Source organism: Equus przewalskii, chromosome 17 (genome assembly GCF_037783145.1).
Source record: "Equus przewalskii isolate Varuska chromosome 17, EquPr2, whole genome shotgun sequence".
Lineage (NCBI taxonomy): Eukaryota > Metazoa > Chordata > Mammalia > Perissodactyla > Equidae > Equus > Equus przewalskii.
In genome coordinates, this window is record NC_091847.1 from 63,329,341 (window position 1) to 63,575,667 (window position 246,327).

Sequence of the window (246,327 nt, forward strand, 5' to 3'; positions counted from 1 at the left end):
ATTATTTCTATATTTCCATTATGTGCTTTTCAAAAATGAAGTTAAAATAAATTGTAGCACTCAGATCTACTCTAATATTCTTGTGATTCTATTGTTTAAATTTAAACTTTTACAAGGGCCGAACCTGTGGCACTGTGGTTAAGTTCAGTGTGCTCTGCTTTGGCGACCTGGATTCTTGGGTTCAGATCCCGGGTGTGGACCTAACCCACTCATCAGCCATGCTGTGGTGGAAACCCACATACAAAATAGAGGAAGATTGGCTCAGATGTTAGCTCAGGGCTAATCTTCCTCTAAAGCAAAAAAAAAAGAAAAGATTGGCAACAGATGTTAGCTCAGGGCAAGTCTTCCTCATGGAAAAAAAACCCCTTTTAAACTAAATATATGTGATTAGAATAATTAATATTAAAAGTATTTCCATGTTCATGAATTAATAACCTGATTACCAGGTCAATATTTTTAGGCCTTTAATTTGGAATGTGATTTAATACTATTTTTACTAGAGACACTGATTTATTTAATATTTAAATTAAACCCCCAAATTAGTTGAAGTTCTGGAAAGTCAGGTAGCTTAAGCTATGTAAATAACTAGCTCTTAAAAGTTTAATATAATTTAGAAGTTATGCTTTAAATTCTATTATAAAATTACATATTACAGTTATAATTTAAAAATTTACATTTTAGATCTATCTATATTTAATGACATTTTAGTACTTGTTTTGCTTATTAAGGCAATGAGGGCACATAAGTCTCACGATCATAAAAGTTTTAATATTTATAAAGTTCAAAGAAGTAATGAAAATATGAAAGAAATGCAAGTAAATAAACTACTCTATAAGAAAAAGAAAAGTCGTGTACAATTCTTCTAATGCAATTGAATAAAGTAGAAAATTCCCAGGGTTATATAGTTTAACTGATTTTAGAAGTGAGAATTATTTACTGTCTATGCAAATTAAATTCACAGGGAACAGCAAAATCTTGACTCGATTCTAGGCTATTGCCTTAAGTAGGTTAACATTATGAAAGAAAACTGCTGGAGCTCTAAATAATTTACCCTGGCTCTCTGGATGAATACATCCCGCTGCTTTCTCCCCTATTCACTTATCAATACAGAGTGAAGTGTGGCAGGAAATCAGAGCGACAGCAAAGGTTGACGGAGAAAGCTTTGCAGATGAGAGCTATGAGAGGGACGCTTTTTTTGTGGTCTTTGTACAACAATCCCTGTGTCTGGTTCATTGTAATCATTCAATAAATATTTTTAGCTCATTAATGAATGGGTGGGGAATGAATTCCAAGAGCCCTTGACAGTTAGATTACGTGCTGCCTCTAGTCCTGTCACCGAGAATCAGGCTTGGAAGTGCATATTTGGCACGATCCATGGCAAGAAGTTTATTTTTAAAAATGTTTTTTTTTAAATAAAAGAAAGGCTCAAATGAAATTTTCTATAGCTTGTCCCACACATGATTTATTCTTTCAATGACTAAGTAGTAATATCAATTCAAGTAAGGTTCATAACTTTTCAAATCTGACAAAAATCTCTTAAAAAGAAGCATATCTACTTGTTATTAAAATTTAGAATGCTGCTATAACAGAGATAAATGCTCTGTATTTAAGACTTTTAGCTAACTTTCTCCTTACACAAATAGTGCAACTGTTCTTTCTCACACTTTTACTAAGTTGGGTAATGAATATACTTTTGTGTTTCTTTCCACTTCCGAAGGCCCTGTCCTTTCTTTTGCAGTTCCTTATCAAAGCCGGCAGACATCCTACATCTGTCTTCAAACCCTTCACAGAGTTTTGAAGTTGAGGAGGAGCTTCATATGGGGTTATCTCTCTTTGCTTCTTGCAGCCTGGAGTCAAATAATTTGAGCATAAGAAACACTAAAAACAAATAATATATTGTCTCATGCCTTCGCTTTCACTTCCTTTTCTAAATAAGAGCCACATTGTATGGTGTGTCTGTGGAATTTTACAGTTTCCTAAGGAGAAAGAAATGCTGAGCAGACCTTTGCTATTCTTCAGATATCCTGGATCCTTGAGATAAACGTGGTGTTTGCATTTGGAGGAGCTCCGCTTTGGAGTGAGGGAGGTGATTGGTTGGAATACTTGGTAAAATTTCAGAAGTATTTTGTCATTGTTTGACATAAGTTGTTCTGTCTGCTCCTAAATGAAGGGCGAGGAAACTGGGAGAACAGCACGAAGTAAAGCACTCCCTGGGCCCCTGTTCCGTGCAGGGTACTCAGTGCTGGGCAACACCCTGCAAGTTTGACATCAGTCTACCTAGTGGACGAATTTAATCCCAGAAATTACTCAGAAAAAACGTCAAAGAAACACCATTGATTTTCCAAAGAAATGAGTTCCTTTTCCTTCAGTTTTGTGTGGTATTATCTTAGTATGAGCAGCATCTATTTCTCGGTCTTAGCACAGCCATGTATGACTGGCCTCGGGAGAGGTAAGAGCACGGAATCAGGAGAGGCTGTCTGTGCCAGTCCTGGTTCCTCCCTTGGTTAGACATCATACGCCCTGGACACGGTAGAATCTCTCAGTCTGCTCCTCAGTCAGGTGGGAATACAAATCCCTCCCCTGCTTCCATCATATTGTGGTTGCCGTATATCTCTACATATTTTGAGATGTAAATATCTCTGCCAATGTTCATAAATAAAAGTAACAGTAAGGGCCGGCCCAGTGGTGTAGTAGTTAAATTCACGTGCTCTGCTTTGGTGGCCCAGGGTTCGGCGGGCTTGGATCTGGATGCGGACTTGCCCACTGCTCGTCAAGCCATGCTGTGGCAGCATCCCACATATAAAATAGAGGAAAATGGGCACAGATGTTAGCTTAGGGCCAATCTTCCTCATGTAAAAAAAACAAGAGTAACAGTAGTCCTGAACAACATGAGCATTGTTTCTGTCCTCAAGGATCTGTTGGGAAGGCACGAACACTTGGCAGGTCCTTTGCGGAAGAGTGTGATAAACTCAGTTCTAGGAAGAGTGAAGTCACACATCATCCTGCAAACAAAGGCTCGTCCCAGCAATGCAGGGCTGTAGTTCATCCTGACATCAGGCACCTCAGAAGGAAAAGAGCGTGTTGAACTAATGGGAATAAAAGAAGAATTCACAAGAAAGGCTACCTGGAGTGGGTTGATCTAGATTTTTTTTCCCGCCTTTTCCTTTTTCCTACGTGCAAGAGGCTGCATGTAGACCTAAGCTTGTACAGCTTGTTCGAGCAGGAATTGTCCCAGTTATCTCTCTTTATTTGTAGCAAATTTTGATTCTGCATCTATATGAATACATCTAATTGGACCAAAAAATTTCATCTCAAGTAATTCTACTCCCCTTTTTTTTCGGTGAGGAAGATTGGCCCTGAGCTAGACTCAGAGGGAGCCAGACAAACGGCGTGTGTGCCTGGCTTTCTCTTACAGCATAAGGAACAATAACGGGCGCCTGACTGAGGTGTACCATTGGTTCTATCATTATTTTTTAAGAAAATTTCCTCAATCTATTTGCTTTATGTACTTAATTTGTTTTAAGTGAAAATGTTTTTTGATAACTAAGATCTTAAAACAACCTCTTAGTGAAAAACAAATTTTGGCGCAGGATCTAAGAGATTCAGAGTCTAGTTTAACCACATCACTTTAATTTCCCCTAAGTTCTTCCTGTGTAAAACAAGGGGACTGCATTAATTGATTGCTCCTCAAGATTTTGCTCCTATTAGTTTTGCCTTGAGTCTTTTAATTAGATCTGCCATCCCTGCTTTCAGACCTGTAATCTTACACTTGTAGTGGAAGTTTTTGTCCAATTGGGTAGTGAAATCTCTTGCTGGGTGGGGAGTTGGGGAGATGAGGAGAACTGAGAGAAGGCAAAGGGATATGGCAATGAATTTCTGCCAGTTCTATGGTTATTAAAAGGTCAATCTTGTGGTTCTAGTAGAAAAGGTGATTAAGAGATATAGAAATTTATAAATCCAAAAACAAGGTCAGAGGAAGCTTGGTGCTAATTGTGTTGCTGTTTTGTTCCCTCTCTAGGTTTGTCACCTGTGTTAGTGGCTCCTGAATGTTGCCCTCTTCTGCTTCCTCACTGTTAGGAAAGGAATAGCGGGGTTTTTCAATGAGACTCACATGGAATGCTCTCTGGCAGTCTAATGGAAGAAGTGAAGCAACACTGATGCAACGGTCACTAAATGGTAGACCAAGGTGACCCCTTTTTACTGCGTTAGCTCTTTTCTTTCAGGGTCCGTCTCAGAGCTCCGTCCCTGGATGACTCTCCACCGTTAACCTTCTGACTTCCTTGGATGCCCAGGCTAGTTTCTTTTCACAGACGTAGGAAGTCTCTTTTACTGTCCATCCCTTTAGGGTTAATGACTCTTTTGGATAGTCTGCTTGGCCTTTGCTCAGCTTCTTTCCAAGGCCTCTGCTCTTAGTCACAGTGGTTGGGCCCATGGGTCTCAGGGGAGAGTGCTCCTCCCTTACTGTTATCTGGATCCTGGTTTTCCCACCTCATATTCCCATGACCGAGCTCTCACATGTGTATGAGGCAACAATTCAAGAATAGCAAATGGTGGTATACCGATGATGAAAATGAATAGTAAATATTAAGTATTTAGAGGAGGAAGAGATATAGACTGATATAAACTATTTAGAGGAGGAAGAGATACAACTGGAAAAAATTCTTAGAGAATAAACAACTAGGGCAGAGAGTTGGAGGTGTTTTGAGATTAGGGGTAAAATGAGAGAGCAAGATTGCATGTTGGAAAAACTTGACTTTGGTACAATCCCACTTATCTTCTGGATCTTATCTTCTATTCCTAGACGTCCACTTCCTCCAATTACCAAGTCTGTTAGTTCTTTAAATTTACTACTTTAATTGCTAATAATTTCCTTCTCCTATCACCTGTTCTCAAGTATAACCACTGTCTCCCCTCTCAGCATACTCCTATTCCCCAGGTATTGATTATCTCAGCCATGCATTAAGCCATTGAAATCAAGATGGAATTAACTGGTAGAATTATTCTGCCAGGAGAATATTTCATTATAGAAGAGGAACCTACCAATCCAAATACGACTCTAAATTATAGACTGTGTCCATGGGAGATTTTGGATGCGTGAACATCTCTCTGTGCTTCTTTCCTAATCTTGGGTGGTTGGCCTGTTCTTCTAGGTTGTACTCTACTCAGGTAGTTTTCAAGAGAAATTAAAATACATGAAATTGACATTGTTATGAAAAGTAGCAGTTCCTACGCGTGCCTGACTCCTCTTTACACTTCCAGGCAGCTCCACACCCTTTTCTTACCATCCTTGCCAGCCTTGGCAGCCCTGTTGGTAAGACAAAAGGAAACCATTCTAGGCTTTTTGTTCCTATTCTAAGATACAGGTTAAGTTGACATACAATTACCAATACTTATTTTGTGACTGAAGATTACTGTCAAGGTTTTATTTAAAAATAGAGAGCAGAAGCTATTTAGAATGGTCTGATCATTGTACATTACTTTGTTTAAAGGTTTAAAATTTGAGCATTTAACATTTCCTTTTATTCCCAAGTAGAGTCCTGAAAGGAATTCTGACAATTTTTAATATAGAGATGAGTTATAACATTTCTTCCAAAAATAATCTCATGTTATGTTACGAACCTCACATATGACCTTTGTATTGTTCAACTATTCAATTTCAGCAAATCATAAAACTCTTCTGAACCTCATTTAACTATCTTTGAGATGAGATAGGGAAGATTAAATGTCAAGGTGAATGCAAACTATTTGATATATAGCAAATGTCTAATTATTATAATTAAGAACTGGTTAATAGTAACATTATAATTTTTCATTAAAAAGCTTGCATTAAATAAGAACTATGCCCTGCTGTGTGAGCATATTTAATTACTGGATGGAAAGACTTTTGGAAAAGCACTCTGTGGAAATGCATTATAATTATCAAAAAAGTATATAATAATTTGAATATTTCAAAAGAAAATTAAAATGTTACTAAATGTTATTAAATTTCCATATTCCATAGGGATGCATGATAATTCTTCTCAATTTGTTAGCATAAAAATCCCACAATTTCAGAGATCTCTGTATATCATACATTTAGAGATTCACTGAGTGCTTAATGAAATCATGAGACAACTGTGGGAGAGAGAGTTATAGAATGGTCAAGAAGAAAGACACAAAAGGAGGGGAAAGAGCAGGAAGAAGACAAAAAAGAGGGAGAAAAATTAGGTATGTTTTGTATGATATGATTTGAAGAACTTGCCTCATTATGGAGAAATTCAAATATCAAAAGGGCCCAAAAATATCTGCATAAGCTTACCTTTTAATAAAGTATGGATTTTAGATATTGCAATCCTATGAATGAAGGTATGTTATAATCAACTCTTGATTAATGAATGGTAAAATATTTTATCTTAGAATGATAAAATGTTAGAAAGGAAAAGAACTTAGATGTATAATCCAATATAAAAACATTTGTGTTCCAAAGCATTGACTCTGCTTGCATTTGTCTAATTTTTTTCCCCAATGTGAACTTTAAGTGTTTTTTTAATAAGAAATCGGGTTTTCAGAAAAGCATAAATAAGAACGAAAATAATCATCTGACCTTCATATCAGACATAACTATCATTTGCATCTTGATATTCATTGTTTCAAAGTATTTTTTCATTATGTGTGTGTACTCACGTTTACAAACGCAAGTTCTTTTTAAAGATGAAAACTGGAATAATACAATTTACATGTATTAGTTTGGAACTTTTTAAAACGAAACAGCATAGATGCATAAAAACACAATTACATCAACATTTTTAATAGTTGCATCATTGTTCAGTGCAGGTATGAATGCCCAATGTTTATTTAACTTTTCCTCCCTTGTTGGATATTTAGGTTAATTTTCCTGATGTAAGTTTTTTCCATGAAAAATCCATAAATTTTCTCTCACTAGTCTTATTATATGCTTAATATATATTCTTGAAGGTGGAACTTTTGGGCACAGGGTAAACCTAGTTTAATATCTATGTCTATATCATTATCATCAATATCTATTTCTGAATCTTTACCTGAATCTATATCAATATAACCAAATAGTACTTCAGAAAAATTAACAATTATACATCCATCATTGCCAGATGACAGAGCAGTAGATATTTTTTTTTTGCTAATTAATCTTTTTTTGCTCTGAAATTTTAAATGTTTGTGAAATCGCATCTATCTTTGTCTACCTTCATGGTTTCCGCCTTGATATCAGGCCTAGGAAAACCTCCCCTTGCCTGGCTGAACTCTAATTCTTCTAGTTTCTTTGCATGGAGAAAGATACTTTATACGGCTTCTTTAACTTCTTACAATTTAACAAATGCACAGAAACAGCTAGGCATAGATGGAAATTGTCTCTCTTTTTTTGGTAGACTAGCTGAGGGATCTCCATCTAGAAAATTTGATTTAAATTGATGTAATTGTGTCTATATATTTAGAACATATGGAGCTGATAAGAATACTTCAGCATAATAAGATATTTAAGTGGGTGTAAATTATCTTAAATGGCTTCCTGTACCCTAATCTATATCGTAATTGCCATTTTGGATTTTGGAAGGATGGAGGACAGGGAAGTTAATGTTAATTAGGGACAAAGAGTAAGAAGGACAGAAGAGTAGAGTTCAGTACTGGGAGTAAAAAGTACATAAGAGAAAAGATGCGTTCAGGAAAAATTTATTTTCATTAAAAAGATATCAAATCTTACATTATCATCTCAGTCATTGAATTTTACCAGTTAATTTTTTATACTCTATGGTTGTTTAGATAAGTTGTAATCATTCAATTACTTAACTTGAGTCCAGATTCTCCCTCTTTCTCTCCCTCTCTTCTCTGATGTTGAATATGTGAATTTTAAAAAATTATGGCTTAATACTTAATTTTAATACTAAAATTTCCTAGCGGTTTGGAAAATTAAAACTAGTTTAGGCTTCAAAGTCCTCTTTGCAGAACAACAAATTTAAAACCTAAAGAAAAAGTCAATGTTCATGTTCTTTATCTGACCAAGTAGAAGAAAAACCTATAAGAAGCATGACCCATTCTAGCAAGATATAAAAATTATCAAAAATGTCTTATTTACAAAGTCCCAAGTTAAAAGGTTCGTATTAGTCACAATTAATGACATTTCTTCAGGAGATAATAATGTTAATATCATAGCCATTAAGCAAAATTTAGATTCTAATAATTTTAAACAAAGATAGTTTAATGGCTACAAGACTGATTCTAAGAGTTTTTTTTGGCAATGGTGTTTAGAGATAGTAACAAACAGCTTCCTCAGAAGATGGAAGCAAAGCTCAAATTACCCAAACAAAACTTTAATTAGTGGATGATTAATATGGAAATGTAGTGTTTTAATGACTTATTTGTTCATTCAACAAATATTTACTGAGTGTACATGCCAAGTCCTGTTCTAGGAACTTTGCCTGTGGCAGAGAAAAACACACTGAGTGGATAAAACATCAAAACTTTCTCAGCATGTGTTTTCATGGTCTAAAAAATAATCTCATTCAGATATTATTTCCTTCTTTAACTCCAAGCTTAATACAAATATTTAGACTTATTATAACCTCCTCCCCCATTTTCCTTGTTATGTGGTCAGTATTATATTTTCTGCAGATGAACTGAAATGTTATCAGAAGTTATATTTTAAAGCGTATTTTCTTGGGGCCAGCCCAGCGGCACAGCGGTTAAGTTTGTACGTTCCACTTCAGCAGCCTGAGGTTCACTGGATCGGATCCCGGGTGCAGACCTATGTACTGCTTATCAAGCCGTGCTGTGGCAGGCGTCCCACATATAAAGTAGAGGAACACGGGCAGAGATGTTAGCTCAGGGCCCATTTTCCTCAGCAAAAAGAGGAGGATTGGCAGTGGATGTTAGCTCAGGGTCAATCTTCCTCAAAATGAATAAATAAATAAATAAATAATAAATAAATAAAATAAGGTGCATTTTCTTTTATGACTGCCACCTATCTTCAGTAATGTCTTGGCAGCTATCTGGGGATGGAATTCTGTTTATTGGTGTTGTGTGAATTCACGGATGATAAGTCACGATAATATTGCCTGCATAATACTTAGAGATATGCCATTCATAGATTGGCAGTTAAGAGAAGACAAAGAGAGAAGCGAGTCAGGCAATATACATCTTTAGGCAGAAGATGGAGTCTAAAGTATCACAAATAAGAAAATATATTCTTAAAGTGGAATCTAATATTTAAGGTGAAATGGCTCCAGAAATGAATAACAAGTCAGAGTTCATACTTAAATGGTTGGTTAGGAGACAAAAGCAAGAGATTAAGTAGCAAAGAGGGCTGGGTAGTCATTCTCAAGTAGGTTAAAGGCAGCATTAAAAGACAGGACAAAGGTAGCCTGAGGTTTTCTGTGGCCAGAAGAAACTTGACGACTTATGGGGTTTTATTAATGTATCAGACCTTTAAGACCTTTTATCTTATCAGAGCAGAAATTTCAATGTATGACACCCTTAAGTGGAAGGACCAAGTCTATCCATGCTTATGTCATTAGAGTAATGTCTGAATGTGAGGATTGCTTTCCAGTTGGGTGAGTGACTCAGCACTGGGTCAGTATCCTCAAGACAGATGAGTTAGGTCAGATGGTGATGGGAAGATTTTTCTGTGTTTAGTGGTTTGACTTTCTCTCTTCCATTTATTACCCTCTCCCCATCTGACATAAAGTCATGGGTGCTATCAATGGAGTTTCTCATCTAAGACCAAGTACATGCTTTTATAATCCAAGAGAAGTATTTAAATGTGCGTGCATCTCACACTCATATGCTGTGGTTATTATGTCTTTGATATTTTTAATATGTATGACTTCAGATATCACTATGTCTACTAAGGGTTCAGATACCCTCCACACATGGACTAAACTTTCTAATGAGTATTTGAGAAGAGAAAAAGCTGAAGGCATAAAATGGAAGGCATAAGGAAGTTTCTTCCTTATTGCTATTATGTTGGAATATTAACAGAAAAAGTGCAGAGATGATAAAGTCTTTGGAAAATAAGAAACAAAAAAAGTATATAGACTTTTAATATCCTAAGGCCATTTTTGGCACATAGTGTAAAAATATTCCAAATTATTATATATCAATGAATTATATTTGATAATCATATATCAAATAAAAGAAATAATTGATGGGAAATTTCACAGCCATTGCAAGATCATAGAGAAAAGAAAAACTTGTTTCAAAGCACTATGATCTTGAAGGTATAGGAGTTCTAAGAAATTTGAAAAATTGGGCTACAAATCTCAAATACCTGAGAAAAAAGATTAAGGATCGGTTGAAAATTAATATTTATTTTAATGCTATCAAACTATGTATTGCAATTCGTTGTTTTCTTTTCTGCTTGCTCACTAAATTAAAGTCTCTCGAGGGAGGGGCTGCCTTCTTGTTGACCATTGTACCTTCTGAGTCAGCCCAATGCCTGGTTCATCATAGGTGCACAAGAAATATTTGTAAATTGAAACTGTAGAGGAATAAATGGAAGTTTTAGAAAACATCAGAATTGGTAATAGCTTTCCATTCTAAATTGTAAGATGTAGATGAAAACACCTTTCGTGGTGAAGCCATTTTCTCACTGAATAGTATATTAAGTCCTTGATTTATTTAATAAATTTATTGTTAATTAATACAATCAATTATTTGAAAAAGGAAACCCATATTTGTCAGGTTCTTTCTTTTGTGTGGGGGTATGGATTTCTCTAACTTTTTTAGCATGTATTTCCTTAATTTATTTTCAATTAGATATTAATAAAAATTGCCCCTGTTATTAAAAAACACAGTAAAAAGTTATATTTGGACAGGCTAGTTGTATAATTAGTTGTATTATTAGCTGCATTGAAAGTAGATTTCAAGAGGTAAAGTATCAAAAGCAGTTTTAGATCAATGCCTCTGAGGTTTAACCCCGCAATTCCCTAGACTCTATCCATTGTGATTCAATAGTTCTTAAATCTTTGAGAAAATGACATAAAATAACAGTGGCTTATTTTTACATTGAAATATGTAAATATATGTGTATATACATATTTACGTATAATATAAATTCATAATCTTCAGTTTGGTTGTTAATTCATTATAGCAATCAACATAGTGAATATCTTTTAATTCACCTAGAATCTAGAGGATGTGTCTAGAAAAGAAAAATCTGAGAAACCCTTTCTGTAAATAAGTATAAAATAATAAAACACCTTGTCATTTAAATGTTTGATCAAATCTATGAAAATACATTTCTTAAAATGTATTTTAAAAAATAATAATCCTTTAACTTTTTTCTTAGGCTTGTAGGAGGCAGTGAGTATTTTATTACTAACATGTGCCTTCATAAAATCAGCTTGGATATTTATAGAAGAGCTGAATATAGATTGACTCAATCTCCTTATGACACATCTGCAGAAAGAAAGAAAACGTAAGGGAAACTGTCAAGTATTAAGCATAACATGCAAGGCCACCTAAGATCCTGTTCTCTCATGCTATGCAAGGCAGACACTGATCTTGGGTCATAAGTAGCTCGCGCACTGTGCTTTCCACAAAAGCCTGAGGCACAGCCCTCTTTCTGGAGGTGGAATTGTGTGTGAAGATGTTGTCATCTAATTGCTTTCCTTTGCATAATATGGATGATAACCTCAAATAATGTGACTAATTTTCTACTATTAACTTCAGCCCACTTGCTTTAATTTCTTTATTCATAGAATGAAAACTTGACATTCAAAATCTTTAGTTATTTGCTCAGGCTTATACAATCAGGGAGAAAAGAAATTATGTCAAATTCAGAAGAACCTGGTTTATAAGACATGAAAACTTAAAATAAGAAAATAAGCAGTCCAGTCATTCTGACACTGTCTGTCGTCTAGCTATTAGTGACTCTTTTCATTGACTGCACTAGCAAAAACATCTTCTATATATGGGATAAAACTGCCTATAACTACACACACACACACACACACACGCACACATGCACGGACGGAAATAGATGCATGTAAAAAATGGTGAAACTGAATAACATCCGTAGTCTAGTTAACGATATTGTACCAATGTCAGTTTCCTGATTTTGATATTGTTAACAGTTATACATGATGCACCATTGGGAGGAGCTGGGTGAAGGCTACACAGGACTCTGTGTACTATTTTTTCAAGTTCCTGTAAGTGTATAATTATTTCAAAATGAAAAACTTAAAAACAAAGGCGTCTAAAGAGGGAGGGAGACTATTTGATGAAAATTGCCCTAGATCAAGAATCAGAAATACATAAAACCCTGGGCAAAGTCACTTAACCTCGTGCCTATGTTTCATTCTTCTTAAAAGTGTGGTGAATGGACTAAAGGACTGGGGGATCCTTTTAGCTTATAATTGAGATTATGATTTGAAAGGCAGAACTGGTGAAAATTTTGTGGTTCAGGAAACATATATCAGCAGATCAAAGTTTTCATAAAACAGTTTTCTAAAAGTACAACATATTTGAAACATAATTATTATAACTATATAGCCATTCAAGCGAATAATATTTCAGGAGCTTTTACCATAATGGCTGTCTATATAGATGGGAATATGTCCAAATACGTTCATTAAGCTCTATTCGCCTTTGTAGTTTGCTAACATAGGTACCTGTTAAGGTTGTGGCCATATATTATCAAATTACACGTGATAAGAGAAAATTCACTAACCCAATTTTAGTCCACATACTATACATGTAAGAGTTAAAAAATATCTATGGCCTGTAAGAAATGATGAAATCCGGCCATTTGTGACAACATGGATGGACCTTGAGGGTATTATGCTGAGTGAAATAAGTCAGAGGGAGAAAGTCAAATACCATATGATGTCACTCATAAGTAGAAGATAAAAACAATGACAAACAAACACATCGCATTGGAGATTGGATTGGTGGTTACCAGAGGGGAAGCGGGGAGGAGGGAGGGGAAAAGAGGTGATTAGGCTCACATGTGAGGGGATGGACTATAATTAGTTTTTGGGTGATGAACATGATGTAATCTACACAGAATTCGAAATATATTATGATGTACATCCGAAAATAAACGAATAAATGGAAAAAGAAAAGAAAAGAAAAAAAAAATCTATGGCCTAAAAAAACCTTGTATGTTTTACAAAATTCAATGTTTTCAATGTTTAATTTCTACAGCAAAATTTTTCCCATCATTTATTTTTGAAAGTCTTTTTAGAAATAGTAACACTCGTAGCACTTTCTGAGTGTCAGCAACTTTATGTGCGTTGTGTCACTTAATCCCCACTACAGAATAGGAAGTAGGTTTTATTATTCCCTGAAGAAATGGAGGCAAAGAGAGTTAAATTCCATGACTAAGATCTCACAGCTGCTCAGTGGTGGAGTTGCGAAGGCTTGTCTGACTCTAAATGTGGCGCTCTTTCCACTGTGCCACTTTGTCCCTGAGAGTAGGAGGATATAAATTTGCTTCTTGCTGCATAACTTTATTCAATATTGCAGGCATTTATTGTCTACTGTAAATATGGGTCCCCTGAACACCAGGAGCTCTTAACCTAGTGACAAACCTTTCCAGTTTGCATTGTAACTTGTTTTCCAACTTTTGGAACCCTTGTAGACATAAGATCAGGGCCAAGTTTCATGTATTAGTTTTTACTCTCTTTTTTTTTTTTTTAAGGAAGATTAGCCCTGAGCTAACTACTGCCAATCCTCCTCTTTTTGCTGAGGAAGACTGGCCCTAAGCTAACATCCATGCCCATCTTCCTCTGCTTTATACGTGGGACGCCTGCCACAGCATGGCTTTTGCCAAGCGGTGCCACGTCTGCACCCGGGATCCGAACCGGTGAACCCTGGGCCGCGGAGAGGCAGAACGTGCACATTTAACCACTGCGCCACTGGGCCGGCCCCCATGTATTAGTTTTTAGATATTGAGATTTAAATACTCAGGCTGATTTCAGTTTCAGATACCAGTAAAGCGTAGTGTTTAGTGGTGTCGGCTTTAGAGACAGTAGACTTAAAATAAATTCCAGCCAACATTATTTAGTTGGGAGAGTTGCTTAAATTCTCTGTTTTAATTTCCTCATCAGGAGGTAACAACAGAAGGGATTGTATCTGCCTCAAAGGGTTGTTGTGAGGATTAAATGAGATTAGTTCCCTCAAAGGGCTTTACATCCTGACTGGTTCATGCTACTCACTGTCAGCTGTGATTACTGTTTTTATAATTATACACGAGTAGTTAGATGGAAATGTGCTCCAGTGTATCTGTTATGTAACTTTATCACAGACTTGAAACAAGAATGTCATATCAATAAAACATTTTCAGTTTTTCAATCTTCCAATTTGGCCAAATCTGTAAGCATCTAACTATGAACTGAATTATGGATATACAGCTATTGTTAATGGTCTTTTTATGCGAAAATTATCTGGTCTTGGGCTGAAATTTCAACTATAGCTGATTCACAGCTTACTGATTGTTTATAGACTCTTCTCAAGGGCATAAAGTTGAGTTATACTGCAAAATGAGGGGTAGATTTGCATTAACAGCTTCCATGATTGTGGGTGGATGCCTTCTATCTTTTAGTTTGCCTTAAGAAAGTCTCTATACCATTCACAGGATTCCAATAGCATAGAACCAGTCAGAAAAAATTCAAATGAGGATTTGGGTAGACTCTGTTATGAAGACAGGGATGTCTCCAAAGCACACTTCTGGTAACCTGCTGGATTCAGTCCTTTGATATGACATCTTAGGACTGATACCTTTTTAAAATCCCACATTGCCATGTTATGGATGGATATTATGTGGATAACACATGGGAAATGGGTTACTTTCTATAACGTCTCAGACTCTTACATAGCAAAGTGAGTAAAAGCACAACAAGGAGTCTCATAGTAGCAAGATGCATAGAAAGGTCAATGTTTCAGTGATATTCACCTTTGAAACAAAGTATGGATTTCTGTAAGTGACAGGAACTAAAGATAAATTGACATTCAAGGTCAACATCTCCTTTCAGTTTAGGTAAGAAAATAATCTGAATTAAAGTCTTTCATATAACCTTTCTATTCCAACAATTTCTGTTCTGTCTATGTGTTTCTGCTAAAGGGTTTGAAACTATAAGTAAGTTTCTCTGTTGAGTGAAAAGAATTAGAATGTTTGATGGTAACTATCACTAATGACAGAATGAAAAGTGAACAAGGAGTTCAGTTCTTCTCTCAGCATACAATTAGGCACTTCTCACCATGATGTTGAACATTAAATGTTATCATTACACGGCCAGAGGCCAGAGGGAAACAAGCAATAAAAGACTGTAAGAAATGTATATAGTCGTGGATTTTTGAATCAAGAAATATGATTCCTATAGATAATGGAAAATAAGGAAATGGTGCTAGATGAACCTCTGTGTGTACCAAAGTTGTTTTGGTTATGTAGGGAATATGCATATAGACATTTTGGGGAGAAAACACCCTAATAGTTACTAAACTTATATTAGCAAATTTTATCATAATAAATGAAAAGTAACATTTTTGGCAGATTTTAATTACAAAAAATGTTTGGTACAGAAATTTTACATATTGGATTTTAAATATCCTGGGACTTGTAGAATTGCGATAGCACAAGTTTACTGAAAAATAAACAATTCATGCCATTTCACACCAAATTATGTAGCAAAATATAATATGTACTGTTAGGTTTCGAGAGATAAGAGAACTCTTAAAAAGTAACGTATGACATACATTTACAAACAGGTGATGTAGAATAAATACCAATATGAAGAAGAAAAGTCCCTTTTATGATGGGGACAAACTAAACAAAAAAGAGAGATTATATTACTATTTAGAAAAGTTTCAGGGAGAAATTACTAGCATAAAAACTCCTGAAAAATATTCGCCTATTTTGTTAAGTATAATAATGATGTATATATGTTCCTTAAATAGATCACGTCTTACCCGTTCGGTAGTTGGATGCTAAAGAATAACAACCTATGTTTTCAACAAATGTTTCTAAGAGTTTTCTAGACACCAGAATCAATTTGTATTGCATTTTTACTACGTATTTCCTTAAAAAAATGTTCTCAATCTTGGCAACAAGAGTACTTTATTGCTTCTGTTTGACATTGCTAGAGTTTAGTGAGTCTTAGAATTTAGGGAAGAAAAAGCTGATTAATATTGTATTTTGTTTATATGTTTAGAGACATCTATCATAGACATTCTCTAAACATGTAAATTAAAAGAAGAGGTTCTGGGTTGTTACTATTATTACTGCAGACCATTTATGAAATCTTTGTGATGGTAGGGAACTTTGATAAGCTTACAAATTGAAACAAAAGCAATTAGAGAAATGTTAGATGAGACTTTCGAGATATGGAAAACTATAAGGAATTACATATAAATATGGTTTCTTCAACTACTTAACTTATGCCCACCAAAAACTTGAATAGCTAACATGGAACTGGCTGTCAAATTTTATTGACGGTGGGAAGGCAAAGAATTAACTTTTGTTTTAAAGATGGCCCTAATTGCATTCTCATTTTTAATTTCTTGGTGAGGAAGATTAGATATATTGTCACTTTAGCAAAAATTGTATTCCCTCTTCCCAGACGCTCCCTATCTTTTCTATTCTATTCTGCTTCTTATTTTTCCATATTATTTTTTATTATATTACTTTTTCCAATTACTTCATTTTAATATGCTCTACATTTTATTTATTCTGTTTGTTACTTATTTCTTTCTTCTCATCTAGAATGTAAGCTCCAAGTTCAAGGGTCTTTATCTATTTTGTTAATTGATGCGTTCCAAATATCTAGAAGATTCCTGACTCATTGTAATCATTTAATATCTGTTAACTATTGACCAGCACCAATGCTTTTATTGATGTCCAGTTATTAAAATCTGTAAGCTGAATTACTCTTGATGAATCTCTACATGTGTGGAGCTAATTAAATGAAAGTCAACAAAGTATTTTTAGTAGGGTGCATTACTACTAGTAATGTAGAAACTTCTTGTCTGGGCTCCCACAGCTTCTTCTCACCTCTCCACAGAGGCAGCCCCTTATTATTTGTCCTTCACTGATTTCTACCTGACAAAATTTCTCCCTGCTGTTCATTTATCCTCTCTCCAGACCTATCTGCTCTCCCCTTTGCACCAGTCACTACCCTGTTAGGTGGTAAATGTCTTAAAAAGGGAGTTCCAGGAGCCATCTTCCTTGACTCCTGGCTCTCTTTAAAAATGTCTGTTTATGAATTGAAAAGTCAAGTAAAAAATTTTCACATTTCTGGAAGATTTCAAATGGTGTAGGAACATTGTTATAACGCTGATTTCATTTTTGTATGGCTTTATTTGGACACAGAAGACTTCATTCTTTCTTTAAAAAAATATTTCAATCTCCAAATCCACTCTTCTGTTATGTCCAACACTAGATGTCTCTCTAGTGCCAGCCTCACTTTGTTACACACACGGGCTAGTTCAGCCTAGAGTTACACAGGACTCCAAACAAGGAGGCATTGATTCACCCAGTGTCGGCCCTGAGGAGAAAGGGGCATTTTCAGTAATGTGTATCCTCTTTGATTCCGTGTGTCAATGTGGCTAAATTTTAGCTATGGCCCTTTCGACTTACAGGTGTGACCGATCATATTATTTTACAAATGCATAGAGGTACAAAGTTTATAGAGCCCTCTCACGTGTATTAGTTCGTTCTGTCCTCACAGCAATCTTGTAAGCCAGGCATTATCTCAAATTTTATAGGTGAATAAACTGAGGCCCAGAAATGTTGCAGAACATTTTTAAATTGATAAAGCAACTAATGACTGACCCCATTTTCACTCACTGATTGTCTGATTCTCAATGCACTGCTCTTTCCTCTGCATAAAACCACGTTTGCCTAAATGAGCACTTTCAGATGACTCCTTATTATGTATATTTTGAGGTACTGTGGATCAAATACATACTCCAAACATGACAACTTTGAACCCACAAAATGTCATCTGGGCCATCTCTAAGGCATTGCTGGTTCTTTCCCTCCCTTTAGCAAGATAAAGGTGTTACAGTTCACTGCATTTAATTCTTTCATAAAATCCTACTAGAAGAACAAACATATTTTAGCTGCTACTTCTAAATTGGCTTATATGCTCAAATAACATCTAGGAGTGAGAGTCTCCCGCCTTTAGTCTGAACCTTGGGTAACCCCGGTTTGTGATTAGTTTTGAAGAGGTATACGTGTGAGCCTACATTCCTCTGTGTACTTTACTTGCTGCCAGGAGAAACATTTAATTTCCTGGTGGGAGAAAATTTTCTTTAAAGGAAGAGTCCCATTCTTTCTATTGTTACTCTGAGGTTCCCTGCATGGTTTCAATCGCATCGAGGTACAAATAAAGACTCCCTTAGATTCTGGTTAAATAAATATATATAGGAAATGTTCCTTCTCACTAGTTTGTGTATTTTACATGATAATAAATCAGTCCTCTTTTGATATATTAGTAACACCCATGGACATTTTTGCAATTATGTCTTAGTAAAGTTATTGCTATATTACTTTTCTTAAAAAGCACATTAAAATATAGGGAAATGTAAAATTGGCTATAACATTTGATCACCAGTTCTGTATACTTTAGAGATTTAAAACTTACGTATACAACTCCTAACAAATTGTGAAATCTTGTTCAAGGAATGAACTTAGTGAAGCCTGTACTTAGTGGAGATTAAAGTCTTGAATGCTTAGTAAACTTCCAATTTTTCAGCTTTAATATAAGAGTAAATGTTGCTTTGGAGTTAGAAAAGGAGAAATGTGATCATTCGATTACATGGGAAAGACATTTTAAATAAAAGCTGTACATTTTCATGAAGAATTCTAATTTTTATTTGTGTTTTACTTTATTTGTGTTTTAATTGTTTTTGTCATTGGCTAAGATTTAATGGTACCTTATTTCTACAGCATTCTTGGGGCTGTGAAGTAAATAAATTTAGTTTATTTTTCAGGCTTTCTGTTTTCAGGGTGATCTCGATTCACATAGCTTCTTTTTCTTTCTCCTTTTATCCAATGGGTTTGGTTCTCCATTTTCCAGCTGATCGGCGGTTTGCCTGGCAGTCAAGAGCTCTGTCTTTGGAAACAGACAGACCTGTGTCTGAAGCTCCATTTATTGCTAATGTGATCATGGAGAGATTACTTAACCTATCTGTGGCTCTGTTTCCTCATCTATTAAATCTCAATAAAAATATCCAGAGTTGCAAGATTATTTGGAAGGATGAGGTGCAGTAATGTGTGTAATGTGTTTAGCTAAGAGCCTGGAATATGGTGAGTAGTCAATGACTGACTCCATTGCCATTAATGGCACATCTCTAGAAAAACATGTCCATTTCTGTACTTGTTGTTTATTAGTCCCTCCATGAAGAGCATTTAGAATGCCTCTTCAGAGAACATCATAGTGAAACCAAGGTAAATGCATTATTAATATCCACCTGTAATCTCTTTAGGAGAATACATAACAAAATTTTTATAAAAAATACTTTGATCATCCTTGGAAGACTTTATTTTTTGGGACTTATAAAACTTAGTGGGTTTTTTTGGATGATACACAAACATCATAAGGGAAGCATAAATTAATCAGCTTTACTCCAAGCCAGTTGCACATCCATTATCAGTCACTCAGTGGAAGTGCTATTCTTTGAAAGAAGAAGAGGATGGGGCCAGTCCTGTGGCCGAATGGCTTCGATCGGTGGCCTAGGGTTCGGATCCTGGGCGCGGACATGGCACTGCTTATCAGGCCACGTTGAGCCGGCATCCCATATGCCACAACTGGAAGGACCTGCAACTAAGATATACAACCATGTACCAGGGGGGATTTGGGGAGATAAAGCAGGGGAAAAAAAAAAAAAAAGATTGGCCACAGTTGTTAGCTCAGGCGCCAATCTTTAAAAAAAAAAAAAAAAAAAGAAGAGACATCTGTTGGAAAAGAGGCTGTTAGTACAACCCCACGAGTGTCCGTCTTTAAGCCAGCCTTCAAAAGGATTGAATAGGAAAAGATACAGAGGACAAAAGGAAGGAAGAGAAATACTCATCACAGAATCAGAAGACAATAGCCTTAAAGATGAGAAAAGGAAACATGAGGAAAAGAGTTTAAGTAAAGACTAGAATGAACAAATAGAATTGATGGTCCTAATGATTTTAGTGGCAGTAAATTCAATAACAAAAGCTCATCCCTTCTCCTGTCACCAGTAGTTTTGTAGTGAAGCAAACCTAGAGAAACACCTTCTCTGTTCTTCTCTGGATTGTCTTTTATGTCCCCAAATAAGTCACATGAAGCAAAGAACTGACAGTCCACAATCTCCTGGGTGTGAGGTAGAAAAGTTTGATTGTACCTGTTAACCACATTTTTGGAAATACGTAATGTTCATAGATTAATTATATCAGAGAGTAATTGAATATTTTACTCTTCACTACAATATTTTGGTGTAATATAGATATAATTAAAACCATAGTTCTCTAACAACACAATTGTCTAAAACTTAAGAACATGAGGTTTCATCTAAAGAAGGAAAGATAAATAAGTTCGAGTGTTTAATACTTTAGTTTTAGAGCCTTTGAAGGTATGAAGTATTCTGAACTCAGAAATGGAATATCAAAAAAGGAATTTTAATAAATAAAAATACTTTTTATTTTAGAAATATGATTTAAATATTTTATTAAGAGATGATTTAGTAAAGCTATGGATCATATAACCCTTTCCTTTGAAGTTATTTCCAAATTTATAATATAAAAACAATTACTTTGGCAATTTGGAAGTGTTCTACTTAAAAGTACTCCTTCTCCTGTCTCTTCTTTCTTCATCTTGTCTCCTCTCCGACTCAAAGTTTGAAAGAAACTGAAACAAGTGACATTAGTTGATTTGCAATACTTTATAACTAACTTTCCCCTTTGGAAATGTGGGTTCAAATGCACTTTAAGTCACAAGGGGAATGAGTCAGATGACCCCAATTTGTTCTTCTGTGACTTTCTGTGTTGATTTCAGAGTGACTCTTGCCAAGCTCTATTTGGGAGGAGTCCAGTGATGAAATAAGAGGAGTTGAAGCCTACTTGTTCAGAGCATGACTTTAGCTACTATTGATATTTTCTCATTTTCTCTAGTTAAGAAATTCAGTGAACATTAGCAGGAGAGCAAGGACCCAATCTTGGAGACAACTAAGGTGTACTTGAAACTAGTTATAATTTAGCTTGTGTGTGTGTGTGTCTGTGTGTCTGCACATGTGTATTTACAAGGTTACAACTGATATTTTAATTTTTTTTACTGATAAAGTTCATTTAACACCAAAATTGGATTTTCCATCATAGATATTTAAGAAGATTGTCTATGGAGCCTGTCTTAGTCAGTTTGGACTGCTGTAACAAAGTATGATAGTCTAGGTGGCTTATAAATAATAGAAATCTATTTCTCACAGTTCTGGAGGCTGGAAGTCCAAGATTAGGGTGCTAGCACAGTTGAGTGGGGCCCTCTTCCGGGTCACAGGCTTCTCATTGTATCCTCACATGGTGGAAGGGGTGAAGATCTCTGTGGAGTTTCTTTCATAAGAGCACTATGCCATTCATGACGGTTCCACCCTCATGACCTAAGCATCCCCCAAAGGCCGCACTTCTTCATACCATGACACTGGGCATTAGGATTTCAACATATACATTTGGGGGGACACAAACATTCAGATCATAGCAGAGCCTAAACTTTGAAAGCATTTCAACAATGCCATTGCTTTTAAATCATTAATAAAAAGTTAACTATGTGTAACCAAATATATTGGTTTTACCCGATATAAGGAGTATATGGGGCATTAACTGACAAAAGTCATGTTTTGACATTTGGCATTTTGATGTGACATTACATAGAAATGATGGAGAAGTAAAAACTTTTTTTTTCAATATATAATTAACTCAAAGAAAGAAATTCCTCAAGTGGCAAAAATGAGAAGAAATTTTCAAGCCGGGGCCATAAGAAAGAGCTGAAGTCATGGGATTCTATGTGGTAGGAGGTTGAAATAGCATATAGGCCTTAAAGATTGAAGGCTGAGATTTTAGCATCCAAATGGGGACGAGAGGTAGGGCTTTAACAAAGACAGAACCTGGTAAGGTCTACTCTAACTGTTAAATAGGGACTACCTAAACTTTGCCACCAGTTTAGGGAAGGAATAAGGAATGTTGTTATTTATTAGGAATTATGGTTAAGAAGAAAAAGTTATCTTAGAGAAACTGAAAACCCAATCCAATGCCAGACTTTGCCATTGACTTCCTTCATGGGACACAATCCTAAATTAAGAAATTAACTGGGGGGGGTGGGGCGGCCCCAAGGCCGAGTGGTTAAGTTCGCACATTCCACGTGGGTGGCCCAGGGTTTCGTAGCTTTGGATCCTGGGAGCGGACCTAGCACCACTCGTCAGGTCATGCTGAGGCAGCATCTCACATAGCAGAGCCAGAAGGACCTACAACTAGAATATACAACTATGTAATGGGGGGCTTCGGGGAGAAGAAGAAGAAGAAAAAAAGAAGATTGGTAACAGATGTTAGCTCAGGTACCAATCAGTAAAAAAAAAAAAGAAATTAACTGGGGCCCCAGCAGAAACAAAAATAGAAAGTTGTAATTCTCTTCCTTTCCAAAATATTATTTAGGTTTTATTGATTTATTCAGAAAAGACAAGTCATTGGGATATTGAAATTTTATTTTATTTTATTTATTTATTTATTTATTTTTTTAAAGATTTTATTTTTTTCCTTTTTCTCCCCAAAGCCCCCCAATACACAGTTGTATATTCTTCGTTGTGGGTCCTTCTAGTTGTGGCATGTGGGATGCTGCCTCAGCGTGGTTTGATGAGCAGTGCCATGTCCGCGCCCAGGACTCGAACCAACAAAACACTGGGCCACCTGCAGCGGGGTGCGTGAACTTAACCACTCAGCCACGGGTCCAGCCCCTGAAATTTTATTTTTAATAATTGCCCCGATCGGATTCTGGAGATCCCCCTCTATACATCTCTGGCGGAGACTGACAGCCTCCTAGTTTCTACAGCTGCAGTCGTACAAATGGATGCTGTTTTTGTGGAGGACATTAACTGGTTCTTCACCGAGTCCTGTGAGCGTCTTTCCCTTGTGTTGTCTCTGATGCAGAAATCTGGTTTGGGTTCTAACCCCTGCCTTTCCTCTTTCGCTCTTGCCATAGTTCGTGTACTGATAATGCAACTGAGGGCTTTCGAAAATTCTGAGAAACTCATTCACTCCCTGTAAAGACAGATGGTGAAAGTGTTGGCTGCTTCACCGACATTTCTTCTCTTAGCATGAGTTTTCCTGTTGCTGTTTCTGTATCCCAGCAATATCAGGCTCTCTCCTGGCCAAATAAATGGCTTGGATAAGTTTAGAAGAGAGACACTCATGATTACCTCACAAGGAGGAAAATAAGTGGTTTGGATAACCCCAATTTGTTTTAGTGACTCTCTTTGTTTCTGCCTTTCCTGGCTTCAGGGAGAGAAAACCACATTTCTTCCACATGGAGGGGGGCATGAGGAGAAATAAAACCTTTCTTCATGAATTGTGCATTCCCCCCAAAATTCACCTTCTGTTTTCCTAACCCTCCTCTTATCTTGAATAAGGAGTGGGAATAGTGGCCTTGGTTCTGCAGTATAATCATCTTTCAGCAATCCTTCCACGGGTGGTTGACATCAACAGCTGAAAAATCAGTGCTTTTAGTCTCGAAGCGCTTAGCACTTTTGCCTTAACTATGAGGCTTGGAATGCATTTTTGGTACCCAGGACCAAATAGCACTTTGCTATAGAAGAGTCAGAACAAAATAAAAACATATTCAGGAAAATTGGGACTGAGAGAATTATTACTCAGAACCCTAGTAAAGGAAACATAAATTGATGCCCTTTGAAAAGAAGGATAAGGAATACAGAGGAATAGGATGCAAGAATCAAAAATTGATTAACATATGGATTCACATGTCTGCAAAGAAATCGATTAGCCTATAGATGAATCTAACTAAGAGATAAATGCTAATGGTGACTAATTCTGAGTTCCTCAAAGAAAGGAGGCTCAAACTGCATCAGAAAAATCAGAGATAAAGGATTGGAGTGCAAGCTTTCTCAGATTCTTTGATTTTCTGGAGGGAGATAGCAATACTGACCAAACTTTCAGTCTGCTAGTTCAAGAACGCATGTTAAATATTCAAGGCCAAATACTATAAGGAGAGCAATAGAGTGTAAAACAAAAACAAACCAACAAAAGACTCTGTTGCTCAATAAAGGAACGAGGAAGGATATAAGCACATAAACCACAGGAGAGATAAAAAGAAAAATGAGATATTAAAAACAAGTAAAAATAGAACAGTAATGATAATAAATGCTAAACTACTAAATTTAACTAAATTTAGGTTTAAATCTAAATTTGCTTTTTTTTTTGGCAGCTGAGATAACATCTGTTGCCAATTTTCTTTTTTGTCTTTTTTTTTTTCCTTCTTCTCCCCAAAGCCCCCCAGTACATAGTTGTATATTCTAGTTGTAGGTCCTTCTAGTTCTGCTGTGTGGGCCGACACCTCAGCATGGCTTGATGAGCAGTCCTATGTCTGTGCCCAGGATCCGAACCAATGAAACCCTGGGCCACCAAAGCGGAGTGCATGAATTTAACTGCTTGGCCACAGGGCCAGCCCCCTAAATTTACTTTTTAAAAGATAGGTAGGTTCAAATTGGATTTTAAAAATCCAGTTATATGCTGCATGAGAAATGTATATAAACATGATGATACAGAAAATACTGAAATGGAAGAACATATGTAAGCAAAGATGAACCCAACTAAATCTGCTTTTGCAATATTAATAAAAGGCAAGATAAACTTTCAACCAAAAAGGATTTATGGTGAAAGGGTGCCATAATTCACTAGAAAGATACAACAATCCTCAGGGTATATATATTGAAAAACATATACTGCCTCAAAAATGCATAAAGCAAAAATTGATAGTATTAAAATTGAAATGGACAAATTATCGATCGCAGTGGGAGATTTTGATATAACTTTTTCAGAAAATGACAGATTGCATATATAAAAAATCAGGATGCATACAAAACACTACATTCAAAAACTAGGGAAGCAAATTATTTTCAAACACCCATGGAATATTTTAAAAACCCATTTAAAAAATTTATGTACAATAAAATTTGCTCTTTTTCGTGCAGAGTTCTATGAATTTTGACACGTCCATACAGTAGTGTAAACACCAGCACAATCAAGATGCAGAACAGTTTTATCACTCCAGAAAAAATTACCTCATGCTACACTTTGTAATCAAATATTTCTGCCATATTAATGTCTGGAAACCACTGATTGGTTCTCTATCCCTGTAGTTTTGCCTGTTCTAGAGAGTAATGCATATGAAATTATACAGTATATAGCCTTTGGAGAAAGGCTTTTTTCTCTTAGCATAATGTACTTGAGATTCTTCAGTTTCTTACAGGTATCAATAGTTCATTCCTTTTTATTGCTGAGCACTATTTCATTGTATAGATGTGCTACAATTTATTTACAATTTATCTACTCCCCAGTTCAGGGACATCTGTGTTTCTTTCAGCTTTTGGTGATACTATTAAAGTTGTTTTAAAATTACCATGGTATTTTGTGTGACTATAGGTTTTCATTTTACTTAGATAAATGCCACAGTGTGGCACTGCTGGGTTGTATGGTAAGCGTATGCTTAACTTTATAAGACATCATTCTCTGGAGTGGCTGTGTCATTGTGCATTCCTGCCAGCCTTGTATGAGAGTTCCTGTTGCTTTTCATCCTTGCTAATACTTGCCATTGTCAGTTTTTTCAAAAAAAGGCATTTTAATAGATGTGTATTGGTATCTTGCCATGATTTTTATTTTTATATTATCTTTTTCACATACTACAGGATTCAATTTGTTGAGTGTCTTAGTCCATTTAGATTGTTGTAACAAAATATCACAAACAAAATACCAGATAGCTTATAAATAACAGAAATTTTTTTCTCACAGTTCTGGAGACTGGGAAGATCAAGATCACGGTGTCAGCTGATTGCATGTGGTTGCTGGTGAAAGCCCACTTCCTGGTTCATGGAGCATGCCTCCTTGCTGTGTCCGCACATGGTGGAGGGGTCTAGGGAGCACTGTGGGATGGTTTTATAATTCCATTCTTGAGCGGTCCACCCTCATGACCTGATCACCTCGCAAAGGTCTCCACCTACCAATACCATCACCTTTGTGGGTTAAGATTTCAACATATGGACCTTTCACATTTATATTCGTGAAGGATAATGCTCTCTAGTTTTCTTTTCTTGTAATACCTTTGACTGGTTTTAGTATCAAGGTAACGCTGGCTTCGTAAAATGAGTTGGGAAGTGTCCCCCACCCCACTTCTACTTTCTGTAAGAGATTGTGTGGAATTGGTATTATTTCTTTGTTAAATATTTGGTAGACTGCACCAGTGAAGCCACCTAGGGCTAAAGTTTTCTTATTTAGAAGGTTTTAAACTACAAAGTCAATTTTCTAATAGATGGAGACTATTTACTATTGAATGAGTTTTGGTAATTTGTGTCTTTCAAGGAAGAGATCCATTTCATTTAAGCTGTCGAAATCATGGGCATAGATGTTCCTTTATCAGCCTTTAATGTCTGTGGAGTTGGTAGGAGAATCCCCTCTTTCATTCCTTATGTTGTTAATTTGTGTTTTCATTCAGTTCAAAATATTCTCCAAGTTCTCTTGAGACTTCTTTGACCCATGAGTCATTTAATTTTTAAATATTTAGATAGTTTATAGATATCTTTCTGTTACTGATGTTTAGAGAACATAATTTATATGAATTAAACTCTTCTAAATTTGTTAAGGGTTGTTTTCTGATCTGTCTTGGGGGCTGTTCCATGTGTACTGAAAGAGAATGTAAGTTCTCTTATTGGGTGGAGCGTTCTACAAATGTCAGTTAAGTCAAGTTGGTGGATAATGTCGTTCAGGTCTCTTACGTCCTTGCTCATTTGCTGTCTACTTGCTCTGTCATGTGTATTACATATACATACGTTGAAACCTTCCCAGAAATTGTTACACATTTTACTTTCAAAAGTAACATATATTTTAGTGAACTGAGAGGAGATAAATATCAAATTATATTTATTCAGATATTTACCATTTCTTTTGCTTTTCCTTCATTCCGAAAGTTTCAAGTTTCCCTCTGGTATAATTTCTCTTAGGTATTTTATTTGAGTTTAAATTGCTTGTGCTTTGCCGAGCTTCTTGAATTTTTTCTGTAAATTTATGTTTTTCACCAAACTTGAAGTTTTTTCCGCCATCACGTCTTCAAATATTTTTTCGCACCAACCTCTTTCTCCTTTTCTTCATACACTCCAATGACACAAATAATAGATCTTTCGATATTATTATCATATTATCCTTAGGCCTCTGGTCATTTTGTTTTCAAGCTTCTTCTCTGTTATTTAGACTGGATGATTTTTATTGATCTATCTTCAAGTTCACTGATCTTTTCCTCTGTCGCCTCCATTCATCTATTGAGCCTATCTAGGGAATTTTAACATTTCAGGTATTATATTTTTCAGTTTTAAAATTTCTATTTTATTCCTTTTCTTTTTCTAATAGTTTCTATTTCCCTATTAAGAATGTCTATACTGGGGCCAGAGTTCACACTCTCTGCTGTGGCGGCCCAGGGTTTCACTGGTTCAGATCCTGGGTGCGGACATGGCACCACTCTTCAGGCCACGCTGAGGCAGGGTCCCACATGCCACAACTAGAAGGACCCACAACTAAAATATACAACTATGTACTGGGGGGGATTTTGGGAGAAAAAGGAAAAAGAGAAAATTGGCAACAGTTGTTAACTCAGGTGCCAATCTTTAAGGAAAAAAACCCAGAATGTCTATACTGCTATTCATTTCAAGAGTGTTCCACTTTACCTTATGGAGGATGGTTATAATAGCTACTTCAAAATCTTTATTCCAACATCTTTGATTTGATATCTGTTGATTTTTTATTTCCCTGGAAAGTTGGTCTGATTTTCCTGGTTATTTGTATGTTGAGCAATTTTGGATTGTATCTTCAACATTTTAAAGAATGTGTTGTCAGACACTGCATCTTGTTAAAATCCTCTGAAGAAGGTTTTTTTTACCAGTCAATCAACTCAGTTAGGTTGAGACCTCAAGTTCTATCTTGCCTTCTGCGGGTGGTGGTTCCAATGTCAGTTCAGGTTTTAAAGGCTTTTCTGTGCTATCTGAGTCAGTCAAGGATTAGCGTGGGGCTTTGGATCTGGTTCATAGATGAATTCTCAAAGCCTTTGCTATGATTCTTGGGATGTGTTCCATGCATGCGGAGCTTGGGGGGGAGCCTAGGAATTCCCTTTTTCAGTTCTCTCTTTTTAGGATTTCCCTCACACTGTCTGGCTCCCAGGGGCCCCCTTCCCAGTCCCTCTGGCTGGAAGATTAGGCTTCTCTCAAAATTGTCGACTCCTACACTGCTGTATCATTCTGTGTAACTGGATACACTCTGGGGGGAAGTAGTGAAAAAAAAAGACAAAATAAAAACAGGGATTCCTCTCACACTCTTTACACAACAGAGGCCTATTTTCCTGGTTCCTCTATCCAGTGAGGGATTTTCTCAAGGTTTTAGGGGCTGGCACCCCTGCTGCTGCCTCCACAGGCACTGAAGCTGGCCTTGGGGCAGAGTAAGAAAACAAAGAGAGAGGAAAAAATATATTGGGAGTCCCCCTAACGCTCCACATTCTGTAGCTTGCAGGGGTCCCTTTTCCCAGTCTTAGGGCAAAACAGGTTTTTATCAAAGTTTTTGCTGTCTGTGCATGTTGTATAGTTTCCCAATGTGGCCCATCCTTAATTCAAAGCTGGAAGATCTCAGAGGAAAATAATCCTAGGAAACTCCTGTTGCCATACTGGTGGTTTTTAGAGTTTGACTTCTCCCCTCAACTTTCTTGCTATTATTTACTTTTCAGAGTCCTCAGATAGTTGTTTTAGTATTTTGTCCAGATTTTTTAACCATAATCAGTGAGAAAAAAAGGCTCTAGGAGGCTCACTCCACCTTGGCTGGCAACAGAAGTCCATGCAGAGAATATATTTAAAAATTGTTCATGTCCTTGCCCATAAAGAAAGTCTTTAAGAGTTGATAATACAGAAACCATGCTCTCTAAGAACAATATAATTAAATTAGAAAATAATATAAAAACACATAAATAACTCAAAGAAGAAATCATATTGAAAATTATAAACTAGTTAGATCTGAAAAACAACAGAAGCACAACTAATAGGCTACAGCAAAAATTACACTTAGAGGAAAAATTTTAACCTTAAAAGCCTGTAGGAAAAAGGTTGGAAATTTATTAGGTAAATGTTTAACTCAAGAAGTTAGGAAAATCATAGCTATTAAAAAAGTAGAAAGGAGGGGCTGGCCCCGTGGCCAAGTGGTTAAGTTCGCTCGCTCTGCTTCAGTGGCCTGGGGTTTTGCTGGTTTGGATTTTGGGCGCGGACGTGGCACCACTTGTCAGGCCATGCTGAGGTGGCGTCCCACATAGCACAACCAGAGGAACCTACAACTAGAGTATACAATTATGTACTGGGGGCCTTCGGGGAGAAGAAGAAGAAGGAGGAAATAAAAAAGAAGAAGACTGGCAACAGATGTTAGCTCAGGTACCAATCTTTAAAAGAGACAAAAAGTAGAAAGGAGTAAGAATGATAACAGGAATAAATGAATCTAGAAAATCAAGCCACCATAGAGAGAATAAGCATAATATAAAGTTTATTGTCTGAAAAGATTAAAAACTTAAGCCTCTAGTAACATTAATCAAGAAAAATCAGAGATAATCTACATTTCATATTAAATTATTTAATAGTAAATTATTCATATGTAATAATTTAATATAAAAATGTAGATTTAATAAGTAATTTTTTAGAGAATATATCTTACCAAAATGGCTTCAAGAAGATATAGAAAGCTGAATACACTTATATCCACTAAGGAAATGAAATCAGTTAGTGGTTAAAAATCTGCTAAAAAAATTTAAAACGCAGGAGTCCTGGTTACTGACATACTTTTATCAAACCATCACGGAATAGATGGCTACTAACTTTAAAATTTCTATACAGAACAGAAAAGGAAGAAAAAGCCTCCTATTCCAGGCTCAGCAACTTCCTCTCTCTGTTTTCCTAGAGAAGTGCCTAGAGTTCCCATTGGATAAATGGGGATAATGACCAAGGTGCCCACCTCTTTAAACTGTGATGATTCAATGACAAAAAATTGAAGTGCTGAGAGCGGCATCTGACACATAATAAATGCAAAATAAATGTTAGCTCTTCTTTTCTTAATTTTATGGTAGCAAACCCAGAAAAGATCAAGGCTTAAAAGGAAAACTACTTCAATATTCTTATACATCTTATTAGAATAGACGTAAAAATACTAAGGAAATTTTAGCTAACTATATTCAGCAATGTATAAAAATACATTCATATCAAATACTGTGTTTTCTAGGATTTCAAGGATGATTTAACATTAAAAATTTTTAAAAATCTTAATATATCACTATATTAATAGTTTAAAGGAGAAAAAAATATGTGGTCAATTCAATAGATGCAGAAAACCCATGTAATAAATGCAACCCTCACTCATAATGGAACTTCTAATAAACAGAATAGAAAGGAAATTGTCCACCTACCAAAGTGTAGCTACCAAAAACCTGTAGCAATGTGGAATCTTACAAAATTTCTATTAAAGTTGGGAACTAGACAAGAGTTTTATAGGAGTTCATAACCAGCACAATAAGACATGAAAATAAGTAAGAGAAATGAGAATTGGAAAGAGAGAAACTAAATGGTCATTATTTGCAGATGATGTAATTACATATACATAAAATATGAGACGCCATATAAACAAATTATTTGAACTAATAAGAGTTCAGCAGTTGCTGGATACAGAATCAAACACAAAAATCATTGGTATTCCTATTCATTCCCAACATCTTTCAGCTATTGTAGAAATGAAGACCAAATTCATGAAGAACAAAAACTGGAAGATACCTATATTTTTCCTGGAGGGCATGAGAATGCTGGAAAACTAGATGTTAATAGATGAGAAGACAATATTGTAAGGATATAAATTCTCCCCAAATTAATTTATAAATCCTGTACAATGTGAGGTCAGTTGATTCTAAAATTCCTATGCAACAAGAAAGGGCCAGGAGTATCTAAGCCTCTTTTGAAGAAGAAATAAGAGGAAATTCTTTGCAGATATAAAGACAAATGATAAAATTCTAAGTATTATTCTCTCTTACTATTTCTACAGGTCTAGACAAATCAACCAGTGGGAAAGAATAAAGATCCCAGGAGAAGGATTAATGCAAATATCAGAACTCAGTAGTGGTGGCATTACTAGTCATGAAAGAACAAAGTTTGTAATAAATGGTGCTGGGTAAAATTAATTATCTTTATTTAAAAAACTCTCGGTTTATACCATATTAAAAATAAATTCCAGATGGAGCAAAGACCTAAATGTGCAAAAAAATTCTTTAAAACTTTGGAAGGAAATATAGGAGAATACCATTTTAAGCAGGACCATAATAAGCACAAAACTGAAAGGAAATCATTGATAACTCTGTTAAAGTGCAAGGTTCTACCGTAAAATACTCTGAAGAAAGTTAATGAAAAGTAATAATCTGAGAGGAATAATTTACAACACAGATAAATAACAAAAAATTGATATAATGTAGTAGAAATGTCTTCTCCATATGAACAAGACCGATTACCCACTTGAAAAGTGGGGAAATAATATGAACTAAAAATTCTATGAAAAAAGAAGCTAGAATGGCAGACGGGTGAAAAGATCTTTAATCTGAAGAGTTGAGAAGGAAATGGAAAAGATTTGAAAATGGAATTTTCTTTCACATTCACCACTGGCAGACCTCTGACAATTAAAACCTCTGACAAACCCAGCTTTTGGTGGTGCGGGCAAACAAACTCTAACACCCTACTCGTGGTAGTGTAAACTGATCAGCCACTTTACAAAAACACTCAGATGACAGCAAGCAAAGTGGACTAAGAGCACAATGCATACTCCAGAAATTCCACTTTTAGGTAGACGCTTTAGAGAAACACTTGTACATATACATGCGGAGACGTGTAGGACTGTTCCTTGCAGTGCTGTTGTTAAAAAGATTGGGAAACCATCTCAATATTTACTGATGAAGAATTGATTAAATAAATTATGGTACATATTTTTTAATAGAATACTATCCAGAAGTTAAAATAAGTGAGCCAAGCTTACATGTATCAACTTTGGTACATTTGGAAGCATAATGTTATATTAAAAATTGAGAGGCAGGTATATATTATACAAAATTTAATATAATGTAAAATATATCTATAATTTTGATGGCTCTATCTAGATGTGGTAAAAGTAATACAAACCGATCCAGGAAGGATGCACAGTCTATTAATATATTGGTTATCTCTAGAAAGGTAGGGAGGCTGGCAGAAGGAGAGTAGGTGTGAAAGGGGCTTTTTCTGTGTCCGCCGTTTTTCATCTCTTTCCAAGTTTCTGAAACAATTGAAAATTTAACCTTTGTAAAATCTGGGTGTTGGGTACAAACTTATTTGTAAATGTTTGAAATATTCCATTAAAAAGGGAGGAAAATGTAAAAATTGATGAACGAAAAGAAGTAGAGGCACTTTCCGTGCATTGTGTGCTGAGTGGCGCACAGCTCTCTTAGCCATAGTGTCGACCAGCAGAGTTTCAAATTTCTGCTGACTCTACATGTGACCCGAAGCTGAGCCTCACAGAGGGAACGTATAAACTAGAGGTCCACGCCGAGAGGGAGGGAGGTTACTGCTATTGTTAATTATTAAAAAAAAAGAAAAGAAAAGCATCTACAGGACTCCTTACACAAACTCACGCAACCGTCAGGCTGTTGGAGAAATTAGGCACAATATGCGATTATTTTTTATACTTACTTTTCTTCTCAGGGAAACGAGAAAGTCTTTGCAAAATACATTCAGTTGAAAAATGCTGGGCTAATATAAAGTCATATGGAGTAGTTTTATTTTCCCTTCTAGAATTAGTTTATTTAAATAATTCAAAGCGTATAACTCAGGGAATGTACTGATGCTCGATTTAAATCTTTAAATTTTCTGGCTTCTCTATACACATTTGACCTAGTTTCAAAATTGAATTGACTAAATGAAGTACAGAATAAAATTTTAGTTTTTGTTTGGTCGCTCGCTCTCTCTCTCTCTCACACACACACATACACACCAAATTCCTAAACAAAAACTTCCACAGATTATTCTTTTATTTTAAATAAACTTAAACGAATATTAATAAAAATTAGGTACATATTTCCAGAATTAGCCATTCAGATCAATTAAAATAGTTAAAATGGTTGTGTATGTTACTCTGCGGGATGCTTTTTAAAACTTAATATGATTCCATTATATTAAAATATTAAATAATTAGTCTGCCCATGAGAAGCAGTTACTGTTAACTGGTGTGATGGTTAACTTTATGTGTCAACATGGCTAAGCTGTGCTGCTGAGTTGTTGGTCAAGTGCTAATCTAGATGTTGCTGTGAAGGTATTTTTTAGAGGTAATTAACATTTAAATCAGTAGACATTTTTGGGTAACACAGATTACCCTCTATAATGTGGGCTGGGCCCCATCCGATCAGTTGAGCCCTTAAGAGCAAAGATTGAGGTTTCCTGAAGAAGGAATTCTCTTCCAGGCTGCAACATGGAAACCCTATCTGAATTTCCAGCCTGCTGACCTGTGAAATTTGGACTCCAGACTGCAACATCAACTCTTCCCTGAGTTTCCAGCCTGCTGGCCTGTCCTAGCGATTTTGAACTTGTCAGCCCCCACAGATCATATAAGCCAATTTATTTTTTAAAGTATGCTTTTTGGTGAGGAAGATTGGCCCTGAGCTAACATCTGTTGCCAATCTTCCTCTTCTTTTTTTTCTACTCAAAACCCCAGTACATAGTTGTATATCCTAGTTGTAGGTCATTCTGGTTCTTCTATGTGGAACGCCGCCACAGCATGGCTTGATGAGTGGTGTGTAGGTCTGCAACCAGGATCCAAACCAGCAGACCCCGGGCTGCTGAAGTGGAGCACACGAACTTAACCACTTTGCCATGGGGCTGGCCCCATATGAGCCAATTTCTTAAAATCAGACAATGTCTCTTACTTTCAATCTCAATCTCTCTCTCTCTCTCCATCCTACTGGTTCTGTTTCTCTGGAGAACCCTGATTAATAGAGCCGGTTATTAAGCCAGTTGAAATCGGTGATGATCAATATTAGAATTTTCCAACTGTTTTAACACGTCCTATGTACACAAACTTTTGCAAGTGACTAGGACATATTGGGTGATCAGGACAGTTTTTATGCCCCAAATAATTTAACTCTGTTTACTGTACAGATTGGAAAAGAGTTGCTCATATTTGGGATTTGAAGTACACAAACAATTCCCTAGGGCCCAGGCCGAATCCCTCTATCTGAGTCTCTCTCTGTAGCTTTAACTCTTCCATGACATACATGCAAAGAGGAGGGGAGAGGCCCTTTATCAAGAAGGGCCGTCCTAATGGAAACAGAGCTGTGATGAACGTGACCACGTACAATAGTAGTATATATAAAGCTATTTCATAGAGTGGGAAGAAAACAGAAAAACAGAAAAGGGAAGGGGAAAGCGAATCTTAGGGACATCAGCTGTCAACCATCAACAGGGAAAGAGGAATAATTTTCTAATTTTTATAGGACCTGGAGATAAAGCAGAGTGGCCTCCACACATTTTCAGTCTGTGTGAACTGAAGTAGGAATGAAAAGGAAAAAAAAAAAAGCTTTGAACCCACTGCAGGAAGAAGGAGGATGTTAGCAACTCCACCCTTTCCTCCTCCTTGTTCTTGAATCTTTCTTTGTGTTCTATTTTGTGATCTGGACACTTGGGAGATGATTTTTCTGGAAAGAGCAATTAGAATGTTTGCAGAAGGGAGCGGAGAGGGAAGTTGAATAATAATTGCAAATTTTAAATGGCAGAACATATGATTTACTAGGGTTTCCTACGCACCCAGGTCTGCCAATAAATAGATGAGATCAGTTTTCTCATCTGTGAAGTAAAGGAATTGGATGTCTCCACTAGATGATCTCTATGGTTTCTTCCAGTTTAAACAGACTATGAAAATGGACAATGCAGAGAAAAAAGTAGTTCAGGTCCCTTATTTTCCTTCTTCCACAGAACAAAGAGAATTATGATTTGGTTTGTTTTTTCCTTATGAAGAGTGGTTGTTACATGAATAAAGACCAGAAAATAATTTATTTTATAAAGCTAAATTAACAAAACATAACTCCCAACAGACTACGTGGTCAGCCAGAAGTTTAATGGCACTATTTACGTGTATTTTTAGCTTTTCAAACATAAAGCTTGGTTCATATTAGTTAAAGAGGAGCCTTGCAAAATATTTAATTCTAACAGAGGAATAAAAAGTTGTTTCAAAACCTTTCTCCATCTTCTGTCCATACAATTTTCGAAAATAAAAATTTTTATGAGCCTAAATTTCTTCATCTTTAAAACTGGAATAACAACTTCCTATTAAGGTGGTTACAAATATTAAATGCAACGTTGTGTGTGAAAGTCCCTAACATACCCTGAACATATTTTGAACCGTTCCCTTCAGAGTTTTCTCTTCCTTCTTTCGTCTATATTCCCCATCCTGATGATCTATCCATCAAATTTTCTCTGTTGCCAAACTAGAAAGCGGGGATTTTCAAACTGTGGTAATATAATCAATTTATACAGTCAATATTTAAAAATAGAAATGATAGAATATAAAAAATATTAGAGAGCATTGCACACAGTAAAGGTACGTACTGTTTCGCAGGCGCCGTTAAGGACACGTGCGTGCGTGTGTGCACATGCGTGGTGAGGTTAAGGCGCCCATCAATTGTGGGGGATGGGAGCTGCTCGATGACAGCTTTTCCCTCTCTGCCCTGGCAGGGAACATTCTGTGAAGTCTTCTACCTGCTCCTCAGAAAAAGTCCAGGTAGTACTGAGCTCTGGCTGCTAATAGGGGTGGTGAGCCCAATAAATCACCCTCATTTTGGCTTTTCCGCCTTTCCTGTTTCACTTAGTTCCTCCTTTTTTGCTCCTTGAGGAATCGTCCCCCAAGTAAAGTACCTGCACTCAACTCCTAGCTTTAGGCTCTGCTTTCAGGGGGAAACTAAACTCTTTTTCTTGACACCCCACAATATCTGTGAAAATTACAAAGTAAACAATATTTGTGTAGTGCAAAGAGAAAACGTTTCTTGAAACATTATAGTTTACAGAATATAAACCTACTCAATCTCAAAATCTGCTCTCTACCTCTCCAGTCTCATTTTTCCTGTTTCTTCATAGGTACTGCATGCTGCATCTGACTTTTGCGACTTTGGTTTCGGAAACGTGCCTTGCTTTCTCTTGCCCCTGTCCTTTTGCATCAACTGACCCATCAGAACGTGCTGGAGATGATGGGTTCCCCCTAAGAGAAAAAATCGTGAATTAGAGTCTTTATATCCCAAGCAACTGCTCCATCGTGTGGCACAAAGTAATTGGCAAGAAATTTTTGCTAGATGAATGAATGAATAATTTACACACTATACATCGCATTCTAATTCTTGGTTTACTGGTTTCTTCTCTCCTCGGCCTGCAAGCACGCTTTCTGAGGTCAGTTAATTTATCTTCCTCTCATATCCCTAGTTTAAGGCCAGGAACAAATTATGGACTTGATGAATGTTTATTGAATGGATGAATGACAGAATATTGCTTAACATACTGTGTTTTAATTTTGAGTTTATCCTTCTGTCTTCCTCGCTAGGTTCTAGGGTCACACAAGCAATTTGTAGCTGAGCTCTGTACACTCAGTGTATATTCAGTACCTGGCACATTTAGATGTTCGCAATTTTTTTAAAAACCTGTATTATGTGTATTTTCTTGTGTTCTTTACTAGAAATAAACTTCTTAGGCAATATTTATGGATAACAGGGCCAAATATAAACATTACAAACAAGTCAATAAAATGTAGCTTTATATCTGTGATCATCTTAATGAGTCATTTTGAAGCAATATTTAATTTGGATATTACAGTTTGGTTGCCAGTGTATAGTTAAAAGAAGCTGGCTATTTGATATGAAATTCCTTGGGGAAGGGTAGAGACATCAGCTTGACATACCAGTATTGACAAGTACTAAGCAAATTGTGACGATATGCTATAGGTGAAAAAAGAGATGCGTTAAGGTTCACCAGATGAAATAGGAGTAGAATGAACACATTAGGAAAGTGATGAAGAAGATCGGTTGTATTAAATTTTTTAAATGATCAAGTAAAACTTCCCATTCTTATTTTAAATAGATTTAAGACTTTTTTGGTATTGACCTAAAGGATTAAGAAACACTTAGGCTAAAGATTTTTAATTTTAATTAATACGTTAAAACACAGGCTGTTTAAAGTTTTTCTTTCCTCACATAAATCTTCCCAGATTTTAAATACTCAACTGATGCCCTTCACTAATCAAGGGCCAGCCAAGCATGTACCATATACCATGGCCATTGTCAGCAATAGCGTTTTATGTAGACTCAACCTGCTCCTAAAGACTACATATCAATACTTGGGGTATCTAGTTCACTGTAGAAAAATCTGAATTAATGTGAATTTATCTTTATTTTGTAAACAAACCTAGTTGAAATCATTAACTAAACTAGCTTGTGGGGGGTTATTTCCATAATGGAGACTGGAGGCTGGAAATTAGACTTTGCCATTATTATGGTATTAAAACAATCTGGGTAAATTGTCTCACAAATTATAGAGAGTTGGTAAAGTCAATATTGGTATAGTTCATATTATAGGACTAATGATAATTATTCCGATTCTCCTGTGCAGAAAGATATAGTTTTTTCAAAAACATACACAGTTTTTCATTAATAATTTTTACTATTTGGAAATAACATTTTTACAAGTAGATGTTCCAAAGTAAACAGACTGATCAGATTAAAAACCTTATTCCTAGGGGCCGTGGTTAAGTGTGCACGTTCTGCTTCTCAGTGGCCCGGGGTTCGCTAGTTCGGATCCCAGGTGCAGACACAGCACCACTTGGCACGCCACACTGTGGTAGGCGTCCCACATATAAAGTAGAGGAAGATGGGCACGGATGTTAGCTCAGGGCCAGGCTTCCTCAGCAAAAAAGAGGAGACTGGCAGTAGTTAGCTCTGGGCTAGTCTTCCTCAAAAAAAAAAACCTTATGCCTAGGTTTGTTCTCAATGCTGTGCCATAAGTACTTTTAAGTGTGTGTTGTATCTATTCAACAGAAAATGTATTTACGCTTGTTTTTAAATGGGCTAGGTACATTCTATGCTGGATAATAATGATGTTTTGTACTCGTATTGTAAATTCTGAGTATTAAGTAGATATTTGTGAAGAGTGCTTTTCTCTTTTAGAGTGCTAACACTTGGTCCCTAAGGTCTTCATTTATTGCCTTCTTCAACTGTTCATTAAAAAAATATGTATGGGGCCAGCCCCGTGGCCGAGTGGTTAAGTTCGAGTGCTCCGCTTCCGCGGCCCAGGGTTTGGATCCTGGGCGCAGACGTGGCACCGCTCATTAGGCCATGTCGAGGCGGCGTCCCACATGCCACAACTAGAGGGACCCACAACTAAAATATACAACCGTATACTGGGGGGATTTGTGGAGAAAAAAAAGCAGGGGAAAAAAAATGTGTGTGACTTCAGGCCTTCAATTAGTGCAATATTCTCACACTGAAAAAAACCGCTCTCTTCCTTTAATGTTATTTGCAATATCAAAAGAAAGTTAAATACTATCACCAAATAAATAAATTTTAATATTAAGTATACCTTTTCAAATTTAGTGTTGGATATAGCCTTTTAAACCTTCTGCCATTCTCCTTCTAAGTATACATATGCATGTGCGGCATGAGGTGGCTTAGCCCTCATTATCCCTTCTCCCGGGTTGGAAATCACTGAATTCGTTTGGATTGTCTAGATTGTTATGACAGCGGGCTTATTATTATTATTTTTTAATGTAATTGGAATGTGAAGAAATTTATTTCCTTATCTGGGGAAATAAGGATAGGGTCCAGGGGAAAAATATGTTGGTTTGAGGTGTTGATCTGAGGCTCTATAAAGGTTTGTGTATATGGGGATCAATATTACAGTAGTTATGGAAACCGAGGGCGCTGGGAGCTGTGGCCTTAGGGAACACTGCAAACCACAAGCAAGAGAAGAGGAAGGCCAAAGTGTTCTGATTCAGATGCGTGTAGTTGTAAGAATTTGGTTAGAGTGGGTCACAAAATCACTACTAGGAGTAAATATCCAGCGTGACTTCTGTGAAAAGAGAGTTTTGTCAGATTTTGTAAAATCTGGTGTTTTTCAGACTGTTTCCCTACCTTTTATTGCACTTAGTAAGATTTACTGTATAAAGTGTCCCTGAGACGCAATTAGTAGTTGCTCAGCAAACTATATCCTTGCGATCAAACCTTGAGAGGTCAGCAAGGGAAGCTGAAAAGTGCCCTAACTTTTCAATGTTTAGTTTAAATAACTATTGCATAGTTATTGCAAAAAAAAATCTTTTGAAGAATAAACTTGGTCTTTCTTGGTTGTTCCTGATCTCAATCAATCCTTTCAAGAAGAGTTTTACTTCTTATCTTAGAGCTCGTCTCTCTAGGATGAATGATTTTCTCAGCTAGATAGTCCGCTGGGTTAACTTCAGTGAAATCCTGGAGATGCTAATGAAAATATTGATTATTTTCATAATAATTTGGAATTGTTAGAGTTGAAGGTTTAAAAAATTCTGAAAATTTATAGGTAAAAGATGAAATCATAGGAAGGCGATAAATAAAAATTTTGTTATCAGAAAGCTAGCTACTGTCTGAGGCAGAAGTAATATCAGTCTGGTCTCCTCTTCACAGCGACCATCAGGTAGAATTATCTCTATTTAACAAACGAGAGGCTCGAAGCCCAGAACAGGGATGGAATATGACAGAGGCGTATAGTTAATTACGGGAAAACTCAAGAGTTCAAATTCGCTTCTCATTTCAAAGCCCCATTCTTTGTGATACAGCATGTTGTCTCCCAGAGGCAATATTTAAAATGCGAAAACATTGTTCCTTATCCCCTCGATATACTGAGAGTGACCGTTGTTTAATAAGCAGAAAGAAGCCAAAACAAATACAAGAAAGACTTCTTTCCTTTTCTTTCTGTGTTTTGTCAGCTGATGTAAAGTTTTGATGTTCAAACTAAAAATGAAGTTTCCATTAAATAGAAAAGTCAGCAGAGAACCAAATGTTCTTCAAGAGAATCTCATTTATTTATTTTTCTCTAACAGGGTACACTAACTAAAAATATGGTCTTCATTTTTTTCTGTTTGATTTTATTTTTTTCCCTGCCAAACATCCATGGGGTGAAGCTAGAAGAACAAAACAAAACCAAACCAAAAACAAACAAACCAAAAAAAAACAAACCAAACCCCAAACAATTGCTTATTAAAAGCTGCAAGCAATGGAGGTTGTGAAGGCTTAAACTTGCCTTTCAGTGAAAGTTGACTTCTGGATGGCTGTCCAGAGCCCCTTCAGGGAAACAAATGTACAGGAAATACACAATCATCGCTCGTGGGAAAAGTTCGAACTAGAGTACATATATATTTAGCCTGAAAAGCTAAGAGTTTTGATGACAATCTAGATTGTTGTTGTATATTTTAGTCAATGTCACAACTCTTTAGAGTTGTCACTTCTTTGGGAAAATATTTCCTTCTTTTGTGTGGTTTTAATTTTTTAGCATGTGTGTGGAGATGTGGTGTTATTTTCATTCAGTCTGAGGGGTAGGCTAAAATTGGTCCTAGCTAGAATAACTGAGATTCTTTATAGAATTTTTATAAACTAACTATTATGCAAGATGAGCAAACAGGTTATCCAGCCCCGGTAGTCTTCTTATGTAAATTGCTTAGACAAAGTATTTACAATGCATTGCTAAAGTCATATGGTGGCTAATATATTGAAGATGGACAGCCACTCTACCGGCCGGCCAATACGTTAAGTAAGACATAAACAGAAAAGTGGGTGTTAAATCAACTACAGAAGATTAAGGAATTTATCAGAGCAGCTGGGGACAAGCTGTCCCTCCATACACGGCTGAGATTTTGTGCCTCTGTCTTCCCAAAAAGTTTTCCTATTCTAGGTGGATCGTTTAGTGCCTAGTAAGTTAACTGCTAGAGGTGTAAGGATGTAAGGGGTAGGACAAATAGCTTGTGTCAGGAGTAAGTTCTTAAATTTGGACTCAGACACTGCATTGCTAACCACATATCCTTTAATAAAGCACTACGTTTCTAAATATGCCCAGACTGAGGGACTCTTGTCACTTGAAATACCTTATTAGCTAAGGCAACCTGTGGCTCACAAGTTAAGAGGAGCTGAGACAGAAGTCTCCGGGAAGGTCCAGCAGGCATGACATCATGCTTTAAGAGAGACTGTAAAAGTGGATTTGGACTGGCTTTGGCGCTCCTCAGTGTGTATGGGGCTGCTGATGCCCTTGCTCATAGTTTTATTTAACGCTAAATTATCTATATGTACTGATGTTGGATTATTATGTTCCGATGTAAATTTCCTATTGGGTAAGAGGGCTAAGCCACGCCCAAAGACTTCTATTTTTTTTCTGAAGGCATACCTTGCCATTGTTAAACATCCTGTGAAGTGGCTCACTTTGAATTGGGAAAATAAAGAATGGGAAAGGAGAACTTAAACAATGGGGTTACTACTATGTTTTTCTCTAAGAGTTCAGCTGCTGTGTCTGGAACTTGTATTATGGGCATATTGATACTATGGTCTAATCTCCTGATTGAGCTCATGCTTGCCACATGAAAGTAGGGACGGTGTCTGTTTTATTTACCATTGTTCATTATAGTGACTTCCGTATTATCTGGCATATAATATATGCTTCCCCCCCCCAAACTTTTTTTATTGAGGTATAATTTACATAACAATAAAATATACAGATTTTTAAGAGTGCAGATAGATAGGTTTTGCCAAATTTATGCATGTGTAGCCACCACCCTAGTCAAGATATGGAACATTTCCATCACTCCAGAAAGTATCTTCATGCCTCTTCCCAGTCAACACCTCCCACCTCCAACCCAGGGAACCCCTCTTCCGATTTCTTTCAACCTTGGGTTAATTTTGCTGTAATAACAACAATGTAGTATATATTCCTGTGATTGCCTTCCTTCACTCTGCATAATGTTTTTGAGATTCATCCACATTATTGTTGTAAAATAGTGTGTTCTTTTTTATTTCTGAGTAGTAGTATAATGTATGAATCTGTTACAATGTTTTTATCCATTCGTTTGTTGACGAACCTTTAGGATGTTTCTAGTTTGGGGCTATAATGAACAAAGCTACTATAAATATTCTTGTATGAGTCTTAATGTCAAAAAATATGTTTTCATTTCTCTGGGATAAATATCTAGGAGTGAAATTGCTAGATAATTTCAGTAGTTGTATATTTAACTTTGTAACACACTCCCAGACATTTTCTTGAAATGGTTGACAATTTTACACTATCACTCAGCAATGTTTGAATGAGAGTTTAGTTACTCTACATTCTCACCAAAAGTTGTATTTTAAATCTCTTTAATTTTAGCCATTCTTTAAGACATGAACTGTTACCTCATTGTGATTTTAATATACATATCTCTATTGACTAATGATATTGGGCAACTTTTTGTGTGTTTATGTTCATTCATATATCTTTCTTTGTGAAATGTCTATTAAAGATTTGCTCATTTAAAATTGGGTTATTTGACTTTTTGTTATCAGTTATAGGAATTCTTTACAAATTTTAGATAAATTCCTTTGTTAGATATCTGTATTGCACATATTTTCCCAAGTTTATTGAATTTTTAATTTTCTAAATAGTATTATTTTCTGATGAGTAGACATGTTTAATTTTGATAAATCCAATTTATCTTTTTTCTTCAGTAGTTTGAATTGTTTGTGTTATCTTTAAGAAGTCTTTACTTGTTCCAAGTTTGCAAAGATATTCTATGTATTTTCTTTCAAAATCTTCATAGTTTAGCTTTTATGTTTAGGTATATGATCCATGTCAAATTAATTTTGTATATGGTGTGAGGAAGGGGTCCAACCAATTGGAAGAAGACTGAACAGTAGACAGGAAACGTCTTTAAAGAAATCTGAGGATGTAACTTGACATGTAAGCTTTAAGAATAATTATATTTGGTAACAATTTAAATTAGTATTTATGTTGTCTGACTTCCTTTATAGCAGAACATTCAGTAAAATCTTGAATTTGCAGCTTCATCTCTGGACTGCTGTTGCCCACCAGGGGTTTGAGCAGCAAGGAGAACATTTCCTTCTCTCCACCATCCAACCTTACGAACTTTTGGAGAACAGTGTGATGGGAGCGATAGCATCTTGAAGAAGGTCAGTAGTCCCACAGCACTGAAAACAAGAGACGATGTTTCTTGTTATGTCCTAAGGAAGGACTGGGACAAATGAGCCTGAGTAGCTTCTGTTCATAAGTACAAGGAGAAAGCATCTTTAAGGACTCTAAAACTATCTAGGAGACATTGTAAAGAGGAATACATTCTTGCATTTAGATTGTGGGCACTCCAAATTATTGTAGTTTGAATATTAGGGGAATATGACCTAGTATTTTTACTCTCTAGCCAATGAAGCCTGAAGAGCCCTTTCCATATGTATATTAAGAAATGCATAGAAATTTAATTGCATAGTCACATTTCTAACTGAAGTAGAAGATTATCCTTATTCAATATTGGTGTTTGGAGATAATGCAGTGAAGATAATTCCTGGTGTTTTATATAAAAGTAAACTGATTATGATTGGCATGCAAAATTCCCTGGAAAACCTCTGCAGCAAGAAGTGCCTGGTTTCTTCAACAAATGACTTTCAAGGAAAAAAAAGAGACAGATAGTGAGATAGCCTATAGATGAAAATAGACAAGATGTAACAATCTATTAAAATGTGTAGGCCTTATTAAGATCTCATTTCAAACAAACTGTAAATATGTGAACATTGGGGAAATTTAAACACTGTTTAGCAATTCAATAACAGTAAGAAATTACTATTAATTTTGGAGGCGTTGTAATGATAACGTGATTGAGTTGGTGGTTGTTGAAGATTGGTAACGTGTACATGATAGCTCATTGTGTTCTTTCCTTAAGTGTGTGTTTTTAAAACTTTTCATAATAAAAAGTAAAAAAAAGTAAATTGGTACTTACTTGAGAGATCTTTCCATCTGACAAAAATAAGTTAAAACTTTGGTAAAATTTGAAGATTTGGGCTTAGATTGCATTTTGAAATTCCTGTTAAAGTTTACTACAAATAACGTGAGAACTTATTTTTATAGTTATAACAATTACTATTATTAATTACCCGTCAGACCAGTGGCCAACACATTTTTTTTAATGAGAGCTCACAATTTTCCTACAAAGACATGAATATTATCAAATTCAGTGCAGAAACCCAAAATCTACTAAGATTTTACATTCACTGAATTGCTTTCTCAACTTATTTTCTCAGGTAACTCATTTCTTTTGACTTTTGATGTCAGTTTCTCTGCAGAAGGAGAAAAATAATTACATTTTGCTTGTAAGATGGTCACCAGGGAATATTGATAATGAAGATGTATCTCAATTTAAATGTAGGAATCTGAGGCTGAGGTTCTTATTAGCAAAGCTTAGATTCCTATCAGTCGTTTGTTTGCTTGGTCCCTCAAAGTTTGATACTGGCCTCTCTCTGCGACTCTTAACTCTAACTACATGTCCATATCAGCTTCAGCACATTGGCTAAAATAACTGGTGAGTTTAGTGTGTAGTGCATGATAAAGGGAACTATAACCACCTAGTCTTAAAAATTACTAGCTGACATTGACTGAGTGCTCACTGTGTACCTGGCACTGTGTTAAGTGTTCTGTTTGTAAAAACTCATTTATTTCTGACAACAAACCAGTGGGGTAGGTGTAATTCTTACCATTTTACAGATGAAATTGAGGCCCAGAAAGTCTTAAACAGTTTTTCTATAATCATATTGCAGGTAAGTGATGGATCTTCAGTTTGAAGGCACATATCATTTGCTTAATGTTTGTGAAGAATTTTCTATTGTCAAAATACTAGCTTTTTATCCTTTTTGAAATTGAAAAAAATAGCTCAACTGTATATCGTATATTCAGGATTTTTCTTTTTATATTCTCTAGAGGGAAAAGAATAATAAGGCCCTGTGATGCTCTGGAGAACTTTAATAAGCCTTTGATTCAAGCAAAGGGGTGGGACTAGTGAACACATGCAGATTCAGCTTTTTGGAGGGCAAATGTGTGGTCGGCCACGTAGTGAGCACAGCCTTGAAGATCAGATAAATGCGTCTCTGACCGCAGGAGAACATGACAGGAAAAGAGAAAAATTTCAGAGAGCAGGCTGAATTGGAAGAGAAAAGTAAGGGGTTTATATTATGACTACATTAATTCATTTTTATTTTGTATTTAATAAGTTGAAAAATTGATTATTATCCTCATTCTGTTGTGTATCCAGTCAGCTCCAGACTAACTAGCTGAAAACTCTCTGTCTTGTCTTCCTGATCTGTGCGATTAGACATCATACATCCTTGGAACACACTAACCGCAGTCAGCCGTCTGATTCCTTGCCTTATTGATTAGTTGTTCTTTTCCTCCCTGCCTTACCCTGATTATTTTTTTCTAGCAGCTATCCTCAAATGTTTTGAAAGTATTCATCAACCAGTGGCCTGTGTGTCTGGTTAAAAAAAGAAAGGTTTGGCAAGTGGTTCAAATGTTCAGGAGAATCAATCAAACAAAGAACTAATCAACAAATTGTGGCACCAGTGACTTCCATTAATAAGCCAGAATGATTTCACCTCTACTTCTGGCTTCTCTTGCCCATTCTAATCATCCCAACAATCATCAGGATCTGATGTTGGCTGTCAACAGGCCAGTTATGAAATGAGTAGTGTTAATTTCTTCATGTATGTTAATAGAATTTTTAAAGTTATTATTTATTTTTATTGTGGTAAAATATACATAAAATAAAGTTTAACTTTTTATTTTTGGTGAGGAAGATTGGCCCTGAGCTAACATCTGTTGCCAATCTTCCTCTTTTTGCTTGAGGAAGATTGTCACTGAGCTAATGTCTGTGCCAGTGTTCCCCTATTTTGCATGTGGGATGCCGCCACAGCATGGCTCAACCAGCAGTGTGTAGGTCCACACCTGGGATCTGAACCCGTGGACCCTGGGCCACTGAGGTGGAGTGTGCGAGCTATATCACTGGGCTGGCCCCTGAAATATAACTTTTTTTTTTAAATTTAACATTTTTAAGTGTACAATTCCGTAGCATTAAGTACAGTCATATTGTTGTGCAACTATCACCACTACCCCTCTCCAGAATGTTTTGATCATCCCAAGTTGAAACGCTGTATCCATTAAACAATAGCTCCCCATTACCCTGTCTGCCCGGCCTCTGGTGCCCTTTATTCTACTTTCTGTCTTTATGAAGTTGACTATTCTACGCACCTCATGTAAGTGGAATCACATCATATTTGTCCTTTTGTGTCTGGCTTATTTCACTTAGCGTGATGCTTTCAAGGTTCATTCGTGTAGCGTGTATCAGAAATTGTTACTAGATCTTTGATTCTAACTGCAGCAAGATTTCCCATCTGGCTCATCTGAAAATGCAACCCTTGCTAAGGAGACACCTCTCTGCCTCAGAGAACTAATAAGCTAAACATTAGGAATCCTGATTTTAACTGGCTATATTCACTAGGTTATTTGACTACATTTCAAAAATCTTTCTTATAATGATAAATTTCTGAAAAACTACATACAGTAGTCCCCCCTTATCCATGGTTTTGCTTTCTGTGATTTTCAGTTACTCACAAACACAGTCAGAAGATATTATATGGAAAATTCCAATAATAAACAGTTCATAAGTTTGAAGTTGCATGCTGTTCTGAGTAGCATAATGAAATCTCACCCCGTCTCACTCTGTCCCGCCTGGGCGGTGACTTGTCCCTTTCGTCCAGCGTATCCGCACTGTATACGGTACCCGCCCACTAGTCATTCAGTAGCTGTCTTGGTTATCAGATTGATTATCATGGTATTTCAGTGCTTGTGTTTAAGTAACCCTTATTTTACTTAATAATGGCCACAAAGCGCAAGAGTAGTGGTGCTGGCAATTCGGATATGCCAAAGAGAAGCCATAAAGTGCTTCCTTGAAGTGAGAAGATGAAGTTCTCAATAAGGAAAGAAAAAAAATCCTATGCTGAGGTTGCTAAGATCTATGGTAACTTTCATTACAGTATATTGTTATAATTGTTGTATTTTATTATTAGTTATTGTTAATCTCATACTGTGCCTAATTTATGAGTTAAGCCTTAACATAGGTGTGTATGTATAGGAAAAAACATAGTATATATAGTGTTCGGTACTGTCCGAGGTTTCAGGTACCCTCTGGGGGTCTTGGAATGTATCCCCCATGGATAAGGGGGGACTACTGTAGTCAGTTACTTAGTTGCCTAAAATCTCTGAAGGGGGTAGTTTCAGAATGCCCATCGTTATAAAAATGGTCATAGGTCTCTGTTTGAAATTAGGGCATTTTTCATCATAAATGTTATTGTGATCTATAGGCTTTAACCTTTAACTTGCTCCTTTTTGTCAATTTTAAGACCAGATTCTTGTCACATTATGACACTATCCCAACGTCTAGTGAAAATACTTGATTTCCTGTATTAAAACAAAGGGAATAAAATTAAAATGCTTTAAGTTTTCACTTAGCTTTTAAAATATCTATCAGTATATTTGATTATATGCCTAAAACCTGACAGTCTGCCATGAAAAAACATAATTTATTGATTTTTTAATCTAGCACGCACAGAAAATCATTGAAACTACCTGTTTTATTTGCTACTATTTTTGTATTTTCCTGACATAAGAATCCCTGTTATTGTATAAATATATTTTAATTGGACACTTGAATTGAATATTTATGCATGAAGGTGTATCCTACTGCATTTGCACAGTTTTTCGCCTAATCATCTTATTCACTAGATCCATTCGACTGATTTTAGAGTACCTGCACTATGTCACTTTTCTGTTCTAGAAAACTAAAAGGTAGTTGTAAAGAAGACAGAAATTGACTCTGTCTTCACAGAAATGCTTAACTACTGGGGAAAATAGAAAAATAAAGAGACCATTGTAATGCGGTGTGACATATGCTATGGAGTCCTGAGAGCTAGTGGGCACATGGAAGAGTGTACAGTAAACACGTTAGGTGGCAGCTGAGGACCCTGAGAACAGAAGCCTGAAGAGAAGGCTGTGTCGTCTTTGCTTGGTGGTGAGCCGAAGGACTTATGGGTAGACCAAGACGCTCTTCAGAAAGTGGCTGTAAATCTCATTAAAGGACAAATAAATCATTAATGGCCCAAAGTTCTTTCCCTTAAACTAAATTATGGTTGCTATAACTTGAGATTTAAGCCTAAAAAGTTTAAGGCAGTAATAACCAGGCACCCACAAAAATCACCCATTAACTGCTTAGATCTGGCCCTGCTGCCTTTAAGTGTACACACAAAACTGTTTGCCAAATGTGCTCCATGGAACTTGTGTGGCAATTATTTTCAAATCACTTGAAATTTTGTGAGTATTCACAAAAGCTGATCACTTTAGCTTTAGAATTCTTGCTTTGTTGCCTGTCTTTCTAGCAATAGTTAGCTAGTAAGGCATCTTGTATATAAACCTTAATATATAATAAATACATTTATTGTATATAAATTGTATATTGTGTATTTAGGCTATTTTTAATTCAAGATTCCAAAACCTTGCAAGCTACATTCTGTATTGGTGGTGGTGTTAAGTGTGTGTGTATGTGTGTGTGTGTGTGTGTGTCCCAAAAGCCTACCAGATCATGAAGAAATTAATTGTAAAAGTCAGGGCAGTGGTGAGAAATGTGGCAACACAGCTTTACTTAGCCCCGTAAACTGCTCAGTCAGAGCGACCTCTCCTCCAATTCTGACCTTTTTTTTTGGTGTGTTATAGGCAGGTTCTACATAAACGTTACTCATCTATTTAATAAGTATAAAGGCCCTACTGTGTGCCTAGGATGTGAAGTGCTGAAGTGCTTCAGCATACAATCTGAACATTTTCTCTGGAAAATAAACTTTGAACAAATAAGCATTTGATGAGCGATACAAGGAGAAATACAGAATTCACAGAAGACTCAACGCAGGCTCTCAGTTCAGGGAAAATCTTTCTGAAGAAATAAAATGTAAGCTGAGACCTGAAAGACGATGAGGAATTTGAAAATGTAAGATGGAAGGAAAGAGTGTTTTAGGCCGAGGAAACAGCCTGTGGAGAAACTTCGGGCAAAAGAGACGGAGTCTCACATTTTAAGGACTGAGAGACGAACAAGGGAGCCTCAGAGGAAAGAGAGGAGACGTGCAGAATCCTCTTCAGGATGTGAGACTTAATTTTATGAGCAACAGAGTTCTATGCAAGCGTTTGAATTGAGCACGTGACATGTCTAGATTTTGTTCTAAGAGATCACTCTGCGTTGTCAGGGGCATAGGAATGGGGTGCAGTGTATTGATCTGAAACGTAATTATGAGGTAGAATCAATAGGACTTGCTGGTTGGTGTGACGTAGCTGTATAGGGAGAGGAAAGGGTCAAAAATGACTTTCAGTTTTCTGCCTTGAGAAACTATGGATAGAGACTCCACTTACTGTGGTAGGAAACTGGAGGCAACACAGACTTGAGATGACTTCAGTTGTTGAATGTGAAATACTTGTGAGAAATTCTATGACTGGATGGTACCCCAGCATGTATTAAAGTCAGCAGCACATAGCAAATCTTCAAAAGGTACTTGCTGAATGAACATCCAGCAGATATATCTGTTTAAAAATTGAACATGTAAAACTGGAATGCCAGAGGCAGATTTGTATATATCATGGAATACGTGATTATTGGAAAGAATAAAATTAGCCCACACAGAAAATGTGGCATCTAAAGGGACAGCTCCTTGAAGAATTTCATCTAATTTAAATGATGAGGAGAATAGCGGGCAAACAAGCTTTCCTTCTTTCCTTCCTTTCTTTCTCTTTTTTCTTCTAATTTAACTGGAGCCACCTGTTGAAGGAAGAGGCCATGACTCAGGATCTGAAACAGAAGGCTGATTTTACTGCTTGAGAATCACGAGAGAGCTGTGCTCGTAGGACGCAATCTCTGAACAAAGCACAGAGGCGTGTGTGCTGGTTGAAGCTGTCACTGATCACTTGCATCAGTGGTTACTTATTTCTATGGCCAAAAGACAGCCAGCCTTTCCCTAGGAGAATAGAAACCTTTCATTCTCACTCTTCATCAGTGTGTATTTCTTCCATACCCGCAGAGGTCAGCTTAGTGGACTAATGGGTAGTAAAAAATAAAGTAGGAGTAGGCTGGCCAGCCGAGGCATTCCTGAGGCACGGGCCAAGTCCTCTTAGTTCTTGAGTCTTTTTTTCGAGTGAGTGGTGAGAAGCAATTCTTTCCTCAACTTTTTTATTATTCTTGAGTCAATAAAGTAATTTGAAAATTCTACAGCTATATTGATTTCCTTACGTATTTTCATATCGTAACCCTTTTCCCAGATAGTTAAATGTTTTTTTAATGGTGACTTTTTTAAGATTTTATTTTTTCTTTTTCTCCCCAAAGCCCCCCAGTACATAGTTGTGTAGTTTTACTTGTGGGTCCTTCTAGTTGTGGCGTGTGGGATGCTGCCTCAGCATGGCTTGATGAGCGGTGCCATGTCTGCGCCCAGGATCCAAACTGGTGAAACCCTGGGCCGCCAAAGCAGAGCACGTAAACTGAACCGCTTGGCCCTAATGGTGATTTTTAATGGTTGTAGATTTGTTTTTTCCGTCATCACTTTGATATTTCTAGTAGAAAAATATACTTGTTGGAATCTTTTCTAAATAGCAGAATTGTTTCCTCTTCAGGTTATTAACAACTATGACTGTTTAAATTTCAGTTTTACTTGAATTAATTGGTTAATTTGGAGCTGCTAATAAATAGAAATAAATATGACTGTATTTTTGAATATCTTTTATCCATACATAATTATGGACATTAACTATGGGTTAATAAATTAACTATGGGTTAATTTATTCTACAAGACATTAATGATTGTGTGGAATTAGGATGACCACTTCTTTTACTGAGCAATATGGGGCTATAATTGATAATTTATCCATTATTATACAGTGCACATCACTTAAAATAGCTTGCATTTAGTGCAGCATGGTTCCCAGTCACACTGTTATCATGACACCAACATTGGTCCTTTCCCGATTAGCAGCATATGATTCTAATTAAATCTGCTGGCACTGAGTCAAGTAGTAAGGATTTTATCATTATAGTGCTCTTTATGAGCCCAGGGGAGTTAAATGAACGAATTTATGGCTTATTCATTAAGTCAGGGGTCGCCAAACCATAGGCTAAATCTGGCTTGCTGCCTGTTTTTTAAATAAAGTTTTATTGGAATATAGCCACACTCATTAATTTACGTATTGTCTATGGCTGCTTTCATGATGCAATGGCAGATTTGAGTAGTTGCAACAGAGGCCATATGGCCCACAACACCAAAAATGTTTACTACTTGGCCCTTTACAAAAAAAAGTTTGTTGACCCCTGCATTAAATGTCGATGTTAGCCTTGTAAAACACCTACTACTTTGACTGACTTCTTGAAATTTCGTCAAGCATTTATGATTTTGACACAAAACACATTTATGTTGATAGCTATTTGCCAGTAAGACACTGGTTATTATTTTGATGTTCGACTGCTAAGTGTATCAAAAGACTTGCTAAAACTTATGAAAGTCACATCTTCTGCCCTACTGTCATTCTAATAAAAGTTATCATAGTTTAATTTGGAAGTTATCTATCTGTTGACTATCGTAGGCCAATAGCAATTTGAATGTTACACCCCGTCACAATTTTAGTTGACAAAATTGTTGATAATTTAAAAAAAATTATTGGAGGCCATATAATTTAATATTTAAGAAGTGTAAAATAGGTAAAATTGTAGTCTAGTCTATTCTGATACAACGTATACTTCTAGTGTAATTAGCTCATATGTGATTTTTTTTTTTGGTGAGGAAGATTTGCTCTGAGCTAATATCCATTGCCAATTTTCCTCTTTTTTCCTTTTTGCTTGAGACAGATTAGCCCTGAGCTAACATCTGTGCCAATCTTCTTCTATTTTGTATGTGGGTCACCACCACAGCATAGCTTGATGAGTGGTGTGGGTCTGTGCCTGGGTTCTGAACCCCCAAACACCATGTTGCTGAAGCAGAATGTGCCAGACTTAACCACTACACCATGGGGCTGGCTCCCTCATATGTTATTTTAAATAGAGGAATGATTTAGTATAAAAAGAAGTTCCAGGGGCTGGCCCTGTGGCATAGTGGTTGAGTTTGGTGTGCTCTGCTTTGGCATCCTGGGTTTGCAGGTTTGGATCCTGGGCACAGACCTACACTACTCATTAGCTGTGCTGTGGCAGTGACCCATATATAAAATAGAGGAAGATTGGCACAGATGTTAGCAGGGTGAATCTTCCTCAGCAAAAAAAAAGTTCCACTGGTTCAAATATAGTTTTTTCCATCATATCAATTTTTTAGACATAAGTAATAGCAGTTGAATGCAAAGTATGCTTATGTAGTGGAATTCTGCTTTACTCATTAAAGAAATGAGTAATACTGTAGGATGTAAGACTGTATTGTATACAAAATTAGTTCACTCCACATTCTTCCTCTTGGTGACATGCTTTGTCTTGGAAATGCTTTTTGTGAAGCTCTCTCTTAATATTGGTGCATTTTGCCCTTGTCTCTATAACACAGCAGTCTCAAACATTCCTCATACTTTCTCCCATCAAACTATGTTTTACTTTTTTTTTAGAAGTCCTATATTTGCTATAGTAGTTCCTTACTTATGGAATTTAATGTAACTTTTTAACTGTGCTAGAATCTTAATTAGAATTATTTTTTTAGTGTGCTGCTTAGAAAGTGGCACAGGCTTTCACTGGTTAGCCCTTTACCCTACAGTCCCATAAGCTATACTGTTTTGTGTGCAATGCAGAACATAAGGCTTTCTGAAAAAGCATACATTGTTTTATAGCAGACATTACCAACTTGTTGGAATGTTACTAGAATTAATTGAAACTATGCAAGTTAGACAGCTGTTATAGTGCCCAGCATAGTGTGTGTGTGTGTGTGTGTGTGTAGGGGGAGAGTGATGGTGTTCAAAACCAAAGTTTTGGTCCTCCTTAACTAAAGCATAAAACCTAAACTAAAGCATAAACCTTAACTAAAGTGTACTTTAATAGCTTTGGTGCCACAACCCCATTCTTTTCCTATTGTGCAACTTGTGAATACTTGACAAATCTTAACTAACTGGCCCTAGACATGGTCATAGTTGTTGCAGCGTGCAGCTGAGCCAGGTTAAAAAGAAAACAACACTTTCTGACTAGAAAACCATAAAAAGGAGCCCCAGGGAACTGAAAAGTACTCAGGAGAAAGGAAGGAGCCTGGGAAAGTTATCCCACAAAGTTGTATGCACACTCTGAGCTCGCCCCTGAGATGTGCACATAGATCTGATCCTGAACATATCAAAGAATAGGAACTGAACAAACATGTAGACCACTGACCAGGTCCCATGCTGCTCAATGGGTGATGCACACATAGGATAAATACCAATAGCACTGTGAAGGCTTTGAAAACTGAACTGGCATTGGACCTATGGACCAGAGAATGAAGGTTGGAAATTAAATTAGGTCAATTGTCTGCTAAAAGAAAATAATAACATTCTCCATAGGATTTAAATAAGACCTCAGCCCTATAACATAATGTTCAAAAAGTCCAGGATACAATCCAAAATTACTCAGCATCTAAGAACCAGGGAAATCTCAACTTGTGTGGGAAAAGACAATCAAGAGACTCCAATGCCAAGAGGACACAGATGTGGAATTATATGACAAAGACTCTACAACAGCTATTTTAAAATTCTTCATTATCGTGAGAACCCTTGAAACAAATAGAGAACTAAATGGAAATTTTAGAATGGGAAAAAACCCAATAGTTGAAATAAAAAATTCACTGGATAGGCTCAATAGCAGAGATGACAGGGGAAAGAGTCAGTCATCTTTAAGATAGATTGATAGAAATTATCAATAGAACGGAGAGAAAAAAGATTAAAAAAAAAAAAACGAACAGAGCCTTAGGGACCTGTGGGATAATAAAACATCAAACGTTCATGTCAGTATCTCAGAAGGAAAGGAGAAAGAGTATGGTGCTAAAAAATATTGGAAGAAATAATAGCTGAAACCTTCCCCAAATTGGTAAAACTCAGTGAATCCCAAATATGGTAAACCCAATGAAACCTATTCCCAGAAACAAAAGAACTTCTGAAAACTAAAGACAAAGAAAAAACTTGACAGCAGCCAGGGAAAAATGATGCCTCCCACTAGGGAAACAAAGATTTGGTTGACAGCATATTTCTCATCATAAACCATGAAGGCCAGAAATAAATGGCATGATAAAGTTTAAGTGCTGAAAAAACAACAAAAACAAAAAACTGTTTTCAGAATTCATTGAAAATAAACTTCAGGAATGAAGGTAAAATAAAGACATTCTCAGATGAAGGAAAAATAAGAAAATTTGTTGACAGCAGATCTGTTCTGAAAGAATTTAGTTTCCACTTGCGCTAAGCAATTAATCCTCAATGGCAACAGCACATCTGGTGGCTTGAACAATATTGTTCTACTCAAAATAAGAAAACTTCAAAAGAATGATGACTTGTGCTAAGAGGAATTGGCCAGGTGGAATTTGCTTTTACTGAGGAAAGACATATTGATGTAAAAATTTTCCTAGGGTGAATAGGAGCCGTGGCCTTGAGGACATGTTCCAAGAGGAAGGACAAAAATGGCAAGTCACCTGAAACGATAACACGGTTCTGGAAAACAGGCCATACACTTAGAGCAGGCACTAAGATAACGTGCCCAAACCCAGGGATGGGAATGAGCTTGCATGTCAACATAGGCTGGGTTCTTAGATATCATAATTCAAATGGTGTCTGAGGTGTCTCAGGCACAACGGGTGGGGTCACAGCAGAAGAACAGGGTATGCACTTATGCAATTTATGGGCCTCCTAGTGTATGGAGATAGGTAACTGGAGAAAGTAGCCTATTGTAGTGTACTTTAACAGCTTTAGTGCCATAACCCAGTGCTAAACAATCTTTTCCTATTGTGCAACTTGTGGAACTTTGACGAATCTTAAATGGGGCTACAGTGTTTTCCATTGGAGATGTATGGGCTCTGTCATAAGACCCCACTCATTGAGAATCCTCATCTGTCACATGATGAAATTTGAGAAAAGAAATTTGACTACAGAATCCCGAAATGACAGAGACATGGCCTCTAACCTATACTCTTAAAATATATGGTATATGGGAAAAGGAGATTTTGAGAGGGAGGAAAGTAATTAGATAGTAATTATGTCTGGCTTTTATGGCAACCAAGTATTTATGGTACTACATGATACTGCTCTATAGTGTAACCCAGCAATTGTAGATAAAATTATTATTATAGAAGCAAAAAAAAAAAAAAAGCTTGTGGCCAGCCCTGGTGGCCCACAGTATGGTGGCCCAGGTTTGGTTTCTGGGCATGGCCCTCTACCGCTCTTTGGTGGCCATGCTGTGGCAGTAACCCAAGTACAAAATAGAGGAAGATTGGCACAGATGTTAGCTCAGGGTAAATCTTCCTCAGCAACCCTCCTCCCCAATTATGATAATATTGTTGGTGATCAAGTGTATTGGGAGACTGAATTAAAGATTCCTCAGAACAATTTTTCCTGTGGAGGAAAATTGGCTTGAAGAAAATTTAGACTTGATTAATGATAGATTGATTATAGTTATTAATCATCCAGTAGATATATACTATGAAGTACAGACAGTTGTAGATCAGGAAGGCCAAAGAACTGTAAACTTAGTAAAAAGAATATGTGCTGGTATTCCTGGATGGTTCAGCTGCCTGTTTAAATCCATGTCAGTCCTTCACTGATTATTACAAATGCTTGGAATCTCGATGTGCATTATGATTGTTGATATGCTGTTTGATTGAGATGCATTGTTATAAGGCGAGTATTACTGTCAAACTAAGAGCGTTTTGTCATAAAAAGGTCTTGACTGCAGGTCAACAGTGCGGACTGTGTCGTGAGAATTAATTCCAACAGGCTTGGAATTATCCTGAGCTGTTCTACTGAGATAAGAATCGCACCTCTGCAGCCCTAATCCTTGGTCAAGGCACGAAATGTACTGAGTTATAGTGTTGCTTTGTAACCAAGGCCTGAGAGGAATTGTACCAGTTTGTCAGCATTATTTACTGATAACATTGAGACTGATGATTTGCATCGGGTCTCAGTGAGCCCCTGTAAGTCTCTGCTGTTGCAGCTGATTATGTAGCAAGAATATGCCTACGAGAGCAGCAGAATATATGAAACTTGGGCTGAGACATCATTTCGGGCTCCCTGGTTTAGAGGTGCTCCGTGCACACGTTGGTGATTCCTGCCTGAGAGTGAAAAGGCATCTGGTGGGGCCCTTACAGAGGAAGGACAATTGGAGCCTCTGCTGGGCCTGCCTGGACACCTTGCTCAGAGACAGCCTTCGGCTGTGATGCAGATCCTTGCTTGATGCTGTCATTATATTGTACCGTTTTCTCGTGGATTTGTAAGCATTGCCATTTTGGGTCCCGTGAGTCTTCTTTAGCAGTGAACCCTTCTTTAACTGTTCCTGTCCGAATTCTAAATGGTGTTATGGGCCACGTGCTGGATGCTTGAAGGTCAGGTAGTGTTCTACTCTGAACATGCCTCAAACTTGGAGAGGCTTTCGTAAAGACTTTATAAGGTTCGGCAGAAGAATAATTTCCCAAGTTCATGTCCAACTTAATACAAAAATCACATATATCTGTAAAGGAGTGGGGACAAAAACTTTACAGGGAAAGAACAAATAAACTTATTTATTGCTGATATTTTCCAGACATTTCTCATCTTAGAATGTCTAACGGTAGGGTTTTAAATTTTATATTTCAATTAAGCTTTGGCTGCGGTGGTCATGGAGATGCACCATTCAGAGCTCCTACATGAGAACCTGCTGTGGGAGCGTAATTGACTGTAGTCTTGAGCCACCAACCCTGTGAATTTGAGGCCAGGCTCTCCCCCAGGCAGTGACTCAGTGACCCCAGTCTCTCAGGCACTGACTGAGGATGGCAGGGTATTAGTGACAGCCCATTTCCGTCTGATGTATGACTCCTCTAATGTCCAATGAACATATCAAAATTTAATCAAATTTTGGGCCACAATGCAAGTCTCAGTAGAATGAGAAAATTAATAAATAGCATAGTACAATTCTCTGGCCTCAATACAGTAACATTAAAATTAATAATAGACCTAGAAAAAGCCCAGAAAATAACGAACACATTCTCTCTATCAAAATGGTAAAAATATCCAAATTTTAACAATTAAGAGAAAATGATATGTTATGATCTATGAGATCAACTGAAGTAAGTTAGTTAGAAAGGCTGAAGTTTGTCTCTCTCCCCAAATTATGGCATAATATTTGCATTACAAAACAAGAAAGAATGAAAATAAATGGCTCAGTTGACAATAAATGTCCAGTGGAAGAACATTTAAAAAGACAACCAAACAAGGCGAGCAGAAGGAAAGAACCAATGAGGATAAAAGGTGAAATTAGAAACAAAGCATACAAATAACAAATACTTCAAGAGCTGTTTATTTGAAAAAACAAAACAATAGATAAGTTACCAGTTAACCTAATGAAAAAAATTTAAAAAGGGATTCAAAGAATAAAGATGGTAACTTCATGTGAGCATTTCTTATGTTCCTTCTACCCTAAAAATTAATCCATCTGCTCCTTCAGGACATCTGGAGATGGCTAGGAGCTGTCTGACTGAGGCTAAGCTTAGGCTATGGGAGAGGTCTGAGCAGAGCCAGCCTAAGACTTGGGCTAAGACCAACATAGACCCTAAGCATGTCCGTCTGTCCATAAGACACCCAGCAGATGCTGAAGCGTGGATGTGGCTTCCTGTGCCTGAGATTACAAAACAGGCTTCCAGAGAAATAGAGCTGCTGGAGGTGACAGAAAACAATATGAGCAAAAAATCCCAAACCACAGCAAAGAAAGCTTTCATAAAATCCAAGCAGAGCAGAAAAAAGGGCCCTCTAGAACTTTTGTTAAAGTAGTATTTTTGATCAAATTATTCTGAGTGAATTGAAGAAAAGCATCATTAATGTTGAGATCCAAAATAGTGTCAGATAGTAGTAGTTTAATGCATAGAGAAAACTTATGAGCCCAAAGTTTGAATAATACAATAATAATAAATAGTAAAATAAAGAATACGTAATAAAATGATAGTAATAAATCATAGAATGTAAATAATAGGGCTCCATGGATAGAAATGGAAACAGTTGTAGGAGAGGCAGTAATTAAAAAATTAACAGAAGAAATTCTTATTCAGATGAAGAAAGACAAATACCTGCATTTTCTATGATGAAATTTACCCATTTAGGGTTTTCTGGTGTTTAAAATTTCATTAATAAAGAAGAAGAAAAATAAATCAGAATGGGTCCTCATCTGCGACACCAGCTGTTAGAATATGATTAAAAAACATTACAGACTAATGAGAGAACTGGAGCCCAAGCCACGCCAAGTTTACATTTATCTGCCAGGACAAAAGAAAGATCTTTGAGAATACAAAAATATTTAGAATATGTATCATCCATATAAATCATGTGACGCAAACTGCAGAGGAAATAACTCTAATTAAACAACAAATGAATCCAAAGACTGTTCTCATCATGGGTGACGGAGACGAGCAGAGCAAACAAGTGTCAGATGAACTAAAAGGAGGTATATGTGTACGGTTACAGCTGAATGTTCTCGATTGGAAATGCATAATATAAGGCCAAATAAGGATCCTTGAAATGGAAAGGAATGCTACAATACTATTCCAGAAAAAATAGTGATAAAAAAGGGTAAAATAAAAAGTACTGTAAGAGTTTCATCTTATTGAGGGGTAGCAAATAGAAAGTTATGGAAAAAAGAGTTTGTTAGTATGGGAAATTGGTAGCTTTTCCCCCTTTCAAATAGTAGTACAAAAATATGCTTCTGATTACAATGTTAGGAAAAAGAAAGGAAAGGAAACAATAAACGTATGGTAACCCAATTAAATATCATTAAAAAGGACAAAGAAAGAAAGGAAAGGAAAGAAACAGCAATTAAATAAAACAGCAAAATGCAGGAAAAGGAAAACAAGAACACAATAGAGAAAAATAGGAAATAAAGCATGAGGGAAGGATTAGAAGACATACATATGAGTCATTACATAATATAGGAATGAATTGAAGTCCCTGGTTAAAAGATAGATTGGCTCAAAAAGCAAAACTGACATGATATTTTGAAGAAAAAAGTTAAGTGATTAGGGGCCAGCCCGGTGGTGCAGTGGTTAAGTGTGTACGTTCCGCTTCGGTGGCCCCGGGTTCTCCGGTTCAGATCCTGGGTGCAGCCATGGCACTGCTTGGCAAGCCATGCTGTGGTAGGCGTCCTGCATATAAAGTGGAGGAAGATGGGCACGGATGTTAGCTCAGGGCCAGATTTCCTCAGCAAAAAAAAAAGGAGGATTGGCAGCAGATGTTAGCTCAGGGCTAATCTTCCTAAAAAAACCTTAAGTGATTAGATAAGGGGATGAACAAAGAGATGATAGGAACACACAAGCAAAAGTAAAATCAGGAATGATTGTATTAATATGAGAAGGAATAATTTATCTATAAAACCAATAAATAAGAATAAAGATGGTCATTATATTTAGGAATACAAGGACAAATTTATAAAACAATTATATTAGGAGAATTTTATTGCAGTTTTTCTGAGAATTGGACACGAATAGTAGACAAAAATAAGCAAATTTAATTTATTTTTAAAAATTTGGCTTAATAAATATATAAGGTCCTTAAATCTCTAGATATTATCTTTTTAAATTTTTCTATGAATTGGCTAAAAATTGATCAAATATTGGCCACAAAAAATGCATTTTAAAGTATGGAGAGTTTTACTAGGTAATTTCTCTGATTGTAATTCATATAAAGTTAGAAATAAATAAAACATCATTGAAATATTAACTACCTGAAAATTAATAATCTCTCTCCTAAATAGTCCATGGATTAAAAAAATCAATTGAGAAATCAAAAATGATCTAGCAAAAAAGAAAGAAAAAATTTCATATCAAAACCCAGCAAAGAAACTCACTTAAATTAGAAACACACACACAAACACACACCACACACCCATATACTACATACACACACACACACATGCACTATTCCAATGAAAGCCAAAAGGAAGTAGTTAATAAAGGTAAAAGTAGAGATTAATGAAATAAAAAATAAATAAAGTATAATCCAACAGCTTGTTCTTTGAAGAAGCCAATAAAGTAGACAAAACTCTTAGAAATTCAAAGGAAAAATGAGACAGAACAAATGAAAAAAGGAACATAGCCATAAAATTTGAAGTTCTTAATGGATCTTAAGACAGTATAACGTAAATCTTTGGAACCAAATTAAAAAATCATGAAATCAATTGTTAACTAGCAAGATATAAACTGACAAAGGAATAAAGAAGAATTGAAAATCTTGAATAAACCAATTAGTGATGACAAGATTGGAAGATCACTTAATCTACCATTGGAAATGGAATGAGGACCAGATGGTTCGACTAACTTTTAAAGATTAGAGAATTGTAATATTATTTAAACTGTTTAAAAACCCAGAAAAATCTGGAATTCTCCCTGTTTTATTTATAATGCCAACATATCTTCAAACATAAATGTATTAAATGTGTGAATTATAGTACAAACAAAGAGAAAAAAAAAGCTATTCACCATTCTCCTTTGTAAGTTTGGAAGCAGAAAGTCTAAATAAAATATTTATAAATAGCTTAGTAACTACCAAAGAATTTATCATGAATAAGAATTTTTATTGAGGAACACAAGGGTATTTCAGTACAAGAGAATTATCAAACTAATCCATTACATCAGAAATTAAAGAAAAAACTTATAGAGCCATATTAATTACCAGAAAAACTATTGATAAAATTAAAGGCTATTCCTAATGTCGAAACTAAATCAAATAGGAATAATATGAAACAAATAAATTTTAATATAAGCTATCCTCCAAAATCTACAGCAAATAGTATTCCAAGGGGCAAAACATTAAAACCATTTAAATAATAAGGAACTACAAAGAAATTCTTGATGTGGCCTTTATCATTCATATTTATTGTGGCGATTCTAGTAAATTCATTAAGAAAAATGATTGGTACAGACTTTGGCAAAGAAGAGCTGAAGGTTTCTTTTTGCTGATGATATATTTTATAACAAAGAAACATAAAAGCCTCTAGTCCAAAAATAAAGATAAATCAATAAAATAATTTGGTATGGTAGCTGCACATAAAATAAATATACACAACGGAGATTTTTCTCTATGTTAGTGATAAACACTTAGCAACAGAAAGAGAAAATATTTTTCATTCACATTAGCAAAAACATAAAATATTTATGAATGAGTTTAAAAATAAGGGCAGGACATAAAAGTCATAAAATTTAATTAAAAAAGCATAAAACAAGACTGAGAAAATGGAAAGACATTTTTACAAAAGGTTTGTGCAAATAAAATACCACCCATGTTTTTACATAGAGAGACAATGTCATAAAATACCGTTCTTCCATAATTAATTAATTTTCAAACAATTCAATTCCAAATAGAACTCACTAGATATAGATATTTTTAAATTGGTTAACATTACCTTAAAGCTCATTTGAAAGTATCCAAGTATAAAGCAAAAAAGAAAACCACATAAACTAATTTTACTTATCAATATTAATATATCTAGTAGCTTCAAAGTATATATTTGAATAACTGGAATGAATTATCTAGAAAATAAAAAACCTTTTTTCTGTGTTATCTACAGACTAAATGTAAAATGGGTAAGTTTTTCTATTCTCTCTCCTTTGCTGAGACAGAACTATGAACGTCTACTGATAATGGGCTGTGCACACTGAGGGTGGATTAACTATCATTTCACGGTGGGTCTCAATTCTGGCTGCACATTAGCTTCATCTGCCAAGCTTTGAAAAATCCTACTCCCCAGTCTGCAGACCAAATGAATTAAATCAGAAGCCCTTGGCTGGGACCCAGGCCTAAGTACCTGAAAAGGTCTACAAGCGAATACAATGTGAAGCCAGGTTGCAATTATTAAACAAAATCACATATTAGCAGGATTTTAAATTTCAGAAACTTAGTGACTTGCAGCCTGAGGTCAGCAAATGAGCTTAAAATAAAAATCTTTTGCAGAATCGTCATCTAATATTTTAACAATTTAAACCATTTTCTCAGTGCAAGGATCTGTTAATAGCTTGAAACTTGACTGAAGCAGTCATAGGAGCCACGGTCACTCCCTTGTGAAGCAGGCAGCACTTCCTAGTATTGAAATGAAACTGTAACCATTTCCAAATTTTGAGTCAAAGTTAACAAAATAGAATTATTCATTAAACAATTGAAATGAGCATTCAAAATAATTATTTTTCTCTAAAGTTGGTCAAGTCATTAGGATCCCTAAAAGGGAATATAATATCAGTATGTGTGGTGGTTAATTTTATGTGTCAACTTGGCCAGGCCACAGCACCCAGGTACTTGGTCACACACCAGTCTAGATGTTGCTGTGAAGATCATTTTTAGATGAGATTAACATTTAAATTGGTGGATTTTAAGTAAAGCAGATTACCCTCCATAATGCGCGGGCCTCATCCAGTCAGTTGAGAGCCTTAAGAGAAAAAAGATGGTGCCTTGAGAAAGCGGGAATTCTGCTGCCAGCCTGCCTTCAGACTTGAGCCGCATTGTCAGCTTTTCTCTGGGTCCTCAGCTTGACAGCCCGCCCTGCAGATTTTGGACATTCCAGCCTCTACAGTCATGTGAGCCAATTCCTTAAAAATAAACCTCTCTCTTCATATTATATACACATCCTATTGGTTCTGTTTCTCGGGGAATCCTGATTAATACAGTATATTTAAATGGGAGGCAATTAGGGGGGTCACTAAAATAATTTTATTCCCATTTCCCACCCCTAATGTGTTCCAATATCACTGCAAAGTAAGAATTTTAGACTATTTTTTTGCTCTTGTTAAAAGTATGAGATCATAACGTCCCCAACTCAGGATGTTTGTTGTTTTGGGGGACATATTGGGCCCAATTCCCAAGGTGTCTGTTTTGCCATCAATTCCAGCTTCTGGTCTTAGTTTGTGTTTTTTTCAGAGGGGAATTTTCAAGGTCTGGCATAAATATTCTGATCCATTTTGGGAAGAGAATAGGAGTCATGGGATTGCTTGTTTGTTTTGCTTTTTAAAAATTTGTTTTTATTTTTGTACTTTCTTGTTTCGTAGTCAAAAAGCCTCCAGTTATTCACTACTGTGTTTAGTCTTATAAGGAATACAAAAATTTCCCAATAACAGAGGTAATTAGACTTGTTTGCATGAAACAACAAAATGGATGAAGCAATGTATGTGAGGACGTGAGGTGGGGAATTGAGTATACTTGGAGCTCAATCTGTTTCTAACCTTGGGATCTTCAGAATGAAAGTTTTGATCCCTTTGATCAATCACTTAACCAATTACCTCCACTATCCGCTCCAATTTGCTGTTTCTCAAGCAGCATTTCTCAAAACTGTTGAACCATGCCTTCTTTTGACATCTTAGTCAGTATGGTCTGCTATAACAAAGTACCAAAGACTGGGGGGCTCATAAACAACAGAAGTGTATTCTTACAGGCCAGGATGGTTGAGCTCTGGTGAGGACCCACTTCGTGGTTTATAGACAGTTGTCCTTTTGCTGGGTCCTCACAAGTCAGAAGGAGCAAGGGAGCTCTTTGGGGTCTCTTTTGTAACGGCACTAATCCCATTCTTGATGCCTCCACCCTCATGACCTAATCACTTCCCAAAGGCCCATTTCTTACTACCACCACCTTAGGGGTTAGGATTTCAACATACAAATTTTAGGGGGACACAAAGATTCAGTCTGTAACACGCACCCTCTTTTGATCACTATGAAAATCTTAGAAACCACTCTACCTCATCCCACCCACTTCTTTGAGGGAATGTGCCTCAGAAGTAGGGAATCTTGGTTGGTGGAGAGAGAAAGAAGATAAAATGAAGATAAATCTTGGAAGTTTTTTAAACTTCTATTTCCTGTAGTTTGTATTAAGGAAAGAAAAGGACTTTCTTCAGATGGACACATTTTGGGGGTTTCCATCACTTCCTGAAGCCTAAAACCCATAATGTTTAAAGTTTCAGAAAAACTTTTTAATAATCCCTTAGCCTAGGATAGAAGAGAGTGATTCTTTCAGCATAGTGAGATTACTAAAATATAAAATGTTCACTAGCAGTAGATTGACCTTTGCTGCACAAAGATTGAACACTCCCAGGCCAGACCACAGCGTGGTGTTGCCTCCTTCTCTCCTCCATCCTTAGGGTATGAAGATTTCCCCTCCCTACTTATTCTGCCCCTATCCAGCTGCGGTACCTGGCGAAAGAGGGAGAAAGGCCCACAGAGCACTCCCTGGAGTCCTTATGTCAGAGAAGGTAGAATATTGTGGGAAGAGGGAAATGCCTAATGCAAATGGGAGCTTGGAACTGGGAAGGGCAGTGGGAGTTGAGAGAGCCAGAAAGACAGCTCTGCAGGGACCTGGGCGTTGTGAGATCCTGAACCACCTGGGGGTATTTATTAACCATGCAGGTTCCTAAGCCTTGACTCCAGGCCTTCTTAAGCTGAGTTTCTGAGGAGGAGGTTTAGAAATCTACATTTTATGCAGGTGTTGTTTAAGAAATATTTCTCTAGGATTAAAGTAGAATAGAACTCAGCGTAAGTCAATTAAATTAGATAAACCACTCCTGACTTGGCTGCTCTGAAGGCTGACTCCTTGAAGTCAATCACATCGAACATTTTCCTGGTTCCATTTGCGTGGACAATTAGCTACAAGGGCCTATTTGCGCGTGTGTGTGTGTGCGCGCGGGTGCATGTTTGTGCACATGCGTGCACATGTGTATTTGTGTTTGTATTAAATGACCCTCTCTTCTATATGTGGAGTAGTAGGAAGATAACTTCTAGTTAGGTGAGAAGTTGAATCTTGATGCCCTAAAAGCCAAAGGAGACTTCATGTATCTCCGACATTATTTGCTGATTTTATTTTTTTCAAATGCTACAGTGTAGTCTTACCTCCCCCATTTAAATGTTCTTGGGAACGGTGGGGCATGAAGGAGGCAGGTGTTTCTCATTTTTTCTCCACAAAGTGTTTGCATTTGGTGCTTCCCAATTTTAATGCTAATACTTCTTTTCACAAATAAAATAATTTACTTCAAAATATTTTAAAAATCTTACTTTTAACTTGTTTTCACCATGATTGATACCATTTCTATGTCAGCAATAGCAAAAACATCTCTCTACAGAAACTTTGAAAACAATTTCAGAAGCATACTAAGCATCGCTTCTTCTTAATTTTTAAATAACATTTCCCTTTAATATAATTGTACTTATTGTAGATTATGTGAAAAATCTGAGAAGTATAAAGTAAATTACAATCACCTGTAAATTACATCGCTGATAGACTTTGAATATGTATGTTCATTTATATGTGTATGCATATACATTACCCACACATATGCCTGTATCACCAAACACGTATAGTGGGGTTATAATATACTTTAAAAAATACTGATTCTTTTTAATTATCAGGTCATGGACACTTTCACATGACATTTAAAATCATCCTAAAATATTGTGTTTAATAACTACATAGTATTTTGTCATGTAGATTTTTTTCCCTACATCTCTATATAAAGTTTAAGTTAGTGTTGTCAGTATTGTAATACTTAAGAATGCATTAGGTGGTCAGCTGGGAGGCCTCTGTGTGAGACCCTATCCATTATCATGACCCCTTAGATGAATTGGTTTGAAGTGTTTCCCGGTAACAGAGATCTGTGGAAGAAAAGGCCATAAGGTAATCTTATCTGTAAGCAGTTTCTCAGCCTGGGCACTGCGGACGCTTTTGACTTTTTGGCTGGATAAGTCTTCATTGTGGAAGGCTGTCTTGTGCATTACAGGATGTCTAGCAGCATCCCTTGCCTCTGCCTATTAGATGCCAGTAGCACTTCCCATCCCCTACTCAGGTGTTGGGGGAAAACCACACCTGGTTGAGAACCAGTGTTCAAAGCAGTTGGTCTTTAGCTGTCTGTACTCATAAACCCTTGCAAGCTGTATAAGTGAGTTTATGTCTCAGGTGGGTCCTTGAAATGCAAAACAACTGTAGAACTACTGTTAATGAGGTTGGTCATGTTATGAGATCTCTTTGAGCAGTTCGTTATTCTCTTTGTCTATGACAACAATCTAGTTCATTCCGCTTCATTGTGAAGGTCAAGGGGCTGGATAGAAAAGGAGGGATTCCTGTCAATCATCTTAGCTGAAAACATGATCCAAAACATGTGTTGCCCTCATGCTCAGCAGCAGTCTTTTATTAAAAAAGTTGAATCAATTAGCTCTTTAAAACCTTAGACATCTTTTCTCTTAATCTAGGTGTTTACGGCTTTCTTTTCCCCCTGATAACAAAGTTGTTGTGTGCTTGGACACACAACGGACTGCAGGTAGAAAGTCAGAGTTGCTGTCTACAGTCATGCGTGTTAGGTCTCACACAAACCCAGGCACTGCCGTTCAGAACACCTAGAGGTGATGATGTCGGCTGGAGTCGGGCAATGCTCTGCTGCAGCCCTGGGACGTTGGTCTAAATTATACTCTTTTTTGATGCTGCTAAATCTAAGTGTCCTAACACTCAGTGAGTCTTACTCTTAACCATGCACAGACGTCTGTTTATTGACACTGACTGAAAGGCCCTTTCACATTTTAATGTGATTTATTTAACACGTCTCGTAGGATTTTGATGAGTTCAAAAACTGTTCCCTGCATGTGCTTCTTCGTACTTCAGAGGAGATTTCATTTCAACTAGTGCCTGGTAAGATGCATGAAGCACTATTGGAGGCACATATTTGAAAGAAGACAATGTGGTTATAGAATCATCCACCTGAAAACGAGGTCACGGGAGCTGGCAGGAGTTAAACAAATACAACACATGCAGTGCTCCGAAAAATAACTTACTAGTAAAAGGATGAAACGTATGAAAGAGAAGAATTCTGACAGATATGGTTAGGAAAATTCTCAGGGTTGGTATGTGAATAGGAATTGCAGGATGATTAGATAAAAAATTTTTTGACATTTGACAGTTTAGAATATTTCTGTAAGTCTCCGGAGAAGTTCAAGCTGAGAAAGTGCTATGGCAATACAAACTGTTCCCAGCCGCTACTCCCTATTCTTTTGGCAACGACACTTTTTATTTGGGAGTTTACCCCACATCCCTTCTTCTGTCCTCATGCTTGGGTGGGGCTCCACCCTGTCTCAGGAGAGAAGCGTGGGCCCCAGCCCTAAAGCAATCAGTACATCGCACTTCCCTGGCCACGTTGATAGGCTGAGGATAGACATGGGACTCAATCAAAACCACTGAGAGGTAAGAGGCTTCTGTTAACTTATATGCTTTACAAAAGGGGAAACCTAGATACGAAACTACAGGACATGGTCCAGGAACTCTGAACAGTAGAATGTGACGGGTAAAGAGAGGAATTTTAAAGATAATGATTCACTGTAGATATCAGAAATTGTTCGATTCACTTTCTCCCACTCCTGTATACTGCCTCAATTTATTATGCACCCACTGCGTATATGATGTAGCACTAACATTCAAACTGTTAAAAGGTAAACTGAGGCATGTTAAAAATTTTATGAGTTTATTTGTGCAGAAATCAATTCAAATAGAGCAGCGTCAAAGAGGAAGTGGTTAGGAGTGCTCCACCCACAGGAGCTCGAATAGAGACTTTTACAGAGAAAAGCCAGAAGTAAAGCAAGGAAATATTTGATTGGCTATACCTTAAGAATGTGCCTTATTTGGAAAAGCCTAGCTGCTGTTTGTGATTGGTTTTCCTTAGGTTTTGATTTCTTAACCTTGAGGCATTTACAGGCTTAGGTTTTGGTTTGCCTACCTAGGCTGCTAAGATATTAGAACCACTCAGCCTAATGGCCTCCTGGTTTGATTAATTTAACAGCACTTGTCAGATGATTAAGTGAAAGGTAAATTGTTTTAAAAAGGAAATTTTTTTTACAAGGACATTTGATTCTGGTATGTGAAGCAAAATGAAAAGTGAAAACATTAAATGTAGAGTGGCAACGGTTTAATTTGATAATCATAGCATTACTAGGAAAGCTCATGTGGGCTCATGTCACAGTAAGACTTGAATATACACATAATTCATGTTTTTTGCTTTTAGTGATATGGGTGATGGGGAGGATAAAGTTGGAAGGAAGTCTAGTGATTATCAAAGGTCAGCAAGAGGGCACTGGGCAGGAGGTGGAGTTGAGTATATCCAAAGATGAATGTGAGGAATCTGAGAAATTAGATGCCTTGACAGTATTTCCTATTGCGCTCTGTAGGTGATTATGTTGGCCATACATGTATAGTTCACTTATGAACAATATAGTTGGATTATGACAATAAAAATGTTTGTAAAGTTTTTAGTTTTTCTGATTACGTGTCAACGTAATGACTTGGCTTAATTGTGTGATGTCAGTGAAATCTTTTTGTTATGTGAAGTCGAACTATTGCTGGTGATGAAAGGACATGCTCTAGTACAAAAAGCACACAAATCTGGAATCATAGTTTTTAATCTTGATTCCACTACTGATACACTATCTGACCTTAGTCACTTAATCCCCAGTATGCACATAAAATGTGGATAAAAATGCCAAGCATTTTTATGAGATGAAAATGTTTGTGAAGTTGGTTAATAAATGTGAGCTACAGAGAATTATTATTACGAATTATTTTGTCAGTAAAGAAACGGACCAGTAATGAGAATTTCTAAATAATTTTTCTTAGATATTATGTATTATGACAATTTGACGTAGTGATTACAGAAACTTTTTTCATAAGATTTCTCAGCCCTCATTAAAACGAAAATGGCCCATTTGTTTTACATTATCCTTTTATTTTAGAGTGGAAACAGCTGAAGCATCATGCAGCCAAAGACTATGTCATAAATCTGAATACTACTCTGTACCCTATTTCAAATTAGAAATAGCCATTTAATTGTATATTTTAATTCTGGAAGGCACTCTTTAGGTCATTTTGTTAAACCATTTATAAATGAGGAAATGAAAGATGAAACAAGGTTTAATGGCGTGTTATAGATCTCCCAGGTGTTCTTGATTTCCAATTTGGACTTTTTGTACTGTGAAATATAAGTAAATTATGTTCTAAATTCATCCTCCACCAGATTTAAGAATGCTTGGGCTCAATTTTTGGGAGAGCTAAAGAAAGTGCTCAGAATTTGGTGATATTCCATAGTCAGCTTAGAAATATTTCTATTTCACTACTGCAGCTTTCAGGCAATTATATCATGAATGGTCTGTCAACCTGGTACCATGGTTTGAGTGAAAGGAACTCAAAATTTTGGTAGCATTTTGTAGACAGCTGGAATCCAGCATATTGGACAGAAATCATGGTTGGACAGGCTACATTTTAGAGTGTTATGTGTGTGTCACTAACACCTGGTATGAATTTTTTAAAATATGTATTTACCGTGTGAAAGTGAATGTTTTGTAGTAACTGTATCAATTAGGGTTCTGTTAAGATGTCAGGAATCATGTTAGCCCACTTAAGCAGAAAGACACTGAATTTCCCATTGCTTAAAGATTATGGTTGACTATTTCCAATAAGACCTGAATAGTTGAAAAGTCAGCAATGTGGAGGAAAGCAAGAATTAAAGGGAATGGAGGAAGGAAGGGAGAGAAGGAAGGAAGGAGGGAGGGAGGGAGAAGATGCTGTTGGTGTCCCTCCCAGATCTCTTTTACTTGATCAGGAAGCCATCCCCCAGCTGTGCAAATTTTGAGCTAACACTGGAGCTGTCCTTTGCTGACCTGATCCTCACCTGCTAGTACTTGGGAGGTTATTTGCCTTCCATTCCTGGGGCAGCCAGTGATTGACTGATACAAAGAACAAAAGCCCAGCCCTCTTGCTTCCAGGTGAGACAACTCGGTCAGTGCTATTTACACTCTGGACTAGCCTTTACCCGAGGTCACATGCTTGCTGTCTCTTTCCCCTTCCCTGTCTTTTCCTCTGTCTCATATAGGTTTTTCCTAAAGAGAACTTTCACAGTAAATCGTATGTGCCTGAATTCCTATCTCAGGCCCTGCTTCTAGGGAATTCTACGTACGTAAGGTAAAGGAAGAAAAAGACATAGGAAAAGAAGAAAATCCAATCCTGCCATCCAGTCTCGAGAGCCTTTTATGATACCATTAACATCAGGCAAACTACTACACCTGATTTTATCTTTTACTAGTGAACCTAGTCTTTTTCCAACTATCTTTTAACTTTTCAGTGAAAACTCAATACAAATACATTCTTGTAGCAAATGCATTGAGTTCAATTCTGCTGCCAAATATAGATATCCCGTGAAACTCAGACAAAGGAGAAGGAACTAGAGAAAGAACAAACTCGATTTCCTTGTTGAAGCCTATTGATTTCATTTGTAGGGATTAGTGTTAGAATAAAGGTTGTTTTTATTTTATCCGGTGGATATAAATCAATACAATGAAACTTGTTATTGGAGAAGGTTAAAAAAAATTCAGTGTTTACCCAGGCAAATGGTATCCTTGTTAACTAATAAAGGGAAGTCAGAGGGTACATTTCTAACATGCTGAAGCATTATCTGACATTCTAAGGACATTTACCATGCTTATTCCACTAAAAAGAGAAACAATATTATGTGTGGGGGGGAGGGTGGGGGGGGTGGGGTTGCAGGGTGGAGTAGGCAGAAAAATGGCCTAATCCCCAGAACGTGTACATAGGTTGTTACTAGGCAAGGGGAATTACCAGGCAAATGTTGCCAATCAGTTTACTTTAAAACTGAGAGAGTGCCTGGATTTTCCAGGTGGGCCCAATGTAACGCAAGAAGCAGCAGGAGGCAAAACAAGACAGTACATGAGGGCTGCTTAGGAGAAAGAATTGATTGTCCAGGGCATTAGTAGATGGAATGGGGCTATGAGCCAATGAATGCTGGCAGCTTCTAGACTCTAGAAAAAGCATGGAGATGGATTTTCCCTTAGGACCTCCAGAAGGAAAGCTCTGCATCAGACTTCTGACCTACAGAACTGTAAGAAAATAAGTTTGTGTTGTTTTAAACTGCTAAGTTTGTTGTAATTTGTTACAGCAATAATAGGAAGCTAATGCAGTATGTATATAGATATATTTTAAAGCTCAATGTTATTAGATTTTTTCAACTAAAAAAATAGTTAAAAAGTGTGTGGTCATTTCTACAAGTTAAAAGATAGATACATATAAGAATTTAGTAAATTTTCTTATAGCGTCGGCACCTGGGGTGCTGATGCATGTCATTCTCTACTTTTGCAATCTTTACCCAAATGTAAACATATGATCACATATATGGCTGTTGTTATAATTAATTAATATTTGCAAAAAGTGGGATTATCCTTGCTTTTTTTGCACTTAACTCTAATACAAGTCTGATTCCATGTCAATTGGTTTAATAAATCTAACCGTTTCTTTTTCATAGCTTTGAAATTTTTCATAGTGTTGATATAGTATAATTTGCTCAACCATTCCTTATTGATCTCTGTTCATGTTTCTAGTTCTTTGTTGTTGTTGATATTTTCTTTTTTGCTATGGTATACAGTGCTATAATTAACATACTCTTGTATGCATATCTATATGTGTTGGGACTGTTATATTTGTAGGATCAGTTTACCAAAAATGAGAATGCTGAATTTTGATTGTTTTTCAGTCTTGCACCTGTAGGCCAAATATATCATCAGATGTAACAAAGATAACCAGTAAACCTCACTTTATAGGTTTAGAGGCCTGTGTGTTTGCTTCTGGAACGTTTTCTTGAGAGTACAGCTCTAATGACCAGTTGCTAGGTAACACATGCCACCAGTTTGTTTTTAAATTCCCCACAGGTTTCAGTTATAAGACATGCTAATAACAATGGAAGCGAGGAGGAAAGCAGTGCAAAGTTTAGGGAAAGTTAACCAGAATACAGGGCTGCCCCACTAGAAAAGTTGTTAAACAAGTTACAATATTCAAACAGATGCAAAGTTAATAGACTGTGATCTGGGGAGTAAGATATGGTGTCCATGGCTTATACAACACTTGGAAGGGTGGGTCATACTTATTAATGGTATAATCGATATGTGAAATAACGTGGTGGAATTGGAAACCTGTTTTTAACCTTTGCTCTCACTTTCTGTCTAAATTTCTTCTATCCCCTGCCCCTGGATGAGATCTTTGACAAAGGCCTCATACTTTTTATAGTTATCTTAGATGAGTTCTTTGCTCCCTCCTAATCACAAAACAGAGACTTATATTAATGATTAAAACATCCAATCTTACATAGTAGGCAAAATGGGAAACTTCTTTGTGACTTAAAGCCTCTCTCTCTCATTGCTTACGTTCATTCCAGCTGGAAGTTTGCGTTAGAGGTGGGGACAGGTGACATCTTTGCCTTCATCGCTATCTTCATACTACTGCTATGTGTATCCCACTCATGGGACTGCTGGTGCCTCAGCCAGGGTGGGAGCATGAAAAGGAGGAGGAGTAAGAGGCACGAAAGCTCTTATATGAACTTGGGTAGTATCTGATGTTGATTTCCTCTGGCCTCTGCTATTGCTTGAAGTGATTCTTCCTGGGTGTTTAGTGAATTACTCTGTGATTTCCCTGGAGCTCTCTCCATGTGGGTGGTAGTTCTCCTTCATCTGTCCAGTTATGGTTCCCACACAGCTTCTGCACCTGACTCTGTACCTCCAGCCCCCCTTGATGAGATTGCCTTGACCCTCGCAGGAAGCCCTCTTGGACACCATTCAAAACCTCTTCAGGTTAGCTCTGTCTCCCAAGTGGCCCATGCCTTGTCCTTGGGAAGCCTGGCCCCTTGACCCACTGTGAGATGGTCAGTGGCTTCCCTAACCAGCACTCTGCTCTCCTGCCACAGGCTTTTTGAGCCAGCCTCCTGCCCCTTATACAATCAGCCCTGAGTTGGAGACTAGACTGGGTGTCCCCAGATCCTAGGGTATTATGTCAAACTCCTCAAGAAATGGTCTCCTTGAAGCCCTGGTGGCTTGACTTGGCACCAGGGGTAAACTCCCCATGTGCTCCCGCAGACCTCCCCTAGCTCACCAGCTACTGCCTCCAAAGAAATCCTCTTAAGGTTTTCCCATGCATAACGTGCCTCTCCAACCCCTTTTAAAAGCCAGAGATGAATGAAAATCCATGTTTAGTTAAAACTGATTCTCAGACAGCTCTTTTGCAGTCCTGCTTAGGTGGTCTAGTATTTCACATGGAAATGTTAAAGTAGTTGGCATCTACTGTCCTGGACCTCAGTAGAAACTGAGACAGAAAAACTCCCATTCAACATCAGACTTGTAGATCCTAGAAAGTACACAGCCAGTGGATAAAGCTATGGAAAAGGAGAACCAGGCCCTGGAGGTGGTACGACCGGCAGGAATAAAGGAAAATATTGGAATATCAGTCAAATAGTCTGATGTTCAATGCAGGATTCCAGTGTCAAAAGAGGTCATATAGTTAGAAATTTAGAACAAAAACTAGTTATAAGTCCTGGGCACATAGTAGAACTGGGAGGGAGAAATCAGTAGGCTGGTAACCAGGATGCTTATGGCACATGCCACCCACCAGTTGTGAATATATTGTGTGTTTCTATTGCTTCAAGCACTAGAGGAGCTGGGTCTGTCCCTTGGATTCTAACAATATGTGTTGAGCACCTGGATTCTGCACAGGGCTGTGCTAGCTGTGCTAGGTGCTGGGGGAATGAGCTAGGTGCTGTAAAGTGTGGTCTCTGAGGTCAGGTGGGAGTAGATGACATTGTTGCCGCTATTTTGTCTTTACTCTCTTTGACCCTTCCATTTGCTTCTGTAATATATATAAGTATCTCCAGTTTAAAGAGAGCAAGGGCAGGCAGAACTGGTTAAACTGAGGTGAATTCTGACTCTTGTTAAAGCTTAGAAGTGATTTACATAAGAATCTGGAAACAAAAGGAGGGAATTAGAGTTATCAGAGAATATAAATTGCCAGTGCGCCCATTTGTATGAATAATTAAATGTTTTCCAAATTATTATTTTTGTAACAGTTGAATCAGAAAACAATAACAGAGTTTATTTGCTTTCTCAGAAATCTCAGGCATTAAGAGGAAGAAAAGGCTTTCTTGACTTAGCCTTCTTAGATTTCATTCTATCCTGTTTTAGTGTTTGCATTATTTCTAGACCAGCCTGTGGCAGAAGGCCAGCTGCAATCTGAAAGAGATCAGTCACGGTCTTTGGTGTATTAAGAATATGTTCATATTAATAGATTTCCTCTAAGGATATCTCACATCACCACTCCTGAGCCAAGTTTAAAACAATATGTGTAACACTTTGAATTCTGAGATTTCATGGAGGCAAAGGTGCCAGTCTGTATGTGAATGTTTTTGATTGCTGTCATTACATGGATTTAATTCCATTGAGGATGAAGGTGGCTCTTTGTTTTTGTGTCTCTGAGTTGAGCATCTAAGCATCTTAGTAATTTTCACTTTTTGTGAAAATATTGAGTATTAATGTACATTTTTTAAAATTAAATCTTCTGGGGACAAAAAGAGGCAAAAGAACACAGGGTAGTTCAGTGTCAAGCTCAGCGATAGAGTTTGGATCCCTTCACCCCCATTCTTGGAAATAAAACTTATAAATCCTTAAGGTCTGATAGAACCTTAGAGATCATGTAATCTGATCATCTAATTTTACAGATGAGGAAATTACAGCCCATAATCTAGACTTCACCTTGATTTGTCGAAATAGATTTTGGAACATTATTAATACTCAGAGTCACTTTCATAATAGTGTAAGCTAGAGTTTGTCATATCTGTGGTGCTTATTTGCAAGCTCATCATTGTTTAAAAGTGATTTTGGTCACATACAAGGATCAGATGTAGATTAACAATAGTTTGTGCCCAAGTTATTTGGTCAGTGGTGTTAGATCCAAAGTAGTGAGTTTGAAATTGGCAACTGGCCAAAATGATCAGTTTACTGTCTCCACTGTAGTGTAATTTTAAATCAAACATTTCTGAAGGAAACCACGCAGTCTGATTATTTGAGCTCCACAATAGGAATCAAGGATGTAGTGTTCCATATATAAATTTGGCAAAGACTGCTATTTGACAGAATATGATTATTACATGAATGGGTGAAGGAGGTCACTGCCTTGGACGTCTTTAGTTGGGCTGAGACGGCTGCAGGGCCAGGCTGCAACCCCTCACCAGGAAGCTGTCTGGGGTAGTAGCAGTGCAAATACACTCACTTATGGCCCAACTGAGGGTTCAGATTAATGAGAAAGGCAGACAATTAAGGGAAGACATTGTTTATCTTGCCCTGGGAATTGACCCCTGGACAGTTACATCATTTGCTCAAATGGAAACTGAACCTGATCATTTTGTCATATCCTGTCTTTTTCAATTACCTTTTGATTTTCTCTAAATCAAGAATTGCTTTTTGCAACAGAGGAAAGTGGGAAGCTACCCTGTGTTATTTTGCTCATGATGGTAATCATTCTTCTGATTTTATCTGACACCCCAGATATTCTAAAGCATAAAGATCTTTAAGGCGTTCATGGAAGTGTGACAGTTCTGTGTAATTCTATTCAAGATTTTAAGAGCAAAGGAAGATTCGACAATACTTCTGTTTCTACTATTGTAAATGCTGTCATCTTTGCTATTTTACCATTGTGACAGATGGTAGGACTATGTGCTAGCATAGATTGATTTTTCTTTCAGGCATCTGCCAGTTCTAAAGAATAAATACAGTACCAAAAATATAAGTACAATGGGAATATTTATAACCTGGCAATTTCATGTACAAAGAGAAAGTAAATGAATATATCTGAGAAGGAGCTGAAAAGTCTTCTTTTAAGATATTTTATTGAAATGTTTTATGTCTTCAGGGTGATTTATACTTCTGTGACATGTTTAATAATCAAGACAATGGAAAAATATGCCAATATATATCTTGACAGTCTGTTGTGCTTTTAAAATGTAAAATCATTATTTGAAGCAATTGGGAAAGTATCTTTTAGCTTTTTGAGACTTGTAATAATGTACTGACTACAAGATTTTTCTAAGCATGTACTGCTTTACTATCAGAGAGCCGTGGCCTTGTTGGGGGAGATGAGGCTCATAGTACACATATACACAATGATGCAAAAGGCCTTTTTAAAGAAACATCTGCAACTGATTATAAGCATAGGTGTTTACCATATGCAAGGTACTGCATTACGTTCTTCACATATGTTGTCTCCTTTAAATTTGACAACACCCTTGCACATACAAAATAACTGCACTTGATTTTCAGGTGAGGAATTTGAGTAACAGAAGTTAAGTGAGTTGTCTAAAGTTATGTCATGTAAAGGCAGAGTCAGAATTATACATCAAATTTGCAGGACTACAAAATTGAGAGTTGTAAATGTAGAACTATTATTTCCTTTTTTGTTTCAAGAAAAGTGTTTACTACATACCCTCACATTTTTTCCTGATGTTGAAAATATTGTCCTCTATTTATTGGCTCAGCTTGTAGGTAAGCCACAGACACAGGTCCTACATTAGGTGTAATGGGAACAATGGTTAGTTTTAAGGGATCTAACTTGATGCCTTCCTCTCCCTGAAACCCCCATCCAATCTGTTACTAAAACCTTTCCATTCTCTGGAAAGAATACTCCAAATATATCTATGTCTCTACTGTTCTGTTTTTATTACCCTGGTTCGAATCACCATCATCTTTTGCCTGGACATCCACAGTATTTTCCTCCATCGCCCTGTTTCTCTTCTCCAAAGCCTAGCAGGAGAAATTTATAGTATAAATTAGAACATGTCAATTTCCTGATTGAAGCTCAACATCTTCCCAATCTCTTTGGACTAAAATCAAAATTTCTTATTTTGGTGGACAAGTTCCTTAGTTCTATGGCTTCTGGCTGCCTTTGCATGCCTTCATTTCATATAACACCCCTCAGTATATTCCAGACTTGAATCACACTGTTCTCTTTCCTGTATGCCAAGCTTTGTTCTGCCTGAGGAGTCTATGTTTGTTATTTCTGCCTGGAAGGTCCTTCCCTATTCTTTCCGCTACTGTTTTATTTTTTTAAAAAAAAGTTTTATCATGAATTTTTAGCTTAAATGTCAACTACTCAGAGAGGCTTTCTTTGATTATCTAGTTTGTCTCATTATGCTTTTTCTTAACATTTGAAAACAATTTGTCATTTTATGCAGTTTTTTTGTTTATTTGTATACTAATTCTACCATACTAAATTCTCAAGTTCTATTTATTTTGGGTTCGTGACAGTGTATTCTACCATTAATTCAAAACTAGGCACAAAGTTGGGGTTCAGTTGTGGAAACTGAATAAAATCATCACAGTTGACTTTTATTCTGTGGTTCTTATTCATAAAATGGGAACTTGAATCAATTAGTAAAAGCATTTGTTGACCATTACATTATGTCCAGTATATTGGTGGAAAACTATGCAAAACTACATAATATACGCCATTACAATGCAAGTGCCCTTTCAGAGTTAAAGATAATGTACTTTAAGGAATGCAGAGGATGGAGCAAATAAGATTGCTTCAGAAAATAATTCACTGACATGGTGACCTGTGAGCTAGGTCTTGATGATGAATTACAATTTTTCAGGTTCAGAAGGCTGAATGGGTGATGGGGAATATTTGAGGAAACGGAAAGGCATGAATTGGCTTGAAGAAGAAGGAAAATAGATTTGGTAGGGGCACGAGCTGATTGGAATGATGTTGGGAAAGGAGCCCAAAAGTCAAATTGCATTGAAAGGCCTTCTATACAAGACTATGGAGTCTTCTATTGGGAAGCGACATGGTTCATATTATTTTATAGAAAGGTGGTGAGGAGTAAAATACATTGAAATTAGAAGAGACTGATGAGAACAGTTATATTCCAGCCAAAAAAAGTTGAAAGTCTTAATCGATTCCTGGGCTCTTAGCTACACAACAGGCACTGTGATATCTGTCAGGGATTCAGAACCACTGACCTAAAAAGAGGTAATTAGAGATACTTCTATGTTATTTATCTGTGATTGTCTCTATCTTTATACTTTATCAGTTTGACTTTTCCACATTTGACTTTTGTATACATTTTCCAGAATACATTACATTTGAAAACAGGATATTTCTCTAGCAGATTTTATATTTATTATGCAAGTGTAGGGTACAATGTAATGGAGAATATGGTGAACTCAACAGTGTTTGAGAAATAGGTGGCAGAGAGACTTCATAAATTGTGGCATACTTGAGCTAAGACCTAAAATATGGGGCGGGCTCACTCCAGGCAGAGGGAGCAGCATAAGCAAAGGCACAGAGGCATGGTATGAGCCAGGAATGGCAAATAATGTAATACTCCTGGACTATAGAAATAATAAAAGTGAGGATTCTCATGTGTCCATTGATTGTGGACTTTGGATGAATGAAAGGAGACTTGGATGAAATACATAAATTTTACCATTCTGGGATTCTAGCTGAGTGTGTGGTCACCCAATAGTGAAATTGTAACATAACTGAGCAAGTTACATGTGCTATTTCAATGTGGTGGGATTCTCACCATTACTAAAGATGTTCTAAATGTTCTTTTTTCCTCACCCCAGTGGCTCCTTTAAATGTTTCCACTCTTCTCAAACTCCAACCTTACCCTGCACAATCTCTTGTAATTTATGGCTTTGAAGTTGGAGCCATCTGACAAGGGATGATGCAACTTCCTATCTTCTGGCTTCAAAGTTCCTCTGCCCTTTGCCTATCTGACTCCCATCCCTGATACTCCTTCTTGATCTTTGTTATTCCATCAAACTACTCTTTGAAATAAAGAATAAATTCATGGCCACCACTTTTTACCTCCCACTCACCTTTCGTCTCTTATAATCCGGTTACTCTCCTTACTGCTGTTTTGAAATTAATCTTGTAATTTCTTAAATTCCAGGATGAATGAACTTCAGTCCTTCTAAGTTTTAGCTCCATTTTCTTGACTCTCCCTTCCTCCTTAGGCTTCACGCAAGACAACCTGCTTATTCTCTTTAATTAATTTCTTTTTCACATCTCATCCTTTGTCTTTCCATATAGATTAATTCTCAAAGTTATTTCCTTAACCAAATCTGTTCTTTACATTCTTCTTTAAACTATTTTTTCTTTATTGATATCTACCAAATCAATATTTCCCAGGTCCAGATCGACATTTCGAAACTTCTGGTTAAAAAAAACCCCTTCCATATCCTACTTTTTAAAATGAAGCAATATTTAAGATTTTAAGCCAACAACTCCTCCTGCTTTCTTCATTCTGTTAGAGGGCCAGCAATTTCCCATCCTTAATCTCCCACCTTTAATACTGCTGATTGATCATTGAGACAATCTCTTCTGTTTAACTTTTCTTATTTTTTCCTTCCATTCTTACTGCTATGGCTTGGCCCAAACCCTCATCTGCTGTTGTCTATAAAAGCCAGACTAATAATTTTAAGCTAGCGGGGAAAAAAATCACACCACTTCCTGGATAATAAAATCTTCAGTGGTCCCCTATTTTCTACCAAATTTAGAGGAAAAACCTCCAGATTGTAATTGAAAGTCCTCTATTATATTTTATACTCTCCTATATAAAACATAATATCTGCTTTTTATTGTTTTTAAAACAGACCCTTTATTTAGTTCATGGATGGTATATTAGTGGTCTATTGCTACATAACAAATCACTCCAACATTTAGCAGCATAAAACAATACGCTTTTATTACCTCACCATTTCTCTGGTTCAGGAATCTGGGCATGATTTAGCTGAGTCTTCCTCATAGTCTTTCATGAGACTGCACATATTGCCCAGGGCTGGAGTCTCATCAGAACATTCATCTGGGGAAGGATGCATTTCTAACCGTTTATGTGGTTTTTAGTAGGATTTAGTTCCTTGACAGTTGTTGGAATGAGGGCCTTGGTTCTTTATTGACTGTTGGCTGAAGGCTACCCTCAATTCGTTGCCATGGGGGCTTCTCCAACATGGCAGTTTCCTTCAACTTAAGTCAGCACAAGAGAGAGTCTGCTGGCAAGAGAGAAGTTACTCTCTTATGTATCCTAATCAAAGAAGTGTCATGTCATTCCATCACCTTTGTTATATTCTATAGATTGGAAACAATAGCTTGTGCCCATACTCAAGGGCACACTCAAGGGGAGGGGATTACACAAGACTACGAGTATCAGGAGACAGGATCACTGGAGGCTGTCTCAGAGGTATCCTGCCTCAGAGAGTTTAGATCAGGATATGGATATAAGCTGTAAATGGATAGCAACTGTACTACAGCCCCAGTGAAGGGTGCTCTTGACGGATAGTGGTTAGGGAAAAACCTTTCAATGGGTAGAGGTTTGGGTGGTGCACCTGGTCATCTGGGTGTGTGGAAGGAGAAGTGGCCTAAGGTTAGATATGTATATACTCATGTACATAGATTTGTATATATTCATATAGACTATTGACATGTAGAAATGTATATGGCTAATGGGAAATGGCTTGGCCAGCTGTTCAGGAACCTGGAAAGAAAAAGATTGAAAAATTGAAGACAAAGAGGTCCGGGGAGGAGGCATTTGGTTGTACATATGGAAGTAGGTGTGAAGTTTGAAAATCTTCTTATCAAATGTTACTGTAAATCAGAGACACCTACAAGGTAAGAAGCATTAAAGAACAAAGGAGATAAAAAGACTTGATCTTAAGCCAAAATTTCGTCATCAGCCATCCTGCTGCTGGCATGATGGGCACATGAATGAAGTGGCGTGGTGGTAGGAGGGAAGCTATGCATGAATCCAACAGCATGGGCTCCAACCTACTGAGACTGGTTTACCTACTGCTGCCCCCGAGTATCCACCCTGTCAGTGACAGAGGCCAAGACTAAGGCCCTGATGTGATCTCATCCCTTGAGGAGACTAACTGACCACTTGGTGACAAGTAGACAGCATTGAACCCTTTTGTCCCTGGAAAGGCCAGTGATGGCTCTGATGGTAATAACTGACATTTCAGAGATGGGTTTGCATTTCCTATCTGTAGGGTCTCAGCCAGCACTACTCTCTAAGTTAGGTTTTCATAGTGTTTGATCCACCAGCATAGGATCCTGATAACATCATGTTCATCCAGAGGACCCATTTTTATATCAAAGGTGGCATGAAAGTGGGTCTACGACTATCCTGGTCCATATAGAATGAGAAATAGATGCACAAACATAAAGATCTTTCATTCTGGCCCAACGCTAGACATCTCTGAAGCTTCTTTATAGTTTGAGAACTCTCGCTGGAGGCAGCTGAGACTGCCAGGACTGCATTGCAGCTCAACTTGTTCCCCTGCCTAATCCTGCTATGACCCTCCCACCGCTGTACAAGTATTGGTTCCAAGAACACTTCTTATTAAACGTTGTTTGCTAATGTTTGTCTCAGAGTCCACTTTCTGGGGAATCCAATCAAGACAGACAAGATGCTAGAAAAAGTTTCATGCTAAAAAACTAGCAGAGAGGGGGCCGGCTCCGTGGCTGAGTGGTTAAGTTTGCGCGCTCTGCTGCGGCGGCCCAGGGTTGGGATCCTGGGCGCAGACATGGCACTGCTTGTCAGGCCACGTGGAGGCGGCGTCCCACATCCCACATCTAGAAGGACCTGCAACTAAGATATACAACTATGTATCGGGTGGGTTTGGGAAATAAAGCAGGAAGAAAAAAAAAAAAAAGATTGGCAACAGTTGTTAGCCCAGGTGCCAATCTTTAAAAAAAACAAAACAAAACTAGCAGAGGACAAAATTCTTATCTCAAAGTATATACTGATATAAAAAATTCAAGGAAATATTTTAATAAAATCTTATAAAGACATTCGTAAAGTGAATGGATTCATGAAATTATGGTGTTAACTTATAATTACAATTCTAAAATGAGTTGAATAGTTGAAGTGAGATTTTATGGAATAAATAGGAAAACTATTTCACTAACTTTGAGATGGTTTTTCTCAGGAAAAACTGTCAGCTATAGGGATTTTTTAATTCCAGAGTTGACAATAATTGGTATGGCTAAATTGATGTTTGAATAGAAACTTAACAACTGACAAAATTCACAGTAGGGTGTTGTAAACATATAGGCAGTAACTTTTTTTCTTTTTGAAAAGCAGAATTATTTGTGAGGTTTTTAGTTGATAAAATGTAAATCATTTCAAGTAGCGTGAAATGAAGTTTAAAAATATCTACTTAATCTTTTCCTTTTTCACTTGATCTATCATCACTTTATATTTGGAATACTCGATTTTCTCTTTATTATATTTGTCAAAATCTTTTCTATCTCTCTCCTGATGCTAAGATAATAAAATGATTGACACCTTTGATTGCATTGTGTTTTCTCAGCTGAAAGAAGAGTTTCTTATTACTCATATCCTACAATACACTCTGTTACAATGCTGTAAGTAAAAAGATCTAAACTCCCTAACAAAAGCTCTTTGGAAATTATCTTATTTTAATTATTTGTGAACAGAGTGGCTAATTGTTTATAGTTTAAGCATGATCTAGAATCAGGGAAAAAATCCCTTAAGATATCTGGGGTCATTTGTGTACCTACACTCAGCAAGAAAGCTCTACTGGGACAAGACTGTCTAAGATGGTTACACATACCCATCCACACACACAGTCACCCACCCACACACTCATCCCCCCACACACTCACCCACACATACATCTGGAGTGTTGGTGTTGACTGTTGGCTAGGGGACCTCAGTTTTCCTCCATATAGTTTTTCATCATTCAGTACTCTAGCCTGAGCTTCTTTACATGGTGACTGGCTTCCAAGAGAAACAAAAGAGAAGCTCCTAAGACCTAGGCTTGGAAGTCACACAGCATAACTTCCCTCATACTGATGGTCAAAGGAAGTCACAAGGCCAGTCCAGATTTATGGGGAGGGGACATAGCTTTTACCTCTTAATGGGAAAAGTGGCAATACTGTATCAATAAGGGCATATTCTAGAGGAGAAATTATCGTATCCATCTTTGGAAACAGCCTAGAACACTAAGGCTAGAGAGAGTGACTTAGTTAAACACTAAGTTGTAGAGAGCATTGGCTGTTATAGAGTTGTTGGGGGAATGGTTGTTTGAGGAGGTGAAATTAGACTAAGAAGTTGAATAAAATGAGAGAATGGGCTATGCCAGCATAAAGGAAGAAAGAACATTCTTGCCAAGGGAATATTGATTGCAAAAGGCCCTGAAGTGGGAACAAATCTGATGTGTTGGAGGAAATCCTACAGCTTCTTATGGTAATTGGGCAAGAAATAATTGTCTCTTGAACTAAGGAGACATTTGTGAGGGTGATAAGTTCTTTCGTTTGATATATATATGTTTTGAAATAGAACTAATAATATTTGCTTCTGGATTATATATTGGTATGAAAAAGAAGAATCAAAGATGACTGTAAGATTTTGGACCCAAACCTGGGCAAATGGAATCACCATTTAACGAGATGAAATAGTGTTCCTTAGAGTGCAGCAGACATGTATGAAAAATAAAAATTCAATTTTGGCTATTTTACTTGAGCTTCCTATGGATATCCAAGTGGACATGCTGAGTTGGAAATTAGACCTGTGAACCTGGAATTCAGTAGCACGGATAGGGCTAGATGTTAAAATTTAGGACTTGACATATGTGATTTTAAAAACATGGAATTTGATGAGGTCACTCGGAACGTGATTGTAAAAGGAGAAAAGAAGAAGCCTGGGGACTAAGTTCTGGAGCATTGCAACATGTAGGGGTAGGAAGAGCAGGAAGATCCAGCAAAGAAGGCTGACAAGAAAAGTAGTTGGTGCAATGGTTAGCTAGGGAACCAATGTCATGAAAGCACATGAGGGATGAAATTGCAAGGAGGGAATTATTGGTGGGGACAAATGATGCTGAGAAGTCAAGTTAGATGAAGACTGAGATGTGACTGTGGGATACGTGTGAGACTTTGAACTCAAACAGAGCTCTTTCAGTGGAGGGTGCAGCTAGAAGAAGTGAAAATAGTGTATATAATTAATACTTATAAGATTTCTTTCTTTCTGAAAATGGGAGCCAAAAAATGGGGCATGTTTTTGTTAATTGGCGTGATCCTCAGGGAGGAAAAGATGATGCAAGAGAGGAGGAGGAGGGTGGCAAGAAGCAGTGTTTTTGATTGTAAGAGAAAAAAGAGAAAATACTCAGGCAGACCACTGGGCCTTAGATGGGGATAAGGGATTTCCACCCACTTCAATAAAATGAAAAGTATAGTTTCCCTTAAAGACTTATATAAATTGGTAGTTTTAGTGGTGGAAGATAAGAAATTTCTCGTTGAAATTTTAATTTTCCTAAGTGTAAATAAAAGCAAGATGATCGGCTAAGAGTAACATAGTAGTATAGGATTTTGAAATTTTAAGAAAGAGATGAAATAATTATTTTGGAGGAATGAAATGTGAACTGACTAAAATAAAATGTAGTACAGTCAGCAGACAGCACTAACAACCACCTGAGGTTTGTGGTAATAAACTTAAGTAGCCAGTATGCTTTTCTGGTTTTCTTCAGGTACACACAATTACCTAGGTGCAGGGGTAGAATGGGTAGCTTTTCACAAGTGGGGCTTTTCCAGGTGAGACGGCATAAGGGAGATAAAACCCTGAGGGAATGCAAAGAAGAGTTAAGATGCTGCTTCATGGGATCGAAGCTAAGTCAGGGAGGAGCTGGGGAAATCAAGAGGGTAAGGGGCAGTGGAAAGAGGTAAGGTTAGTGAACTTGAAAATCCTGGTGGAATGGGATTGCAATGTTGTGAGAAACCACAATTAACTTCCTTTTAGAACCCTGAAGATGTGACACTCCTTGGAGGCGGGCTATCGTGAAAAATGGCTGTGACAGCAGAGACTAAAGGTGTCAAGAGTCCTGGGATGGCAGTGGGATGGATAAGCCTCAATGACCAGGATTAAATACCCTGCCAACCCAAACAGATGAGAGTTGGGATTAAGATTGAAATTTAAGGAATGAGATCAATGTAGAATTTCCTGCACACCTAAATGTATATATTTATATATGCATGGATGTGAATTTCTTAGAAGCACAGGGGAATTTTGAAACGGGTTTTCTCCTTTAAAAAATATTCGTGTAGGTTATAGTTTACACAGTTTTAAACATAATTTTAATTTAAAGGTCACAAAAGAAACAAAGCTTTACTAGCTTTATAACTTGAGTGCAATTTGATATAGAGCATTAAGATATCTAAAGAAAGAATGTCTCAATTTGATGCAAGTTGGTTAGTCATGGGAGCCTTTAAAAAGAATTCATGAAGACAAATTTTACAATTCCCATCCAAGCACTGCCCAGGAGAAAAGGACGCTTAGCCAGCAGACGTCGAGTATACTGACTTGTTTGGCAAGCCTATCCCTATTTTAAGATGAATTCATCAGCTGCGTGAGCCTAATTCCATTAAAAGTTGGATTTGTCTAACTTCTTTGTTTTGATTCCACATTTATTAAACAACCTCTGATTATTATTTGTCTTTCCATGTGTGTGCCTACAAGGAGAAAATGTGTTGCTCATATGAGCTTCAAGTATTTTAGTCCCTGTAACAATTATTTCACAATGTAAATGAAGTCAGATTTTGGTTTTATTTACCTACCTCAGGAGCTTGGATAATGTGAGTTTGTTCTTGAGAAGTGGATTTGCTTTTGGAATGCTGACAAAATCAAGTTATTAGGCATGGAAAGCTGCAGACCAATTTAGGTCCCTGGAGCATGCACCCAGGTAAAGAATACCATCCTGTGAGGCCTCCTGGGAGGCAGCCAGCCTTGTGCCTGGCAAACTCCCCTGCAATCACTGTGTACCTTGCCTACAGCTGGAACTCTGGCTCAAACTGTGCCTCTTCTGTGATGCCTTCTCTGGGCCCTGCATCCACTTTCAGCTGTCTGGGGGTCCATTTTATGGATCACGCAATCTGTTGGGCTCACAGAGAGGCTTGCCTGCTCACAAGCAAAAGTTCCCCAGGAGACACTTTAGACTTTTTCTTACAGGAAGGATATATGACTGACTGATGTCTGTCTGTCCTTAGAATCTCCCAAGCAAAAGTTCCATCTTCATGCTTTTGGTCCCAAAGAGAAAGCTTGAACTATATCCTCATTCAAATATAGTGTTCCAGAGTTCTTGCGAGGAAGGGCCAGGCCCTGCGTGCAAGTTTTCCTATAGTCCACTTTTGTGCAGAGGTGGAATGATGTTTGGTATGGGCAAGAACACACATCAGGATTTTTGATGTTAATGAAAATGCAAATTTTGATCACTGGTGTGTGCTAGGAGGCTAAAATGGAAATATTTAACATCCAGTTCTCAATGAAAGTACAGCTATGGTAGTTGACATTCCAAATGAATCATTTATGTCAGTGTATACATAAGTCAGTGTGATGCTATAATTTATAGTTTAAACTGGGACACTTTTGAGAATAAAAGTGTGCACTATTAATTATGCCAGGAGAACTGTTAGAAACTAGAACTGTCTTGCGTAAACGGAAATGTATGGTTACCCAATATATAGGCTGGATTGATAATAAGCCGGTATATGTCAGTATAACCATACTGTTTCTTAATAGCCATCATCTCCTGCAATTTGATCAGTGCCTTATTATTATTATTTTATCAAGATCATAAAAGTTTATAACATTGTAACATTTCAGTTGTACATTATTATTTGTCAGTCACCCCATATATGTGCCCCTTTACCCTTTATGCCCAGCCCACAACCCCTTGCCCTCCCCCTCTGGTAACCACCAATCTGTTCTATCTATCTATCTATCTATCTGTCTGTCTGTCTGTCTATTTTTCTATCTATCTATCTATCTATCTAATCTATCATCTATCTGTTTATTTACTTTTGTGAGGGAGATTGGCCCTGAGCTAGCATCTGTGGCCAATCTTCCTCTTTTTGCTTGAGGAAGATTGTTGCTCAGCTAATATCTGTGCCAATCTTCCTCTATTTTATGTGGGATATCACCACAGCATGGCTTGACCTGTGATGCTAGGCCCATGCTCAGGATCTGAACCTGCGAACCCTGGGCTGCTGAAGTAGAGCATGTGAACTTAACCACCGGGCCAGTCCCTAATCTATTCTCTTTGTCCATGTGTTTATCTTCCACATATGAGTGAACTCATGCGGTATTTGTCTTTCTCTTTCTGGCTTATTTCGCTTGACGTCATAACCTCAAGGACCATCCATGTTGTTGAAAATGGGACGAGTTTGTCTTTTTTTTTTTTTTATGTCTGAGCAGTATTCTATTGTATATTTATATATACCACATCTTCTTTATCCAATCATCAATCAGTGGGCACTTGGGTTGCTTCCACGTTGGCTATTGTGAATAATGCTGCAATGAACATATGGATGCCTAAGTCTCTTTGAATTGTTGATTTCAAGTTCTTTGGATAAATACCCAGTAGTGGAATAGTTGGGGTGTATGGTGTTTCTATTTTTAATTTTTGAGAAATCTTCATACTTTTTTTCCATAGCGGCTGCACCAGTTTGCATTCCCACCAGCAGTGTATGAGGGTTCCTTTTTCTCCACATCCTATCCAACAATTGTTGTTTTTGTCTTGGTAATTACAGCCATGCTAACAGGTATAAGGTGATATCTCATTGTAGTTTTTATTTGCATTTCTCTGATGATTAGTGATGTTGAATATCTTTTCATGAGCCTGTTGCCCATCTGTGCATCTTCTTTCGAAAAACGTCTGTTCAGAGCCTCTGCCCATGTTTTCATCGGGTGGTTGTTTTGTGTTGTTGAGTTGTATGAGTCTTTTATATATTTTGGAGATTAACCCCCTGTTGGATATATGATTTGAAAATATTTTCTCCCAATTTGTGGGTTGTCTTGCTGTTTTGTTCCTGTTTTCCTTTGCCTTGCAGAAGCTCTTTAGTCTGATGTAGTCCTGTTTATGTTTTCTTTGTTTCTCTTGCCTAAGCAGACATGATATTCAAGAAGATCCTTCTAAGATCACTGTGAAAGAGTGTACTGCCTATATTTTCCTCTAGGAGTTTTATGGTTTCACGTCTTACCTTCAAGTTTTTAAATCCATTTTGAGTTAATTTTCGTGTATGGTGCAAGATAATGGTCTTTCATTCTTTTGCATGTGGCTGTCCAGTTTTCCCAACGTCGTTTATTGAAGAGACTTTGCTTTCTCCGTTGTATGTTCTTGGCTCCTTTGTTGAAGATTAGCTGTCCATAGATGTGTGGTTTTATTTCTGGACTTTCAGTTCTGTTCCATTGATCTCTGTTTCTGTTTTTGTGCCAGCACCATGCTGTTTTGATTACTATAGCTTTGAAGTGTATTTTGAAGTTGGTGATTGTGATACCTCTCACTTTCTTCTTTTTTCTCAGGATTGCTTTAGCTATTTGGGGTCTTTTTTTGTCCCATATGAATTTTGTGATACTTTGTTCTATTTCTGTAAAGAATGTCATTGGGATTCCTTTTGGGATTGCATTGAATCTGTCTATTCCTTTGGGTAGTATGAACATTTTAGCTGCATTTATTCTTCCAATGCACGTGCATGGAATGTCTTTCATTTCCTTATGTCATCATTGATTTCTTTCATTAATGTCTTAGAGTTTTCATTGTATGGATCTCTCACGATCTGGGTTAAATTTATTCCTAGGTATTTTATTCTTTTTGTTGTGATTGTAAACAGGATTGTGTTCTTGAGTTCTCTTTCTCTTAGTTTGTTATTAGAGTATATAAATGCAACTGATTTTTCTAAGTTGATTTTATACCCTGCAACTTTGCTGTAGTTGTTGATTATTTCTAATAGTTTTCTGGTGGATTCTTTAGGGTTTTCTATATATAGAATTGTGTCATCTGCAAACAGTGAGAGTTTCACTTCTTCCTTGCCAATTTGGATACCTTTTATTTCATTTTCTTGCCTAAGCGCCCTGGCCAAAACCTCCAGTACTAAGTTGAATAAGAGTGGCGAGAGTGGGCTCCCTTGTCTTGTTCTTGTTCTCAGAGGGATGGCTTTTAGTTTTTCCCCATTGAGTGTGATGTTGGCTGTGGGTTTGTCATATGTTGCCTTTATTACGTTGAGGAACTTTCCTTCCTACTCATTTAGAGTTTTTATCATAAATGGGTGCTGTGTCTTGTCCAATGCTTTTTCTGCAGCTATTAAGATGATCATGTGATTTTTATTCCTCATTTTGTTAATGTGCGGTATCACACTGATTGATTTGCAGATGTTGAACTGTCCCTGTGTCCCTGGTATAAATCCCACCTGATCATGCTGTATGAGCCTTTTAATATATTGCAGTATTCGATTTCCTGATATTTTGTTGAAGATGTTTGCATCTATGTTCATCAGCGATATTGGCCTGTAATTTTCCTTCTTTGTGTTGTCCTTGTCTGGCTTTGGGATTGGGGTGTTGTTGGCTTCATAGAATGAGTAAGGAAGTGTTCTGTCTTCTTTAATTTTCTGAATAGTTTTAGAAGGATAGGTGTTAAATCTTTTTTGAATGTTTGGTAGAAATATCCAGAGAAGCCATCTGGTCCTGGACTTTTATTTTTGGGGAGGTTTTGGTTACTGTTTCAATCTCTTTATTTGTGATTGGTCTATTCAGAGTCTCTATTTCTTCTTGATTAAGTTTTGGGAGGTTCTATGAGTCTAAGAATTTATCCATTTCTCCTAGATTGTTCAATTTGTTGGCATATGGTTTTCATAGTATTCTGTTATAATCCTTTGTATTTCTGTAGTATCTGTTGTAATTTCTCCTCTTTCACTTCTAATTTTACTTGTTTGAGATTTCTCTCTTTCTTTCTTAGTGAGTCTGGCTAAGAGTTTCTTAATTTTGTTTATCTTCTCAAGGAAGCAGCTTTTAGTTTCGCTGATCCTTTGTACTGTTTTTTTTGTTTTGTTTCTGTTTCATTAATTTCTGCACTAGTTTTTGTTACTTCCTTCCTTCTGCTGACTTTGGGCTTTGTTCTTCTTTTCCTAGTTCTGTTAGGTGTAATTTAAGATTACTTATTTGACATTTTTCTTGTTTGTTAAGGTGGGCCTGTATTGCTATGAATTTCCCTCTTAGGACCACTTTTGTTGCTTCCCATATGAGTCGATATGGTGTATTTTCATTTTTATTTGTCTCCAGATATTTTTTGATATCTCCTTTAATTTCTTCATTGTTCCATTGGTTGTTCAGTAACATGTTGTTTAGTCTCCACATATTTGTCAGGTTCCCAGCTTTTTTCTTGTAGTTTATTTCTACTTTCCTAGCATTATGGTCAGAAAAGATACTTAATATCATTTCAGTCTTCTTAAATTTCTTGACACTTGCCTTGTTTCCCAATATATGTTCTATCTTTGAGAAAGTTCCACGTGCACTTGGGAAGAATGTGCATTCTGCTGTTTCTGGATGGAGTATTCTATATATATCTATTATGTCCATCTGGTTTAGTTTTTCATTTAATTCTACTATTTCCTTGTTGTCTTTCTGTCTGGATGATCTATACATTGATGTCAGTGGGGTGTTAAGATCCCCTACTATTATTGTGTTGCTGTTAATTTCTTCTTTTTGGTCTGTTAATATTTGCTTAATGTAGTTTGGTGCTCCTGTGTTAGGTACATAAATATTTATAAGTGTTATGTCCTCTTGGTGGAGTGTCCCTTTTATCATTATATACTACCCTTCTTTGTCTCTCGTTTCCTTTTTTATCTTGAAGTCTACTTTGTCTGATGTTAAGTAGTGGCAACACATGCTTTCTTTTGCTTGTCATTAGCTTGGAGTATCATCTTCCATTGTTCCATTCTGAGCCTATTTGTCTTTAGAGCTGAGATGTGTTTCCTGGAAGTAGCGTATTGTTGGGTCTTGTTTTTTAGTGAATCCAGTAACTCTATGTCTTTTGATTGGAGAATTCAATCCATTTACATTTAAAGTGATTATTGATGTATGAGGACTTAGTACTGCTTTTTTTTCACTTGTTTTCCAGTTGGTCTGTATTTCCCTTGTTTGATGTCCTGTGTATTTCTCACTACCATTTCAGTTTGGTGGTTCTCTATGATGGGTTTCTCTTTATTTATCATTTTTAACTCTGTTCTGATTTTTTTTTTGAGGAAGATTAGCCCTGAGCTAACTACTGCCAGTCCTCCTCGTTTTTGCTGAGGAAGCCTGGTCCTGAGCTAACATCCATGCCCATCTTCCTCTACTTTATACCTGGGGCATGCCAAGCGGTGCCCTGTCCGCACCAGGGATCCGATCCGTCGAACCCCGGGCCACCGAGAAGCGGAACATGCGAACTTAACTGCTGCACCACCAGGCCAGCCCCTCTGTTCTGATTTTTTGTTTAGTGGTTACTGTGAGGTTTGTATAAGAGATATCATAGTGAGGTAGTCCATTTTCTGATAGCCTCTTATTTCCTTAGTCTAAACCATTTCCATCCCTTTCCTTTTCCTTGTCTAAGTTATTATTGTCATGGCTTATTCCATTTTGTGTTGTGATTAATATGAAGTGATTATGCTTGTTTTTGATGCTTTCCTTCCCTTTATTTTTAATGTTATAATTGTGTGTTTGCTATCCTGTTCTGCTAGAGAACTGCAATTTTCTGATTTTGTCTGTATGTTTATCTCCTTGCTCAAGGCTTTGTAAACTCTTTCTTTTGTTCAGGTATGAAGGCCTTCTCAATCATTTCTTGTCGTGGGGGTCTTGTGGTGATGAACTCTCTCAGCTTTTGTTTATCTGGGAAAGTTCTTATTTCTCCATTGTATCTGAGGGTAGTTTTGCTGGATAGAGTATTTTTGGCTGAAAGTTTTTGTCTTTCAGAATTTTGAATATGTCATTCCATTCTTTCCTAGCCTGTAATGTTTCTGCTGAGAAAACTGCTGAAAGCCTCATACGGGTTCCTTTGTAGGTCATTTTCTTCTGCCTTGCTGCCCTTAATATTTTTTATTCGTTATTGACTTTTGCCAGTTTTACTAATATATGCCTTGGAGAAGATCTTTTTACATTGATGTAATTAGGAGTTCTATTAGCTTCATTTACATGTAATTCTAGCTCCTTCTGCAGGTTTGGGAAGTTCTCAGCTATCATGTCTTTGAACAAGCTCTCTGCTCCTTTCTCCTTCTCTTCTCCCTCTGGAGTACTTATAATCCTTATGTTGTATTTCCTAATTGAGTCTGATACTTCTCAGAGAATGTCTTCATTTCCTTTCAGTCTTAGTTCTCTCTCCTCCTCCATCTGCAGCATTTCTATATTTCTGTCCTCTAAACTACTAATTCTGTCCTCTGTAATATCAGCTCTGTTTTTTAAAGATTCCAGATTTTCCTTTATCTCATTCATTGTGTCCTTATCTCATTCATTATCTCATTCATTGTGTCCTCATCTCCAACATTTCTGATTGATTTTTTTAATAGTTTCAGTTTCTTTTGTGAAGAATCCTTCTTCATTAATTTTATTCCTGAGTTAATTGACCTGTCTTTCTGAGTTTTCTTGTAACTCGTTGAGTTTCTTTATGATAACTATTTTGAATTATTTGTTATTTAGATTGTAAATTTCATTGACTTCAGAATTGATTCCTGGGTACTTGTCATTTTCCTTCTGGTCTGGAATGTTAATATACCTCTTCATGCTATTTGATGGATAGACTTTTGCCCTCGCATAGTTGTAGTATCTTGTCTCAGATTCCACCTGTCACCATGGGGGGTGGGGCAGGAGCTTTGTTTTCTGAGCCCACCATGACCCCTAGCAGTTGTGCCCATCTGTTGGAAGCTGTGCTGACAAGGCCTGTCTGCATTTGCCTGCTGGCCACCAATGCTTTATACAAATAGGTGCAGGTACTCTGGTGGGGATCCCTTGCTCTGGTCTACCGGCCAAGCTGCTGCACCAGGTGGGGGGGGAGGGGTACTTTCTTTCACGTGCTTGATTGCTCCCACTCTGCACTCAGTGTACACCTGGGCTGCTTAGCTTGTTGGGGATGCCCCCATGATTGCTTAGCTGCCTCAGTATGGAGCATTCCTGTGGGGTGGGAGGCAACTGCAAGAGCAAGAGCATTCCTGCAGTGGGCTGCCTTTTCCCCCTTCTCCTCTCAGAGTCATGTGCTGGTCACTGTGTGAGGTCCTGTGCCTTAGATTGCTGCCTCTGGGTAGGGGGAGGAGATCTGTTTACCTCCTTCCACTGCCTCCCAGAGGCTCCAGCACCCCTGCCTTTAGATGATTGCCTGCATGGATCTCTCAGAGGTCTATTGTGTTGTGTGAATGTCCTCTGTTGGTTAATGAATGTCCTTTTTGTTGTATCTTAGCAGGGAGAGACTAAGGGAAGAGCTCTTCCTTAGTTTTCCTCTGTGATGCTGACATCACCAATGTCTGTGCTATTTTAAAAACATTTTAAAAATATCACCCTAGTATATAAGTGTAAAAAGAATTTATAATAAAAAGATTTAAACTTGTAAGATTGCTTAAGTAGTGACAGAATAAAGCTCAAGGGAGATTATGCTAAGCAATGAAGTACAGGAGAAATAAAGTTTATTTATAGTAAAGTATTTAATTTGATTATTAATAATATGCTTTATATTTTTAATTAGTAGGACAAAGGTTATATTACAGAGAGAGGTTACATTGAAAATGTGGTACTTTGAGGTAGAGGCTTTTCTGTTTATATATATTTTTTATTCTCAAGTTAAAGAATGTCATAAATACTTCTAAAATGATATCACGAGCATACTCCACATAATTTGTCATTTTTTAGTCATATTTTTAACCAGTTCCAGAGACTTTCATCAAGAGAGCTATAATTAAATTAGGCATTCCCTTATTCCTTTATCTTGAGACTTCTTTACTGATTTTTTTTTTTGCTATTGTCAGTAACAAAATGGTTATTGCTAAGATGATGTCCTCTTAGTATATTTATAAAAATAGAATTATGCATAAAATAAAAACACTTTAGGCTCTTAATATACATTGTAAAAATATTTTCAAGAGATCGTGCTAACATATAATATTACTATTGTGTGTACAAATTAAGGTCACTTAAAAAAAATCTGCAGATCCCAGTTTTACTAACAAGTTCATTCCTTGTGGTCAACTTAGAGAAATTTCTTAGAACAAGATGTTTGCTTTTTTGTGTATTAATTTTATGTTATGCCTGTATACTAGACTTCTCATAAATACACACATATTGCTTAAATTAAACAGACACTGATTTGTTTAAGCCAGTACTTATTATTTATAAATTATAATTTTTAGATGTTATACAACTTGTTTTCTTTGAAATAGTAATTGTCTTATTTGTTTTGATTTTCTGCATATCTTTCATTAACTCATCTCCAAACACTGCAAGTATAAATTTCCGTCATTATGTTCAAATGCATCCATTTATCTTTAAGACACTATCTTTATTTTACTGGTCAGGAAACAAATCTGCTTTCTGTCCTGGAGGGAGACACTGTTTCTGTCTTCCAAGGTTATTTGCTATATAAACATCCTTGAAAGATAAATCTGAAACAGAAGCTGACGTAAGACATACAGAATGTGAAAGAGACCCATGGAGAAATGTCTCCCAATAATATACTTGAGTCTATTTATGGTCTTTCTATTCTATTCCACTGATCTGTTTGTCTACTCATGTTAGTACCTCATTCTTTTAATTATAGAGATGTCATAGCGTTTTAATATCTTGTAGAGGTAGACACCCTTATACATTTTCCCTTTTAGTGTTTTCTGACTATTCTTAAATTTATGAATTAACTTAGAGATAAGTGACATCTTTATGATGTTGAATCATCTTACCTAAGAATGATGGATAGCTTTCTATTTGTTCAAGTTTATTTTTTCTCTTTTGGTAGCTGTATAAATTTTTCTAATACAGTTTTGTACATTTCTTGTTATATTTATTTTTAAATATTTAATCTTTTTGCCATTATAAATTTTTTCTACTTCTATGCCATTTAACTGGTTATTTGCATATATGAATATTATTGATTTCATATATTAATATTTTATCCTACTTCTTTATTGAGTTCTTTTATTGTTGGAGCTAGTTTTATCATTGATTCTCTGGGTTTTCCAGGAATAGTATGATATCTTCTTTACCAATTATTCCTCTAATTGATTTCTCCTGTTTAAATGTATTTAGTGTCTTGAATTCAGTGTTGGAGATAGCATCCTTGCCTTGTTCCTGATCTTAGAAGATGTGCCTTTAGTGTTTCCTCATTAAGTAAGATGTCAACCTTAGGACTAAGTTATATCTTATCACGTTAAAAAAAAAAAGCATCAGTCAATTCCTATTTTCTTGAGTTTTTCTTTTATTTAAGAATGGATTATGGAACATTTCAAAGTTTTCTTCAGCATTTATGAAAATGATCATGCAATTTTTTCTCCTTAGTTCTATTTACATGATATTATATTAATGGATTTCCTAATATTGGGACAATCTGTCATTCCTTGAGAATATCCCACTTGGTCACGTGGTATTATTTTCTCAATATAATGGTCAATTCTGTTTGCTAATATTTTATTTACTACTTTTGCATTGATATGAATAAGTGATATTGGTCTAAAGTTTTCTTTTTGTACTATGTTTGTTAGGCTTACCTATCAGTGTTACACTCACTTTTTTCCTGTTTCTTTTTACATTAATTGTTGTTTAAGCTTTCTATCTCCAGTGCAGTAATTTTTGGTATTGTGTATTTCTCTAGGAAATTAGACATTTAAATTAGGTTTTCAAATATGTTTGCATAGAGGTCTGAAATCTGTCTCATGATTTTTTCCATTACAATGTTTATTTTCTCTTATTTTGTATTTTTATATTTGGACTTTCTTTTTCTTCCTTGATCAAGTTAGCTCATGGTTGTATATTGTTAATGAAAAAAATAGGATTTTGATTAATTAGGTCTACTCTTATTCTAGTCTCTATCATTAATTTCTGTGTTTATCTTTATGACTTCCTTACTTCTGTTTTCTTTGGTTTACTTTATTCTTTCTCTATTTTTGGAAATGGGAATTTAATATTTTTATTTAAATTCTTTTATTTTTATTGATATGTGTATAATTGTATAATTCAGATCACTGCTTAAATGTGTCTGTATAAATAGTGTTTTCATTATCATCAGTCATGTGCTGTGTAATAACATTTCAGTCAGTGATGGACCACATATGTGACAGGGGTCCCATAAGATTAGTACCATATAGCCTAGGTCTAGTAGGCTATACTATCTAGGTTTGTGTAAGTACCTTTACGATGTCTACACAATGACGAAATCACCTAATGATGCATTTTCAGAACATATCCCTGTCGTTAAGCGATACATGACTGTATTTTTTAGAAGTTGTGTAATTTTACTTTGTATTTTTCCTTTCACAAGAGTTATTTAATAGGTGTGTTTAAAACATTCCATTTGGAAGGGTCTTTTTATTATTTGGTTTTGTTAGTAACTTCTGGTCTTATTGCATTAAGATCAGAGTATTCTTTATCTTTATAAAACTCAGTGATGTTATCTGTCTGAGCTAATTTATAGTCAATTTTTGTAAATGTTCCATGAGAACTTGAGCCTGGGGGATATTCTCTTCTTTTTGGGGTATAAAATTGATAAATTTTGATGAGATGTTCCTTAGTGATTATGTTGTTTAGGTCTTCACTATCCTAACCTATTTTTTTGCCCTCTTGATCTGTCTTGTACTGAGAGTGATATGTTAATATCTCTCCATTTATTAGTATGTTTCCATCCATGTCCTTGCATTTTCTTTAGCTTTTTGCTTGAAAAAGGTGTTTTCTGTGCTATTTAGTGTAAGGATATTTATAGCTATTATGTTCATTGTTAATTATGGTTTTCAGTGTTAACAAGTAATTTGTCATACTTAGGCTTGAATTCTACTTTGTCTGATATCAGGATCACTACCCCTTTTTCTCTACTGTCTTTATTTGCCAGGCATAACTTTGTCTGTCTATTTATTTTTAATCTCTTTTTGGTGTGTCTGTCTCTTATATACAGCTTATAGTCGAGTCTACCTTTGTGAGCGAAATTAAAAATTTTCTTTTAATAGGTGAATTAAGCCCATTTGTTTTCATATGACTAATGTGTTTGTTCTTAACTCTGTCCTAATATTTTATAATTATGCATATTATTTTGTATATTTTTCCCTTAAATATGTATGTTCCTTGCTCTTTACCTTTATTATTTTTAGTTTTCTTAACATTTAGAAAGGTTTTTATTTTTATTCTAGTGTTTACCTTTGTACTGTAACTTTTAAAATGCCTTTAGTTCCTTTTTTCTTATCATTTATTGTGTCAGTTTTTAATATCCTTTTACTCCCACCTATTGCCTATACCTCAATCAGTGAGCTTATTTTGTTTCCCTTGTCCTCCCATTTTTATTGCATTATTTTTATTCTTTACACAACATATAGCATGTAGTCATCTTCCACCCATGCCCATGCCTTTATTTTAGCTTTAACTCTATATTTATAAATCCTAAAATGCTTATTATATATCTTTTTGCTAAAGTTTTTCCAAGTTATTAGTTTTAGAAGAAGCTCATCATCTAAAAAATTCTTTAAGAATGGCTCATGGATATAGACTTCCTAAGTTTTTGTTGATATTTGATGAGAAGCTTAGATGATATAAAATCCACTTTCTTTCGTTGAGTATTTAAAAAAAATATGCTACTCCATTGTTGCCTTGCTATGGTTATGTTTGAGAAGTCTTCTGCTAGTCTAATTCTTTTGCCCTCTTGTAGTTTATTTAATCTTTGGCTTGAACTTGAGGAATTTTTCTTTATCATTTAAGTCTAATAGTTTTACTAGACTATATCTTGTGGTTAGTTGATCTGGGTTAATTTTTTCATGTGGCTGGTGGGGTAGAATCAGGTCTTATTTGTGGAAAAATTTCTGGAAGATAGTTTTAAATATTAGTGCAGTTGTGTTGGTTTGTTATTTTTCTTTCAGGGACTTCAATTATACCTATGCAATTCCTTCTTTGTCTTTTATTTCCAGTACTTTCTCTTTGACCATTTATTCTGCTTTCATCTCATTTTTCTTCTTCTGATTTTCTTTTAAGATTGCTTTTCTTTAATGCTTCTTATTCCCTGCTTTCCCTTTGGTGTCTTGTAACTTAGTCTGCATTGCTGAAAACATTTTGTCCTTTTCCATTTTTTTCCAGGTTCAATCAATATTATTGTCCTTTTTTTCTGTTTTATATCCATTTTTGTTATTAATTATTGAAGTTTTTTCTTATCTGTTTGCTTCTCAAAGTTTTTGCTTGAGTATATTTAATTCTCAGTTTGGATGTTTTCTTACAGTTTTCTTCTATTTCAAAGTTTATTTGGGGTGGGGTTTTCATCATTTGAAATCTGTTAAAAGTTGTTATCTGATTCTTTTTTTCTCCTGTTCATTTTGTGGTTTTGGGATTTACAAGTTTCCTAGTTGAGTGGTCTCCTTTTCTCTCAGTGGGGCAAAATCTAGTTTCTTTAGTTGATTTTACTTTTGGGTGATGGAGGCAGGGGTTGTGTGTCTTCCAATTTTTTGTTCCTTTACTTTGTCTTCCAGATCCCTAAATTTTCTGTTTGTACTATTTTCCCCTTTACCATAGAATTGCCAAAGTATACTTTTCCCTTTCATTCTTTGCATTTTTCTTTTCCAGAAACTATACCTTTCAAAGACTGCAAGTTGAAATCATAGGTACATTTAAATGTATTCTGTGTCATAAACACTTTCACATTACTAGAATAACTTTTTAATAGTTTTACACTTCACCTGAACTTTCTCATTCTGACAGTGATTTTTGGATAAATCTTAGGCTCCTTGCAAGTCCACACTTCTCTCTGCCCCTGTAGTTTTCCCCAAAATACCCTTTCTCATCGCAGAGGCTTATAATAGGACCATGTATATCACTCACCAGAATTTGGTGTGTTTTTCCTTTTAAAAAATTTTTTATAGTTATTTTAAAGTTGGACTCCTTTTTCTTCTGTTTATGTGAAGGGAATAGTATTTTATAGTTTTATCTGTTCATGTTTTTGTTTGGTGTTATTTTGGAAGGATATATGGGGGATACAAAGATGTAGGTTGCTGCCATTATTTTAGGCTATCATAATTATCCCCATTGCTTTTTAAATAGACTTTCTTTTTAAATGGGCTTTCTGTAGTGCTTGTAAAGTTTATTCTTGCTTTTCCTCACTACCAAATTAACATTCAGATTTTTTGGTTCTAAGTTATTTATCACTTATTGACCTTTCCAGCTACCAAAATTTTATTTTTATTAACTCCTCTCTCATTTTCCCCATCTTTGGGCATTTATATCTTTGAATAATACTCAGTTTTATACCTGAGAGTTTTAGGCTAGTCAGTTTATGGAGGGACCAAGGGCTGATGTATGTTTTTAATCCACAATCTTTATCCAGAGGTTTAAGATGTTTTCATATGAGACATAGCTAAGGCTTTTCAGGAAAAAATATCCCTGTTATTTATTCTGAGAAAATTATAATATGCATGACTTAAAAGGTGCTGTCCTTATGTATTTTAGGAAGAAAGGAGAATGAGGGTAATAATTCTCCATCTGTATAGTATATAAAAACTCCCTAGGGAGATTTGAAAGAAAGTAGAACTTCACACTCTATTTCTGTAGTTCTGACTCAGTTGGTCTGAGAGAGGACCCTGAGATATTTATTTTAAACAATCATCCTGGGTTAATTGTGATGCTGTTGTTTTAGGAACTCCACTTGACACATACTAAACTGAGGATAGACTTTAATAAAAATGAATGAAAGCCTGTCCATATGTATGTGAATTTCCCTGATAATTGAAATAGATATTGGTGGCCTTTATATATTTATTTGATATATTTATGTATATTTTATATATTATATATTTCAATATCTTTACATATATTTATATTTTAAGGAGACTTTAGTTTCTGTCAACTTTATTTCCATTTTCTGGTTAGGAGTCTGTGGAAGAGCAACTTAAGACCACTCAGTGGTTGTTTCTCCCTATTTAGTAGCCACAGCAGTGGGGGCTGTAGACCGGTCCTTAGTGGCAGGCTGAGTGCTCCAGTCTTTGGTATGGAAGTGCTGAATAGGCACGAGGGCACTTGTATGCCTTCAGGCCAGTCTGCAACCTCAGGTTGAAGAGCAGTAAATTTGGGAGTGGGAACAGTCCATTCATCCTGAAATTCCTCCTTGGTCACAGCCTTTTCAGCAGTGGCCTGCTCTTCCTTGTCAATATCTTCAGGAACTCTGTAGATGTAGAGATCAGGCATGACCTCTGGGAGACGGTGCCATGTATGCACAGGACTTCCTCAGCCAGTGTCCACCACATCTGACCCACTGAGTGAGCTTCCTTGTTTCATGGGATGGCAGTGTCCACACAGAGAAGAGAAAAGTCTGTCTTACACAGACCCATGATAGTTGAGTTAACATAGGATGCCTCTGTGAGAGGCTGGTGGTTAGCCCTGGAATCAGTAGCCACTGGAAGTCATGGCTCCTGGAAGGCTGCTTGGATCTGGTTAGTGAAGGTTCCAGGAATGAAGAGGCCCCAGTAGTACTGGCTCCAGGGGCAGCAGCCAACTTCAGCACGGCTTGCTGGCCAGTATTCCTGGATGATATGATACTGACGTCAGCTGAGTTTTCAACAGCAACAATGGTGTGAGCTGCCAGCAGATGCTTCTCCCAGGTTCTCTTCAGATTTCTGAGGTAAGGTCATCACTTTTCTTTTTGTAGATAATTATTCCATTTGCAAATCAAGGTTGGTGCCACCTAAGTGGGTTCTTGCTGCAGGGAATTTGAAGACATCCTCCTCCTTCATTTTCAGGACATCAAGGGCTCTGGTGAAAGTTTTCTGTTGTGAAAGTTTCTCTTTGAATTATTGCAGTAACCCAGTACAACACCGTGGGGACCACTCTCTGGGTAGCATGGAAAGGCTTGGTGGCATTTATCCTGAGTGTTTTAGTTGTGGCAGTCATTATTTCTTATCAACATTTACTTCTCCTCTACTTCTGGAACAGAAGAGAATTGTATTTCTATACTCTCTTAGGGCTAGATGTGGTCTGTAACAAAATAATAATAAAATTAAAGAGGTTAGAATAAGTGTAATAATGCCTATTTCATTTGCTAATTTTTTATAACATATTAGCCTCTATGAAGTTGCTCAAAAGAGTAAATAGGAGAGATTTCATTAAGATGGCAGCATAGGCAGACTATGAATTCACCTCCTCGCATAAACACAACCAGGTTACAACTATTCTTGGAAAAATTACCCTGGAGAGGGAACTGAAAACTGGATTTAAAACCCCCTGCAACAAGGGACAGTCCTGACTAAGGCAGAAGGCAGAAATTCCTTCTGGAGAGAAAAAAAAAACCCACCTTTGCGAGCAGCAGAGTTTCACAGCCAGCCAGCCAGGAGCCACCCTAGGGTATGCAGCCCTCCCTGGAGGAGTGGGGACCTGAGCAGGGACATGTTACTGCTATAAGCATCCTTCACACTCAGCACAACTGAGACAGGTGTCCTACTATTTGGCTTCACTGGCTATTAACTGCAACAGGGGATACCCCCAGAAAAGCTATCAGATAAAAGCTGAAAAAACCCAGCTCTTAAAGAGCCAATGCACAAATTCACCCATCTCAGAGAGCAACCTAAAATCACCAAAAAGAAAGCTGCACAGTCTTTTGGTGAAAAGAGACTCACATGGTAGTCTCTGGATGCATCTCAGTGAGAGGTGAGACCTCTCCAGAGACAGAGATATTGGTGGCAGCCATTGTTGTGACCTAGTACAGGTGTGCTGACACAGATGCTGGCAGATGCCATTGAAGATATTCCCCTGGTCTGTTAGCTGTTGTGTCTGCCATACCCACTAGAGTGCAGATTTAATCCAGTTCAGCCTGGGCAGGCAGCCCACCCTAGGGACTGGGCCCAACCAACAGAAAGCCCTCAGGCTACTTGTGGACCTGCGTAGACTGAGTTATTTGATCCTTTACAGGCAGGTGAGTGTGTCTGCCTCTATGGGGCAGGGCCTGTATGAGGGCCAGGTGAACTGTGGGGGACATTGGTAGATAGTTGAGGGCCTCTGCAATGGGGCAACTGGGTATGCTCCAGGGGGTCAGGAAGTGTGCATGGGCCAGGGTTGTGTTGACAGTGTGTGTGGACCTGTTGTTTGTGGGGGGGGGGGGTAGGGCTTATCAGTGATGGAAGACCTGTGCTTCACAAAGAGCCACAATGAGGATCAGCCCACCTTCCAAAATCTGAAACAATGGGGTGCTCCCATGCCTAGGGCCAGCCCCACCCAGCTTCAATCCTAAGATAGCTGACATCAGCCTTGCAGGCCTGAGGCCTACAGCAACTGGAACCCCCAGAGCCTAGCAACCAGGTACACTGGGGCCTACTCAATTAACAGGAAACTGCAACAGGAGTGTGCTATTAGACCTTGTAGCCAATGGTACTGGGGCTCCTCAAACCTGATTTACAAACAGCCAGCCAGGGAGGGAAAGACTAGATTCCCTGGGTGCCTGCAGTAAGAGCAATGTTGCCACAGCAGAATGACAAAAGTAGCCCATACAGAGGTCACTCCTGGAACATTTGGACTGGTGATGAGAGGGAAGCACACTGCCAGGCCTCAAAAGGCATCTCTTAAGTAAGGTCACTTCTCCAAGATCAGGAGACATAGCTGACTCACCTAATACAAAGATATAAACACAGATAAAGAGGCATAATGAGGAGGCAAAGGAATACACTCCAAGCAAGGGAACAGAAAAAAACCCCAGAAAAAGAACTAAATGAAACAGAAATAAACAATTTACCTGACAAAGAGTTCAAACAAAAACTCATAAAGATACTCACTGATATTGGGAGAAGACTGGATGAACCCAGTGAGAACATCAACAAAGAATTGGAAAATATAAAGAAGAACCAATCAGAAATGAAGAATACAATACTGGAAATGAAAAATTCACTAGAGAGACTCAATAGCAGACTAGATGATACAGAATAATGGATCAGCCAGCTGGATGAAAGGCTGGAGGAAATCACCCAACTGAACAGACAAAAAAAAAAAAGAATTAGAATGAGAACAGTCTAAGGGAACTCTGGGACAATATCAAGCACACTAACATTTGTATTATAGGTGTCCCAGAAGGAAAGAGAGACAAAGGGGCAGAGAATCTATTTGAAAAAGTAATAGATGAAAACTTTCCTAACCTAAGGAAGCAGACTGACATCCAAGTACAGGAAGCACAAAGAGCACCAAACAAGATAAACCCAAAGAGGCCCACATCAAGACACATTACAATTAAAAGGTCCAAAATTAAAGACAGAATCCTAAAAGTGGCAAGAGAAAGGCAACAAGTGACATACAAAGGAAAGCCCATAAGGCTATTGGCAGATTTCTCAGCTGAAACCCTACAGGCGAGAAGAGAATGGCACGACTTATTTAAAATTATGAAAGGAAAAAACCTACAGCCAAGAATATTCTATCCAGTAAGGTTATCATTCAGAATGGAAGGGGAGATAAAGAGTTTCCAAGACAAGCAAAAATTAAAGGAGTTTATCACCAAGAAACCAGTTATATAAGAAATGCTGAAGGGACTTATTTAAGTGGGAAAGAGAAGACCACAAATAGGAATAAGAAAATTATCAAAAAACAAAACAAAACAAAACAGGCAGTAAAATCACTCATAAAGGCAAAAATACAGTAAAGATAGCAGATCAACCACCTATGAAGATAATATGAAGGTTAAAAGACAAAAGTACTAAAATTACCTATTTCAATAATAAGAGGATAATGGATATACACACAAAATAAGATATTAGATATGATTTCAAAAACATAAAATGTGGAAGGAGGGTAGTAAAAAAGTAGAGCTTGAAGAAAGAGAGAAAGCTAAAGAGGTTATCAACTCAATATAGATTGCTATATACGTAGAATATTATATAGGAACCTCACAGTCATCACAAAACCTATAATAAATAAACAAGTAAGAGGAAAGAAATCAAACGTATTACTAAAGAAAGCCATCAAACCACAAGGGAAGAGGGCGAGAGAAGAAGAAAGGAACAGAGAAGAACTCCTAAAACACCCAGAAAAAAAAGTAACAAAATGGCAACAAACACATATTTGTCAATAGCTACTTTAAATGTCAATGGACTAAATTCTCCAATCAAAAAGGCATAGGTTGGCCAATTGGATAAAAAAACAAGACCCATATATATGCTGCATATAAGACACACATCTCAGACCTAAACACACTCAAACTGGAAGTGAAAGACCACTTCTGGGTATTTATCCAAAGAACTTGAAAACACAAAGGCATAAAGATACATGCACCCCTATGTTCATTGCAGCATTATTCACAATAGCCAAGACTTGGAAGCAACGTACGTGCCCATGAAGGGACGAATGGATAAAGAAGATGTGGCATATATACACAATGGAATACTACTCAGCCATAAGAAATGATGAAATCTGGCTATCTGTGACAACCTGGATGGACCTTGAGGGTATTATGCTAAGCAAAATAAGTCAGAGGGAGAAAGTCAAATACCATATGATCTTACTCAGAAGTAGAAGATTAAAACGACGACAAACAGATAGCAAGAGAGATTGGATTGCTGGTTACCAGATGGGAAGCGGGGAGAGAGGAAGGTAAAAGGGGTGATTAGGCACATGAATGGTAATGGATTGTAATTAGTCTTTGGGTGGTGAACACGATGTAATCTACACAGAATTTGAAATATTACAACATACACTTGAAAGTTGTATAATGTTATAATCCAGTGTTACTGCAATAAAAAAAGTAAAAAAAAATTAGAAAAAGGTAGATAAGTCTTCATTAGTATGCACCTTGGAGGATATCATGTGAGAGAAAGCCCTAGAAAAATCAGCACTTTTAGTTTTGAATATTTGTTCTTTTGATTTTTTTAAAGACTTTATTTTTTTCCTTTTTCTCCCCAAAGTCCCCTGGTACATAGTTGTATATCTTCGTTGTGGGTCCTTCTAGTTGTGGCATGTGGGATGCTGCCTCAGCATCGCTTGATGAGTGGTGCTATGTCCGCGCCCAGGATTTGAACCAACGAAACACTGGGCCGCCTGCAGCGGAGTGCGCGAACTTAACTACTTGGCCATGGGGCCAGCCCCTTGTTCTCTTGATTTTTGATTTGCAGTTTATACTTGAAACCATTCATTGGTTTCTGTGTCTGTAGTGTTTTACTTTGTGTAGCATTTCTTCTACAGAAGTCATGGAGTCTCTTTATAAACCTCTGGATGATGAATGACCGTCTCGTTGAGGTGCCCCCAAGTTTCCATCTCCCTAGTAATTGTGGCCCATGCTATCCAGCCTATATGCTAAGTCTGTCAATTACAAACATATCTTCAAAATTTAGTAAAGATCTCGGTCTATTCTGGGTGCTATAATAAAGTACCATAGACTAGGTGGCTTATAAACACAGAAACTTATTTCTCACAGTTCTAGAGGCTGGAAATCAGAAGTGAGCGTGCCAGCATTTTTGAATTTTTGTGAAGACCCTCTTTCGGGTTGCAGACTGCTAACTTCTCCTTGTATCCTCACGTGGCAGAAAGAGTGAGCTAGCTCTCTGGGCCCCTTATTAAGACACTAATCCCATTCATGAAGGCTTAACCCTTATAACCTAATTACCTCTCAGAGGCCCCACTTTCAAATACTATCACAGTGGAATTAGGGTTTCAGCATATGAATTTTGGGGAGACACACAGTCCACTGCAAGATCCATTCAGACATTTTTGCATGATAAAAGAATATGTCACTGGCAACAATTTTGTTATGTGCGTTACCTAATATAAAAGTAAAACAGTCTTTGTACTTTATTCAATAATTACAAAAAGAATAAGAGAAATAAAAAGTGTGCTCTTCAAAGATGGAAGACATTGCTCTAGAAATTGGTATAGTGTCTTGCATACTAAATGCAGCTATTTGAACTCAGAATAAATTTTATTCAACTTTGTCTATATAGGAAAACCTTATTACTCTTGGCAGGAGATGATTTTTATATTTTGTATTCTAACTTCTTCTACCCAACTAAGCCCATTTTGCTTGCGAACTTTTATTGAGAAATTATTATTTGCCAGGCACTGTTCTGATGCTCTACGTCTAAAGTCTCAGCTAATGCTTATTACAACACTATGATGCAGGTGCTGTTATTATCTTAATTTTAGAGAAAAATAACCTGAAGAACAGGAAAATGAAGTAATTTGTCCCTGATTGCTTAGTTAATAGTTAGAACAACTAAGGTTTATGCCTTGTGTCTCCTTCAGAACTTTTTATATTACCAGTACTCTGCAGTTATTTCTTTAACTTGTGGCAAATGGCAACATCCATCCTTATATCTGAGATGATTCAAAGCACCTGGCCTGGAGCCTCGCACACAAAACCCACCTAAAGTTTGTTTGCTGTGGCCTTGTTTTAAACAACCCAGGGCACACTTATACTCGTTACTAACCAAAAGTTGCATAGTAAGAAGAAAAATATATTTTGTCTCCTTTATTTGGATGAATTTAAAACTAGTAGAATTTTGCTCACCTATACAGACAGAAAATTGGAAATTTTATAAAATTAGGAAGCAACAATTATGCACAAGTATAGCCCATCTTAGCCTGTTTTCAAAGTTATAAAGATTCTACCCAGAGAAGAAAATGGTACTGTTCTCAAGAACACTGTGCTTTGTCTTTTGTGTGTGTTATTACATATGCTTTTCTTACTCTTCCTAATATTTCTCAAGAGGTACACTTCCATCAACTGTGAATCAAACAATATCTATTGTGTAATGCTGAGATGGACAGCACTCATGCCTTTATTGTGTTTCATAGTGTGTTATTTTGGGATTAAAGTGGAAAAAATCCAGATGGCTGATATAATTTGTCTTGGGTGATTTTTCAGTTGTTAAATAGACGTTACTGACATGTAATATTGAAAGCCAACTTTTAAGAGAAGTTTGGAACAACCTCTACCAAAGGGAATTGTGCCATAGCTATTTCACTATCCAGAGAAAACAAGATGTAATCAGAACATGTTCTATCTTACTTACTGATTCTTTCATTTGCGTGGTATGAATGTAAGTTTTTCCCCCAAGCTTTATTGAGGTATAATTGACAAATAAAGTTGTATATATTTAACGTTTACAATGTGATGATTTAATATAGCATACATTATAAAATGATTACCACAATCAAGCTAATTAACACTACCATCACCTCATAGTTACCTTTTTGTGTGTGTGGTGTGTGGTGAGAACACTCAAGATCTACTCTCTTACGGGGCTGGCCCTGTGGCCAAGTGGTTAAATTAGCATGCTCTGCTTCAGCGGCCCAGGGTTTCACCTGTTCAGATCCTGGGCACAGACCTAGCACCACTCATCAGGCCATGCAGAGGCACCATCCCACATAGCAGAGCTAGAAGAACCTACAACTAGAATATACAACCATGTACTTGGGGGCTTTGGGGAGAAAAAGGAAAAAAAGTTTGGCAGCAGATGTTAGCTCAGGGCCAATCTAAAAAAAAAAAGATCTACCCTCTTAGCAAATTTCAAGTACACAATATGCTATTATTAATTATATTCACCATGCGCTACATTAGATACCCAGAACATATTCATCTTATAATTGAAAGTTTTTATACTTGGACCATATCTCCCTATTTCTCCCTCTCCCCTGATAACCACCATTCTACTCTCTGGTTCTGAGTTTGACTTTTTTAGATTCTATATGTAAGTGTGATTATGCAGTGTGCATGTAGTTTTTAGTATTATATACTAATTCAACTTGTGAAGCAACTATATTAAAAACAGAAATTAGACTTTAAAAAATTTGAGGGAACATTTTTGGATATATAATATTTATCTCCTTATTGACTTAAGGGTTGTTAAATGGAAATTGAACCCCAGCTTAAAACCTTTGTTTAAGATAGCAACTTGTGGAATTGTGTGTACACCTCGAATGGTAAGCAATATCTTCTTTGAGGTTCATTTTTCTTTGGTGAGATGTTTCTGAAACTCTGGTTTCGACAGGGATGTGTGAATGTTGTAAGTGACAAAAACTCTTTTCAAATGTAGAGTGCCTCTTGTTCTTTGTGTAGCCCAGGCATCTAGACCAGTACCTGGCACCGAGCAGGCAATCGATCCACATCTGCAGAGTGAATGAATGAAACAATAATAAGACTTGTCTCTTCTCGATGGGTGAAGTTTTTTTTCCATGTGGGGACCCAATTTTGCTTTTATATCTGTTGTAGTGTGTGCTTAACTTTCTAACAATTCATCAATGAAACTAACATGGATCTTAAGTTATCTAAATCTGGCTGTTTGAGGCAGAGAACATGTACTAGAATTTTAACAGGGTATGAGATGAAGAGGTATGTGTTGTCACTTACAGAAGTCCTTAAATCCCATCAGAGAGTATTTGGATTTGGTTTAATAAGCCGTTATCAGTATTTGAGAGAGTGAAATCTAAGTACTGCTTTTGGATTTGCTTGCAGAAGGAAGAATTAGTCCAGAGAATATGGGAGCAGAAAAGCAAACAAAAATACCTGTCAGTAGATATATGCTAATTGTTTAACAAAGTGGAGAAGCAACATATATTTTAAGTGTACACATTTTCCTTGTAGCTAACTTAAACCATGTCCTACTTTGACCCATTTCAAAGGCTTCTGGATGTAATAGTTTACTACTCTTTTCACTGGTCCCAAGACAAAACAAAAGCCCAGTGACAAATAATAGATCAGCCCAGTGTAGATGGGGGCAGGTCTGTACTGCTGTTGCTTGGGAGTGAATACAGCAACCTCTGAGTAGAAAGTGATCCTGGTGGAGCAAGTATTTAATAAGTGGAAGTGAGAAGCCAATAAAAGGAACATCTCTTAATTTCTTTCCATCTTTATAATTTCATAAACTCTTATACATATTGAATTAGAATTAGAATAATATAAAGAATGCCAGAAAACTCATCATTCCCGAAGGGACCCTAGAAGGCATAAGTGAGGTAAGGGTCACCAGCAATGTTAAACACAAGATGAGAAGAGAATTTTGTTTTGACTGTGTAGAGATCTTCACAGTGTGCCTGCATTTATATAGTTTGAAGTACTGAGGGTTTCTAGAACTCGGGACATGCCATTATTAATTTTCTAGAGAAAAAGCACACCAAAAGTCAAGCATAAAAGATTTTTGAATTGATTTTTTGTTGCATTATTTACCACTACTCCTTCCCACTTACATGTGATCATCACAAACTACGTGATTGCTAACCAAATGTCCTCTCATTGTTTTGCTTATTGATTTTATGTTAAAGTTCCAAAGAAAAACTAAAACAATAAATGTGATCCCTGAAGATCCATACTTCAGGTAATTATATTTTTTCTAATACATTGCTCTTGTGTTTAAGGAATTAATATTCATTGTTTTGAATATAAATTCTTCTTTGTATTTGAAAGTTTGACATGTTTTCTCCTTTGCTTGTGAAAATATTGACAAATTCTCAACATATATCTTTTTGGACGCTCACGGATGAAACACCCTCTTTCTCAGCAGTTAGCAAAATCTACTTTTGTGTGATCAGCCAAATTGGCCCTTATTGCTGCCTCTTAACTCTGACTTTTAACAAGTGCCAAGACACTTTTGGGGAAAATTGCAAATGGGAGAAATATGAGCATTTGTTGAGATTCTCTACTATCTGATTAGAATATTATGTTTCTTTTTCCTTGTGGAGTGGGATTCTCACTTATGAAAATCTTCCCCATCCAATAATTTTTCAAGGCCCCAGGAGAATCCTTGGGCAATTAAAACTGAGAACTCTGTTACAGAATCTTCCTTAAGTCCAGGGCCTTGCAGAGTGTTTGGGTAAGAATAACATGCCAAAGTACATGTTTTTGTTATTCATAACAACAAAAACTGGAAGAAATTATAGTCAAAGCACTCTTTATATACCTATTCGACTTTTTAAATGCAGTGATTTATTTACTTTATCAAACTAATAATACAAATGTAATTTGCCTTCATTCTTCTCTTTCAACATTCACTCCTGTGAAAGATTGTTAACACTTATAAGCCCACCTGTAACCCATGAGGAAACTATTCCTACATTTATCTCTCTAGTCCTGGTCATTTTGGCATGTTCTGGTCCACTCTTTATGATGTTATAAAACCATGTAATGGAATCTAATAATAACCACTGCCTTATATTTATACAGTGCTTTTAACCTTTAAAACACTTTTTTAGATTTGCTTTAATACTAGGATAAAGTCTTATGATTCTTAAATCATGTTAATTTGCTATCCTACCACTAGCATGCATTAAATAGACCCCTAACCAAATTCTATAACTGCTTTTTTTTTTTTAAAGAAAAAGGTATAACTATGTTAGAAATAACTGTTTTCCATGTGAAGAAAATATTGATTCTACCTTGTTCTGAAGTGCTTGTGCAATATCTGAAATATTGTTTTTAGGCCAGGATGTTACTCTGTAAGAGCAATAAATGAAAGCCATCCAGATTATGAGCATTCTGCAAAACAGTCATACAAAGAATAGCTGAAATAGATGGGAATGGTTACCTGGATAAAAGGAACACTTAGGACTCCTTCTGTGTAGTATGGTAAGAATAAAGACCAGTAGATGGAAGTTACAGAAAGATGGAACTGAGTCCAATTTGAAGAATACATTTATTATACATGCTTGTGTCCCTGGTGCCTAGAGTCGTATCTGGCAAATGTGAGTTCACAGGAAATATTTGTTGTTGTAGATGATCAAAGATGAATATATTAATCCTTTTATAAAAGGAGTGAGCTCATTGTCACTGCATATATCAGGCAGAGGCTCTATAAACTTTGTTTGAAAATGTTGTAGAAAGAATTCCTGCATTAGGAGTGATGTTGGACCTGCGCCACCTCTTAGTTTCTTTCCATATTTATGTATTTATAATTTTATAAGTTCTTATCCATATTAAAGAGCCTTGTATTGGTGTCTTTAATGCTAAACATAACATTTACAAGATAAAAGTTTTCTTTTTAATGTGAGAGGTTTTCCCTTGACTTTTTAGATTTAAAAAGCTTAATTTAGACTTTTAATGGACTGACTGTCTTAGTAATTCATAGCCTGGCTTATTCAAAAGGATCAAAACATCAAAATCACTAGTTTCAGAGTGACGTCAGCATGACGGCAGAGTGAGTTGTTCCCTTTGTCTCTCCCTTCTAAGTTAAAACAAAATGGACATTTATTAACCAACAGGAGGATTTCCTACACAGCACAATCGGGCTCCTGAGAGATCTACACAGCTATACATCTGAAGGTGGGTGGATTGGATCCCTGGGAAACAGTAGAACTAGGTAAGTGGACCCTTCCCCCTCCATGCTGGCAGCGATACAGGTTGCAGATCCTCAAACAGTGGCTGGCATGACTGTAAGGGGAGGTGGGGGAGCCTGGGCTGCATGTCAAAGCTTTTGGAATGATAGCCTGACCCATGGGAGTTCCCACCATGCCATGGCTGCCCCAACCATGGGAATGTGTTCCACTGAGTGGTGGTGGCTCAGCCCTGAAGGAGCCCTACCCACTAAGTGCAGAGGCTCAGCCAAACCACCTGGGACTGCAGAGCTGGCCCCCATGAAAGAAGTGCCCTCCCTCCTAGTGCAGCAGCTCAGCCAGTCCCTTGCTTAGTGGAGCAGGTCATCCTGCATGAGAGCAATCCTCCTGCTGAGCACAGAGACCCCACCTGTTAGTGTGTGTGTGACCTGCAGAGGGACTGGCCAGATCATGCAAATGCAGAGCACACCTACCAGCACAACTTGCAGCAGATGGGGCAGGATGAGAGAATACAGCTCCTGCTCCCCTCCAGTGGTGCCAGGTGAGTCTGTGACCTGATACTAACACAAATGCACCAGCAAAGAATCAATTCATCAAACACCGTGAAGAACTACAGTAAGACTTCAGAGTAGAAGGGAAATGACAAGTCTCCAGAAACCAATCCTGAATTCACAGAAATTTACAATCTAATGACAGAGAATTCAAAATAGTTGTCATAAAGAAACTCAAAGAGTTACATGAAAACTCAGTTCAATGAGCTCAGGAATAAGATTAATGAGGAGAAGGAATACTTCACCAGAGAAGTTGAAGCCCTTATAAAAAAAATCTTACAGGATTTCTGGAGATGAAGAACACAATTAATGAGATAAAAATAATATAGTAACCATAAAAAATAGAGCTCACCTTATATAGGAGAGAATAGTTGACCCATGAGACAGAAATCTACAAATGCTTCAGGTGGAGGAGGAGAGGAAAGATTTTTTAAAAAATGAAGAAATTCTTTGAGAAATATCTGACTCAATTAGGAAAAGAAACATAAGGATTACAAGTATTCCAGAGGGAGATGAGAGGGAGAAAGGAGCAGAGAGCTTGTTCAAATAAATAATAGCTGAGAACTTCCCAAAGCTGGGGAAGGAACAGGATTTACAAGTACATGAAGCCAATAGAACTCCTAATTACATCAATGCAAAAAGACCTTGTCCAAGACATATGATAGTAAAACTGGCAAAAGTAAATGACAAAGAAAAAATATTAAGGGCAGAAAGGCAAAATAAAATAACCTACAAAGGAACCCCTATCAGGCTTTCAGCAGATTTCTTCAGCAGAAACTCTACAGGCTAGGAGAGAATGGAATTATATATTCAAAATTCTGAAAGACTTTCAGCCAAGAGTACTCTGTCCAGCAAAACTATCTTCAGATACAATAGAGAAATAAAAACTTTCTCCGAGAAACAAAACCTGAAGGAGTTCATTGCCACAAGACCCCCACTACACAAAATGATCAAGAAGGCCCTCATACCTGACCAAAAGAAAGGGTTTACAAAGCCTTGAGCAAAGAGATAAACAGACAAAATCAGGAAATTTCAGCTCTCTATCAGAACAGGTTATCAAACAATTAAAACATAAAAGATAAAGGGAATGAAAGCATAAAACATTATAAACACTTCAATTTAGTCAGAAACTCATAACACAAAGAATGATTTGTGACAACAATAAGTCAGAAGGGCAAGAGGAAAAGAATGGAACTTGCTCAGGCTAATGGAGATAAGATAGTCCATTTTCTGATAGCCTCTTATCTATGAGGTCTTTTATATAAACATCATTGTAACTACTAAACAAAAAATCAGAGTAGAGCCACAAATCATAAATAATGAGAAAACCATCACAGAAAGCCACCAAACTGAATTAGCAGTCATAAATATGAGGGAAAATAAAAAATAGAAATACAGAACGACTGGAAAACAAGAAATAAAATGACAGTATTAAGCCCTCATATATCAATAACCACTAAATGTAAATAGACTGAATTCTCCAATCAAGACGCAGAGTGGCTGGATAGATTAAAAAACAAGACCCAACAATATGCTGCCTTCAGGAAACACATCTCAGCTCTAAAGACAAACATAAGCTCAGAGTAAAGGGATGGAAGATGATACTCTAAGCAAATGGCAAACAAAAGAAAGGAGGTGTTGCCATACTTATATCAAACAAAGTAGACTTCAAGATAAAAAAGGCAATGAAAGACAAAGAGGGGCAGTGTATAATGACAAAAGGTACATTCCACCAAGAGGACATAATACTTATAAATACATATGCACCTAACGCAGGAGCACCAAAGTATATAAAGCAACTATTAACAGATCTAAAGGGAGAAATTGACAGCAACACAATAATAGTAGGGAAGCTCAGCACCCAACTTACATCAATGGATATCATCCAGACAGAAAGTCAACAAGGAAACAGTGGCCTTAAATGAAACTCTAGACCAGATGGACTTAATAGATGTATACTATAGGACATTCCTTCCAAACCCAGAAGAACACATGTTCTCAAGTACACATGGAACATTCTCAAAGAGAGACGATATGTTGGGAAACAAGGCAATTCTCAAGAAATTTACAAAGATTGAATCATATCAAGCATCTTTTCTGACAACAGTGCTATGAAACTAGAAATAAACTGAAAGAGAAAAGCTGGGAAAGTCACAAATATGTGAAGACTAAACAATGTGCTAATGAACAACCATTGGATCAATGAAGAAATCAAAAGAGAAATAAATAAAATAAAAGGAGAAAAATGAAAATAAATCACAGCATACCAACTCTTATGGACAGCAAGAGCAGTACTAAGAGGGCAATTTATAGCAATGCAGGCCCACTTCAACAAAGAAGAAAAATCTCAAATAAGTAATCTTAAACTACACCTAACAGAACTAGAAAAAGAAGAACAAACAAAGCCCAAAGTCAGCAGAAGGAGGGAAGTAACAAAAATTAGAGCAGAAATTAACAAAATAGAGACTAAAAAAACAGTAGAAAGGATCAGTGAAACTAATTGCTGGTTGTTTGACAAGATGAGCAGAACTGAAAAACAGACTCACTAAGAGAAAAAGAGAGAAGGCCTCACTAAGTAAAATTAAAAATCAAAGAGGATAAATTACAATGGATACCACAGAAATACAAAGGATTATGAGAATACTATGAAAAACTATATGCCAACAAATTGGATTTAACCTAGAAGAAGTGGATAAAATCTTAGACTTGTAAATCTCCTAAAAGTGATTCAAGAAGAAATAGAGAATCTGAATAGACCAATCACAAGTAAAGAGATTGAAACAGTAATCAGAAAACTCCCAAAAAAACAAAAATCCAGGACCAGATGGCTTCTGTGCAGAATTCTATCAAACATTCAAAGAAGATTTTAATACCTGTCCTTCTCAAGCTATTCACCAAAATTGAAGAAGACAGAACACATCCTAACTCATTATATGAGGTCAACATTACCCTGGTACCAAAACCAGATGGCCATATAGGACAAGGCACTGTCATACTTAGTGAAAAACTAAAAGCCATCCCTCTGAGAACAGGAACAAGACAAAGTTGCCCACTCTCGCCACTCCTATCCAACATAGTACTGAAGATTTTGTCCAGAGCAATTAGGCAATTAAAAGAAATAAAAGGGATCTAAATTGGCAAGGAAGCAGTAAAACTTTCCCTGTTTGCAGATGACATGATTCTATATATAGAAAATGCTAAAGAATCCACCATAAAACTATTAGAGATAATCAACAACGACAGCAATGCTGCAAGGTACAAAATCAACCTAGAAAAATCAGTTGCATTTCTATACACTGATAACAGACTAGCAGAGAGAGAACTCAAGAATACAATCCCATTTACAATTGCAACAAAAAGGATAAAATATCTAGGAATAAACTTAACCAAGGAGGTGAAAGACCTATACAAGTAAAAGACATTATTGAAAGAAATCAAAGTCAGAAAGACATGGAAGGATATTCCATGCTCATGGATTAGAAGAATAAATAGAGTTAAATTGTCCATATTACCTAAAGCAATCTACAGATTCAATGCAATCTCAATCAGAATCCCAATGCATTCTTCATGGAAATAGAACAAAGTCTCCTAAAATTCATCTGGGGCAACAAAAGACCCCGAATAGCCAAAGCAATCCTGAGAAAAAAGAACAAAGTGGGAGGTATCGCTATCCCAAACTTCAAAATATACTACAGAGCTATAGTAATCAAAACAGAATGGTATGGACACAAAAACAGACACCCAGATCAAAGCAAGAGAGTTGAAAGCCCAGAAATAAAACCACACATCTACAGACAGCTAATCTTTGATGAAGGAACCAAGAACATACAGTGGAGACAGGAAAGTCTATTCAGTAAATAGTGTTGGGAAAACTGGACAGCCACATGCAAAAGAATGGAAGTAGACCATTATCTTACACCATACACAGAAATCAACTTGAAGTGGAGTAAAGTCTTGAATGTAAGATGTGAAACCATAAAACTCCTAGAAGAAAATATAAGCAGTACACTCTTTGACGTCAGTCTTAGCAGCATTTTTTGAATACCATGTCTACTCAGGCAAGAGAAACAATAGAAAAAATAAACCATTGGTACTACATCAGACCAAAAATCTTCTGCAAGGCAAAGGAAACCATGAACAAAACAAAAACACAATTCACCAACTGGGAGAAAATATTTGCAAATCATATATTTGACAAGAGGTTAATTTCCAAAATATATAAAGAACTCATGCAACTCAACAACAAAAAACCACACAGCCTGATCAAAAAGTGGACAGATGATATGAATATTTTTCCAGAGAAGATATACAGATGGCCAATAGGCACATGAAAAGACGTTTAACATCACTAATCATTAGGGAAAGGCAAATCAAGATTACAATGAAATGTCACCTTATACCCATTAGAATGGCTATAATTACCAAGACAAAAAGTAACAAATGTCGGAGAGGATGTGGAGAAAAGGCAACCCTCATGCACTGCTGGTGGAAATGCAAACTGGTGCAGCCACTATGGAAAAGAGTATGGCGATTTCTCAAAAAATTAAACAGAAATATCATATGACCCAACTTTCCCATTACTGGGTATTTATGCAAAGAACATGAAATCAACAATAGAAAGAGATTTATGTACCCCTATGTTTATTGCAGCATTATTCACATAGCAGAGACATGGAAGCAAACCAAGTGCCCATCAACTTATGAATGGATAAAGATGTGGTATACATATACTATGGAATAAAATGTCCATAAAAAAGGACAAAATCATCCCATTTGCAACAACACAAATGGACCTTAGGGGCGTTATGTTAAGCAAAATAAGCTACACAGAGAAATACAAACACTGCGTGATTTTGTTCACATGTGGAAGATAAATAAACGTGGATAAAGAGAACAGATTAGTGGTTGCCAGAGGGGAAGGGGGTTGGGGGGAAGGAGGGAGGGGTAAAGGGTCACATAACGTATGGTGATGGATAAAACCTAGACTATTTGGTGGTGGGCATGATGCAGTCTATACAGAAATTGATATGTAGTAATGCACACCTGAAATTACACAATGCTGTAAACCAATATGACATAAGTAAAATAAAAGCCAAACAAACACAAACAACAACAACAACAACAAAAATCACCAGTTTCAGACCATGGAATTCTAAGAAATTGTTTCCTTGTTACACCTCAATCTAACTTCTGTTTCTGTTTTTGAGTGGAAAATGTCCCTGATTATGATGAGAATTTTGACTTTCAACTCCATTTCTAATTTCTGGTCTGTTTCTACTATTGGTCAAGTGATATCAGGACCCTAATCTGATGCCACATGGAGCAACAGTAGTGGTCACTCTTGCTTCTTACCTTGGCCCAGTTTATGTTCCATACTCCCTTTCCTGACTTTAGTAATCTTTAATTGTTCATGAAACACAAGCAGTCAATGAATATTTGTTACTTTGTTTTTTCCGATAGAAGAGTAATTGCAACTGATGAGACTGAAGAGGGACATGAGGAAAGGGAGTGGAGTACTGTGGAGTGAGGCAGAGTTCTCCAACACTACTCCTTTCTTGTGCTTTATTCTCAGTCTCCTGCCCTCATCCTTCTGCTTATCTTCAGAAAATCTTTTTTTTTAAATATGGTGATTTTTTTTAAAGAGTGGCCCTGAGCTAACATCTGTTACCAATCTTTGATTTTATCCTCCTTTTTCTCCCCAGAGCCCCCCCAGTACATAGCTGTATATGCTAGTTGTAGGTCCTTCTATTTTTGCTATGTGGGACACTGCCTCAGCTTGTCTTGATGAGAGGTACTAGGTCCATGCCCAGGATCTGAACTGGTGAAACCCTGGGCCACCAAAGTGGAGCACGTGAACTTAACCACTTAGCCACAGGGCTGGCCCCCAGAAAGTCAGCCAGGTCTTTCATAAGACCACTGAAACCACACGTTCCTGGACATATATACACCATATTAACAAATATTTCTATAATATCTCCAAGACAACACTTAGATATTTCCAAGTCATCTGACTGCAATATGCTAGCTTTTGTTAATTTTATACCTGTAAGTGTGGGAAGGTCAGTTTCTCCATGCAAGGTCCTTGTGTTTTTTCTTTCCTTTTTAAAAAATATACTTTATTTTTTAGAACAGTTTTAGCTTCACAGAAAACTTGAGTAAAATGTACACAGTTTTCTCTATACCCTCTGCCCTTACACATCCATAGCCTCCCTCATTATCAACATCCTCCACCAGAGTGGTATATTTGTTATGATTGTTGAACTGACATTGATACTTATTATCATGCAATGTCCATAATTTACATTAAGTTTCTCTCAGTGTCCGATTCTATGAGTTTGAACATATTTTTAATGATTCATTTCCACCATTATATATCATTCAGAATAGTTTCATTGCCCTAAAAATCCTCTGTGCTCTACCCATCCATCTCTCCCTTTCCCTAAGCCCCTGGCAACCTCTGATGTTTTTACTCTCTCCATACTTTTGCCTTTTCCAGAATGTCATATATTTGGGATCATACAGTATATAGCCTTTTCAGATTGGCTATTTTCATTTAGTAATACACACACGTTTAAGGATCCTCCATGTCTTTTCATGGCTTGACAGCTCACTTCATTTTAGTGCTGAATAATATTCTATTGTCTAGGTGTACCACAGTTTATTCACCTACTGAAGGACATCTTGTTTGCTTTCAAGTTTGGCGATAAAGAATAAAGCTGCCGTAAAATATGTGGGCAGATGTTTGCGTGTATATAAGTTTTCAACACTTTGGAAAAATACCAAGGGGAAATGATTGCATGTTTAATTTTGTAAAGTGCCAAACTGTCTTCCAAAGTGGCTGTACCAGTTTGCAGTCCCACCAGCAATCAACAGGTTGTGTTGTTCCACATTCTCACCAGCATTTGGTGTTGTCAGTGTTCTGGATTTTGGCCATTCTAGTAAGTGTGTACTAGTATCTTATTGTTTTAATTTGCATTTCCCTAGTGACAGATGATGTGGAACATCTTTTCATCTGCCTGTTTGCCATCAGTACATCTTCTTTGGTAAGATGTCTGTTACAGTCTTTGGCCTATTTTTTTTTAATCTGGTTGGTTGTTTACTTATTGTTGTGTTTCAAGAGTTCTTTGTATATTTTGGATAACAGTACTTTATCAGATGTGTCTTTTGCAAATGCTTTCTCCAAGGCTGTGGTTTGTCTTTTCATTTTGTTGACAGTGCCTTTCTCAGAGCAGAAATTTTTCATTTTAACGAAGTCTAGCTTGTCAATTATTTCTTTCATGGATCCTGCCTTTGGTGTTGTATCTAAAATGTCATTGCCATACTCAAGGGCATCTAGATTTTCTAGGAATTTTATAGTTTTGCATTTTACATTTAGGTCTGTGATCCATTTTGAGTTAATTTTTGTGAAGGGTTTAAGGTCTGTGTCTAGATTAACTTTTTTTCATTAAAAAAATGAATGAAATGGAGGCTGGATCCAAGATGGCGCCGTGAGTAGTCCTCTTTGTCTCTCCCCCTTCGAGTCTACAATTATTTGGACACTTATCGCTTAACAAAGGATATCCAGACAGCATCTCAGGACGTCTGAGAGACCCACGCGACTATACATCGGAAGGCAGATGGACTTTCCTCCAGGAGGATGTGGAAATAGGTGAAAACTCTCCAACCCCAACCGAACAGCCTAGTACCCGCAAGTGGCTTTCTTCCAACGGACGCCCCCAGAAGATCAACACACATCTAGGGCAGGAGAGAGCACACAACAGAGGAGCGATGGTGGAAACAGGTGACCAGAACCCTGCCTAAACCCCCCGCAATTACTCCTAAACGCAGAGGGAAACTTTGGAGTTGCACACCTGGGCCCGCGGGGAGAGTCTCTCCCCGCCATTGGCAGGGAGATCCTGCCTGGTGTTTGCGGCACCCGGAGGGTCCCAGAGAGAGTCGCTGAGGGTACGGAGGTCCCCCGGCTGCCACTGCCTGCACGGTGGGGCTAGGGATTGCTGGAGATCTTGGAGAGGACTGGGGCTGGGTGAAGCTGCAGAGGCCGGCTCCACGCCCTGGAGGGGAAGCTCCAGAGCTCCGCCCAGGCAGCAGACAGGGCTCTCTGTCTGCCATTAGCGGAGGGGCCATGACCAGCATTCACGGCTCCGGGAAAGTCCTGGAGAGAATCCCAGAGGGCGAGGTGACCTCCAGCTGCCATTGCCCGCCCCGTGGGACTAAGGATTGCTGGAGATCTCAGAGCGGACTGGGGCTGGGTGAATCTCCAGGGGCCGGCTCTGCGCCCCGGAGGGGAAGCTCCGGAGTTCCGCCCGGGCAGCAGACAGGGCTCTCTGTCTGCCATTAGCAGAGGGGCCACGCCTAGCATTCACAACTCCGGGAAAGTCCCGGAGAGAACCCCAGAGGGCGGGGCAACCCCCAGCTGCCGTTGCCCGCCCCATGGGGCTAGGGATTGCCGGAGATCTCGGAGAGGTCTGGGGCTGGGTGAAGCTCCAGAGTTCTGCCCAGGCCGCAGACAAAACTCTCTGTCTGCCATTAGCGGAGGGGCTACGCCCAGCATTCACGGCTCCGGGAAAGTCCCAGAGAGAATCCCAGAGGGCGGGGCGACCTCCAGCTGCCATTGCTCACCCCATGGGGCTAAGGATTGCCGGAGATCTCAGAGAGGACTGGGGCTGGGTGAAGCTCCAGAGGCTGGCTCTGCGCCCCGGAGGGGAAGCTCCAGAGTTCTGCCCGGGCAGCAGACAAAACTTTCTGTCTGCCATTAGCAGAGGGGCCATGCCCAGCATTCAACTCCAGGAAAGTCCCGGAGAGAATCCCAGAGGGCGAGGTGACCTCCAGCTGCCATTGCCTGCCCCGTGGGGCTAGGGATTGCCGGAGATCTTGGAGAGGACTGGGGCTGGGTGGAGCTCCAGAGGCCCGCTCCGCACCCCGGAGGGGAAGCTCCAGAATTCTGCCCGGGCAGCAGACAAAACTCTCTGTTTGCCATTAGTGGAGGGGCCACGCCCAACATTCACAACTCCGGGAGGTCCCGGAGGGAATCCCAGAGGGCGAGGTGACCCCAGGCTGCCGTTGCCCGCCCCATGGGGCTGGGGATTGCTGGAGATCTTGGAGATCTCGGAGAGGACTGAGGCTGGGTGAAGCTCCAGAGGCCGGCTCTGCGGACTGGAGGGGAAGCTCCGAGTTCTGCCCAGGCAGCAGACAAAACTCTCTGTCTGCTATTAGCGGAGGGGCCACGCCCAGCATCCACAATACCGGGAGGGTCCCGGAGAGGAGAATATCAGGCAGGGCAGCAGCTGACCAGCTACCACTGAAATCAGGATCTCCGGCTATCCCCCAAGACAGGGCAAAGGGCTCCCCAAGTTCCTGGGGAACAAGACTGGGGCTGGGGGGAGTTCCAGTGACCCAGCTCCGTAGCCTAGGGGGAAACCCTACAGGCTCACAGCAGCCTCAGGGAAAGCCTCTGCACAGCACTAGTAGAAAGCACCCATCCGGCAGCCACAAGGCTGGAAGACCCTGGGACAAAAGTAGCATAGCTAGGTGAACTAACCACAGACTGTAGAAGATGCCAATAGCTCTCCTGTGACCCATAGTGGACAAGTGAGATTTTGTGTGTGCCGACAGTGACAGAGCGACAAATATAAGTGATCCCACCCCTGGCCGCTGGAAAAGCCCATAACACCGTTGCAGACCCCAAGGAGGGAGCACGTCTAGGTGGGCTGCAACAGTAGGCACCAGCAGCCTGAAGCCCCCCTATGACGGCCCCCACGGCAGAGGAGGGAATCCAAAGGACCACTGTGACTACGAGGAGGGGCCCAGGCCCAGTTAGCAACTGCGGATAGGGTTCCTGGTTGGTGCAGTATAAACAGCTGCTCCCCCACCACAGCAGCAGAAACAAGTGAAAGGAGCAACTAAACTCTATCTCTATGTGGAGGCACAAATCAACAACATCAAGCAATATGAAAAAATACATTAAATCTCCAGAACAGAAGGAAAATAACAAATACACAGAAAACAATCCCAAAGAAAATGAGATATATAACCTAAATGAAGATGACTTCAAAACAGCCATCATTAAAATACTCAATGAGTTAAGAGAGAATTCTGACTGACAACTCAACGAGTTCAGGAGCTATGTCACAAAAGAGTTTGATACGATAAAGAAGAACCAAACAGAAATATTGGAAATGAAGAACACAATAGAGGAGATTAAGAAAAATTTAGATGCACTGAACAGTAGGGCTGATAATATGGAGGAAAGAATTAGCAATTTGGAAGATGGCGATATAGAATTGCTGCAGGCAGAGGAGGAGAGAGAAGTAAGACTAAAAAGAAATGAAGAAACTCTCCAAGAATTATCAGACACAATTAGGAGATGCAACGTAAGGATTATAGGTATACCAGAGGGAGAAGAGAAGGAGAAAGGGGCAGAAAGCCTATTCAAAGAAATAATGGCTGAGAACTTCCCAAATCTGGTGAGAGAGATGGATCTTCAGGTGAGAGAAGCCAATAGATCTCCAAACTTTATCAATGCAAGAAGACCAACTACACGACATATAGTAGTGAAGCTAGCAAAAGTCAACGACAAGGAGAAAATACTAAGGACAGCCAGGCAAAAGAAACTAACCTACAAAGGACCCCCATCAGGCTATCAGCAGATTTCTCAGCAGAAACTTTACAGGCTAGAAGAGAGTGGAATGATATATTCAAAAATCTGAAGGACAATAATCTACAGCCGAGAATTCTCTACCCAGCGAAAATATCCTTCAAATACAATGGAGAAATAAAAACTTTCCCAGATAAACAAAAATTAAGGGAGTTCATTGCCACAAAACCTCCTCTTCAGGAAATCCTCAGGAAAACCCTCATTCCTGAAAAATCCAAAAAAGGAAAGGGGCTACAAAACCAAGAGCAGAGGAGATAAGTAGAAGGACAACAACAGAGAGTAGCAGCTCTTCATCAGAACAGATTAAACCATGGGACGAGAAACAAAGGAAACTAAAGAAAACCGGAAAACAAGACACAAAATGGTAGTGGTAGGCCCCCACATCTCAATAATCACTCTAAATGTAAATGGATTGAACTCCCCAATCAAAAGACACTGAGTGGCAGGATGGATCAAAGAACAAGATCCAACAATATGCTGCCTCCAGGAAACACACCTCAGCCCCAAAGACAAACACAGACTCAGAGTGAAGGGATGGAGAACAATACTCCAAGCTAATAATGAACAAAAGAAAGCAGGTGTCGCTATACTAATATCAGACAAGGTAGATTTCAAAGCAAAAGAGATAAAGAAAGACAAAGAGGGACAGTATATAATGATAAAAGGGACTCTCCACCAAGAAGACATAACACTTATAAATATATACGCACCCAACACAGGAGCACCAAAATTTGTAAAGCAACTCTTAATAGAACTAAAAGAAGACATCAACAACAATACAATAATAGTAGGGGACCTCAACACACCATTAACACCAATGGACAGAACATCCAGACAGAAAATCAACAAGGAAATAATAGAATTAAATGAAAAATTAGACCAGATGGACTTAATAGATATATATAGAACACTTCATCCAAAAACAGCAGGTTACACATTCTTCTCAAGTGCACATGGAACATTCTCAAGGATTGACCATATTTTGGGAAACAAAGCAAACATCAATAAATACAAGAGAGTTGAAATAATATCAAGCATCTTTTCTGATCATAATGCTATTAAACTAGAAATCAACTACAAGAAAAAAGCAGAGAAAGGTGCAAAAATGTGGAGACTAAACAACACGCTTCTCAACAAACAATGGATCATTGAAGAAATTAAAGAAGAAATCAAATATTATCTGGAGACAAATGAAAATGAGAACATGGCATACCAAATCATTTGGGATGCAGCAAAACCAGTCCTAAGAGGAAATTCATCGCAATACAGGCTCACCTCACTAAACAAGAAAAAGCTCACGTAAGCAACCTCAAACGACACCTAACAGAACTAGAAAAAGAAGAACAAACAAAGCCCAGATCAGTAGAAGGAGGGAAATAATAAAAATAAGAGCAGAAATAAACGATATTGAAACAAAAAAGACAATAGAAAGGATCAATGAAACAAAGAGTTGGTTCTTCGAAAGAATTAGCAAAATTGACAAACCCTTAGCCAGACTAACCAAGAAAAGAAGAGAGAAATCGCAAATAAATAAAATTAGGAATGAGAGAGGAGAAATCACAACAGATACCAATGAAATACAAGAGATCATAAGAGAATACTATGAAAAACTATATGCCAACAAATTGAACAACCTGGAAGAAATGGACAAATTCCTAGACTCCTACAACCTCCCCAAACTGAATCAGGAAGAAATGGAGAATCTGAATAGGCCAATCACAAGTAAGGAAATAGAAACGGCAATCAAAAACCTCCCCAAAAATAAGAGTCCAGGACCAGACGGCTTCTCTGGAGAATTCTACCAAACATTCAAAGAAGACTTAATACCTATTCTTCTCAAACTGTTCCAGAAAATTGAGAAAGATGGAGTACTCCCTAACACATTCTATGAAGCCAACATCTCTCTGATCCCCAAACCTGACAAGGACAACACAAAGAAGGAGAACTACAGACTGATATCACTGATGAACATAGATGCAAAAATCCTCAACAAAATTTTGGCAAACCGATTACAGCAATACATCAAAAAGATTATACACCAGGGGCTGGCCCCATGGCCGAGTGGTTAAGTTCGCGCACTCCGCAGCAGGCGGCCCAGTGTTTCGTTAGTTCGAATCCTGGGCGTGGACATGGCACTGCTCATCAGACCACGCTGAGGCAGCGTCCCACCTGCCACAACTAGAAGAACCCACAATGAAGAATACACAACTATGTACCAGGGGGCTTTGGGGAGAAAAAGGAAAAAAATAAAATCTTTAAAAAAAAAAAAAGATTATACACCATGATCAAGTGGGATTTATACCAGGGACACAGGGATGGTTCAACATCCGCAAGTCAATCAACGTGATACACTACATCAACAAAATGAAAAACAACCACATGATCATCTCAATAGATGCAGAGAAAGCATTCGACAAGATCCAACACCCATTTATGATAAAAACTCTCAATAAAATGGGTATAGAAGGAAAGTACCTCAACATAATAAAGGCCATATATGACAGACCCACAGCCAACATCATACTCAATGGACAAAAACTGAAAGCCATCCCTCTGAGGACAGGAACAAGACAAGGTGCCCACTTTCACCACTCCTATTCAACATAGTACTGGAGGTGCTGGCCAGAGCAATTCGGCAGGAAAAAGAAATAAAAGGAATCCAAATAGGTAACGAAGAAGTAAAACTCTCGCTGTTTGCAGATGACATGATCTTATATATAGAAAACCCCAAAGAATCCATAGAAAAACTATTAGAAATAATCAACAACTACAGCAAAGTAGCAGGGTATAAAATTAACGTGCACAAATCAGTAGCATTTCTATACACTAACAATGAACTAACAGAAAAAGAACTCAAGAACTCAATCCCATTCACAATCGCAACGAAAAGAATAAAATACCTTGGGATAAACTTAACCAAGGAAGTGAAGGATCTATACAATGAAAACTACAAGACTTTCTTGAAAGAAATTGACGATGACATAAAGAGATGGAAAGACATTCCATTCACATGGATTGGAAGAATAAACATAGTTAAAATGTCCATACTACCTAAAGCAATCTACAGATTCAATGCTATCCCAATCAGAATCCCAAGAACATTCTTCACAGAAATTGAACAAACAATCCTAAAATTCATATGGGGCAACAAAAGACCCCGAATTGCTAAAGCAATCCTGAGCAAGAAAAACAAAGCCGGCGGAATCACAATCCCCGATTTCAAAACATACTACAAAGCTACAGTGATCAAAACAGCATGGTAGTGGTACAAAAACAGGTCCGCAGATCAATGGAACAGAATTGAAAGCCCAGAGATAAAACCACACATCTATGGACAGCTAATCTTCGACAAAGGAGCAGAGGGCCTACAATGGAGAAAAGAAAGTCTCTTCAACAAATGGTGCTGGGAAAACTGGACAGCCACATGCAAAAGATTGAAAATTGACCATCCTTTTTCACCACACACCAAAATAAACTCAAAATGGATCAAAGACCTAAAGATTAGGCCTGAGACAATAAGTCTTTTGGAAGAGAATATAGGCAGTACACTCTTTGACATCAGTTTCAAAAGAATCTTTTCGGACACTATAACTCCTCAGTTGGGGGAAACAATAGAAAGAATAAACAAATGGGACTTCATCAGACTAAAGAGCTTCTTCAAGGCGAGGGAAAACAGGATTGAAACAAAAAAACAGCTCACTAATTGGGAAAAAATATTTACAAGCCACTTATCCGACAAAGGGTTAATCTCCATAATATACAAAGAACTCACACTGCTTAACAACAAAAAAACAAACAACCCGATCAAAAAATGGGCAGAGGACATGAACAGACATTTCTCAAAAGAAGATATGAATATGGCCAATAGACACATGAAAAGATGTTCATCATCGCTAATCATCAGGGAAATGCAAATCAAAACTACACTAAGATATCACCTTACACCCTTTAGATTGGCAAAAACATCCAAAACCAAGAGCGACAAATGTTGGAGAGGTTGTGGAGAAAAAGGAACCCTCATACACTGTTGGTGGGAATGCAAACTGGTACAGCCACTATGGAAAACAGTATGGAGATTTCTCAAAAAGTTAAAAATAGAAATACCCTATGACCCAGCCATCCCATTAGTGGGTATCTATCCTAAGAACCTGAAATCAGAAATCTCAAGAGTCCGTTGCACCCCTATGTTCATCGCAGCATTATTTACAATAGCCAAGACATGGAACCAACCTACATGCCCAGAAACTGATGATTGGATAAAGAAGATGTGGTATATATACACAATGGAATACTCAGCCATAAAAAAAAGACAAAATTGGCCCATTCACAGCAACATGGATGGATCTCGAGGGTATTATGTTAAGCGAAATAAGCCAGTCAGAGAAAGACGAACTCTATATGACTCCACTCATAGGTGGAAGTTAGTATATTGATAAGGAGATGTGATCGGTGGTTACCAGGGAAAAGGGGGGGTGGGGGGAGGGCACAAAGGGGGAAGTGGTGTACCCACAACATGACTAACAAAAATGTACAACTGAAATCTCACAAGGTTGTAATCTATCATAACATTAATAAAAAAAAAAAATGAATGAAATGTCCACTTGTTCCAGCATCATTTGTTGAAGACTGTCTTTTCTCCATTGTATTGCCTTTGCTCCTTTGTCAAAGATCAGTTGACTGTATGTCTGTTAATCTATTTCCGGACTTTATGTTCTGTTCTTTAGAGCTATTTTTATATTCTTTCAACAATACCACACTATCTTCATTACTGTAACTTTATAGTAAGTCTTGATGTCACACAGTGTCAGTCCTTCAACTTTGTTCTTCTCCTTCAATATTGTATTGGCTATTCTCGGTCTTTTGCCCCTCCATACAAACTTTAGAATCAGTTTGTTGTTATTCACAAAATATCTTTCTGGGATTTTGAGTGGGATTGTGTTCAATCTATAGATCAAATTGGGAAGAACTGCCATCTTGATAATATTGAGTCTCCCTATACATGAACATGGACTATCTCTCCATTTATTTAGATCTCCTTTGATTTCTTTTATCAGAATTTTGTAGTTTTCCTCATATATATTTGTAAATTTTTTTTAGATGTACATCTAAGTATTTCATTTTGGGGAATGCAGATGTAAATAGTATCTTTTTAAAATTTCAAATTCCACTTGTTCATTGTAGGTGTATAGCAAAGTGATTGACTTTTGTATATTAACCTTGTATCCTGCAACCTAGCTTTAATTTTTCATTAGTTTCAGGAGGGTTTTTTCCTGTTAATTCCTTCAGACTTTCTATGTAAACAATCATGTCATCTGCAAACAAAGACTGTTTCTTTCTTCCCAGTATGCCTTTTATTTATTTATTTTTCTCTGACTGCGTTAGCTAGGACTTCCAGTATGATGCTGAAAAGGAGTGGTGAGAGGAGATGTTACCTTCTTCTGATCTTAGTGGGAAAGCTTCTAGTTTCTCACCATCAAGCATGGGGTTAGCTGTAGGTTTTTAATAGATATTCTTTGTGAAGTTGAGGAAGTTTCCCTTCTCTTCCTAGTGTTGAGTTTTATCATGAATGTTGGATTTTGTCATATGCTTTTTCTGCATCTATTGATATGATCCTGTAATTTTCTTCTTAGTCTGTTGATATGATGGGTTAAATTAATTGATTTTTGAATGTTGAACCAGCTTTGCATACCTAGCTTTGCATGACCAAATCCCTCTTGGTCATGGTGTATAATTCTGTTTATACATTGCTAGATGTGATTTGCCAATGTTTTGTTGAGGATTTTACATCTAAAGCCATGATAAATTTTGGTCTGTAGTTTTCTTTTCTTGTAATGTCATTGTCTGGTTTTGGTGTTAAGTGAATGCTGGCCTCATAGATTGAGTTAGGAAATATTCCCTCTGCTTATATGTTTAGAAAGAGCTTGTAGAGAATTGGTATAATCTCTTCCTTAAATGTTTGGTAGAATGCACCAGTAAACCCACCTGGGCCTGGTGTTTTCTGTTTTATAGGGTTATTAATTATCAATTCAATTTATTTAATAGAAATAGACCTATTAAGATGGTCTTTTTCTTCTTGTATGAGTTTTGGCAGATTACATCTTTTAAAGAATTGGTCCATTTCATCTAGGTTATCAAATTTCTGGGCATAGAGTTGTTCATAATATTGCTTTATCCTTCTAATATCCATGGAATTTGTAGTTATGTCCCTTCTTTCACTTCTCTCTTTTTTTGTTAGTTAGCCTGGCTAGAGCCTTATCAATTTTATGGATCTTTTCAAAGAATCAACTTTTGGTTTTATTGATACTCTCTATTGATTTTCATTTTTCAATTTCATTGAGTTCTCTAATTTTTGTTTCTTTTGGATTTAATTTGCTCTTATTTTTCAAGTTTCCCTAGGTAGAAGCTTAGCTGATTTATTTTAGAACTTTTTTCTTTTCCAATGTATGCATTCGATGTTCTAAATTTTCCTCTAAGCACTGCTTTTGATGTAACCCACTAATAATAAGCTATGATTTCATTTTGATAAGTTTAATAAGTTCTGTTTTCATTTTCATTGAGTTAAAAATATTTTTAAGTTTCTCTTGAGATTTTTTCTTGGATTCATGTGTTATTTAGAAGTGTGTTGTTTAATCTCCAAGTATTTGGGGGACTTTTAGCTATCTTTCTGTCATTGATTTCTACTTTAAATTCTATTGTGGTCTGAAAGCAGGCTTGGTAGGATTTATATTCTTTTAAATTTGTTAACGTGTGTTTTATGGCCAACAATGTGGTTTATCTTGGTACATGTTCCACGTCAGCTTGAGAAGAATGTGTATTCTGCAGTTGTTGAAGTAGCCTGTAGATGTCAATTATATTCACTTGATTGATGGTGCTGTTGAATTCAACTATGTCCTAACTGAATTTCTGCCTGCTGGATATGTCCATTTCTGAGAGGGGCGATGAGGTCTCCCACTGTAATAGTGGATTCATCTATTTCTCTGTGCTGTTCTATCAGTTTTTGCTTCATGTATTTTGATGTTCTGGTGTTAGGCACATGTATGTTAAGAATTGCTATGTTTTCTTGGAGAATTGATGCCTTTATCATTACATAATATTTTTCTTTATCCCTGACAGCTTTCCTTGCTTTCAAGTGTACTCTGTCTGAAATTAATTATAACTACTCCAGCTTTCCTTTAATTAGTGTTAGCATGGTATATTTTTTCCATCCATTTACTTTTAATCTATATGTCTATATATTTAAAGTGAATTTCTTATAGACAACCTATAGTTGGGTTTTGTTTTTTGATCTACTCTGACAATTTCTTTCTGTTAATTGCTGTATTTAGGCCATCGATGTTCAAAGTGATTATCAGTATAGTTGGATTAATATCTATCACGTTCATTACTGTTTTCTATTTAATGACCTTGTTCTTTGTTCCCATTTTTTCTTTCACTCTTCTTCTCCCATTTGAGCATTTCATATGATTCCATTTCTCTCCTTTATTAGCATATCAGCTATACTTCTTTTTTTACTTTTTTTTTAGTGGTTGCCCTGGAGTTTGCAAATAATACTTCACAGGTAATGTGAGTACCTTATAATAACAAAATAATCCTAATTTCTCCTTCCTATTCCTTGTATCTTTGCTGTCATTCATTTTGCTTATACAGTAGCATATATATTTTTTTGAATACATTGTTGCTATTATTTTAAAAAACATCTATTTAATCAATTAAGAATAAGAAAAATAAGAGTTTTTATTTTACCTTCACATATTCCTCTCCAGTGCTCTTCCTTTATGTAGATCCAAATTTCTGGCCCATATAATTTTCCCTCTTTCTAAAGAATTTCTTTTAACATTTCTTGCAGGGCAGATCTGCTGGCAACAAATACCCTCACTTTTTGTTTGTCTGAGAAAGTCTTTTATTTCTCTAACACTGTTGAAGGATAATTGTACAGGGTACAGAATTCTAGGTTGGTGGAGTTTTATTTTTTTCAACACTTTAAATATTTCACTCTATTCTCCTTTTGCTTGCCTGGTTTCTCAGGAGAAAGCAGATGTAATTCTTGTCCTTGCTCCTCTATAGGTAAGATATTTTTTTCTTCTGGCTTCTGTCAGGATATTTTCTTTATCTTGATTTTCTGTAGTTTGAATGTGATATGCCTGGGGATAGTTTTGGGGGGCATTTATCCTGCTTAGTGTTCTCTGAGCTTCCTGAATCTCTGGCTTGGTATCTGACATTAATTTGGAGAAATTCTTTGTCATTATTTCTTCAAATATTTTTTTCTGTTCCTTTCTCTCTTCTCCTTTTGGTATTACCATTACACATGTTACATCTTTTAGTGGTTGTCCCACAATTCTTGGATATTCTGTTTAATCTTTTTAAGTCTTTCTTTGTTTGCTTTTCCATTTTAGAGGTTTCTATTGAGATAGACTCAAGCTGAGATATTCTTTCCTTAGCCATGTCCACTCTACTAATAAGCACATCAAAGACATTCTTCATTTCTGTTAGTGTTTTTGATCTCTAGAATTTGTTTTTGGTTCTTTTTTAGAATTCTCATCTCTCAGCTTACATTGCCCATCTGTTCTTACATGATGCTCTTTACTTTATCCATTAGATAAATGAATATTAATCATAGTTGTTTTAAATTCCCAGTCTTATGTTTCCAACATCCTTGCCATGTCTGGTTTTGATGCTTGCTCTGTCTCTTCAAATTGTGTCTTTTGCCTTTTGGTATGTGTTGTAATTTTTTCTTGATACCTGGACTTGAGGTACCAGGTAAAAGGAACTGCTGTAAATAGGTCTTTAGCAATGTAGTAGTAAGGTGTGGGAGAGGGGAAGAGTTCTCTAGCCCAAAGACTAGGTTTCAGGCATTTAGTGAGCCTGTGCCTCTGGGCTGTGAACTTCAGAAGTGCTTCTTAGTTTCTGTCTCTTCCTTTGGGAGAACAGGATGGCTAGAGTGGACTGGAGTTGGGTGTTCTCTTCCTCCAGGTCAGTTAGGTGCTGATAAAACCCCAGCAGGTTAGGGTCTGGTTAATTACGTTTTCCTGAGAGCAAGCCTTGTTAACAAGAACAGAGTGCTGTGGTGTGTTTCAAAATAGTTCCTTTTCCCCTCCCTCTGGCAGAAGCATGAGGGAATTTTTCTCTGATATTCACTATGAGAACTTGGTCGAGCTTCTGGAGGTAAAACCCACAAAAGCATGGGGGCACCTGTGACTGGGTTCTCCTGGAGTTTTTAACTCTCAGAGTTGTCTGCATTAAACCTCCAGAAATTTATCAATTACTGATTAGGTTTTCTACCCTGGCACTGCTTCCTGTGGTGGTTCCTGCTTGTACATTTCTGCTCTAAGTTGTGATTCTCTGTATTCACCTGTTGGTTTCTCCAGTTTTGGAGGCAGCCATTTGCCTGTGACCTTACTTCTCTTACATATCTAAGAAAAGTTGTTGATTTTTCAGTTTGTTCAGTTTTTTACTTGTTAGGACTGAGTGGTGACTTCCAAGCTCCTTATGTGCTAGGCCAGAAACCAGAATCTGCCTTTGGTTTTTCAAAGTACTCAGAATGTATCAATTTGGTAATGTTTTCTTCTAATTGGAGCAGATAATATTATCTTATTTTTTCAAAACACACCCCTACCCCTGGAAAAAATCAACTTATTTTTATAAGTAACAATACCTTTAAAACATTATTTTGTGTATTATAGGATGATTTCTCATTAAAACTTTTTATAAGCATTAATTTAAACTATACAATTGATTTTCTCACTCAGTTTCAGAAAATGTTATTTTTTTATGTGCATTGGATTGTACAGTCTTTATCCAGCAGAGTGCTAAATCTTGTTCTACTTCCTCCATTGTGTATTAGGTATATTAGTTAGTATTAATTATCCTAATTACATGATCAGATTGATCAGTGAGCCATATGTTGCCAGGCCATGAGAAGCTACCTTTGTCTCTGTTCAAGAAGCATGCATATCACCTAGACACCTGGGACTTGGAGCTGGCTCTGTAACTGCATGAAACTAAGTTTGTTCACTTTGAGATATATTGGACTCTGGCATCATGTTAGGTAGGGGCATTAAAAAAATATTATATAAGAGAAAGACCTGTGGATATTGGCCATTGAAGAAGTAGAAGTCAGTTGTTATTCCCTTTCACTTCCCACATTTATTCCTCTTCTTTCTTCCTCTAAAATTCTCTCTACTATGAATCCAGTCCATATGATATCAATGGGTGTGATCCAGTTTTCCTCCCATAGTGATGAACATGTGATCTAGTTTCACCAATCACAAAGTTATTGCTTTAAATTTGAACGCATGATCCAAGTAGGGCTAAACAGTCTGTTTTGGGATATAGTGTAGACAATAAGAGAATTAGTGTCTCTCTTCTCTTGGATATTAAGTTTTAGAATGGTATAATGTAGAGCTACTGCCATCTTCCTCGCACAATTAGAAGAAGTCATTTTGGTTGGAAGAAAAAGAGGCCAGTGAGGATGGAAGGCAGAGGAAGAATGAGTGCTGACAATACTGTGGCACACCAGCAAGTCAGTAGCCATGCCTGAAGCAAGAACACAGGACAGCTAAGTTGGCTGGGTGAGAATCTCAGTCTGAATTAATGTGTCACATGGATATGTTACCTTCCCCTTGTTGCCCTTGAGTTAAGAGAACTTTAAATTAACATTAGGATTTGAGGGGCTGTGTGGCACTATAGATATTTGTAATACCTGCAGTGGAAGGATATGTAATTGACTTCAAGACTGTTCTTTGAATGTGGTTTCTCTAGCATTGACCTTTACTAGAATCTTCTTTATCGTTATCAAATGGTTATGATGGTCAGGGATCACAAAGATTTGTCCCGCAGAGCCCTACACATTGGATGCTCTTGGACTATTGCTATGCATCTTTGGCATTTCTTCAGACCTAGTCCAGGTTAAGGTCTCATACTTCCAAGAAGCTCCATTCCTAGGTTGATGTTGGCTTGGTAAATCATATGAAAACAGCATTATTGAAGGGTATGTATTTAATGTTTAAAATTGCCCTTTACTGTTTTGCATTTTGTGATTTTCTATCTTTTTCTCTTGCTGAAGTGAGAAAATGTATGAACATGTACTTCATGTAAAAGACGCCAAACAAATACTCCTTTTTCATTGGTTTCCACTAGGGAGATGTTTAGCAATAGATAAGATCAGTGTGCTATATCTTATGGATTGCAACATAAATAAGAAGCTAAGGAGATTTATTTCCATTTCTTAAACTTCCCTGAACAATTTGCTGTTTTTGAAAACTAGAGAAATCTCTTTAACCACACAAAAACAAGAAATGTGCTTTAAGTATCTATTATCACACAACTCGACTTTGTCAGTCAAAACTATTATCCATTTAGTTTCATGTTTAGGATAGGAGTGAGAATATAAATCAATGGGAACTGTGATTACTAGCAAATGGAGAAACATTTAATGGGCTTTTTTGGTGGGTTTCATTCTAAAGATTAATCTTTTAAAAACAGTTGCTTGTTTGAGTGAGGATGGAATTTCTCTATCAAATTTTGATAAGGATGATAGCTAGTATTCAGATTTGCATCAGAAAGCTGGTATTTGCAAAGATAGCTGATAGTGGAGAATAGCAGAGAAAGCAAGTAAGAAATGTCAAAGGATACGGTAACCACCAAGGTGCAAGTGGTGAATTTGTTGTTGGGGCTTCTGTAAGAAGGGGTCACTGCTCTGCATCTTGGGCACCCAAATACAAAGCCTGTGGTGGCTTGTACTCATATTCTTGATAATCCCTGAAATCTGTAGACAAAACCAAAAAATAAAAAAAAAATTTAAAAGAATGATATTTTGGCCATTCGGATAAGGGCATACTCTGAATATGTTTGGCTATTTGGTAATTCTTAAATCCTTTCAGAAGGAAAAAAATTTTGTTATTCTCACTTTCTGAGATTTATAAAATCCTCTCTCTTATCTGATGACAGCTGACTGAATATCTCTTCAGATGAAAAATCCTTAAATAATATGTCAGTATCTTCTCAAAGAAATGTAAAACTAAGACGTCATATTTTATTATTTAAAGGATTCTTTATTCATTAATTCAATTATCAGATTTTTGTAGAATACTTAATAATGCTGGGAATAATTTTAGGTGCTGGGATACAAAGATTAATGTGAACATCCCTCCTCTATAATATAGATTGGAGAAGGGAGAGTTAAACACATAATTTCAATAAAGGGAAAACCACAATGATATAAGCCATGATGAACACAAAGGAGAGCATGCATTTAATTGCCTGGAAGGTGACATAATTAATATTTTAAAGATGAATATGCTATTAACCTTAATAAGCAGTGAAGAATGAGAAAGCAGATTTGGGGGAGAAGGTAATGAATTTAATTTTTGGCATACTGAGTTTGAGGGACAATCCAGTGGACACACCGGAAGACAGTTATGCATATGGTTCTAGACCAGAGAGCAAGTTCTTGAGTAGAGTTATAGAAGTCATCAAAGAATATGTGGCAGTTGAAATCATCAGTGTGGGTATTGAGAAGAGAAAACGTGTAAGGTTGGTACCATGAATAACATTAAAAGTTACAGTAAAGGAAGATGTGACTGAAAAGGAGTAATTGTGACAGTAGGAAAAAGTAGTGTCATGGAAGCCATGAGTAAAAAAGACATCCTAGAATTAGGAGTGGTCAGTATTATGAGATGCTGTGTTCAGATTTAGAAACATAAAGGTTGAAAGGAATCCACTGGATTTATCACTTAAAAAATTGTTGGTGTCTTTAACAAGAGATTATTACAGTGGTATTGGAAGCCAAAGTGCATTTTGAATATTTTATCACTAGGTGTAATAGAGTCCTCACAAATTTATAAAAAGATATAATTGTTTACATTTCTTATTTCCATTTTTCTTTTCTATGTTAGAGAACTAGAACAGCCAGAGGTACAGCTAATGTTTTGATACAGGATATTTTGTCCTTTATTGCTTTTTTAAAAAAGTAATAGCACATAATGGAACTAGACTTCTATTTTCCCAGCATAAGGCTAAGGCAATAACTTTAAGTTCAGTTTCCAAGTGGCTAATAAATCTAAAATGGAAGTGGAAATCAAGCAGAATGCACAATTGTTTATTCTGCCTAAGTGCATTTGATTTCTTAGTTCTCTTTGCTTTATATTTGGAGAACAGGTTTCTTTCCCAATTAAAGATGGTTGGTGCTGTTACACTTTATAACTGAAAGCATATGTAAGTCCAGATGAATCATTATAATAAAAGGAGCTATTTTACTCTGTGACAACCTTGGATCATATTTGAAAGATTTTGAATAGAGTGAGGCCTAATAATTGACTTTAAAGTCAGTACTTAAAGATAGAAACAAGCAAAAATTGGTGGGTAAAAAGAAATGTTTGCAAGAATTTATGAAAACCTATGATCTAATTCTTACTCCTTGTGTACAAAAATTTTATTTTTATGTTTATAAATATAAAATTTTTGTTACCTTATACTTTAAATAAAATTCAGTGGTCATTATAATTAAAAATTTCTGAATGCTACAGGCTACTCTTTCTTTCTGACTATCAGGTAATGACCAAATTCTCAATTTTTAAATTTAGATGTATCATTTTTCTTGTCCTCCTTTCCCCCAACTATGCAATTATTATTTTGTAAAATAATGTAATAAGGAGTTCAGGGATATAGATGTGATTTGAATGGTAGTGTTTTTGTTTGCTTGTTGTGAACTCTGTTTCATGATATTTTATGTTTTAAATTTCTTTTCAGCCATTCTATTTTAAAAAGTACTTCTGTAGTTTTTGAAAAAATATTTTCAAACTAATGTTCCAAGGTTTTAAACTAATTGATGCTGTTTTCCCTCCCTAGAATTTGCTTCCATGACCTTTTACCTCAACTTTTGTTTCCCAATCTACAGATTCTACCTTTGTCATCTTCCTCAGAATACCGTCCTTTGGATCCCTAGTGGACTTTGGAATAGGCATTTGGGAAACTGTTCTGCACATTATCCAATAGTTAGAATAAGAGTTGTGTTACAAAATTTAGGCCTAATTTCAACATGACTATTGAGAGACTATAACTTATTTCCTAATAGAATTTCCATCTGCCAGTGAACAAAGAGAAAATAATAGATGTCTTTTGGGACGTGAAGCGAAACAATCCCAAACAAAAAAATTCTTTTCAGGATTTAATTATTGGTCAAGTGAATTAATGTTTACTATTAGAGGCAAACCATTAAATATCTAAAGTGATTCTTAATTCTTAACATAGTCTCTTTATTTGACGGAATTAAAGACAGTAACATGGAGTAAAACCTGAACACGGAATAAAACCAAAGAAACTACAAATCATTTTTGTTTCTATTTTGTTTTACTTCATAATACTCTTTCTTTCTATGTGTGAGGTATGATGACAGACTAAATATTTCTTTCTCAGATGATCATTTTCAATTAGTTAACAAATGTTTATTGAGTACTTACTATGAGTACTTTACTAAGTACAGAGTGAACGAGAAACATGAAAAATAGTGAAACAAAGAAAATGGAAATTATGGAAATCATAAGAATCTTTTCATAATACTACTGTTTACTACTGTCTGCCCTAGGCAATTTATACATTTTAAAATGCAAATATTTTAGATATAGGTCGGTAGAAAGTTAAATTTACAAGATATATCACAGCTGTTAATGGTATTTGGGCTGAAGTTCTATAGTTAAGTGAGAGAGTTGTAGAAGATTGTTATAAAAAGCTACTCTTATGTCTATTTCTGTAGTCATTTGAAAAGGATATAAGAAAAGAAAGGACTGAAAAAATAGATCAATCCGTATTTGAAGAACCAAAAAACCTAATGAAATCAATGGCTGTTCTGACTGTCAATGCTGTCAAATGAAACATTTCCAGCTCTATTCAAAATAAGCAGTTCTATTCTGTTTGGTAAATTTATATACAGATCGTTTTGGCACAGGACCACCATTGTATTGAATAGATAGCTGAGGGAAGAAAAGCCAGAAAACATTGCTTATAGTTCTAAGTAAGTAAATACCTTTAACTGTTTTGAAATTTGCTCTTTACAAATTCCTGAACCTATAAATTCTCTCTCTGAGAGATCTGCTGATGTAGTGGGAATATTTTTAAACAAAGAAGTTCAGGAAATCCAGAGTATTAAGAGTACAATCTCCCCAGCTCATGTTTGTTTTCTTGCTTCTTTTGACAAGCTCTCAGAAGTACTCTTCTTACAGTACCAAATTTATTATATTTGTTGTCACGACCTATTATTGAGATGGCTAGGATCATCCTCAGTTTATTCGTGAGCTACTTTTCTTCACCACGGCATCAAAGGAAGAAGAAACCAAATTGTGTATTTATTGCAATTAATTAAAAAAAATTTAGTTTTAAACTCCTAAGTAGAAGGCTTGTCCTTAATGTGTTTGATAGAATCATTTTGGAGATTTTCTTAATTGGTTACAAGCAATAGAAATAACTCAAGGTATCATAATCAAAACTCAATGGAATTTGCTAAGAGGATACTTGTTAGGAGGGTTATTTCACGAGATCCAGTGGAAGTTTCAACAACCAGTCCTTGGGAAGAACACAAACCAGGACAGTGCAGTGACTCTTAGCAGCCATAATATACGCAACAGTTTCTTATAGCAGGGGCTGTGTGTGGACTTGGAAAGAACACAGGAGACCCAAATATTCTCTCTGCGCTTCTGGTCCAGAGTCTATCCTACTAGCACAGCAAGTCTCATTTCAGGGTATTTCTCCTTTCATACTCATGCCAAAAATTTGACAAACTGAAAATTATTCCTATGAAGGTAAGCAATGATAAATCCAAGGAAAGAAAGGGAAAGGAACATTGCCCACTGCCCAGAGCACAGATCTTCTAAGGCATATACCTAGGCTTCTCCGACATGGGGTGCATCTTACTGATGAAAGTCTAGCCCTTGGCTCCATGTTTCCCAAACTGTCCTTGGATTTGATCCATCTCATTTAACACTCTATTCCTAGGGAGTGGAATGAGGATGATGCTTTAGAAGGCCTTATATCTCCTTAGAATCCAACTTAAGGATCAAAATTTCATCTTTTGGGAAGATGATAAAATGAAGTTCTTCTTGGAATTTTTTATACCATTGCATAATAATCTTCTGAGTTATATTCAGTAATTTTTGTTTTCATTGAGGAGCTTATAAGTTTTCTAGCCCTGCACAGCTTTTTCCTTTAAATCACTAGGATGGTACATGAAGTGGTAACTAGCATCTCTGTATTTTTGAAACAGAACCTCTTTCCTCCCATCACATCCCAACTTCTGATCTTATCTTTTTCTCCCTGACCTATACCCAACCCCCATTTTTGCCTTCATCTTTTAGTCTACCATTTACCATCGACTCTCATCCTTTAGTTTTTCCTCTTTTCCCGGCTTTAAACATGGATCTTCATTTTTGTTACAAACTAAGCATGCTAATTTTGTTTTAGGCAACTTAGGATAATTATTCCTCCAACCTAGCAGAATCCCTTTAGATAATGTTCCCGCTAGCATCACCCTAGACACAGAAGTGGAATCAGTAATGGAATTGGCAGGTCTAGAAGGGAATTCTTCAAGAAGGATAGTGTTTAAACAATAGATGAAGAGTTCCTGTAAGACAAACATGCTGTTTTAAAATTTTTAGATATTCTTTGATAAAATACAATTTAATAATTTTTATGGTTAACTATATATATGGTTTTAATACAAAACGTTAGTCTCTAAATATGTACATTGAATTGGACCTCTCGTGATCAGTGACAACATTAACATTCAAGTCATTTTGGAATTGGCCTTTAAAGTCTTTAAAATATCTGAATTTACCACACATTAATCTACTAATTTGGTTGCACAGACAGTACTTGAGATTTACTTGGTCATTAAATAGGATTTATTGTTCTTGTAAATTATCAGTAACTCAATTTTACGTAAATTATAACTTAATTTAGTACTGTTGCATGAATATGGAAAGCATAGAGTATTTTCTTTAAGTTGTTTTCAGAACTCTTTAAGCTGTTTTCAGAACTCTGATTTGTTTATTGGACAAGAATGCTATCAGAATTTTAACTTATTCCAAGTAAAATATATTTATTTAAACATACTTTAGAAAGCATGATGTTGCCTGCCCACAAAATCTGTTCCTTTTGAAAAAAATGCAAAACATTTATCAATTCCCAAGAAAGCAGCTTATTTCTTTTGAAAATATTAAATTTGACTATTGAAAAAATAAAGATTGTCTTGCAGCATCAAGTTGCATTGTTAAAAAAATAAAATTTATCTAAAATGTAGATTTGATGGACAGTGCTCTAAGCATGATTGTTTATAACAGTTTCTATTTGATCCACTGAAATTTCCAACATTTATGCTTATCAAATGACAGAAGGAGAGCACCAGGAGTTCATCTCTAGCCATCTGATTCTTGGGTGGGTGGTGGGGATTAACTAGAATTTCCTCTGCTTCATCTCATTGAGGGTGCAGATGGGGTCTCAGCAACTCATATGGGAGTTCCCATTTGTTCACACAGGACTTCACACGACTTCTGCAAATCTCAATGGAGTGAATCAAAGGTATGGAAGAATGAGTCCAATCATTTAGGGTGTTGTGCCACTACTCCTGCCTCCCAATTTTTCATGACCACTGCAATCATTTCTTAGAGTACAACAGTTTCTAAGGGCTCCAATGGGTGGTAATGTCTTTCACCAGAATTCAGTAAGTTCCTCTCTATTTTCCTGGGCATTATTGCTCTGATGCTAGTACATTGATACATCCTAAGGAAGCTTCTGCTGTTTCCCTGATCACTGCCTGTGCTCTACTGGATCTTCATGATGCTAAAGCTGCCCATGGTCTACAGGAAAGTGGACGGTGCATCTCTGTTTACATTACACCTTCTGAAGGGTCCTAAAAGAGCTCTGTTTTTACTCCTGCTGTTCCACAGGGCTCTGAGCACCATTTTTGCCTAATACAAATGGAGATAAAAAGGAGAAATCACTAATATCTTGGATACTTTCTTACTGTCTCATGGTTTCTTCTGTTTCTATCACTTCTAGTTTTCAATTTAATTCATGGAACATTATGTTGAACATTTACTATGTAGATCATATTATTTTATTCTTTGTGAGGAAGAAGAAAACGGCATGACTCCTGCCTCAAAGATCTTACAATCCACTGGAGGAGATATTTTTAAATTCATTTTTTCAGCAATGATTCATTGGAAATAGTGATGTAAGGGGCATAAGTAATTGTTAAAGGGAATTCATATGAAGTATTAATTCCTATAAGAATGATGGGCATTCCTGATGAAAGTAGAATTAGGGCTTGTCTTTGAAAGAAGTGAGCATTTTCAATAAGTTGGTTTTAGGGGAGAGAGAAGAGAAAGGACAGTCTAAAGCACACAGATTCAGAAAAACAGATGTGGGAAATACTAGGATGATGGGTAGCGTGGGAGAGTAAAACCATCGGGGGTTGGGAGGATATGCTGAGGTAAGCAAAATGGTAAATTGGGACTAGTTTGTGTAAGATTAAAATTGCATGCTGGGGGGCTTGGACTTTATTCTAGATGTATTGGAGAGAAATGGAAAGTTTTACTTCAAAGATACGTGAAGAACTTTGTTTCAGAAAGAATAAATTTGTGCTTTGATGAATTGGAAAAGCTAGAAACTGATAATAAGGCTCAGTTACAGGTCTCTTGTAATGACTGAGGCAGCCATAGGGTGCCAAAAAGAATATTTACTATTATCCCTGAATTAGCTAAGGCCCAAATCTGAGAACAAAAGTCAGCTCTCACTTTACAAGAAATAGCAATCAGCATACAACTGGAAATAACTACCTCCTGGCTGGACTCATTAAATATTGGCCAAACCCTCAACAATATTTCACCACCTTCCTGCCCAGTCACAATAAGAAGAGGAGTGAGAGAGGTGAGGGACATTGGCCTTGTGGGTAGAACATTATTTTAGTGGAAGTTTACTCCCTCTCCTTTAAGCGTGTAGGAGCTTTTTATAGTATTCTGCCACATAAGGAAAATCCCAGAAAATAAAGGTTAAAGATATCTGAACAGAGAGATTGACATCTGAATCTCTAGTGGGAAACATGATAAATTGCAAACACATACACTCACTCTGATGTCACTCAAGGATCAGAGTGTGTAGTGAGGGAGTCCTTGGGAGATAATTTTGGGATTCTGGGAATATGGGGTATTTTCCTTTTCAGTTCCCTCCCTCTACTATTGGAAAGAAAAGGGAGTTGTTTCATGTGTGTTTTCTGAAGTTGGGTAGGGGAAGGGTTCTTGAACCAGGATTTGGAATTACCAAGGTGAGCAGAACTTGAAGGACTATAGAGTAACGAAGAAATTTGGAAAAGTTTAGGAAAACTTGCATTATGGAAGAGGACCCCAAATCTTCCCATAGCTTCACATGAAAGATCAAGAAGTTACATGAGCAGAAGCCAAGGGGCCACTTGATGGCACATCCAATTTAGCAAAAGCAAACACAAACATCCCCAGAAGGAGTCCTCACCTTAAGGCTTTTGAGCAAATTAGACAAAAATCACCACTCTGGGTGCTTTTGACCCAGCCTTGAGAAACTGAGTGAAGGCTGGATTTCAGCCTCCAATCATCCCCTCAGCTGGGAGTCCTTGTGCCCAGCAGCAAGGAGGACAGGGTGACGCTGAACATTACTCCGAGAAAACGACATGCACCAACCATGTGAAGATCACCCCATGAGCAGAGCACATGAGCATCAGATAAAACAGACTGAATCAGAGGGCTACAAGGAACGTCTTTTACCATTATGTGGGCAGTAACATTAAGACAGATTTGTCTTCCCTATCTTCCTTCTTGCCTCAATAGCAGTGAAACTAGTGCCCAGAAAAGGGAAGAAGAGAGATCTCTGAATCAGGCCAACCATGCACACCCCTCATTCTTAGCAAGTAGGACTCAGTTCTACTCTTTTTGGGGAAGACATAAACATGGAATAAAATTTGAGACTGAACTTTTTAAAAAAGAGCAGAACTGAGTCTTAAAAAGAAAATGAGACAGCAATAATAGCCTAATGTAACAAGAAAGGGATGGAATTTAGCCAATATCTCATTAAATGGAACATAGCATCTCTGGAAGGCAATTACTGGGAAAATTAATATTATTTTATGCTGATACCCTTATGACTTGAAACTCTTCGGTAAACTGGTTACACATTAAACTATGAGGGCTTGGATTAAAAAAAGCAAAGAAGTGGGAATTAAGCCAACATAAATTATTTAACCTTATTTATAGATTACCCAGCTATTAAACATTATCTCCTCTCTGTTCTTTCACTTCTATCGTACATTTCTGTCTAAATCAGCAGTTTTGCAGATATTGTGAGCCATATCTACACTTTGCATATCCATGTTGCCAAGTTTCATATTTTTTGATATTTCCCAATAAGTCTTTAAGAACTTTTCAGTACTCTCAATCTCTACTCCAGTCTCTGAAATCTGGTCATTTTAACTCTGGTTGGCATTATCTTTTAATACCAAAAAAAGGGAACACTGTCTTCCTTAAATGTCCTATAAAGGAGTATCATTAGTAACACATTGATTCTCAATTTTTCTAATGACATATTTTCTTAGGCAGTTTCTTTTTATTGCTTGCTTTTGCTTTCAAATGGAAGATAAAAGTGGCACTATTTAAGGGAACTGAAAAGTGAATTTAAAAACTTTTAGTAAATTTTATGAAAATTTTTTCCTTCAGGTTGTTTATATTTCTGTTGGACTACATTTTTGATTTCGTAAATTCAAGAGGAAAACATGCATCAGATCCATTTATTTAAAGCAATGTAGTGATCAGAAGAACAATTGATTATTTAAAGGTAACTATTTCTCAGAATCACTGGTTTATTTCTAAATGTGTATGCATCACTGGATTTTCTTTCTTTTTTTTTTTTTAAAGAAACTCTATGTCAACACATATAATACAATTCAAATATAAATTCTTGTACCAGAATTACAAATATATTAATGAAGATAAGTTTTGCCTTTCCATGAAGAAAAGGAAACGTACCTCTAATGTACAGTTTAAGGCAATATTGACTTGAGAATATTAGAATTAGTCAAAATATAGCTCCCATATTATTTTAGTGCTAGACTTATTAGGTTTGAGAGACATCCTATTCTCATGGGTGGTATATTTACTTACCAATTACTAGGGTTGCTAGGTGGATAATTTCTGTGTATGGCTTATACATGCATCTTATTTCTTATTTGGTTCAAGTTCAGGATGACATTGTTGGACACTATCAAACTATGAGATTCAGATTTTTCAGAGCTAATAGAACCCTATATGTTGGCTGCAGATGGAATAAGATCTTCTAATCTGATTCTCCTCTTTGAGTTAATAAGAGTTATGTCATTGTTTAGTTACAGAACCTGAACTTACACCAATGAATCCAAAATTCTCAGTGTAGTGTTATATTTCCCCTACCCCCATGCTCTCTGACTTCTAAGTAAACTTTTTTTTTCAAACAAAAAAGACTGTGATGTGACTGAGTTTAAAGTGTGTATCACTTCTGTCACATGTAAATGATGTTGAAATTCTTGGAAAAGGAGAAAATGGTATGAGGAGCTGGAGGATGGAAGATTGTCATTTGATATTTCTTATCTCCTCAGTTCTTCTTCCTAAAATCCCATTGAAAACAGCATTTTTTTCTTTTAATTCTCTCAATAACCAACACCAACTCCTTTAAGAGAGCAGAGAAAGAGGAAGGATTAGAAAGAATGTCATCCCAGGGTGTCTGAATGCTGTTAAACTACTGAAGGCGATTTACATTTTCAAAGAACCTGGGATGTAGTCTTTCCTGTTATTGTGAGAAGACACAACTATGTAGTTGAAATGTAAAATGGTCTAAGAATTATACAGTGAATGAGGTCTATGGCATTTTGGCACTATTATTATCAAAAATATGGAAAATAGTATTTCTAAAGAAGAATAAAGTTCATTTTTTGAGGGAAGAGTAAGTGTGACTTCAGTTGTCAAGAATTCAAGTTTTTTGAAGTCCAGCAACTTCAGGATAAAATACAAATTCCTTAACTTAGTAAACGAGAGATTTTGTGACTTGGCTACTGTCCCACCTCTTCAGCTTTGCTTCTGGTGTCCTCTTGCGTCTTCCCTGTGCCTTTGTCACTCTGGATAGCTGGTTTCCTATACTTTCTTTCCTCTGTATTTTTTTTTTTTTTTGGCAAATGCAGTCTCCCGTCGTCCCCCAGCTCATTTTCAAGACTCAGTTCAGATGAATGCCACTGTGTGCAATTCTATGTAATCCTCCATCTGATAATTTACAAACAATTTTTTTGGCCTGTTTGTCTTCCCCAATGCTAAGTGAGCAAACGTGCCTTTTATCCCTTTATCCATTATCCATCTAGTGCTTAGTTTTTGCTCATACAATGTTTCTTCAAAAAAATAAATAGATGAGTGATGTGAGAGTTAAGAAATTCAAGTGAAGAGAAACAAAGCACATGTACTCAATTAGGAGTGACTTCTCTTCTCCAGCCGGTAGGAACTTGTCCACCTTCTATGAGCATATCTTGTACTTTTTCTCTGAAATTTTCTCCTAGGGAAAAAAAAAATCAGTCCTATGAAAATGTTCCTGTGTTCACAGATTATTCATAAAAGAATGACATGTAGCGTTTTACAAATTGAGATGTCTTTTGTGACACCCAGTGATATCAGCCACGCTCACCTCTGACATCGGTGAGTTTACTATAGTTCATTTCTGCACCAATGGGTCAATTTATGGTATTCACGACTCAGGAGCAGTACTGACATTTTAGCCAAACACAGATGGAACAGGATCACAGGGCCTCACATCAGTTAACATAGTCTGTGTTCCGACCAGTGAATTTCAACTGGCCTCAGTAAAATTGGAATTTGCTTACAATTAAACCAGGAAGAAGACAGAATATCCAGATAAATGTTTACAATGGACTAACTCCTCAGTGTTAATTAGAGCTATCAGATTTTTAAATTGTAGTTTTTATTACAATAATGTGACACACACACCATGCCTATATGTATCATGAGATTTGTCCTTCTAGTCAATCATTTTGTTTACAAAATAAATCGAGGAATTTTTTTGTATTAAGCTTTAGCTGAAAAATACATGGTCTCTATTTTTACTGGAAAAAGTTTCTCACCTTCCAGAGATGGATTTCTTTCATTTGTATTTTTAACACTTGTTTTATCAGAAAGTTTTAATTAAGACTCACAAATGAGGAATTTTAGACCCTGGCAATACTCTGATTTTAATTTTCTTCACACTGTTTTCATGCATTTCAGTTTGCCCTCCACAAAGACGTTCAGAATCCTGTGATTAAAAGAGTAGCATATATGTCAAAAGGGAGGAAAGGACTCAGATCGAGGCAACTTCAAGAGCTAGGAAATCTGCACTTCACAAAAATATGAAATATAAAGATCATTATTTTTATTTTTCTCCTTTCACCCTAGCTATATTTTATTTTTAGTGATGGATTTTGCCTGTTTAGGAAGAGATGGGCTACTCAATATTGGGCTTGATTTCTGTTTCTTACTTTGACCCAATGAGCTTAAAGGCAAGGCCCAGCACCTCTTTGTTTGCTCTGCTGTCATCATCCCCATCTTAAAAATGTTTTATTTAGAAATTTCTGAGAGCAGTTGATTGTACACTTTATCAGATACGCTGTTATATTTCCATGAAGTTAAAAGAAAACTCATTGCAAAGGCTCAAATAGGAAGCAATTTATTATTTTAGTTCTGAGAGAAATCTGTTTTTTTCCAAGTGTTATGTTAATTTAATTCTCAACTTGAGCATCAAGTTCCACAGCTAATGAAGCACTTACAATGGGCACATAATAGAAGCATCTTTGCGTGTAGAATTAAAGTCTGATTCTGTGACTCTGACTCTAGCAATTTCCACTTGTAGTGTACTGTCACAGGAAGGAGGCACTGAAGTCTAGATCCTAGGTCATAATTTTTGGAAAAGAAGGATTTTAATATAAACCTGGAGAACGATGAGATAGAGTTAAGTTCTTTAATTTTTCTTCCCCCTTCTCTCTTGTGTTATTCTTAAACGATACAAACAACGTTTTTCCTAATTTCATTTCTTATGAGGACACTGCTATGGTCTGAATGTTTGTGTCCCCCCCAAATTCACCTGTTGGGCTAATGCCAAATGTGATGGTGTCAGAAGGTAGGGCCTTTGGGAGGTAATTATGTTATGAGGGTGGGGCCCTCATGAATGGGATTAGTGCTCTTATAAAAGACATTCCAGAGAAATCCTTAGCCCCTTCTGCTAGGTGAGGATATAATGAGAAGTCTGTGACCTGGGAGAGAACCTGCACTCTGGCCATGCTGGCACCCTGATCTCAGACTTCCAGCCTCCAGAACTGTGAGACATAAATTTCTGTTGTTGATAAGCCACTGAGTCTTCTGGTGTATTTTGTTATAGCAGCCCAGATAGACTAAGACAGAGGTGATAGTCAAGAGTAGGGGGAAGGAATTCATAGACAAAAAATAATACCAATGGTGTAACCTCATAGAAAGAGTCTCTCTTAGCTTGCTGCTTTTCAGTTTCTTTCTTTTCATTCCACAGTGCAGGTGCTGTAAGTAGTCATTCTAAATTCATTTAATAGAATCATGATAGTGATGTGTGAGTTGTGTTTTATAGGAAATTAAATGTTTCATGGTACTTTACAAGGTACATTGACATTGGATATTGACATTTATTTATCGTTAGTGCAAATTAACTATGAACATATATAACCATGTTATTGCAACTATACTTTTCATAGGTTCAAATTATATTAAAGATTTATTATAAGCTACATGTGGGCTAAAATTGGAACCCAAAAGTCACTGGAAGCTGTGTCAGGTCCAGAGTTGGGACAAACAACTCTGTCTATCTCCGTCTCATGGGCAAAACAAAATCTCTCTCCTTTCTTTTTGTTGTTTTTCTGCAGCATTCTTTCTCTATATCTGCTGTAATCTCCCATTACTGCTGACTGGTTGATCCTGATTCTTTTCCCTCTAATCGGTTTAATTTTCCCTCTCCTCATTGCTTCTGGCTATTCATGGTTTCTGCTGTTTCATAACATGATTTTTTCATAATTACTCAAGGCTCCTAACTCTACCTCAATTTTTACAGCCTTAACTCTTCTTCAAATCTTTTCCTGGCTTTAGCTCCTGCTGCTAGCCGCCTTGTTCTCTTTCCCATTTTAAATTCCCCAAAGCGATTTGATTGGCTCACCTCCTCTTTTGGCATCAGACCATGTCGTAAATCTATTCCAGTCTTTAGATTGGATGTCCTTAGGTCCAATCAACTGTAGATGGGGTCATGCATCATGGGATGCAATCACATTTAGAAGAGACCATAACTGAATTAAGAGTAATGTTCTAAACAAGGCAGAAACCCTGAAGCTTCAGGAGCAGAGGAGACATCTGTTTAACTTGTAAAGTTCTCAGCATAGCACCATTGGCAAATGGGAATTTATAATACTATAATTTTGATGGTCATTCATTCATTCACATAATATTATTTTTTATATAGCATTGAACAACTCTATGCCAAACACTATTCCAGCCTTTGAGGTTATAGTACTGATCAAAAATAAAAATTGCTCTTATGAAGCTTGCATCCTCGTGGAGAGAGGCAACAATGAAAAATGGCAGTGGTAAGTGCTATGAAGGTGGTGGTAAATGCTATGAAAAAGAATAAAGCAGGTTATGGGGATAGAGACCCATGGTATGTGTCTGGGATGATGGGAGGAATTGTTATTTTATGTAACATCAGGGTTGTTCGCTTTAAAAGGTGGCATTTGAATAGAGACACAATTCAAAGCCCTCCTCAGCTATTTACCTTTGACTATTCTCAAAGGAGTTTGCTCACACTGATAGATTTTAATATTTTTAAAATGAGAAAAGATAATGAGTTTTTTGGTTTGTTTGTTTATTTGCTTGATACTACCAAGGAAAAAGGATATCGATGAGATTATGTTCTGCTTTTGCAGTTAATATTGCATAGAGGGGAACCCCACGGGATAGGAAGGGAGAAAAATAAAAGAATCTGTTCTTAAAGATGCTGAAAAGATGGGAGCCAGCCAGCTTCAGCCTGAATCTGAGATGAGGTTTTGCATCTTGGATGTTAGCTATATGATGGCACAATAATATCTGAAACAGAACTCATCTTTCACCTCTATGCCAATCTTATGTTTTGATGTTATATTGCATTATACTAAATCTATCAAACTAGAATCCCACACTCAACTTCAGTCTTACTGTCTTTCACCTCTCCCTGACACACACAATTAGTCAGCAATTCCCATCCATCATCTTATAGAACCATCTACAAAATATGTTCACTGCTTCCTGTTTCTTATGACTTGGCCTTCATCCAGGCCTCTACAATTTCCATCTCGAATTATTGCCGCATATTCCCAACTAGTCTCCTTGATACCAATCCTTTTTTATCCCAGACCATACCCTGATACAAGAGCCATCTTCTTAAATAGACAAAGCTGATTTTTCTATACACGGACTTAAAATCCTCCGAAGGCTCTTGATTATCTCATATGGTGATTCCAAACATGGGCACTGGTGTTGATCAGACTTGAATTTGAATATGTTTAACATTCTATGCTTTATTTCTCTTATCTCTCCCCACAACATCCCATGATCTGGAAAACTCTTTCTTTAAGACCTAGTTCAAATGTCATTATTGAGGAGGAAGGGAAATACTTCCTACACATGTTGACTGTTTCCATGTGGAAGGATCTCTACAAACAGGACTTTTTGTGCCCTCCTTACTTTTCTTCTTAGGAGAGGTGGAAAGACTCTCAGATTGGTGAATTTGGGAGGAAGAACTGGGCATGCATGGTTCTGCTCCCTCATCTCACTTTCTTCTTGGGAGCTGGCCTATGGAGAGGACATGTTTTCTCTTCCTCTTTCTGCCATGTGGTGAAAGAGCCTAGTCTCTTCTTCCTAATTCTGAGACTCCGTATTCCTAAACCCATTGTTACTGCATATAGAAGGCACCTGGCATAGATTAGGTGCTCGATAAATGATTGTTAAACAGATTGAATGAATAATAAAAGTGAAATTGGTTCTGCATCAAGGTGCAGAACTCTGACAAAGAAAAGCCATATTTTGGTGTACCCCTTTTGAGTTCCAGTGGTCAACTACCTGAGGAAGGCTCTGCCACCATCTTCAGAAAGTGCTAATTCCTCTTTGGTGGACCATGATTGTCTGTAAATTAAAAATCGCCTTGTGCTGCTTGCAAAATTCCCTGCAAATTCCTAGGTGCACCCTCAAGATTATGATTCAGTAGCTTTGAAGTCTAGGCCAACAACCGATCATTTGAACAAGCACCATGGGAGATTTTTCAAACGCAATTTGGCTGCTGTCTTTAGGGTCTTAAAGAACTTTGTTTATATGTCATTACTGTGTTTTATTTATTCACATACCTGTTTCCCCAGTAGATTTTGAACACGTTCGGTTATTTGTCTCAGCATTTCAAACACATAACACAGAACCTAGAACCTAGTAGCTAGTCAATACATGTTTGTTGATAAAGACACACATGAGGCTTGTGCTTCCTCTTTTATTTATAAAGCCAGCATGTTGGGATATTCAAAAAGAACACAATGAAGACATCATTATTCCATTAAATGAGTTCACCATTAGCTCATGAACAGTCCAAAATTCATGTGTTTTTCAAACTGCGTAACTTTTAGCATGTTTTTTTAAAAAATACAAAACATCTCTTTTCCATGCATAATTCATAATTCTACACTAAACTGTCACAGAGTCTTTTTTTAAAAACAATGTCATAAAGAATCCATGCTATATATAATGCATTTTCTTTATTTTATCCTGAGGTTTGGCCATATCATAAACACATCAAATGTTCTCAGCTCTCCTAGCTTTCACTTGCATATATTTTTCATCTGATCACAACAGCATGTTTGCTAGGCAACAGAAAGAGGAAAATCTTTCAAAACATAAATCCATGAATACCCCTCAAGAGAGGAAAAGGCAATATTTGCTGCATTACTTAGGGAGTGATAGGAAAGAGAAAAAAAAGTCAAATCAACTCCTTTGCAGCTGCGCTTCGGTATTCAAGGCCACACCTGGACCGGGTAAAATGTCTCTGATTAGAAAGCTTTGGCTAAAAGGAAAAGTTGCTGCCTGAAAAAGCAGATTGTGTCTTTGGGGATTCCTTTTGGCTATTTCAGTACTTAACAGATGTACTAGCTTAAGTTTTATCTTCTGAAAATAGCATGGAGCATGTAGGAGCACTGCATTTCTTCTTGAAAATTTCCACAGTGAATTTGGGTGTTTAAAATGTATTTAGAAATTGGCAGTGTATTAGCTAGAAACATCTCCCAAGATCTCATTTATCCCAAGATCCCATTTTATCCTAAAGTATAATTATTTACTGTGTCGGTATGTTATGAGTGTGGTATCTGTATATTCTAATTGCAAAACTGAAATGATTTTGCAAATGTTCTACAGTCACAGGTTGGGGTACACATATTCTTTTCAAGTCTGAATTATCTAAATGGCAAATATTTGTTGTAATAATCTGCCTCTTTTATATATAAGGTATACCCCGAGGAGGAAACACACACACGCATTCTTGGATTCCTTAAAATAAGTCCTCCTATCAATGGTAAAATAATAATATCTTCCTTATTTTATCATTTTAATCCAACTGGTAAACATTTTGTTTCACAGTATTCATATTTAACATGGCTAACATAAAGTTAAGCAATAAATGAACTACCTTCCTTTCATAAACATGCATTGTGTCCATGTGAAATCTAAATATAATTTTGATCAAAATGTTCCAGGGACAGAGGAGTAACATATGTAATAGTAAATTGTATTCGAATGGGTTGGAGTTAAGTTATGGGAACTGTTCTTATATACAATGGTAACATTAGGAACTTTAATTAGAGCCATAGTGATTCCCATGAGCATTATTTTACGAAGATAAACATTACATTTTAAAAATCTACCCAGGAAGAAGTACCGAAGTACTTGTACTTGTATTGCCAATATCGTCAATTATATTGCCAATTAGTTTGCCCTGGAACTTAAGATAAAAAAGAATATCTATTGAATTGGTGAAAAACTCTATTATTTAGAATTTTTATTAATAGTAATGACAATAAAAATTCCCTGATGATTTGGGAATGTGTCAATATAATAATTACTAACTTTAATTAGAATGAGGAACATTTAAAAGCTTAATAGATAGGCTTTCTAGATCATTAAAGCATTTCTTTTAGTTCTTCAAGTAGATTTATTTTGGTGGTCATACAAAATATTAAAGTACCAGTCATGTAAACTGATTTTACAGGGTTTATACTAGTAATGTGCAGAGAGAAGATTTGTTAAATAATTGTAGACAAGGGACCATTTATTGAGGAATAAGGAACAGGTAATAAAAGTTCTTGACTATTAACCCTGTTGGGCAGTACCTGAGGAACGATTGTGTCAATTGCTGTTGTTATCTCAAAGAAGGATTTTATTAAAACAGGCTGCTAAGGAATCAGAATAATTTATTGATTGATTTAGAGCATTTTCCACAGTTGTGTACTATTAAGTGACATTTTCCACAATTTGTAAAATCATATTGACTCTTTTCATTTATCTTATATGCCTTTAAGTTGAAAGCATAAATTATTGACAGAGAAAACAACTTTAATAAAGAAATTAGAGGACTTGAGTTTATGTGCTAATTTTGGCTCTAGCCAGATATTGAATCTTTAAAAATGAAGATGAGAAGGATCCAGTCATGTCAAGACTCAGGTAAGAGCTTTCACTGCAGAGGCAAGAGAAAATGACAAGAGCCATGTGAATGAACTTGCGTCAAGAAACAGTAAATCCAGTATTGCTCGAACATGGTGAGCAAAACGGAGGTGACAGTAGAGAGAAGTAGTTGGGGGCAGATAATGTTAGATAATGTTAATGATGAGGAGTTGGATTTTATTTTAAATTAAAAAAATCCATATAAAGTTTATGTCAGAGGCTGATATGATTTAATTTATCTAGCAAAAAGAATACTATGGTGACTGTGTGGAGAGGACTATTTTGTGCTACATGTTGTGGCCAAATTTTATGTATGCGTGGATATGGCTATGAATATGTATATTGTCAATGCAAATAATCCATAATCAATCTAGAAATCAAAATTGGGATGAGTTTATTATGAGCCGGATCTGAGGACTAGCCAGGGGCCTTCCTTCCCCAAGGAAGGATGGGCACCAAAGAAGTGGGGGTGTACAGAGTGGTTATATACCATCTTGTAACAAAGAGCATACATCACATATGATAGGAATGTCTCATTTACAGTTGTCATGAGATGCTGAGTTGGCACAGCACATCAGTGATCAGCAGGTCAGTGATCACAAGGTGAGCATAGCAGGTTAGTAACTAATCCTTAGTTCCCAGGAAGAGATGCTTCTTAAAGGAATGCTGATATGGGGGGAAGCTACATCCCTCTCTTTAAGGGCATCATTCTTGTCTTTGGGACATAATAAATATTTGAAGTGGATGCACAATGCATGCTCAACAGGCCACATCAGGCCCTTTTGGAAAAACAAGGTCGGGATGAATTAGTTTCAAATCTAATGGCTTCCTTGTAGACTCCAATATATCCTATTGCTTTTCACTTATTTATCAATATGCATATCTATGTATGTTGAGAAATCAAATGAATTGATGAGTGATTGAATTAAATTTGATTTGATGAATTAAAATGGTTGTGTAAAAATTTCTACTAATGGAAAAATACATCAGTAAAAATCTAGTTGGATAACAAGGGCATTCAATGAAAATCGAGATGTTGTATATAGGGAGATGATATGAGGTGCTAATTGATACCTGGAGGTTGGATATCACTGGAACCAGGGACTAGCAACAATAGGATGCTGCTCCTAGATGTGAAGGGGCAAGGGAAGGGAGCAATGTTCTTAGAGCTGTGTGAGAGCTGGTCCCTATTAGAGGGAGTCCTCATAAGGAGCTATAGAAATGGAGAAACATTTCTCTGTCTGACCATTGATACCAAAACCCAGTGGAAACAATATCCCAATGTTGTTTTCTTCTTTCCCTCTCATCTACTGCTGGTGCCTCCAATTGGCTGAACCTAATTCAAGTCTGAAGGTGACGGAGGCCTGATGCTACAGTCTGTGGACGTCAGCCTCCCATGGCACGGAGTGGTGCAGACAGAAGTGGAGATGGATTTGGGTGGACAAAAGGAGGTGAACCATGCACATTTGTTACACAGTTAGTTCTCAAAACAACACTATGTAGTAGGTACTGTTACTATCTCTACTTGACAAATAAGAAATAACCCTATTTCAGAAACCACAGAAAGGTTAACTAACTTGCCAGAGGAAGTGTTTAAGCAAAGATTTAATCCCAGATGGTCCATCTCCAGGGCAACTATTGAGAACAGGTTTCCAGGTTCTCTAAGATTGAAGTCAAAGAAGGCTCGCTGGTAGGCAGGAGACTCATTGTGCCTCTTGGGGATGAGAGACACCTCACTGGTTTGGCAGCATTTACCATCCAGAGATACGAGGAGATGGCAGCCTTGTGCAGTATTTTCATGTTTGGGAATAGGAGTTGTTCCTTAGCCCCCAATTGAAGGATCCCAAGAAAATCACTTCCAAACTATGTAATAAGAAGAGACTGACATGTCTCTTCCAGTTGAAAGACTACTGAGGTTGCTGCTCTGACTCGTGCTGTCAGACCCTTGAGGATATGGCGGTGCACCTTGATAGGGTGAGTCAAGGCCTGCCCCCTCCTTTAATTCCTGATTCCTTAAATGTACAGAAGGTAAATCGTACACATTCACAGAAAAGCTGCATATTGGATGCCACAGACAAAGTTTAGACATACGAAGAATTCATAAGGTGCCAAAAACTGGGCATCAGTTGTAGGTTGTGACCTCATCTTCCCAGGGACCACTGATACTTAAGGAAGCTGCTTATAATTGAGTTGTTCATGAGTGAGGTGAGTTGAGGCCAACCTGTTCACCTCGGCTCTATGGGTAAGAAGTCGATCAGCAGTGGTGACCAACGGAGTGGAGATTACTATTTCACCAATAACAAAAATGTAAATTGCCTTTTTTCTTTTGAGTTGACCTTGAGATTAAAGTTTTTAAATGAAGAGGACTAAGTCCAACTAGAATAAACCTGTTTTAAAATCAATACTTATAAAATTGAGCTACTGGGTCTCCAAGGAAGTCTTTTATTCAGTGGAAAAGGTGGTTTGATGGAGCAGTGCTGGTAAACATTATTTGAAAATAATCTCATATTTATGTCTGAAGGAGTTATACTTGCTTTGATTTTAGATTATACACAGTTCTCTGTCACATGAAATTCTTTTGAGAGCAAAGTGATGCATGAATGAGTAAGTAAATAAAGTCTAGTTTCTAGCCTGTGTAGGTTGTTTTTGTTATATGCTTTAAATGAAATAATTTTTTGTAACTAGTTACTAATTTAGTTATACTTCAGAGGAGTGCCTTTTCTACTGACCCTTTTGAAGCCTGTTGAATGTAGTTAGTGGTATGTTTTTATCCCGCCCAAACTCATAGTGTAAAAGCTTGCCAGTGTTGCTCCATTCCCTCATATTACTCCCCACTCTCTTATATTCCTTATCTTAAGTGACTAAAGCATTTAGACCTGCGCCTGGTATAGAGTAACTAAATAGTAATAGAGTCGCAATAGTAGTAGTAGTCATTATAGTCATTATTAACACTATTTACTGTATCTACCAAGCAAGAAATTTGTGTCCTTCACTCATTCCTTTCATGTGTTAAGTTTATAGCCATTCCACATCTTCTGCCTTGTATTGTCTGTCGTCATATCACTGTGATTGAATCTCATTGTATGAGACTGACCTTTCTTCTCTACCCACTGTCATTGAGTTAGTTTGGGCCCATATCATCTCATCTTTGTGCAAGTACCTCACAGGCAAGAGGACTGCTATTCTGGACTGTTCTCTTTAGAGGATCACCCTCTCCCAGCCAAGCCTCCATGGGTGAGAAGTCTGTGGAGCCAAGGGGGAATGTGCTTCTTAGACCCTATGCCCATCACCCTGGACTACACTCCAGGAGCCCAGGACTTTTCAAGGACCTCTTCTCTGGTTCTGTCTTCCAGGGGCTTGGGTGGGGACTCATAGGACTGGAGGTTCTTCGTTTCCTGGGGATGGGTGGTGGTGGTAGTGGGTGGCTTTCTGTCTGAGATCCCTGGTGGTGAAGGGGAGAGCTGGATGATTGAACAGCAGGAAGTAACACAGGTCAGGGCCTCCATTTATACCCTTGTCCCATCCCACAAATGTCAGCAGCAGGTCTGTCAGATAAATTAATCATTTCCTAATTAGCCTTCCTCTCTCTAGTCTCTTGCCACACACTTCCTTCTCTAGTTTAATAGTTTCTCGTAGCTTCTCATTAGTCACAGGAATAGTCTAACCTTCTTGGCAAGACATGTAAGGCTTTACATTATGTCCCAGGTTCATCTTTTGGCCTCATTCTGCACGTCAGTCTCCACACACTCCACTTTCCATGTCTTCTGAGTGTCTTACAATTTTCCGTACACATTGCATATCTGTATTTCCATACACATTCCATACGCACATACATCTCTACGTAAAAACTGCATGATTTCCCACTTTCTTGAGGTTCTTCCCCATCTCTCTGCCTTTAAGAAGATGCCCATTTATTCCTCAAGATTCAGGTTAAATTCAGCCCCATCTGTGAAGATTTTCTGGTCTCCTGTAGCTTGTTTCTTGCTCCTCTGTGCAGTTGCCCACTTTATACCTTCCTTGATTATGACTTTTTACATTATGCTGTGCTTATTTGTTTGAGCATCTGTCATCTTTGTCAGAACCTGAATGATTCAAGGACGAGGGTCTCATTTATCTTTCTGAGTCTTCACACTATCTCCTCCTCAACCTGCATCCTGGTTCCTATAGGAGAAGCTCATTGCATGCTTTTAGAAAAAAAGGAGGGAAAGAAGAATGGTTTATATCACGTTTTGCCCTATTCTCCCTATTGAGGCTGCTTCTATTGTTCATTTTTTCCATTTATTCCATTTCTTTGATTTAAATATATCAGTCTGGTCCTTCACCTGTTAGGAGATGGAGTATGCCTCTGCCGCATTTCTTATGCTTTATAAACTTAGAAATAATTATAAGTTAGTCTTAATTGATATTTATTACCTCACTTGTCAGCATTGACAGTTAATAAGGAATTGTTTCTATGTAAGTAATACGTAAAATAGGTTTTTTGATAAAAGAAAATATTTTGTCAGACTTTTTATTTTGCTTTGGCCAGCTGCATACTGTAGTTAAGATCTAACACCAAAACTGGTTTTTATTCTCAGTCAAAATTGAAGCTGTAAGGCAAGAAGTTTCTCCAGCCTTGGACCTTCAATAAAGATCTTTTATCGTGAGACAGATACAGCAAAATCCAGAGACACTCACATGTTATTTTCATGTGCAGTCTGTGATTATCTGGACATAATTGTATTAATAAAATAATCCACCAAGTTCTTAACATGGAAAATTTGAGAGAGTTTTAGTATAGGAATAGATAGGCCCTCATTTCATAAGGTTTTTGAGGAAAAACATAGAATAAAGCAATTATTAAATAATGGAGACATTAATCTACCTTCTTTTATAGTGTTTTAAAATTTATGGGAAACTTGGCAGTACTATGAGGGAACTAAACTATGTGCCAGACTCTGTACTAAGCGCTCCACATATCCTATTATTTAATTTAACCATCATTAATTAGGACAGTATTCTCCCCACGCTACAGTTTAGCAAGTGGTTACTTGGAGAAATTAAGAAGCCTGTTCAAAGTCACATAGCGCTTTTGGAACTAAGATTCAGATATTTTATGTGACTAAGAATGCCTGCTCTTAACCATTATACTATAAATCTTAGACTGCATGTAGCCATACTACATGTAACCTACACAGAAGCATATGGAATGCTGAGAAATGGTTAAAGACATCTGTCCGAATATCTTTGAGCTGCGTAGGGCTTAAAAAAAAACACAGAACATCTGCCATTTTCTCTCTGCAAGCTTTTAGTGTATCTTAAAACAGCAATGAAGTTAAGGATACTTCCTGGGGATTAAGGATGGGCTAGAATTAAAGGCCAAATGCTTTCAACAACAACTCCTAATCAAAGATAATCCGCCGGAAATGCCTTGTATCCTCATCATTGTGTAATTGCAAGTTCCTTACTTGAATTTGCTACCTGAATCTACTGCCTCCTTCAACTTCTGTTAATTATTAAGGTTGAGGCCTCAGGAGTAAGTAGCCTTTCTCTGTGACTCAATAGCCATACACTCTTCCCACTCCCAAATACATGTTCCTGGAGAAAAACATTACTTGATCCTAAAACACTTTAGAAAATGTATCTATTAATTTATTCCTTAATTATAAAATGTGACAATATTAATTTGGTATTTAAAGCAAAATGTGACTTAAACTCTCCCTACCTCCATCCTATAAATGTCATCCTTGCCTAGTATACCGACAATATTAATTTTCAAGTCATCTTGAATCAAATCACTTCCCATATATAATCTTATAACTGTAGGACAAAGAGCTAAAAGAGGGCAACCAAGGCAATTTACTTTTACTCTTTGGGGAAATGAAAATCCTGACAACTACTGAATGACTCGCTCTCAGTTGGACACTGACTGAAAATTCCATGTTATGAGGAATGGGAATGCTTTATTTTCAAACTATAGGCAATCAGGTTTTTCTTTCAGTCTCTTGGCCGCTGAATTTCCTCTTGGCATTTGAAAATGCAAGGCCATCTTTAAGTTGTTTCCTTTGCAACTTTGCCTTATGTGAGAAATGCGAACACAAGGAAAGTTGTATACATATATGATTGGTTGCTTCAGAGTATTATTTTTAGTGGCTGCCTTTTATATGTATTCTTTAAAAAAATGTAGGTTGTAATCCCTTCTAGTGAGTCCTAGGAGTAGATAAATAATGAGGCGAAGCTCAGGAAATGTCAGAGGAAGGTGCATCCTGGGAGTGTGTTAGCCCATCACTTTCAGGAAGTGACAATCTAGTCCTCTGTCAAGTTGGTCTGTTCTGGCCTTCTCAATGTGGCAAGCTTCCTCCGATTCATGCCTCTGTAAGTAGTTATGGCTCAAATAGGAGTGGCTCTCCTCGGCTTCAAACTCCCTTCTAGGAAAAGGTCTCCATCATTCACCATTTCCTACAATTGTTATACCTCAAGCTGAAAAAGCTGTGCCTAGCTGGGAAAAGGCGGGATTCTGGAACTCTCCTTTTCCTGTCTATCACCTGAATTAAAGCCAGAGGGAGGGGAAAGGGATATAACACATCATGATATCTCCCCTGAAAGTGGAATTTTACAAAAAAGTTTTAGAAACTTACAGCTAATTCTTGAATGGGTGCTTTAATTTGCAAAGATTTAGAACCCCCTAGGGAATGTAATATTTCCAAAGTTAGGTTTATATTTTTCTTGACATGTCCTCCCCCGACCCCATCTTTAACATATCACAGCATTCTAAGTTACTTTAGTTGAAAATGATTAAACAGAGCTGGAGAGGAATCACATTCTTTATTTTTCCTTGCAGTGTTCTATTGCCAATGGGAAGCCCCGCTCTGTGGCTGTCGAGCTGATGGCCGACAGTGTGCAGTCTGGGTTAGACTGTTCCAGAGAGTGTCTGCACATTTCTCAGGCACTCTGTGAACTCATCTGTGCTTTCTGCAGTATTTGTTAGTAAAATGGAGGTAAAAAAAAATAAATAACAGTAGTCTATAAATTCTTCCTAGGGATCCGCTATCACGGGAAGTCGCACAGGCTGCTTTGTGGGCAGTTTTCAAAGCTCGGTCCACCACCTCCTCTAAGGAAATCACACCATCATTTTACTCAAAAGAAAAGGAGTTCTATTTTCCATCAGTATGAAAATAGTCTAAATCAAGGATGACCGTTGATCTAATGCCAATGTCAATGTGTAGCATCCATGCCTTTTACCCAGCATAAAAATAGAAAGTGACATAAGATTAAAGATTTTATTATCACAGCAAGTAGGGATTTACTCTTGTTAAAATAAAATTTTTTCACCAGAAATTTTCACATGTAGGTAAAAGTTTAAGGGTTGTATTCCTACGTTCATAGCATCTGCAACATAGACCATTAAACAAAGTTGACCCACAAGTAACACTGGATGTTGTACGTAAAATTCTAGCAAAGATAAATTGCAAAGAAATCCTTCTTTCTGACATGTTCATTCACTCAGTGTTGAGTAAATTAGACCGAATTGTCCGTAATGCAAAAAAAGTCAGGGAAACATAAAGTTACATTCTAGGCAGTTCTTGATTGTATTCTTTTAGTTAAATATGGAAACAAAACTGATGAATACTTTAGAAAAGTATTTAATTTTCTTTTGCCTTTTTTTCCCCTCACATGCCCATTTTCTTGATGTTTCAGGGAAGATTTTTAAAAAATATGTCATCTGCCATTTCTCATGTTTGCTTGCTTTCCTTGTAAAATGAAACTGTTTTTCCACACAGAGTTTTGTTATTTAAACCATTCTGGAGGGAACGTCGGCACCTGTGATGCGATTCTAATATTCAGTGGCCCCTTTGTGGAAGTTTCTTTAGCGACCCAGTTGCTCCCCCCGAGCAGCCTCGGAGCCTGCTGCCCTGCGCGCGGAGCCTCCCGGGCCCCAGCCGGCAGGGCGCACTGGCTTTCTGGGCTTCTGCTTTATTTTTCAGGATATTTCCTGGCCTCATTGTGATCACTTTTTCATTGTCAGCCAGCTCGTGAACTCTCAGGAACAGACATCCTCACAAACAAAATGACATTATGAAAAACAGACCCCAGATATTGGCACATCAGCAAAACAGATGGGGATTTGGGAAAGGAAAAAAAAAGGGAAAAAACTTTTTGGGAAAAATTGGCATAGCTCTACTATATACAAAATGTTGCTCTGTTCTCTACCATCCAAAGCAATACAAATTTTAACCTAAACAAGGGAATTCTAATGTAAATTACGTTAAAAGTGAACATACTGCATTAGTTGATAGAAGGAATTCAGTTGTAGGATTCTAAAGGTCTTTTGGCAAATCTCTGGGTTACTGGTAATGAACTTAGATTTAAGAATTTCAGAAGCTCAGTAAATTTAAACAATTGAACCAAAGTTTGACTGTAGAAGATTTGTTGTATGTAATATTAAATATTTATTTTGATTAAAACCCCTAGTCTTCCTAATTAAGCCAAATTCAAAATAATGATTGATTAAAGAATTGTGAAATAAAGACTTTTTTTCTAACAATGAGATCTAACATTTGTTGAGAATTTACAAAGGATTAGGCGCTATGTTAAAAAAAAATCTGCGTTATTTCATTTAAGCCTCACAATAACCCTATAATGAAGATAATTTTATCATCTCATTTTTAAAAAAAATGAAGAAACTTGGAATTAGGCAAGTTGGCCTAGCTCTCACAGCTAGCACATGGTGGAGCTGGGACCGGACCCCTGGCCAGTCTGATTCCAGAGACTGCTCTTAGCTACTACACCCTGCTAACTAACTCTACTTTCTTTCAATCGTTCTTGATGCCTCTGGTTCTCAACTTTGGTTACACACTAAATAATCCAGAGAGTTAAAAAAAAAATCTGATGCCCAGACCTCACCCCAGAGCAATTACATCAGAATTTCTGTAGTGGGGAGATCTGATTCAGGCATTAATAATTTTAACAGTCTTATGGGTTATTCTGAATTGCAGTTAAGATTTAGAACCACTGGTCTAAACCAATAATGTTCCAGGCGGTGAGATTACAAGATGAGAATGATAAAGTTCCTTCTCTCATAGGCGAGTCTATTAGTTTCCTGTGGCTGGTGTAACAAAACTACCACAAACTTGAGGCTTAAAAGAAGGGAAGTTTATTTTCTCACAGTTTTGGAGGCTCTAAGGGAGAATCCATTCCTCGGCTCTTCCAGTTTCTCGTGGCTGCCAGCATTCCTCGGCCTGTGTCTAAACATGTGATTACATTTAGGGCCTACCTGGATAATCCAGGATAATCCCCCCATCTCAAGATCCTAATTTAATCACATCTGCAAAGATCCTTTCTCCAAAGAATGGAGCATTGACAAGTTCCAGGGATCAGGACCTGATATCTTTGGGTGGCCATTATTCAACCAGCTATGAGGAGTCGGCCACCTGAAGGTAGAATTCAAATACAAATAAAAACTGCTATGAAGAAGGGTGATCCTTACAGTGATCTTCACAATAGGTCCAGAGAAATTATGGTGATAAAGGGAAGCCAACACTTTAACCGAGGGGTTTTTTTTTTGGCTCTTCATATGACATTCTCTTAAATATCACTTTCTCTATATACGTAAAGGCCACTCTTTAAGTGACTATCACTTTTCAGATTTAACTTTTAAAACAGTGGATCTCAAATTTTGATATGAATCAGGATTACTAGGGGAACTTATTAAAATATAGATACTTGTGAGTGACTGACTATTTCAGAATCTCTGAAGGTGGGTCCAGGACTTCTACTTTTGGGATTTCCTCCGATGATTCTAATGGAAAACAAAGTTCAAGTTTCTTGAAAGGTTGTATTAGTTATTTTAAAAATATATTTTTTTATTGTCATAGTTTGAATTTTTCCAAAAATCTTGACATGTAGAGAACAGCTTTACACTTGGAATTTGAAATTTCTATTATCAGTGTGCTGTTAATGGAAACAAAATCTGGATGCGATAACAGGAGAGAAGAAAAGACATTTGACTCTTTTATGGTCACTTAAGAATTTGATGGTCTGGAGAAAGAGTGAGGATATGTATATATGGATGACAATGCTTATGAAATATCCTTTTTTTCTTAGAGTTATTGATATTCAAATTTTTGATAAATTCTTTAGCTTTTAAAAAATTAATAATCCTTAAGAAATATACCTATATTATAGAATGTTTAGGACAAGTACTTTCTCCAGGCTAAACAATATATATTCATATCTTTGTCCAAACTTTTTTTTTTTTTTAACAAAAATGCTGTTCTAATAGTAGATCTCTGGGAATTTCTAGACATATTGCCCTAGCAGTTGTGAACACTTGGAATTGCCTAGTAACTGACAATAGATTTTCCTGCTACAAATGTGACTAATAGTATAAAAGCTTCCCACTTCTTGTGAAGTTCACCTTCAGTTCAATTGTAAAGACGACAGGGTTTGGAGAAAAAATAGTATGACTCTGCAACTTGTCAGCCAGGTGATCTTGACCCACTTACTTATCCTCATCTCTAATATAGGGTTAATATTACTTATTCATAGAATTGTTGGGAGAGTTAAATGATAACACATACTTAAAGTTTATAGCATAGAGCCTAACACGGATTAGATTCTTTACAAAAGTTATTTATCAGCTTCAGAAAAGGCCAATAGTTGGATGATTACAGGAAAGAACTTACCAGTTCTAAAGATGTTCATTTCTTACTGGAATTCTTAGCATGTCACAGAAGCTTAGAGGCCTCCAAGCAGATATCAACACAGTTGAGATAATGATTATAACCAGGCCCTAAACGGAGAAGATCAGAAGAATGAGTCATTGGTTCTATAAAGGTTTACTTATTGATGAATATAGACTCAATTTGACTTTGTTCTGCATAGAAAGCCCAAGTATACACTATGTACTCTTCCTTACTGAATTTCATTGATGTAGATCTTTTTGTTCAACTCTTCATTATTACTTCACTAAACACTAAATTCATGCTCTTAAGGCATGAGTTAGAGTCTAATCTTAGTCACAATCAAGGACATAAAGAATATAACATGCTTTCAATTTTACTATCTATGTCATCCAGAAGCACTCACTGTAGCAGATTTAATTTTGTTTTTCAGGTAAATGGATTTGGTCAGCAAAATCAAATGATCTTGGAAACATCAGCTTGATAAACATACAAATGAACTTTAACCTGTGCTAAATGCTTTTTATTTCCTGAGAATTATTGAACAACGTTTTCAGGGAAAGTTAAATAGATTCACTACAAACTGTTACATCTAGACTCTTTTTCAATTTACACAAGGTTATATATTGTTATGGCAAAATGATACTATTTTAATATATTTCATTTCAATATATTTGTTCAGAAACTTTATTCTGTGCTATTTACATTTCAAATGTCTTAAGCATAGAGGAGAAAATTGAATGTCCTATTAGGGGAGATATTTAAACATCTAAACTTTAATCTTATTGTTAAATACATGGGTTTAGGCATTTCTTCAAAAAAAAAAAAAAAAGAAAGGTATAGATTTGTAAGTATAAGTAAAGGCACCAAATCAAATCCTGGAAGGGAAACTTCAGAGGGTTAGAAGAGGTTCAAATATATGCATCAGGATCTCAACCTCAAAACTTACATACAGTAGCATATTTTAACAATTGTTAAAGCATGTGGGAAAGTTCAAGGATAATGGTCAGTTAGTTGCTGTACACGGTCAAGTGCTAAAGCACAAATCCAGTTAATATGTATGGAAGTGATTATATGATAAAGAATAAGTCAGTTGTGAGCCGCAGAAACGTGTCGTTTATACGCAATGGGCTGGACAGCAAAGCGAAGAACCGTAGCTTTACTGTGACACCAAATGTAAATAAGAACCTAAAATGCTACAAGAAACTGACGACAGCCCCTTAGTTCCTACGTGGACGCTCTGTCTTGAACAATTTAAAAATCTCATCTCCGAGGGTCAGTTAGCTCGGTTGGTTAGAGCATGGTGCTAAAAAAATATCATCTCATCCAGAGAGGTTACAGTGATTAGCTCACTTAATGACAATACTATTATTAAGAATAAGCATTTATTAGCAAGCACACTGATAGGTATTTCATATTTATTCTCTCATTTAACCCTTGCAACAATTCTCAGATGTTCCATTATCCCTATTTCAAAGCTCTTTAAACTAAGGCACATAGAAATATAATAACTTGCCCAGGGTCACTCACTGGAAGTGACAGAACCAGGATTCAGTCATAAATCCTTTTGACTCTGGGGATCATGCTCTTAACTACTTTAATCTGTTACCTCTCTTTTTGTCTTAATTTCTGGAATTTGTAACATTTATCCAAACAGAATTACTTTTATCATATTTTTATGTTAATATATATTAACTGTGATCACAATTTTCCCTTTAAATTTTACCTCTTTCTCCTTTCCATTTCTAATTCATTTACCTTAAAACTTCTTTCATGTTTGTCCACTTTTCTGCTATGTAATTAGGCTATAGGAAATAACATCTCATATATAGGTAGATAATAATAAATATTTAATGATGATTATGAAAGTGGCACGCTAAAGGACAAATACATGGGGTTTTTAATATATGAAATATAAATGTATAAAACTAAGAAAAATGGCTAATTTGTTGTATTACTTTTATAGTGTGGCTGAGGCATGGAGGGGATTTCATTAATGGCTTTTTGGTTAAAAGAACAGTTAGCAAAAATTTAGAATGTAATATAAATGAAGTCTGAAAAAATTCTGCAAACCATTAAGAATATCACGGGAATAAAATGAAAGATTAGAAAAGATGGTAAAGAGGAAATATAATGCATTTTTAGCTGAAAATTAGCTGAACGTTTGCCAACTCCTGACCTAGCCTAAGCCCAGGCTTATTGATCCAACAGGCAAATGGAGAAATACAGTGTATTTTGTATCAGAGAAGCATATCAGGAAAGGTTAAATTTCATAAGAAAACAAAGAAATTGCCTTAAAACAAGATTCCAGTTATCTTTTATCAAATATAGAACGATTAAAGTAAATGACAATTTCTAGGATTTCTAGTTATGAAAGTATTTAAAGTAAATATTAAAAAGCTCACTCTTACTTTTTGGTAGAAATATTATTGGCATAAATGAGGGAGCAAAGCAGTAATATATATCTGGAGGGGAGGGAAGAACTCTCTTCTACCTTCTTTGAGTCTCTGGTTGGGCCCAAGAATTAAATTGCCATAAGACAGCTTAACGGAAGAAAAGCATATAAATTTTATTAAATTTTCACATGTGCGTGGCAGCCTTCGCAAGAAAATGAAGCCCTGAAGAAGTGACCAGGGCAGGAAAGCTTTTATACCTTTCAGACAACTTGGATAATTCTGCTCACTCACTCTTGCATCTCTGCCTTGGAATGAGAAGAGCATGCCCAGGCTAGTCCACTGGTCCCTCTGAAGCAGAGCAGATCACCCCAGCTGAACTCGACCTAGATCCGGAGACTTTCAGCTGACATTCAGCAGAGTGAGAGAGCTAGGATGAGGTCAGCAGAGCTGTCCAGCCTTCAGCCGCTGAACTCTGAGATGCACAAGAGATCAATGTTCATTGTGGATGCTGCTGAGTTTCGGGGTGGTTTGCTACACATCAAAAGTTGAAGCTTATAGACACATTTTAATAAGAAAAATATCCATGCATTCAAGCATGACAAACCACGTTTGGGGTGTAAAGCAAATAATTAACAATGGTTACTCTGGGTTTATGAATATGGGGAATTTTAATTTTTTCTTTATATTTATTAAAATATCTATACAATAAACATGTATTATTTGCCATAAATGGAATTTTAAATAAAAATTATAATAAAGTTATCTTCTTCCATTTTAAAGAGAATAAATTTCTGTTGAAAGTTTCTTGTTAATCCAAATAAAGTTTTTTCCTCAGAAAATAAGAAATGATTTCTGAAAAGTGATAGGAATAAAGTATATGAATCAACTATTCAGTATTATAATCTCTGCATTTAGTGGCTTTTACTGATTGGATTTTGGGCTCAGGGTAATGCTACATATAGTTTAAAAATAGACTTTAGTTTACTCTTTCTGTTTTCTAGACAAAATGTGAGTAGTCTGTTTTCTGCCATTAAAAACTTTACCCAACTTTTTCATGGCTAAATATAATTTTTCCAGGGATATTCTCTTAGAAAAAGTTGAAATAATGTTTTAAATGCTTCTATAGTATTTGTTGAATGATATTTGAGACAAATAAGAACCTCTTTGCTTTTGATCTAAAACAGGTGAGATTAATTCATCCATAGCTTTGAAAATTACCCTGGGAGATTTTGGGGTTTTGTAGTATTATTTTCACAAATGATTGTTTCAAATTCTGAGAAAATTGCAAGTTATATTTCATATTTCTCTTTTCTTCAGTCCTCACATCTAATCCATCAGCGAGTCCTGACACTACTTTTTTTCACCTCCACTTTTATCATTATTTTGTCAAAGTATAATTTTTAACGTTAGAAACATGACTTTTTTACAAATATCATTTGAGCATGTGCCAGACATTTATTTAAATCAATGAGGGAATCAGCAGGAAAGTAAAGCTAGTTGAAGGAGCATTTGAAGAAGAGAGTTTGATATAGTCTGTTAAGAAAGGCATGCTGAAATAAGTTTGCAAATTTAGGGACAAAACTGGTTAATATCCTACAGGGGAATAAAATTACAATCTTTGAGACTGCCTTTCTTCTGGAAAGAAATTATTTACATCTCTAATGAAAACCTACAAGTCAACGTGTAACTTCACCGATTCTTAGCCTTATTCAATAGTAAATAGCAAAGCAAACATACTCTGGGGAATTAAATTATTCCTGGGTAATCCTGTCAGATAATGCTGCAGTCTGACACTGAAATTACATGTAGGTATTCTATTGATTTGATAGACATTTTGAATGTTTTTTTCTTAATATTTTCCCCTTGTGATCATAAATAATCTCCAAAGAATATTCTTCATCAAAAAAGGCTGGTCTTCTTGTGTTTTGACCTGATTAACGTAAGTAGAGGTTAGTAAAAGGCAGTAATTAAACATGGAAGCTTCTCTAAACTGTAGTCAGCAAGTTAAGAGTCATTCAGTTATCAGCAACTCTTATTGCCGGAGAATTAACTTCTTTCTAGAGATTGTAAAAGGAAAACATTAAAAGTAATAAGAATATACCAAAATAAATTGTGTTGGATAAAATATGCCCACTAATTCTTTTTTGCTTTGTCCATCGTCTTTTTAAACTTTGGTCGGCCTTGTAAGTTTCTTTAACCAATACAATTCAGCAGAAATGGGTGTGTTGTGTGTCTTTCCACTACTGGATCACATTAGAATCACATCAAACACACCCATTTTGATAAATACTTGTGGCATAAATGAATGAAAACTCGAAGAAATTTGTCTTGACACTATTTGTCCAGTTGACAAATAAATTTTTACTGAAAGGAGACTATGTGTTTCACCTGTGTACTAAGGAGCTTCCTACATAAACTTCTGGAGTGAGCAGTTGTCTTTGTCCTCCTTGTCTTTCTGAGGCAGGCTCTCTCCTAGTTCAGAATTCTTGTGCTGGCTGTTCTCAAGTCATGGCAGCAGCCCATGTTGCATTCTTTACGTGTAGTGTCCCATTATCTTTTAAAATACGTTTCTTACTTTTATTCAAACCCCTGGAAGTCTCTGTCAAAGCATGATGGGTAATGAGTTAATCAGACAAACCAGTCTCTGCCTCAGTATTAGCTATGTAAGAGGAAGCACAGAATAAAGATCATGGGGTTTGGAGTCAGACTCAGAAAGACTGTTGTGGGTCATAACACTACCCTTTGGTTAATAATTGTGTGAATTTAGACTGGTTATTTTATTTCTCAAGCCTCCATTTTTCCATAGGTAAATTAGGGAACATAATCCTACTAAGTGAGTGGTTGCGAAGATTTAAAGGAGCCATGTCCACATCTCTCCTATTACATAGTAACGGATTAAGTAATTGTAGCTATTGTAAGCGGAGATTTTTTTCCACAAATGTCATATTGCCTCTAACTAGATGTCCCCAGAAGAAGTAGGGGATTTTAATGGTGAGAAACGGGAGAGATCTTGGGTTAGGTGCCTTCTTCCTAGACAGTGAGCCATCTCCATCTTCTCTGGGGCAAATGCTTCTTACCTTGGAAGAAGAAACTTCAAGACATAAATGGTGAATTTTCCCATTTGGGAAATTGACTGACTAATCCTAGCCAAGCAGTCAGAAGAAATTTTAATCACTCTTCCAAGAATAGCTGCAATTTTTGAACCTGCCATAAATTATAAGATTTGAAATTATATTTATGGTAGATGTTTTACAGTTCTGTTTATATGACATAAAAGCTTGATAGAATCTCTTGATGTGATTATTTTTTTAATTGAGCCCTTCTCAAAGAATCTGTTACTACGTGGCAGTTAAATACAGTTTGTGTTTACAGAGCACTTCTTCTTTTTTTTTTAACAACAGTTTCTCCTCTTCTAGCCGTCTGCTTTCCTAGATTCTGTAGAAATGGAAACTGAACAGGCCACCGTGGGTGAGGTGAAGGCGAAATGCTGGCTAAGGAGTAATTTAAAGCATGTTGAATCAATGAATAGCAAAACAGGACAGATAATATTTTTTGGTCCTTGGGAAAATGTAATTATAAAAATGTTTTTTTTCTAATTCCTCAAGTTTGTATTCTTTGAAAATTAACTAAAATCCTAAAACTCATTTCAGGTGATGTGGTTCATCTAGCCTCCGCTCAAGAAGATGTTATCGCTATTCCTTCAAGAGCAGATTAACTCTTAATTGATAGAGACTTACATTCATAATTGGATTTCCTTTGGTCAAAGTCAACTTCTGCAAACTTTCAGCTAATGAGTTCATCTTCTATTACTGTATTCTATAACTAAGAGCTTAGTTTTCAGGTTAGGTTTTTTTTTTTTTTACCTTTTTCTTAGAAATTTCAGAACATAGTTCAACAGCACATTTGAGGTGTTTGTTGTTGGAGTACAACACGTCTGCCCTCTGTATCCGCAGTTGGTTGAATCTATGGACGCGAAATCTGGGGAGAGGGAGAGTGGACTGTATTCATTGTACTACGCCATTTTATATGACTAAGAGACTCCAGCATCTGCGTGGGTTACTGGAACCACTTCCCCGTTGATACTGAGGGACGACTGTGTATTTACTTCACATTAGAAAGAGTAGTTAAGGCTCTTTTGTTTTCCTGATTTTTATTTACGGCATTAAAGTTATGCTTTAGGGAAGAGATGCTAATTAGTACTGGAGTGAATATGATCAATGTTGGTACTAAGATCAAACTCCTTCTCTTCCTCAATAATTAATTGGGAGGAGGGGGCTATGTTAACGTGGAAATCACTTTTAACTCATTCTGTCTATTTGGTTTAGGAACAGCCTGACATTGTTTAAAAGAGCATACCTTTAGAGTACTCAAATTTTCCATGAAACTCCATTTGCTCCGTTTAAAAGAGTCAGCTGTTCTACCTTTGTTTTAGCTGTCCTCTGCTATGCTTACTCTGGTGGCAGGAATCACCTTTCAAAGGTCACGCAGAGCCAGTAAAAGCCATTCACTCAGTGCCAGTGGTATTCTGGTTCCTCCGTGACCTACCCCATTATTACTCAGTGCTATATTTTTGAAATCTATTATCCATTCATTAATAGCATAACATGGGGGAGGGGTGGACTGTTTCCTTTTTGGCTTTAACAGAATGGATTAAAACTCCTTAGTTCCTATGCACCTAAAATATATTCTAAGAGTTCTGTCCATCTATGCTTTTTTGTGGCTTATCCAACCCACAGTCTTTGTATATTTGCAGCATTTGTAGCTTTCTCAGTTATTACTTATAGTTTAATCAGATCTTAAGATTCTCCTTAAATGTTTAGAAAGTTATTTGGCTTCAGCCGTCTGTTAGTAACGATACTAATACTGTCGTTGATTCTAAAAGTTTTCTGATACTTAAAAGTTTGTCTCTATGAAAATGAAACTATTTGAAATTCTTTCTAAAGTCAAACCAAAATGAAAGAAATAAGCCATTCAATAGGAGCTCAAGGTGGGCCTTAGGGGAATTTTAATGTCTTCCTAATTTCCATTGGCACTCCCCTACAGTGCCCCGACCCCACCCATGCACACACACAGACACACAGAGATGACTTCATCAATAAGGACAATTGACATTTCCTTATCGTGTGTAAAATGTTACACAAAGGCAGCATCAAAGCTAGTCTACTCATCTCATCTCCTTCCTAAGTCTCTTCTGTATAAACATTTGACAACTGCTTCTGATGTCACCCTCAATTTCCTTGTATGTGTTCTGAAGATACTGAATTAGATGCTATATGATTTCTTACATCTTTAAATTTTTATACTAAGTTTTTTCACCCAGTAGTATGTACATATGAATAATGAGATTGAAGAGAGTAAAATAGGAAACTATAAAACTTCCTGAAAATTGCATATATTTGGGGGCTGACCCGGTGGTGCAGCAGTTAAGTTCGCATGTTCTGCTTTGGCGGCCTGGGTTTGCCGGTTCGAATCCCGGGTGCGGACATGGCACTGCTTGACAAGCCACGCTGTGGTAGGCGTCCCACATATAAAGTAGAGGAAGATGGGCATGGATGTTAGCTCAGGGCCAGTCTTCCTCAGCAAAAAGAGGAGGATTGGCGGCAGATGTTAGCTCAGGGCTAATCTTCCTCAAAAAAAAAAATTGCATATATTTGTGTAGGAAGTGTAGACTGATATTATTTCAATGGTTTTTCATCATTGAAGTTGGTAGTATTCTATTCCTAGATGCTAAACATGAGCTAGTCACTGACTTCAATGTAATAAACACAGGAAACACATTCCTTTAAGGATATCAGTCTCTGCTGGAGGGAAAGGGACAAATGCAAACACTACATTGGACTTATGGGATGGCAGACAACTGGGCTATGTCTAAAATATAGTTCTTGTTACATTATAGACACAATATATATTTGTTGAATTACCTAACGTTTTTTGTCTTGTCAACATTTTATTGAGATATAGTTGACATATTAATTTCAAGAGTATACATAATGATACATGTGTATGCTGCAAAATGATCACCACAACATGTCTAGTTAACATCTATCACCACACATAGTTACACATTGTTTTCTTGGGATGAGAACTTTCAAGATCTACTCTCTTAGCAACTTTCAAATATATAATACAGTGTTAACTATAGTCACCATGCACATTACATCCCAGGGCTTATTTATTTTATGATTGGAATTACCTAATATCTTCAGAGACACGTAGGTAGATTATTCTTTCTGAGTTCCTTATATCCGAAAAATGACATCACTACCGAGCTTACTCAAACCAGAACGCTGGATTCCTTGGCTCTCATCTCGTCATTGCTCTATCTTTTTTTAAAGAAAAGTATTCTTAAGGCTCCCTTTTTTTTTTTTGGAAGAGAAAGAGTTGCCCTAAGCTAACGTCTGTTGCCAATCTTCCTCCTTTATCCTACCCCCGCCCCCCCTCACCCCCCCAGCCCCAGTATATACTTGTGTGTAGTTGTAAGTTCTTCTGATTCTTCATGAGCCGCCACCACAGCATGGCTAACAAACGAGTGGTGTAGTTCCATGCCCAGGAACCCGGCCTGGGCCCCTGAAGTGCAGTGTGCCGAACTTTAATGGCTAGGCCATCAAAGCTGGCTGCTCATTGCTCTCTTTTATCCTCCATATCCATCCAATCATCTGTTGAACTTGTGCACTTCTTGCCATCCCACTCCACTTAGTTCAGAACACTATTATTTCTCTCCTCGATTACAGCAATGGCTTAGCACAGCTATGCTCTATTCTTTATGTACTATTCTACAATTTGCCTTCCAAACTTCATTCATACTGAAGTTTTTTTGGTTCTAGAATTCCCTGTAGTTTATCTTTATGATATCTTTGTACCTGATCTTTTTTTGGGTCCTGAGATACTATATCCCCTTCATCTTCTGGTGAATTTCTCAAATTAGATAAATTTATTTCTGGTAATTTTTCTGAGCCATACAATCTGGGTTAGATGTCTTTCCAACATGCTTGTACAGAATATTGCACTAATTCCATTGTTACAGTCAGCAGATTATATTTTAATTGTCTGTTTATTTGTATCAGTGACTGGGTGGTAACCTCTCTGAGAGCTGAGGATCTGTTCTGTTCAGTATTGTTTCTTTAGCACCTAGCACGATGCCTGCTATATCACAGGCATTCATTCATTTATTGGATTGTTAGATATAGGACAAAGGTTGGCAAACTGTGGGCTATGGGGCAGTCATCTATTTTTGTAAATAAAATTTTGTTGGAAAGTAGCCATGGCCACTAGTTTATGTGTTGTCTCTGGCTTTTTCTGCACTACGACAGCCGAAATAAGTAATTGAAACAGACATTCTGTGGACTGCAAAGTCTAAAATAATTACTGTGTGGTCTTTTGATGAAAAGTTTGGTGATGTTGATATAGGGCTATGCAGGTTCTTTATTTCTTCTTGAGTGAGTTTCTGTAGTTTGTGCTTTTCAAGGGATTTGTCCTTTTAATCCAAGTTATCAAGTTTATTGACATAAAGTTATTCAAAATATTCCTAAATTATCATTTTTAATATAGGAGAATCTGCAGTGATTCTCCTTTTTTATTCCTGATATTGATAATTTGTATTCATTCTTTTTTTTTCTTGACTAATTTGCCTAGCAATTTATCAAATGTTTTGATCTTTTCAAATAACCAGATATTAGTTTTATTAATTTTCTTTATTGTTTCCAATCTCACTGATTTTGACTCTTACCTTTCTTATTTCATTCCTTCTACTTGACTAGGGTATAATTTGTTCTTTTATTTATGGTCTGAAGGATGCTTCTCTTGCTGGAGTTCCCTAGGCTTCTTGAATCTGTGGTTTGTTGTTTTCATTAATTTTTGAAATTCTCAGGCACTATTTTTTCAAGTATTTTTTTCTGTTCTTTTCTCTCTTTTCATTCTGGGATGTCAACTGCACATATGATAGAGCATATGATTTTGTCATACAGTTCTTGAATCTTCTGTTTTATTTTTCTCTATTCTTTTTATCTTTGTGTTTCTTTGTGTTCTGTTATATTCTATTAACATTTAAATGAGTGGACTTTGACTAAAGCAAATTGCCATCGATAATGCGAGTGGGCCCCATCTAATCAGTTAAAAGCCTTAAGAGAAAAAAGACTGAAGTCTTCTGATGAAGAGGGAATGTTTCTCCCAGACCGCCTTGGGACTCGAGCTGTAGCATCGGCTCTTCCCTGGCCAGCCTGATCTTCAGATCTGGAAGTCTCTGGCCCCTCCAAATGCATGAGACAATGCCTTGAAATCTCTCTCTCTCTGTTATATGTGTGTGAGGTGTGTGAGTATGTACCTGTCTCCTATTGGTTCTTTTTCTCTTGAGAACTATAATACGAGACTTCATACCCTCCACCCAGTTACCAAGACAATGTTACATGTTTTAGTTGTTTGTGATGGTAGCATCTCATTTCTGGTACCAATTGCTGTTTTATTTATCTATTGCTGTCTGACAAACCATCTCAAAATTTAGGAGGTTAAAACAATACTCTTATTTTTGTGTTCATGATTCTACGTGTCAAGAATTTGGGCAGGGAATAATCTCTGCTCCATGATGTCTGGGACCTCAGCTGGATGGCTCAAATGGCTGGCAGATGGTAGGGATGGTTTCCCTGGGGCCATATGTCTGTGGCCTCAGTTCTGAGTGGTAGCTGAGTTTCTTGGTTCTCTTCCATGTGATCTCACAATCTGTCAAACTTGAGTTTCTCCACTGCATAGTGGTTTCAGGGTCCTGAGAATGTTCTAATATACACACACTTATTGAGACTCTGCTTGCATCATTTTTGCTGCATTAGTCTACTAGGGCTGCTATAACAAAATGCAACAGACTAGGTGGCCTAAACAGAAATTTATTTCTCACATTTCTCTGGAGGTTGGAAGTCCAAGATCAAGTTGCTTTCAGGGTTCTTTTCTCATGAGCATCTCTCCTTGGCTTGCAGATGGCCAGCTTCTCACTGTGTCCTTACAAGGCATTTTCTCTGTGTTCACGCATCCCTGGTGTCTCTTCCTCTTCTTATAAGGACACCACTCCTATTGGATTTAGGCTCTACCCCTATGACCTTATTAACTTCAAGAGCTTCCTTAAAGGCCCTTTCTCTTATATAATCCCATTGGGGGTTAGGGCTTCAACCTGTGAATTTGGAAAGTGACGCAATTCAATCTATAACATTTGCTAATGTCCCATAGGGCAAGCAAGGTGTATAGACAAGCTCAGAGTCAACATGGGGAGGTATTACAGTGGGGCAGCAACACTGGAGGTGTGGTTCGATAGGAGTCCACCAATAGTTTACTGATTGGGAAAGATGTATTTACATCTCAGAAAAACAGCTACTCTCTGCCAATCATTTATTTAAATTTATTTTTTACGTAACTTCTCTTGTGGTCTCCTTTTCTATAACAGAAGTCAGCATGGTATAGGTTATTTACATTTTTAACTGTTTCACAATGTACACATTAGCCTTCCTAGAGTTCAGAACTGACCTATCAAGCAATTGCTATAGAGAGAGGAGAAATTAGGTGGCTAATAGATTATTTAAGGCCAAATTAAAGCTTTGTTGTTGCCGTTATAGGATTACAGAGATGAAGTAAGTAAGGCCTCATATATCAACAGCAGAAATTACCCTAATTGGCTTGATCTAATTTTATTTTGGGGAAATTTCAGTAATTCTTGTCAATATCCTAGCCAAAGACTACCAGGAACACATCTGCAGTTCAGCAACTTGGGTTTATTACTCATCATAGTGAGGGAGAATGGACACCATGAGAGAGTCTGGGGCACCTTGGTATTAGGGTGTTAGAAAGGACCTGATATAGGATTTGGGCTTTGGTTGGGTGATTTTGGGGAGGGTCCAAGTAATTGAGGGTTTGCTACAGATTGGCTGTTGTCAGAAAGAGAGGACAATTCTATGACTGGCTTCTAAATAAATCTTTAGGGAGGGTAGACTAGAGTAGAGACTAAAGCAGTGATTGGTAAAGAGTCATATTGGCTGGCAGTGGGGAGTGTTTGGAATTTTGTGCCTGGACAAGGTTCATATTTTGTCTGTGTTCAGATGTGCTTATGGAGTGGTTTGTTTTTGCCTTGATCCATCGTGGTCACAGAGTAGCCTTGTCTGATATTGATGTTCTGCATGATTATTTCTGTTCAGCAGGAGAACCCAAGGTCTCAATGTCACCACTATGCTAACTCCCGGATGTCAGGAGCTGGCTTTCCTTTCTAGTTCTTGTTCCTTCATTCCCCTTAGTTGGGAACAAAATACTTGATACAAACTTCTGTTTTAGTATGTTCAAAGTAAATACATTTCACATGACAAATAAGTAGGTCTTTGGAGATTATCTGTGTTAGTTCCAAGTTTTATTCTTTTGTTTTCCTGGCCTGGACACAGAGTGAGCTTCATGGAATCCACAGAGGAAATCCCTGTGCCTCTCTCTCTCCTCGTTCTGCAAGCACCCACGCATGTCTCCCCAGCTTTCCAGAATCCAGACTGCCTCTGAAGCACCACCCTCAGGCTGTCCTTTTGAGCTGAGTGTCTTGGGCCTTTCCTCCTTCATTATCCATCAGGATATACTTGCCCTGTCTCATTTCCTCAGTTCCCACAGCTGCATTAAAAATTTGGCTAACAAACCCTTGTTAATGCTTTATTGCTTTTTTAACACTTCATGGCAAATCCTGTTTCATTGTGGTTTCCTGGAAATAATCCTTGACTTCAAAATGTGAAGGCTTTGTGGACTGGAAGTGCAAGAGTTATTTGGGGCCAGACAGAGTGCTTTACTCCCCCTCATATTTCCCGAACAAAGCTGGTGGCTTTCTCCCCTTTTGGTCCCAGTTACAGACAATTCTTTTTATAAAGTCACAGTGAGAAGATTTGCTTATTAATGTTCTGGCAGGCTTTGGGAAGTGTAAACCCTAGCAGCCTCATTCTGGGAGGGGTGTCAAGGACGCCCTGTGCTTTGGAATGCCAGTTTCTGATAGAGGATAGAGAAAAGAATGTTTCATTATTTCGTTGCTGACTTTCCAACAATAGGCAAGCTCTCTCTAAATCATACCTTTGATGTATTTGAGATATGGGATTATTCTGATTTTAGTGCAAAGTCCAAATAGTTACTTAACTCAGCAGATGGTTCTTGTCATTTGCTTCAACAAAAATCTGATCTCCCTTATCTAAAAGTAAGTGTTCTGTGGAAAGGATTCAAAGAATAAAATCACATATTTATAGGGTGATTAATTATTTTTATCAATATGCCTTAACATCAAAGAGGATTTCACACTCATCCTGAGAGTACCACATGGCCTCCATAATTATTAGATTTCTTTCCAGGGATGAAAAATTTAAATAGTTTTACTACTGAGTAATGTATTTAGCATGTGTGTTAGAATGATTTCCAGTGGTTATTGGAAGTTATCTCTTTGCAACACTGATTGCAGAAAAAGCTTTCAGCTGCTGCCGCAGTAAAACAGATGAAGGAGCGCCTATCACTGGGGGTGTTTGCTCTACTTGAGGGTGATGGATGGCTAGGTAACTACCAAAGGATGCATTAAAACATTCGTGTAATTCCTGACATTCCTAGGAAAGAAAGATGCTTTTACCGTGGCTTTCATAGAGAAACTTCCAATAAATAAAAATGGAGACCACAGGAGAGACAATGACTGAAATTGATTTGTTTGTTTCAAATACTTATTTTATTATTAAGTAATGCTGTAAATCTGGGCAATTTACTTAAAACTGAGAAAATACAAACTTTATAATGCATTAGAAACAAGATAAAGCTCAGAACTAACCTCCTAGAAAAATGTATGATGTCATGTAAAATTATGCCCCAAATGCGTGGGTATCCTTGCACTTTTCACTGACTTCAGCAATATCAGTGTTACAAAGAAAAATCTGTTGATAAGCTTAAGAAGCTCCAATATGTCTACTATTTGACCTTTATAAATAAATAGATCTAACTCAAGGACAAGGTAGTTGTTATGAATTGAATTTTGTCCTCCCATAATTCACATGTTGGAAATTCTAACCCCCACTCAGAATGTGACCTTATTTGGAAATAGGGTTGTTGTAGACATAATTAGTTAAGACAAGGCCATGCTGGAGTATGGTGGACCCCTAATCCAAGATAACTGGTGTCCTTACTAAAAGGGGAAATTTGGACACAGAGATGCACACGGGGAGAATTCCATGTGAAGACGAAAGCAGAAATTGGAGTGATGCTTCCCCAAGCCAAGAGATGCCAAAATTTGTCAGCAAACCCCCTGAAGCCAGGAGAGAGGCATGGAAGAGTTTCTCTCTCTCAGTTCTCCAAAGGAAGCCATGCTGCTGATTTTGGACTTCTAGACTCCAGACCTGTGAGACATACATTTCTGTCATTTAAGTCCTTCAATTTGTAGTACTTTGTAATGAAAACTAATGTAGCAATGCAAACCTCTCATTTTCATTTTTATGTTAAATGACTGAACTTATGGCCTAAGGACCTGAATATAAAGATTGTGTGTAACTTTCTGAGGTCCAAGTAAATAACAATACAGTTTCATTTTTACCATATATCATTTATGTTATTTACTATAGAAAATGTATCAATAGGACAAACTAAATATTTTGTTATTTTAATATAAATTATATGGAAGCAATAACATACTTTATAAAAGAACACAAATCATAAGTGTATAATTGTATAGTTTTGAGAAGGTAAATATATATATCCATATCTTTAGGCCTTTGATCAAGAAATACATTAGTTAGAACCAGCACCCTTTTTTAAAAAAAATTATCATTTTAACCATTCCTAAGTGTACAATTCAGTGGCATTAAATACATACACAGTATTGTGAAACCATCATCACTACCTATACCCAAAACATTTCATCATCTCCATCTGTACACATTAAAAAATAAGCCACCTCTCCACGCCTCCAACGTCTGGAAACCTCTATTCTACTTTCTCATCTATGAATATAAGAGGAATCATACAATATTTGTCCTTTTGTGTCTAGCTTATTTCATTGAATATAATGTTTTCAAGATCCGTTCATGTTATTATATATATCTCAAAATTTCATTTCTTTTTATGGGTGAATAATGTTCCATTGTGTATATATCACATTTTGTTTGTCCATTCATCTGATGATGGACAATTGGGTTGTTTCCCTCTTTTGGCTGTTGTGAATAGTACTCCATGAACATTGGTGTACAGATATCTAAGTCCCTGCTGTCAATTCTTTTGATATATACCTAAGAGCAGAATTGCTGGGTTATATGGTAGTTGTATGTTTAACCTGTTGAAACTGCCAAACCGTTGTCCACAGCAGCTGCACCATTTTACACTCCCACCAGAAAGGCAGGAGGGTTCCAATTTCTTCACATCTTGGCCAACACTTGTTATTTTCCATTCTTTTCTATTACAGTCATTCTAGTAGGTAGGAAGTGCTATCTAATTGTGGTTTTGGTTTGTGTTTCCCTATTGAGTAATGATATTGAACATCTTTTCATGTCCTGATTGGCCATTTATATATTTTCTTTGGAGAAACATCTGTTCAAGGCCTTTGCTCGTTTTTGAATTGTGTTGCTTGTTTTTCTGTTGTTTTAGGAGTTCTTTGTGTGTTCTGGATCTTAATCACTTGTTAGACATAGGATTTCCAAATATTTTCTCCTAAAGGGTATTTTTTTCTTTCTTGTAGTATCCCTTGATACACAAAAATTCTTTGTTTTGGTGACGTTCAATTTATCTATTTTTTTCTTTTGTTGCCTGCACTTTTGGTGTCATAACCACGAAATTGTTGCCAAATCCAGTGTCACAAAGATTTCCCACAATGTTTTCTTCTAAGAGTTTAATAGTTTTAGTTCTTAAATTTAGGTCTTTGCTGCATTTTGAGTTAATTGTCGTACATTGTGTAAGACAAAGCCAACTTCGTTCTTTTGCATGTGAATATCCAGTTTCCCAGCACCATTTGTTGAAAAGACTGTCCTTTCCCCATTGAATGGTTTTGGCACCCTTATCAAGTTCAATTGGCTGTCTGTGTGAATTTATTTCTGGGCTCTCTATTCTTTTCCATTTGTCTGTATGTCCTTATGCCAGTGCCGTACTTTTAATTACTGTAACTTTGTAGTAAGTTTTGAAGTTAGGAAGTTTCAGTCCTCCACTTTATTCTTCTTTTTCAAGATTATTTTGGCTATTCAGGGCCCCTTGCAGTTCCATATGAATCTGAGGATTGGCCTTTCCAATTCTACGAAAAAGGCTGTTGGAATTTTTGTAGAGATTGCACTGAATCTGAAGTCTTTTGTCACCTTTCAGTCAGTTTCACCTTTTCCCACCACCAAAGGTAACTACTTTTCTGACTTCTAACATGAGATATTAGTTCTACCTGTGTTAGCCATATTTTTACATAAGAAAAATAAAAAATCTTGGGTTTTTGTTTTTTTTTGGTGAGGAAGATCGGCCCTGAGCTAACTTCTCTTGCTGATCTTCCTCTTTTTGCTTGAGGAAGATTGTCGCTGAGCTAACATCTGTGCCAGCCTTGCTCTATTTTGTATGTGGGACACCACCACAGCATGGCTTGATGAGTGGTGTATAGGTCCATGCCCAGGATCCAAACCCATAAATCCTGGGCCCCCAAAGCGGAGCGCTCAGACTTTATGGCTATGCCACTGGGCCAGCCCCTGAAGTCTTGATTTTTTTCAAAGAGAATATTATGTTACTAGAAACAAATTTTCTTTGTGGAATATTTGAGCATAGTTTAGCCATAAAATTTCCAGATTTTTATTTTACCTATAAGAGTTTAAGAATTCTAAATTTATATTTTTATATTTATTTTGAAACAGTATCAAACTTACAGAAAAGTTACATGAATAGTATAAAAGATCTTTTTTCCTGACCTGTTTGAGAGTAAGTTGCCAACATGGATGATCTATCACCCAAGAATATTTGATATGTAATTCCTACAAAAAAGGGACATTTTCCTACATAACCACAATCCAACCATCAAAATCACAAAATGAATAAATACACTGATACTTTACTGCCATCAAATACTCAGACTCAATTAAACTTTCACCAAATATCCTAATAACAGCACTTCTGCTGAAACCATTCGGTCAAGGACTGCATGTTGCAATCAATAGTGGTGATGTCTCTTTAGCCAGCTTAAATCTGAAACAGTTCCTCAGTGTTTCCTTGCCTTCACGATCATGCAACTTTTGAAAATTACAAGACAGTTATTTTGTAGAACGTCCCTTACTTTGTTTCAGTCTGATGGTTCCTCATTATAGATTCAGGGTATGTATTTTTGTCAGGAATATCACAAATGTGATGCTGATTTATACTTGTATTTGCTCAGATGGTACACAATTTTGATTTGTTTCTTTACTGATTTCATCACTAGATTCAGCTGGTGTTTGCCAGATTTCCTGTGTAATTTTTTCTCTTTGTAATTTATAACTATTTTGTGGGGAGGTGCTTTGAGAATATATAAATATCCCATTCCTCATCAAATTTTCATGAGCTTGTTTTAGCATCCATTAATGCTTCTCAGCTGAATTATTAGGATGACGCTTGCCACACAGTGATTTTTGATTCCATCATTACTTCTGCATTTATTGGTTGGCATTTCACTGGGAGAAAAAAGCTTTCTCTTCTCACCTTAACTAATTAATTAAAATAGAGAGTCATGTATTTATATTTTGTTTAATGAATTATAATCCATTAGTATCATTGTTTATTTTGATACTCAAATTTTATTAGATTTGGTCAGTTAGAGCCCCTTCAAGGTGGTTTCTGCATCCTTTTGACATGGCCCCATCTTTCTTTGAGCAATTCCTTGCTTTCACCTAAAGATACTTCAGGCTCATCTTGTACTTTCTTTGTCCCAGCCCTGGAATTCACCACTTCTTTAAAGAGCTCTAGTTCCTTTTAGAAAAGAATGATATTTGAAAATCAAGATTAGATGTCAAGTGAGCTTATCACTATTGGGATATTGCTGTTCCCAGGCCCTCTGAGTGGACACAGCAAGGGACTAGTTTGTATTTTTTTTTATTAATTCTATATTTGCATATACAAATATATATATTCAAATACATCTTATATAGAAGAGAATATTATACACACACACATATATGCACACATAAGTTTAGTTAACTACCTATCTCCCTATCTATCTATCTATCACTGAGTCCACATCATCACCAATTCGACACCACAGGATTCATTCTAGTTTTCTTCCTTTCCATAGTTGAAACTCTTTTCTGACAAGAAGAAACCTGGCCTCTGTTGTCTTCATACACCAGCTTCTTAGGCCAATGCTCCCTGACTGTAATCAACTTCTCATTCCTGTTACCACTATCCATCCATTAACAACACCCTTTTCATGAATTCTTGCTCTGATACCCAATTCTAGGCACCTCTTCATGCAAAAACCCTATGACATGCCACTGTGGGCTGAAAATGCCATGTAGGTGTAGCCCTAAAGCACCATGCAGTTGGAGCTTTCAGTAATAATACAGGATAATTTAGATATGAAATTGGCCGTACATAATATTTGCCAGTCTTTTCCTTTTGTTGCTGAGAAATTTTGACAGAAAAACAGTGGAATTTCATCATGACCACTGGCCCTGTGGCAGTATTAGAGTGTCCAAGTCTGCTTTCCTACTCCCAAATGAAATCTATACTCAGGAAAGTCTGCCTCTCAGAGGTAAATGGCAGGTGTTACTTTTATCCCAGGTTTTAGAAGAATTAGCTACACTGTGATCTTGCGGAGACTACCTGGGAAGTCCATAATGATTTATAAAGTGAAGTTCTCCAGGTCAAACCAGACCAGACGCCAACATTGGCACCAATCTCACTGTTGGTTACCTTAAACAAACAAAAAGACGTATTACGAATAAAACTAGTTAGTCTAACAAATTAATTTGCTCATGAAATCTACTCTATAATAAACTAAAGTTTGTAAAGGTTTACATTTTAAATAAAATTCAACATTTTCTTTTACATTTTAAATAAAATTCAACATTTTCTTTAGATAGATAAAATCATAGAATACTTATGTTAGTATAAGACATTTATTTATGGAGTTTAAATGCATACTCTGATTAATGAGTGTGTAAAACTTACTACCACTCCATTTCTAGAACTATTTTAGTCTGAGGCATATGGTTAACAATAATTTAGTCTCAGAAATATATCTTCTTTTGATAAAAGATTCCATTTAGAAAAACTGCCAAAATTCATTTAAGTCACTTGGTGAAAAATAGGTCATCAAATTGATAAATGTAATTTTTGTTAAAAAATTATGAATCTAATAAAGAATCTATAAATTTTATCATGTATGTTGAGTTCTATCTTTAAATCAAATTAGATTTCCAGAAAGCTATAGTTTTGGATAAGTAACTTCAGAAATATCTTCACTGAAATATATTTCATTGATAGTCTCTTGGATCTTGAACAATAATTGGTAAAAATTTACTTTCTTATGAATGCTTTAATTTGCATAAAACGTCCTTAAAATGTTGATCATTTGCTTTTAAAAATTATTTAATTACTCTTGTGAAAGAACTCATACAGTTATTCTTTCTGTGAATGCAGTACTGGTGAAATTTTTCTTTCTCTCTTTTTTGAGCAGATTTCTCATCTTTTTTGAGATAATAAGAGTTACACCATTCCCTGTGTTTCCCTTTTTGCTGAGACTTCTAGAAAGCTCAAAGTTTCTTGCAAAATCACATAAACTATATCAGCCTCAGAGGCAAGTGTATTTGCTACTGCTTCTTTCCACAAAGCTTTCTTTTTTAAAAAGGCATGTATATTTAATATAGTCTTTTATTTTAAGCTTCCAGAAATGGAATATTTGAAGTTATGTATTTGTAGATCACTAATTTACATATAAGACTGATCTCTAAGTAGGAAACATAGCAGCTTTGTCAGACTGCATCGGCTCCCACAGAAGATGGCAGACCCTTTTGGGTGTATAATTGAAGGCATTGTAGACATTTTGATTATGTAGTATTTTCAGCATCTGTAATAAATAAATAACAGTGACTTAAATAATCTGGAATTTATTTCTCACTTGTGTAGTAGTCTAAGTGTTAGGAGTCCAGATGTTGTACTACGATTATATAAGAACCCGGAATCTTTCTGTCTTGTTGCCCTGCCTATCCCTTGTGTATTGCCAGAGGTGTGCAGGTAAACTGGTTCTCTCAAAAAAAAAAATTCCTGACTTGTGGTGATTGATGATTTTTGTGGTGTAAATACTCAATAATAGTTGATTTTAAGCTACCAATGCTTTAACCACTGGCTTGGAAAATTCCTGAAAATTTGACTGTCAGCTCTGGCAAGTTGGCATGAGCTTAGCTCCAGAACAGCCTGGGGTGTTGCCCTCGTCTTTATGGTCGTGATGGCTCACCAGCAGGGCCACATTTCAGTGAGAGGAAAAGCGCCCTTCTCTTAGGAGTGTGACTTGATGTTGCACACATCATTTCCCTTTCCATCCTACTAGCCAGAAGTCAATCACATGCCTACACCTGGCAGACAGGTAGGCTAGGGAAATATTGTCTTTATTCTGTTTAGCTAATTATGTGTCTAGCTAAAAACTGGAGTTTGGTTCTTACAGAACAAGGAAAGAAAGGCATTGGTGAATAGCAGCAGATTTTGTCACAGACAGGCATTAAAAAATCAGTGACATTAATTTATAGTCATGACTATGAGAATGACAATAATGACTATAATGAAGAAAGTTTTTATAAGTAAGTTAATATATGACAGCTGTTAATTTGAAGAGTTTTTCATTTCAACTAACAATGGAATAAGTAATAATCAGTGTCTCATTAATAATAGGCAAAGAACAATGAAATGCTAAGTTACAACAATGAGAAAAATCACAGATGTTTTCAGGAATTGAATATGATGTTTGTACTAATCCATTACCATTATATGTTTTTCACAAGGTTCCCTGGTGGAGTTTTAAAACAGTTATTAAAGATTGTATATTAATAGACTAGATTAAGAAAAATGTTGAACTTTGAGAAGTCTTTCTTACTCCCAAGCTGTCTACTACTGAAAATAAAACAACACTGGCTTTGGTAAATTTTATTTCCCTAGGAGTTCAGATTAAAGTATGAATAATCCCCGAGAAGTTGTCTATAAATCACAGTTGAACAACTGGGTTGGTTTTGTTTAGAGAGAAAGATAAATAAAGGTGTCCTTGACAACCAGTACGTTTCACATAAGACTCTCGAGTTCATATTAAAAGCAGATTTTTATTGTGCTCTTCAGACTCACAAATCAAAATACCATCTCTGTGCTAATCAGTGTACTCTCTTCAGAGTGTTACACCACCTGCTTCCTGCGTAACGTCACCTACTAATCCTCCTTATGTCTCTCCAGACAGTAAAATATACCCTGAAGGGAGGTTGCATCCATCTCATTCCCTTAGAGAATTTCACATGATTGATCCCCAATCACATCAGATATTTGTTAATTTATATCTTTCGTCTTTCCCCCCAGCTTTATTGAGGCATAATTGACAAATAAAAATTGTATATTAAGATACAATGTGATGAGTTATGAATACATTGTAAGTTGATTGTCACAGTCAAGTTAATTCGCTCATCTATCACCTTACATAGTTACTTTTTTTTTGCAAGGTGAGAACACTTAAGATCTACTCTTTTACCGCATGTCAAGTATACAATACAGTATTATTAACTGTAGTCACCATGCTGTGCATTAGATCCCCAGAACTTATTCATCTTCTAACTATCTTTCACTTTTTTATCATTTTTAGAAAAATCCCAGGAGACATTTTATATCATATTTTCCTCACTTCTTCTTGAATAAATTAAGACAAAAAGCAGAAGTCTTATTTCTAATATAAACACTGATCCCAGAATAATTTTTATGTAGATAAATCTGGTTTTTGTTTGTGAATTTTTTCTGTGCTCTTAGTTGTTTTATCAACCCAGGTCTATTATTTTCCACCCTGAGTTGCCAAAGTCTTGTGGTTACCATTTCCCTTTTAAAAATCAGTAGCATTTCTCTTTCTTCAGGGACCTATTCTTGCTTCCAAGGACCTAAGTACATTCATATTTGTTCATTTGCTCATTCATTAATTCTTTAATGATTAAATATTATTTATTTAATAAGAAATTAAATATTTATTAAATATCTCCATTGTGAGTATACAAAGTTTTATAGAGAAATGACATCTATATTCTGAAAGACACTATGGAGTCCACAAATTTGTAGAAAGACACAATGTCTTGTTCTCAAGGAATTTATAACCCAGTAAAAGAATACACACTTAGAAAAGAAGAGAACGCATACAAATGTAGAAACTAGTGTGTATGGGAGTTCAGAGAAGTGAGGGGCCACTTGGTGGCACATTCATGGTGGGTTTGGAATGGGTACCACGGAAAGATAATTGCAGGGGAGATGGTAGCTTAGCATGCGACATCTATTCCGCTCTTCTACTACTAATGTGCTTCCTGTAATGAAGAGGCTGGAAAGCTAAAAACTGCATTTCTCATAAGCCTTTGCAACTAGCATGGTTTGACCAATGACGTGCTTGCATGTGAGATTTGGAGGACAGAATTGAAGTGAAGGCCTGATTCTACTGTTTCTGCTGTTATGCCCAGGAAGCAATTTTCCTACCTCCTCACCTCCTTCCTTGGTAGTGTTGGCAGAGATCCCAGGGTCCCGCCACTAGCCTCAGGGATGTTGAGAGATAAAGCATGGGGAATCAAATTGGTGATTCTAGCTGTCTCAGTGTGGTGTTGAGGCCTGTAGTAGCAGTGGCTTCTTGATAGTGGCCATCTCCTGATTTTGGTAGTTCCCTGTGGCAATGTGGATCTGAAGCAAGTTGTCTCCCCATCAAAGAGGTATTGATGGTCCTTTGCAATGGTACTGGTTTTGAGTATCAACCTAGAACCTGTTCCTTTTGCAGTCCTGAGAATGCTGTAAGCCATTTAGTGCACTATAATAAATTCTTTTGGTTTTAAACTAGCTAGATAGGCTTTTGTCTCTGCAACTGACCACTAACCAATACAGTAATCTTGTAAAATCTTCTTCCTCTTTTTTTATATGAAAATATGATTGAGTAGAACATTTCAGACAAAATGAGTAGCTCAAGCAGAAACAGGAACTGCAATATTTGCGTAGGAGTTCACTCTCAGAACCAAGCAGCTGGAGCTAAAATGTTAGGGACACTATGGAGACGGCTGAAAGTACAATTTGGAGAGAACATGATTGCCAGGCTGAGGAGGCTGTCTTTTATCAGCCAGACACTGGGGAGTCAGGTGATCTGTGAGAATTAATCTGGAAGTGGGATTTGGAACAGATTTGAGGAAGTGGAGACTGAAAAGGGATTGATCCACTAGAAAGGTAATGCAAATAGGATAAAAAGGATACAATCAATGTGAGAAAAATCTCATGGGACGGTGCTGGGTGAGTTTGGGTGTACATTTTAATTGTGATGTTCTGGATAAATGTGCTATGCATCTCCAACTTTGTAGGCTGAATCCTTGGTGAGAAGATGGAGTGGACTTCAGTGCAGGCAGTGGAAATGTTAGATGCGCAAGGTGGGAGAGGGGATGGGGAGGGGAAAATTGCTGTCAAATGAAATGAGCTAGTGAATGTCAGAAATGTTTCCCATAAGCAAGAACTGTCTACCCTGACAATGTTGTTGGCTTCAAATTGAATTTATAGAAAATTAAGCAGTTGTAGATACGTTCTTCTTATATCATAATAATCCACTATAGCCATTTGGCTCTAAGTTAAGGACTTATTTAATTATTATTTATGAGTATACTTCAAGACCACTGCACTTAGAAGGTCAGGTTCTGCCTTACTTTTTTGTGTACGAGTTTAAACAAATCACCTGAACTTTCTGAGTCTAAATTTCTCCATCTGCAAAATGGCGATTATAATACCTGCCTTAAAGTTTTGAAGGGCTGTTTTCAAGAATTAATTATTTTATTTTGAAGGACCATCTTATTCAGTATTCTGTTCCAAACTCTAAATGGAACTAACTATATTCAGCGTCTCTGATCTCTCTTATCGCGTTTTGGAATACAGAGAAATAACTTAAACTGCAATAAAATAGTCTCACTATAAATTTTTTAAAATCCTGATTACAGTATAGTAAGACATTGAGAGTAGCATATTTATTCTAGAAAATATTACTCCAGGGGACAATACTCTAACAACAACAACAATATATATACTATTGAACAGATATTAGATGAAAGTCACTGTTTTAAGTTCTTTACAGGCCTTAACTCATTTAATCCTCACAAGAAACCTATGAGGAAGGTATTAAAAGATAAAACAGGAATATTCATTGAATGTTTAAAACAAATGCAGCAAATGTTCTCTTTCTGTTTAAATTTAGCCTAGAAGGCTAATTCTGCTCGATTTGTCTTATTTACTTCTCTTTTTACATTTCATACTTACTGAGAATTCTATTAAGGTTACAACCATTGGCTTAATTTCTCTGTGACTAAAAAGGAACCCCTATTTTGGTGCGGTAGCTGAAACTCTTATTACGTAACTCAAAAACTTACAGTTTAAAATATTTTTTGCTTAGATTCTCTCTTATAAAATATTACTTACACTGTTTCAGTTTCATTTTTATCATTATTTGCCTGGTATAGCTTCCCCCTTCCCACTTTCTATGTAACATTTCTTTTAAGAAGGTGTCCAATAGAGTGTGTATGAGGATCTTTTCTTCTAATTCAATCTGACAAATTTTGTCAGATGATATAATCAAGCTGCATTTGTTGTAATTAGTAAATTTTTATTTTCTAATGTGTGCGTGTTTTCCTTTAACCAGGCATTTCTTTGCCTTTTTTCCCTTTCTTTTGTACCTCGTATTTGTTCATGTTTATTTTTGTATTTGATTTTCAGCCATTTTAACTATGATGTGCCAATAACTGGTTTTATTTTAACGTACGCTGCTATGGTTTATAGTGCTTTCTGAAGTATCTTCAGCTTTTAAAAATTTGTGACTATTTTCTATTCAAATATTGTCTCTATCCCATCTTTCCTTTTTTCTCCTTTATGGGCTCCAAATACCTGTTCGTTGACCCTTTCACTATGACTAATATATCTTTATACATTTTTCTTATTTTCCATTTCATTACCTCTTTGTGCTTCATATGTGATATTTTTTTCTGAGCCGCATTCTAATTCACTGCATCTCTCTTCAGAGCTGTCTAATCCTCTAGAAAACCTATTTATTGCAATTACTTTTACTTTTCAATTTTCGAATTATTTGATTCTTTTATATTGTTCTACTTCTTGGCTGAAATTCTTCATTTTGTCATTTAATATTTGTGCATATTAATCTCTGTTGTTTTGAAATTATTTTGTCCAGACTCCAATATCTGGGTCTCTGGTAGGTCTGTTTTGATTTGCTGATTTTTCTCTTCATGTAATTTTCAGTCAGTTCCTTTCTTTTCTTATTTTCTATGTTGTCTCTTTTCTATTGAGTACCATAAATTAATATGAAAAATGTTAGATGTGATGTTATGTTTTTAGATCATATTATTTTCTCCAGAGAAGATTTTTCTTTTGCTTCTGGTAGGTAAGTACATTGTAGCTGGTTCAGCTTAATCCAATTAGACTTTTAGCTGATTCAAAGGTGGTCTTGAATCTTTGTGAAGGCTAGTTTATTTCCAGCTCACATTTACTCCTAGAATGTATGCCTTTGGGAATACAAACTAAATGCTCAGGGTCTATAATAGGATTCCTCTGTCTTGGTTGATTCTTGGATCTGATTTTCATCTTTAGCGTTATGAAATTGCCAAAGGCTGTTTGTTTTCAGCTTCTTAACCTCTCAGCTATACTTTCTGTTCCTCCTCTTACCTTCTCAGACACTGTTATAGAGCTAACAAATGTCTCCATGGAATATTTCCTCCTCCTCATACTAATCTCAGATCTGCTGCTGCCGATTAATCCTCTCAGCCATTCTGTGCCTTTTGGGGGAGAAGCGAGAAATAGGAAATCTCAAGCCGCTGTTCCCCTGCTACCCTGGAGAGTATAAAATCCTTTGAGGTCCTTCTACCTTTATACTTCTCTAAGCCTTTCCATTCTACCACTCAGGAATCATGGTGTAAATGGTGGTTCTCTATAAGACTGAAACTTCTTGAGCAATTTTGGATGCTAGGCTACAGTTCCTTCTGCTCTGAATTCTTCTAACCACATGAGGGCGAGATCTGCACGTACGGGTTTCTGTTGTCCCAGTTAACTACCGGAGCTTATTAGCCTAGAGTTTAGGTCATTAGGCTCATTCTCAGAGACTCATCAGTGCTTACATTCTAGTCATGTTCTTTCTGATTTTTTCTTCTTTGCTCACTCGTCCATGTCTTATCATGTTAGGACAAGGAAGCAGCTCTTTCCTCGCTTATTCTTCCCACTGTCTGTATTGTGGGTTAAATCTAGTTCTATGTTCACACAGTTCTATGTCCTATGTTTCACTCTTGATATTTAAAGTCAAGTTTCTGAGATTACTAACAATTAGAAATAACCCTTTTCTCACTCAAACGTGCTCTTTTAATTGGAAGCAAGAGCTTTCAAACTTACAGTCTGCTATAGTTTTATAAAAGTCAACTTGGAGGAACAGTGCTCTGCTGCCTGTGAGGCACTGTACTCTCCCACTCCATGGATTGTTTTCCCTTAAATAAGGGACATTATATTTATTACTAAACTGTTTTAGTTTTGTCATTTGACAGTTTTGGTGACAAGATGGGACCTGCAGATAGCTGTTGAGGATTCTGGGCATGGCTCCTAGACGCAAGTGAAGGTACCCATACAGCCATTTTGGTTCATTGCCTCTTTGGCGACCCTCCGCAATGTCTGGGAAGCTTCTCTTGGATCAAGCTCCACTTATTTTGCATTCTGAGCTCTTTGAGTTTTTTTGTCCTAATCCTTCTGGGTGGAAAATTGGGGTGTGAGAGACTCCAGAATTTTCATAGGGTGAAAATTGGGGTATGAGAGACTTTAGATTTTCCCAGTGAAACTTAGTGGGCCACAACATTTGGGTTTCTAGCTGGCCCAATCTGCAAGGAAGTGCCTTCTGGAGGTCCAGTTGATGCGGGGTCGGTGAGCCGAGGAGTCGAAAGAAAGATTTCTTTAGACTCTTAAGATCTGGCAGTAGTGCTCTTTTATTTAGAGAATAGTATAGAATAGCATGGGGACAGGACCCATGGGCAGTCAGAGCTTCTGCTGCCGCCACTTCTGCTGCCCCCGCTGGCATGGGGACAGAGCCCATGGGCAGGCAGAGCTGGTGTGTGGGGACAGGACCCACGGGCAGTCAGAGCTCCTGCTGCTGCTGCCTCTGCTGCCCCCGCTGGCATGGGGACAGGACCCATGGGCAGTCAGAGCTTCTGCTGCCACTGCTTCTGCTGCCCCCGCTGGCATGAGGACAGAGCCCATGGGCAGGCAGAGCAGCTGCTGCTGCCCCCGCTGACATGGGGACAGGACCCATGGGCGGGCAGAGCTGGTGTGTGGGGACAGGACCCACGGGCAGTCAGAGCTCCTGCTGCTGCCCCGAGTTGAGGGTTAGGGCTAAATTTAAGGCATAGGTATATGATTCATCTCTTTACAAGACAAAGGAAAGAACATGAAAAAAAGTTAAAATGTTATCAGTGCAGGTGGGGTCTGGTCATTGAGTGATCCCATGACTTTTAGACAAGAATCAAATTGGATTAAGTAAAGGTTAGAAAGGTGAGACGCCCTAACCAGTTACATGAGATTGCCAGACAGCAACCAACTTAAGTTCTTGCCTCTGGCATTGATTAAGAGCTTCGAGAGATAAGACCATCCCCCCTTCTTTCTGGCACAGAGAGGGAGGCATCTTCACAGATAGAGGTTTCCCTTAGAAATGTAAATGTTTCCCAACAAAGGGGCAAACAAATTCCACTCCTTGGAGCCTGAATCTCATCTGTAGTTTTAAAACTAACCAGCCTAAAAATCCTCATCATAAGCCATTTTAAAATTAAGCAGCCTAAAAATCCTCATCACAGTCAGGTCTTAGGAACTGTGCACAGGCAGTAACTCTGCTTGAATCATGATGACTATTTCAAGGGAGGATAATGGGTACCCTTCAATCTAAAGAAAGCAAGATGGCAGCCATTAGGAGACTAACAAAGCTTTGAGGTAAGTCCACAGCATAAACCACCGGGGGACTTTGGAAATCAATTAAGGTAAGAAATTCAGACTTTTTTGATCAAAGGCACAGCAAATCTAAGTAGGTACAAGTCAGACTATTAAAAGCTGTTAGGGTGTCTGTCACTATGAAGACATCTCCTGAAAAGAATGAAAGATCTGTTGCTAATGGGAATCTTGGAAGTGAAAGCCACAAAATTGTGGGCACTGACTGAGCACCTAAGAGCTGATAGAGTGCTCACCACCTAACTCTATGACTCCCATGCTAAGATAAGTTGGTTATGGAGTGGATTAGAGCAACACTAGGTCACTTGTCCATCTCAAGAAAATTTCCATGCAACGAGGTACACTATGAAACACCACAAAATCCTCAAAGCAGGAGAACATCCCTTTTAGGTATTTGTTTGCCTTCAAGAGACCCTAAAGAAATGGGATCCTCAAGTTTCAAAGAATTGAGCGTGCCACCTTCCAGCACACCTGCTTATTTTATGCTTAAGAACTGGGGTCCTGGAAGCTGTAGACATCTACAAAAATGGCAAAATATTACTAAGACAATCTAGAATTACAATGGCCATTATGGGGAATGTTCCAATTAGACAAGATCATTCATTTAAGAAACGCACTTGAAAGTAATGGTTCCCAAATCAAATAAACAGAATGGGATACCTATTTTAATTGGCATGCAACCATCTCCTAAAGGCTTCAAGATTCCAAAATAGCTTCATGGAAGTATTTATTGCAAGACGCTAATGAAAAATTAAGGATACAATTGGGGCTGGCCCCATGGCCGAGTGGTTAAGTTTGTGCGCTCCGCTGCAGGCAGCCCAGTGTTTCGTCAGTTCGAATCCTGGGCACGGACATGGCACTGCTCATCAAACCACACTGAGGTGGCGTCCCACATGCCACAACTAGAAGGACCCACAACAACGAATATACAACTATGTACCAGGGGGCTTTGGGGAGAAAAAGGAAAAAAAATAAAATCTTAAAAAAAACCACAAAAATTAAGGATACAAGAGGTGCCTAAACCAAAAGACTATAGGACTGATATGTCTCCTACTACTCCTCTCTATCCTCCTTTACCTCAGTACTCATGGTCTACTAATCATCTATCTGAATTGCCTTTCCACTCTGAGGAGACTAAAAGACTGTAAACAAAAGTCTGCCAATTTAGTGGCATTACAGACACCCCATATATAACCTCAAAGAAGGCCCCTAGTGGGCCCTCTCAGGGTTGTCAGCACTCTGAGGAATTATCCAGTAAACTGCTACTGATACCAGCTCAACACAAGGTTGACATAAGGGAAGCCATACTGTAGAAAAGAAACCATATTATAATTTTAAATGACCTCTGATTAACTAGCCCAGATATGCTTTGTAGATTTTTTGGCCCCTCCCAGCTGCTTTAAGATGATAACTTTTGTTCCTTTGAGTTCCTTAGGAATGTGATGACCCCCAGGCAGAGAGCCTATGCTGATAGCCATCATCAATGACAACTGAAAGATCAGGGTATAAGGCATTGCTCCATTCTCTGATGCATATTCAGTAAGCAAAGGACTATCAGGAACTGGGACCATATGTCTGCCCCACCCAGAGACTAGCCAACTCCCCCACCTGGAGACCAGCCCCGTATATAACTGGTCTGTAGTCTTTGTTCTGGGAGATGGTTCTTTTGGACATGAGTCGGCCATCTTCCCTCTTGCTAACAAGCTGTAACAGAGTCCTTTCTCTCCTACTACTTTGCCTCCTGCCTATTGGCTTGTCTTGCGGCGAGCAGATGATCCCCCTTGGGCAGTAACACTACCAGTTATACCTATAAACAGCTAAGGGGAAACTAAAATGAAAATGAATGGAAAACTTTGCCAAATTCTGGTAGATACACTCTCTAGTTTAAAACCTAATTGCTCTGGAGTCTGCAGATGGGATCTTGGGAAAACCAAAGAAGTCAGCATAGGGTGAGAATTCTTACCAAAGTCAGCTCTCCTGTATCTCTCCCTGTAGTGCCCAGTTAAGAGAGGAAGGTAAAATTTCATGTAGACCCATTTTTTCCAAATCCATACCCATTGGTTGTCAATCCTTTCTCTCCCAGGGGCAACTGTTGCCTTTTTGTTTGTCTCATTTAGTGTCCTGACATTTTGGCTTGGCAACTCTCAGGTTGGGGGCCCCAAAACATGGCTAGACAGAAATATGGGTTGTACCGTATTTACTGCTAGATATGGCTGGGCAGAAATGTGGGTTGCACTTCATTTGCAGCGGGGGTCCTACCAACTGTTGCCAGCTCTCAGGGGAATTGTCTGTCTTTTTTTCTTTTGATTATCTTTGGGAGTGGCTCTGGATCTTGGGAGGGCGGCATCTTTTCATGGTCTTTGGGGATGGCTCCTGGGTCCATGGGGTGGTTCAATACTGCCAGGAATATTTATTGTTTGTCCCAGCTGAAATCTGACAAGATATTAAAAGGATGTTTTTAGGTAGCTCTATGGTCAGAAGTTGGGCAAATAGGAAGCTGATATTCAGAGCCTGATAGGAACTTTTTATTACGCCTTTTCACCTAAGCTAAGTGTATCCAGAGGAGAGAAAAAACATTCCAATGGCAAAGCTCTAAATCTAGAACATAGGAATCTTTTGATTTCCATCTTAGTTGGAGGTCTTCTCCTGGATATAAAAAAGCAAATTGAAGAAAATGTAGTTGCATGGCTGGGTCAGCCCCTTGATGTCATTCAGGTTGCAACCCAAGTCTTTGAGGAATTAAAAACAGCTGTCCTTGTCCTATAAAGTGAATCTTTACATGAACAGAAATGCAGCTCTAGAAGCAATTCAAAGCCCACCTATCCTTTTTACCAATCACCAAACCTCCCCTATTCATCTCAAAAGCCTTGTAGGTATTGTAAAAATTCTGGCCTTAGGAAACAAAAGTCCTTCCTGGAGAAACTTGAATTCTTTTCCTGTGCCTTTGAGATGTAAATGTTCTACTTGGTCTTTTCTAGGAACTCTTATCTAGACCATCTCTTTGAAATGCAAACTTTAGGGAGGTAATTCTTATCAGAGGAAAAAAAGATGAGGAAAGGCTATTTACAAGCTAGGTGAATGAAAAAATGTGTCTTCTACACAAATATTAGCAAAAAGTTCAAGCCATCTGAGCAGATAACCTTATCTTATTCCATCTGCCAGAGATATAATTTGGATCCAGCTGTTCATTTATAAACTAGTGAGTTTTGCATTATTGTTCTCTCTGTCGACGAAAATAATCCATATCCAATCTATAAATGAAAATTTGGGTGAGTTTATTCTGAGCTTAAATCTGAGGATTATAACCCGGGAGAGTCTTTCCACAAAGGAACAGAGCACTCCAAAGATGTGGGGGTATAAGGGTGGTTATATACCCTCAAAGAGGATGTTTCACATAGGATTGAAATGTCCCTCCCACAATAGTCGCGAGACTGCTCTGTTGGCACAGCGATTGATGGAAATAGCAGGTAGGTCTTCTGTCTCTGTGAACACAGCAGGGTGGCAGTCTGTTGTCTCCAGCTGGGTGGTCACAGGTGAGCTGGGAGGTGAGTGCAGCAATCAGTTCCTAGCCTAAAGAAAAATGCTAATGTCGGGGGGGGGGGGGGAAGTTGCATCTTTATCTCAAGGGCCTTTGTTCTGGCCAAAGGAAATGTCTAAGCAGATATGCAATGCGTGCTCAATAGCCAGTCAGGCCCTTTTGGAGGAAAAAAAAGAAGTCAGGCCGAATTAGGTTTATACCAAATGGCTTCCTCATATACTCCAATATATCCTATTGCTTGCCATTTTTATTTGTCATCTCTCATGGCTAGAATTTTAGAATGAAAGCTGTAAGATCTCTGTTTACCTCTGTATGTTTAGATATGTTTGTGTATGTTATAAATGTATGATTTTTTTTTTACCTCTAGATAGTATTGCCAAAATTAATTTGTAAAGAGCTCTATTTAATTGGGTTAAAGAAAATTAAGCATTTGTATAAATAAAGTATACTGCCAGAAATACAGAGACTAATGAAAACGCTTTTCTAGTTCATGTGATCTAGGATAATCTTTAATAAATAAAAGCTAGTTTAAGTTTGTTGGTTTAATTATATAACAGGCATGTATTTAGAGTTATCAGCATTAAATATAATACTTTTATTCTACCTCGGTTTACTGAAAGTGAACTAAGCTCATGTTATCTCCATTATCGGAATTGTTAGCAAGAACAATAACTTAAGATGGCAGTTAGCTATTTAATGTTTCAGGAAACTTTCATGAGTAATCTAAACATAATTGTTAAAAACAAGTAAATTAAGTACATGTAACATAAAAGTTTATAAATAGACTTTTCAACAGTAAAAAAAGTCAATATAAATGTAAATGCTTTGAACCTTTGTTTTTCTACGCCCACTTGAAGGCAGTGCATATAAAACTCCTCTTTAAAGTTTGGATGATTGGAGGAAGCAAGATTAGGAGTAATCTGCAATTAAGTAGAGTGCTAAGTGTGTAGTATCCTGAGATAAGTGGTATAGCTATGGTGACAATTATTATGTCAGTCATTTATTGGCTCCCTGCTATGTTTCTTAAGTGTCCAAAGTGTTTTGTGAATCTGTATGATTTTCTCAACAACTTTGTGAAGTTAAGATAATTACAGTTGAAAAACAAAAATCTTAGATACGAGTAACTTGCTCTACTCAATAGTAAGTGGTAATTCTAAGATTTGAGCTCAGATTTGTTGGACTCCAAAACTCTGTGAATTTACTTTCTGTTATGGATGAATTTTAGTTAGTATTTATTTTATTCCTCTCAAAATAATAGTGGTAGTATGGAGCATTACCTGAGAAAGGCAACTCAATTTATAAAATACTGATTTCAAATGAAATTTTATCTTGTATTTGATAACTGTTTTATAAGCTGTTGCAATGTTTTCTTTTCTTTTCTTTTTTCTATGTATACCCATTTCATTTTCTAGATTAGAAGTTTTTGAAGGCAAGGTTTTCTTTTTTTCCTTTTGTATTTGTTACTATATTTATCACAGTAAATCCCAAACAAGTTCTTGATGATTATCACCTCTGCTGGTTTTTTTTCCAAAAAAGACTTTTAGATCATTTTTGTTAATTATTGTCATGTTTGTTCAATCTCCTTTATTTTGAAATAGTTATTCAGCCTTTTACTGATTTTTGAAGAGGCCACCTTCATTGTGTCATTGTTTCTGACTCTTGCACCAGAAAATACATTGTCTAGGTACTTAATGATTGACTGAAATTCCTTTAAAAGGGAAATCAGGGCTTTTTTTTGTTTGTTTTTAAATTACAACTTACAGGTAAAGTTAAATATTCAAAGTTTACAGAAGTTAATGAAACATGAATATAAATTTAGACTACAGTTTAAATGAAAAATATCAGAGAATTTCTAAATTACATATTATGACATGAAAGAGAGAAGAAAGACCAAGTTAACACTGAGAATTAAAGGCAAGAATCTCAGACGATAAGGAAGAAGTTTACAAAATATTGTTTTTCACAACTTTCCTTGAGACCAGCTCTGATAGTTAGCATGACCCATAAGTTGAAGTAAGGGTGCCATATTTTTTCTTTTCATATCTGTACACCAGGACAGTGAGATTTGATTCCAAACAATGATCAAGCAGATTTCCACTTTCTGTTCTTTCAGGAAGAAAGTTTAATTCATGGTAAACTGGTATAGTATAGAAATAATATATCAAAATATAAATTCAGGAACTGCATTTGAATAAATGCCAGAGTGAGAGGGGAAAAGATGCTGGAATAAGACACACCTAGGGACAGAAACCATAGTATTAATAATAGCAACAATTAATAGAGCAATGACTATTCATGAACACTGTGCTAACATTGCCTCATGTAATCCTTAGGACAACTCAAGGTGGGTTTCATTACACTTGTTTTCCAGAGCAGGAAACTGAGGTTTAGAGAGGGTAAGTTAATTACTCAGCTTTACGCAGGTAGTAATGAACAGTCTAGATATTGTCATAGGTCTGTCTTACTCCAAAAGAATCTCTTGGCTTCTAGGTTAATATTGCCTCTCAAACGCATCCTGCACCAGTGCTATTTTTATATCTTTGAGTCTCAATTTTCTTGTTTGTAAAATGTAAATAAAAATCTTCACAGAGTGAAAGAATTATATGCAAGCTGACTGATCATAATAGCCATAAAATATATCACTCCTTGCTAATCATACCCCAGACCTTTCCATTGTCAGTACATTGCTAAAGAATTTTAACTGTCAAATATACTTAATTATAACGCATGTCTTAGATCTCAGAAATAATAGTTGAAAAAAATTCCCAGCCTATAGTCTCTATTACTTATTGGTGGACAGAAAAGAAACGTGTATTCAGTACTTGATGCGGTAGTCCTCCCTTACACGCTGTTTCACTTTCCGCCATTTCAGTTACCTGTGGTCAACCGTGGTCCAAAATTATTAAATGGAAAATTCCAGAAATAAACAATTTATAAGTTTTAAAATGCTCGCCATTTTGAGTAGCATGATGAAATTTCATGCCGTCTTGCTCCTTCCTGCTCAGGACGTGAATCATCCCTTTGTCCAGCATATCTACACTGTATATGGTATGCGCCTATTAGTCACTTCATAGCTGCCTCGGTTATCAGATTAACTGTCATGGTATCGGAGTGCTTGTGTTCAATTAACCCTTGCTTTACTTAATAATGGCCCCAAAGTGCAAGAATAGTGATGCTGGCAATTCAGATACGCCGAAGAGAAGCCTGTAAAGTGCTTCCTTTAAGTGAAAAGGTGAAAGTTCTTGAATTAATAAAGAAAGAAAAAAAATCCTATGCTGAGGTTGCTAAGATCTATGGTGACTTTCATCCAAGTAAATTGTTATAATTGTTCTACTTTATTATTGGTTTTTGTTGTTAATCTTACTGTGCCTAATTTATAAATTAAACTTATCATAGGTATGTATGCCTAGGAACAAACGTGGTATGTATAGGGTTCGGCACTATTCGAAGCTGCAGGCATCCACTGGGGGTCTTGGAATGTACCTCCGGGACATAAGGGGGAACTAGTGTATTACCTAATTTTATCCACTTCTCTTTTTGTTGCTACATCCTCAGGATAATAATTTGACCTTCCCTTTGAACTTTGATTTTTTTTTGGTCATGTATTTTTAGGTTCCTGAATTAACAGGAAAAAAATTAACACCGTTTTCTCTTTTCCACAGCCCTCTTTTTGTTTACATTTCCTTTTCGACCACCCATCTCCCTAGGTAACGAAGCAAACAAATGAAAACCTTTTATTTTCAAAAAATTAAGATAAAAATTGAGGAGTAAATGTGGATTGTCTTTTCAGATGCTTACGTAACTAAGAAGAAAAGCAAAAATACCTCTCACTTATATTCTTACATTTATCCACCAGCTGCTTGCCTCTCTTGGAACCCTCTGTGGTCAAGCTGACACCAAAGGCCTCACAGGTGAGGGCATGAAGACCAGCAATTACCCTTTGATCTTCAGATCACTCCATTACATGTTTCTTTATCTTCCTTTTTTGTTTCTTTTCTTTATGTGAAACCATATGTGCTGTCAGGATAAAATCATTTCACATGTTCAAAGTAAACAAAACTGCTCATTCTGGTCAAACATGCCTCAGAAGTTTCTTCCAGGGACGCTACAAACGAGACAAAATCTTTATATGACTTTTCAAATCATGCTCTCATTATGTTTGCAAGTGCTTTATTTTTTGAAAGTTTCTAAAATTTTGCTTGCAAATTATCTGATTCAGCTCAAGAAATCCCTATTATATATTTTTTTAAAAGGAATAAAAAATACCAGTGAAATCTGTTAAATAAAATATCACTCCTGCACTAAACCATTAGTCAAAATCCTGAGCAGATTTAGTTTGTAAAGCATGGTTATTAGAGTTGGGGGATGTGGCCAGGGCATCTGGAGGCATCAGAAAAGGCTTCTGCAATCTACACTGAAATTACCGCAATATTTCTTAACACCCTGGGGAGCTATTTATTTGACCCTTGTATACTGTTAGAAACCTTTAGCTGTTTCAAACCAAAGTTGGCAAAAATAAGTCAGGAAAACAGCATGGTTGCTCTTTTCCAGTAGCATAGTGGCCCACGTATCTTAAGGTTGAACAACAAAAAAAATCAATGTAAGAATAATACAATTCAAAAGCTACATGATCAATTAGGGATCTCATGTCAAGAACTTTAAAAATCAACTGTGATGAATCTATAATTTCATCACACAACATATTTTCCACCCCAGAAACATGTCTACTTTGTATCCAATTTGTAGCTTACTCAGAACTCCAGCTTTCAAGGAGGGCTTCCTCTGGGAACCACTATGTAATTATGTCTCAAAATGCATACCTTGTCTGTAGTCAGATCACATCTTACTTACGTCTGAGGCTGGCAGGTAACCCTCTGATTATATTTATGTATCCCACTTACAACCATAAGCTTCTGCATCACACTGGCTACCCTAGGCCAGGCTAGTGTGCCTGGATGGACTGATACTTGAGATGATTGCTATTTAATAAGCACTTACTGTGTGTCAGGCTCTGTGCTAGGTGGTTTATAAACATTTCTAATTAGCTTTAAACATTTAGTATTGTTTTTCTAGTATGTACACAAGAAAATTAAAGCTTGGGAAGGTTAAATTGTTTGCCAAGAATACATGGCTATTAAATGGCAATCTTGGGACTGAAATACAAATCTCATCCCCAAATCTGGGGTATTTCTACCATAAATTATCATGTCCAGAGATGTTTAACAGAATGAAAGGATCATTGAGAGTGGACCAGGTGGAAATGGTCTTATGCTCCAAATATTATGGCATTCATTTTGGGTCAACCATTACAGGGCAGTCATTTCTTTTACTATTATCAACTCTTAATATATTACTACCAGTTTTATGGTTTGTGTAATTAACAGGACAACATATTTGGGAGGAAAAAAAGTTCATTCAGTTTAAATATGTTTGGATGTAATGAACTTATGGTACTTGTCATATATTCAGTTTACCTTTTTTAATCCAGTGGTAAGGAAACTCTGCAAGTCAGTGCCTTTTGACTGTCCTCTCCATGTAAACACAGAAATTGTATGGTGGCCTTTTTTATATCCTTTGAGTATCAGAGAGAATCACTGTAAAGGGACAAATTTAATCATTTGTCAAAGCTGCCAGCTGGAATCTTAAGTGGAAATTCTGCAGGAAGACAATGCCTGTTAATGCTTTCAGATGTTTGTTTCAGACCTAAAAAATTGCTGGATCGTTCATTCTTAAAAGATTATTATTGTAACTGTATTGTTTTAGTGGTGTGAAGGTACATTTCCTATTTCTTTTGATTTATAGCTCTCCATTCTTATGAATGGTAGCCATTTTCCACAGGCAACTGTGCAATGAAAGAAAAGAATTAAAAGATAGTTGATTCCATGTCCTGTGGAGTAGCTTTTATCTGTGTTGTTAAGAATTCCCTTTTTTTTCTTTTTGTAATTATTTTACTCACCTGCTTCTATATATGTAATGGAGTAATGTTTTTCCAGTTATGTTTAGCATTATATAGGCAATTATCTAGATTACAGAGAGTGATTCATTAAAAAAAAAAAGGATAATGCAAAGTTATCATGTGGCTATAACTTATCAAAATTTTAAAACATACATATCTGGTTTTTTAAAAATTTTAAATAAGAAGGATCTGGATATTTATCTTTGCTTTTATAATTTACTTTGAAAATATATATTCAATAGAATTTCTTTTTATGGTAATAAAAATGTGAACTAGAATTGTATTTTTCTGAGTTACAAATCAGTAGAGCACAGAATCAACACAGGTCTATAAATTGTCCTTAAACACTGAATTAAACACAAGTAAACAAATAATTTTCATTATAACTGCTTTATAGTATGTATATAGACTAGATTTTTTAATATTTTAATATAGCATATATGGAAACTATATAAATATAGTTTTAAAATATTAGAGCCTTTTAAACTCTATGACAGACCAATTTTATCCTATTTAAAATAAATGTTTGATCCTTTGGACTCAAAAAATTAACTTTTCCAATTTGAATTTTTCCCTCTTCATTCACCATGGCAAATGCATATCCAGTCATCAACTTTTTCATACTGACTCACAACGTGATTTCCTTAACAAGTTCATTTGAAGGTCATTAATGTCTTGCTTTCCAAGTATTTTAGTCTCATTAGGTGTTGTACATTGTAACAGAAGTTCAATATGAGATGATGAAAATTTTGTATAAAGCTACAGGCAGTTTTACATGGCGGAAAATATACGTTATATTAAATACAGTGGCTTAATGTTTTTCCATGTTTTATTCTGTACATTGAATGTGAAATATCCCATTTCAAGTGGAATTAAAACATTCCCTTAAAACCAGAAACCCAGAAAGTACACAATAATATGAAATATTCAAAATGAAAATTATCTGTGAATAACTTTTGATTGGGTGACTACTGTCCTAGTAGCAGAGTGTCTGTGTGATTTGTAGAAAGTAACACTTCATTAACATCCTCCTGTGGTAAATGAGGTCAATCCTCCTGAATTTACCTTCAGGAATTTAAAGCACTTGGTCTTCACATTTTCTGGGTGACGGACTCCTTTAAGTTTCTGACGATGCCATTCCATACATAGGTACTATCTTATGTACAGTGGCAAGGATTCCCAGACCACCTGAAGCTTGTAAACCATCGTGATGAATCTTTATGTGCCTGAATGGGGGAACAGACATCTCTTGGGGTACTTTCAGCTTTTGCATCTATGAAACGTATTTGGGGGCAGCTACACTGTATCATACCATTGCTAGTCTCAGCTACAAAAGGCAGAGTCTCCTGAAAAACAGAAGCAAACTGAAAGTCCTTTCTGCTCACGGGCTTGGCCACATTCAGCTTCCTCCTTCTTCGACTTTTATTTCTGCATGCCAACCTTCTGGAAATATTATAGAAAAAACTGCCTGTTTGTTTACAGAATGTGTAATAGACTTTCTAGGTTATTTGATGACAATGTACTTTTAGTTGCATCACCTCCCAAGACCGAGTGTGCCTTTTTTTATCTTAGAAAGAAAAAAGGAGAAAAGGGAAAATAAGTGTATTGCCATCAAATAACAAAATAATTTGTATTTGAATTAAAGAACACATTGAAATGAGAAAAGAAGAGCTCATTTTTTCATACTGGTTTAAATTTTATTGTGGTAAGAACACTTAACGTGAGATCTACCCTCAACAAATTGTTAAATGTACAATACAGTATTGTTGACTAGAGGTATAGTGTTATACAGCAAAACTTATTCATCTTGTTGAGCTGAAACTCTATGCTGTTGATTACTAACTAACTCCCTATTTCCTCTTCCCTCTAGCCCACTGCAACCACCATTTATTCTTTGCTATTGTAAATTTGACTATTGTTGAACTCATTTTTAACACTTCACCCAATGTTGCAATTAAACTTTTTTAAAGCAATATCAACTTACATTTTGGAATGATATGAATGAAATTATATTAGTAAAACTAGTTCCATTGTTTCTAGCATTATTTGAATATAGCCAAATGGCTCAGTTTAAATGTCTTTATCACTTAGTAAGTTATGGAGAACAAAACTTTGGCTCTAAATTAGTTAAGATGATTAGGCAACACTAATTAAGGGCACGGAATGTGCCAGACAATGAGATATTGCTCCAGCCTTCAGAGAACTTACTCCTGTACTTAGATAAAATATGCATACATTAATAATTACTAAAGTACAAAACAGTAACTCCAGAACGCTCTCATCTTACTTATGAGACATACCTATAAAGTGAGGTGGGTTGTTAAACTGGGAAAATAAAAAATAACAATTGAAAGTGTGCCTATGTAGTATGTGTGTTTTAATATGTGAGCTACTTTATATTTGGGATAACTTATTGATTAAAAAATTATGTGAAAGTTGAACTTCAACATATTGTAAAACAATAAGTATAAGTCATTACTAAATGTTAAATGCATTACCTATTACATTTACCCAGTACTTTCTAGGTTTTTAACTGAGGTCCATGGTTGATTTTCAGAGGATCTGTAAATTCCCTGAAATTTTAATAAAAACTGTTGTGTATCTTTGTACACATACATTTTTCTGGGAGAAAAGTCTTTAGTTTTCAACAGCTTGTAAAAAGTATCTGTAACACAGAAAAGGTTACGGGTTACTACATTATTTGTCCTGATTATTCAATGTAAATTAAAAAAAATAAACAAATCAAAAACACTGATGTAATTATTTATTCCCAGAGAGTTAGCCTGAAATAATAGACTGATTAGAGTCTTTGGGCTGGAATGATATTACTCAAATGTTCAGTGTAGAAAACAAATATAAGCCCATAGCAATGTGAAAAGAGAAAGTTTTCCATGAACCTAATAACCCAAGAGAAGGGAAATATGACTATAAGTCGACGATGATGAAATTCATTTAAAGTGGTGCTTTCCGGTGGGAAGACCCTCATTAAGAATAAACACAGTTTCACAATATTTCATGCAATCTCTTTCTATTGGAATGAGCTTTTTCTTCCCAGTTTAGTTAATGTTGTGTTAATTTGTTCAACAACCAGAATCATCGGGGAAGTATTTGTGAAATTATTGATGATGATTAATTAGGTAGAGATTGTCCTTTATTTATTTGTTATTTTGAAATATGCAAATAATGTTTTAAAAATGTTAATGGATATTAATGGTCACCAGATATGTTATAGGATGCTGGTTAAATTTGAATTTCAGATGAATGATGAATAATTTTTAGTATAATTGCGTTCCAAATATTGCACAGGACGTACATATACTAAAAAGTTATTTGCTGTTTATCTGAAATTGAAGTATAAATGCGTTTGCTGTATTTTTTTATTTGCTAAATCTAGTAGCCCTTAATACTTATTAGATGCTGAAAATAATTTCAGAGGCACAGAAAATAACTTTATTGCATTAAATCTTAAAATAAGCAGTATAAGGAAGAAATTCCCTTGAGAGTTAATATTCTCTTATCAAAGCATGAAAATAAGTACTTTCTATCTATCCATAACAGCAGATTAAGATACATAGTAAAGAAAAAGTCACAACAGTTTAAATTTTAAATAGAGATGTATTGTGTTTGGTAATGGAAGGAAGGATTCAAATATTACTTTTCACAGGACTCTGTATCTTTTATATTGTAAAAACATGCCCTCTAAAAATAAACAGATTCCAGGATTGAAGTTGTTGTGTCAAATGTTTGTGGTGGGTAGGATGTAAGAAACAATGAATAAAGTGTTGGAGCCATGTCACATTACTAAGTGTGGATTTACCGTGATTATGTTTAAATTAGTAGCCATGGCGCTGTCCTGATGCATGTATGTAGAGAAAGGGAGGAAAAATATGCTGGAAGAGGAGAATGTTGAAGGGCCCTTGAAAAGTGGGAGAGAGAGAAGGATAAAGGAGCAAAAGTAAGTCTCGACAGTGGAAGGATAAGGGAAAACAAAAAGTAGACTCGAAGAGCAGCAAAGAGTTAAATTAGCAAATTGGATTGAGAATGTTCTGTCTGGAAAAGGAAAGGAAATATAATTCACAGAGTTTCTTAAGGCTAAAAAGTCAGTTGAGAAAGGCAGGCAGAGGGTTGGGGGAGGGGAGGAGGCAATACTCATACAAATTCCAGATGGGGTGTGTAAGATAGCAACACAAAGTGTAATTGGACATCACACAGTTGAAGATGTAGTTGTTAGGAGGTGGGTTTGAGTGAGTAATGTGATGGCCGAATGTATCACACACACACAGCGTTAGTTGTCAGAAATAGTTTAGTAAGAGTATCTGATTATTATGGCCAGTTATTGGTTGCTATGTATGTATCCCAAATAAAATTGTTTTTTGGATAGTAGAATATGAGATGTGTAAATTGCACGCTTGGCTCACTCTCTTGCCCCTTGTTTGGGTGAAAGAAATTGTAAGGAAGTTTCACTCATTTACACACTTATCGTTTGTAGAAGAACCCTATCTTGTGACCCCCAAGTCATCATATAGCACATGGAATGAAAAAAAGTTCAATATGTATTAGTTGTATGTATGAATGAATGGAAAGGAACCCAGAGGTATTCACAAATATTGCACTAAAGCAACTCCATTTCCTGAACAGTTGCAGAGCTTGCTCTTATATTTAAGGATAGAAGTTAAACCAATCTGCTTTAGTCAGTGAGGGAAATTAGTTTTTTAAAAAGAAAAGCAAAAACCTCTGCTCTTTGAATATCAGTTTCAAGATTCAATGTCACCCTTCATTAATAGACATGCAGATATATAAGCCAAATATATTTTCAGTATAGCCAGAGCATTAGCCCAAATCAAACTTAAATGGCAAACTATGCAAACTCTTTAATTCTATGTGAAATAAAACTTTTTTAAAAATAAAGAACTGCTATAATTTAAAGGAGAATGAAACAGGCATATGGGAACCCATGCTGAGGTAATTATAAAGAAAATATAAATCATTTAGGATAATATGTTCTTGAAGAGCTCATAACACTTTGAAGACTGAGAAGAAACGCCCCTCCACTCAGGTTCCCAGACCTATCCAGCTGCTTGTAACTCAGCTAGTTGTAACACATTTGTTTAAACTAGTTGTTTTTTTAAAAATATTCTTATCATTTCTGGAAGCTATCTTTATTAGGAGTGCCTCAATTCTAATTTGTTTATATCTAAAACTCATTTAGAAGGAAAAAGCAAATTAAGACACAAGGAGATATAGTTTTATGCCCTCTAGATGGGGAAAAATTTAAGAAGTCTGACAATATCAAATATTGGAGAGTGCTCTTGAGAGTCAAAATTTGTCCAACAATTTTCAAAACAACTGAGCAGTTTGTTGTAAAAATAATTCATTCCTAGAAAAACCTTTGTACAAGTGCACCATAAGACATGCACAAGAATGTTTTAACAGCACGATTTGCAAATGAAAAACACTGGAAGCAAACCAAATGTACACTGACAAAATTAATTTAAAAATTGCGATGCCTTCACAAAATGGAGCGCTCCAAAAAATGAAGAAACTGTAATGTTACGGATGCTGTGATGTGCCACCAGATTCTCCCCTCCATCACTGAGGCACTCGCTCTTCGAGCTGCCGGGAGTACTGTTTGCTAATAGGTAGTAGCTGAACAGCACTTAGGGACTCACCCTTGGTCGAAGATGGCTGTCTTCACAGGGGCAGCAGCCCACCTCTAAGAGGCTATGAAGGCCTGGCTGCTTTCCTTCAAATGTGGACTTCTCTGAAGGGCCACCCTAGCTTCAGAGCTTCCCCTGTGTTTAGTCAAGATCTTTGTTGCAACTGCTTTGCTGTTCAATGTCTTCCTTACCCAGTTCTCCTTTCCTCATCTCTCACAGGTCTGGTTCCTGAGAGCACTTCCCAATAAACCACTTTAACACAAGTTTTTTTCAGAGACTGTTTTTAGAAACCTGAACTATGGCAGATAGTAGAGTAGTGTTGGAAACAGATACTGAATGGGAATTTTGGAGCTGGATCACCAGTTGGCCAGCTGCCAATGAGGACCTCATCACTCACTGATAGTAGATGGAATACTTATAACACTAGGCATGATGTAGTGGTAAAATTGCTAAGTTTCATTAGTTGTGATAAAAAAACAGGGGTAACAGTTTACATAGTAATGTACTGCAGATGTAGTATCTCTGTACTGGAAAGGTTTCGGGGGAGTAGAAATGACAAGAACTATGGATTCAGAGGGCTGTTGGGGTAGGGAGAGGTTGAGGGAGATCAGTGCTTGGGAAAAAGAACACACTTATGATTGAAACTATAAAATATTGATGAAAGAAGTTGACAAAGACAAATAAATGGAAAGATATCCTGTATTCTTGGATTAGAAGAGTTAATATCATGAAAATGTATATACTACATGCTTCCTTATTTCAAACTATATGACAAAGCTATAGTAGTTAAATCAGTATGGTATTGGCATCAAAAAAGAGACATAGACCAATGGAACAGAATAGAGAGCCCAGAAATAAATTCACACATATATGGTCAACTAATCTATGACAGGTATGCCAAGAACACACAATGGGGAAAGGATTCTCCAATAAATAGTGTTGGGAAACCCAGATATCCACATGCAAAAGAATGAAGTTGGACCCTTGTCTTGCACTGTATATAAAAATCAACTCAAAGTGGATTTTAAAAAACCTTAAATGTGAGACCTGAAACTGTAAAACTCCTAGAAGTAAAAATAAGAAAAAAGCTCCTTGACATGCATCTCGGCAATGATTTTTTTGATACAACACCAAAAGCAAGGCAACAAAAGCAAATATAAACAAGTGGGACTGCATCAGACTGAAAAGCTTCTGCATGGCATGGAAAACAATCAACAAAATGAAAAGGCAACCTATAGAATGACAGAAAATAATTGAAAAACATATCTGATAAGGGATTAATATCCAAAACATGTGAGGAACTCATACCATTAAATTGCAAAAAAAGCAACCCAATTAAAAAATGGGCAAAAGACCTGAATGGACATTTCTCCAAAGAACACATACAAATGGATGACCAACAGGTGTGTGAAACGGTGCTCATCATCATTAATCATTAGGGAAATGCAAATCAAAACCATAAAGAAAATGGTATATATGAAATCTAAGAAAGTCAAACTCATAGAACTAGGGAGTAGAGTGGTGGTTACCAGGAGCTGGGGGGTGGGGAAAATGAGGAGATGTTGGTCAAAAGGTACAAACTTTCCGTTATAAGATGAATAAGTTCTGAGGATGTGATGTACAGTAAGATGACTATCATTAATGATATTATATACTTGAAATTTGCTAATATCTTAAGCGTTCTCACCACACCCAAAAAAACAAAAGGTAACTATGTAAGGTGATAGATATGTGAATTAACTTGACTATGGTAATGATTTTACAGTGTATACATATGTCAATGCATCACATTGTATCTTAATATACAATTTTATATACAATTAATATACAATTTTTATTTGTCAATTATATCTCAATAAAGCAGAAAAAAATAAATAAACAATTTTTTAAAAATATATCTACTGTCTTGCCCCAGGGGTATTTTCTCTATCCTCTGTCACATGTAGTCTGGAGGAAACTGGACATTCTGTAGAAGATCACATTGGCCCATTATACAGATATAATGATGTCTGTGGTAAGACACTTACACTCAAGAGGGTGGGAGATGGCCTTAAGAAGATGCAGGGGGTTGCTACAACAGTAAAATTTGGGAGGTCCAGTGGTCTGGAGGATTCAAGCCATTCTGGAAGAAGGGATATTTCCTTAAGTTCTTTGAGTCACTCCTCTGGGATACCAGTGGGCCTCTTTTCCTGGGGGACTCTTCTAAGAAAGGTTAGTTCAGCAAAACATAGCCCCTACTACTACAGCTGTTTTTGAAGCCAGCACTGCTACTCATTGTCTCCCTTCTATTTTCTCCACTATACATTCCCCTCACTCTCAGCTACCACCAGATCAGCTGATCTCAGTGTCTTAACTAATGGTGTGACTCAAGCCCTCATCCCTGAGGGGTCTGAGCTTCTGGTCACCCTAACCTTCTTAGGCAATGGCTACCACACTTATAATTTATAGTCAAAACTGGGCAAGGGAGTGTCCAGTGGCACCCAAGTAGATGCTCTAGCCAAAAGTATTTCTCCCTACCTACATCTACATCGTGAAGAGGGGTCCTACTTCTTCCTGATGATCAGGGTCAACTAACACTGCCAAGATGGTGATGTCAAAAGGATACCAGCTTGAAAGGGTGTGTCACTGGCCAAATCTGGGAAAATTTTAGCGTCATAACAAACAATGTCAATAGCAGATTTTAATTGAATAAAATAATCCATTAGTCCATATGGATTAAATATTTAAGTAAGTAAATAAATAGATATGTTTGGGCAGTGAGGGGGTGGAGAAGCCCTTCCTCAGAGTAGAACGAATCTAACAAATGGAGAAGAAATAACAGAATTAGAAAAATCACTGTTAGGCAAACATAGTAATTGATTCAGGAAAGACTCATAACATGCATTCTAGAACAAGTGGATGAATATTGAGAACATAATCTATATTTAAAATGTCCCTGAGGGGCTGGCCCCATGGCCAAGTGGTTAAAGTTGTGTGTGCTCCACTTCAGCAGCCTGTGTTCACAGGTTCGGATCTTGGGTGCAGACCTACTCCACTCATCAGCCATGCTGTGGAGGTATCCCACATACAAAAAATAGAGGAAGGTTAGCACAGATGTTAGTTAGGGATAATCTACCTCAAGCAAAAAAGAGGAAGATTGACATCGGTTGTTAGCTCAGGGTGAATCTTCCTCACCAAAAAAAAATAATAAAATGTGCCTGAAAAGTCACCTGGAAAGACAAGAAAAGTTATTTTCATTGTCTCAAAGTATTTGTTCATAAGAAGTTATTAATTATAAAGGAAAATATAGTAATTTTGTAGCAAAGAAACCTCTCAGACACCACCTTAATCAAGTGATCAAAGTTAATGTCACCAGTAATGTGACATGATGATACAATTGGAAGAATACACCACCGCTTCTGGGGTGTTCCCATTAAAATGGATAACCTGAATCTAATCATGAGTAAACATCCAACAAACCCAAAGTTTTACAAAATAATGTCAAGGCTACACACCACAAGGGATACAGAGAAACTCTAGCAGATTGGAGGAGAGTAAGGAGACACGACCGCTGAGTGCAACATGTGATCCCACATTGGGTCTTGGATTATAGATATTTTAAAAAATCGTTTTGCTATGGATAACATTGTTAGAACTGTTGCCCAAATTTGACTGAAGCCCGTGGATTGATGGTGGTATTATATAAATCTCAGTTTCCTGATTTCGATGTACTCAGATTAGGTAAGAAAGTATCCTTGTCTTTTAGGAAATACCTAGTGAAAATTTTAGCAGTAATGAAGCATCAAGTCTGTAACTTACACTCTAGTAGGTTAGGAAAAAAATATATATACATATACTGTATATAAAATATAATACATAATTATATACCATTATATATTATAATATGTATAGAAGGGGAGGTGGAGAGAAAGATAAATCAAGTATTTAAAATGATTTTAAATGTTAGTGATTGGAGAACTGTGTGATAGTATATGAGAATTCTTTGGATCAGTGCAATGTTTCTATAAATTTAAAATTATTTTAAAATAAAAAGTTAAAAAGCTAACCTCGTTAAAGTGACCCATAAAAGAGATATATAATAGTTTGAAAACTGAGATTCAAAGCACATGAGCTGGCTCCTCATTTTTCAATGAACCTCAAAACAGGATGAGACACTTCATTTCCCTATTGGTAAGCAGGACTATAGGATTTGTGGTTTGGATTTTATTCGTAGAATTCTTTTGAGGTTCTGGTTTCTAATTCACGTGCAGCTTCGTAAACTCACCATGATTCATGGCTTCTTGTTCATGTTTCCCAATTTGTGAGACTGAATTATGAAATAGCATAGGTCAGATGCATATGGTGGAGCCAAATTTATCTTAGTGATTCCTTATTGAGTATTTAGGACTGCTGAATTGCTTTACATTAAAATTAAATATCAACAAAATTCAGGGGATAGAAATGCTTTGGATAGAAATTGTCTAAAACATTTTTGTGAATAAAACTACCAGCTCCATGAAATAGTAGATTTTAAAATAACAAATATGGAGCAATGAAATAGTGACCACCTGCAGACTCTGTAGGGATGCTGATGATGTCAAATCAGCTGAATAGCATTATGTTAAAGAAAAAAACCTCAAATGACTCAAATTAATCCTACTACTGCCATTTTAGTCTGATACACCTAACAAGTTATCCAAATAATATTGTAGCCTTCAAGTGTACAAAACATCCCATGTATGTCCATCCAAGTCTTCCATTTTTTGGAGACGTAATACTCTACAAACATCTATGGGAACCTTTTCCACAAGGTGCTGCTTCTTCTTACTAAGACTCTAATAGTCACATTCTTCTTCTCCCTCCCCCTTCTCCTCCTCTACCACTTGCTCCCTCCCTCTTCATTTCCCCTTCCCCTTCTCCTTCTCTTTCTTCCTTTAACCATAATCTTGTTTTCACAACACAGCTGGGTCTTGGTGAAAGTTATAGAATTGGCATAATTGCCAGATTTATTTCTTATATTGGAGAGAATAGAAAACTCCTGTTATGACAGTGGCTATAAGATCTCCTGATCTAAATCTGAGTAATGTCTAGAAGAAACAATGAATGCTTTGTTTAGAAGATTTGCCTTTGGTTTGCCTTTTCCAAAACAGTGTGAGTGCAGGATAGAACATTTATCTGGTATATTCAATCAACATAGACAGTCAAAGTTTTTCCACAAAATGATACATCTTGGTTATATTACATTGAAATTTATATCAGCCATCCCTGAATTTTCCACAGTGCAGATATGAAGCCAAAAAAGAGCAGAAGATCTTTCATGGAGCCTTAGTATTTTGGGGTGGGGTGGAGCTAACACTCTACCAAGAAAAGTCAGTGAACAAGACATCTGAAGAGCAAAGTCAAGGATGGTTGGCAGGAAATCAAAATTCTTAAAAAAAAAGATTTCACAGTAAGGTTAGGTCCATGAAAGTAACAATAATTGCTATCAGTTTGAGGAAGAAGAGACTAAGTGTTTTATTTTTAATAGAAAATGTGATAGATTGAGGCTGAAAGTCAGAAGGAGTCACGGGAAGAGCTGGGGAGGAGAGGAAGTAGGGACAATGGAAGTCAAAAAAGCATTGCTCTAAGGATCATTTACACACATTGATTTGTATTTCTTTATTGGATTTTATCAGCAAAATAGTGCTTATAATTCATCCATCAGTTTTAATTACTGAGACACATTATTCTGAACCAAATTATTCTCCCTCCATGACCCAGGGTTATGAAAAAATTAAACCTAAATGTATTGTGTGTACTACCCTAATAAACATAATTTAAAATATGTACTAAAGAAAAGTCTTTCTTTTTTTAACTCTTCAAGTAAGCCTTTGTTAGAGAAAAAAGTCATTGAGAATGTGATCCATGTTAAAAATGTGCCTGAAAAAGCCATTACATAGTAACTATGTTAAAAAGATGTGTGTCTCATCATATCATTTTGACCAGCCTTGATTTACTGGGGAGTTGACTAGTCAATCATGACACTGGGAGGAAGTGACCCAGGATCAAAGACTCCTCCAGTGTTACTGTAATTTCTACAGAGTGTCTCCTCTTTGATGCTACTTGTTTGTGATAATTTAAGACCATTCCTTCCTCCAGAAAGAGCAAATAGAATTCCCTCTTTTCCAATTCTTTAGAAGAAAATTTCTTAATAACATTCTTTGATTGTTTAATAAATGCTGTTTCATGTGAAAAAGTCTGATTTATTCATAAAATATGTTAGCCTCTGATTATGGGTTAGTTTAAATTTTATTTGGGTTTCATGTTGTAACGATCCACTTATTTCTGCTTTTACCCTTGACCAGATTCTAACTTGAGGTTACCCTTATTTATTCTTTTTTAGAATCTACCGATGAATGAAAACATGACATTGTTTAATCCTCTTTTAAATGGCAAAACTCAGTGGGAGTTACTCACTGGCAATAAACCCATCTGGGAAATTAAACTGATTGTGAAAACATGCCACAAATTTGCTTTAGGCTTGTGTCTTTTAAATAGTTCAAAGTGAGAACTTTAAAACTGAATCATGTAGATCCATTTTGAACTTCGTTTATGGGAGGGTGAAATAATTGGTTCTGTGACCCTGGGACTAGGTAACCTTGGTCGCTTAACCACTCTGGTCCTCACTTGTCTTATTTACAGAGGGAGAAAATTGGACTACATGACTTCCACGGGGCCTACGGCTCTGTGATTCTGTGATTTGCCTCTTTCTGCTTCATGAGTGTGACTCCAATATGTACAGACAAAAACATGTCAAAGGCATAGCCCCATGTCTAGGCCATTGTGAGCCGCTAGTACATAATTAATTGAATCAACAAATAAAGGGTACTTTGAGAGGGAATCGACATAACTTAAGCCTCTGTGTCTTTGAACTTGTCCTTCCCTCTGCTTGGAATTGCTTTCCCCAGTTCTTCACATGGCAAGTTCCTCATCACTCTTACTGAAGACTGAGTGTCACTTCCTCCAGGTTGTCCTTTCTGACCACCTGTCCCAGGGAAACTTATAAAGGTCCAGTTTGTCCCCTGAGAAATTTCTCCAGGAGATTTATTTTAGGAAAGTTATTTAATGGCCCTGGTAATCATAAACACATTATTTTGACATAATGAGTTAAATAGTGTACTGGAAGGAATTGAACATTCAAATATAATGAGTTTGATTGATTAAAAGAGAGTGTTCTTTGGAGATTAAGCAATAATTGCAGATGTTGAGTTTCCTGCTTGAAAGATGTGCTGATTCAAGGGGCTTAAATGTTGAAAGCATTTGATTGATTATTAAATACTTTCTTTAAAATATGTAAAAGAGAATTGATCCAATTCTTTATTTTATTTTATTTTTTTTGAGGAAGATTAGCCCTGAGCTAACATCTGCTGCCAATCCTCCTCTTTTTGCTGAGGAAGATTGGCCCTGAGCTAACATCTGTGCCCATCTTCCTCTGTTTTACTTGTGGGATGCCTGCCACAGCTTGGCTTGATACATAGTGCGTAGGTCCACATCCAGGATCTGAACTAGTGAACCCTGGGCCGCCAAAATGGAACATACGACCTTAACCGCTGCGCCACCAGGCTGGCTCCAATCCAATTCTTTCTTTACTCCAGCATTCAGCATGTAGGAAAAAGGCCTGATGTGTCAACTGAAGCCCTAGGGTAGTAAATTTACCCTTATAAAAGTTGAGCGTCACTGTGATAGAGTTAACATCCTCTAGACTGTGAGTTTCCTGTTTTTGATGGTCTTGACAGTTTTGAGGAGTGCTGGCCAAGAATTTTGTAGAATGTCTCTCAATTTGGGTTAGTCTGATGTTTTTCTCATAGTTAGACTGTGGTTCCGGGCTTTTGGGGAAATGACCACAGAGGTGAAATGCCATTGTCATGTGACAGAGTTTTGCATTCTGTTCGTCATGATGGGACATCACTCTATATAATTGTCTGATATATACAGATTACATAGTATTGATAGAAAAATTTTTGTTTATAAATTTATTTTTATGTTTAATATCTGTCTCCCAACAAACTATGTTAGATCCACGAAAGCAAATATTTGGCTGTCTTTTCCATCACTTTGTCCCTAGAGTCTGGAAGAGTTTGGGGCATCTAACAGAAGAGTGATGGATTGTTGAGTGAATGAACAAATGAGTGAATGTATCTTATGTATAGGTAGCTGAATCCCACCTCAACTCCATTTGGACGCTGTGGCCAATATATAGAGTAATATACCAAGGTGAGTTCTCTGAATTTGGATATAATGTCAAAAACAAGTCACACCTCGAGCTTTAAACTAATACAAATCAATAGATAGTAGTTGAGATTAATCATCTACGGAGGTACCCTAATCTAAGAGGTGGTCTTAGATTGGAGTATTCCCTAAATCAAATCAAGAAGATCAGAGTTTACATAAATCCGGTCACAGAGACCAGCATATATCCTTTGGGTGGGTGTATCAAGTCAGTGTCCCACTAGAACCATGAAAACAGAGGGAACTTAGTACTAGGAATTGGCTGCTAAGATGTTAGAAGGTCGAAAAGCAAAAACAAGCAGGTGAAAGTTAGGAAGAGCAGGATGATGCCACTCCATAAAACTGGAGAAGCAACAGGAAAACTTCATTACCTGTAGCCCATGATCCCTGGGCCAGTGAGGCTGTTGCTCCTGGATCTGAGCTGCCTGCTCAGGAACCCAGGATACTGCCTGTGCCTGTTGTTGGCGCTTCTGCTTCCTCTGTAGCAACTGCAAGAGGCACTGCTAGTGCTGGGAAAACGGCCTCTCCTTTCTCCCCACCTTTCAAACTTCTGTCAGTGCCCCCATTGACAACAGGTGACTAACAGGTAGTCCTATCTGGCAAGGGAGTCTAGGCAGTGTATTTACAGGCTTTCCGAACTAGGAATAGAGAGACGGCTTGGCTGAGTGAGCAATGAGCGCAGGTGGAATGACTGAGCTATAACTGACATTTTATACTGTCAGTAAGATCAGTAAACTTTTACTGAAAAACTCTTGTAAAGAAGGTATACAAGATATAAACAAGGCGTTCTGCTAAATGTTTAGGAAACCCAAAATGTCTTAGATACAAATCCTGGTTACTACAGGAGCTGCTATAGTGGGAACAGACACATTCATAATTAAAAATATGCAAGGCAGGTAGTACCAAATATCCTTCTAAGAATATAAACAAAGTAGTAAGTAAGGACAAAGGAGAAAGTCATTAACGTTAATTGGAGAAACCTGTGTTAAAAGGGTGGTCCTATGTAACCTGATTGGCTTGTTTAAATTCTAGTTCTGCTATTTCCTTTCTATAAGATCTTAGGCAAGCTTTTCAACCTCTTCGTGCTTCACTTTCCTCCTCTGTGAAATAATAATAATGAGGAAAATGATAGCACCAACTCCAACAGATTATGAGAGTATGATGGAGTCATTCATATAAAGCTGAAAATAAAATGTAACAGTCCTGGGACTAAATAAGGGCCTATAAATATTTGTTAGTTTCTTGCAAATGTTTTGATTATGAGTTAAAACAACAACAGCAACAAGAGGAGTTGGGTCCTTTCCAGTGATCTGTGTACTTCTAATATGGCCTGGGGACACAGTGCTTTGATTATAAGACACAAGTTTTCTATATGTCCAGGCAAGAATATCTTACTAGTGGAAAATCAAGTTTTACAAATCAAGAATACAAATTTGGGGGCTGGCCCAGTGGTACAGAGGTTAAGTTTGCATACTCTGCTTCAGCGGCCCAGGGTTTGCTGCTTTGGATCCCAGGTGCGGACCTATGCACTGCTGGTCAAGCTATGCTGTGGCAGGCATCCTACATATAAAGTAGAGAAAGATAGGCACAGATGTTAACTCACGGCCAGTCTTCCTCAGCAAAAAAGAGGAGGATTGGTTGCAGATGTTAGCTCAGGGCTAATCTGCCTGAAAAAAAAAAAATCCAAATTTGTCATTTAATAGAAAATTTATCTTTAGATTTGTGATTTTGTTTTCACACAAAATCTTAAGTATATTAAAAATCTAACTCTGGGGCCTAGCCCAGTGACATAGTGGTTAAGTTCAGCACACTCCACTTTGGCAGCCCAGGTTTGCGGGTTTGGATCCCTGGTATGGACCTACACTGCTCATCAAGCCATGCCGTAGCAGCAACCCAAATACAAAGTAGAGGAAGATTGGCACAGATGTTAGCTCAGGACCACTCTTCCTTAAGTAAAAAGAGGAAGATTGGCAACAGAGGTTAGCTGAGGGCCAATCTTCTTCACCACAAAATAAAAATAAAAAAATAAAAAATCTAGCTCTGGTTTCTCCTAGTGCATTTAATATTGGAGATATCCCATGTGTTTGTTAAAGGTTGAATAAAATTGCTGCTAAGTTGTTCCTTTGTATATTATGAAGTCATGGAATTTTAGACATATGAATTCTTAAAGATTATATTGTTCAACTTTACTCTCTGCAGCTGAAGCTCAGAAAAGTGAGGGAGCATGTCCAGTAGTTACCAGCTCTTTAGTTAGGCATTGGCAAAGCTGAGAATAAAGAACATCTTCTAGTTTCTGTAATTGTTGGCCTTCTACTTTTCAACATTCTTGCTTACTGCTCATATTTATTTTTTTCCCAGATTAGAAATGTTTCCTTTCATTATCTTTTTACTATGAGGCTTAGTTGTTTTCTTGTGTTTTTTGTTTTTTGTTTTGCTGAGGCAGATTTGCCCTGAGCTAATCTTGTGCTAATCTTCATCTATTTTATATGTGGGTCACTGCCACAGCATAGTGAATGAGTGGTGTAGGTCAGTGCCCAGGATCTCAACCTGTGAACCCAGGGTTCTGAAGCAGGGCATGCTGAGCTTAATCACTGTGCCACAGGGCTGGCCCCTTAGTTTTTTTTAATTAGTAATTTTTCACAATTCTGGTTTATAAAAAGTATTTTGCTTTCCCTTGTTTCAGTTTTGCTTTTCAAGAGTTACTATGCCTATTCTCTGCATTCAAAAGTTTTAGCAATTCAAGCACATACTTATTGTCTTTTCTGGTATATTGTTGTGCATATAGGCATAACACCAAATTGTCTGTTTACATTTATAACACGATTGCAATGAAAAAGATTATAAAAATTCCCACATCTCAGCCAACCTACATCTTAAGTCTTAAACTCAGAAGTCAGTCATGGAAGTTAGAAACATTGGAAATATAAATACAGAAATAAATCCATTCTATAAAAGCAACTTAATTTTTCGAAAGGAATAATTTTGAATATTGCCCATCTTAATGGTATTCAAGAAACACAACTATCAGTGACTTGGGAGAGCGATTATAAGAAGGAATCATTGATCTTTTTAAATATGAAGCAATAAGTGAAAAAACAATATCATTGAAGGCTTTAGATATGCTCAAATAAACTATTAGCGAAGCAAAATGAAATAATGCTGTCTAAGGGGAATGGCAAATAAGCCAAGACATTGTGGACGGGATTGACTAATAATTCATACATCACGCCTTCTGCTCCACCCCAATGAAGACTTTCGTCATTGACTTTCTCAGGAAGAGTAAGCCTTCATTCTTTGGGGTACTATATGACTTTTGAAGTACCTCCAGCATACTACTTAACACATTTATTTTAATTACTGCCTCTGTCTTCCTCATAGGCTAAGGGATCATTGCAAGGATATGTCTTTCATTCATTCATGCATTTATTCCTTAATCCACCCATCCATTCAAACATTAATCTACTTATTCTCACATTCAGAAGTTATCTGAATAGGGCAGACTGGTTGAAGTTGATTATGCACATTCTAAACTTGAAGTCTCCTATGACTTACAAAATAGGTCCCAGGAAATAAATATGGGGCACACATTTCAAGTAGTTGTTGTGGTTCAGTACACACTATTTATGTCTCACCAGTCCAGGTTTCAGGAAAAAACAAACAAACAAACAGTGAACTCCATATATCCTGAGATACTCACATGCTAAGCTCCCCCTCTACTTTGTATGACAAGGATTATCTTATAACCATGGGGGAAGCTACTCAAATCCACAAACACCTTAGACACCTACAAACCAAAAGGTGTACACTGACTGTAGAAGGCTTTTTGATATCATAAACCAAAAGAATTGTCTGCATAGTAAACCTGGATTATGCCCTGGATTCTTACCATATGTATATACTTGCCCTCAGAGTCAGAAGCTAGAGAATTTATTGATCATCAGATTACATTAAGCATTTTTTTGTTAATTCCTCACTTTCCCCTGATGAATCTCATCTTCTTCCACCATGAACTTAATGCAGCGTGAACATGACATTTCTTCATGTTTGCCCCTCTTAAATGTTGGCACAGATACCATAGCGCCCCTTAGAACTCCCGGTGCCTACAACCTCAGTGAGCTGCAAGGAGGTAGCTTTTTAGACATTCTTGAGCCAATTCGGACATTTCATGATGTCCTTAAGGCTGTATGATGCCCTGGCCGTATGGCAACGTTTCAGCCTCTGGACTGAGAATTGCTAGTGAATCTAGACCATATTTTGACATTTCCCCTCAATTTTGCTTCACAAATAACCACTGACCTGGGTGATCATAAGAGCTGATAACAATATGATTTCTGGTTCAATACTGAGAAGCATGCCTTCAAAAGCACAGAGATGGCATCCCTCTCTATCTTGTCTAACCAACATAACTATTTCTTACTAGATAAAAAAGTCTCTTATACATGAAGCCTCTGGACTATCAAATATTCAGTCATCTCAGTATACATTTATTATAGGCCTTTCCTTTTTCTTCTCTTGCCCCTACCTTTCCACTCTTAACATCACAGCTGGCAGGCTTTCACAATCCACAATGTGGGAATTTACATTGGCCATGCAAGGATTAAAAAACCTATCCTACCCCAAATCCTATCACTATATTATAAGAAACATTCATGCATAATAGCAGAAGGAACTTGCTTTATAAAAGAAGGCCTAAGTACCAGACGCTGGTCTTAGGTAAAGTAAAATGATCCATTTTGTGAAGGAAACTACCGGATACCAAGAGCACCTTTGAAGCATGAAGACTTGGAAGATGTGGCCCCATAACAATGAAACCTGGGAAATAAAATTTAGGACAATTCAGGTAGATTAAAATGTTTAGAAACCACTGGAGGATATTGAGCAGGAATTGGCATGATGTGACATGTTTTCATTGGGTTAGCTGTAACAGCAAAGGAAACTTATGGAGACAATTACAAAACTATTTAGTCCAGGTCAGAGATGTGGTTAAAAGCAGTTGGATTCTAGATATATTTTGAAGGTAAAGCAGACGGGATTTGCTCATGAATTAGATGTAAATATAAGGGAAAGGTAGAAGTCAAGGATAAACCCAAGGTTTTTCACTTAAATAATTGGAAGATGGAAGTGCCATATTTTAAATGGAAAAGATGGTAGAGAGAGAAATTTGTAAGGACAGCTCAGGGTTTCAATTTTGGACTGATTGAGTTTGTTATATCCATTAAATATTCAAGTGAAGATGTCAAGTAGGTATTTGAATATAGGAGTCAAGTTCAGAGGCATGATCTGGACCAGATACATACATATGAGAATTGCCAGAGTATAGATGGTGTTTAAATCCAAATGACCCAAAAAGATCACCTAAGGAGTGAGCGTAGAGGGGTTAAGGACTGAAGCCCTTCACTGCTTAGAGATTAGAGAGACGAAGAAAAAACAATAAAGGGATTGAGAAGGAACAACCAGCAATCTAGGAGGAAAAGCAACGGAGCGTGGTGCCTCAGAATCCAAGTAAAGAACATCGTCTAAGGAGGAAGGAATCGTCATTGTGCCAAATGCTGCTGCTGGGTCAGGTGCAGAGAGAATCAATCATTAAATTACAAGTCGTCATCATATATTTTAGAACATTATAGTAGGTTTTAAACTATAGAAATTTGTGGACAATTCTTTTTCCATAAAGTAGACCTTGAGCTCAACAAATACATTTGTTGTTTTTAAATACTCTGAGTAAAAGAACCTCTTCCGGTGTTGTTACAATCAATATGTAGCCTGTGTAGACTCCAGCTATTACATTTAAGATTTTGGTATCAAAGTACTAGCCCTGTGTCTTGGGGAAAGCTGCATTAACACGGTTTGTTTCTATCTGGTTAGGTTACAGGTTGCAGTAAGACTAAGAAGAAACATATTTTACTATTTTTAGATAAAAGAAAAAAACATAATTGCTTGAAGGCTGACAATTGAGTTTTTCCAATTTGATGTAAGAAATTTTTTTCTTTTAGCTAATTGCCCAATGAACTTTAAGTTTCTGATAGTCCAAATTTATACTCAGTATTCCCTTGGCAACTGTCATAAACAGAATCAGACATTCAGTTTTTCTCTAAAAAATGATCCAGAGTTATATAAATCTCATTTGTGAACGCAACTTTAAAGAAATCCTTAGGTACAACTTAAATGGTATATTTAAAAATAGAGGGGCTGGCCTGGCAGCACAGCGGTTAAGTGTGCACTCTCCGCTTTGGCAGCCTGGGGTTCGCTGGTTCGGATCCCGGGTGCGGACATGGCATCGCTTGGCAAGCCATGCTGTCGTAGGCATCCCACATATAAAGCAGAGGAAGATGGGCATGGATGTAAGCTCGGGGCCAGTCTTCCTCAGCAAAAAGAGGAGGATTGGTAGCAGGTGTTAGCTCAGGGCTAATCTTCCTCAAAAAAAAAAAAAAATAGAGGCACTATATATGGTATATTCACTACTATCAAACAGCTGAAATATTGTGTAAAGCGGATAGAAAGTTATACAATTTAAAACTTGGGGGGAAATCACATTATTTTAAATTTAATTTTAAAGGCCTGTTTTATCTCAGATCTTTGTCAAGATGATATTTATTCATTCAATCACATTATTAACAATGCAATAAATAAATGTGGTTGTTTTTGCTTTCTTCTTTGGAAGTCTTGGCTATAGGCAGAGAAATGAGTCACTTTAATATTTTGCTCAAGAATAATATTTGTAACAATGCTAAGATAGGCTTTACTTTTAATGTAAGTATTATCTCTTGTTGCCACATTGTATAATCAGGGCATGGGGACATGAGACATGGGACAAAGATACATATTTTTTCAAATAATTATAACATGCAAGACCTGGATGTGTTTCTCTGGGCAGCATTTTACAATACTCCAGTTGACATTTGGTCTCAAGTTCCTCCACTGAGAAATCAATATAGAAAAGTATGGCCTTATTTCAGGGCTCCACCCAAAGCTGCTGGTGATTATGTTTCAAAAGATTTCCTCTGCAGATTTTCCACTGCCTTCACAGGAGCTCTGAAACACTTGGGATGAGACACCATTTCCTTTATTTACGGGAAGTGTTGCTAAGTTGAGGCCTCTATACTTACCATGACATTTTGCTTCAGAAAGATAGGAGAAAGAAAAATAACCAAGACTTTTGGCAGCTCGTTTCTGTATGATTATGAAACAGGGTTACCTGAAAAGTGGCATGTCCTACGGAAATAGCAACAATGAAAATAGAGTAGTTAAGGGGTAATTATTGTTGCTACACATTCTGGACAATTTTTTAAATAGAGAAATTTCTAATTTTATTTTAAATGCTGTTATTAATAATACTTTAAATAAATTACCACACAAAATATGATATTAAACATTAAATTATGGCTTTTTATAAATAAGACACTGGCTCATTCGGTCAATCGACCACTCTTGATTTTAGCTACATCTGAGAAATGCCAGGAGGGGTCACGCAAGAGAGCAAAATCGACAAAGTAACAAAGTAAAATCTCTCCCCATTTGAATTCTTTTCTATTTGCCCTAAAAATACATAGAAACGTTGCATTGTTTAAGGAAGAACGTCTACACAGCATTTGCAAAACCCAAGGCTAACTCTTCCTTTGCTTTGCCGGCACGTGTCAATCCTACTTAGCTTACATTTTCCTGCCCAGGAAGCCATTTGGGTTTAATTTTGGGATTTCCAAGGAAATTATTAGCAACAAAAAATAAATTGGGAAGATGACAGACTCTTTTTTTCTCATAAAGGATGAATGAAATTGGAGATGACATTTTATGTAGAAGTTTAACTCATATATTTTAATTTATTTTTATAGTAACACGAAATAACATTGTTTTATTATCACAATAGTTATTAAAATACGAGCATAAGTGTTTAAAGGAGATAATTGTGTATTTACAGTGGCTGCTTCTATCCATTATTTATTTAAACTCTAGATCAAGAGTTCATCGTAGGTAGTGAAAAAATGGAATTAGAGCTACATAAGAATAAGACCAGATTTTCTTGAACACAACTGAGAGTAATTATAGTAAAATATAAGTACTTTAAAAAAACCCAAATGCATAGAAAATATATGAAGACAGATTAAAATTACTTATTGGAGAGACTATGGAATGTGCTCAAAAACTTATTTTTTAACCTGTCTTACATTATGTTATCACACAGAAAGAGTAAAACAAAATTTAAATCACAAAAGCATTAAGACAGAAAAATGATTCTTACTTAATTCAAGAGCCAGTGGAAACTTCTCAGCCATTAGTGTGAAGAATGACTAATTTGACTGGAGAGGAATTACCTGATGAATATTTGAAAGATTATTAAAATACCAAAAAATGCCAGTTTGCAGAGATATCATGTACAGAGGGGAACATAAAAAACTACTGAATAATCCAGATACCCATGTAAAATTATGTTAGGTTTTTTTTTCCTAGAAAAATATGTAAAAAAGTTAACTCAAGTTTTCCAGAAATACAAAACAAGGAGAGCAAATTAAAGGAAAAGAAAGAATTGCAATGAGGGAAGAACGTTGCACATATCCAGAGAGGGGAATAAAAGAAGAAAGAAACTGAGGTGAAAAACGCGTGCGTGTGCAAGATGGAGAGTTCTGAGTGAGACATTCAGGAGAGGACTAGAATTTAGGAGGAAAAGACAGAGGAAATCTAAGTAGTTTTAAGATGAGTTAGTGTTGTTTCTTTGAGCTTGGCACTTCTGAGAGTAATTTACCTCTGGTTGCATCATTGATTGGTGCTGTTTCTAATAATAAAGATGGTGATGATGAGAGCTAACATTTCAAAGAATTTACTGTGTTTCAGGAACTGTGCTAAGCACTTTACATGTATTGTCTCTTGGAACGCTTGAAACAACTCTGTAAGAGTTTACAGATGAGTAAACTAATGTTCAAAGAGATTAGAAAACTTGTTCTTGGCCACATGGCCAGCAAGGATTTGTCAAGACAGACTTTGCATGACGGATTTCCAGCTCCGAAGCCTGGTCATCATTGGTTTTGCTCTGTGATCGTCCCAAAGGCTCTTCAATGGAGAGGGCCCATTCTACAAGGAATAATAATTTTAACCCAGAGGTATTTTTTTTCCTTTTGGGATGTCGCAGCACTCATGCTTCTAGCCTTGGCTTACAACGGGATTACAAATCAGAGTCAAATATTCCAAACCTCTTGTAAAGTATCCCTGAGGTTCATACCATAAATGATGTTTGTGGGGAGAAGGGGAGGAGGGACAAACAGGCACTCAATTTTACAAAACAAAGAGGAAGAAAGGAAATAAGAGAGGAAGAAAAGGACAAAAAAAGAAAGAAGAAAACCAAGGCAGAGAAGCAAAAGTCCAAAAAAAGAGATAGTGAAAATTATTGAAATATTAATTAATTAGCAATATTCTCTTCCAAGAAGAGGCTTGCATGACTGAAGTTTGATACTAACAGTGCGAAGTCATGTGGGATGAAGAATGTGTGAAATAATAGCTAACACCTAAGACTCACATGCATTAGACACTCTTCTAACCTTTACGGATATTAACCAGTTTAAAGTAAATCAATTCTATAAACTAGGTGCTATTATCATTCCTACTTAACAGATGAGGAAACTAAATTTCAGAAAGTGACAGCCACCAATGTTCCACAGCTGAAAGTGGCAAAGCTGGGAAACAAAACCTGAGTCGTCTTTGGAGTTCATAATCTAAAAGCTCTTCCCAAAATGTAAAAATACAAGCTTTCATTAACGCCAGGAAACCTCTTTACTCCCTCCACTGAAGCCTAGGAGCTTTGGTAGGGCTAGAACAATTCTTTCCAAATATTGATGTCTGTGCAAATCACTTACAGACCTTGTGATAATCCAGATTCTGATGAGTAGGTCTGGAGTGGGGCCTAGGATTCTGCAGGTCTAATAGTTGGGTTAAAAAAATGATTAAAGAAGACAATTTAGGTGATGCAAACAAACTTTAACACTTCATGAAGCACACTGTCTCCTTTGGGAGACCTGTAAAAGGAGGTGGAAGGCAGAAAGCTTTTGTAGGCTAGAGAATGAAGAACAAGGAAGAGACAAACAGAAAATAGCCGCTGGCTGGGGCCACAGAGTTAACCTTGTTTGGAGTGAGAAGGAACAAGGAAATAAGTATAGTGCCCAGAGTTGGCTTGGCTTTGTGGTTTGGCTGACTGGATATACTGCATTGCTGGTCAAGCCGAGAGTTCACAGGGCATGAAAGTTATCTAACTTGGTTCGCTGACGTGGCACCCTGGGCAGGAGCAGCTTCATATTGGGCCTAGAAAGTTATTTCATCAGTTCCCATGTGGTGCTGATGCTGTGAGTCCACAGACAACACCGTAAGTAGCAAAGGTTTACAATTCTACTGTAGGCTCCTGAAAGGAGTTGGGGGTGGGAGAGCATTATGAAATGAGAAGGAGGAGTTCAAGCACCAAGGTAGTTAAAACACATGATCCATATTGCATAGACCTTTAGAAATTAGGTGGTCTCAGAGGTCATCACGCTGAAGTAATTTATTTTGAAAATGAGGTCATGCTTGAAGGGAACTGTGTCTTGGTTATACAGCAGGTCAGTGAAGACAACCTGTGGCTCTTGTTCCTGGGCCTTTGCTCTGTTTATATTCTATCATAGCAATTCCAAAGGATGTACCTACTCTCGTTGTCTAACTTGGTCTCTTAAGGAGGATTAATCATGCCTATTTTTTTAACAAAGGATTTGAAAACCTTGTCTTCTAATCTTCATTAAAACATATTCCTGGCTTGAAGAAATGTGGAGTTATAAATGAAAAGAAGGGGCTTTCTATTAGTCAGGGTTCTCCAGAGGGACAGAACCCATAGGAGATACACACACACACACAATGAAATGGCTCAGGCAGTTATAGAAGCCGACAGGTCCCAAGAGCTGCAGACCCAGGATTGCAATGGTATAATTTCCAGTCCAAAAGCCAGCAGGCTTGAGACCCAGGAGCTGAGGTTTCAGTCTGAGTTCAAGGTCGGGAAGAAATCAGTGTCCCAGCTCCAAGCAGTCAAGTTGGAAGACTTTCTTCTTATTCAGGGGAGAGTCAGACTTTTTGTTCTATTCAGGCCTTCAACTGCGTGGATGAGGACCTCCCACATTGGGGAGGGCAATCTGCTTTACTCAGTCTACTGGGCCAAATGTTCATTCCATCCGGAAACATCCTCCCAGACACACTCAGAATAATGTTTGACCAAATTTCTGAGCACCCCGTGGCCCGGTCAAGATGATACATAAAAGTAAACATCACAGGCTTTGAAAACTTGACAATACATTAGAAAAAGTTTACATAGAAATATGTCAGTTTTGTAGTTGCATTTAAGTCTTGAATGAATTGAGACTGTAAAATTAAGGCTGGACAAACCATACCTGGTCTAATTTCATAACTATGTGATCAGCATTGGGAAACCTATTTTTATTCTTCAGGTGCCCAACAGGTGGTGCTATGCCTTAATTTACTACGTGAGTGCCAGGATGATTATTATTATTATATTATTATTATTATTTAGTTGCCTCCTTTGTGAAGAAAAAGAATTATAGCAATCAGTTTAGCAATCAGTGAAAAAACTGGAAGCCATTCTTCATAAGCCAGTACCTATTCAAAACTCAGTTCTCCTACCTCCAAACTTTTTGACTTGGAGAAAGTTACCTAACCTCTGAAATTGAGGTTTCTATCTCTAAAAATATGGAAAATAAATAGGGCCTTCCCCTTGTGGTGATTAATTGAAATAATACATAAGAACTACTATCCCAGTGTCTGGCACTTAGTAAAAAATCAGTAAATGCTAGCTACGTTGCTATCTTTATTTCTAAAAATTATTTTCTAAAATAAATTACTATTCTCATTATATTTAGCATGTATGGAATATGTTGCATTTAATGTGTGTTCCACATTAAAATAAAGTCTGTGTACTAAGTTTCTAAAGAAAATGTATCAGAAGAAAGCATGTTAAATTGTTGCATTCAGCAGTAATAAAGATATTTTTTGAATAAATTTCTAATGTGTTATAATACTTTAAATGGATATTTTATAATCACTTCTTTAATAACTTCTCAGGATTCGTGTGTACTTGGCAGTTTAACAAAATTCTATTTCCTGTGTGTAGATTCTTTTATGGTTTACTCTTGCCATTAGTGATTTAATTCTATTCATTCCATTTCTGAAGAGAAAGTCATAATGATAAAGTTGAAATGGAGAAGAATATGTGATTTAGGGTAATGTTATGTTTGACATTATTTAATTATGGCTATTCTTGCTAAAGAATTCTGAGGCTGAAGACTGTCACTTTGTAGAAAAGAATGATTATCATGTTAAGCTCTTTGTAAAACATCTTGCAGATTATAATTAAAATGTTTGGCTAATAACATAGTAAGTTTCTACTCTTCTATTAAACTTATCAGTTAAAAGAATACTACTAAAGCTGTCTACTGACAAGAACTGATTCTCTTTGGAGTTTTAGTAACTTTCTGATGTAACATGGAGGTTTTGTCAAAATGCCCTAGGACTTTAGGAACATTTGACAGTGACTATTTTTCTATCAATGACTTTCCATATAAAGGAAGTTCTTATAAAGCATAAAATTGTGTTATTTCTATGTCTATTCACTTGACATTTAACCAAAGACATTGCTACTGATCCTTCAGGAAAGGAGCAGAGTGAGAGATATATCCCAAAGCAGCTGTATGGCAGTGGACTGAAAAGTGGACAAGGAGCCAGAGGCTTATATTCTAGTTGGCCTAGGCAACTGTCTTACTATTTGACCTTGAAGAAAAACTTTACTATCCTCAACTTCCCCCATTTTAAAGAATAGCTAATTATTAACAGCACAAAACTGACTGAGAATGTGAACCTTCCTACCTACCAGAAATCCCTTGATTTAAAAAGAAAAGATATGGATTTTATGAAGAATAAATCCCTAATGACATTGGAAGAAAGTCTCTGGACCACAGTGTTAAAACCATTTGGAGAAAGTTAGACATGGATTGATGAAGGATATCATAGCTCTAAGTTCATAAACTGATGTCTACTTGGGAGGATGCTTTAGCAGCAGTTCAGGCATGTCTCAAGGACAGCAGTACTAGAAGAAAGAGGATGGTCCTAGGACAAGGATATTGAACTATATATATTCATACGGAGAGCCCACATTAGATCCCTTTCTGTAGTCAGCCCCCAATCCTTATGTTGAAGTATTTACTCAATCTGAAGCAGAGAGTGTGAGGATTTGGGTTGGAGCACACCAGACAGTTAGTGTCTTGGAGGGAAGAGAAATCCTCAAACCAGAAGTCATGCTATTGTCTCAGTTTTCTAACAGAATATCTAACTTGTCAACCACATTATCACGAGGAGCATGTTCCTCTAAACAAAACCAGTATTCACAAAAACGGGAACACGTATTCTCAAAATGATATTGAACAAAGCAGTATCATCAGATATTTGAAGAAAGCAGTGAACGGGACACCAGGGACTAATTTCCAAGAGAAAATTCATTTAATAGCATGCACAGAAGATATTAAACTAAGTCACACATCTACAAAATGAGAATAGAGAATCAATTAGAGATCTTAGAAATAAAAAGCGATTATTGAAATTAGAGTTCGAAAGAAGGGCTAAAAAGAATAGTGCAGCTGCTGAGTAAATTCTTAACTAAAAATCTGAACTGCAGACATCTCCCAGAACAAGGTGAAAAGAAAAAGAGTTGGCAGTATGACACAGAAGTTAAGAGAAGTGGAGGAAATCTCTAAAAGTTTCAGCATTTATTAGGAGTTTAAGAAGGAAGAAGCAGAAAAACGGTAGAGAGGAAACAGGTAAATAATAAAGAACATTTCCCAGAACTGAAGGAGGCATAAGAGGCATTAGTGCTGGACAAAGGGGAGTTGAGCAGTGTCCTGAGCGAGTGAGTCAAATAAAAGGCTACCCCAAACGAAAAAGAGCGAATCCTATATTTTTCAGAAAGGAAAATAAGGGTACCTGCAAAAAATGAAAAACCAGGCTGGCATCAGATGTCTCCTAAGTAAGACGGGTTGTTAGAAGACAATGAACAGTACCATCAGAGTGCTAAGGGAGAAGCTATGTTGGACCTAGTTTCTTATACGCAGGAAAACATTAGCATTTAGGGAATGTGGGAAAATAGATGTATTTCCAAGATTTACCCACTCTCAGGTCTTTCTTGGTATAGTTACGCAAATGTGCACATGAATAAATGAAAAATAAATTACAGACTGAGGATGACATGGTACTCGTGGACTAGCGGTGAGCAACAACAACAAAATAAGCTGTAAAATCTGTAGTCAAGTCTAAGTTACTATTGATGCATAATATTAAAGCAAAAAAGATAATAATTAACAACTAAAATCTTGGAAGTTTCAACATGAGAGAGATGTGTATGAGTGAGTGTGTGTAGGTGTGAGTGGAGTGGGGGATTTAAAGGCCCAAGAAGACTCTTGTTTTATTTAATGGGATGTCAGAGACTGATTAATGGTAGATTTTGATAGAAAACATAAAATTAAATGTGTGTGAAAAATTTAGCATAGTCACCATTAAAAATTGAAATAGACTGTTTCCAGGCTATTAAAGTAGAAAAGCTGAAATACTTCCAACTGACTAGAGGGGATGAAACCACGCAAATACATTCTGTAGAATATTCACACATAAAATAGGATGGCTAGAATTAATATAAATAAATTGGCATTCACAATAAACATGGATGTATTTAGTTCCCGCAAAAGACAATAAATCTTACATGAGATAAAATTATAAACTTTGCTATCATTTGCTCATAGGTTCGATTAGCCCAGAACATTCTTATTTTATACTGTTGCCTCACCATATTCCCTTCATTAAAGTTCTGTGCCTCAGGGAGATGTAAGCAGCTTATAGAATGAGAGAAAAGCTTCAGTATTTGCATATTAATAAGATTGTTCTGGCAATATATGAAAGAGAGATTGAAGAAAAGAGGCAGTTGAAATTCTCTGGAGATTCTCAAGTTACAATTTCACACAGAGGTCAACTAAAACAGAGCGTACTGTAGCAGGAATACTGAAGAATGCTTATGGATATTACTGAAAAAATCCTGTGTAAACGATTCTATTAAATGCTATGGGGAGGAGTATGCTATGTGTGCTGTAACATCACATAAAAGAGGGACTAGAATGACCTGTGGGGTAAAGAAAGTTTCCCAGGGGACCTAATTTTAGATTGTTTCCTATGTGATTAATAAGCATTAGCTTGGGGAAATGGGCACTGAAGGAGACAGCAGAGTACCCCCCGAAAGGAAAGAGGAGATGGAAAGGGACGTGGTTCTAGGACAGAAAAATTACCAACGTGGATGGCATGTAGGAGTAAAAAGGGACATGGGGTTAGGGTGCGTACGTAGGTGGGTAGAGTTTGGATTAAGGATTTTTTTTTGAAATTGCATTTTTAGAGAAATGAGAAGTCATTGTAGGTTTTAAGGCAGAGGAGGGTGATAATAATAGAATTGTGTTTTTCAAAGAATAGTCTCTGTCTAAAGAACAGATAGTTGAGAGAATATGTTTGCAGAGCGATTAGTAGTCAAAGTGAGAGAAGACAGTGACTTGGACTAGGATGATGGTTGAAGAGTTGGAAAGACGCAGGCCATATTTAACAAACACTAAATAGAAGCAACAGGAATTGATGCTAGGATGTGAGTACCATCCTTTTCTATTGCTGCATAACAAATTACCACAGATTTAGCAACTTTAAAACAACACCCCTTTGTTTATTCACAGATCTGTAGGTCGGAAGTGCAGTAGTGTGGCTGGAAATTCTGTTTAGGTATCAGGAGACTGAAATGAGGGATTTCTGATGAATTCTCATCTGGAGTCTCTGGGGAAAATGCACTTCAAAAGTCGTTCATGTTGTTGGCAGAACATCTTTTCTTGCGGTTGTAAAATTGAGGCCTCATTTTTTGGCTGGCAGTCAGCCAGGGTCTGTTCTCAGCAACTAGAGGGTGCTTGCATTCCTTGTCATGTGACCCCCTTTATCTTGGAAGCCTACAGTGCAGAGTCTCCCTCCTGTGGAATACCCCTCCACTTCACATCCCATTGGACAGGAAGAGCCTATCCTTTTAAAGTACTCACCTGATTAGATCTGGCCCTGGGAGGATAGTCTCCCTTGCTTAAAGTCAGCTGTGCCATGTACCACAACGTAATCACAAGACTGATATTTCATCATAGCCACTGGGCCTTTCCACAGCCTCAGAGAGGGGATTATAAAAGGACCTGGGTCATGAGCGGCCTTGTAGATTTCTGCCTACCGCATTGAGATTTCAGGATATCTCAAGGCTAACGTCCAGGTGTTGGCCTTGGCTCATTGGGTGGATGGTGGTGCCATTTCCTGAGATACAGTTTGACAGCACAAGTTAGTTTGGGACATTTTTGAATTTGAGGATTCTTGTCTAAAAAAGCAAGAGGTGATATTGCTCTGAACATGTGAATCAAATACTCAGAATTCTTAGAATACTAAGGTGCACTATGAATTTTTAAATGTGTACCACATTTCTCAAACATGTTTGATCAAAGAAACTTGATTTCACAGAGCATTGAAGGACAAGTGCTATATGGGGGGAAATCATCTTAAGGTATAATTCAGAACAGAGAATATAAAGAAAGTCATCAGTCATGGGGAGTCTGAAGATCATTTTTATCATCTATAAGGAAATGAAGCAGAAATGCTATGCTCTATTACAGGAAGTTTGCAAGAATCCTGTATTATTCCAGTAAAAAAAATCTTAGGAAGCAAGCCCTCAAGTAGCTTACTGTCTTTTGCATTATCTTGGCTCATTAAGGTGAACAGAATTTGAGAGTTTATTTCTCTGGACGAGTTTAAATACAATGAAATTTTCCTGAGATTATGGAAGAAAAGGAATTTGGGGGGTTTTTCTTTTCCTTTTAGGAAGCTAATATTCTTTTATTTGTTATGCCCTGTAATATAACTGCTTGTGGTTTATGGAAATACGCTAAAACGACAAGAGAACAAAATTTCTAAAGGATAAGTTTTATTAATTATGAGAAATGTGTGATGTTGAACAAAACAAATTAAGTACAAAGAAACGAGAGCTCAGGGATCTGTTTTACCATCCCAGTAAATTTCATGTAGGAAAGAAAAAACATACAGAGAAGAAGGAGAGGATGTTCCAGCAAGACTTGAAGCAATATCAGCCTTTGTGAGGTGAGCCATGGAAGTCCTTGGGAAGGTAAATTGTATAATTTGTCTGTTTAACATGACTGAATACAAATAATAGAACAATCTCGGGGAGAGTGATAGTGCACCTTTGATGGGAATGTAAAGCAGCAGGGAAAAAAGAACAAATTCTCAATCCCCAAAACCAACAGATAGTTGCTTCAGTCAAAATGAGCTAAAGTCAGTTCACGTTCAATAATTGTAAACCCAATGAATATGTCCTGTGCAATTTTTGTACTCTTTTTTAGAAAAAGAGTATTTTTTTTTAGAATCTTTAGACTCCAGAGTCTTTAGAAAAGTCTCTATGTGGTGAACCCTAAACAAATAAGTAATGAAAGTACATCTAATTTGTAACTCTACTTTTTCTTAAAATCCAAAGAACTGAGAAATGGTGAAATCTTCAAAACTTTATATTAGATAGCAACACTTGTTAGAAAATTAGAAAAAGGTAAATGAGCTCACAAAGTTATTTCTCACAGTTGTGGGATTCTGCACCTGTAGATGACTAACCTCATGTTTCATTAAGGCATCCTTCATAAAGAGAATTGGTAATGACCTTGTTGAATGAATAGTCTGTGTCCGCCTAAGTACCACTGGCAGCTTCTACCACTGTTGAGGGATGTGATGCCATTGACTGACTTTCATTTTACTGAACAAAATATTGAATCAAATAATCAAAAATCCTGCAAGCAGTTTTAACGGCCCTGTTAACATATGCCCAGCATTTTTCTACTTGACAATTTGAATTGGTGGTTCTGTGTCTTAATAAGTTGTAACAAATAAGATGAACGGAGACTCTTCTCCCTCCCCCAATAATTTAATAATTTAAGCCTTAATGTTCCTACAAATATTGACCTGGGTAAGAAAAGAACAAAAAATGGAAAATATATCAAGGATTTGGAGACTAGAAAATTATATGGAATTACTGATGTGAGTTATCCTGTAGTCAGGTCTTTATCCTGTTGTCAGAAAAGATGTTTTAAGCAGGAAGATCAATGTCTTGGTGATAGTGTTTTTACTGGTATGCAAATAAAGTGTCAAATCAATAGTTTTATCAATGTGACCTTCTTTGAACACTGGTTATAACAAAAGATTGTGGCTTCAGATAACTTGTGCTTGAATTCTGGAAGCTGCATTTACAAATTGTCTAAACTAATGCAATATATGTAATGTTTTGGGCCTAGGTTTCTTCACACTGAATTTGGAGCTCACAAGGTTGCTGTAGGAAATAAATAAATAGTGCAGGAGGAGAACCAGGAATATAGTGATGTATAATAATAATTATTATTATAAACCTCAGAAATTGTGATATTTAATTCTGCAGAAGAGAATTAAGTTCACTGGCCCAAGTTGACAGAGCTTGAATTTAACCATCAACTTAAAAACCAAATTTCCACTACTTTTCCTTTGCAGATGATTCTTTCTTCAATATTCATCAATTAAGTCAAATTGACACTTCTGTTTTCAATTGAACTAATGTATTGCATTAAAATTTCCTAAACTCATTATAGCTTACTGGCGGCCTAATGACTGCAGTATATTTCAATTTTACAAGGACAGAAAGTGCAGGAGCCTATTCTAAATTTTATTTGATATTTATCCCTTTTCCCCTATTGCTCTAGTTGGGATTTTCTTCCCTCTTCCTATTTCCACCTTTTGTTCACAGCAAAAGTCAGAGGTGCCCTGTCTCCCCAACTCTCCCAAATCCCTACCCATAATATGTTCAGTCCTTATTCTTCACTTTATCTCCACATTATTTCAGCACATTGTAGATTGGGGTTCAATATCAAAGAACTGGCAGGATTTCTGGGTAAAGAGAAAGAGGAGGAAACCCTATGTGGTGGTGGTTGCCTTCTATGACCTTTTGTCCAAGGCTACAACAACCTGACTCCAGTAATAGATTCATTGGGAGCATCGTCAGCTCCACTCTATCTTTTGGCGTTTTGATTCTTAGACGATTGTAGATGGACGAATAGGACTCTTAAACCGAATTCAACTGAAATAAAAAACATCATTTTTCCCTTTCTTTTTTGCAAGCTAGAAACAGTCCAGATTCTCCAAACTTAGGAAAATGAAACTTCTCTCACCTCTACGCCTTCCCTAGTTGCTACCCTTTTCTCTCCTCACCACATTCATGAGCTGTCAAAGCATGGACTACTATCTCCTCTGCTTTTTCTTTCATTCATTCTTTTATCATTAATTTTATTGCGAGATACAGCATACATAAAAAAGAGTGTAGAAAACATATATATTCATTTTGAAGAATAATTATAAAGGAAACACCCCTGTTACCACCACCCAAGTCAACAATAAGACGTTGCCAAGCATTCTAGAAACTTGCCGGTGCTTCTCTGCAATCATGAACTCCTCTTGCCTTCTTAAGTTATCCACTCGTATGATTTTTTTTTTTTAAAGATTGGAAGCTGAGCTAACAACTGTTGCCAATCTTCTTCTTTTTTTTTTGCTTTCTGCTTTTTATCCCCAAATCCCCCCAGTACATAGTTGTATATTTTAGTTGCAGGTCCTTCTAGTTGTGGCATGTGGGACGTTGCCTCAGCATGGCCTGATGAGTGGTGCCATGTCCACACCCAGGATCCAAACCAGTGAAACCCTGGGCCGCCGCAGTGGAGCGCATGAACTTAACCACTCAGCCTCGGGGCTGGCCCCTGGTATGATGTTTTGATAATAATTTTGTGACTTTTCTTTAGTTTTACTACCTTGTATAGATAAAAGATGGTTTAATTTTGCCTATTTTTCTTTTTTATATATATGCAATCACAGAGTATGTATGCTTTTTAAAATTCCATGTAACATTTGTGACATTCATTGATTTGTCCTATCTAGCTATATTTGTTCATTTTTGCTTCTGTACATCTTACTAATGATGGACAAGATGAATGATCTCATATTATTTCCTGATTCATGTACAAGATTTTCTCTTGGTTGTATACCTAGGATATCAATTGCTGGCTTATAGACTGTGTGCTTCTGCAGCCTTAGTAGATAAGAACAAACTGTCTTCCAAATGGCTGTATGAATTTACAATCACACCAATGGTCTATGAGAGTTACTGTTACCAAACCCTCATCAGTGCAAGTTATTGTGATTTTATAATTTTTGCAAACTAAGGGTATATAAAAGTTAAAAACAATCAATGTTTATCTAAATGTGCTCCTTTTACTTCTCTTTCTTTGTTTTGATGATAAAACCAAAATTCACAGATAATAAGGAACATAAAGCTAGTGTTGTGTGTTGAATGGTGGCACCCCAAAGGATATGTCTACCCAGAATGTGTCAGTGTGACCTTATTAGGAAAAAGGGTCTTTGCAGATATAATTAAGGTGAAAATCGCAAGCTGAGATTATCCTGGGTTAGCATAGAACCTAAATCCAATTTTAAGTGTTTTTTAAGAGAAGAGAAGGGGAAAGACACACAGGAAAGAAGGCCACGTGAAAACAGAGGCACAGATTGGAGTTATGCATCCCCAAGCTAAGGAAGGCCTGTAGCCACCAAGCAAGGAAGGATTCTCGTCTAGAACCTTCACAGGGAGTGCAGCAGTGCCAAAACTTTGATCTTACACTTCTGGCCTCCAGAACCGTGAGAGAATAAATTTCTGCTATTTTCAGCTACCTAGTTTATTTTAGAGATATATGGAAGCCATGAGTATTAGTTTCTATTGCTGTTTAACAAATTTTAGTGGCTTAAAACAGCACAAATTTACTATCTTACTGTTCTGGAGGTCAGTGTCTGAAACGGGTCTCGCTGGCTAAAACTCCTTCTGGAGTTTCTAGAGGAGGATCTTTTTCCTTGGTCTTTCCAGCTTCTAGAGGCTGCCTACAATTCCTTGGCTTGTGGCCCCCTCCATCTTAAAAGCCAATAATGGCCTGTTGAGTCTTCCTCACTGAGAAAGGGAAGGAGACATACGTCTGAACTAGCGGAAGAAATGACAATGGAAACAGAAAAGGGCAGATAAATCTACAAAATGCAACAGATAAGCCTGGGACCACAAACACTGGAAGCTCCACCCACCCCCAGCTCTGCTCCCCACTGTGACCTCACACCCTCCTCATATCCCAGGCTGCTGGAGGTCCTGTCCTGCTACATAACATCTGCCACCTATGTCTAAAGTAGTCTTTATGAATTAATTCCATGAAAAGTGACCATGAAAAAACCCAAAATCTTGTATAATTGCTTGAAAATGAATAAAAGAAAATAAAACTTATTTATGTGCAACTTATATTACTTCTCTAAATAAGCAATTCATACTTTCCTGTTTCAAGTAACTATTTCAATATATTTTATTCAAATATGAGTAGATGGTGTGCTTTTGTGATTTAACTTAATTTGGTACTTAAAAAATTTCTTCTCTCCAAATTTCTTCTATTTCCAAAGAAATGGAAAACCAGCACATCTGCATTTAATCACAGGTTGTATTGTTATTACCTCTGAGGATAGGAATAATTAGTGAACATTTTACCTACTTGTATTTTTTTGCCTTTTGAGACATGAAACAAAAATTAAATCATGTTATTAGACTGTAATATTTAATTAAAAAATTTAAACTACAAATAAGTATACAGAATGGTAATTGATGAAGCATGGATAATGAACTCTCCAGATTCCTTTTGGAAGAAACCCAAAACACTAGCTGTTATAAATGAGTCATCACAATCTTTAAAATCTAAAAGCATAATCTTTAGTCATTCTTCTCTTCTTATAAAAGAGTGCTTAGCAAGGAGGCAGTGCCACGGAAAGCAAAGAGCATTGCACATAGAGTGAAAAGACATGGCCCTGAGTTCTAGGACATTATTGGGTGAATTATTTTTTTAATAAAATGAGGGCAATAATATTCACCCTATCTACATTGCAAAGTTGCCCTGAGAATTCCATAGGATAATATACGACAAAGTATCTTATATATGTAAATATGTTTAAGGAGAAAAATTTTACTGTGTTGCTTTATGAAATTCTGAATTCAGATATTAAGTTTGTAGGTCTGAGATCTGAACATGTTTGAAAAAAGATGTGTCCAAATAAATGTAGGAAAAATGTCTACTAAAATGTGGCATCATTCCCTTTTTTGCAATTTTATGCAAATTGGGGGTGAAGGTGCATTTGACTTATGAACATCCACATGGGAGAACAATGTAAATTTGAACAGGTGATGGGGGAAATCTTAATTGACTGTGTTCCTACCATTGCCATCATTACCTTCTTGCAGAAATGATACCTATACTGCAGGAGATGATGAGATGCATATGAATTCTCTCTCCTACCTTTTCATGAATTAGGGAGAAGTTACACAATGACCCTTTTATCCTCCTGCATTGAGAGCCATCTTTAGGTGGTCTGGTTCCTATAGAACTAGGAGGCTCATCCACTGAACCTGGAGAGATGATGGGCTTGTGATTGCTAGAAAACCAGTATTTCCTCCCACCTGGCCACATCCTTCCCCCAGCACTCCCCAGAAACTTGTAGGGGGAAAAAAGATCTATGTCCCAAGGATCAGTGGAAGTTGCTCAACTTGGTTTAGAGCAAGAGCAGTAGCAAGAGACACAAGATCCTAAGCATCCCTGTTGTTATCAGAAGGAAATGCACAAAGAACATGTTGATAACTGATGTCCAAATGTCTCTAATTTTATGTGTATCTTTAATAAAATATTTTAAGATAAATGAAATGGTTATATTTGAGCTTTTAGCATATTTTGTTTTATTATCTATATAATAATAATATTTTCTAGTAAATTTCATTTTGGCATAATATAGATTAAATATATTTCGTTGCACTAATCTCAAATTACTATTTGTTACGTTGTTTACAAAGAAAATTGTATGCAAAGTTTCATGTGAATAATAATTAAAAACATTTTTTGAATGTGACCTGTTTGTAAATTGGGAACTATATGCTAGTCGATAAATTTTCAGTGTATCTGATTATTCATGTTTATGCCACATTAATGTTTTTAATTAAAAGAATTTTTTAGAGCAATTTTAGGTTTACAGAAAATTGATCAGATCAAACACAGTTCCCATATAGTCCATTTCTCCTCTGCTCAGTTTCCTCTATTATTAACATTTTGCATTAATGTGGTACATTTGTCACAATTAATCAACTGATACTGACACATTATTATTAACTAAAGTCTATAATTTATGTTAGGGTTCACTTTTTGTGCTGTACAGTTCTATGAATTCTGACAAATGCGTAGTGTCACCTATCCACCATTACAACATCATCCAGAATAGTTTCACTGCCCTCAAAATCCCATATTCCATGTATTCAACTCTCTTCCTCTCTCCTCAAGCTTCTGGAACCAGCGATCTTTTTACTGTCTCTGTAGTTTTACCTTTCCAAAATGTCATGTAGTTGCATCATACATTATGTAGCCTTTTCAGACTGGCTTTCTTAGCAGTAGGAATAAGGGTCTTAGAAATAGGTATAAGCCTTCTCTTAGCAATAAGCATAAGGTTCTTCCATACTTTTGTGGCATCAAACTCATTGCTTTATATAGCTGAATAATATTCCGTGGTTGGACTGTACCACAGTTTGTTTATCCATTCATCCTTTGAGGAACACCTTGGTTGCTTCCAGTTTTTGACAATTATGAGTAAAGCTGCTGTAAAAATACATGTGCAGGTTTTTGTACAGACATAGTTTTCAACTCATTTGGGTAAATACCTCTGAGTGTGATTGCAGGATTCTTTAGTAAAACTATGTAAGCTTTGTAAGAAACTGCCAAACTGTCAAACTGTCTTCCAAAGTGGTTGAACCATTTTGCATTTCCCTCAGCACCAAATGAGAATTCCTGTTGCTCTGTATTCTTGCCGTTATTTGATATTGTCAGGTTTTTTGATTTTAGCCCTTCTAATAGATGTGTAGTGGTAACTCATTGTTTTAATTTGCAGTTCTCTAATGACATAGGATGTTGAGCATCTTTTGTTATGCTAATTTACCATCTGTTTATTTTCTTTGGTGAAGTGTCTGTTCAGATCTTTTGCCTTTTTTAATTGTTTTTTTATTGCTAAATTTTGAGTTCTTTAGATATTTTGTATACAAATCTTTCATAAGATATACGTTTTGCAAAAATTTTTCCATCTGTGGCTCCTGTTTTTATTCTCTTAACAGTGTCTTTCTCAGAGTAGTTTTTAATTTGAATGAAGTCCAATTTACCAATCGTTTTTCTTTCCGTGGATCATGCTTTTAGTGTTGTATCTAAGAAATTATCACCAAATCCTTGGTCATGCAGATTTTCTCCTATGTTTTCTAGAATTTTTATGGTTTTGCAGGTTACATTTAGATCTTACATTGAGTTAATTTTTGTAAAAAGCATAATGACAGTGTTTAGATTTACTTATTTATGTATTTGGATATCTGATTTTCCACCAATAGTTTTTGAAAATACTATTTCTTTTCCACTGAATTGCCTTTGTTTCCTTGTCAATGAGCAGTTGACTATATTTGTGTGGGACCATTTCTGGACACTTTATACTATTCATTGATCTATTTGTCTATTCTTTCATCAGTTCCATACTCTCTTGATTATTGTAGCTTTATGCTAAATCTTGAGATTGAATGGTGTTAGTACTTTGATTTTGTTCTTCTTCAGTATTGTGTTGGCTATTTTGTGTTTTTGGCTTTCCACTTAAACATTGGAAACAGTTTGTTGATTCCCAAAATAACTGCTGGGATTTTGATTGTGATTGCATTAAATCTATAGATCAAGTTAGGAAGAACTGATATGTTAATATTATTGAGTCTTCCTATCCATGAACATGGAATATCTCTTCATTTATTTGTCTTCTTTGATATCTTTCATCAGAGTTTTATAGTTTTCCTTGTATCTTGTACACAATTTATTACAACTATTCCTAAGCATTTCGTTTTTTTAGTGCTAATGCAAATGGCATTTTGTTTTTAATGTCAAATTCCAATTTTTCATTGCTGGCAGATAGGAAAGCATTTGTGTATTAAACTTGTATCCTGCAAGCTTGCTATAATTGTTTATCATTCCTGGAGTTCTTTTGTTGTTGTTGATTATTTGGGGATTTTCTATAAAGACAATCATGTTATCTGTGAACAAATTCAGTTTAATTCTTCCTTCCCAATCTGTCTACCTTTTATTTCCAGGTTTTGGATTTTATCAAATGCTTTTTCTGCATCTATTGACACGATCACTGATTTTTCTTCTTTAGCTTGTTAGCGTGATGGATTATGTTGATTGATGTTTGGATGTTGAATGAGCCTTGTATTCCTGGGACCAATTCCATTTGGTTATGGCGTACAATTATTTTTATACATTGTTGAATTCAACATGCTAGTACTTTGTTGAGAATTTTTGCATCTATGTTCATGAAAGATATTTATCTGTAGCTTTTCTTTCTTGAAGTATTTTTGTCTGATTTTGGTGTTAGAGTAATGCTGGCCTCATAGAATAAGTTAGGAAGTATTCCTTCTGTTTCTGCTTTCAGAAAGAGATTGTAGATAATTGGTATCTTTTTATTACATTAATTTTAAGAATTATAAATCTACTCTCTGACTCTTAACAAATGCATGATTACTATATCCCCAACTTTGTATTGTTTTAATACTTATATGGATTTCCAACTCTATGTTTTCATATTATATAGTGTAGATTGAATTACTGGCCCCAATTCTTTACCCTATTTTACATCTGTGCCCTTTGCTTTCTGACTTTGCAGTTTTCAACACATGATTTTGGACTGAACCACGTGACTTGCTTTGACCAACAGGACTTTAGAAGATGTGATGCAAGAAAACACTTGATATATTCTGGCACAATATGGCTTGCCCTCTTTACTTTCTGGCATCCACAACAGAAGAACAAACATGTTGCAGTTAACCTCTTGATCCAAATTAAATGAGACATTTGGAGTAGATATAGAGCCAATCTACAGTTTGGAGCCAAATCCAGACCAGTGTAGCTGAGCCCAGCCTAAATCAACTTATCTTCAGCCAACCTGAAGATGCATAAGAAAGAATCAAGTCACTAAGATTTAGTGTGTTTTATGAGAGGAGCATTAATAGCTACAGAAATTGGTTCCTAGAAGTCGGATGTTTTACTAGTTTAATGAAAGTGAGTTTGAGTAAGAAACTAAGATTCCTTTAGAATAATTTTTCAAATTTTTATTATTATAGTATTACAACTTGTAAAAAATATTCAGGAGCTGAATACATTATTCAACCTGAGGACGAGTTTTGATAAAAATAAAGCGGGTGAGTCAAGTTTACAACTTTGTGTCATTGGCAGCTCTGTTGACTTCTATTTTAAATACATAGCCTGTATAATTAAAAAAATGGGGAAATATTTTTATGCTCAATGATATCTCTCACTATTTTATTTTCTTTCACATCATAAATGGATTGATTTATTAGAAAAACTTAGTTTTGATAGAAAAACATCATATTCTCCTTTTGATTTTAAATATGTTGGTGTATGGAGTAGAGTTAAGACCCTATTTGTTTTACGTCATCTTTTCCCATTATTTCAGTGTTCGTTAAGCTTGGTTTTCCAACCCTGGGTATACTCTTCACCAGGATTGCCTTACCAGCTCTCTTTCCATAATTTTAAATCTTTTTTGAACAAATTTTATATGCAGACTTGATTTTTGACAGAAGTGGAATTGCTTTAATAACTCTTCAAATGAAAATTTAATGAGGTGGGAGAGAAATATGAAGATTCTTTGGCTTCCCAATAGAAATTCAACAATAGGAAACAAAATGATTTAGACAAATATGTAAAGGAAAAAAGTTGAAAATGTTAAGAATACCACTTATCTGATATGCAGAAAGAAACTGTCATTGAATAATGCCTACTGAAGGGATTAATAATTTTTTTTTTACAATCAACATCATGTTATTTCAAACTATGTCTTCCACAATTTACACTCTTTCTGTAAACTGATGAAATATAATATAGTTCCTCAAATAATATTCACTTATCAGAACCACTTGGTAAACATCCCTATTGTTTTGTGGAAAACTATAGATGGGAACGCTCCCTGTATAAAGTGCTTAACAATTTCTTTAATGAATGAACATTCTCTACTCATTATCTCTAAAACGGATTTATAAATAAAGTATTAATGTCTCCAACATCCTAAAACCTGGCTTCAGTCGCCAGTCAAATTAACAGGTTGAAGCCATAATAATATTTCCCAGAAGACCCTGTTGGTTGTGTCCAATGGAAAAAAGTCACTAAGTATAGTGCGTGGTCTGAATTAGTAAAATTTCTACGTTAAAAAATAACTAAATTTGAAGTAAATGATTTAGTCCTTGAGATATGTGAAAAAAGTGTAAAATCTTATTTAATTTATATTTTCTAACATCATTCCTATCTTATTTTTCTGTCAAGCTCATCAGCCATGTTCCCCTACAGAATAATTAACATTTCTGATGTTTCCATTAGATAAAGAGTTTTGATTCAAACATGTTTTTTCTCAAGAATCACTTTAAGCTGTTGTAAAATTTGTTGCTTGAAAACAAACGTGTCCTTTTGTTTTTATAATACATGTGTAATGTATTATTTAAGTGCAGTACTGTATATTGTTTAGGTATAAGTACCTGCAAGTTATACATATTTCCAAGAAAGCCAAAGATTGTTCATACATAAATAATTTAATGTGTTGTTTAACCCATTGATTAGATTTAATGACACTTTGAATTGCTATTAAAGCTTATAAACAGTCTGGGTAGATGAAAGATTCTCTTATGATGCTGTTTCCAAGTTATCTTTCTCTTACACAATTTTCTTTCTTCCACAAATTTATTATGAATTAAGAATAGAAATAGTTTTAAATATAACTTTTTAAAAATGATATGATAAAAACCTTAAAATTATTCTTTCAGTAATTACCTATTTAATAGTAAATGGGTGATAGCTCTTCAAATTCAGCTACAGAAAAATTCAGGTCCAGATTGGTCTAATCTTATTCAAAATGACTGGTTACCTGGGCACACTTGGTGGGATGGATTACAAACCAGCAAAAAATATTTCTCTATGATCTCCTTAGTAGTCGCCAATAAATATCTTGGAAAATAAAAACAATATAAATTCCATCTTGATTGAAATTAGTGATTACAATACTAGTTCCAGTATTTAAGCATTCCAGTAAACCATAGTTTTTTAAGTTCTTAATATATATATTTTTCTTAGTGTAATACTGTTATTTCATCAATTTAAAACCTGATTTCTGAATCATTTACATCTGAAGTTCAGGATCAATGACTCTATTATGTGTAAAAATCGCAAACTAATGGGCGGTCTCAATTCTAGACAGATCTGTGCAAAAAGATCTAGAATTGCAAAAGGAGCCGTATTGTGCTACAGCAAAGTTTAAATTACAATAATTCTTATTCTCATTTAAATATTTTCTAAACATATGGAATATGATCATTTGGTATTACAATTAACATTTAACATTCCATCAGAATCTTAACCTATACATGAAGAATTTAAAGGGAAACAAAAGTAAATGCTTGTATTGAAACAATATCTAGAACTTTTGTCAATAAATGTATTGTAGTTTGTATTCATTATTATTTGGTCAGGAAAATGGAAACTTCTCCAAGTGTTTCAAACAGGAAGGAATTTAAAACAGGCAATTAGAAGCTAATAAAACTATCGGAGGGCCATAGGCACAAAGCTCAGGAAAGCCACACTAGTTCTAGGATATCAGGATACACAGGGATAGCTGGAAACAACCAAAATGGTTTTTATCAACTGTCTACACCCCTGAGTTGAGTTATTTGCAGAATTGAGTGACATTGCAAAAGGATTCTCGGATGTCACTGGCAATGTTTCATATTAGCATCTTCTAAAGCACACGTATTTACCCACTGCTACTCCAAATGGGAAAAGGGCTTCCTCTTCTCTTTTTCTTTCCAAATCTTGTTCGATTGCTTCTCAGTGGCAAAATCTAGCCTGGAACTATGCTGATAAGCACTCTGGGAAATGTGGTAGAATTTTTAGACTTCCAACCCTTATAATAAGGGAGAGATTATGGATGGTGACACTATTTCTGACTACTAGCACACAGTTAATTTTTCTTACAAATGTTCAAAAAGATATCCCCCGAATTATCAAATGCAAGATAGGATTGTATCCTTTGTATCCATTGAAATGATCATATGGTTTTGTTTTTCACTCTGTTAATGTGGTGAATCACATTTGCTGATGTTCAAATGCTAAAGAAAACTTGCATTAGTGGGATAAACCCCACTTTTTATGACCTATCTTTCTAGTGTCACTAGATTCAATTTACTAATACTTTGTTAATTTTTGCTTCTGTTTCAAAAGGCACATGGACATGTAAATTTATTTTTGTTATATTGTTTTAAAGTTTGGTATTAGGATTTTACTGAATTTCCACAGAGTTTTGAAAACTTGGAGGTGAAGCATGCACCAATGAATAAATTTAGCCCTGGATTTTTCATTTTGAGACATTTTTTAATACAGAATCAGTATACTTCATAGATATAGGACTAATCAGATTTTATATTTCTTCTTTTGTCAATGTTTGAAAATGAATTTGCTCATTCATTTGGTTGTGAATGAATGAAAGTAAGTTATCAATGAACGAAGTTTTAGTTATCTTTATTGTTTCTAGTTTAATTCTGCTATGATCAGACAACACAATTGTATGATTTCATCTCTTTGAAAATTATTGAGGTTTCCTGTATGGGCCAGCATATGCTCTGTTTTAGCAAGTGTTTGATATGTACTTGAAAAGGAAAAGAAAATGCTTTGCCTTTATTAAGTGTAGTATTCTATATGTGTCAATTAGGTAAAGTTTGTAAATAATAATGAACAAATTTCTATCCCCACTAAGATTTGTCTCCTTATTCTAGCAATTACTAAGAGAAATGGGTTAAAATTTCCAACTATGGTTACCATACATTTATTTTTTTAGTTATATTAAAATTTGCTTTAGATGTCTTGAAGCCATGTTATGAAATTTCCCTTTATCTTTAGTGTTATATATTGTTTTAAAGAGCAACACAACACAGCGATCAATAGAACTTATTGAACTCTTACTTTATTCCACTCATCTTCTAAGTTCTTTGCATATATTAGCACATTTAATCTTCACAACAACACTATGAGTTAACTATTTTTAATATTTCAATTTTATAGATAAGTTACCTGAGGTTCAGAGCAACTTGGAAGTCTACATATGTAGTAAGTGGCAGCAACGGCATTTGAACTCAACCAGTCTAGACCCAAATGCTTTTTATTTATTTATTTGTTTTATTTTATTTTACTTTTGACCTAAATGCTTTCATTAGCTGCAGAATACTGACTTAAGTAAATGAATGATTATGCCACATTTTTTGGTAGAAAGACTCTAAAATAACAGTCTGGCAAGTTATTATTGTTGTTATTAAGAGCCAGAAAGTAAATATTTTGGGCTTTTTGTGCCAAATACAATTTTTTTAAACAACCCTTTAAAAATATAAAAAACATTCTGAGCTCACAAGCCATACACAACTAGATGGTTTGCCAGATATGTCCCATGGGCCATAGTTTGCAAACTCCTGCTCTACACCATGAAGATATGAATTCTTCCTAAGTTTTATGCACAAGTTAAATATCATTTCAATAATAATCTACTGCCTTATTTGAATGGAGAAGAACTAGGGAAACTGAAAATGAATTTTACATGAAGAAAAATAAATAAGGAAGTAAAAGCAGAAAATTTGGAAATGAAAAAGCAGAAGCTGTAGGGGGTAATTATTCATGAAACATAACATATTGCAAAAGCTCCGTTAATTAAAACAGTGGATGAAACATACACTATCACTGCTTCCATA

General features: G+C 36.7%; 1 long non-coding RNA gene across 3 annotated transcripts; it reads left to right on the forward strand.

The window, feature by feature from the left end:
* The first annotated feature begins 67,645 nt into the window (after positions 1-67,645).
* On the forward strand, positions 67,646-243,573 carry LOC139076655 (uncharacterized). 3 transcript variants are annotated; one of them, XR_011528471.1, is made up of 4 exons: positions 67,646-67,752; positions 232,413-232,509; positions 235,012-235,165; positions 241,197-243,573. It is a non-coding gene; the product is annotated as an uncharacterized lncRNA (long non-coding RNA). The 3 variants fall into 3 exon arrangements; XR_011528473.1 differs by having other exon boundaries at positions 67,672-67,752; positions 232,399-232,509; positions 241,197-242,808; XR_011528472.1 differs by lacking the exon at positions 67,646-67,752 and adding an exon at positions 199,281-199,330.
* The last annotated feature ends 2,754 nt before the right edge of the window (positions 243,574-246,327 follow it).